The sequence below is a fragment of the Mustela nivalis genome, assembly GCF_964662115.1.
Source record: "Mustela nivalis genome assembly, chromosome: 8".
Lineage (NCBI taxonomy): Eukaryota > Metazoa > Chordata > Mammalia > Carnivora > Mustelidae > Mustela > Mustela nivalis.
The window spans coordinates 12,586,463-12,804,896 of NC_139027.1; the positions used below are offsets into that span (position 1 = coordinate 12,586,463).

The 218,434-nt window shown below is 43.1% G+C and overlaps 3 protein-coding genes and 1 long non-coding RNA gene across 9 annotated transcripts; 3 read left to right on the top strand and 1 right to left on the bottom strand.

Moving 5' to 3' along the window:
* The first annotated feature begins 13,370 nt into the window (after window positions 1-13,370).
* On the top strand, window positions 13,371-51,808 carry KCNS3 (potassium voltage-gated channel modifier subfamily S member 3). Of its 4 annotated transcripts, none has more exons than XM_082745799.1 (3): window positions 13,371-13,538; window positions 37,982-38,172; window positions 49,803-51,808. In XM_082745799.1, the coding sequence occupies exon 3, from the start codon at window positions 49,862-49,864 to the stop codon at window positions 51,335-51,337; it is 1,476 nt and encodes a 491-aa protein (XP_082601925.1). In that variant the 5' UTR covers window positions 13,371-13,538; window positions 37,982-38,172; window positions 49,803-49,861; the 3' UTR covers window positions 51,338-51,808. The 4 variants fall into 4 exon arrangements, with proteins under 4 accessions (XP_082601925.1, XP_082601927.1, XP_082601924.1 ...); XM_082745801.1 differs by lacking the exon at window positions 13,371-13,538 and adding an exon at window positions 14,123-14,306 and having other exon boundaries at window positions 49,701-51,808; XM_082745798.1 differs by lacking the exon at window positions 13,371-13,538 and adding an exon at window positions 14,141-14,306.
* Window positions 22,594-43,261, bottom strand: LOC309870601 (10 kDa heat shock protein, mitochondrial-like; the record flags this gene model as incomplete). The annotated part of the gene is made up of 4 exons (XM_082742990.1): window positions 22,594-22,899; window positions 35,818-35,896; window positions 38,081-38,209; window positions 43,248-43,261. 4 exons carry the CDS (start codon window positions 43,259-43,261, stop codon window positions 22,594-22,596), a joined length of 528 nt encoding a protein of 175 aa, XP_082599116.1.
* Window positions 51,809-64,503: 12,695 nt separating the features above from the next.
* On the top strand, window positions 64,504-121,105 carry LOC309872136. The gene is made up of 3 exons (XR_014315688.1): window positions 64,504-64,594; window positions 84,073-84,131; window positions 120,805-121,105. It is a non-coding gene; the product is annotated as an uncharacterized lncRNA (long non-coding RNA).
* Window positions 121,106-153,964: 32,859 nt separating this feature from the next.
* On the top strand, window positions 153,965-168,556 carry LOC309872133 (uncharacterized protein). 3 transcript variants are annotated; one of them, XR_014315684.1, is made up of 5 exons: window positions 153,965-154,013; window positions 155,348-155,513; window positions 156,182-156,249; window positions 156,370-156,522; window positions 162,501-162,515. XR_014315684.1 is itself a non-coding variant. In XM_082745803.1 (4 exons), the coding sequence occupies exons 1-4, from the start codon at window positions 154,002-154,004 to the stop codon at window positions 168,510-168,512; spliced, it is 270 nt and encodes an 89-aa protein (XP_082601929.1). In that variant the 5' UTR covers window positions 153,965-154,001; the 3' UTR covers window positions 168,513-168,556. The 3 variants fall into 3 exon arrangements, 2 of the variants coding, with proteins under 2 accessions (XP_082601929.1, XP_082601928.1); XM_082745803.1 differs by lacking the exons at window positions 156,370-156,522; window positions 162,501-162,515 and adding an exon at window positions 168,489-168,556; XM_082745802.1 differs by lacking the exon at window positions 156,370-156,522 and having other exon boundaries at window positions 162,501-162,962.
* Window positions 168,557-218,434: the final 49,878 nt, after the last annotated feature.

Below are 218,434 nucleotides of genomic sequence, written 5' to 3' on the forward strand. Positions count from 1 at the left end.
GAGGAGGCAGCAATCTGGGCTGGAACCTCCTGTGTTAGTGGCGTGGGGGGAAGGAGACTGTCAGGTCCTCCGAGGTGGGCACAGCTCTCCAGCCACGTGGGACACTTGTCGCACAAGAGCACTGCTGGCCAGTTGGTGGGAACCAGAGGAGCTACGACCACTAACAGAGAACCACAGCAGTGGCCAATTCATCAAAAAGAAAGAAAAGACCCCAAATGACACCCTCTACCACACCCACAAAATGACTGTTTGGTCCCCCCCCCCCCCACTCTTTCTTTCCTCCCTGTTGGCGTCTTGGTCCTGGAGAATGACCCAGGTGGGGGAGGGGATGGGCTGGGAAACAAGTCACCCCTCTCCACTCCCAGGTGTACCTGACTCCAGGTCCCTTGTCGTGGGTTGATTTCATAGACTCTGGTTATTTTCTCTTATTAAGGCGAGCACGGCCAGTTTATGATGCCAGACTCATCGGAGAATCTCAGCCCTCCTCCTAAGCCGTGTGAGGCCACTGTCCTGCTCCACAGCCTTAGAGGGTGGAGCCAGCATGCTCTGCTTTCCTCCTCCTCCCCTTCTCCTCCTTCTGCTTCTCCTGCCTCCTCTAGTCTTCAGTCCAGCAGAGAGCTGGGGTGAGGAGATGGGAAGGGGAAGGAAGTGTCCCTGAGTTGTAGCATCTGCCTGGTTCTGTGAGGTAAATGTCCCACCGTGGCTACTTCAAGCTGCCAGTGCGGTGTGGCTGGACGTGGCGTTGGGAAGCGGTTGTGAGCCCGTGCGAGGGGGCTGAATGAAGGATAAAGGCTCGTCTACCTGAGAGGGGCGGGGGCAGATACTGTCCTCTCTCTGCTGACTGCCTCTGCTGCTCTGGCTGCCATCAGTGGGCCCTGATGTCCTCTGTGGGCTAGGTTTTTAGGGGCCCCCGGGATCCCCACTGTTCAGTCCCTGCACACGGAAGACCTGACTCTTCCACTCCTCTTCAGTGCGTGCCACCAGTGCCCAGCCCAGGGCCTCTTGCTGGTGATCCCCCAGGGCAAACTGGGTAGCCCTCCCGTGGGGGACATCTGCAAGATGGTGCAAGCTGACCTGCGTTCCAGAGTGTCTGCCTGACGCACAGAGAAACCACAGACCCCGACACAACACATCAGTGGAATGCATGTGGTTTCATTCCTGTGTCCCCACGCTGAGCTCTGTATGAAGCGGTTCTCACTCTCATACCACTTCTGACACCAAATGTGTGAGTTTTCTCCTCCATGCAAGTCTCCAGTTCTCTGTGGACGCTAAGTAGGTATCCTATGAGTCCATTTAGTTCTGACCCTGACTACCTGTCCTCCTTCTGCCGTGTGAGGGCACAGGGAGACGACGCCATCTGTGAGCCAGGAAGCCAGCTCTCACCAGGCACCAAATCTGCCAGCACCTGGAGCTTCGACTTTCCAGCCTCCAGAGTTGTGAGAAATTAATTTCTGACCTATGCAGAGAATCTATAAGTGTACATTATTCAACATGGGTATTTTAGGGAAAGTTGGATTCCCTTGGGAAAGAGGAGAGGTCTTTAGCAATACAGCAGAATTCGTAGGAAGATAGGACAGCCGTTGGAATCCCTGGTGCTCACGTAGGGAACCTGGACAGGTTCTAGGGCAGTGGTATTAGATGCTGACCATTCCCTAAGGCTATGGATTTGTGTGGTGACGTTGGGGGGCAGGCTAGGCAGGGGCCATGCACTGGTAGGAGATGGGTTGCTAGATTTAGCAAAACCCCCCAAAGGCAATTATACACACATGTATACATGCGTGTGCATGTGTGTGTGTGTGTGTGTGTGTGTGGTAGCCATGGGCTGAAGGTTTGTGATCGTCCAAAATTCATTGCCTCCACAGTGATAGCATTTGGAGATGAGTCCTTTGGGAAGGAGTTAGGTTTAGGTCAGGTCCTGAGAATGGAACACTCATGATGGATTAGTGTCTTTTAAGTGTTATACTTGGGGATGAGCTCTCTCTGTCTCTCCAGAGCACACGCTAAGGAAAGGCCGCGTATGCACAGAGAAAGAAGGTGGATTTATACAGATCAGGAAGAGAGTTCTCACTAGGAACTGAATCTGCTGGTACCTTGACCTTGGACTTGCCAGCCTCTAGAACTGTGAGAAATAAATGTCTGTTATTTAAGCCAATATATATATATATATGTATATATATCTCCCAGTTAGGTTATTTTTTAGTATAAATATGTCTTATGCAATATTTGGAAAATCTTCTGAAAGAAACATTCTGTCAGAAAGCAATGATATGGGGCACTTAGGTGGCTCAGTCCGTTAAGCATCTGTCTTCAAGTCAGGTCATGATCCTGGGGTTCTGGGATAGAGCCCTGTGTCAGGCTCCCACCTCTGCGGAGACTCTGCTTCTCCCTCTTCCTCTGCCCCTCCCCTGCTGTGCTCTCTTTCACTCAAATAAATAAATAAAATCTTAAAAAACAAGAAAACAATGATTAGAGGATGCATACTATAAAAAATCAATGACGGTATAGGTAAGTCTCAAAATTCCTATGTATTCGCATTCATATTAGAGTACAAAAATTAAAACATGTGTGAATTATTGGACACTAAATAAATGGATTAAAAATGTCCCCAGGTTTGGGATACCTAGTCTGTTCGGCAGTGGATCATTGGTTTTCTGGGTTAGATTTTAGACCTGAGTATCACTAGATGAATTCATGATTGAGGAAAGAAAGAAAGGAACAGCCTTATATTTTTTTTAGAATGATGATGATAATTTTTTTTTTCTTTCTCTTCGGTCTTTTCCAGAGTAGTAGCCCTGTTCTAGCAGCTTGGGGGAGAATGCTTGGGAACGTGAACTGTTTGATGGTGCTTGCATATTGTGTTTTATAAAGAAGGACGTGGAGGGTCCTTTAGAAATGGTTCTCTGAGAGCTAGCCTGCCCCAAGGAGACAGAGCTGGCACTCCTGACGACTGTGGATTCTCCAGCATCTAAGAAATAAATGGCAGACATTTGAGCTGGGAGTGAGCTCTGATCAGGAAAGGTTCCTTCCAACACTAAGCAAACCGAGTTCACCAACAGAGAGTACTAAATAAATCAGGAGTAGTGTTCAGAGGAGCGTTTGGACAGTTTGCAAAGAATAAGCTAGGGATCTGGGTTTCTCACCAGTGGACAGTCTGCCTGGGAGCCTGAAGGGCTGCGATGGGGGCTTGGATCGTCCCTCTGTGCTTGTTCCAAAGAGAGATGAGTGGAAGCCTGTGAGAAGCCATCCGAACCCTAATGGAATGGCCAGACAAGGATTCTACATTAAGTTTTGCTGATCTTAATGAGCCTTTCAAATTATACACTGATACCTACTTCAAAGGCTTGGAGGTGGTGTTCTGTGAGGAGAAGATGAGGAAGAGCATTTGTGTATTAGTGAAATTTGCGGAGCTCATCTAAAGGCCAAGTCCAATGCCTTGTTTATGATGTGGAGCTTTCAGTAACGACATGGGTTGCTGGGTCCATAGCAAGGCTAAGTTGGGTGCTGTGGGACAGCCCTGGGCTCCAGCTCTAGTAATCATTGGTGTTAGCATTTATCAACAGCCTGGTGTAGGTGCAGAGTCTTAGGATGCCTGTCCTACCTGTCCTACCTTCAGACCATTGGCATTGCTTCCAGTGAGGGACTGGGGGCCATCTGCAATGGCAAAGGGACTGGTCTATCAAAAAAGGAGCCATCGCTGACGACCGGGCAGACATCAGTCACAGATATGCCACTTAGACCTGCTCAAGATAGGGAAGAATAATGGTTGGAAAATTCCTCACTGAGAAGATTCCAAGATGTAGAATGGGGGGAGGGGGAGGGGCAGGAAACAGGCCTTTTTGGTGGTGGATATGATGGAGCTCCTGGCTGCTAGTAACTGAAATGAGACTGATAAATTTAATCAAAGAGTAATTTCCTGGGAGCTCACAGAGTTCATGAGAGTCCCGAAGATCACATTTGGGAATGAGCAGAATCAAGAACATTCTGGGTGGTTAGAAGCTAACTTTGGAAATCCAATGACTATAGGAAGTAAATACTATCCTTCCATAAAACCCGAGCGCATAGAAGACTAAAAACCTAGGAAAATACTAGAATAGAAAAACAAATCCACCTTTTGATAAATGGAACTGACAAGAAAGCTTGTCTGTTTCAATTTGGATTCTGGGCAGAATAATTTTTTTCTACCTTCCCAACTAGGTTTGGGGTCTGTATTTATACTATCTTATGGTCCCCAGAACTCCCGTGCCATGCCATTAGCCTAAATGTGGTCTCCAATGATAATGCACCCAAGAAAATAAACACCTTTTGGTACAGCAAGCTTGAAACCAGGACTTAGACATCTTGGATGAGTGGGTTGATGTGTTCATTAGGGTGAGTGTGTGGCTCCCTTACACTGTTGGAAGGAACCAGAATGGGAAGGCAAGAGTATCTGATAAGGGTCAGGGGACCTCGACCTGTGCTCTTCTCATGGCCTCACAAATATCAGGACAGGGACAGAACTAAATCCGTGGGTTACTTTGCCAATCAGTGTTTGCTAATCAGTCAGTCTTTGGAGGTTATATTAGATCTGGCCAACTGGCTGATTGGTAAAAATTTCCCATTGACTATGAGCTTTTCTTTTTTTAAAATTTTTAAAAAATTAAAAAAAAAGATTTTATTTATTTATTCGACAGAAAGAGAGATAGATAGATAGAGAGAGAGATCACAAGTAGGAAGAGGCAGGCAGAGAGACAGGGGGAAGCAGGCTCCCTGCTGAGCAGAGAGCCTGATGCGGGACTCGATCCCAGGACCCCAAGATCATGACCGGAGCCGAAGGCAGCGGCTTAACCCACTGAGCCACCCAGGTGCCCCGACTATGAGCTTTTCAATGACAGGGACCACGGGTGCTTAATATATAGTAAGATAATGTTTTAAAATATTAATGGATATTAATATTGTGTTTCTCCCATCCACAGTTTTTATATACAATTGTCTCCCCATTTAGTTAGAGGTTCGGATTAAGATTATGGGGATGCAAAGAGGAGGAAATATCAGAGTTTGACTTTTGACTTGCAAAATAGGCTCTTGATGCTCATATCCCCATAGCTTTGAGCGAAAGGAATTAAATTATAGAAGCTCAAGAGCTAAGATTCTAGCAAACACAGTAAATGGGAAAGTGGATACGTGAAAACCAGTTTTCCTAGAGTTGATACAGCAAGTGAGAGACGGTGGGAAGGCCTTTGATCTGAGAGCTGGTGGAGGCCTTAAGGAGGGGAGGAAGAGGAAAAGTCTGGGCAAGTTTGGAAGAATCGCAGAGCAAAGGATACCAGTGTCCACATTTGAAGCCAAATAAAGAGATCTGCTCCCAGTATGGTGTCTGAGGCAGAGTAGTGTGCTGAGTAAGCTATTGGGGAATATGGGCCCAAGGGTACCTTACAGGGTGCCATACACACCACATGGTGTAGGAAATGAGACCAGGAGTTCTCCATCCTGTAGAAATGCTGCAGATTGCAAAGGTGGGTGATGGCCCCAAAGCACTAGGGTCAAGTCCATGAGGGACACAGTGAACTCAAGAAGCCCAGCGAAAACTAGTAGCACACGATGGGGTAGGATGAGTATCAAGTACTGGGCAGCCCAGCCCAGTGGAGGGTTGTAGTAATGCTTTACTTCACTTACCCTCATTGCTGGGGTGATGGTCACAGGCCCCTACAGATCTTACCTTTGACCTCAGAGAATAAGGGAAGGCAGCAGGTGGAGGGGAGGCTGATTTTACAGAATTTAATCCTATGAATCCCAGGATTTACCTGGAATTGCCAATATTGTTTTCTGCTGTCATGTAGAAATTAGTTCTCAAGAGCTGTCAGAGATAGAGAAATAAAGAAAATTTAAAAAAATTGCACCTATAGATCTGTGTTCTTGAAATTCACATTCAATAATCCCAGTACTTTGCACTGATCCAGATGTAATAGTCATGTTCTGAAAACCTTTGCTGACCAGGAGATTGAATGAATGACAACACAGGTCTTCTGATCACTGGGGAGAGCATACTAGGAAGCCATGCTGCCAGCCCTCTGGCCTATGGGGTCCTTCCTGTCGTCATCTGGCAGGACTTGGAGACTCAGCCCTGGGATGGTTTACGTAGAATGGGAATGTTGCTCAACTAGATGCTCAAACCCTAGAACTTTATTGTACTTTATTGTACTTTATTGTATTGAACAGAAGGGCACTTTGAAGTTTATGTGGAATTTATATTGATGCTTCTCATTAGCCAGCTAGAAATTTATTTTGTTTATGAGGAATTCCTCTTTATATACAGAACAGGAGCATGGGTGCTATAAGCCAGAAAGAAAAGAAGAAGATAAATCACACTTATTACTCTCTCTTGCGCTTGGTGGGGCACCAAAGACTCAATACATACTTCTAAGTCGGTAGTATTATTACCACTGCACTCCCCTACCCCCTTAATGACTAAATTGTAGCTGTGGTTAGTATACTCGACACTCAGTAGACCTTCAAATGTTGGTTGAAGGAATTAATAAGTGAAAATTGAGTCACATGCTCAAGGTGAAACAGGTGGTAAGTTGTACATCCTGGATACAACTCTGAAACCTACATATTTCCATCACATGGTGACATGCATTCTAGGACTGTAATTCATTCCTTATGCAATATCTGGAAAATCTTCTGAAAGAAACATTCTCTCAAAAATCAATGCTATGGGGCACCTGGGTGGCTCAGTCAGTCAAGCATTGGTCCTCAGGTCAGGTCATGATCCTGGGGTCCTGGGATCAAGCCTAGTGTTGGGCTCTTTGCTCAGCAGAGAGTCTCTTCTCCCTCTCCCTCTGCCCCTCCCTTCACCTTCAGTCTCTCTCTCAAATAAATAAATAAAATCTTTAAAAAAACACCTCTCTTTCCCTTTAGTCTTGCTTCTCTTGGGGACCTCAGAGTACATGGGTATAAGCGGCTTTCCTCAAAGCAGGAGTAAAAGAAAGTGTGTCAACCTCAGAGAGACTTTGACGTGGAGCAGATGGAAGGTGAGGGACCACACGTCCTGCAACCTCTATTGTCTCAGTAAGCAGATGGCCAGGTTACATGCTACGGATGGGAACTGGGGATTTGGTGGGGATGGAGGCACTCCAGGGCTCAGAATGGAGACTTGGGTGGGGTTCTATGGGAAATGTGGACAAAATTGAAGTTGAGTAAGAAAGATTTGCTGAGCAAAGAAAGAGATCCCCGAGTAGAAATGTCACACATTTCTGAGGGTGGAAGTTTTTATCCCCAAGGTTCCACAGGTAGTAAGTGTTATTTGAGATCTGTGTCAACTCCTGTAATTCTCTGTGCATTTTTAGAGCTGGCTCTCCACATTTATCTCTCAGTTGATTATCTTGTAGAATGCTCACTTCTTGAAAGCAGAGATTGTTTCTTCATCTTTGCGTGTTCCAGAGTCCTTAACACAATGTGCAGCTCTGAGCAGCCTCTCTAAGGACCAGGATCCGAGTTGGAGGTTGAGGGCTAGGAGACGTCAACATATACAAGCAGGGGTTGAGTCAGCAGATAAGCTTGCCCAGAGGAGCAGCCCTGGAGAGAGAACAGAGGCTGGGAGAGGAGCTGAATTCACTCCCTCATAGAAGTTTCCTCTACGAGGGTGAGCTCTTGTAAGGACCAAATTGCCCCCCGGTCATCAGGATTCTTCTTCTGACTCTGGATCAGTGTGTGGGAGGGGGTTATCTTCTTTCTGCTTCTCCTTGAGTTCACCTCCATGGCTGATGATTGACTCCCAAGCTTTCTTGCCCTTGCTCTCTATGACTCAGCATCCTACAGCCAGCCTGGTGTACAAGGTTATTGAAAATGATAACTCATGATAGCTCAGTGTCCTGATGAAAGAGAAATCTGGGGCCTTCACAGTGTCAGAGAACCACAGGAGAGTGTCCCTGGATGTGGAAACAAGGGTGCACCCATGTGTGGCTCTGTGTGTGTATGTGTGTGTAGGACATATGTAACTTCTTGAGAACATATGTATATGCCCACGCAGGTGTGTGCATTTTCGTGTCTTGGTGTGTGAATGAGAGTACACGGGAACCTGAGTCTTGTACAACAGACTTGCTGTCCTAGAAATCTATCTGCTGGATCAGACGAAAGGAGAATTTTCCATACTTTGCAGCCACAGAACAACGTGAGCCCAAACATTGATTTGGGTCTCCTGAAGGGAGTTATGAAAAATTCCTACCATGCATTGCTGCACCACCACAAAACTTGGCATTTCAGAAGCAACAAATAAATAAATAAATAAATAAATAAAATCCTTGAAGCATCTCCATTTTTAAAAAACTTCATGACTGCTTTAAGAGCTAAATAAAATAATACGTGTAATATTTATTAATAGTCATGAAGTAATCGTTGAGATTAGGATCACTCTTATTTATACACACACAGGCACACAAATAAATTGCTTATTTTCCTCTCAGGTAAAAGGGTTGCAGTGATTGGCAGTATATGGCATTTCTCTCATAGCTCCATGAAGTGGGGAAGGCTCCAGAGTTATAGCTCTTTGAGATGGGTGTCTGTCAGTTCTGATCACCTCCTAGTCACCTGGTTGGCGAAGGAGCGTTCTTGCCATAAATAGGATGAGTCTTGAACACACGACAGCTGACACAGGACAGATGAGACTGACAGCAGTGTATTAGTCACACGTACTCATAGCCACGGGGAGGAGGACACCGCACCCCACAGGGGGCCACTTGGGAAAGCTTGGGAGCAGAGAACCAGCAGGGGCTCGCAGGAAGAGTGCTTTGCCGTGATGAGAGGATGAGGCGATTGTTGGTTCCTGCAGGAGGATGTGATTGGCTTGTTTGAATAATTCCACAGGCTGGCAGGGAGGCAAAACCCATTAGATGAAGAAGCAGGTAAGGCGCAGCTGGTCTAATCAATAGGGGAACTTGCCAGAAGGGGAGACTTTCCCCCTGTGTGGGGGGCACATCAGGCTAGAGTAGTAGAACTCCTGTCTAAGCCTCGGGGGTCCTGCAAAGTTCAAAGGTGTTAAGGCAGCACAAGGAATCTCATAATAATTGGGGGATACCCTACAGTATAATTATCCCCATTTTACATGGGAGAAACAGAGACCGAAGAGGGCCAGGTGACAGAGCTAAATTTTATGTTGAGTTGGATACCAAGAGACTTTTTCTTTTCTTCCTCTATATTGCTCATTATCTTATTTGAACCCTACTGCCACCCTGTCAGGGAACATCTACACAATGAAGAGATTGAGGGTCAGAGAGAGAGGAAATGCTCCAAGTCTCACAGCTAGAGGGGAGTAGAGCCAAGGTCAAACTCAGAGGATTGAGTCTAGGTCAAACTCAGAACAGAGCCAAGGTCAAACTTGGCGTTGAATCTAGGTCAAACTCAGAACAGAGCCAAGGTCAAACTCAGGGGGTTGAGTCTCAGGTGCCTCACTTGCTGGCAGAGCAGGCTCAAGGGCTGGCCCTGAGAGTGGTCACAGTCTGCAGGCTCCCACATCTCTGCACGGCATTGGGTAGGATACAGCCCCCATAATGCAGATGGAAGCATCAGCAGGGTTCTGCAGCTCTGAGAAGTCCATATAATAGGACAAGAAACTGGACTGAATTCTTCAGATAAGTTTGTTTTTGTTGTTATTGCTATATGAAGAAATAAGGACTGGGACCATTGTGTCGAGCATGTGCCTATCCAGGGGCAATTGTCAAAGTATTTAACAACTGCTAGAAAGACTGTTCAGTCTGGTTGGGCCAGGCATTGACTCTTTAGTTGTAGGATGGTGGGAAGTTCTGGGGGATCCTGAAGACGGGCTGACACGACAGGAAGGATACTCAGGGAGGTTCAGGGCAGCACTATTTACCAACTGGTGTAAGTATTTCAATATTTCTATCAGTCTTGTCCACACCTTCTGACCTGCAATCCTGCTGTTGGGTGTATATATATATATAATCATCTCAAATTCTTCCCAGGTCCATAAGGGGGCACATGCAAGGATGTCCAGTTCAGTGCTGTGGTGGTGGTGGCTCAGAATGTAGGGGGCATTCTGGGCACCCATCAGTGAGGGAGTCCATCCCTTGGAGTATTTTCATGGCCTGACCTCTCAGACACAGCCCTTACTACGCTGAAGTAGATTATTATGAGTACTGAGACATGGAACGTAGTATGTGCTTGCCCAAAGTCTTCTTGACTATGACACAGGTGTTCTATGGAATTCATCTTGGGAAATGCTCAAGAGTCCTCAGAGGACATCTCCAAGACCTGAGGAGAGGATTCCTTTGTGCCTGGAGACTTAAGACATATTCTGTTACAGAGGCTTTTTTTTTTTAATTGAATAATTTATAAATGTTGTCCTTTTATCTGGGTAGCTGTAAGGCTTTTAGAACTGGCAAACACCTTGGGGATCATCTTGTCCAAACCCAAATAGAAAGCCAGAGAGGAGATATCTCTGAGCTGATCAGAGAGAATTCAAGTCTTTGGACTTGAAGACCACAAGTATTTAAGGCACTTTCTTTATTTTTGCTTTATGTTTTTAAAAAAAATTTATTTATTTATTTATTTAAGAGCCAGAGCGTGCACACCTGTGCATCATGGGGGAGGGGCAGGGGGAGAGGGGGAGAGAGAATCTCAAGACTCTGCAATGAGCACAGAGCCCAACCAGGGGCTCAATCTCATGACCTTGAGATCATGACCTGAGCTGAAATCAAGAGTCCTAAGTTCATCCGAATGAGCCACCCAGACACCCCCAAGGTACTTTGAATATAAAAATAACATAACAGGGCATTTAAAGTAAACATACACATAATTTTGTGAAAGAACAGAGATCATCGTAGCAATAATCTGGAATAAAAGAATTCTAGCTAAGTAATCAGATTCGATCTTGACCTGCCTGGCATCCAAGCAGAGACTGAGGTGATGGTTCATGTTTTCTCTTTACCTGATGGAAGAAATAAAATATTTCAGTTCCCATTGGGAGCACACATTGCCGAGCAGCCCTATGATGGAGGCTATGGTAAATCACTTCACAAACATGCAGACCCTATTGAAGGTCCTAGAAATTCAGCCTTCAAGGGGCTCACTGTCTTTTTGAAGATAAACAGTGAAAATCCAGTATGTAGGTGCTACGTAAGTAAGAAGCAAAAGGCATGAGGGAGAATGAGAGAGAGGTTCAGAGCCCTGGGCAGGAGAGGGGGTTTTCCAGAGGGTAGTGATTAAGAACAGAATGGTGTCCTAAGGGAAAGGGAGTTGGTTGAGCAAAGAAAGGCTTCTGGTTGGGAAGGATAGTCCAAGCAGAGGGAGACCACTGTGAGTGCAGGGAGACATGAAAAAGTCTGGCACTTCAGGAACTGCAAATGTTCCAAGGGCTCCCATTGGCTGGTGTGACATTCAGGCGGCTGTTTAATGAGAAGCCAGTAAGAGAAACAAATGTTAGCCACCATTACTAATACTCCCTCACTCACCACCTTCCTGACAGAGATGAGAACACCTTCATTTTCACAGGAAGACCTTTTTCCATTTAAAAAACAAAGTAATACCTCCCCTTCCTCTAGCAATGACACACAGCTGGATTTAGGGTCAGGGACAGGTTTGGGAGGGGAGAGGAGCAGGAGAACTTGGACCTGTGGGTAAGTGGGCAAGAGAGGAAGAACTTACCAAAGGAGTGTTCAGAGTAAGGGGAATATGGAAGGCTGGAAGACAGGCTTTCCTGGGCCCACATTTGCTTGGCCTATCTCCACTGACTCTAGGGGTCCTCTGCAAACATGGAGGGGTGGGTACTACTGTCAGCTGACGATCAACCCCTTATAGGTTAATGCATGGCTTACACAGATGCTTTTCTATGTACACAGTTAATAAAAAGGGGACAGGCCATATGCTGTGGCATAAAGACATTCTGATGGGGTAGGAAGGCGGCAGTTAAAACGACCAGAGCAGGCACTGCGGCAATGAAGACTGAGTTCAAAGGAAGAGGCCCTAGGAACAGGGGGTGAGAACATGGCCCTGTGTGTGTGTGTGTGTGTGTGTGTGTGAGAATCCATTTACTTTGCCTGGCTCAACCTTGGTACACTGTCAGGGATGAACTTTTGGGGAAACAGACATGCACTTTATGACCCACACAATGCTTTCCTGTGTATTAATTCCATTTGCTTCATAGGATTGCCCTCAAAGGGAGGAACTTTTCTTACCGAAGAAGAAACGTTGAACCACTAGGTGACTTGCTCACAGGGCTTCCCCTGAGTCCAGCATGATGAGAAGCCCAGTCTGTTTCTTAAGTCTGTGCCCCTTCTATACCCTGTCCCCTATGCGCTCAGTGGAGGCCTGTCCATTCTGTCCCAGCTTTCACAGATGCTGCGTGGAGGTCCTTTCTGACCTCCACTGCGGGTGCCTCCCTCCAGTTCGCAGGGACCGTCCAGACCTGTGAGAAGGCCCCAGTTCCCTGGCTTTTCTGCACTGCAGATAGGCTCTGCAGCGCATGGAGATTCTGAACATCTCTTATTCTCAAGTAAACAATGCTGTACTTTTCAGATAACTTAGTGATTTAAAATGATTAAATAGCTAACTGCTGGGAGAGATTCGGAAGCATTTTTTCTCAGGTGTTGACAAAATATAAGCATATTTTTAGAATAATCTTAGATCTTAGGCTAAAGATGCTGATTGTATATGCAAATTACCTTCTTCAGAGGCTTGCGAACAGCAGTGTAGACAAAAGCTTTGGCTTCTCCTCAGGACAGGCTTGGGGGAGTCAAAGAACAATGGAATTAGGGACAGGGGCCCCCAAACATCTGTTCCCCAGCCACCTGCCTCCCCACCTTGCCTTCCATGAGCCCAATGAAAGTGCTGGTGTCTGAGAGAACACTGAGTTGGGCTTCCGCCTCTCCTGTGCCCTTCCTGCTTGCCACTACTTTCTCCTTCAGCCAAAACTCTCTGTAAGGTGCAGGTTTCACCCTTAGTCTACAAGATACCCTGAACATTGCTCCCCTTTCTCTGATTCCTACTGTGGGTTTTGATCAAACAAAAACAATGAGAAACTCCAGGCACCCCCGGGTACTTGGATGAGGTCAGAAAAAGTGTCTTTCATCTTTCCATGCATCTCTTCGCCCCTGGCCCCTCCTTAATGCCGGCTCAGGGCCTGGAACTTAACTCTGTGTGGTCTCGCTAGGTGCTTGTCTGAGGCCAGCGGTCAGCAGGAGCTGGCTTGGGGGCAATTGCCCCATTGCGTGATGTGGGGGCGGGAACACCGGGCGCCTATAGCTTGGAGCAGCTGGCTCGGAGGAATTATTGCAAGTCTGCACAACTTAAAAATCTGCAGTTTGGGGGCGGGAGGGGGAGCGCGGGGGTGGGTCCCCGAGCGTCCCATTTCTCCTCCCGGCGGTTCACTGAGTTCTTGCTCACTGCAGAGGGGCCGACCATGCCTTCCGGACCGCAGGCCGTCCTCGCTGAGGCCCCGTTCGTTCCTCAACCTCGGGCTGAAGGCATCTCCCTGTGACCTCCTCTTCCATCCTTCAGGAAGAAGAACCGGCTCGTCGCCGTTTCGCTCAGTGCATGTGACTTGCTAGGTAAGTCGAGGAACAGAGCAAGAAACAGTCTTGCTCTGCGCAGTGCCCGAGTATTCGGGCAGCGGGGCTGGTGGTAAACAGGCTGGACCGGGGCGACTGTTTGTTCCTTCGCACTTTGTTTTAAAACAAGTTGCGGCCTCGATACTTCCTAGGAGAATCCTGGCAAATTTGCACAGTGTCGCTTGGGGCCGCGACTTTCGGGAGGCTGTTGCCGGTGCCGCGGAGGGCCGCGGAGGAGACGGTCTGCCTCCCGCCGAATCGCGGGCTCCAGCCCGAAGGGCGCGCAGGTGGGAGGCAGCGGGCGCGCTCCTGCTCCCGCCGGGACAGGGCACGCGGCTCCGGGGGTGACTCTGCACTCGGGTCTCGGCGGGGGCACGCGCCCCGCCAGGGCGCCAGTCTGTCCTTCCGTGTGGCCGTGGGTCGCACGGCCCGAGCCCGGTAACCTGCAGCAGACCTCGGCGGAGCGCCTGGCTCTCGGCCCGGGGAGCGCAGGCGGGGGCCAGAAGCTAGGCGGCGGGCGAAGCGGGACCAATGGGGCGGTGGCCGAGCAGCCGGCCCCGCCCCGTCCCGCCCCGCCCCGCCCTATCCGCGGCTCCCGGGAGCCGCGCTCCGGCCGGCCGGGACCGACGGACAGACCCAGGCGGGCCACCCGGCTCTCCTCGCCGCCGCCGCGGCGGGCGCCGGGCCGCGCGGCGAGGCCTGATTCTTGCGGCGCTGGCGGGCGGCGTCGCCAAGCAGAGCGAGCCTGAAGCACCGGGACTCCTGCAGGTACTTGCTCGTGTCCCCTCCTCCGCGCGCACTCCGGCGACTTCTCCGTGCGACCCCGCAACTTTGGCCACATTTTGCTGCCCCTGCAGCCCCGTGGCTCGGGTCACGAGTGCACGGCCGCGCAGGTCTAGGACCGCAGGGGACTTGGCATTCTGCTGAGCGCCTGCCTCGCGGCGCCCCCCCATCCTCCGGTTCCCGGAGCCCGCCGTCGCGGGAGTCCTCCAGACCCGCCTGTTGCGCGAGCTGCGGCCGGCGGCGCGGTGGCCGGGCCCCTCGGAAGGCCGCAGCCGGGGTCGCTAGGATCCGCTGTTGGGCGTGGGGTGGGTAGTCGCGGGGTGGGGGACTCACTGGAGGCGAGAGAGCCGGGGAGCGGGGGAGCCGGGGAGAGGCGGCACTTCGCGGACGGCATCCCTGGGGCGTTTCCTTAGCCGCGAAGCCTTTCCTTCTCTTCCTCGAGAGGAGGCGCTCTCCTGGCGAATGTAAGTGCTTCCCCTGCCGCCTGCTCCGCCTTCTTCCCCGTCATTCCTCCCCTCCCCTTTGCCCTGCAGCGGGGCCGGGCGCCCCGCGACCGTCGCAGGGCACAGCGCACCCCCGGCCCGGGGGCTGGTGCCGCGCTGTGCCCACGGGCCGGCTGCGCGCTCCGGCTGCGAGCGGCTTGGGGCTTGCAGGGCCGCCCGCCGGCTCCCCGCCTTTGCCTGGGGGGTGGGGTGGGGGTGTCGGGAACGTCCCCTGCCCGCGCCCCTCTGAGGGGGTGGCTGCCGGACCACCCGAGGTGAATGGGCTGGGGAGCGAGCCAGACCTTGCCACGGCGGCCGCGGCCCGCCAGGCTAGGCTCCTTTCGCATTGCAGGGCTCCGGCTCCCCCCAACCCCGCCTTCCCCCCCTCTGTCTCTCCCCGTCTCTTTTGGGAAAGGAGCACCTTTGGCGTCCTTGGTGTGTCACCCGCATCTCGGCTCGGGAGACGGAGCCGGCGGTCTAACTCCGGCAGCCGGCAGCGGCGGCGGTGGGCGGCAAAGATTCCCCTCCAGCCGCCGGGATAACCCCGGGGCTCTGGTTCGATGTCTGAGCGTGAGCGGGTGAAGCGGGGTCGTGCCTGGGCACAGAGAGCGGACTTGCCAATCGTCCCGCTCTTGGATTTCTTTCTTTCTTTCTTCTTCTTCTTCTTTTTTTTTTTTTTTTTACTTTGTCTTTCCCTCTGAAGAGCAGGGCAGGTGAGGAAAACCGGATCAGAAACCTTCCCCTCCATCTTCCTTGTATTTGTTTAAGTGATTTGCATAACCATTTGCTTAGTACTGTATACGTTGCAACCCCCCCCCCCCCCTTAGACTACTTGCAAATACCTGCCTAGGTAAACAGGAAGCCAGCATTTTTGCTGAGCACCTGCCCCCACACAGTTCAGGCTGAAGGAGGGTGGCGTTGATAGTGTGGTTGAACTTGGTGTAACATTTCGGTTTCACTCCTCACTTGGGTTGTAGAGTCCATGGGGCCGTTGATTGAATCAGTTTGCGTTTACAGCCGGCTTTCCCGGGCTAGGCCCCGGGCTCTGTCCTGGGGATACACAGTACAAAATGAAGTTTCTACTCCGTCTAGTCCGGCCCTTCTTTTTCCTTTTTTCACCAGATTCCTTCCTTGTGTTCTAACATTAAATCTGTCTTTTCACAACTAGGGATTGTCAATATTGGGGTAGGGAGGAGAAGATGAGGTGCTTACAAACTCTGAATCCAAAGCACGTTGTGAAAATTCTAAGAAGATCTGTGGAATCTGTTTTAATTCACTTTTGTGTCTGAGCCATTTTTTGCCTGGAAAATCAGCCTGAATAAGCCCATTCATCAATGCAGCAAAGCTAAGCTTTTATGGGTCAAGTGTATAAAAGCAATTGGGGTGTGTGTGTGCAAACCGTCTTTGCTTTGTTGAGACATATTACAGTATTAAAAATCCGATGCTCGGATGCTTGGGCTTGCCAGCAAAGCACCAGCTAAGTATTTTTCCTTCTTCCTTATTAGTATTGTCATTGTCATTCTTATTTTTAAGAAAGATGGGAACAGTGGGGACTCCAGACACTTCCTCTGTCTTAAGTGAATTTCGCCCTTCATGTCAATCCTTTGCGGACTCTATGTCCTTCTGTTCTACCCAAGCAAGATCTCAATCTACCCTGTGTCTGGCATTTGGGGTTGGAATGTGCGCAGCTTTGAGAGAGCAGACAGGCACTACAGGGTTTTCCTCCTCCTCCTCTTTTTTTTTTTTTTTTTTTTAAATAGAGATCATTTATTGGCTGAATACCATATGCCAGCCACTCTGCTGGGCACTTTTCCAGACATTATCTCATTTAATGTTCAGAACCACCCCATGAGGAAATGAGGCTTTCCTTCTTCATCACAGTGTTTCTAGGGGAGCCAGCAGTAGATGGAACCCCTCTAGGTACATTCTGAGTCCCATGGGAGACCAAACGGGTGGGGCTGGGCTTTGGGGTCCCACTGGCGGGCAAGGGCCACTATGCAGGGTAGCTGGAGGCAGAGCCGCAGGTGGGTATCATTACTGGCCTGGCTTATCAGGTTTCAGGAAGGCAGATTCTCCGGAGTGCCCCTTGTGTGACATCCCCACAAGGACCTGGGTTCCAGCCCTGACTTCAATCTCTTCATGGATCCTTGACCTAAGTCACTTTTCTTCTCTGAGTCGTAGTCTGTTCAGTGACGAGAATCTGGATGTCTCCTATGTGTTCTTACCCTACACTAGGCACTGTGCTAAAAGCTCTGGATGTCATGACTCATTTTATCCTGATGATGACCTTTGGAGGTGCGGGGTCTATTACCACCCTATTTTATCTTTAAAAATTTATTTATTTATTTGTTTTTATTGAGGTATTCTTGACATACAATATTATATTAGTTCCAGAATATACAATATACAGCGATTCGACAATAACATACATGACACAGGGCTCGCCAGGATAAGTGTAGCCATCATCAGCCTATTTAGATGAGAAAAAAAGAGAACAACTGGATGACTTATGCAAAATCATACAATTAGGACTATATGGAGCCAGGATCTATGCCTGGCAGTCCAGCTACACAGCTACTATGGGATTCTGCCCTCCTTGGTTATCTGGACAGCCCCAACACTAACCTATGCTTTGTAGAACTCAGGTGGGGTTTGTTGATTAGTGAGCGGTAGACGTGGCTTGCCATTACCAAGGGGCTTTTTAGTCTCCATCTCATCCTTAGAAGGAACCTTGACAATGGCACTGGAGAAGCGTTCTTTTTGCTTTTGCCAAAAATGTCGTCTTTCCAATGTAATTGGGAAAAAAGAAGACAGACCATAAAGATCACGGGCTAGGTAAACATGGCTGTCTCTGCAGAAAGTGCTTGTTATCAATGAGGAATCGAGAACAGTGGGAGATCAGTTTGTACTGAGTCAAATTCATCAAAAATGCCAAGAAGTAACTAGCCTGCAAGAATTTGTTGTGTGGGTGTGATGTGCCCAGTGCTGAGACACCAAGGGCAGGCGGACTGTAAGAACGTGTGTTCTCTGAGCCTGAGTGCACAGTGGACCTGGACACTCGAGATGAACAGGCCAACACAAGACGCTAAATATTTGCATCCTGATAACAGTCACAAACTGTCGTATTTGTTGAGCCTGCTACAGTTTGCAGAAACTCTCACAGGGTTACCTCGTTTCAGTTTAGTAACGGAGGGTAATATGCCCGGGGCGGGCTGGGGTTTTACAAGCCCCTATTGCAGATGAGGAAAGCAAGGCAAAGTGAGCCTCTTGGACTTGGCCAGAGCCAGGGGTCTTCCGACTCCAAAGCCATCATCTGTCATCCTCACAAGGAACGTGGAAGATGTGGAAGGTCCTGGGAGGAGGCAGTGTTTGAACTTCATTCCGAAGCTGGCTTTTGGTCCCTGCTCTTGGCTAGTCAGGAGGAGCAGGGGAGGAGAAGAAAATCTTTACTGCTGTTGTCTTATTTTTGCATTCAGGGGTCTGGTATGTGAGACGTGGAGAGAAACTCCAATTATGATGAATTCCATAAAAATGTTGAGAAGGGGCAATCAAATGTAGAACGTGGTTTAGAAAAATTTCCATCCCTGGCTTCCTTTATCATTTTTCTTTCTCTTTTATCATTTCTTTGTGGGCAGGAGGGTCTTGCTGTCTTTGGAACCCTGCAGAGGCTTGCCTCACGGTTTGCTTGGAGTAGATACCCTTTAAAATGATCTTTAATTGCACAAGTGTTGAATGATAATGGCCCAACATCTGCTTTTAGCTAATAATGTTACAGATAAGCAGTTAATGTTGACAGCAGCTGGCTTCAGTGTGCTTGCTGAGGTCCCCCGTGAATGAAAGCCTCCTGCTCATCAGCCGGAGAAGATCAACTGAGCTCATCTGAGCCGCCAGCAGATGCTTATCAATGTTGACTTAATGATTAACTTATGCAGTCATATATACCCTCTCTACAGTTACAAATACAATGCTCTTTCCATTTATAAAAATACACATATATCTTCTTTACATTTACATTACAAATACATTTACAAGGATTCATTCTGTAAGGACTGGAGTACTTACCTGGCATTACGGACTGTTAGATGCTGGGTATTCCGCGGTAAAGGAAACAGGCACGGAGGGAGTGGGCAGCTACTGGGGAGACAGACATTAAACAAAGACGTGCAAACATTTAAGTAGGGCCAGGTGCTTCAAAGAACTTCCTGGGGGGTGGAGAGGAACAAGGCTGGGGAGGGCACTAGGTTAGATGGGGGACCCAGGAAGACCTTTCTGAGAAAGGGACTTTCCATTCTGAGGGATGCACGGATGTTTATCCAGTGGAAAGTGGGAGAAGGAGGATCTTAGGACGCGGAAGGAGTGTGAGGGTTTGAAGGCAAGGATGCGCGCGGAGACTTGGAGGAACTTCTGGAGATCTGGGGTTGGGGGCTGGGAGGGGGCCAGAGAGGAGGGCCAGGGCAGATCATGCTGCACCCTTCACACCAGCTTAAGGACCTTAGAGTTTATTTTGGGGGCTGTGGGAAGGAGCTTGTGGATTTGTAGGGGGTGGGGAGTATTAGGAGCCAATTTACATTTCTGCAGGATGGCCGGGCGAAGACAGGGAAAAACAGATTGGAGAGGCTCAGGCATGGCAATTTGGAGCCTTCTTACCTGGGGGATTAGAGAGTTGGGGCCAGATGGGACCAAGTGGAAAGCAATGGGAGCTGAGGAAGTAGAGGCCACACTCGTACAGAACCCTTTCGGTTCTGAAAGGGATCAGAGAGGGTGTGGGGATCCGCCCGTGTGTGTGGAGCCCACACAGAGCTGAGGTCAGGGAGCTGAGCCCAGTCAACCTGTCCACATCTCTGTGCTTGGAGTCCTACGGCGCTAGAGCTTCTAGAACAGAAGACATTGGAATCTTGACTCTGGTTTTGTCTCTAACTGGTGGGGAAATTTGAGTTTATCTCTTGTTCTTCTCTGTTTTTGTTTTTGTTCTTATTTTCCTCACAGCCTGTTGACTGTATGATTTAAAAAAAAAAAAAAACAGGTAATCTATGAATATTTTTTCTTTATAGTATCATTCACGTGTGTTAATTTGGATCATTTTTGTAAATTGAACTAGGAGAGTTATGAGTGGGTATGTGGAACATTTGTGGTGAGATTCTAAGCATTTGCTCTTGATGATTCCCAATACGCTGCTTTCGAATTGCCTTAAATGGAGAGACAGGAGTGATAAGCCTGGTGGTGTGGAGACGCGGAGCCCCGTGAAGCTATGTGGGGGTGAGGCCTGGTGGAGAGCCCTGGGCGCGGCTAAGCCAACTTTCTGCGTCTCAGTGGAGTCCTTCCTTACCTGCCCTTCCTTATCCCATGAAACTTCCTCTTTCTCCATAGATATGGTATAAAAAGATGCAAGAAAGGTGCCTCTGGTCTGTCACCTGGGGACCCACGTACAGCAGAATAAAATGGTCTTTGTTGTTGTCTCTGTCACTATCTCTTTCTCACTCAAATAAATGAATAAAATCTTCTTTTTAAAATATTTTATTTATTTGTGACAGAAAGAGATAGTGAGAGAAGAAACACGCGCCGGGGAAGCAGCAGGCAGAGGGAGAAGCAGGCTCCGTGAGCAGGGAGCTGGCTATGGGGCTTGATACCAGGACGCTGGGATCATGACCTGAGCCGAAGATAGACGCTTAACGACTGAGCTACACAGGCGCCCCTAAATAAATAAAATCTTAAAAAAAAAAAAAAAAGAAAAGAAAAGGAATCTCTTTGCAGCTATGTGGAATGAGAAGGTAGATAGGACCATAGGACTTAAAGTTACTCCACAGATCATTTAAGACATTTGCTATTTCCTGAAGACTTCTTTCAGGAATGCGGACTTCTATCCTGACAAATAATTATTGTGGTGAGATAAAACATGCCAGTAGACTAAAGGTGGCGCTTGAATATGTCCACATTTTTTTTTAAACTTTCATTCTTTTATGGACTAGTCTGGCTTTCTCCATACAAGCCAACGTGAATCCCAGAGTATTTCCTAGCATTTACTTTAAGGTAAAGAATTTCATTGGCCAGAGGGATGAGAAAACTTGGCAGCTAAAGACTCGTGGTTGGTAGGTTTGGATTGAGAGGAGGAGCCTGGGTTCTGGCAAAAAGTGAGGTCAGCACGCTTGTCTTAGTGGTCAGGAAATCAGACCTCCTGGGCAGGGCTTTTCCCGTGGGTTTTTAAGATCCCGGTTTTCTAAGTGTGGTTCCTTCATGAAGCTGCTGACATCAAACCTCCTTCTCCCCTCCTCGTCTTGGTGATTAGACACCCCCTGGTCATGATTTAGCTCTGAGACTATTTCAGGGCTGAACCTTCTCTGTCTCCTGGCTAAAAGTATAAATGAAAAGTGTCATTAAATGGCAGTGTCCTTCTGTCTGTCTGTCTATCTATCTATCTTCTTTTAAAAAAAAGGATTTACTTATTTATTTTAGAGAGAAAGAAAGCATGAGCAGAAAGAGGGAGAGAATTGCCTTAAATGGAGAGACAGGAGTCTCTCCGGAGAGGGAGAGAGACTATCCAGCAGACTTCCTGCTGAGTGTGGAGCCGGCCCGGGGCTCTATCTCAGGACCCTGAGATCATGACCTGAGCGGAAATCAAAAGTCAGACGATCAACTGACTGGGCCACCCAGGTGCCCCCCTATCTACCATCGTTGTCAAAGAGTAAAAAGGTATCTATGTCTCTTATCATCTCCTTAAATCACATTTCTATAGGGTAGGCTCTCTGCATATGCAAAAATGGGAAGCTCATGGACGTTCATACTATGCCTGAGAACTTCACCTTTTATGCAGTTTCCCCAGACTTTTTGACCTAATTTGAAAGCAGATGTCACTGTGGTACATCTTGGTAGTGATACGCCCTGAGTTTTCTCCCAGCGCCCCCCAGACTTAAAATGCAGGCACTGGAGAGCATTTTGCCTTCTCATCTGGTGTCCTTTCAATGGGGCTTTGAAACACAGAGGACAGGATGCAGTTCTGTAATGTGGCCCTCAACTCTAATGGGTTTGCTTTTAGCTGTTTTCGACTAGCCACTCCTGTTAGCCACATCATTTAAAAGCACACAAGCAAGCCCTGTTTAAGTCAGGGTCAGCAGCTCAGAAATAAATCCCACTGAGGCATTATTAGATACTGGGGTTAGGTTTTAGAATACACGCAAATGCAGAGGTATGTCATAGGAGTGGGAAGCTAGAAGGAACTTTGTGGAACTCCAGGATTGTGTGGTGTTGAAGGGAGATGGAGTTGTCTCTGGAAACAGGGTCTGGCTCCCCATGCCACGCACACAGACGTACACCCTCCAGGGGACAGAGGTGGTGCGGGCTGCTTTGCTGATTGCATAGACATAGACCAACCACAAAGATGTACCAATGGCATATAAAATTTCAGTTTGACAAGAGGCAAGGAGTTTGGCAGTTAAATGGTACTGATAGTTGCGTATTAGGAATACATTCGATACCACTGAACCGTACCCTTAAAAATGGCAAAGATGGTCAATTTTATGTCACATGTATTTTATCACAATAACAAAATTAAAAAAAAAAAAAGAATTTGAGATTCCTTTTTTTTGGTCTCAGATTCTTTCCATGCTTAAAAATTATTGAGAACTCCCCCCCTCCAAAGCTCCTGTTAATGGGGGTTATATCTATCAATATGTTTTTTCGGATACCATCAGTTTACTATAAAAGAGAGACAGAAATTATTTACATGACGGAAGATTTCACAACTTCAGTTACAAAATGGGAACTTCATGTGAATAGCATTACAATAATAATGTGTTTCAGTCTATGTGCTTTCTGAGAATGTCACGGTCTCTAAACAGGAAGTAATCCTTGTTATCTAGAACTACTTTGGTGCCTCCATATTTTGGCAGAAGAAATTTATCCCCAACTTTCATGCTAACTGGCTGAATCCCTCCACACTTTCCTTTAGAGCCAGAACCAACAGCTACTATTGTCATATACCATGCTTTTCCCTGAGGCTTTTCTGGAAGCATAATGTGTCCTTTTGTTACAGTTTTGGCTGCACTTCTTTCAACCAAAACTCGGTCCAAGAGGGGAGGAAACTTCCTAAACTCCTGTCCTGCCTGTGACTCCAGCCAGGGCAGTACATACTCTCATCTACCAATATGTATATATTAGAAATTAAAATAGTTACATCTTAAGGGCACCTGCCTTGTTCCATTGGCAGAGCACATGACTCTTGATCTTAGGGTTGTAAATCTTAATCTTGACCATATTGGGTGTAAAGATTACTTAAAAAAAAAAAGATAAAATCTTAAAATAGTTACATTTTGAAGTGTTAATTATTAATTCATTTAAAGTCACAGTAATATTCTCATTGCATGTTAACATAAATGGCCTATTTTTATGAAAAATAACTATCTTCAAAACAAAAACAATGCATTAGCAGGGAGCCTGCTTCCTTCTCTCTCTCTCTCTCTGCCTGCCTCTCTGCCTACTTGTGATCTCTGTCTATCAAAAAAAAAAAAAAAAATGCAAGGGTGGCATTGTTTTATGTTTTTAGAAATGTATTTATTGTCTGGTTTAATAGAAGGCAGTGGGATTCTTAGACTTGCCTCTTTCTTTAGTCTATGATCTCACACGTCATATGCTCCCTGGAAAACTCCACCGGACACTTGTGAGAGAAGGAAAGTAAACAGGAAAATATCTTAGTTGATTAGGAAAACAGTTTTGATCTTCTGGGCACTTTAAAGGGTCTTAAGAGTCCCAGAGGTCTCCTGACCACATTTTGAGAACTGTAAAATAAATCTGCAGCCATGTTAATTTTTTGTTATAATCTATGTTTAGCTCTTTTCATCAAATGTTATCTGAACTTGAACTTCAGCATTTCAATATATTGTTTTATCTGTGATTTCAAATGAAAGAACTATGTAGCTTCTGGGAAAAAAAAATACCATATTTCCCCCCCCCCCCGAGTTTTTGTAACAAATAAGCAACAAAAAAATTTTGTTTGTACCATCCTGTTGTTAACTTTTTCAGAAGCTACCAGATTGGTCTAGTGTGTAACTATTTAGAATTTCCCTTGCTAAACTAACTTGAGTAGGAAACGCAAGACATGGAAAATTTTGAGTGTGAGAATCAGGTAAAGAAAGCCATGCTTTCCTCCAGGGTACACAAAGTTTGCTTTTATCAAGCGTGCATTCCTGTTTACTGTGGAGTGTGTCCCATGGTGGTGCCCAAAGCTCTCTCCTGGGGCTTGATCTTGAACTTCACTCTTGGGAAGATACTTCAGGCTTCAGAGACTCTCCTTGTTCTCCCTCCAGCTCTACCCCACCCCCTTCTCCCTCCTTTGGAAAACTTGGAAACTCCAAAAGGAGGGTGCACTTAGGAAATGACTTGGAAAAAGCGAGGTGAGAGATTTCATGTTAATAAGTCAAATTGAAAGCTTTTTGGCTGGCCTTGTCTTGGGGGGAATCTCATTATTTTATACTTTTTTTTTCATGTTGATGAAGTATGGAATTAGTCACAGCAGATAGTTCTGGGAAAAGTGTTAAAACAATTCCTCCCAGGGTGGCTTCTAGGAGGTGGATAAGGATGATTGTGAAACATAAAACCTTTTTCTCCTACCTTCCAAATAACAGATTAGGAGCTGTATGAACGATCGTATTTATTGCACTGCATCTTTTGAAATGTTAAATGAAACTTTTTTTTTTTTTTTTTTTAATCCCATGAAATAGCTACTGGGGCAGCTTGCTAGAGCAGTAGACATTAGGTTTCTTGAGTTCCTTGCCAACATACTGAGGATTTATGATTTGGCAAAAGTACTCTTACTTCTAGTAGCAGTAAGTGCTTTTCTTCAATCCTTTGGAAAGGTCATAATGTGTTGGGTGCTCCCATTGGGTAGAGAGAAGCAATAGCTCGTGAGGCATCTTCATCCCAGTGTCCTGGAGCCCCCCGGGGAGGCCCGTATGTGAGGGCAGCTCCCAAGTGGCCTTCTTTGCTCCATTTTGAGCGGGAAAATCTTTGTCTTGTACCTTTAAGTAGATCATTCATTTAGTCATACTTCCACCCAAACCCCCCACTTGTCGGCCGTGTGTCAGACACTGATATCACTGTGTATCCGTGAGGTTGCTAAGGAACTGGGAACAGGGGTGCCTGGGTGGCTCAGTCGGCTGAGCGCCAGGTCACGAGCTCTGGGTCTTGAGATGGAGCCCTGCATTGGGCTTAAGCTGGGTGTAGAGTCTGCTTAAGGTTCTCTCTCTCCCTCTTCCTCTGACCCTCCTCCCTGCTCCCCTCCACCCAAAAAAAGAAATTGAGTGGAAGCACCAAGGAGACATGCCTACTTTTTTGTTCCTATTTGCATCAGTTTTGTGTGTGTCTGTACCTGTGTGTGTGTGTGTGTGTGTGTGTGTGTGCGCTCACGTGTGGTACGTCAAAGGGATGTGTCCTGAGAGAGGTGATCTTTGAGCTGATTTCTTGAAGACAAAAGTCGAATTAACTGGAAAAGAAAGGAACAGAAGGAACAGCTTCAAGGAGGTTCGGGAAGGAGAGTGCACTGTGGTTTGGGGATGGGGCTGAGGCAGAGGGTTTTGGAGTGGACTGGTGGATGCCGAGGCTAGAGAGGTGGGCAGGATGTTCTTGCTGTCTCCCCTGTGCGCCGAACCGTTCTGAACCCCACGCTAAAGAGCCGGATCGTGATGGTGCCTGCCTGTCTGGGGTGATCTGCAATTAGAGAAGTTCCTCCAGTCATTATTATTTTCCGCTGAGCATTAAGGACATAAAGATTAAGAAAAAATAGGTCCTGCCTTTGTGGGACTCATAGCGTGGTGGTGGAGGCTTCCAGGAAATTGTTCTACTGCAGTTCAGCAGGTTAGACACTCGATGGAGGCAATGGAGGCAGGCAGTGGTCGTTGAGGGCCTGGGTTTGGGGCAGGGAGAGTCCTGGGGTCAAGACTTGGTTCTGAAGACTACGATAAGGAATATGCGTCTCCAAGGGCATTCGGAGCAGACAAATGAGTGAGAAGTCAAAGATGCTTTGGGAGAATCTCAGGTAATTCTTTACAGTTCTAGAGTTTCAGTTGGTTGTGGAAAGTGAGGCTAGTGGATGAGGAATGGCATCAGCTAACATTTAATTGAGCATTTACTTATACTAAGCACAGAGAGCTTTATTTTTATAATGTCATTTTTAAACTTCATGACTGCTCTAATGTGGCATGTGATAGTATCCACGGTTTACAAATGGAAAAAAAAAATAAAACAAAACAAAACAAAAAACCCGAACTTGAAGAACTTAAGTAATTGCCCAAGGCCTCACAGCTAGGGGGTGGTGAAGCTGGGACTCACGCCAGCACTCTGGGGCCAGAGTTTATCCTGAAGGCAAAGACAGCTTTCAGAGGACCTGGAGACTGCGCATTATGGAAGGTAGCTTGAACTTGGGGTGGGGAATGACTCTGAAGGTGGAGGATGGAGATGGGTCTAAGGCAGGGAAGACAATGAGAGGTGTTTTGTAATAAACCATGGAAAAATACCAAGCACCTGAATTAAATCAGGCAGGGAGGATAAGGGAAGGAAAGAAATCTGAGAAAGGTTTGGGACTAGAGGATGAAAGGAAAATGCGGACACATTTATTTTAAGGTCCCAGTGGGACATTCAAGTGGACATGTCCAGTAGGCTGTTGTAAGAGTCTGAAATGGAGAGGGGACATCAGGGCTGGAGATACACACCCAGCCTCCGAGCACAATGAAATGCCCAGGACGAGGAGCAGAAGGACAGGAGAAACCCAAGGGGTTGCAGTGACAGGCATTGGAGATTATCTCCCGCATACAGATTTTTGTGATTTGGCTCACAAGAGCAAAACATTAAAACCAGTGATTGTCAACATTTAGAAAATTGGGAAAGTTCACATAAAAATAAGATCTGTGGGGGTGCCTGGGTGGCTCAGTGGGTTAAAGCCTCTGCCTTCAGCTCAGGTCAGGATCTCAGGGTCCTGGGATCGAGCCCCGCATCGGGCTCTCTGTTCAGCGGGGAGCCAGCTTCCTCCTCTCTCTCTGCCTGCCTCTCTGCCTACTTGTGATCTGTCAAATAAATAAATAAAATCTTAAAAAAAAAAAAAGATCTGTGGGTGTTCTTGACAAGTTGGGCGATCCGATCCCCTGATATACCCAAATACGGGCCAGCAGTCCCCTTTTGCAGGGCTGGTGCTCTCCAGCTTGTCACAGCAGCCAGACGTCCCCTATTTTTCATTTCAGTCACCTGCATGGCCCCCAAAAGGTATTTTATTTTGTGACACCCCCCCTCCCCCCGGCCCCCAGATTTAAGATTTGGGAAGACAAAGCAGAGTTTTGCAGGAAACCAGGAGTGAGAAAGTAGTCAGAGAGGTGACATCAGTGACCCTCAGGGGCTGGGAGGAGGGCAGTGACAAATGCCTTGGGCAGGTTAAGTCACATGCAGATGAGAAGCGTGCTTTGGGTTTGGTCATCTAGAGGTGCCCTTAGCAAAAATGTTTATTCGGGTGTTAGGGCAAGAATTGCACAAGAAGAAGGAAGGGCGGGTCTAAAAAGTGATTTTAAGAAGCTGTGCTACAGAGAGAGTTGGGGTTGGGAGAGTTTGTTTTGTTACTTTTTAATATAAGACTGACTTGATCGGACCTGTATAAGGATGCATGAGATACAAAATAGTACTTTCTTTGTCCCTGACTCACATTTCGTAACTACAAGGAATCCAGTATTAGGTTTGGTTTTTCTTATTAAAACAGGGTGCTCCAGGGGCCAGAATGGAGTGAGGTTTCTTGCATGTGTGTGAGGCAGCCCTGCCGAGTTCAGATCTCCCCAGCATTAGGTGCCTTCTTGCTGGTTTGAACAACAGAGCCTGCAAATGGGCGACGGTACATTTCAACAGCAGCAGGTCGAGTGGAGCAGGGCCCCTGTGGCCACTTACTCCCCGCATTTACTCCTGGGTTGTGCACTGCCTGTTTCCTTATATCGCTCAGCAGGTGGGATCTGTGTGATGATCTCATATGCTAGCGTCACCTCTATTTCAAGCTCCAAGACTGGGCCTTTTTCTGGTTGGATGCCATGTACCAATTTTTCCATTTACTTTTTTGTATTTGTCTTATGACATGATTTGGTCTAATAACTTAGTGTGTGTGTGTGTGTGTGTGTGTGTGAGAGAGAGAGAGAGAGAGAGAAAGAGAGAGAGAGAGAGAGAATTTGTCTGTCCTGTCTTTTTTAACTTTATTTTTTCAGTATTCTAAGTTTCATGGTTTATGCACCACACCCAGTGCTCCAGGCAATACGTGCCCTCCATCATACCCACTAGCAGGCTCACCCAACCCTCCACCCCCCACCCTTTCAAAACCCTCAGTTTGTTTCTCAGGGTCCACAGTCTCTCATGATTCACCTCCCCTTCCAATTTCCCCCAACTTCCTTCTCCTCTCTAAGTCCCCATGTCCTCCATGCTTTTTGTGAGACCATATGATAATTGACTCTCTCTGCTTGACTTCTTTCACTCAGCATAATCTCTTCCAGTCCCGTCCATGTTGCTACAAAAGTTGGGTATTCGTCCTTTCTGATGGAGGCATAATACTCTGTAGTGTATATGGACCACGTCTTCCTTATCCATTTGTCCTTTGAAGGGCATCCTGGTTCTTTCCACAGTTTGGCAACTGTGGCCATTGCTGCTATGAGCATTGGGGTGCACGTGGCCCTTCTTTTCACTACATCTGTATCTTTGGGGGAAATACCCAGTAGTGCAATTGCAGGGTCATAGGGAATCTCTGTAGTCTGTCTTGTCTTTGATGAAAACTCTTTATTAAGAAAAAAGAAAAAAAGCAGCAGCTGATAAATAAGCTAGCTTTCTACTGGGATGACCACAATTTCACAGACATATTTACTGTGATTTTTCTTTTTTCCCAGAAATACAGTGGGCAGGGAGAGACTTTAAAATTCAACCTGGTATGGAAGCCGCTAGCAGCCAAGCTATATAACAAAAGTCACCTAGCTAATTAATGCAACAACTAACTTTTAAGAACCTACTGGGTGTCAGACAAGGTTGTAGGCACTTGGGATACGGATATGGTGGAGCTGTCGTCTGAGTGGGGAAATAATAAATATGATAAAGAAATAAAGTACATGTCTTGAAGTATATTTTAGGGAGTGATAAATGCTTAGGAGAAAAAATAGAGCAAGGAGTGGGGGGATGGGAGTTTCACTAGGGGGCATTTTAGATAGGGTAGCCAAGAAAGGCGTCATTTGGAAGATATCAATTGAGTCCCGGCCTGAAGAGAGAGGGGGAAGCAAGCCATGCAATCCCTTATGGATAGGGCATTCCAGGCACTGGGATCAGCCAGTGCAAAGGCCCTGAGGCAGGAATGATGAAGGAATAACAGGGACACCAGTATGCTGGTTGGGAATGAAAGAAAGAGGGGAAGGAGATGAAAACAGACAAATAACATGGGAGAAGGGGAGTTTTGCTTTGAGGAAGATGGAAGACATTGAAGAGTGAAAAAGAATGAGTGACATGGTATGAGTTACATTTTAACAGGATCTCTAGCTAATGGATTCTTTTCTTTTCTTTTCTTTTTAAAGATTTATTTATTTATTTATTTGGCAGAGACAGAGAGAGAACATAAGCAGGGGGAGCGGGAAAGGGAGAGGCAGGCTTCCTGCGGAACAGGGAGCCTGATGTGGGCCTGGATCCCAGGATCCTGGGATCATGACCTGAGCTGAAGACAGCTGCTTAACTACTAAGCCACCCAGCCACCCTAGCTAATGGACCCTTAACCCTTTTTGTGCCATGGACTCCTTTGGTAGTCTGGGGGAGCCTATGGACCACTTTTCAGAACAGAGTCCTTAAATTAAAAAAACAAAAACGAAACAAACAAACAAAAATAACCCCAAGAGTCACAAAATATAAAGGAATCCAACTGTATGGAAATACAGTGTTATCAAAATATTTTAAACCTACTTATGATTTAGTGATGAATGTACTTCTATATCAACTCCTTAAGGATAATCTAGCAGTAGGTCTATAACTATCATGATTTCAAGGAAGTAATGAATTTATGTGATTATTTTCTGAGACCTGGAACAAGTGTGCTATGATATGAGATTACCTGGAATTTCTGAAGGGGTGAAGTCACTGGTCCTGCTGTTTACTGCCCTGGGCCACTGCCTGCATTTTTAATGGGAGGAATAACTAAATTTTAGTTAGAGATTAGCAAAAATTAAGATTTTTACCCCCGTATTTGAATTCAAGGACCTCCTGAATTCTCTCTACTGAGCCCTGCTTTCCTTTCCTTTTTTTTTTTTCCAGTTATGTTATGTTAGTCACCGAACAGTACATCATTAGTTTTTGATGTAGTATTCCATGATTCATTGTTTGCATATGACACCCAGCGAGCCCTGCTTTCCTGTGCTGTTCGGGGGAGGTGAAGAGAGAAGTGGGGTAAATTCTTGAGATGTTGCCTACGTCTCTGGCCTTGCCTCTGTCTGCGCTTCATAGACACTGCTGGGATTCACTGTCATCCTAGGTCAGCAGTGCCTGGTGGATTGTTGTACCCAAAACCAGCCTCTAATTTTCCAGATGTTCTGGAAACGGCCATAACTCTGAGAGGTTTCGTTTTGTTTTTTTAAAGATTATTTATTTATTTATTTGACAGAGATCACAAGTAGGCAGAGAGGCAGGCAGAGAGAGAGGGGGGGGGGAAGCAGGCTCCCTGCTGAGCAGAGAACCCGATGTAGGACTTGATCCCAGGACTCTGGGATTATGACCTGAGCTGAAAGCAGAGGCTTTAACCCACTGAGCCACCCAGGCACCCCACTGAGAGTTTTTTTTTTTTTTTTTTTTAAACATCTGCCTGATTGTTTCCTTGTGGTTAAGTAGTTCAGGAGACCTGAGACCTGAGTCACAGTCCTTGTTTCAGTAGATTCTTGGTATGGCCACCTGCAATCTGTTCTCCTTTCCTAAATCTGTCACTCACTCACCCTGGTTATCCTTGGCTCACAGAGGTGTGGGCTAGTACAGGTAGGATTCTTTATATTCTACATGAATATCTCTAGGTCACAGGGCTCCATTAGCCAGACTCAACTTATTTTCTGATCTCTGTGCATACTACAAGCTTTCTCACCCCTGTGGCTTTGTGTGGGTTCCTTCCTCTCCTGGGAGAACGACCTTCTTACTCTTACTGTTTTCTTTACTTGTCCATGTCTGACCCAACCTTCAAGCCTCAGCTTAAATGCCACCTGTTCCTGGAGTCGTGCCTCCTTCTTGATCCCAGAGGTATCCCTTACCTCCTGTGAATTTCCACAGCACCTCGGTACCTCTCCTCAGGGTACCTGACATCTTCTGGCTCATACTGCAATTATTTATTTACCTGTGTACCCTCCTCTACCATTTCTAACCAACTGTAAGCTCTGAGGGTAGGAGCCACGTTATCTTCTGTTCTCTGTAGTTGCCGGGACAGTGCCTGCCCCAGAGCAGACGTGCATGAGCAGCAGAAGCGTATGATTCTACAGATGCCAAAGGAGACCATCGCGGAAGATCCTACCTCACCCAAATCTGTATGTTCGCTTAGTGTCTAGCCTGTTCCCCCTTCCCCTCCCCAGGTACTGACCAAATCTGCTTTTGATCTTTTATTTTTTCCAAAAAGAAACGATTATTTACTTATTATTTTTTTTGATTTGTTACTTATTTATTTTTAAAAAATTTTATTTATTTATTTGAGAGAGAGAGAGAGCACAAGCAGGGGAGCATCAGGCAAAGGGAGAAGCAGACTCCTTGCTGAGCAGGGAGCCCAACATGGGGTTCGATCCCAGGACGCTGGGATCATGATCTGAGCCGAAGGCAGACACTTAACAGACTGAGCCCCCCAGGCACCCCAAAACGACTATTTACATAAGTGTTTCATCATACTTGCAAAGAAAGTCACACAGCATTGAGAGGTACTGAGTATAAAGCAAAAGTCACTGAATTCTAGCATCCAGGGTGAAATGCATTTAACACTGTAGTGTATATTCTTAGAGATTATTTTTTTCCTTTGTAAAGTTAGACCTCTTTTATAAAGATCAGATCATGCCATATGTTGTACTATAATTATTTTGTCTTTGTACTTAACATATTGTGGTGACCATTCATGAATCCATAGGTAGTGGAGTGTTGTGGTTCAGAGGATGGCTTTAGAGCATTATTGTATCAATTCAAGTGAGGCTCTCACTTAGTAGCTGTTGACCCTGGAGAGCTAGTTAATTTTTCTATTTACCAGCTCCTCCATCTGTAAAATGAATCCTGTAAAATACTACTTGTTCAAGTGCTGTGAGCGTTACGTGGGTTCAGACGTGCAAACACCCAGACATACTGAAACACCCGATTGAGTATGCGGGAGCTCTTTCTATGATTATTTCAGCGTTTTTAATGGCCACAGAATATCCCATTACCTGGCTACCCCCTGATTTGACGATTTCCCCGTTGATGGACATTTAGGTTGCCTTTGACTTTTCACTTTTATGAATAAGTACTGGTGCCCTGAATATCCTTGGATACCCATCCCTGCACACTTGTCTAATTTATTCCCTCAGCAGACAGTCTCAGATGGGAGACTGCGACTTTGTAATGCACATTGCTACAGTGTCCTCCCGAAGGTTTCCTTTTGCTGGTTTCCATCACTATTACCATGGCATGATAGGATTTTTCCCCCCTCCTCTCTAAAACGGCTTGCTCCCCGTTGCTCTTTTAATCACTGTGTTAGTGCAGACGCTTGATGCATTAGCTATGGAAAACACAGGGACAGATGAGACTGAGCCTGGGGTCCAGCCCCCTGGGTGGGCTGATTTGCCTGCCTGTGTCCTCGCTGCAGTCTGAGCCCCTGATTTTGCCTAGTTCTGCTTCAGGGGGTTCCTGAAAAGGGGAGGAAGCCAGGGGAGTTCCTATCTGGGGCTGGTGGAACAGTGGCCCCCACTTAGGGTGTCCCAGAGCCCTGTTACCAAGTGTGGATGACCACACTGGGGTCAGTGGCTGCGATGTTTTGCTCCCTCTTATGTGGGGCCCACCCTTCCACAGGGCTTTTCCTCACTTTCCTTTCTGAAGAGGTGACTAGGTGACTCAGCAGCAGCTTGCGGTCTCCCTCTGTTCCCCAGGGAGGGTTGTCTAGGAACACAGAACCCGAGGAGAGCAAAATGGTGTCTAGTTACCCATGCATCAAGCCTTAGGGATTTCTGGAGATGGTATTGCATTTACTCATTCTGGATGGCCAAGTGAAATATAATTTATATTAACTTTTGAAATATAATGTAGAGGCTTTGCTTTGGAAGGCACTTACTGGTTTCCTCCCTGAAGACCAGAACTTCTATAAATTCATTTTTAATCCCTGAATGTATTAGGTCCTGAGAAGTGTTCATTTTCTTCTGGGGACAGAGCAAAGATTTTTAAAAAGTCATTGTTAATTCAAGGGTTTCTCATGTTAAGCTTTGATAATTTGGAAAAACGAAGTCATTCAGAGATATTCTTAGTAGTCTGCTGTCTGAATCAACTGGGAAGTGATGTAGTCTTCTGGTTGCTTTGGATTATAGGATTTAAATGTAAGGACAATTTTTCGGGCATCCTAAATCAATTACAACAGTCTGATTGTGAGATTTTAATTTTATTTAAGCAAAACCTCAGACTACAACTCTCATTAGTAAATCAAGATAGAATTAGGGTTGAATTTCACCTTTTATTAGTATTCTTATTATTGCATTACTCTTAGATTTTATTGAAAATTAGTCTATGATTGATAAATGGGGCAAGACTAAACTGGCCTGTCATCTTTGCATTTTTCCTGGGACATCAATGGGTTTCCACAAGAGTGGAGCTTGGTCAGGGGTGGGTATGGTCAGCAAGAAGACTCCCACCTACAGAGAGCTGTAGTAAGACATCTTTCAAGCTGTCTTAGTGTGCTGTCCTGTGCATAATCCTGGCATCAAAAATGTTAGCAAATATCAGACAGATTCTCAGAGAAAATCACTAACCTTTACTCTAGACTCCAATTGCGTGAAGCATGCTTCAAGTCTGAACAAAAGGTTAACTTGCCTCTTATCTTTTCTTACTGCAAAGTTTTGCTTGTCTGATACCAGAAATGCCATGACTGAGTCCTAGAAGAACAAATGTCCGGGGGAGCATCCCTGGCCCGGGTCACAGACGTGTGACACAGATGAGTGCCACCTGCCATTCTGAGCTTTCTGAACGTCCAGCTTCCAAACGCGCATCGAAGATCTTTCTATTCTAATCCAGAGCAGGGGTTCCCAACTGGGGACGGTTTTGCTCTCTGGGGCACATTTGGCAATTTTTGTTGTCACGACCTTAGGGGACAGGGAGGAGATACGCTCCTAGTGTCTTGTAGGTCAAGGCCAGGGAAGCCGCTAACCATCCTATAGGGCATCGGACCGCCCTCTGCAGGAGGATTGTCTGGCCTCAAAACATCAGTAGTGCCAAGGCTGGGGAAGCTCTTCTGGAGAAGTTGTCAAAGGCAGGGTATCTCCAGGGAAGCCGGCTGCTTGTCAGGATGATGCTAAAAGGTGCCATTTACCTGGTGACCTTATCCCAGGTCAGGCTCAGGCTCTCTGGCAGCCTGCCAACTTCAGAAACTCACTTCCAGGTGTCCCACAGTTGATCAGACTCTAGCAGGTTGACTCTTACAGAAACTTACAGAAAATGGAGTCACTAAACCTCTTCCTACCTTATTACGTTCCACTAAGAGGTATATCTAGTGGATGGAGTGGACATGCTCGTGTGCTGTCTGTCGGCGATGTGCCCGGAAGCTGAAGTCACCATCGGGTGCCTTGGAGAGTCAGAATCAAAACAAGGAGAGGTTTTTGGGCATCTAATGATACCTGGAACTCTAAGTGTAGACACTTAAAAATCCACTTGGGATGTCTCCATCAGGGCTGGACAATCCTGCCTCTTCAGGATGAGACCTTTGGAAAGTGCTGGGAGGGGTCTTGGGCAACCAACTTAGATTCACCAACTTAGATCTTTTACACTTTCCTCCTCTGCTTCCCTTGCTGACCAACTGCCTTTCATTATCCATATTGATTCTTTTAATTAATTTACTCTTTAGTCTCATTGCCTTGGGGGAGAGGAATTGGTTCAATAAAAATGTGTCAAGCACAATTGTGTAACAGGGATAATGACTATGAAGACTGATTATAACACTGTCCCTAACTGGAGGCTTCTCAGTCTAGTGGGTAGACGGAGGTGACAACATTTCAGAACAATGTGAGAAGGGCAGTAGCAGGTACATTCAGGATTCTGGGCAAGTACATCAGACCCAGATCTATGCAGCAGTGTCCCTCAGAGAGTCTGTTTTGATCTCTCAGACACTGATTTTATGGTTTAATTTTTGGAGAGCCACCTTAGTCCTGTGAATCTGAGTCTTAAGAGACGGACATTAGGAGTTATTATTACCCCTGGGTACTGTCTGCTTGTCCATTTGATTTTCCTCATTCTGTTCCAAGATTGGATGTCAACTCTCTGGATGATGAAAGAGTCCAATAGGTCACTTAATCTTCACCGTTCCCTCTCAATAACGGAGCCAGTCTTTTTGTGCATTTTTGAATGCTGTTGTCAGCCCACCAGGAAATACAGCCAAGCTGGAGGGTCCACCAGAAGGATGCTGTAGACGGCCTCCTTTTTTATAGTGAAGAGATTTTCCTACAGAGGCCAGCAATACTTGAGCGAACGTGATGTGTTTTGCCACGATCCTGCTGAATTACTCAGCAAAGTCAGAAGCCTGCTTAGGTACTAAATCACAGATGGTCCCGTCTTCTTCTGAACCATTCCACACTGATGGCGTGCTGGGAACGTAGAGAATGGAACCATGTGGCGGGATGGTTAAGTAGGAAGAGGAGACTGTGTTGGATTTTTCTTTCTCAAGTCTTCTGGTTTGGGACCCATTCTGCTCACTGCTCCCCGCCCTTCACTTTCCCTGACAACTAACTTTTTTCATCAGTTACTCGTATAGTCATATCAAAGTTGATTTTCTGTGCTGAGGGGGCATCAGGCAGGCTTACCTCAGTTCGAATCCTGGCTCTGGCATTGACTGGGTTCAGGACATTGGACAAATCACTTCCCTGAGCCTCGATGTCCCACCTATAAAATGGGGATCACAACAGTTAACACTCCCAGTAGCTGAGGGCAGAGGTAATGTGTGTGAAACTCCTGGAAGGTTCCTGGCATGTTGTAGGGACTCAGGGAATGCTGGTTATCATTTTACATGGAAAAGTCACGCTTAGAATGGGAATGCCCTAGAAGGGGTGTGCATTGACGTAAAGTCACACCGAGAGCTACTGAGTGGTATTATATCTTTTCCAAAAATATAGTTTTTTGGATGGGAGTCATAGTGATGGAAAATGAGGCAGAACCCTGGCATTCTGAATTTGTGGGGAGACAGAGAGAAAAGGCAGGCTGGGAGATTTGAATTTATCAGACATTGATGGAGGGCCTACTAAGTACCAGTTTTTGTAAAAAAAAAGACACACTTGGCCCCCCTCACAGTCTGTCCCTGGGCCAGTCCTTCTGTGATGAGCCAGTGCCCAGCAGTGGTTGGGGTTTCTTAGAAAGAAAGCTTAAGTGCCAGATAGCTTAAGTACTTTGCTAATTTTTTTCTTCAGTAATTAATATAGTCATGTCAAAGCTGTTTGCAGCTAATTATCCCCCAGCAAGATTAATCATACCTTCCTTTAACATGTGCTACATTTGGGAAGGTATCTGACAGGCAGAAGAAGACTGTACGTGTGTGCTGTACCCTTGAGAAAAGGCACAGCAGCATTTCAGTGGGACACAGATATTTGAGACTGACCCAATGTTGTATTGCTGGGAGGCTGTGCAGAAGGAAGAGTAGGAGGAGCACTTTAACTCCTGAGTTGATTTTATTTATTCCTGCTGAGATTGCTGTACCTCTTCTGCTAAAGAGTCCCAGCTCAGAAATTCACTTTGGGTAAAGCTGCACTCCCCCCCCCCCCCCGCCGGATCTTTTCTTGTTATCTTTATTAGAGGTGAAAATGCACTGAAGGATTTCTCTGGCCATTATTGGGATCAGGGTGTTCCTGCTCGGCCCCCTCTCCCTTGCCCCCTTGATGTTGGTAGGAGACCGTGCTTTGTTTATGACATTTGGTCCTGCGCCTGGGAGCTCCTAAGGTAGAGAGGAGGGGGCAAGCACTGTATCTTGTGTGTGATCCCAAAGCCTATGATAATTCCAGGCAGATCTTAAGCTATAGTGAATGTTTGTTTAATGACTGACGTAGCCGAAGACACTTCTTTCATTTTCTTTCTGAAGCTCAGAATCCATCTTTCCTTCCTCCTCTCCACCCAGCCCGGGCCCCCTTTAAGACCTACAATTGATTGGAAAACATGAAAATCAGTGGATGGATGCTTAGATACTAACATAAATCTATGGGAAGGCATCAACATGAAGCAAGGCTTACCTTTTTGGGAACTGGAACTTTTTTTGCTTTCTTTAATTTATTCAGAGAGAGAAATGTAAATTTGTCCTTTTGTTTTGGTACAAGCTTAAACTCCCTAGACACACTACGCGCACATCCATAGACACACGTTTAACCAGAGGACTCTGATCCAGCATGCATAGTCACTTCTGATCTGTGAAATATAACAATGGACAAAGAAAGCAAAATCGAATCTGGCCAGGCTTTGAAACCTATTGATTTCAAATTAGAGCAGCGGTGTTAATTCTATTAGGGCAGTCACACTGAGAACTTGGTCTCTGAAATGGATTAAAATGTATTCATTTAGAAGCCTATAAGTATATCCTTGATAAATTAGCCAGGAAAATAATGCTCCTAGAAGAAACTGTGTGGGAAGTGAATAACCACAGTCCTAATTGTAGTGCCTCATTTTAGCTTTGGATGTTTTGTTGGCTTTGGGGTCAGTGGAGATGTCCCAAGTGTCCACTATAGTCAAAACCCGAGGGTCCTTAAGCCTGAGAATGACTGCAAGTCTGGTCCTGGGGCAGCGATGTCTCCCGATCCCTGTGTCTAGTGAGAGGGATGCTTCCATGGAGGCGGGTGGAGGGGAAGAACACTCCGTCCCTGAGAGGAGATGGGGCTCTAAGAGATGGGTCGAGTCGGTGAAGTGCCCAGATCACTGAGTCTGAGTTAGAATGTCTTGGGTGTGTTTCTTCCCTTGGAGCTAAAACTTGACGTCTGGCTTCTTCTGCAGGTGAGAATGATTTCCCAGTGATTGCATTGGCCCCTTCAACCAGAAAACAGGATTCTTCTCTTCTTGTGGCCACTAAATGCCTCTGTGTACCACACACACCCGTGAGGGAAGAAGGGCGGAGCTTCTTGGATGATGACGGATGTTCTGCTGGGCAGGATGAGGGCAGAGAGTGTACCATCGACACCACAAGGGTAAGAGCCGCCACTGATCTTTCCTCTGGTCCCATCACTAACCGGAGAGGGGAGAGTGAGCCGCACAGAGCAGTGACAGAGAGGAAGGTCACACACCAGGGAGACTCTTCTGACTAACATTCGCTGGCATTTGGGGCAGATGAGTAAAGGCGGGAGGTGAGAAAGCCAGCCTGGAAGGATTAGGTTGGGTTCTTTTGGGGGAGGCACCAAGCCCGATTTGGAAGACTCAGTATCCCTCATTGCTCACTCCGCCTTCTGAGATTCCTGGCTCAAACTTGAGGAAGCAACAGCTGCCTTTATTGTGTTAAGATTACGTTTGAGTCCATTTAAGTCAGTCTGGCTTAAAATGGGCTGTGGATTGGTAAGTCTGGCTCAGGTCATAGAAGGGCCGGGGGTTCCTGGAAAGTACATGGTTTGGAGACACATGTTGTTTGAGCCAAATAATGTTGAACACAGGTTGGATCAATTCCAATTAAACTTGAGATGCCCCATAGAAAAATCAGGGTTTCTGGGTCTCCTGGCCCACTGTATACATGGTGCTGGCTCTCTGTTCCCACAAAGGACTCTGGGGCTGAACGAGCTTTGCCTCTGGAGAATTCACTGCAGTCCCAACCAAATTTGTTTAACTTACTTGTTTGGCCGCTGGAGGCATTTCATTTCCCCTTGTCTGGTCTAGATCTTTCTGCTAGCTCTTTGACAAAAACAGTGATAGCCTTTTAATTCTTCCGGATCAAAGCGAGTATCTTTCACTGGATTATGGACAGAAATTAGCATACGGGTCTGAGGCTGCGGAAGCGGCCATGCCTGTTTCCTTCCATGGAACAGCTTAGGGTGTAGGGACACTACCTGTGGGGGGCGGGGGGGAGAACTGTGAAAGAATTATAATATCTTGTGGGGGGTGCTAACACAATTGTGCATTGGGGGCTGTTGGGAGAAGGTGAGGGGGCTGAGGAACTGGGGGGGGGGGCACGTGTTAATTTGGCCCAGGTGCATTCAGATTCTCCAGAAGTCCCCTGGACCCCAGTATGAGCATGTGTTTGTGGGTTCCCCCACAAAGGTGACTCCTGAGAGGGTATTACCTGCAGAGTAAAGGCTCCCCTCTTATGGTGGAAAATCTTCCATCCATGATTCTTTTTTTTTTTTACCAAGGGGACAGATTTCTGGCCACTCATTTCTGGCCTCAGTAAATCCCCCAGCCTTCTGAGTGGCCTCCGCTTGGAGAGGAGCTGTAGGAATGACAGGATGCCCGGGCTTTGCAGAGAGGAGTAGCCACATAAAGAGAGGCCCAGAAGGAATGAGTGCAGTCCTGATCCGACTGTCCCAGGTGGCGAGAGCTGCCTCTTTTCCAGAAGGCTCTTTGAAGTTTGATGTACTCTCCAGGCTGGCGCTGGGCATGACCTTCTAGATGGCTTATAAGTAGCCGTTCATTTCCTGGAATTGCACTATTTTAGCTGCTCCAATGACACTGGTTCAGGAAGGTCTGCACTAAGGAATGCCAGCATCTCGGTTTCTCAACCACACGGGGTGAGCCCTGCAGTGTCACTGACATTTCCCCGTGCTCTCTGCTCTTCTTCTCTGCCCAGCACTGATTACCAATCTTCTGTTCCTTACGTGTTACACCAGTGTACGGGGAGCTGGCTGGGAGAGAAGGTCAGGGAAGGCGCCCGGTGGGAACACCTCCATCCACAGGTGTGGACTGACTTTAGGTTTTGAATTCTGTTTCCATCTGCTTGTTTTTATTTGGAATATTCTCACAAGCCATGGGCAGAAATAGAATTTAGCACAAACCTAACCTTTTTAAAAACACGAGTGATTGTTCTTTTAAATTTATTAGGATGAAATGCAGCTCTCAGGATAGCCCAAAAAGGTGACAATGCCCTATTTTTTTTTTTAAATTTGATGGAAAGATTAATGTAGATTTTGGACAAGTAGGAGGGCAGAAGGAATCAAAGCCTTTGACTACAATTGTGGAATCGATTGAAAAAAGTGATTCTGCCCAATCAAAATACTGACTTGTATTTGTTATGCTCTTGTTACATTTCTGAACAAGCAAGAGCATCCGCAAAGCCACTCATGCACATGTGTCTATGTATATTTGTCTGGCTTAAGAAGACCCAGTTCTGAGAGTATTTCTTAAGTGAGTTTGAGAACGGAAAACAAAAAGAGAGGGAAGTGGACTAAGAAGAGGTGAGTAAGAGGTTAATGGCTTCAAAAAGCCTTTTAAAGGGTGCCACTTGGAGAGAGGAAGATCAATGCCAGTTTTCTTTTAAGCTTCCAGTGAATACCTTGGATTTTTGACATCTTTTTCTTTCTTTTAAAAAAGAAAACACCAAGTAAACACCAAGGGACCCAAGGTGGCCAAATACAGTCTATAGTGGTCCCACGATGCGTAATTTGGGGTGATAATGGGCAAGGGGAGTGGCACAGGGAGCTGACGTTCTTGAGAAAAAGAATGAAAATAGCATCGGAGTTTTCAGCTTTGTGGCCAGATGCCTTTTGTACTCCCAGATGTGCCTGATTTGAGATCCCATGTGTCCTCGTCATAATTATACCAAATCCCCTATTAAAGAGTATAGTGCTCTTTTTTTTAATTTTTAATTTTTTATAAACATATATTTTTATCCCCAGGGGTACAGGTCTGTGAATCACCAGGTTTACACACTTCACAGCACTCACCAAAGCACATACCCTCCCCAGTGTCCATAATCCCACCCCCTTCTCCTAAACCCCCTCCCCCCAGCAACCCTCAGTTTGTTTTGTGAGATTAAGAAAAACAAGATGGGATTGGGAGGGAGACAAACCAAGAGTATAGTGCTCTTTAATGAGGATGATGAAAAACTAGGTAAATTCAAAGATCAGCCAGTCCCTCCTCCCTCCCACTTAAAAAAAATTAAATACTCATATTTGATGCATAGTGGAAAGAGTCTACTGCATAAAATCTGGATAATGTTGGGTAGACTCTGTGCCTTAGGTGTCCCTATTTGCAAGGTGGGGTATAAGATCCCACTTAGGACAGTTAGGGAATTAAAGGACATTATTCATTCATTCAGTGATGCCTCCTCATCGCCCCCTAGTGCCCAGGTACTACATGGACTGCTGGGAATTCTAGGATGAAGGACAGTCTCTATTCAAAGTGCTTACTACCATGCATGACCTGAAAAGGTGCTTCGTAAATTTTTCTTGAAACATTTTGGATGGAGAATTTTAACATGGACAAAAATAGGGAGAATAATACATTAAACTCCTGTATGCATCATCCAACTGCAACAGTGATCAATTCAGTGATCAATGCCCCCTCCAGCGTTCCTGCAGTTTTGAAATCCATCCTACAGAAGTAACCCTAACACCTGAGAGGGGTAGCTGAGCAGGCACCGGGACGGTCACTGACCGACAGGATGTCTCTGAACAGTGATGTAGTGTAGTAGTTGTCTGCTCTTGGTCCCTGTGGTGAAGAACCCCGTTCAGTCCCTCTTCTTATGACTCTTAAAGGACTGCCCCTCAGAGCTTCGCGGGATCTCTGGGGGCGTGGCGGCCTCCCTCCCGGGCCAGCGGGTCGCCCATGTAGTGCTCACCTCACCGCACTCTCATCGACATTGTTCTAGGACATAGTATAACGAGACAGTACCACAAGTGAACACGTAATGCCAGTGCATAGGAACATTCTCGTAGGAGTGGTTAGCGAAGCCGACACCTCATTTCTGCACTTTGTCATTAGCTATTATCCTCTAACGTTTCAGTGTATCCTTACAGAAATAAAGCAGCATATAAAAAAAAATATGGCCATATCTTTTATGAGCAAGAGACACCTCCCCCTCCTCCCCCCAACCCCCCACCTCCTGGCTCTCTTACCAACCTCCCTCCCCAGGGATTATTTTGAAATGAACCCCAAATGCGGCATACTTTTATATTTTAGTATATATTTTCAAAAGGTAATGGTTCTTTTAAAAGAGTATACTTCCAATACCATCAACGCATTGAAATCTTAACAATAATTCTTTTGTATTATCAAGTATCTTGTTGATACTCAAACTCTCCTGTTTTTCGTATGTATTTTTTAAAGCATTTGGCTAGTTAAAATCAGGATTCATACAAAGCCCACACCCTGGATCTCTCTGATACATCGCTTATCTGGTCTGTGCTGTTTCCCACAGTCTGGATTTTGCTGTGTCACTGCACATGTTCCTCTGAAATCTCTATCTGATTTCAAATGGCAGATCTAGATTCTCAAAAACATTCAGGCCCGATTGTTGGTTGTTGTTGAAATACTGCAGAATTGCGTATATACTTCCATCAAGAGGCATGCTCTGTCTTGTGTCTTCCCGTTACTTCTGACTCAGGTATTGTTATTCTGACGTAGCTGTTAGTTAAGTACCGCATCAGCTTTTTATCTGGGTTTTAGCAGCCTAGATCCATTATTGTGTGATGACTTGCATTCCTTCTTCATTAGCTGGGATCCTTTCTTACATAACAGTTTTATTGAGATACATTTCACTTATGATAAAATTTACCTTTCTAAAATGCAGAAGTCAGTAGTTCTTACTATTTTTTAAGGCTGTACAGCCAACTAATTGCAGAACATTCTTATGACCCCTGAAAGAAACACATACCTACTGTTGGTTACACCCTATTCTTTCTTCCTCCGAGCCCCGAACAACCACTTTCTAATGGGGTTCGCCTATTTTGAATGTTCCATATAAATGGAATCATAGAATATGAGGTCTTTCTTGGTTTGTCTTCTTTCATTAGAATAATGTTTTCCAAGTTCAACCATGTTATAGTACCTGGTACTTCATTCCTTTCTATGGCCAGATAAGATTCCTTCGAATGGACACACCATTTTGTTTATCCCTCCCTCTATTAATGGACATGGACGTTTGGGTTGTTTTCCCTCTTTGACTCTTATGAATAATGCTGCTTTGAACATGAATGTGCATGTTTTGTTTGAAAATATGCTTTCAATTCTCTTGGAAATATACTTAGAAGTAGAATGGTTAGGTCATATGCTAACTCAATGTTTAACTTGTTCAGAAATGGACCAAATTATTTTCCAACATGGTTGCACCGTTTTAACTTACCCCTGGTAATGCATGACGGTTCCAGTTGCTGCATATCCTCACAAACACTTGCACTATAGTACAATGCTTGTATTATTATTCCTTTTTGATTTTAGCCATCCTACTAGTGTGGTGTTATCTCATCTTTTTGATTGTCATTTTCTCTGATGACAAATGATGTCCCTCTCTTCATGGGCTTTTTGGCCATTTTTTTATCTTCAGGGAAATGTCTGTTGAAACCCGTTCCCCATTTTTAAGTAGGTTATTTGTCTTTTTATAGGTTGAGTTGTAAGAGTTCTTTATTTTGGATACTAGATCATTCTCAGATAAATGATTTGCAAATGTTTTCCCCCATCATGTGGGTCACCTTTTCATTTTCTTGATACTTGTCCTTTGACCTGATAATGTCCTTTGAAGCACAACATTTTTAATTTTCATGAAGTCAGTTTACCTATTCTTCCTTTTATTGTATTATGATTTTGGTGTGTATCTAAGAAGTCATTTTAATCCAAGGTCACCAAAATTTATGCCTGTGTTTCCTTATGCATGTTTCCTAGTTTTGGCACCTATACTTAGGTCTCTATTCATAGATAAATTAACCTTTGTGTATGATATGAGGTGGACATCCAGTTTTATTCTTTGACCTGTCGCTATCCAAGAGTTCCAGTACCCTTTATTGAAAAGATTGTTCTTTCCCTATTGAATTGTCTTGGTGTCCTTGTTGAAAATCAGGTGATCATAGATACGGACTTATTTCTGGATTCTTAATTTTTTCCCTTGATCTACCGGAGATGATTTTCTTTTCTCCCCCCTTACATTCCAGAATAATGAACTGATACTCTAATACCCTCCAAAGGTGACCAATATATTAATTTCTTTCTTTCTTAAAAAATATTATTATGAACTCAGGGATTTTAACATATCAATATAGGTCAGTCTATCGGGAGATTTTTTTTTTCTTTTTAATGCACAAATTTACCCTCTTTGGCCAGTGAGAGTGTCCTCAACTTGGCCCAGAGTCCTTTTGACTCTGCCCCTGTCCTTGTTGATAGCTTCCTGGCTTTCTAATATAACAAGACAGTACTGGCTTATCTTGGGTATTTCTTTTTTTTAAATTTAAATTTAATTAACCAACATATAGGACATCATTAGTTTCAGATGTAGAGCTCAGAAATTCATCAGTTGCATATGCTGAATGCTCATTACGTCATGAGTCCATCACCCAGTTACCCCAGCCACTTCTCCACCTCCCCTCCAGCAAGCCTCAGGTTGTTCCAAGAGTCTCTCATGGTTTGTTTTCCTCTCTGATTTATTCCCATTCAGTTTTCCCTCCCTTCCCCAATGATCCTTTGCATTATTTCTTATATTTCACAAGAGAGTGAAACTATATAATTGTCTTTCTCTGACTGACTTATTTTTCTCAGTATAATACCCTCCAGTTCCAACCATGTCAGTGTAAATGTTAAGATTCTATCCTTTATGATAGCTGGTTAATAATCCATTGTACACACACACACACACACACACACACACACACACCACATCTATACCACATCTTCTTTTCCATTCATCTGTTGATGGACATCTGAGCTCTTTCCAGAGTTTGACTATTATGGACATTGCTGCTATGAGCATTGGGGTGAAGATACCCCTTCAGATCACTACATTTGTATCTTTGGGGTAAATACCTAGTGGTGAAATTGCTGGGTCATAGGGTAGCTCTATTTTTAATGTCTTGAGGAACCTCCATACTGTTTTCCAGAGTGGCTGCACCAGCTCACATTTATCTTGGGCATTTCTTACCCCAGACCCAGGATTAGATATTTCTCCAAGGAGCCCTTGCTCTTTTAGTGAGAAATTGTATTTTGATGCTTCAATCTGCACAAACTTGAGATGTTCATTGCTCTTGACTTGGTATCTTCAGTTGGGGTCCCAGGGAAATAGACTGAGACAGAGATTGATGTGCAGGAAGTTTGTTGGGAGGTGCCCTTGGGACCAAGGCCAGCAGGAAGTGAAGGAAGTAGGATTGGGCAAGGAGAAGAGTTGAACTGTGATGAGGATGGAACAGAAATCTTAGCTGATCCTATGGAAACTCTGGAGCCTACCTTGAGAAAAAGGTGCTGGGTCTTTATAGCCCCCTCATACATATGTCACTGGATGTGAACTGGCCTGGGGAAGGAGTGTGACCTTGGGCAAGACTTTGAGTGAAGGTGATTCCCGAGGAGGGACTTAACTTAGAGCCCTTAGCTATTACCACTTCCAGCAGCTGTGAGAATAAGTGGCTCAGTTCTAAAGGGGAGATATAAGTGACGCTTCATAACATCCACTGGAGTTGGTCATTTTGTTGTACGTTTTTTCAGTGGAAATAAAATCGTCCCTTAGAAAAAGTTAAATTATCAGTTCATAATGCTACTTCCAATTCAAATTTAGGATCGTGGGGCTCTTATTTAATTTCTTTGATTTTTATATTTGTATTTTATTTTGCACTCAGAATCTTGGGGGCTTTTCATGACATTAACATAATCATTTATTTGCTTTACCTTATTTTTGTGTGTGCATAAGTTTCAGAGTCATGATTCCGATATGAATACTAAAAATATTTTTAAGATGCTTAGAGTTTGTCAGAGGGTGTGTACCATTATGGACGTACAATTTATTAAAATTAAATCAAACTTCAAAAATCTGGAAAGAATTTATGTCCTTGAGGTTAATGACCAATTTGATACACAGTAAGGTTAAATTTTTAGGGATTGTCTTTTTCTTTTTTATTTAATTTTGATTCATAATTATGTAAAACATTTACACAGTTCCCAAGTCCGGCTTCCAACATTGTCACCTATACCCTGTTCCCTCTCTCCCCAAATAGGGAAGCACTTTGTTTATTTTCAGTTTGTCTTTCTGCTGTTTTTCTCTGTGTAAGTGTGTGTGTACATATGTGTATGTATATACATATGTATGTATATGTACATACACACACACATTTTCCCTCTACTTAAGTAACATATCCTAGAAATCACTCCATTGCATATATAGAGAGAGACAGACCACAGTTTCTTTGGCCAATCTTTTATTGATGGCTATTTGGAATGTTTCCAGCTTATGCAAGTGTTTTCAGTTTTTGTCTTTCTTTGGGAGAGATTTCTAGATGAGAGATTGCTGGGGCAGAGGATAAATGCCTATGTAGTTTTGTTACATCTGGTCAAATTGCCCTCCAAAAGCCTTTTCCTTCATTTTGCATTCTTCGGCCACCCCTGCTTCCCCACAGACTCATTAATAGAGTGTGCAATCCAATTTTTGGATTACAGATCACATGAACACACCTAAAGAAAGTGCTTTAATGTATTTAAAGTTATTTATGTATTTATAAATACACATATAAATGTGTATATGTTTACATATATACGTAAATGCATACGTTTACATATATAAATGAATTACAAATGTATAGTTCATACAAATCATAAACATATGTAGACATGTATAAATATACCTTTGATCTTGTACATGTTTTCTGGATAGGAGTAAATGAACAGGAATCTTGGAGAAAAGGTTGCTCGGTGTCTGCCTGTGTTTATGTTACTTTGGATGTGTGAGGCACCATGCTGTAGAAAGCTCTGGAATTGGGAGAATTTCCACCTACGCTCTAACCATTAATTTCTGCACAAAGCCCACTCATCTCCTCTGATCCTGCCTCCTCATTGGCAAATGCCAGGGTGGTCGCGAGGGTCAAATGACAGAGGGAATGTTTGCAATTGGAAAGGGACTGTCCGCCTGCCAGGGAACCTAGCTACGGAACGTGAAGGCGCGAGATCCTTCTTCCTGGCCCCCTGTTGGCTGCTGTAGGCCGGACCCAGGCAAGGAAACCAAACCTACTTCTCTGGCCACCATGCCTTGGAAAACCTCAGCTTGCACTCTGAGCTCAAGCATTTGTTATAATCCAGACGCTTTGCTTTTTCTCTCCGCTGAAGCCCCACAACAAGAAGCTCTTATTTTACGATGTGTATTGCTTTTATGATGAGACTGTGTGGCATGAATGGGCTTCATAATGGGCTCTCTTTCACCAGCACAGAGTGATTAAAAAGCAGGGAGGACAGAACAGGAAGGCTGACATGAAGGGTGATAACAGTGTTCTTTAGAAAAGTGACTGCAGATTGATCGGGAAACGGATTACACACTCATTGATTATGACACCGGCTTCTGTAGGTGTGTCATGAAGGCAGACACTGCTGTTCTATCACTGTAGCTTTCCAGAATAACCAAGAAGGTGAAAAATAAGCCATCAGAAGAAAATGTCCATTAACGTCTTAATGCCAGCTTAGCTGAAACTAGCTCCTTGGAACGTTTTAACTATGTAAACGTGCCACGAGCACAAGCTTGCTTTCCAAGATCTGAAGTTCCATAAATATTTGGACCAAGCCATGAGATCTGATTTAGGCCCATCAAAGAAGATATCTAGCTAAAAATAGAAAGCAGAAGCAGAAAAAAAAGAAAACAAGCATTCTGAAGAGGTCAGCAAGTCTGTCAACCGGTATGTCAAGTTATGCGATGGTCTCTGGTTTCATGGGAACACGCTCATGGGAACGCGTTCCGTTAGTGTCTCGAGAGCAAGTGCCCCAGGCCTGCTTTATGACTGGAGGCTCCATCCTGGGGCAGATGGCAGGGGGCTGGACGTTGAGGCTGTGTCCTCTGGGGCCTTCCTCAGAGGAGGCATCTCTTGTCTCACTGAGAGCCTTGGCTTTTCGTAAGCATAAGGGGCAGAAAATCCCTTCCTGACTTTTTTGCCTTCTGTAATGGTTTCCTCATATCAGCCTCGTGTGCAGAGTGGAAAACGCATCTTCTTTTCACTTTTCTACTTCCCTGTCCTTTTTCCCCCAAGTACTGTTGATTCAACATTATGAACTTTTCTTGATTTATGTCACTTCCTCGTTACACACGCCACCGCTGTTATGAGCTGGGGGCCTCTCCCTTCTCTTGCACCTCTGACTCCTTGAACCTTTTCCCCCCGCCAACTCCCACCCTGCTGTCAGTGGGGTCATTCTAGGTCACAGTCACAAAGACAACTGTGTCCAGTCACTGATTAAGACCATTTAGCGATCTTGCCTACAGATAAAGTCCAGACTCTAGACTGCTCTAAAGATTCTTACCAATCTGGCTTCTCCCCCCACTCCCCGCCCCCGCCACAAACTGCCTGGTGCCCACTGTTGGGAATGCCCGCTTGAACCTTTAACTTCTGAGCCAGATCTAACCAATGACAAGGGTGATTGCTCTTTTCAGTAATGCCAAAGATGCTTGACTCATTTCTCTTATAGCACTTCCCACATTGGATTTTTGGATTATAATAAGGGAGGAAGTGGAGGAGAAGATATATGTAGTAGAAGTATCATGGGTCTGGGGCTGATCCAACTCAGGTTTAAATCCTGGCTCTACCATTTACCTATCCTGTAAGCTTTGATTCAACCTCTCTGAGTACCCATTGTTCTGTAGATCTTCTGTAAAGTGTTGGAAGGATAAAATGACAACATGTCTACAAAGCATCTAATAGTATCCTAAGTGGGAACTTAGTATCTGACAAACTCCTTTCTTTCATCTGTACCATTTGCTCTGAGGGAGCACCATTGTATTAGGTGATGGCCAAAATCCATTACTTTCTCTCTGAGAAAGATCTGGTGAATCCCAGTTAGTGTCACAACCAGAAACAGGAAGCAGGTGCTGGACCAGTGGAGACTTGGTATCAGCAGAGCAACTGCGAGTGTGTGGGGGACAGTCTAGGAGGAGAGGGAGCAGGTGGAAGAGAAGCGTGTTGGTGTCAGGAAACTGATAGTGCAATTAACTTATAGAGGTTTTCCCAAGTCACTTTCTTCTCTGTGGATGTACCTGAAACCAGCATCCCGTTAATTGTAACTATATCTTTAAGATGTAGGGTACTTAAGGACAGGGAGATGATTATATCCTCCTGATTGTCACCACCCAAACATAGGGGTAGGACATTCTCTTAAAAGAGTGAAACATGGAAGCACCAGGGGAAAGATACATCTTTTGTAAGAGCTGAGCCGAGCCCCTGGTCAAGTGTGGGTTGGGGGTGAGGGTCAGAGCAGAAGGGGGAGCTATTTGGGAGGGTGCATGACTGAACCCTGGGCTCAGGGTGAGCTCCAAGCCAGGCAGTGACCAGCCCATCACATCTGAACCGAGCATTCCCAAAGGCAAGAGGCTTGTGGTTGGGACTGGAGGTGCCTGTATGGTGTAAGTGGCCCACGCAGTTTTTCCTCTGGAGAGGGAGGGGTGAGAGGTAACTTTTGTGTGCTTAGAAAATAAAGAAATAAGAATTAAAATTCATGAAAAAGATACGGCAGTCTCCCCGCCCCCAAGAAAATGGATCTGTGAACTCCAGCTTTTGCAAAAACAACCTGTTTTGTGTTGATTTTCTTCCAGTTCAAATGTGTAAATACTGTATATTCCTTTTTATTCCAATTCCAGCTTTGTTCTTCATGTAGCCCATCATCCCGGAAAGGGCAGATTAAAAATGAGCTTGGCAAGGCACCACGGGACAGTGCTAATGCCGTCTTCTGCTCCTTCCAGGTGCAGCGTGAACTTCCTCATCTCCCTTCCCATCCAGCTCCCCGCCTCCTGGGTCCACCATGGTGTTTGGTGAGTTTTTCCATCGCCCTGGACCAGACGAGGAACTTGTCAACTTGAACGTGGGGGGGTTTAAGCAGTCCGTCGACCAAAGCACCCTCCTGCGGTTTCCTCACACTAGACTTGGAAAGCTGCTCACCTGCCACTCGGAAGAGGCCATTCTGGAGCTGTGTGATGACTACAGCGTGGCCAATAAGGAGTACTATTTCGATCGGAACCCCTCCTTGTTCAGATACGTCTTGAATTTTTATTACACGGGGAAGCTGCACGTCATGGAGGAGCTGTGTGTGTTCTCCTTCTGCCAGGAGATCGAGTACTGGGGCATCAACGAGCTTTTCATCGATTCCTGCTGCAGTCATCGCTACCAGGAGCGCAAGGAGGAAAACCACGACAAGGACTGGGACCAGAAGAGCAATGACGTGAGTACCGACACCTCCTTTGAAGAGTCGTCTCTGTTCGAGAAGGAGCTGGAGAAGTTTGACAAGCTGCGATTTGGTCAGCTCCGGAAGAAGATCTGGATTCGAATGGAAAACCCAGCCTACTGCCTGTCCGCCAAGCTCATTGCCATCTCCTCCTTGAGCGTGGTGCTGGCCTCCATTGTGGCCATGTGTGTCCACAGCATGTCGGAGTTCCAGAACGAGGACGGGGAGGTAGACGACCCCGTGCTGGAAGGCGTGGAGATCGCGTGCATCGCTTGGTTCACCGGCGAGCTCGCCATCCGGCTGGTGGCCACTCCCTGTCAAAAGAAGTTCTGGAAGAACCCTCTGAACATAATTGACTTCGTCTCCATTATCCCTTTCTATGCCACGTTGGCTGTGGACACCAAGGAGGAGGAGAGTGAGGACATCGAGAACATGGGCAAGGTTGTCCAGATCCTCAGGCTAATGAGGATTTTCCGAATTCTCAAGCTTGCCCGGCACTCGGTGGGACTTCGATCTCTCGGTGCCACGCTGAGACACAGCTACCACGAAGTTGGGCTGCTGCTTCTCTTTCTCTCTGTGGGCATTTCCATCTTTTCTGTGCTTATCTATTCTGTGGAGAAGGATGAGCACATGTCCAGCCTCACCAGCATTCCCATCTGCTGGTGGTGGGCCACCATCAGCATGACGACCGTGGGCTATGGAGACACCCACCCAGTCACCTTGGCAGGGAAGCTTATCGCCAGCACGTGCATCATCTGTGGCATCTTGGTGGTGGCCCTTCCTATCACCATCATCTTCAACAAGTTTTCCAAGTACTACCAGAAGCAGAAGGACATTGATGTGGACCAGTGCAGCGAGGACCCCCCAGAGAAGGGTCACGATCTCCCTTACTTTAACATTAGGGATATTTACGCGCAGCGGATGCACGCCTTCATTACCAGCCTATCTTCCGTGGGAATTGTGGTGAGCGACCCCGATTCCACGGATGCTTCGAGCATTGAAGACAACGAGGATATTTATAACGCCGCATCCTTGGAGAACTGCACAGCAAAATGAGCAGGGACATTTGTGCCTGTATCTTGTGTCCCTTCCTGATGTTAGGTTAACACAGCTTTATAAACCTCAATGGGTTCGTTAAAATCATTTAATTCTCAGGGTATACCTTTCAGCCATAGTGGGACATTCATTGCTCCAAAATAATAGAATCTTCTTTATTTTTCTCAGTGAAGTGAATTAAATGCCTTGTGAGGAAATTTATTTTTTACAAGAGAGAGTTGTCATATGCTTTTGGAAAAAAGGTAAACGGTGTGGGGTGGGATTTGTTGCTACGGCTTACGTATCATTCTGTGTTTGCCATCTACTCACATTGAGCTAACTGTAAATTACCGACAAGTAGAATCAAAGGCCCAGCTGACTGAAGACTACATGCATGTAAGAGCCACAAAATGAGACAATGCATGTGAATCCATGTTCGTGTTCTAGACACGGAAATTAAGAGCCTAATAAACTTGCCTAATTCAGTACGGAGACTGTCTTGGCTGTTATGTTTTTATGTCAACTAAGTACATGTCAGTATGTTCAAATGTTGGAAGGGAAATGCTCTTTTTTTTGGAGTATCAAGTGTCCTTGCTGTTCGTTTCTGAATTTGGGGTAAACGTCAAAAACAGGCTAGCTCTTTTGTTCAGGAGACCCAATGGTCATAGGCAGGGAGAAGTTTCATGTCCTGTGTAAACTGATGAAACGTGTACACTTTCAGGACATACTCAAGTTAGCATATACGCACGAAGCATATGCCCTTACAGGTACCCTTCTAGTCTCTCATTTGTATTTTATAATTTCTCCTTCTTTTTTTTTTTTTTTTAAAGATTTTATTCATTTATTTGACACCTAGAGAGAGATCACAAGTAGGCAGAGAGGCAGGCAGAGAGAGAGGGGGAAGCAGGCTCCCTGGAGCCAAAGCAGGGCTCCATCCCAGGACCCTGAGACCATGACCTGAGCCAAAGGCAGACGCTCAACCCAGTGAGCCACCCAGGCGCTCCTATAATTTCTCCTTCTGAGAAATAAACCTCATCACCTGAAAATTATGCAGAGCAGAGGACACATTCACAGGCAGGGACACACTCTGTGAGTGGAAGAAAGGGGAAGTGGTGCACAAACACACAGATGTGATTCATTATGGCCAGAGGAGCGAAACTTTAATCACCGGAAAAAGCGACGCCAGCAGCTATAAAACAAGCTGCCATTTTAAAATTGCCTTCGAGACGGTAATGTCTGCCTGTTCCATAAAAGCCCCTCCCGATGAAGGAAGACATAGATACTCGTTTCCAGAGCGGTGACAGAGCAATTCCAGCCCAGGTGGAGAAAATTTACTAAAATCTTAATTTTGGAGATGTATGGTGACTCTGACTCCTGCTGTCAGACTGAGTTCTTTCCCTGAGATCTTTTCGAATGGAAAAGCCACATGGATATAGTATTCCACGTCCTATGTTTGCAGATGCATTTCATTGAAAGAAGGACGTCGCCTGTAGATTATCTGATGAAAAGAACTCTGACTCGTCTCTCAACATTTCTGTGCTTTCTGAGGCGGATATAACTGACCAGGGTTTTATAGTCACTTTTAAATCTGGAGGTTTATTCATGCACGTGTGTCAGCCCCTGTCCATTTGAAAAAGCTTTCTTTTCCCCAAAACCCCTTTTTGATGGTGGTGTCAATGTACTTTTGAAGCGTAGCGATGGAAATCTTTTATCAACCATTTCCCAATTAGTAGCGAAGTAGCTGAAGGCCGCTTCCATAGTACTAGTAATAGTTACAGTCAGAGTAGTAGTACCAGCCGTGACATTGATCATGAGAACGGTAAGAAGAGCAACAGCAATGATAATAATCAGCTGCTGTGTAAGTGCACGACCTTTGCAGTCTCACCGGGGGCTTGCCAACATGGCTATGAGCAAGGGTTTATTCCTGTCTGCGCTTTAAGACAAGGAGACCGAGATTCGCAAGGAAAGTGCCGTGAATGATGACGGACTTGGGCTGAGAACCCCGGGATCCAGATCCCGGAACCCGTGCTTTGAACACGGCATCACACCGCCTCGCGCTCCGCTGCGCTGGGGAGCAGATTGAAGGACACATCGGGGCAGAGTTCAATCAGGAGAGGCAACGAACAACACACTCTGTTGGACTTGGATTTTTCTAGTAGGTGTGTGGAACCGGGAAAATGCTGACCACGTAGGTACCTGTCCTCCCCTGGTCCGCAAAGCAGGCACGTTTGTTTACAAAGCTGAATTTTCTAGAGTGCCCTTGAAGCCAGAGCAGACTGTGAGGGGGCTTATTTGAGCTCGAGTGGCAGGCGCGGTAGGCAGTCCGCAGTCCTAGTGGAGCTCAGGAGCCTCTGAGCTGGCGGGCCTGAAGGAGCTAGAGTCAGTCCTACATCCTTTCACCCGCGCTCTTATGGTGGGAGCAGAACAGCAGTTGTGTTTTTGCCTCGAACCACACAGGTCCCTGTTGTTCATCCCGCGTGGTGACATGGCCGGCTTCTTGTTGCCTGAGGGTTGAGTCCGCGGCTAAAGTCCCCCAGCACAGGGGGGCTGGCGGAGGAGTGCACAATGAGGGGCCGAGCAGGAAGCCAGCCAACCCGACCTACTGACCCTGCCTGTTGCTGTGTGATCAGTCCTGGGCATTGGGGTTCATGTGAGTGGGATCAGGCCACTTTGGGAGAATTTTGACTTTTAATTCTTGAAAATTCTTTGTCCCTACCCTGTGGCCTCTTTGTCCACGTCCTCAGATTTGTGGTAGTGTCTTCAGCAGTGTTTGATGGCGGTCTGGAAGGCCAGTGACTCACCCCCGGACCTATCTCACCAGGCTTGACTTCCTCCCTCTCAAGTCTTCCTCCTCTGGAGATTGTCTCAGCTTGCTCGTGGTTCGACTTGCTGTATCCCCAGAGCTTACTGGGATGTGTGCTCAGGGAACACACCGGGAATGAAAGACTGACACATGATCTTTGCTTTTAGGGAGACTTCAGGCTAACAGGAGATAAATTAGTCAGCTGATATGTATGTATATGTGTGTGTATGTGTGTGAGAGAAGGAGGGCTTCCTGGAGGAGGTGACATCTGAGCTATATGGGAACTTTAGTCTGAGATCCTGGTGACTTTGGCTTAGTTTTAGGGAGAAAACCTTCACTGCCACTGGATGGGTCCCAGCTGCAGACACGGCTAATCTCTGCCTTTGGGGCTTCTCTTCCCTCTGCCAACCATCATCCTCTTTAGTTAAAGGATCTTCCATCTTTAGACATGATTATTCCATTTTTTTCCCTCTGTGGAGGTTTAACTATGCCCATATTAGTCACAGTTGCTTTTTATATGCCTGAAATCATCCCCATGTGTTGATTTTATATTTAGCTTAGAATTTGGGGGGCAATTGTTATTGGCCCCATCTAGAGAGTCATGGTGGGCCATTGTCTTGGGGTTTCTGTAATCTGAGACCCCTGTACTATTTTATGGAGTTGGTTAATATTATTGGAAAAGATTTTTTTTTTCTGACCTTCAGAAAAGGGATGATTTCCACCATATGAAATTGTCATTATTCCATCATCTTTTTTTTTTTTTTTTTGGTCTGGAATCACAACAGCTTCAATATATGATTCAGCATAATATTAAGGGTTTGCCTTATGTTAACAAATAGGTGTTTCTCAAGTCTTAGGCAAACTTGTGACTGATCCTATCTATATGTCTACTTTAAGAAAGAAAGTGGGCATCAGGGAGCCTGGATACTGGGTATTAGCACCAGAGCTAACTAGCTGGCCAGGCAGCCTTTCTCTGAGCTCCTTTTCTTAGGCTGGATTTAAGAATAATCATTAGAATCCTTTCTATCTTGGACATTTATTTAATTGACTTTCTTCCTACAAATTGGTTAGTTCCCCTCCAACTTTGTTTGCATTATAAATTCACATAGCAAAAAAAAAAAAAAAAAAAGAAAAATAGATTTTAACCTGCCAATGAATTTTTCTTATTCTCTGTCAGTAGAGTGCTAACCAATGAGGTTTTATTGCTGTTGTGGACACAGGGTATTAGCTTGCCTTAAAATTTAGGTCATTAAAAACATTTGCAGAGTCATTTCTTTCCCTTTGTCTGGTGATGAGGAGCAAAGGGCCCTGGAATTTCTGGAGAGTGGTGGAAGTAAAAGTTTTCTTGACCATCAGTAGATCCATAAAATAGATTTTCTTGAAAGTCACTCGTTGGCTTAACCTTTGGTCATTTTTGGCATCTGCTAGTTTTTCCTTCTCGGGAGGAATGCCAAGGCATTTAGGAACACAGGGCAGAGGAGGGGTGAGCTGAGAAACAGAAGGCACAAAGGATACTAAGCACTGCTTAAAGCCACGAATGTGACAGCTCAGAGGGACCTGGGAGGTCATGAGGAAGAGGAGTGACCCAGCCCAGCCAAGGCCATGTAGCTAAAGGCATCCATAGAGACGACGTCCAGATTGGAGCACACTACCGTGCATTCCACTTTCCCACTCTGCCTTCTTCCCTACCTACATCTTATTATGAAAAATTTCAAGCATGTATAAAAGTTACAAGAATAGCATCATGGAGCTGCATGTGCCTACCACCTGGCTTCAACATTATCAAACTCACTAGAAACCCATTTCCTCTCTTCCTCAACTCACTTCCTCCCCTCTCATTTGTTTTGAAGAAACTGCCAGTCATCACATCATCTAATCCATAAGTATGGCAGTAAGTATATTTAAAAAATAATCTTTTACTAAATACAAAGGCAATGCCGATAAACTAAAAAGTAACAATCTCTCTCTCTCTCTTTTTAAAGTAAGCCAGAGGCCCAACATGGGGCTCGAACTCACAACCCTAAGATCAAGAGTCAAGTGCTCTACTGACTGAGCCAGCCAGGTGCCCCCAGATTAATAATTTCTTAATAGTATCAAATGCCAGTCTTTGAAGGTATTGCATAACCGCTACTCTCCAGTTACTTGGCATTTCTGCACACTTGGTTCAGGTGAAAGAATTCTACGAATTATCTGTTGAAGCATCATAAGGAAGCAGGAGCTCAAGAAGTAAGTGAAAGGATTTCTGCCGAGACCCCTGAATGATCTGAGGCAGATTGGTATTTCCTCAGTTTTAAAAGATTTTATTTATTTATTTCTTTGAGAGTGAGGGAGAGAGAAAGAGATAGAGCAGGTGAACAGGGGGAGAGACAGAGAGAGAGGGAGAGAGAGAATCTCAAGCAGCCCTCATACTGAGGGCAGAGCCTGAGGTGGGGCTTGATCTCAGGACCCTGAGATCACCAAATGAGCTGAAACCAAGAGTCCGACTCCAAAACTGAGTCACCCACGTGTCCCCTCCCTCAGTTTTTAAAGATCTCTGGAGGCTGAGAGTGCGCACCTTACGGCTTATGTTTAACCCAAGTGTTGCCAACAGTGCTTAAAAGTTGATTTGTCCCCGTGTTACACTCGCCGAAGGTGGAACTAGTGGCTAACTGCCCCTTGAACAAAGAATGTCTGTGTTCTTCAAGCTGAACAGTTTCCATTCTCAACTCTCTTTTCCTGCTCTAAAGAATTCCAAGTTTGACATCTTTATTCACTTTTCTTTCCCCCCAGGAAAGTAAGAAAAAAATATTTATTAGGTGTTACCAAATTTAACTAACATCCAAATGAGGTAGGAGTTTTAGTAGAAGGTTTAAACAGCTTTCTTGCATATTAGTTTCCTATGGCTGCTGTGATACTGTCACAGACTTGGTGACTTAAAACAACAGAAGTTTATTTCCTCGCAGTTCTGGAGGCAGAAGCTCGAACTGAGTTTTGAGGGCTAAGATAAGATGCTGTCAGCCTTCCTTCCGGAGGCTCTGGGGTTAGTGCCCACCCCAGGCTTCTTCCAACTGCTCACGGCTGCCTACGTTATTCCTGTCTGCCCCATGGTCACATCACCTTGTCTTCTGTGCCGCACTTCTCTCTACCTCCCTTTAAGGACACTTGTGATCACATTTAGGATCCAGGTCTCCCCAGGTCAAGATCCCCAATTATATCAAATCCATAAAGTCCCTTTTGCCATATAAATTAACATTCACATGTTCCAGAGTTTAGGACCTGGATATCTTTTGGGGTCCATATTCATCTGTCTCCACTAGGGTCACACGGCTAAAAAGAAGCCTTAATTTTAATGGTGTGCTAATATGAATGCATCTTGCTGGTTGGGACAAAGGGAGAATCGATAAAAGCATGGGTTTTGGTGTCAGACAAACTTGAGTCCTAATCCTAGCTTTATCTGTGGTCATAGACAAGCTCCTTAATCTCTCTTGCCCTCAGTCTTCTCATCTGTATTTGGGGTTGATATGGACTTTCTCACAGGAACAGTATAAGGACTAAACTGGCTCTCTCTAGGGGAGCCTGGGTGGCTCAGTTGGTTAAGAGTCTGACTCCTGATCTTAGCTCAGGTCATAATCTCAGGGTCCCGAATTTAAGCCCCTCTTTGGGCTCCAAGGTGGGCATGGAGCCTACTTTAAATATATAGTTATAAAATAAATATAAATATATATGGCTGTTTCTATAAAGTGTCTGATGTATGGTCTGCCCTACAGCAGGCACTCCCTAAATGCCCTTCCATATATCATTATAATGCAAGAATCCTTTTGACCTATCTCAGGAGGCAACCGTGTAGAATGAGGTATTTCTCTGCCTGACTACAGTATATTCATGAAATTAGGCAGAATTTGGTGACTGTCCAGACATTTACAGCTGTCAGGAGAAAGTAATTTATGAAGTAGTGTTGTGTGACAAGACATGAAGCTAATTTAAAATTAAGAACTATAAACCTAAAATAGAAGATTCACATTTAATGTTGGAGCAATGTTAGACAATCCATGTAAGCGGATTGTCAGGGTTTCCAGAAGAGAGACAATGTGGCTGAGATGTAACGAGTTTGAAGACGGGAAAGGGCCCAGGACCTGGAGTCAGAATACCTTCGTTTGCAATCCAGATCTGTTCATGGCTCTCTGCTTAGGGAAGCCGTCTGATTTTTCTAAGCCTTGGGGGGCTCCACGTATGGAAAGGGGACAACAGGATCACGGTTACGAGGATGTGAAAATGCTCCACATCTGTTTTATAAACACTGCATAGTAAGGAGCTATCATGAGGCCCTCTTTCCTTGAGAGGAAAGACAAAGAGAGGAAGCAACGTCCCTTGTATTCTACGATGAATTTTACTGCATCATTAAAAAAAAAAAAAAAAGAAAAAAGAAATCAATGAACAGAACATTTGGTTCCAGAAGCGTCGTGTCGCTTTATTTGAACACAGCTTTCTTTCTAAATGAATCCTGCCAAGCACCAACGTGAATATACATTTCGTGGAAAAGTTCCATGGGGGCTGCGAGGCCAGATGTACGAAGCACACACAGAGCCTCCTCTTCCAGTAGCAATTATCGGATGAAATTGTGCCTCGTCGGCAGCAGGCGAACCGGATATGTCCCCAGCGGAGCGAGGAGCACGTGCTCTGGTATTTATAAACTGGAAAAGATGTCTGTCAGCAGGAACAGCGCATGCATTCATCCCTGCGTGCTGGCGAGAAATAGCTGCGTCGGTTCTGAACGGCTGATGAGGGATTCAGAAACTCCGTCAGCGCATCTGTTGTCGAGAGAGGGATTCTCTCCCTAGATGGTGACGACTCCAGCACGTGCGTTTCTAATCATGTGCTGAGCAGAGGGTAAGGCTCTGGGCTGGACGCTTGGCTCGTCCTTCCCTGGGCCAACCCCAGCAGATTCCAGAAGTGAGGGCCGGTGTCACAGAGAAGGTGAATAGTGGGAGGTCAGCACTCATGGTCTCACTCTCAGGTCTCCGGTGGCCTGGCAGAGCCATCTCAGATGCATCTCACCCCAGCTGCGGGCCGTTCTGCGTAGGTCAGCCCTTTTGAATCCTTTCTAGGCTTTCGGGGGTTGGGAGGAGTTGGCTTTGTTAGAGATGGAGGCAAGAATGATTCATGTTTGCTATACCCTCTGCTTCTTGGCTAGACCGATCACCTCACCAGCCCACGGAAGTGAGCCATTGGTCCTCTGTGGCACTGGCAGACAGGGACCAAGACCACCTTCACTGGTCCCTCCCAGCTTCCAATGGACCTGGGTATGATCTGGTTCCTGATTCTCAGCCTTCACTTTTGTTCACCATCTGCCCTGGAGACTTGGCAAACGATTTCTCTGTGGTTCATCCCACAGTTTGCCCTCATACTCTCAGTCTGTGTGTCTTTTCATTTCAGATGATTTTGAATGTCTATCCCGGCCAACCTGTTAGGACGAGTCCAAATTCCAACCAGCTGGTACAGCCCAAACTGCTGGAAGCCCAGAAGGGAGACATCTGGACATTTCAGGCTGTTGGAGGCCATGACTTCAGGGGACTCTTGTAGGCCTGATCAGACTTAATTTCAGATTTCAGAGCAAGAGTTATCAACCAGCACTGGGAGACCCCGTCAAACCCAAGACATTGCATGATATACAACAGGACTTCCAAGGGACCTCTTCTGATCCCTGGTTCCTCCAGTGGGATTGCCCTCTCTTCTGATCAGCTGGCCCTGTGGCTTTCATGCCTGTCTATAAGGGATTTCGGGCTTGTATAGTTATTGGTGGCAGCTTCCCAGCAAGATAACAAGGATCCTCGAATGCTTATTCTGGATGTTTGTCCTCAAGAACCTCGATTATTTATTATGGTTTTGCTAGATGTCCAATTTTATTTGTTCAACAAAAAGGTTATTAAGGCCTCCTCTCTGAGATGTATGTATATGGGTGATATCTGGATTAAAAGGACATAGCTCTCTTGTTCATGAGACGTTCACAGGTGGTCCAATGGGCATCTGGGGCAGCGGTGCCCAAGACAGAGCAGCAGGATTTGGTTTTAGGGTGCAGAGCTTGGTTCAGGGGCTGGCTTCACCATTTTAGTCTCTGTGATCATGGTCACATTACTCAACTTCTCTGACACCTCTGCTTTATCAACTGTTCCAAGGGGGCTAATATAGCCAAAAAGTGTTGAGATAATGCACATTAAGGACACACAGGAGGTGCTCAATAAAGATTACTTTCCTCCTCTTTCCATTCCCTAATATGGCACACGTGGCTGAGTTTTTATCACATAAGATGAACAGAAGCCTCGATAATGACTCAGTGACTCTGAATGGTGTGGACAGTAGGACAGTAAACCAGATGATGCTGATATCTAGTTTCCCTGCTCTCCACCTCACTCTTTGCCTGATAATAAACTCTTCACGGTTCATCAGCATTGCATTAAATGCCAGCGCTCCCTGAGATCACAAGCAGCCTCTTCCATCCCTGACTGATTCCTGGTACAGACCCTTCCATCATTCTCTCATGATCGCATGTACCATGACCAGGAGACACCTGAGCCTTGGGGGCTTCCATAAGCAGCCACAGACTTGATGACATTCGCGAATTCAGTATTGCCTGTCAAATAATAAGGAATTCTAAAAACAACACAAGCCCAAAATAACTCCCTCATGAATGCAGTGTTTGAGTGCTGACAGTCATCACTATGGTCCATTAAAGCTTTGGCAAGGATTTCTATCCTCACTGAGAGTCAGAGTTCTACAATAGAGCTGTCCCAGTGTGTCCTTTCTTTTTTTTTCTTTTCAAAGATTTTATGTATTTATTTGAGAGAGAGAGAGCATGAGCAGCAGGAAGGGGCAAAGGGAGAGGGAGAAGGAGAGAATCTCAAGCAGCTCTGTGCTGAGTGCAGAGCCTGAGGCAAGGCTCCATCTCACAACCCAGAGATCATGACCTAAGTTGAAATCAAGAGTCAGATGCTTAACTGGCTAAACCACCCCGGCACCTCTGTCCTTCATTTATGATGGTTAAATATTTCAGTTTATCTCAGGAAATGGTCTGAAATCAGTGGTTCTAATAAAGCTGGAGTTTTAAAAGTAATTTGGATGCATTGAAATATGCTGCTGTATTTGGAATGGCAGCTGTACAATAATATCACGCGTGTGCTTCGCATTGGTGCTTTATATGAAATCACCCATTCAATCTTTGCAACAACCCCCTGAAATAGGGCACTGCCATCATCTTCATTTTACCATCGAGAGAACTGAAAAACAGGGATTATCGTACTTGGCCAAACTCACACAGTTAGTAGTAGTCAGGGAGTTAGGATCTGAATCCAGGTACCTGGTTGGACCTCAGAAGTCATGTCCTCAATGTTTGTAATACACTGGCTCTGAAATATACCCTGCTTGTACAGTAATAAGTTAGTTTGCCATAAATTCACTGATGCTGGCAAAGGACACAGGACTCTTGGGCCAGAGACAAAGGGCCGTTCTTCAGTCATGGCAATGGCGATAACTAGAGTATCAGCATTTACACCTGTTCCCTAAGCCTGTCTCCATAGGGTGAAGCAAGGGTGGCCTGAAGGTGACCCTCAGTTAAGGGAACACTAATCTTTAAAAATAGGACGTAAGCATATCTGCCCTTCACCCTAGAGGGCGACATTGCTTTGATTATACTGATAGTAAGCAATTTGCCCTTTATTCTGGATCCAAAGGCACTATCTGGAGACACTCTACCTTCCAAGGCTGTTTCCTTTACAAACATCCTTGAGAAAGTACATCAGAATGAAGACAACTCATGGGTCTCTGCCGTTCCGTCTCATCCTGTGAGCACGAACTGTCTCCCTATAGATCTCTGTACTCCCACGAATCTAAAATCTTAATGTGTGGTTATCATTCACAATCTTGAAATCATATCAGATATGGGGTTTACATAGTTTGGATTGCAAATATGAAGGGTTTCTTGGAAGGAAAAGTCACTGTGAGCTAGGGTGGGTATTGAAGTGTTTTTGGATTGGGGGAGATTTCACTAAGTCAGAAGATGGTGGAGAGCGAAGTAAAGGTGAACGTTTTATGTTGTGTCACAGCTGAGGCTAGGTGCTTCTTCTACCTTCTTCTAGCTTCTTCTAGCACTGCACTGGGTTCTGATCATGGCTCAGTTGTTTATGAGTCATGTGTGCTAGGAAAAGTCTCTGCTCATTGCTTATCAACTTTTCCTTTCCTTTTCTATAGGGAACGGATACTCATTACCTGCAGATGTAGAGATCAGAATTTTGGTCAATATCATAGTGAATAATGGAAAGGCTTTTGCTTATCTACATACTTAATAGAGAGTGGAGAAATTGAGTTGGATTTTCTTTGTATTGATGAAAATTGGTGATATGACCACAATTTATCCAGGTTCTTTGAATAATCTTTATTTTGAATATCTTTATTTTGATTCTCCTATTTTTATCACAAGACACAAGCATATCATCTCATTTATCCTAGCTCACTCTGACTTTTCTCTCCCTGACGGTGTCACTATTGCTCTCAGTTCATCCCTTATACCCATCATCCAAGGCAAAGTTTGGACTCTCTAACTCTGCTCACATGACCTCTTAGAGCTGGCCAGTCTGCCACTTCTGCTTCACCTTCCCTTTCCTACCTCTTATACTCTACTAACTCTACTGACCAACCATACTAAAAGTGATGTTTAAACACACACACACACACACACACACACACACACACACACACATGCACACACGTGTACACACACACACACAGTACTGAATTTCCATGTCTTGGCTTATACTCCTCCCTCTCTTCGAAAAGCTTCCTTTCCCACCCTCTCACTAGCTCACTCCTGTTCACACTTTATGAATCAACTCAAAATTATCTCCTCCTCCCCTACAAATAAAACAACTAAACTCAATGCTCTAAATGGATTTCTTCCTTCCTCCCCTCCAGCATCTATCATCCATCTCTGTCTTGCTCTATTACTGCCATTGTATTATAAAATGTGTAGGTAAGTGTGTCTTTCTTCATTAGACGATGGATTTTTAAAAAGTGGATAGTAGGTCCTCATTGGATATTTGTTCAATGAGTGAATGAATACAACTGATTCTATGAACAAAGGAATCTTTGGATATCTAGGTCAAGACCCTCATGGTGAGTACACAGCAGATCACAGCCTCATAGTCTTTCCTACATGTGGACTTGAATAAGAAGGCAGAGGGCAGGGCTGGCTCTGCCTGGACACCCTGTGTCCTCCAGTTCCTTCTTACCTTCTCACCCAGCACAATTACCATCTCTACCATTTACCCCTTTCTCATAGGGTAAAAAAAATCTCATTGATTTTTAGTCAAAGCTAAAAATCAGGATTAGAGGAAATTAGGAAGAACTAATCCCATTTAGCCTAACCTTTTCTCCTCTTAAGAGCATTTTGGATTTCAGAGAGGCCTCTTAAAGATCCAGGAGATGATAGAGCTCTTTCACTGAAAGAATCCTGGATGGTGGGACTCCAGGTGGTGGGCCAGAGAACTTAGTGATCACACCACAGCTCCTTCTCTGGTCTGTCCACAGGAATGAATGTGGATTCTGCTGGCTGATACCCCAATTGGTTTTCAGGGTCACAATGAAGACAAATGATCGATAAATGCAAATCTAGAGTCAGTTTTGAGAAAATAAGCATTCCCAAAGAAAGCGATAATAAGTTTATTTTCCCAGAGTGGGCTCAGTTTTCATGAATCTGAAGCCAAGGAGGACGTGAGGTGTGACTGCCACCCTCTGGAGGCCTGAAGGGTGTGTGAGGGCTCTATGGGGTTCATCATTTATGTCTCTGAATTCTCAAGAGATGTGCACTTCAGTGAATTGGTGGTTCTGAGCTGGGAAATGGCTTTGAGATGGATGCCAGAGCAGTGGAAAGTCATTTTCCCCATGCTTGGGCTCCAGGAAGGAGACTTTGAACATGGGACCTCCCTGGAGAAGTCAGGGAAACTGGTTACAATTGCCGTCACACTCCAATGCTTTCCATTCTTTGACATGTTACAGGGGCTCTCTGTGTACTCATAGATACATTTTGCACGTTGGAGGAAAAAGTCAAAACTTGGCAGTGGGCAGGCACGTGTGGGTGTGGGTGTCTGGTAATCTTGGATTCAGATCACTTACTAGCTGAGTGACCCATGCAACTACTTCCATCTACCATTTCCCCATCGGTCATATGGGGATGATGAAATCCACCCAATTTAGTTATTGGGAGGGTTACACGAAATGAAGAGCACTTGATACAGTACATAGTAAATAGCAGGTGCTCTGTAGATGGTGTCTGTTATTGGTATAGAAACAGGATGTATTTATTTATTTGTTGTTTACTTATTTAATGACGTTCCACCTTATCCCCAGACTCCCCCTCCAAACTGGGGTAGACAACAGAGAGCGTGCTCCGACCCCAGCTACTGACTTTGATCAGAACTTTATGAAAGAGAGACGAAAGGAACAAGAAGGTAAGACTGAACTGGACAAAGAAAAGTTGGGAACTGTAAAATCAGTTGGAAAACATGCAGAGTTACAGACTTAAAAAAATATTATTTAATCATTTGTACTCTGACTTGTTAACAGAGGTTTTTTTTTTTTTTTTTTTTAAGATTTTATTTATTTATCAGAGAGAGAGAGGGGAGAGAGTGAGCACAGGCAGACAGAATGGCAGGCAGAGGCAGAGGGAGAAGCAGGCTCCCCGCCGAGCAAGGAGCCTGATGTGGGACTCGATCCCAGCACACTGGGATCATGACCTAAGCCAAAGGCAGCTGCTCAACCAACTGAGCCACCCCAGGCGTCCCGTTAACAGAGGGTTTTAAAGTAGTTTACAAAGATACGTCAGAGCAGAATGAAAATAGCTGTGTTATATGCATTCATACCCTGACTGTGTCCCCAAAGGACTTTAGCTTATAAGTTTAAGCAAATGCCAGGAAATTAATAATAATGAGAAAGAACACAAATGAGTGAGCAGAAGAAAAATTGAATAGAGTAGAGATGCTAAGATGTGGTTTCTGTGCTTAGCAAGTGGGCCCTGGAATCTGTCCTGAGCCTTTATCTCACAGGCATGAACTCTGGAGAGGGCAAGCTCCAGAACTTGAGCGTGGTTTCCTGTAGTCATCTGGCTTCCTCAGCTTTGCTTGCGATCTGCTCCTCTTCAGCTTATGCCCCCAACTCTCAATTTGGATTCCGCTGTGGTCCTGCTCCTGCCTCTGGCACCAAACTCTGTTCTCCCTGCTCTCTCGGGACTTTGCCTCAGGGCCCCTCTAGCACTCTGTTCCTGGCTGTCCCATCTTGGTTTCATGGAATCCAAATCTCCATATGGACAGGAGCTGCCTGGGAGAATGGGACACGCTCTACCAACCATCACCCCACACCCACACTAATAACCTAGTCTGGTTTTGTCGCATGCATACATGTCTGGTTCACCTGCTCAGGTGTGGATCCCGGTTTGGGGACCTTTGCTTCTCCTGACTGCCTACGAGGGCTTGGATTACCTTATGCACAGTTTGTGGTTTCCATATGTCACTGACTGGCTTGTCAATTTGCTGATGGGACGCTGTGCAGGCATACTCAGGCGATCGTCCAGGAGTCTCAGGTATCCGCTCAATGAATATTTAAACACAAGAGGGCTTGCTTCTTGGCTATAAAACAACATCATCAGCAGCAACATAAGCAACAGTAGCAATAATATCTTCAATTTTTGAGCATTTTTGTGCCAGGCACTGTGTTAGAAATGCTATACCCATTCTTCCAAAATGTCATGAGTAAAGGATAATTGTTAGCCCCATACTACAAAGAACAGACTCAGGCCCAGAGAGGTTAGATGATTTCCCCCAAATCCAATGAGTATTAAATTTAAATAGGATTAAAAACTTTTCTTGACACAAAGGCTGGTTTGGCCCACACCTCTGTACCTTCCAGTTCACTCTGTGGCATCCATGGCAGCTAAGGGACAGCTGTCTGGAGAAACTGGGAAGAGGTCTCATTGGGGGTCCCTAATAACAAGTGCCTCAACCTCTCAACACTCTCGATTTCCAAATATCTTCTGAGGTAAGTGTTCATTCAAAATGAAAGCATTTTTGGCAATACTAGTCCCAGTCAGCAGCCGTTTATTTATAGCTGTACCCATTCTGCTTTCTCCGGGCTAGGAAGGTCAGCCTTTCTCAAAACCCGCCTCTTCACACGTCCATTGGTTTATGTGTTTATCCTTCATCCGTCACGCTACTTACTGACCATCCAGACCCCACAGTGGGTCTTGGGGAATGGCCTTTCCTCGGCCTTTGACGCCAGTCCTTCTGCCTGCGTTAGGACATCCATCCATCACCCCCTGGCTTGTCATTAATGCCCCCTTTTCTCAATGTTCATGCCTATAAGAACACCCCAATTTTTTCCCATTCTTTTCTATCCCCTTCTTTTTATCACCTTAGCCTTCGCTTCTGAGCCAAGCTTCTGAAGAATTATCATGACACCAACCTTCCCTCTTTCTGTACATTGACTCCCAACCCCTGGGGTGTGGCTCCCCTTCCCACCCCACATCAGCCTCATGGAACTGCCCTCACTGAAGTCAGTCTACTGCACACTTGAGTCCACACCACACTGGTCTATCAGTCACACTGGGCAGCTTTTTCTTTCATTCCTCTCTCCCTTCTCTCCTTCCTTCCTCTCTTCCTTCCTTCCATATTTCCCATGTTTTGTGCTACTTACTGAAAAAATGAAAGTAAACAAAAAACAAAATAACAAAACAAAGTCCCAGCCTCTGGTCTCATGAGCTTATTTATACTCTAGTGGGAAAGACTGAACTTAATCAAAGTACTGTAAAAATAAGTAGAACATGCATTTGTAATAAATAAATATTGGTATGAGAATATAAAATAAAATATTTCCCACAGGAAGTGAGGTTTAAATGTATATTGAAGGACGAATATGTCCATGTAGCTCAATGGTAGAAGGCAGCTGCAGAGAGAACAGCATGTGCAAAGGCCCTGGTGAAAGGAAACCAGTTCCTGGTGAAGGAACCATGCTAAGTCTGGAGTGGCGGCCACACAGAACAGGGGAGCCTGAGCGAGGCTCGGGGGCGGGCAGGGCTGAGTGTGCAGGGTCTGGTGGGTCAGCTGAGTAGCTCTGGTCTCCATCCCACAAGTACATGGGAAGTTGTTTCTTTCATTTTTGTCCTACAGCATGCAGAATGAGAAGGGAGGAGAAAGTGCCATGTGGAGATGGTGGTTGGGAGGCTCGGGGCTGATGGCAGCTTGTTAGTATGCCCGATAACCATCAAGAACAGAGGGGGCTACGGGTCACTTTACAAAGGGTCAATCAATTTGTGTTGGGATAATTAAATTTACCTCTCTGAGGGGAGAACCTGAGTGTTCAGTCATGTGAACCCTATTTCTTCCTCAGATCAAGAAAATTTATGCAGGGAGTTAACTTGCTTCCTCCTGAGGAAGCTGCTTTGCTGCCACATAGAGCGATTTCTTGAGATTCCTCCCTGGGCACTGGCCCCATCAGTCAGACTGCACAAGCCAGGAGGTTGCCCTGTTAGCAGTGCCCGCAGATCTTTACCCACGGGGATCAGCTAGGGCTCCCAGCGATGGAGGAAGTTCCAGGAATGACAGTGTCTGGGAGAGTGATGGCAGCCTCCTCTCTCCTTGGGCTTGGGAAGCTCTGCCTGAGGCAGCTTCCTGTTTGCCCTGAGCCTCTGATAGCAGGGCCCAGTCGGTGTCACAGTGCAGCCTGGGTTAAATGAGACCACTTCAACTGCCAACTGGACTAGGGTTTTGAAATCAATTATATTTTTTAACCATTAAACTTTAGAACTGAACTACGGAATGGGATTGGGATATGTGTGTGAAACGCATTTACGTCCTTGTAGCATCCCTTCCTCTGAGTTATGTGGATATGGTGGGTTGGGGGGAGTCCAGTAAATGTTTGTTGAATGAAGGTGCCATCTAGTCACCAAAATTCTAGAAAGCCTCATCTTGTAAGAATGTCAGAGCAGCAAGTAGATAATAAAAGATATAGGACATGCTGGGGAAAATCCTAACCAAATGGGAAGATTTGGTGGGACCAGTAGAGTCCCAGGCTGGGGATAGGGGTGTCACACAGAAGGTAGAGACCGAGGGACATCTGGTGGTGAGGGTACTGTATGGAGAGTGAAAGATCCACTAGCTGTTCTGGATGATCCAATCTGGGGAAAGGGTATATTCAAAGAATATTTTAAAGATGTGTGGTCTTTTACCTTGGAGTAACTCCTTTAAATCCCTGTAAAGCCTTCACTGAAGTTCAGGATGACTCTTCATGGTCTTTGCTGTTGGATGGGTGTCTTATTAGATGGGTCAACAGGAAGAGACACGCCTCAAGGACACCGCCATTTTGGTTTACAAATAAACAAAGGACAGTGTCTGTCTGGACTGCGTTACGGTACTGTGTTTCTGGTGGCATCCTGGATTGGCCCTGAGCCTTTCCAGTATTTCAGGCTATTGGAGGAACCATCTGTACAGGGACTTTATACAGAATATACATTGGCACATCCTGGGCTCTCCCAAATTCAGAGGCTGTCAGAATCGGAAGGCATTCTGGAGACCATTTAGCATTTTACAAATGGGGAAAATGAGGCTCAAAAAGGGATAGGACCTAGTAACACAGAACTTCTCAAGGAAAAGCAAGAACTCAAATTTGATATTGTTGGGACAAGAGCTTGTTTCTATTTTACTTCTTTTTCCCAGTTATGTTGACTTCCTTAGTTTCGGTAGCCTTGTTAATTTGAATCAGAACTCCCCGTGTCTGTTAAGACTCCTTGGGTTGCAAGTAGCAGAAACAATTTCTAGCTAACTTAAGCCAAAGGCAGGGATTCATTAGAAAACACTGGGGAGACTCACAGATCTGAAGGAGGAGCAGAACACCAAGACGTGGGTGCATAGGACTGGGGCAGCGGTGCTGACCTGCCTAGAGTACTCGCTGGCTCACTCCAGCAGCTGGGTTTTTGGACTCCGATTAATCATGCATTTCTTTAAAGCATTTTTTTTTCTCCCCTTTTACAATCTCAGTTGAAAGCATTTTTTTTAATAATGATTTTTTTAAGGTTTTTTTCTTTTTTAAAATTTATTTGACTCAGAGAGAGAGCACAAGCAGAGGGAACAGTTGGCAAAGAGAGAGGAAAAACAGGCTTCCCACAGAGTGGGGATCCCTGATCTCCGATGTGGGGCTCAATTCCAGGACCCTTAGACCATGACCTGAGCTTAAGGCAGACATTTAAACAACTGAGCCACCCAGGCACCCATCACCTCACCCAAAATTGCTGTAGTGGTTCTTGACTCTTCGAAAGGATCAGAACTTTGCTTGATGACACAGATAACTTTGGCCACTTTGTGGATTAAATTTAATGAGTAATTTTATGGACTAAATGTTTGTGTTCCTCCAAGATTTGTAGGTTGAAACCCTAACCCCCAAGAATGTGATTTTTTTTTGGAGGTGGGGCCTTTGGAAAGTTTAGATGAGCTTGTGAGGGTGGGGCCCCCATGACATGATTGGTGCCCTTCTAGGAAGATAGCAGAGAGTTTTCACTCTCTCTCTGGCATGTGGACATAGCAAGAGGGTGGCCCCCTGCAGACCGGAAAGAGATTTCTCACTGGGAACAGCATCTGCCAGCACTTTGATCTTGGACTTCCAGAACTGTGAGAAAAAAATTTCTGTTGTCCAAGCTGCCCGGTCCATAGTGTTTTGTTACAGCCACCCAAACGGACTAATACAAGTATCCTCTTGTGTGCAAATGACCGCACAGTCAGTCTCAACTAACTCCCAGGAGCTAGTTTGCTAGATACCATGAATGAGAGACATGTTAGGGGATTTTTGTAAATAGAAGATTGACAAGAAAATGTAGTTGAAACTAAAATTTTGGCATTTTGCTTCTGAAACTCAAAGTATAGACAGTTGCCTATAAGTAGTACATATCTTAATATTTCATTTTCAAAACTTAGTTTATATTAATTTTAATATAACTTTTTTTTAACTTTGTAAGTGTGCACAAATTCCCTGTGCTAACAAATTTCATTCCAGCAATGGAGCCGCAAATGATTGTGTGACCCTAGGGCAAATTGCTTTGAAATTTTTAGTTTTGTCTGTAAAATGAGGGTATGGAGACTGAGCAGAGCATAACGAAATTTTCCCTTGTATTCTCATATAATAATCTACAAATTATTTTGAATTGCCAATTATTTCTCTAGTGATGGTTTCCCTTACTAGATTTTAAGCTTCTTGAAGACAATATTTTACCATGAGAGCATCACTGGTCAAACTTCAGTTGCTACCCAAGCTCTAAGATGGGTATGGGAACAAATCAGTATCTTGAAGGAGGCTGGGCTGGGCTCCTTTGGTGGACTCAGGCTCATTGCTGGAAGACAATGGACATGATTTTATGTTTGAGAAACATGGCTGTTTCAGTGTTCCTAGTTTGGAAGCCTCTTCATTTATATCTCACATCACTCCATAAAGTGTTTGGGATGCAGCAGATGTCAATTGCCTTTGCTAAGCTCTTACTCATAGGGACTGCACATACAAGCTTGGATGGGGGCGAGAAGGATATTGGGGCTTCCTGGTTCTCAGTTCTGCCACCTTGAGCAGACAGACCAGAGCTGATGCTGTCTCCATGAGCTGGATCACAGTGACAAGCAGATATGCCTCTGTGACCTCATCAATTACACATAGACTAGCAAAACCAAATTTGCCTTCATCACCAGTGAGGAATTCTGACACACAGGCAGAGGAGGCTCTTTTAGTTGAAATGGTGTAGAGTAGAGGACTGAGCAAGGCCAAAATACTCAGTCCTGTCCTTCCCTTCCTCTCTCTTTATATTTATTTCATTCATTAATTAGTTAATTAATTCAAAAAACATTGAGCACTCCTACACATCAGCCCAGTTCTTTGGTGAGTGCACTGGGCAAGATAGGAATCAGGAGCAGTTGGAGGAATCCAATTCCACCTGGGTGAGACGGGACCAGAGGAAACGTCCCAGAGGAGGATCCCTTATGCTGACTGAATGGATGTGTCACTATTAATTAGATGATGATGGCTGGGCATTGGGGAAGATGGGAGAATGGTCCAGGCCAAGAAAATTTTGGTCAAAGGCAATGCTGGACCGAAGGGAGTATATTGAGCTGTGACCTGGGCTGGTGAGCTTGGAATTTATCCCATGTCCAGTGCGGAGTCTCTGAAGGAGCTTTATGCAGGGATAACCTTATGAGAATTGTATTCTAGAAAGCTCTCTTTGGCAACTCTGTGGAGAACAGGTGGAGTGCTAGTGAGAGTGGTAAGAAAAGGTGGAGAAAGGAGGTGAGGACCTAAAATGGAATATGCAAGAATCTTATTCAACTGTTCTCAATGGGCTCGAAAGTTTAGGGACAAACAACATGCGAGCAGTTTCCAGAGGTCAAGTGGGATCTTGTTATAAAAGTTCTCATCTTTTAGATGGACTTACAGCCCAGACTTGCAGTGGCCTTAGCATGGGGCCCTGTGTCCACCTGGCTTCTGTTACCCTCAGAGAGAGCCTGGGGTCAGATGTGGCTTAGTGTCCAGAAAGGTTTCCTTTTCTATTTTTGTTCCAGTCTTTGGGAATCGGCCACGTGCAGGCCATGTGATTGGTCCCTCTCTGGTCATGGAACCGGATAGATGTCACACCCCAGTGACGCCAGGAGAATGAAGTGTTGCAGCACTGGGGCCCCCGTCTGAGTACCTGAGGGACTGAGGCTCCCTAGGATGCTTCACAGACATGTGCCGCCTCTCTCTGTCTCTCTCTCAGGAGGACAATGGTTCACAGGTAGGAGCTGTCTTCATCTCTGCCATGGCTCTGGTCAGCAGGTCAGCCTGCATGACCCAGAGCACGGTGCTGCCAAGCCTGCTGTCTCTGGGCTTGAGAGGAATAGAGGCTTCTTCTTCTCAGTGGTTGGGCAAGGGTGTGGGGAGGCAGCGCAGGGCTGAGGCCCTCCCTCTGCCTCCTTGGGGACTGAACCTCTGCTGCCCTTCCCCCTGCACTTTCCTATCAGCCTCATCATCTGTCTGTCCACCTCTACTTTCTCCCTCATCCAATAGGAATTTTCATATTCTTTTGGTCTTCCCAACCATGTCATTTTTTAAAAAGCAAATTAAAAAAAATTTAAATTGTGTTAAAAGTACACATACCATAAAATGTACCACCTTAACCATTTCTTTTTTTTTTTTGATGCAATATGTGCTCTCCCTAATACCCACCCCCTGCTTCCCCCAACCTCCCCCCCCCCCGCCCCTTCAAAACCCTCAGATTGTTTTTCAGAGTCCATAGTCTCTCATGATTCACCTCCCCTTCCAATTTACCCCAACTCCCTTCTCCTATCCATCTCCCCATGTCCTCCATGCTATTTGTTATGCTCCACAAATAAGTGAAACCATATGATAATTGACTCTCTCTGCTTGACTTATTTCACTCAGCATAATCTCTTCCAGTCCCGTCCATGTGGCTACAAAAGTTGGGTATTCATCCTTTCTGATGGAGGCATAATACTCCATAGTGTATATGGACCACATCTTCCTTATCCATTCATCCGTAGAAGGGCATCTTGGTTCTTTCCACAGTTTGGCAACCGTGGCCATTGTTGCTATAAACATTGGGGGTACAGATGGCCCTTCTTTTCACTACATCTGTATCTTTGGGGTAAATACCCAGTAGTGTAATTGCAGGGTCATAGGGAAGCTCTATTTTTAATTTCTTGAGGAATCTCCACACTGTTCTCCAAAGTGGCTGCACCAACTTGCATTTCCACCAATAGTATAAGAGGGTTCCCCCTTCTCCACATCCTCTCCAACACATGTTGTTTCCTGTCTTGTTAATTTTTAACCATTTCTAAGTGTACAGTTCAGTCGTGTTAAGTATTTTCACATTGTACAACATTGTACAACCAATCTCCAGAACTCTTCTTAGCTTGCAAAACTGAAACTCTGTACCTATGGAGCAACGTTCCCCATTTCTCCTTTCTCTAGCCCTTGGCAACCACCATTCTACCTTCTGTCTCTTTGACTTTGATAGTCTAGGTACCTCACACAAGTGGAGTCACGCAGTACTTTGTCTTTTTGTGATTGACTGGCTTATTTCACTCAGTATCATGTCCTCGAGGTTCATGGGCGTTGTTGCATGTAAGAGGATGTCTTTCCCTTTAAGGTTAAATACAATTCCGTTGTCTGGATAGACCACATTTTGTTTCTCCTTTCATCTGTTGATGGACAGTTGGGGCGGGTGGCTTCTGCCTTTTGGCTACTGTGAATAATGCTGCTGTGACCATCAGTGTACAAGCCAACCACATCACTTTTTGAACAAAGTGTCATCTCCTGAGCCCACCCTGCCATTCCCCATTCAGAGAACAAGAACACGGCAGATTTTTCTGCTCTCTGCCCAACTGCTCTCTATCCTGGGCTGCCGAAAGGAATTTCTGTTCCAAGGACATTCTATATTCTTTTGCCTGGGCGATTTAGCCTTGTCCTTCACTCTAGTCTTTTTTTTTTTTTTTTTTTTTTGAGGGGAATCTTTGTGAATTTTCTTGGTGGAAATTTTATCTATTTCCTTTGCACTGTTTTCTTCTGGGAAGATAGAGCGGAAGCATGAGTTGTAATGAGGGGGAAATACTCCTTAAAGGTTTTTCCCAAGGTGAGTGGAACAAGAGATGAAGACACCACAAAGTGACTTCCTGGTGGGGGAGTAAAGGTAGAGGAAGGAGGTGTGATCCTTCTGGGTCCTTCAGCTCCCCTGGATTGGAAGAACATGACCAAGTGTTAGGGAGAGCAGGCCTGGGAAGGAGCATAGGCCAGGCACCCTAATGCGTGTCGTGCATGTGAAGGAAGAAGGGCTGAGAGGAAGAGAGCAGGGTGGTGTGAGACCTGCTGTGTGAAGTGGAAGATAGAAACATTGTCTGAAGATATGTCTGGAATGCTTTTTGGGTACCCAGGTATGTAAAATCTCCCGCACTCATGCCCTATTTTAAACACCAACATTTTGCTTAATATGGAGGTACAGTTTGTATTTCCTTTGAATGTGACTCCATGCCAAGGCTGGGCCTCATGGGGTTCCCCAGGGATTTATTGAAGTAAAATGTTGATTCTAGAATCATTTGTTGCTGGTCTCTGGTCGATACTTCCTTTGAGTTTTTCTGGATTTCCCCTGTTTTCAGTCTTAAATTTAGAGTAAAGGCAGTTTCTCTAGGTCTCAGGAAAAATGAAATGGAATCTTTAGAAAAAACACAAGTAAGAGGGAGGCAATTTTGTCCTTTATGTAGGAATTCAAGCTTTAAAAGGGAAAACAGTTTCCTTGAGTAATGCTTTCCTGAGATAACTTGAAATATGATTTCACCCAAGTTTTCCTCTATTACATTTTATAAACACACTAATAATTCTTCTGACTATAAAGTATAATATTTCCCATGTCATGGTTTCATACATTTCCTTACTCTTGGCCTAGTAGTAGAGATCATATTGGTTTAAGTGTCCTAAGAGACAAACTGTTCTTGTTGTCAGGGATGTCATAGAAGACTTGGGAGAACTGCGATGCAGACCAGGGCTGGCCCTGAGAGTCCCCACGTCTTGCTGAGCCCTTGCCTGGGGTTTTGCACCACCCGTTCCCTCTTTGTGCAATGCTCCCATCCAAAGAGCCACAGGCATCTTTCCTGCTCTCTCAAGAGGGGTTTCTGCAGATCAAACTTCATCTGGATTCCATCATAAATTCCAATGTCTATTTCCTTGAAGATGGAAGGCATTCCTGGGGTGCCTGGGTGGCTCGGTCAGTTAAGTATCCGACTCCAGATCTCTAAGCTCAGGTCTTAATCTCAGGGTCATGAGTTCAGGTCTTGTGTTGGGCCCCATGCTGGCCATAGAGCTTACTTAAAAAACAAAATTGTATCAGTGGTAAAGTGCATAATAAATACATGATATGTATATGTATATGTATGTGTGTGTGTATGTATAAAAAAATATACACACCTATATATACCTATAGGTATATATACACATAATAAGGACCTAAACAATATAAATACATATACAAATACATAGACATACCTAAACACATGATATGTATGTGTGTGTGTGTGTGTGTGTGTGTATAAAGATGGAAGGCATTGCCTTCTCTGCCTTCCTGGCCCCCATGTCTCACTTTTATAGTAAAGACATTTGTTTAATTTCAGGGCTGATTTGTCACTGGAAATGATGTTTCCACTAAAGCAAGTAGTTTCAAGCTTGCAGCATTTAATAATTATCAAACTCTTCCCTTCAGAAAAATCTCCCTAGGACATGACTTCCAGATGAGGAGAAGGCAGGTTTTCTGAAGCTGGTTGTTTGTAGGAGTGAGGGCGTCTTAGGGAGCCTTGTGGAGAGGGCGGTGACGCTCTCTCACTTGGGGTTTTAGATCTGACTTTAGTCCCCCTTTTCCGTATGACGGTTCCAGCAGTGTCCTTGGTGGGCCCTGAGACCACTTTGTTTTCCGTTATGCCTCATCATTTATGGAGGTTTTCCCCACATGGGCTTCACCTTATGTCAGGTAGACAAATACAGTGGCAAATTTCATTATTTCACTATCTTTCCTGACCTCCTATGAGAATTAACTGTTTTATTTAGACAATCGTAGTTGTCAGTCACCCATTATATCCCTGATCCCAGCCCTTCCTCCTGTTATTCTTGCATTGGCAGCAGCAAGAGTCTCTCTCTTTCCTCTGGTGTTGGAGGTTTGACTGATTAACCAACTTTTAGCGAGGGATGTAGTCACTGGAGCTTTTGTTATACTCCATGCATATTTCCCTCTCCCTGGTTTCTTTGATGGCAAAGCCCATCTCCCCTCTGGCAAACCATTCATGTGCCTCTGCTGGGGTTAATGCTTCCACCTAGCAGTGACAGGGGGACAAGACCCAAGCCCTTCAAGAGTTCTCCATGAGCCTCTTGCAGAAGCAACTGGGAAAGAGGCAACGCACCTTCCCTTTGTAGGATAGTTCGTTGTAAGGATGGGGGGGGGGTGAAAACTGCTGCTTGCTGGCTTTGCTACCACGTGGGAAGAGCTTGTCTGAGAATGAAGCCCAAACATAGGAAAGCAAAGCTGCAAGATGGAGAACACAAGATGTTCTTTATGACACCATTGGACCCCTTGACATTGGCATATGGAAGTCAGCTGGATCCCTTACATTTTTGACTATGTGGAGCAATACATCCACTATTTGTGTGTGCCATCTTGAGTTGGGTTTCTGTCATTTGCAACCAGCACATCCTAAGGGATACAACTCCCAGGTGTTTTATCTATGGAAATTTCTCTCTATTCAGTTTCATTGCACACAATGGAGGGACAGCCACCTTTCATGTGATTTTCAGACATTGAAAGGTCTCCTACTAGGGTTGCCAGATAATATATAGGATTCCCAGTTAAATTTGAGTTTCAGATAACAATACTTTATTTTTTTTTTAGTAGAAGTATGTCTCATTCAATATTGGAATTTCAGATTAACGAGAAATAATTTGTAGTGTAAGTATGTCCCATGCAATATGTGGGATCTACTTATATGAAAAAAATTCATTGTTTATATGAAATTCATATTTTTTGAAGAATTTATTTATTTGTCAGAGAAAGACAGAGAGAGAACACAAGCACAGGGAAAGGCAAGCAGAGAGGAAAAGGCAAGCAGAGAGGGAATCAGGCTCCCTGTTGAGCAAGAAGCCTGATGTGGGACTCGATTGCAGGACCCTGGGATCATGATCTGAGCTGAAGGCAGATGCTTAACTGACTGAGCTACCCAGGTGCCCCTGAAATTCACATTTGAGTGTCCTTTATTTTATCTTGTAACCCCATTTTTATCAAATCTGCATCTTTTAGGAATGTGATTGAAATAATATTATGAGGTTTCTAAATTTAAGAGAGGATCCTACATGAGTGTCTTTTATACCAAGAAAGTGAAATCCAAATTTATTTATTTATAATTTGTATTTTTATTTGTTGAGCCTGGTAATCCTATCCCCACCTCAATTATCTTCCTGATCTGATGATACAGCACCTAAATTCTAGTATCAGAGAGTCACCTTATTCTCCTGCTCCGTGGTCAAGGTAAAAAAATAAGGTCTGGGACATCAATGGACACCCATCCTTCTCAGGCATTTGAAGGCATGAGGGCATTACAGTAAATTATGACCTGTGTAGGTGAAAGTTACTCAGGAGAACTAACATTTACCAAGGTTCTCTCACTTGTCAACCATGAAAGGAGAAGCTTTGTATCCATTTATTCATTTAACTTTTGTGACAGCCATAAAATTAATAGAGTTCATCTATTCCCATTTTTAAAAATAAGGATGAATACCCAACTTTTTGCACCAACATGGCTGGCACTGGAGGCGATTATGCTGAGTGAAATAAGTCAAACAAAGAAAGTCAGTTGTCATATGGTCTCACTTATTTGTGGAACATAAGGAATAGCATGGAGGACATTAGGAGAAGGGAAAAGCGAAGAGGGAGAAATCTTAGTGGGAGACGAACCACGAGAGACTATGGACTCTGGGAAACAAACTGAGGGTTTTAGAAGGGAGTGGGGGTGGGGAGATGAATGAGCCTGGTGATGAGTATGGAGGAGGGCATGGACTGCATGGAGCACTGAGTGTTATATACAAACAATGAATCACGGAACACTACATCAAAAACTAATGATGTAATATATGGTGACTAACATAACATAATAAAAAATGAAATAAAATAAGGAAACTGAGACACCGACAGGTGAAGTAATTTGTCCAAAACCACATAGCTCGGAAGAAGTACCAGGTTCTACTGACCCCAAAGCCCTTGATCTTCTCATAGGTTCAGTTTCTTGGGGAGAGGGTGACTCCTGATATCTGTTAGTTGAGTGAGACAGCCCCAGGGCACTGACAGAGAGAGCGGACAGAGGGACAGTGACTGCTTGTGGCCACAGCTTTTGGACCAGAGAATCCGTGACCTTTAATCTCTGCCCACACTCAGCTGGGATGGGTGAACCCTTTGACTACATGTTTCTTCCATGCCTTTCCTTGAGATAGCAATAAAACAAAGCAGATGTTCCTCAAACATATGAAAAATATTCAAATTACTCATAATTAGAGAAATCAAAATTAAAATAACATGGGATACTGTTTTTCACTTACCAGATTTTAAAAAGTTGAACCCAGCCTGCTGGCAGATCTCTGGGTACCATTATACAAGGCTGGAGGGGATGCAAAGTGGTTCAGCGCATCTGGAGAGGCTCTTGGTCACATTCTTCAGAACTCTGTATGCACTTACTTTTTGGTCTGGCCATGTCACTTCAAGACATCCCGACAATGTGAAAATACATGTGCACTGTTTGCAATTGTGAAGTATGTCTGTAGTTTAGCTAATAGCATTGTATTATGCGAATTTCCTGGTTTTTTAATTTTATAATTTTATTGCGGTTATGCAAGATGTTGACAGGAGGGCAAGCGGGGTCGGGGGGAGAGTACTATCCTGTACTATTTCTATAAGTCGAAAATGATATCAAAAGACAAAGTTTTAATGACAAGGAAGCTGAGTTTTCAACTCTGTATGTGGGGCATGGGGTCAGGCCTGGACCAGAAGTGAAGGGCCATAGATGCCCACGGGCCTCCTCTGCAGGCTCAGTGCCTTCTGGAGAAGGGGCCAGGGCTAACCTTATCTCATCTGTGACAGAAGATGGGGAGGGGTGCCCACAGTCCTCAGCCACATGCTTGCAGAGACTGCAAGGAGCAGTGAGCCCTCCCTGTGAGAAAGAGAAGGCGGCCTACCTGCCCAGACTGTTGCTAACATTTAGATTAAGTCCATGAAGGATGCCCTTGGGAATAGTTTCATTATTTTAAAGTTGCATCTCATATGTGAGAGGCTGACTGTTCTTTCTCAGTCACTGGTTATTTGTATTGTACGTCCAAACACCTTGAACTCTTAAGACCGTATGCAACTTGGTGTGGCATTTTGGGTCCTGCAGAGAGAACACTATGGAATACTTATGATGGGAGTCGGTCCTCTTTTCCTGAACAACTTGCTCAAAAATTCAGTCCTCTTATTTGTTTGAAAGACTGTAAAGTTGGCAGATGAATTCAAGTGTCCTTAAAATGACTTGGGCATCTCCTAACATTTTTATCATTTCTAATTTATGCCTTAGAGTAAAACAGACATGAGCTGTTTTCCATTTGCTCTTCTGAATTGTTTTGCTGGAACTTGGCTTTGGGCTTCAGTGATACCTCCTCAAAATATCAAACCCTTGATTCTGTGGAGATGGGGTGAATTGATGGGGTGTGGGGGATGCTCATTCTGCGGCCAGCTTCTGGAGTCATCGCAGAGGCAGAGTGGGCCCAACGCAGTCAGGTGAGGGTGCCTATCCCTGGGGCCTCCTACCTTGACCACCGGCAGGAGCTAAATACCACGTTAAAGCTGATTTAATCCCCCAGGAGCCCCATTAAGATAAAAAGCTTACGTATTTTTCCAAAGATCACCAGGTTAATAAAATGTTGGAGCTGGGACTTGACCCCAAATCCAGAGCTCTTTTTCCTCTGCACACTACCCGGAAGAGGGAAATCTAGTCGGCCATCTCTGCCCCTTTGCTGAGACCATGCCTATGGGGAAAAATACTGGGTGCCCTCTGTCAGTGCAGACCCCTCATTTCTGTTTTAAAAATCAGAGCACCTTTCTATTGTTCCCATCTCAACCCTAGCATGTTTTCCTGGGCATGGAAGTCATATAGAAACTTCACTTGGCATTTTCGACAAGGTTGGCTGGTCCTGGAGGCTTCAGAACAAACCTCAACACCTTCTTTAGGATTCAGAGTCCTGGGGTACTAGGGTGGAAATGCCAAGGGCTTCCTTCTTTTCTTTTCAAGGGAACATTCCATGTGTGTTTTGAAGTCACCCCTTGAGTGTGACTCTGTCTCAGCTTTGGGTTTCCTTGGGTAAATGACTTCCTTCTCACATCTCAGTCTTTTCTATAAAGTGGGGACGGCATTTCTTTTCACAGAAGTATGGTCTGAATTGAGTGACCTGCCAGGAAAAGCACCAAGTACATTGTAGGTATTGAGCAAACGAATGTTATTATTTGGACAAACACTATTAATTCTCCATACAGCATTTCTCCACATCTCCCCTTCCCAGTGCTCAGGCTCTTTTCAACGAAGAAGGATAAAGTTGGAGAGCATGTTGCCTCTCAGAATTCCTTTTATTTCTAGAGGACAGAAACGCTGCCAAAGAGGAAAATGGAATTTATCCCAGGCTTTTGTGCAGGTTTTATTTGTATGCAAAAACGAGCAAGTCGTCTTTGTTCTCAAGATGAATTTCATTCTAATCGTTTGCCAGTGAATCTTTTAAAATTTCGTAATTGCCATTCTTAGCATGCTCCAAACTGAGAGATAACAAAAGGATTAGGTGGCCAGTTCAGATTGGGTTTGGAGATGGATGTGCATTTGAAATGCTTCAGCTGTGCCCTGAGTCATGCCAGTCCACTGAGACGTGAACAGTGGATGGTGGAGTCAGCAATGCCCACCCCGCCCCGCCCCGCCCATCACCGGTCCTGGGGATGCTGGATGGTGCAAGGTAGACCAGAGGGACGGACTCTGAGTGGGAGTGCCCCGCCCCCTCCCTAGCTCTACATGCAAATGTGTGGACACTTTACAACTTGGGAATTTTTTTTTTTTTTTCAGCATTTATTGTCCTATGTGATTCTCTCAAAAATCCTAGGGAAGAGATAAGGTCGAGATTATGATCTTATCTTACACAGGAGGTTCAGAGAGGTTGTGGCCAATATAAATGACAGAGCCTGAACTTGAACTCACATCATGAGACTCTAAAACTCACAATCTTTCCACTATAATTGTCTGCCTGCATATTATAATGGTCCAAGTTTGAATTAATGACAATCTTTTTTTTTTTTTTTCTTTTTTTAAAAGCAGTCATGTAATCCTGTGTGAATTACCAAAGCATGGAGTTTTGTACTCTGGGGCTCTGGTGCACTGTTTCCTACTTCAGCTCTCAGACCTCTTGGATCTCTTTCCCCCTCACCACCTTGCTCCCCCAGCCTGCGGGCCCCAGTGGGCAAGATGCTCTCGCTTCTTCACATCTCAGAGCACCACCAGTATGAAATGATAATGTATTGGGTCTTACTAAACATTTGGGGTGACAAGGTCACAGTGAGAAATATTAAAGCTAAATGTTAGAAATCACCGCTTCCATCACCCAACAAAGAATTAAAAAAAAAAAAAAAGATTAATCCTTCACAGAGTTGCTCTCATGAAGCAACCCAATCTTTGCCTTGCTTTTCTGTCTCGTTTCCTTTTTCACAGAGACAGCCCTTCCCTGACCCTTTTTAGGGTGTATCTTTCCCGTCTTTAAGGAAATCACCATCTTTTGCTCACGGAAGTTGGCTTCGTTTAAGTATCTTTCCTACGGATCCCTTCAGCCTTACTCAGTTCTGGCTGCTACAACAAAACACCATGGATGGGGGGCTTAGATGACAAACATTTATTTCTCATCATTCAGAGCCTGGGAAGCCCAAGATCAAGGTGTCGGCAGATCTGGTGTCTGGTGAGGGCCCTCTTTTGGTTTGCTGAGAGCCTCCTTCTTGTGGGTTCTCACACTGCAAAGAGAGCAAGCACTAGTGTCACTTTTAGAGGGAAACTAATCACATCCTAAGGGGCTTCACCCTCATCGAAACCTAATTAGCTTCTAATACAATTCTAGGGGGGGTTAGGATTTCAACAAATGAATTTTGGGGGAACACGGACATACAGCCCATAACATCTCTTACATAGGCCATTCATGGGACAAAGGGATCTCTAACAGTTTATTGCCTACATTTGGTATGGAGGGAGGAAAGATCTTGGCAAACCAGGTCTGCTTTGAAGGATCTGCTACTGTGAGGTAAAGATACTGGCTTCCAGCTACCTGAGGACAATTTGTGGACACACATCCATGTTCAGATGCACACTTACGTGTCTCCCAAGGACACACACAAGTGTTCGCAGGAAACTCACATGAATCCTAGGTTTAGGATGAGAGCTGTTTTCCTAAGGTGACATCATTTCTGATCCTTCCCCTGGCTGAGGGGCAGGCAGACATCTACCTTTTTTCTCCTGCCTTCAGGTTCGTGCACGGGAAGGTTTCTGTGCATACGAAGTAGGGGTTCACCACACTACCTTCCTGAAGAGCAGAGCTGTATACCTCTTACTCCATCTCTGGCAACAGAAACAAAGGGACACACACTTTGGAGTTTGTGTGGCTTCTTGGGTTAGTGAGGCTTCTGTCTGAAGTCCCTCTTGGCCAGCATTAGTGGAGTAGCACTAGCTTCTTACTCTCCAGGCTGTGTGAGATCTATGGAGGCCGGTGCCATTTCTTATCCAACCTTGTATTTTCATAGCCTGGTGCACACCTGACCTACAAAGGTTAGTTTAAAGACTGACTGACTGAATGGACAAAAAAAAAAAATGAGTGTTCCTGCAACTAAAGGAAACTTGGAGGAATAGTGGATATGGTACATTTATATTTAAGCAAGAATAAAAACAATAGTCTTACTCTGTATCATTTTGGACTCAGGGTCTATCAGGTGAAGACCATGTATTGATTTTCATATTTACTAAGGCATGTATTAGAATAGTGCTTTATATAAATAAATTCACTGCAGTTTATAGTCTTCAGGATACCTAGAATACTTTGCCTATAGAAACATTTTTGAATGAATGGGTTTTAGGTCAACATAAGTGTCTTCATGTCAACATATGTGTCTTCATTTTTCCTTCTTTTTTTATGTTGGTTTTTAAAGTCAGTGATCTAGAAAATTCAATTACTGCATCAAAACTTTCTCTGATGATGACAGACTAATCAATTACTGCTGGAAATATTTCTTTGTAGAACACAGCTTTGTAATTATTTTCTTGCTTGAATGCAGAACTTGGCAATTGCTTTTACATGTAAATTCTGGGTAGAATTTTTATGACTTTTATGTAGTGTTTTTTGATAACAGAATGAGAAATTTGGTGGGTGAATTCTTCACCATTTAGTGTGAAGTATGGGAGATTAACTCAGGGAGATGTCTTGGGAAATTGAATTAAAAGGTTGGAAAATAAGAGAGAAAAGTGAGATGTTGAGGGAACCGGTTTGGGATTTCCACCATCTATAGTATAGGCATTCTTAAAAAAAAAAGGAAAAAAAAAACAATGAAGAGAAATAGAGGAGAATAAATTATGAAAGAAAAACTTGACAAAACTTGTTTGTAAATGAAAGACAAAATGTATTTCCATATTGAAAAGGCCACATAATGCCCAGCGTGATGTTCAGAAAAACCCATATTGAGGCAAATCATTGTCTTAGAAACAGCCTAAAGTTTCCAGAAAAAAGAAAAAAGTAATTGACATATAAAGGAGCAAGAATCAAAATTGTTAGTTCTTCAAAAGTGATGGGAACCCAGAAGGTGATATGGTAATGACTCCAAAATTTTGAGAAGACAGTATTTCCATATTTCTATATTCAGCCAAAATAACACTATGTGTGAGGGCAAGATAACAATAGTTTTAAACACACAAGGCCTTATATGTTTAATGCCTATGTACCCTGTGTTGGGAGCTACCGACAGACATACCTCATAGAAATGAAAGAGTCAATGAGGGAGACAAAAAGATACATTTGGTCCTGAAAATAGGATTCTAGTAGCAGAGAGGAAGGACATTTTGAGAGCGTCCATGTAAGGAGATCCCAGGATGCTCGTCAGGCAGCAGGAAAGCAGCCAGCCCTGAAGGCAGCAGAGGTAAGCCTTCTGGAGGAAAATCTCCAAAGGGTGTCTGTGTGTGTGGAAGGAAACTGACAGACCACTTGATAACATTGGGAGGATTGTCATCTCACAGTTGGAGTACTTGGCATATAAAAACCTAACACATATTTAAAAAAACCTAAGCAATTTTTTTTCCAGGAAAAATGCAAATTTTTGCAAGAAAAGAAATGGGCTCCTAGTGCACCTACGTCTCAGCTGTGAGTAATATTCCCATGGTCATAATAATGTAAGAATTGAATATTAATTTACCAGAAAGTGTGATCAAATGTATTAGGAGGATGGGAAGAGGGAGGGATATGTGCACTTGCATATGGTGTTTGAAGAATGTTCCATTCTCCATGGTGATAAGTCAAAGGACAGAGTCTAATACTGACAAATAATCAGGAAGTACCCATATAAGCACGTTGTTCAGCAAAGTATGATATCAAACACATGAGACAGGTAAGAATGGCCAGTGGCTCCCTCAGGGTAGGAGGACGGGGACTGTGAACACTCTGACCCTTTCTCCTTCTTTCTTTCTACGCATTCTCAACAATCCTACACTGACCAGACAAATAGCGAACTTTATCTCGCTGTGTTGGAATGAAAGGAATGAAGTGAAGTCCATAACGTTGCCTTAGAAAGCTGAATGATCTTTTTCCCAAATTATTCAAATTCTTACTAGGCTCTAACAACACCCGTTCTTTTAGAGAGCCCAGTCCTATTCCTAAAGCAGAGAGGAAGTTTGAAAAGAAGTTCTGTCCATAAACTAGTACTTGGCTCAGCTTGATGCACTATGGAAACTTACAGAGGCATGACAAGTCACATCCATCATGGGCTTGATCATTTTGGCCTGGCCAACCTACAAGGAGTTTATACAATTTTTTTTTTTCTCTAAAGATGATCTTGGATTGACATACCCTGTGAAATCAGTGAGGAGAGCTGGGTGGTGGTAGGGAAGGTTTTACGTTGCTCTGGAAATTGAAGCAGAGGAGGGGCCCAGAGAAAGCACAATGTTGACATTTTGGTATATTTGGAATTGTTTTTATAACTCCTTTGCCTCTGTTAATCCATTACTAAGTGATGGTTAGGGAATGAAGCTGTCTTAGAATCAAAGTATTTACTCTCTTTCTTCAACTCTCCCTGCCCCCTACCTTCCCCTGTCTTCCTCCCAGCATCATTTTCTTCCCGTGAGCTACTCGAGGCCTTGCCCTTCCAAGCCCAGCTTCCATGGGTGTGGATGTCCTCAGCTGAGTGCCCGTGTGGGTGAGGCCATTGGCTGCAGTGACATTTTTACCCCTGGGGATGTGGTTGCATTGAGATACAGTAACTTTGGTTCCAAATAGTCTCTAAAGACATCTGGCCCATTAAGGCAAATAGTATTATTTGTGAGTGATTATTGCTAAGAAGGCTCAGGCATGTATTGTGCGACCTGTTAATTGAAAAATTACTTCCTGTTTTCAGTGTTCTGCTGCTCACCATAGACAAATGATGATGCATTTGACAAACTTTTCATGAGTTTTGTGTTCCAGCTTAGCTCTGAATATGTAAAACAGTCTGTTCTCTATTTATTCGGTGTGTCCTGAAGTGAATTTTTGAATGCAACATGTTTTGTTCCCTATTAAAACTACCCAAGCTTTTGCAAGTGTCGAATAAAAGAACAGATAGTAGTAGGTCTGGGCTACATCCGGGGGCTACTGGAGACAATAAGATTATTTATTTGTAAATCCTCTGAGGACCAGGCAGTCTAAGCTTTACTCACTTTTCTGTTTCTCCTAGGGATTCTGTAGAATTTGAGCAAAGCTGCAAAATCTTCTCTTCCTATGCTTGATAGCAAAGATTATAATTGTGGGGCACTTTGTGCCATTAAGACAGAGAGGCCGAAAGGGTGTTTAAAAGGATGACAGTGTAAATTAAATGTCCTAAGATTGATCAGGTATCCTCTGCCTTCACGCAGAGTGTCCACCAAAAGCTCGCTGCTGTTGCTGAAGCCATGTGGTTGGTACTTAACGAATGCTTCTCTTGCGAGTGAATCAAGGCACGAGGAATGGCTCATAGGGAAACCACGTGAAGTTCTTTGAGGCCCCAGAGCTCGCAGCCTGCTTTCAGAAGACCTAGGTTTCTATCTTAACTCTAACCCTTTTCTCATCCAGTGAACTTAACAGAACCTCCATTTCTTTATCTGCAAATAGAGATGATTCTCGTTACCCCTTGTGAGTAGGAATTAAAATCATGCATGCCAACAATGTGTGTAAATGTATGTTTTTATTTAGCTTTAATAGTGGAAGTGATCAATGAAAATAGATGTGTGCTCTTTGTTACCAGGACAATTTACGTTTAGAATCCAGCACAAGAAATAAAGAATTATTTGCTATTTGAGCATTCAGGCCAACAGAAGTAAGGTAACTATATTTTGTGTATGCAATAAAAGCACAAGATTTGATTCAAATGGAAATAAGTCTCTACATATTTTAGGTTATATTGATACTGTCCGTTCTGAGTTCCTGCAGCATTTGCTTTTTTCTGCTGTTCACTTAGCACTTGGATGCGGTAAGAATGCGTGCTTGAATAACAATTATTAACTTGAGCGAGTTCAAACTTTCCTTCTGCCAAAGAGAATCTGCAGTTGGCAGCCGCGGTATCATCCCCCTCCCAGTCTGTTTCCAAAAAGGTTGTTTTTGCTTTACACAATTTGACATAGATATATTTGTTTTCCTCTGCTTTAAAACACCATTTTAAATGGTCTTGCCATTTAATTAGCGGAGACACTGAATCTAGAATGCTTGAGAAATAAACAAATCAAACAAGAAAAAAAAAAAGGGTACTCTTTGTACTAAAAATCCATGGGAGAGAATGGAGAGGGAAGGCAGGAAGAGGAGGAACATAAAAAGAAAATGGAGAGGAAGATGTTTCTAGGGTCCTAGCAAGTGAGAAGCTCTGGAGGCAAAAGTCAGGGAAACGTTCAGGAGAAAGGAAAAATTTCATCGGTTTGACACAAGCCAAGAGTGGACTTCAGGCTGTTTTTTGAAGGTTGACCTCCACGTGGCCTGGCTTAGAGACTGGCCCCTGTGGTTCATGGATTTAGTTGGGTTATAGGTGGAAGGGACCACGTGATAGTTTACAGCAAGTTTTTCTCTGTCCAGCCAAATAGCTGCATCTTTTTTGTCACTTTTCAATAGGCTCCAGCCTCATTCATTCCCCTCTCTTGACCATGAGAATAATTTCTATGAATCATGACGGTGGTTATGTCAACCTTCTGATTGAAACCGTCTCGAAGGATATGGACCGCTCACACCCTGTTATTCAGATGTGACACATATGCAGGCACACACCACCATGAGCCCATTGCCCATTTGACTGCTCAGCATGGCCCTTCCGCTCTCCCTGGGAAAGAGTCTTCAATAACCCAGTAAACAATACCGATTTTCTGTCAAAGAGTTAAGACGATTTCCCAGCAGAAGGTGGAGAGCAGACCTGTTCTCTCGTCTGCCCCAGTAACGTCCGCCCACACCCAGAGTGGATGTCGACCAAAGTGGCAAAGGCAGAAGCCACATCCCACATGAAGTCTAACCAATACATGAAGGCACCAGTGACGTGGCAGAGGGCAGGGGTGTGGTGGGAGCGCCTGCCCTGATAGGGAGCAGTGCTCCGTCACCGCCAGTGTGGTCCATTTCCAGCACGTGATAACACTGTCTGCGCCAGGGGCAGACTCTTCCCCGCTCCCTTCCTTCCCCCGTGCTCCACCACGAGATGGCACCTGTCCCTCCCTTGCTTTAGCTAGAGTTTGGTGAGCTATTGTATCCCGTGTTTGATCAGACTGATACAGAGATCCTGATGACCTCCCAGGACTGTGGAAGTCACAGCTTGAGGTGTGATTGGAGTTCTCGAGGCCTGGCATGATGGGTCCACGCCCAGTAAGACCGGTGGAGCGAGTCCATATCTTAGACTCTGCAGACGGGCTGCTGGCCCCAGAACGACGAGACAACCGTGACAGTAGAAAGAGCACTGGGGTTGGTCAGGCAGCTGTAGATGGGACCTTAACTTTGGCTGGCACACCTGTACTCACCTTCTGAACTTTGGGTTGCTTTTCTAAGTCCCTATAGCCATTAAGTGCTATTCCTTTCAAGGGGCTCTGTTAAATCAAGTCCTGAATTTGTTATACTTTCAAGGTGCTTTATAAAATAAACTATTGTTGCTGTTGTTTTCAAGTGCAGCTGCCTTAGTTATTCTAAACCCCAATGCATTTTGATTTAAGGTAAAAGCTAAAAAAAAAACAAAAGAAGAAGAAAAGAAGTACAAGCTCAGCTTGCTTCCAACGGACAGGTATTTGAGATTGTGACTCATTTCTGACAGATCCTTAAAGAATAAAAGGCGATTCACAAGGTACAGAGAAAAGGGAAGTGGTCAAGTACTGACACTAACGTTTACCAGCAGGCGGGCAGCCATGAGAAAGGGAGGGGCTTGGAGGCGAGGCCAGTGCTTTAGAAACAGACCCTTCCTGGACCGCAGCATGGGCACAGCTCACCAGTACCTGCAAGATGAAGTCCCTGCTCCTAAACGTGGCAGATGCAGGCTTGGAAACCTGCCTACCCCTTCCTCTCCATCTTTCTGCATTGTCCCTTGCTTGTGTCCTATCCATGAGCTCTAGCCTCTCTCAAGCAGCCAAGTCTCCAATGGTGACACACTCTTTCATGCCTCTGTGCCTTTGTATGTCCTATTTCCCCTTCCTGGGAAACCCAGATTTTTTTTTTTCTTTCTTTTTTTTTTCTTTCTGCAAGTTTGTAGTCTTCTTCAGGAATTAGTAAAAAATATCGTCGCTCCCATGGACATTTCTCTGGTTCCATTCCTGGTCATATCCCAAACAGAAGCAATTGTTTTCTCATCTGTGAAGAGTCAGGATGCCAAGTATGACTCTTGTCTACCCCACTTAATGCTGTGTGATCTCCAAGAAGTTATTTAATCTCTATGTGCTTCATTACTCAATTGTAACATGATCCTATCAATAATACCATCACTTATAAAATTCTTAAAAAATTTTTTTAAAATATTTTATTTATTTGTTTGTTAGAGAGAGAGCACATGAGAGAGAGTGAGGGGCAGCCAGAGGGAGAAGCAGGATCCCTTCTGGGCAAGGGGCCCGATGCGAGACTAGATTCCAGGACCCTGGGATCATGACTTGAGCCAAAGGCAGACACTTAGCTGACTGAGCCACCCAGGCGTCCCTCACTTATAAAATTCTAATGAGGATGAGGTTCTTAAGAAAGTTTCCTGGAATCGCATACCAACTTACTAAGTGCTAATTATTTATTATTTTTATTATCATTTATTACTGCTACTACCATTACCACTATCTTATATACCTCCCTAGTGTTTTTGTTCACACAAATTTTATTTATGTGATTATTCTTATTTGTGTCAGTTTCCCTCAATCTCATTTATTTTTAATCTTCAGGGCTTACCATAATGTCTGGCATGAAGTGATATCCAGTAAATATTTCTGATTTTCAATTATTGGTGTCTATGTTCTTTTTTCCTTATCAGATGATAGGTTCTTGAAGTATGTTTTCTGCTTTATAGCCGTACCCTGAATGTAATCATCACTCAAAAGTCTAATGCAGAAACAGGTGAATTAATGAAGAGTGCATAGAAATGACTTCATTTAAATATTGGCTTCCAGAGAGCTGGGCAGACCGCTGGTGTAATGGAAGATTGTCTCAGCTTGTCCTGTGGCATCAATTGGAAACCTGAAAGCAAATACTTTGGTCCGATTCTTTGTTTCACAAACTTCTGCTAAAACTAAATGGCAGTCAGTATGTCGTGTTAAAGATGAGGGTCTGACTTCTGGACCTGATGTCGGGGTGTGGAAGCCATCAGAGATAGATCAGGGGTTCCTATGGAGGCAGTCAGGTGACCTAGCTAACTTACATGTTCTTTGTGAATCTGAGAGGTACGATTCTGTGCCCCCCAGCCTTAAAAGTCTGTATTTCCACAAAATAAGCCCTTATAAGTAAAGTTTCTCTTATTCTACAGACCACCTAGTGGATATTATTTGATGAGAGTTTTCCTTATGCTATATTCATCAGGTTACAAATAGTTTAAAGTCATCATTATCCTCAACGAGGGATCAGACAGAGCACAACACTTTGATCCAACTTCTAACTGAGGGAATATATTTCCATGGAAGTGGTTAAAATGGGTTGTTCCGTACCCTAAGAGCGTGATGTGCTTTTGACCCATTTCACATCTTCTTCCAGGGAATAACATTTTGGACTTTGAATTGATTATTTAACAGCTCTTATTAGCTCTTACTATTAAATATTATTCCTTTAAAGGGACACTTCTTAAGCTCTTTGAGTCCTGAATTTTTGTCTTGTTTAAAGAGTGCCATTTAAGGTTTAGATCAAGAGATTTTGGGGGAATGGTTCAAGTAGAAAATGGGATGTAACCTTTAAAGACTTTGCCAGGGACCTGGAACACAGAAAAAATGTGAGGTCATTATGAATGCAATGTGAGACTCTACTTTTTTTTTTTTTTTTCCTGTAAGCTGCTGGAAATGAAAAGTGTAAATGGAAAGATAAATGAGGGAGGGATTTCAAAAGTTCTTCACCAAGGAGCCCAGTTATTGCCTGAAATGGCAAGGAGAGTAGTGCAGATGCTTCTTGAAGCTGCCTTGGACAAACTCAAATGCCCAAGAAGCCTAAACATGGCTGCCAGAAGCCCCTTGCTATGCTCGGCTTTAGTACCTGCCTCTGGGTGTTGGGTGCCCATAGATAAGTTTCTTTTTCCTACTGACCTTTCAGGAGATTATGCTTTTTAGACCAGTCAGGTGAGACCACATGCTTAGATTCTGGCTAATGGATTTGAGCTTCAGTAATATTAGCCACTTCCAGGCCAGGCTCCTAAAGTACCTTGTACAGTCTCTTTCATCATCTCAATTTGAAAGACCAAGAGCCAAAAAAGGAATCCAAAGCTAGGAGCAAGCCTTGTCCCCATGCAAGCAAGCCTGGGTTCCTGAGTGACCACGTGGAGGAGAGCCACCGGGGATAATGTTCTGCCTAAAAATATCTGCAGGAGGCGTTGTACAATCAGGCAACGGACTGAAATGTTGTTAAGCTACAGAGATCTCAGAGTTTATTTGTTATGGCAGCAGTTGTGTGACATTTTCTGACCAACAGAAATGAGTAAAATACAGATCTTGTCTTCAAGGAGTTAACTTCTTGGTCAGGAGAAGCATATAAATAAATGATTATAAAGCAATATGATCCGTAGAGCAAATAAGGTGTGTAAGACATAACAGAAGTAGAGCAGGGAGTGAGATGGGGAGGATGATGGTGATAGAAAGACTTTCTGGAGGAAACCCACCATGGTGTATTTCTTGCTCTCATGGGTGTGTTAAGGGAGGGGGGTCTGGGGATGGGGAAAAGAGGAGAATGAGAGGCAGGTCAGTGTTGCTGGAGCAGAAAAGATGAGGTTGAGCTTGGTGACATGTGGGGCTGCAGACGAAGCAAATGTCAGACCTGCAGAGTCTAACTGATCACACTGGGGACCTGGGCTTTTGAGCTCAGTCTGTTCCACGTGGTGATCTGTGGTGATGTAAGAAGCTTGGGTCAGGATGTACATCAACACTCCACTTCTTGGATTGTTCACAGAGAATGTCTTGCTATTAAAAAAAAAAAAAGTCAGCTGAATTAAATAACAAGTGTAGTGATAGAGTTGATTCACATTCAGGCGGGAGTTTCTTACTTTGTCACATCCAGGAAACTCTTCATTGATTTGAGGGCACACTTTGAGTCTCTTTACTTTAGACAAGTCATGCCACTTCTGTGGATGATGGGTGTGTATATCCAGGGCATATATCCAGGGCAGGAGCCACTTAAAGGGCATGAGGAAGCAATTCCAGAGGAAGATGATAAAGACATTAACTAGAACAGTAGTCATACCACTAAAGAGGAGGGGATGGATTTCAGAGATATTTAGTGCAGGAATGCGGCACTGTGTGGACAGTGAAGGAGAGAGAGAATTAAAAACTAGGTTTGTCTGACAAGACCAGTGTTCTATTTACCATCCTACGCTGTACAGTGATCTTAAGGTGAGATAAGGCACCAGGCAGAATGTGAATTGAATTTTGGTAGTAGATCATTTATAAGAGCCATCCTTGCTCTATTTTCATAGGCAATATCCTTTAATGAAAGGCAGAATGTTCCTTTTGAGGAGCATAAACAAAATTCAAGGCAAGGGCTTCAAACTAATCTGATATTAGGTATATAAAAAAAGACCAGGTTGATCAGCAAGTGACAGGGAAATAGGGAGCTTTTATATAGACTGAAAAAAAAATCAATACTAGCATAATAGTTTACAGAGGCAATGCATTTTTTAGTTAAAAATGTCTAAAGATGAGCATATGAGTCGATAGGTATAGAAACTCTTGAGGACATAATTCTCATTCAGTGCAGATAAGCAGTTATCTGAAGCCAATTATCTGATATAATAAGAAAAGAGCTCATGTTTTTGCAAAGTGTCTTCCTTTGAGTATGTTTTAGGAATGATTATTTTCAAAGTTAGCCCGCTTATTAGGGGACTTTTCTATATCTAACCAGAGAGAAAAAGGGAAGAAGATTTTGAATATATACTATGTTTATAGAACCAGTGGTGTTTTGGGGATTTTTAGAACTGGGTCGAGAGGCGTAGCCAAGGTTTTCAGAACCTCTCTAATTTAGGTATTCAGGCTTAGATATTATAAAATCCAAATATTCTAATTTATAGTTAAAGAAAGAAGACATAGATAAGGGAGGAGTCTTGCCCAAGGTCACAGTTTGGTAGGCTGTGACTATAGCCTAGGTATCTTAGCCTCCAGTGGGTCTGAAATGTTAAGCTCAGTGCAAAACTGGGCTCTATCTTAGCCACTGTCATATCCCTATAGAGGCTGGAGCCCTGCATGGCACAGAGAATCTGTTGGCTGTACCATTCCAGTAATGGACCATGTGCTTAAGTTTTAGGATTCCTACAACATGGAAAAGCTTAGTATGACATTGGAGAGATTCTGGTTCCCCCAAGTGTTCTAGTTCTACCAGGTTCTCTGTCTTACAGCCTACTCATCACTCTCCCCAGCTCACATGTGTCCAAGGATTTGGGAGTAGTCCAGCCCCAGGGTGGCAGGAGGTTGGGGAGCCCAAAGGCTCTGCACACAGGCAACCTGGCTTTAGTTCTGCTGTGACCTGGCTCTGATTCTTGCTCTACCTTCAATCAGCGATTGAAGCTGTTTCGCGATAACCCGAAGCCCAAGTCTCTGTCTTGGTTTTTTGCTCGTTATCTTAGGCTAAACGAGGCTCGAGTACAGTAACAAATAAGCCCCCAAGTCTCAGTGGCTTGATACATGAAGGTTCATCCCTTACTCAGGAGTCTGGCAGCCCTCTAGGATAATTTCCTTTCAAGCAGGGAGTTAAAGATCTCAGTTTCTTGCATCTTGCAGTTGTACCATGTGGACAGCATGCCTTCTGGTTCAGCTGGCAAAGGAAGAGTGGACTGGAGGGCTGGACACCATCTCTTAAATGTATTAGCTTGGAAAAGATGCATGTCACTTCTGCTCAATGCCTATTGGCCAGAATTAGTTACATGGCTTTCTCTAATCTGTAAGGGGGTTGGAAGTTTAGGAAAACATACAGATTTTGGTAAGTAATAAAGAACTCTGTGAAAATGGGACCAGGCAAATAAGTGAGAGATCACTGAGATTTTAATCATTTCTTCTCCCTTTCCTAAAAAACAAAACAAAACAAAAAACCCTTATAACAAGTTGACTTTGCACAGCGGAATGTTCTTTGTGTCTTAAAAAGACATAAACCAGCAGTGTTGGTGGGTCTAGGAAATATAATCGGTGAGGCTTTGTGGCTTAGCAAGATATAAACCAGCAAGACTGGTGGGTCTAGGAAATATAATTGGTCAGGCTAGCTTCTTGACAACTTTGCTAGTGCCAGTGACTGCTTTGAGATTAGGTCACATGAACTGTCTTGTGGAGTAATAAAAGGTAGCATGGACATGGCTGGGCTGATCCCAAGTTGGCTGACTATTCAGTTCAGACAGAGCTAAAGAAAAACAGTTGCCCAGTGGCCTTTCAACTCTGCTGCTTTCTTGTTATTTCTTCAGCCATTTATAGTCTCGTGTCTGGATAGAGCTGGGCCAAAGTTTGGCAGGATTTGAGGAAGATAAATCATTTGCAGACTAGTAAGGGCCTCACAGCTTTACCAGGAAAGGGAAATTGGAACCTTGGATTGGAGTAGACCAGTGTCTCCTTCTACTGGTCAAACATGCTTTTCTTTTAACCCCCATGGAAACCAAAGCACAATTGTAGAATCATAAATTCTGTTCCTTCATTTGGTAAATGCCCTGCTATGCATTTGGTGGGAAGGACCCAAGGGTACCAGGCAGGCAGAGCAAATGTCAGTTGGACATGATGTGGCTGATGTGGAACATTGTGCTGGATGAGTGGGGCGTGGTGCCTGTCTTTGTGTTTTCTACCAGCATCTGTTCTTGAATAGGATTGGCTTAGAGACTTCTGTTACACACGAGAGAAAACAGTGGGGAGAAAACCAGCTGTAAGTCCTTCCCACTTTTTCCACCACTAGTTTCCCCTCCTGAGGCTAATCAGTTATTACATTCTCACAGTTGTGACTGAATAACTCACCAATCTGTTTTATACTCCCTACCTGATTGTCTTTGCCTTAGCTTAAAGCTCGACCATGTTCCATCTAGAATATTTTAATAGCACCCTAACTGGTCTTACTACCTTGACTCTCAATTTAACTAGTTTGTTTTTTATTCTTCTATATGGATTGATAATGCAAAATCCAAATATAATCATGTCACAGGTGTGTGTAAAAATTTTTCAATGGTTTGATCATCTGTGGAATAAATTCCAACCTACCTGTTGTATTTCATATGGCTTATCATGATGCGGCTGCTGGTTTTCCCCTTTGGTCTCACATCTCTACACTCCACCGTATGTGGAATAATCTGTAGTTACCAGATTGTCTTATGCCCATTAGTGCCTCTTGTCTTTTCCCGAATGTTCCACCCAGAAGGTTCTTCCTTTACTTTTACACCTTGCATACACTTTGATCTTTCAGGACTCTGCCCAGATACCACCTCCCTTAGGGAAACTTTCTAGATCTCTTCAGTTGAGTTAGAAACCCTGTACTGGGGCTCTAGTAGCATTTGTTACTTTGAACCATCATATTTGACATGCTCAGAATCTTTGTGTAGGCACCAAACCTCTTGAGGGCAGGAACCGTATCTCTCTCTTTGTCTCTGTCATGTTTGGCTCTGTTTTTGAACCCTCTGTTCTAGTTTATCAATCTAGATGTTTGTTGTTATGGCAACATCCCACTGTCTTAACTATGGCTTTATTATAAGTCTTGAAATCAGATGATGTAAATGCCACATTTTATTCTTTTCAAGGTAGATGTGCCATGACTGGAGCTATTTCAAAATAGAGCCAGAGCAGGCACTGTAGAGAAAGTGCCTTACCTGCCTTGGTTTGAACTTTTCAAAAACCTTTGGACTGCACCAAACAGCCTCTGTTTTACACAGTTGTTGAAGTGGGCAGGGCAGTGGGCATCCGAATCGATCATAAGATTGTTGGCTGTGGATTTTCCGAAGACAAGATAGGTAATAAATTCCTATCAGGAATGGTGTCCTTTGTTGACACCAATAGAATTGTTGATCAATGTGTAGCTGAAAGTGGCTCAGCATGTTAGTATCAACTGACAGTAGTTTTTCTCTTTTATGGAAGTCATATGACTGCCCCTCTTCCTCTTTCTCATAAAAATCCCCTTGCTTCCACCCCCCACATGAGGCACTATTTGGGTTTCTAGCTGAAGCTGAGCTCCCTGAATTGCAATTCTTTGATCTTAAATAAACACTTGTTTGCCCCTCACTGTGGTTCTTTATTTTCAGGGTGGCATGTCACCTTTCTATCTCCCTATAAATTCAGAATCAGCTTGTCACTTTCAACTTGTCACTTTCAATCCTGGAATCTCCTTGGGATTTTGATTGAGACTGTATTTAATCTATGGATCCACTTGGGAAGAATAAAATCTTAACAATATTGAGTCTTGTGACCCAGAAATATGGTGGATCTCTCCGTTTGTTTAGGTCATCTTTCATTCTCTCAGAAATGTTTCATAGCTTACAGTGTACACTCCTTCACATCTTTCATCACTTAAAAAAAAACCCTAATAAGCAAAAACTCAAATCTAGGAAATCTAAGTGAATTGGGAGAGGATTCTTTTGCTCTTTAGATAGATTCCATAAAAGGTCTTAAATATGAGCAAATCCCACATTGGAAAGAATACATTGCAGAGTAGGTGCTCAGATACCCTGTTGACAGCCCTGGGCCTTCTGTGATTTAGAGAATTTCCATCAGTAACAACTTCCCCCAAATCCAAAAACTATTGGAAATCAAGGGTTTATCCTTGCATCCTGTTTACCTCACTCCTCCATGGCCTTTGTTTTGGTTCTTTGCAGGCAAAAATTTGCATTCTCTGAATGTGGTCATCTGTCTCACACAGAATCAACAACTGGCACATCTGGGAGAGCGAGATGTAGTTTGGTCTCAGTGACTAGGGCCTGGGACCACCTGAGCCCGTAAGTTCCTGTTAGCCCAATGATTCCCTACAAAGGACTCTCCCTCCCACCCAGAGGCAGACTATGTGCATGGGGATGATGGCTAGCTCCTCCAGTCAGGCTTAATTTATGGGTGATTACAGAAAGCAGAAAGTTTCAGGCTAGACTGAAAATGTAGAGACGGATGTAACCTCAGGGTTATGCCAACCCTGATCAGGCTGTGAGAAGGTCATGGTCATGGTCATGGTCCTGTTCATTTTGCACCTGCTTAGAAGTGAAGTGGCTTAGAGTTCAATTCAGCTATGCCCAACCCCCATCCCAGCTGGAAAGCTTCAAATGACCGACCCCTTCTTATCACTAAATCGTCCACATTTTTTTTTTATGACATTTAAATCCCTTTACAATCACCTTCCAAAGACCTAGTGCATCTTCTGTCCCATGTTTCCCTGCATTTCTTCTACCCTCTGGTCATACTGGGGTGCATGCAATTCCCCACAAATGGCAGAATTGTTTCCTTCCTCTTGCTACTTGCAATTCTCTCTGTAAGGTATAACCTCATGCTCCTACTTTATGCATTCTGGTTTTCTGAGAGCTTTCTGCAATTTCATCTTCTGATGGTTGGAGTGAAATTTCATTTCTGCTATCCACCCAGTCCATCCAGCTCAGGCTGTTGGAATAACATTCCTAACTTACAGCTCTGTTCATGAGCCTGTTAAAACACTTCAGTACCATTCTAAGTCCAAAAGATGAGGCAGAATGTATTCACTTGGCATCAGGACTCTTTGAAATCCACTTTCTCAGGCCCTGATCTACCTGATTGACTGAGTTTCTTAGTCTAGTGCACAACTCTGGGATGGTTTCCCTGGAGCCCTTCTCTAGCACTTAGGCATTGGTTGTTCCTGACTGCATGTCATGTTTGTGGCAGATTGTGTGTGTGTGTGTGTGTGTGTGTGTGTGTGTGTGTGTGTGTGACTATGTCTATATCCCTACTAGACCATGGGCTTCCTTTGGCCAGCACTTACTTTGTTCATCTTATGCAGCTTCTTCAGGACCAAGCACATTACTTCCCATAGTTGACGTCTAATTAATGATTGCTGGTGGTTCATAACAAAGAAGTGGAGCAGGGTTGCCCAGGGTACATATTGATTAGGGAGTTGCACAGATCTCTTGTTTAGAAGCTTACAACCTGAACCTGGCTGGGAGTAAGAATACATGAGTGCTTTCCCAGTTCCATTTAAGAGATATATGTGGATCACCTCAAGGTTAGATATTAAAATGTACCGTTAAATACTGATCCCAGAGGAAAAAAATGCAAATTCACGTTCCGCTAATGCCTGCCGGTAAGATATTAAGCGTGGGCCAGCTTTCTCTGATTTAATGAACTGTGAAAGAGAGCCTCACGATCTTCCATCTGCTTCCCTGGGTTTGTGGTCACAACCATGACACAGCCGGACTTCATCAGCAGTTTTAAGAAAGACCAGCAAGTGCCCTGTCAACACAGAGAAGACCACTGAAGGTCAGGGACAGAATAAAAGGAAAGCGTAGCATCACTTTCACCCCACTGAAGAAATTTTCAGCTGAGGGACATTCCTGAAACAGATGGTCTGTTCACAGAGCTTTTGTTGCTTTTACAGGTAGCTGAATTACGCTGCGTGTCCTGCAGAAGCCAGGGGGCGCATGCTTGAATCAGATACAAGGAGCCACAGGACCGCCACTTTAAAAGGTCCCTCAAATTTATGAACAATTTGACACTTTCCCTTTCACTAACCTGGCCTCTATCCTTATAAAGGTATATCATAAAATGTTAAAAAAAAAAAAGAAATAAAAAGGAATAATGCTGTATCCTACCCTCAAAGATAATTGTTGTGGTTTTGCTCATGTTTTCATCCCTGGACCTATGCCTAGGCACTTTTCAGGAATTCAGAACACAAGATACAGTCTTCATTTTCACTTCTTTGCAACACAAGCTTTTCCACATGTAATGCATAGTTCCTTTACAGTTTTTACTCCATTTTTAAAAATTAGAGTGTAATTAACACACAGAAAAATTCTATTTTTTTTTTTTTTTTTTTAGTGCATAGCTCTTGTGAGTTTGATGGGTGTATTCAGTCACATGACCACCACAATAAGAAACAGAAAGAATTTCATCATTCCCCCCACAATTCTCCTGGACCGCTTTGTAGACAATCACCCAAGCCTCAGATCCTGGCCAACTACTGATCTGTTTTCTGTTGCTATAGTTTGGTTTTGCAAGCATTTTGCATAAATAGAATTTTTACAGTAGGAGCACTTAGGTGGTTCAGTCAGTTAAGAGTCCGACTCTTGGTTTTAGCTCAGGTCATGATCTCAGGGTCATGAGATGGAGCTCCATGGTAGGCTCAAAGCTCAGCATGGAGTCTGCTTAAAAGACTCTCTCTCTCCCCCTCTGCCCCTCCTCCTGCTCTCTCTCTCTCTCTCTCAAATTAATAAGTCTTTAAAAAAATAGAATCTATAGTATAAACTTTTGGGTCTGGGTTCTTATACTCAGCATAATGTCTTTGAAAATCATGCATGGTATTCTGTGTATAATTAGTTTGTTTATTTTTATTGCTGAGTGGTATTACACTGTATGGATTGATCATACTTTATCGATTCCCTAGCTGAGGTACATTTGGGATTGCTTGAACTGAATTAGATTTTGGTGATGAAATGGAAAAAAAAAGCACAGTAAACATTCACATAGAGGGTTTTGTATGGACATAAGTTTTCATTTCACTTGAGTAAATACCTTGAAGTGGATTGCTGTGTCATATGGTAAATGAATATTTAACTCTATTAAAAAACATCTACAAACCTTTTGGCCAGATTTTGATTTATAATACTAATCTCTAATAAAAGGAACTCAGGCTCTTTGGATGAATGGCTGATTGTAAGACCAGAGTAGGAAATACATAATATATAATAATACATATGAGCTTGGTACATTGGTGGGAATATGTCCAAAGGGCATAAGGGCCAACTGAAAGACCTTTCAGTGGCCAAACATGGGACAGTATGAGCAACAAAAGAAATAAAGCAGTGTTGGACTATAGCCTAAAATATAAAAGAAATATCCAGGTGTCTATGCTAATATGAATAAATGATTGAATAAATTAGTAAGTGGGGAGGAAAAGACAAATCTCCCATGAAGAAGAGTTTCAAATAAATTATATACCTACTCCACTGTAAAAAAGGGAAGCCTAACTCTGCACTCCTGAAGGATGGGTTGTATATAGTGGTTACCTCCAAAGTGGCACAGTGTAGAAACGGGAGATGGTAGCAAAGTCATTTTGAAGCTGAGAAACACTACCTCAGCCAGGTGATCGACGTCAAATCAACAGTAGATAATAATGTGATCGTATATAAGTTTGATATGATGTGATGAAAAGGCCCTTTCCCCTGTGATTATCCCACAAAAACCTATAACCTCAGTCTAATCATGAGAAAAATATCAGACAGGACCCTTGGGTGGCTCAGTCGGTTAGTGTCTGCCTCCTCCAGCTCAGGCAGGTCCTGGGATTGAGCCTCGCACTGGTCTTTCTGCTCAGCCTGGAGTCTGCTTCTCCCTCTGCCCCACCCCCTACTCACACTCTCTCTCAAAAATAAATTAATTAATTTTAAAGAAAAGGAAAATATCAGACCAACAGAGAAGCATCCTACAAAATACCTGACCTATAATCAGAATAGCCAAGGTCAAAAGCCAAGGCAGTTCTGAGATACTATCATAGCCAAGAGGGGCCTTAGGAGACATGATAACTATACATATTGTGATATACTAGATAGGACCCTAAAAATAATTTTAAAAAGAGACATTCAATGAAAAATAAAGAAATATAAATAAACTGTGGACTTTAGTTGATAGCAATATATCAGTATTTGATTCATTAATTATAACCAGTGCACCGTACTAAGGTAAAATATTAATAATAGCAGAACCTAGCTGCAGGAGTGGAAGGGAACTCTATAACATCTGCTTGATTTCTCTATAAATATAAAAACCATTCTAAAAAATAAAATCTATTCATTAAAGAAAACTGCAAAACTCCTTTCAAAAGTGGCAGTATAATTTTATATCTCCATCATTAGTGTGTGAATGTTTCAGTCACTCTACTTCATCTTTTTTTTTTTAATTAACATATAATATATGATTTGTTCCAGCGGCATGGATCTGTGATTCACCAGTCTTACATAATTCATAGCACTCACCATAGCACATACCCTCCACAATGTCCATAACCCAACCACCCTATCCAACCCTCCCCACCCCAGCAACCCTCAGTTTGTTTCCTCGAAATTAAGAGTTTCTTATGGTTTGTCTCCCTCTCTGGTTTCATTTTTCCCTCCCTTCCCCTGTGATCCTTGGCTTTGTTTCTCAAATTCCTCATATCAGTGAGAGATCATATGATAATTGTCTTTCTTTGATTGACTTATTTCGCTTAGCATAATACCCTCTAGTTCTACCCATGTCATTGCAAATAGCGAGATTTCATTTTTGATGGCTGCATAATATTCCATTACATGTATACGTATATATGCCACATCTTCTTTATCCATTCATCTGTTGATGGACATCTAGGCTCTTTCAATAGTCTGGCTATTGTGAACACTGCTGCTATAAACAATTGGGGTGCATGTGCCCCTTCAGATCACTACATTTGTATCTTTGGGGTAAATACCTAATAGAGAAATTGCTAGGTCATAGCATAGTTCTATTTTCAACTTTTTGAGGAACCTCCATACTGTCTTCCAGAGTGGCTTGCACCAGCTTGCATTCCCACCAACAGTGTAGGAGGGTTCCCCTTTCTCCACATCCTCGCCAACATCTGTCGTTTCCTGACTTGTTAATTTTAGCCGCTCTGACTGGTGGGTGCTAGATACAAGCCATTTAACAGAAGTGTAACTTACAACTTTTTTCTCAGTCTGTGACTTGTTTTTTCATTCTCTTCAAAGTGTCTTTTGAAGAACATAAATTCTTAATTATTATGAAGTCCAATGAATCAGTTTTTCTTTTAAAAAATTTTTAAAATTTAATTTCAATTTACTTATGATAGAGTATATTATTAGTTTCACAGGTAGAATTTAGTGATTCATTAGCTGCATACAACACCCAGTGCTCACTCCTACAACTGCCCATCACCCAGTTACCCCATGCCCCCACCCACCCTCCTCTCTAGCAACCCTCAGTTTGTTCTCTAGAATTTAGTCTCTTATGGTTTGTCTCTCTCTTTGTTTTTGATTTATTTTATCACTCAGCATTAGGGGAATACAAATTAAAGCCACAATGAGATACCACCCGCCCATACACACAATGGTATATTACTCAGCCATCAAAAATAATGAAGTCTTGACATTTGCGATGACATGGCTGGAACTAGAGGGTATTACATTAAGTGAAATAAGTGAGTCAAAGAAAAATAAATACCACATGATTTCACTCATATGTGGCATTTAAGAAATAAGACAGATGAATATAGGGGAAGGGAGGGAAAAAAATTTTTCTTTTATGGATTGTGTTCTTGATAATATATTGTTGGAGGAGGCCATCAAGAGGACATGATTGCTAGTTGATCTGTTAGCTGGACCCAGGAAATCAGAGGCTCCTTACTCCCTCCCTTATCTTTGGAATATATGTGCTGCCCACCATTCCCAGAGTAGGAGTAGTTTCAAGGACATGGCCTTGAGACAGTAAGGTGTTGTTGAGACTATCTGGGATGAATACATTATTGAACCCACTTAAGGCCTCTAAGTAAACTTTGAAGATTCTGGCTGGTGGGGGCAGGAATCTACCCATCTTGTGGTCACTCAAGACAAGTCTTATATGTTAGTTCCCTTGTTTATTGAATCTGTCCCTTACCAATATAAAGTGACCTGTCCTTGTCCTCCATGTATGGAGGCTAATTTGTGAACTAATGTGTATCTAATAACTCTTAATCCAGGGTCACTAAGATTTTTAAAAAAGTTTTCGTATATTTGTTTGTCAGAGAGAAAGAGAACACAAGCAGAGGGAGCAATAGGCAGAGGGAGAAGCAGGCTACCCCCTGAGCAGAGAGCCCCATGCAGAACTCAATCCCAGGACCCTGGGATCATGACTTGAGCTGAAGGCAGACACCGAACCAACTGTGCCCCCAGGCATCCCTCCCTTAGAATTCTTATAATTTCAGGTTTTACATTTAGATTTATGATTCATTATAAGTTAATTTTTTGTATAGGTTGGGAGATAGGAATAGTGAGGTTGTTTTTGTTTGTTTGTTTGTTTTTTGGCACATGGATAACCAATTGTTCCAAGTGGCATTTGGTGAAAAGACATTTCTTTGTCCATTGAATAGTCTTTATGCTTTTGTTGAAAATCAGTTGATCATATATGTTGGCTTCATGATGGACCATCTATTTTGTTTCATTTATCTTTAAGTTTATCTTTTTGTCAATACCTCACTGCCTTAATTGCTGTAGCTTTATAGTTAGTCTAGAAATTAGGTACTATGAGAACTGCAACTTTATTGTCTTTAAAAAAAAAATGTCTGATTCTTTGGTTCCCCTCCCCATATATAGAAACTTTAGAATCAGCATGTTGATTTCTATAAAAATCCTGTTGAGATTTTGATTGAAATTGCATTGAATCTATAGATTCTTTTCTCTTGCTTGCTTTGGATTTGTTTTGCTTTCTTTTTCTAGTTTCTTAAAATAAAACCTTAGATCACAGGTTTGAGACCTTTCATCCTTTTCTAACACACTCCTTTTATGCCATAAATGTCCTTCAAAGTCCAGTATTTAGTATGTTACACACAGTTTGATGTGCTGTTTCTCCATTTTTACTTTCAAACTATTCAATGAGTGCCTCCAGCCAAGTATCAGAATCACCTGTGGAGCTTTGAAAAATGCGTGTCCATTCACTCCCAAGGCTGTGTGAATCAGAAAATCTGGGGGTGGGCCCAGGCATTATTTAGTTTTAATAGCTCCTTAAGTGTTGTTAATAATGTTCACTAAGATTGAGAATCCCTGCTCTAACCTTACTGTAACCAATTCCCGGATTCTTGTGTGCAAATGCTCAGCTGAATGCTTGCTGAGAAATTCATATTCTTGCACCCACTACTAGAGATTTTGGTTCAGCCCATACACGTGATGGGCAGTGGAAACTAAATTTTCTAAAAATGTAGCCGTGTAATGCCGAGGCGTGTGGTCCTCCCACTACCCTTAGAGAAAACCTGCATTACAGAATCCATAAAATAAGAAAGGAGCCCTGCAGTGGTAGCAGCTGTATGCATTTCAACAGGCAAAAAATAACCCGAGTGCTATTGGCACCCTTGGAGAGGGTGCCGGCCCCCAACTGCCATGCTGTCCCAGAACAAATCTACGGGGGCAAAGAAAGTTTCCTTGCTCCTGGGAATAACTGGGATGGCTTCACTGTTGTGACTGTTGTCCTTAACATCATTTTTCAAGGCCAAATAAAAATATCTTCATAGATCTCAGGTCTTTGCTTGCACAGTTTGCTCTTCTCTTTTCTCCTGGCTGTCTCCTACTCATCCCTGCCGCTCCACCCAGCAAGACTTCTTTGATCTTGTTTCCACACTAGAAGTTTCCAGACTTCGGCAGTCTACATTAAGTACTTTTCCTGGGAGACCTCATGACCTCCCTTCTGTTCTTGTTAATATCAAGGGTTAATCATCTACTTACTCATCCAAATCCCTCACTAAACTCTTCAGGATAAGTCTAGTCTGTCTTCTGCATCTTCAGGCCGCAGCCTAGGGTTTGGCCATAACACCCATTCAGGAAATGTGTGCCGGGCTGATCGCAACTGAGTACCTTCAAAGAGCAGGTGTCCCACTAATATGCCTTCCTACTGGATTCAGTGTGGGAGGCAGTCAGGGTAGTGACTCTCCACGGGTTCTCTGTCAACAACCCCGCCATCTAGAACCTAACCAATATGTGGGAAGAGGGGCATGGAGTGAGTACAGAAACTCCAGTGACTCTAGGAGTCTCCAGCCCAGGGTCTGGCCAATAATACTTGCTCAGAAATATTGTTTGATCAAATAAAATAAGAAAACAAAGAAGGAGAAAGCTAAGAGATACCCAGAATGAGGATGCAGAGGCTCCACCAAGTCTTAAACCATGGAAGAAAAACTTGCTCAACTTACGCTTTGTTAGATTCTAATTACTCTGGAATATCCAAACCCACTTCTAGGCTTTCAAAGTAGAAGAGACTTATAATCAGAGAAGGACTTAGTTTGGTTTCCCCAGGAAGTAGGATAAATGAGAAGATTTTTCTGAACATTCCAGTTAATGGGTTAACGTAATGAGTATTGGTAGGTCAAATAATGGAGTTGTATGAACAAGTGTTTCGACCGCTGCCAACAAAGAAGTTTAATGTCCCTGACAGAAACCGAGTTTTTAGGCCCTTTAGAAACATTCACTTACAAGTAAACAAGTTGATAAACGCAGTATTTCTCAATGCACAGTCTCAGTCCCAGGGCATGTGTTTGTCACAGGATGTCGGATTTTGCTGTAGGCATTGTAAATAATAAAATTGCTTTCCTTTAAAAAATAATAAAAACACTTGCACATTCCCCAGGGTTATTCAAAGTACAGATAATTTTATTTTTTTGTATAGAAATGAGTGCATGAATTATTTATTAATTTGAAGGATAGAATAATGTCCTTTCCGGTGTAACGTCAGTTAAAGAGCGGGTAATAGGATTGTCGCTAGGAGTGGCCGGGAGGAGGGATCAGTTAAACTCCACCAAGTGTGGGGCGAGAGGGAGAGTTGAGGACAGTTGAGCTAGTCTGCCACAGAGTACCAGGTAGGATTGGTTGATGAAAACTTCATTCACTCAGCCAGAAAGTATTTATCAAGTACTGACTCCATGTCAAACACTGTTTTAGGAGCTGAATGTTGGTTCAAGAAGATTTCACAAAACAAATTATGGGATAGAAATCTGTAGAGGTAGAAACAGATAGAAAGTTCTGAACAAAGAAATCAGTGAATGCCTGGGGTAATTTCTCCCCCTCTCTGGGAGCTAGTTTCTACATGGCGGAGGGAAGATGAGATTAGACCACATGATCTCCAAGGTCCTGTCGATCTCTGTCACAGAAGTAGTAGCAGGCTGCTGAAAATGAAAATAGGCATCAGGGATTTCAATGTGGGAGTTCAGTGTGTTAAAGCTCAGTTTCGGTCTAGACTTTGGATTCTGCTTACGCTGCCTGGGATGAGGGAGAGAGAGCATTCATGATTCATTTTGAAGCCGGTGTGGGAAACTCGGTGGCAGGTGGCAGATTGGTAGAAAGGTTTGAGAAAGTAACAGGTAAGGACTGGGTCTATTTCTCCATGTCTCTGTACCACTGGAGGGATGGTCTGTGGTCAGAATGAGCACAGAGACTGAAGCTAGGCTTACTGTCCACTGCATGGTGGTGTAGCAGGGAAAGATAACTTTGTGTTAGTCTTGTTTGTTGTTTTTATGTCCCACTCCGTTCTTAGTTCCATGAACTCTTTTTCTGCCCTTTTCTATCTGTGTGACGTTGAGTAGTCTCTACCAGTTTCAGATCTAGACTGATGCATAGATTATATGAATTTAAACATACAGGACACTTAAGTAGTGCTTGATACTGAGTAAGTTCTAGAATGTCAGGGTTTTGTTTTCTTGCTTGTATGAAAGCACAGTAATCTGAGATCTTCTATTGCAGGGCCAAACTGTGAACATATATTCCTTTAGAGTTACTCTCTCATAAAGATAATGATGACCGTGACCATTTCCTTGAAAGGAAGTACATATTCTCTTTCACAAGGATTTCCAAATGCAGGCTTGTATTTTCTCCCTGCACCCAATTACTCGTTTTGTTCCTGCCTCACCCACCTGCAGTTGGAGGGTCCTTTCTAAAGCAAAATTCTGATCGTATCCTTCACGTGTTCAGAATTCGACGGTGGTTCCTCATTGCTTACAGGATAAAATCCCAAGCCCGGAGCTTGCCTTTCTAGCTCACTGTAGCCTCATCTCACACCACACCCCCCACACAGTACCCTCCATCCCAGGGATTCTCAAACCCCAGCATGCTTCAGAATCCCCTGGAGGACTGGTTAAAAAACACATGTTTCTGGGCTTCACACCCAGCATTTCTGATTCAGTGAGTCAGAGATGGGCCCTTGAAATTCTGCATTTCTAAATAGTTCCCAGGTGACACTGACTCTGCTTGTTGGGGGACCACACTTTAAGAACCACTGGTCTCACCACACAAAGTGCTGGCTCTTTGGAGGAATAGCTGGTACATGCTTTCACATCTAGCTGGCATTTCTCATACTCTTGTTTTCAACCTGCTGCTGTTGGGAGCGTTCACTCATTTTTCCAGCTACTTTTGCTTTCTTAGGAAGGTTTTCTCTCTCACTCAGAATTAGACAGGGAGGCACTCTCTTATGTACTTTCACAGCTTGCTGCTTATACTTCTTTTTTTGTATTTATTCCATTCTACACAGTACTAGAGCTAATTCTGTGTTTGCCTTCTCTTTCATTCAATCATCAATCCCTTGAGGGAAAGGACCATAATTCATTAATCTTTGAATTCTTGAAAGGCTTAAATTTCATCGTGACACCTAGGAGGTCACCCCAGTAATTATACACCCCTCTTCTCCTTTCTCTGCTTATTGTAGTCCCCAGGAGGGACAGCAATCTCAAGGGTGGTAGCCACCCTGACTTCTGACGCTCAAGGATTTGCACCAGCTAAGTATCCGAACTAATGGATTGCATCAGTGATGTTATAAAGAATTTCACCCAGGTTAGCAGGGAACCTGCTGCAAATTGTTGGTCTGGTAGGTTTCAGAGCTGCCTGTATCATGAAGCTGCTAAACTACATTCTGGTAAGTCGAGCTGTCATGGGAGACACTATCTAAAGTCAACTCCAATCTAATGAGGTGTTTGAATTTTTTTAAAAGGAAAAGTGCCAGAAGCGATTTCTTCTCTTTGGATAGCCTTTTCTTGCACTGAATGTGCAGGAAAGAAGCAGGGGAATTAGTAATGAAACCAGAGTGAGTGAGTGCACAGTCTGGAGAAAGTTTTGTTCAAAGTGAATTTCAAGAAATATAAAATAATCAGTATCCTTAAATACCCTGTCAGCTTCCAAGAGAGCAGGGGGAACTCAGTTCTCCCGGATGACTCCCTTGCTCACTGTTCGTCTCTCCTGCTCCAGCTCCTCTTCCCCTGCCTTCCTCGTTAGCACCAGGACCTTTTCCCGTCACTGTTGGTTTTCTATGCTTCCATCTGAACCCATGACTTTCACTGTCCCCCTTATCAAATGACTGCATCCAGTCTAGATTTTTCTCCTGATCCTCAGACCCCTGGAGCCAACACTTTCCCCTAGGTTCCCTTTGGCTGTTCCACAGGGGGCTCAGCTTCAATATGAATCTAAATTAATTCATCAATTTCCTGGTACCCTGATCATCTGCAAGGCATGGATTACAAATCATGGGACTGTTTAACTATTTTAGAAAACTGTTCAATCATTTCTATAAAGACTGAACAAAAGCATAATGTGTGACCCCCAGAATTTCCCTCCTAAGTAGATGGCTAACAGAAAAGCTGACATACAATCACCAAAAGATAGGTACAAGAATGTTGAAAGCAGTGCTCTTTGCAATATCCCCAAACCGGAAACTATCCAAGTGGCCCAGGGACTGGATACATAAATACAGTTCATGTATATGATGAAATGCCATAGAGCAATAACAATGAACAAGCTACGTGGATGAATCATGCAAACATAATGTTGAACAGAAGAAGCCAGAGACAAAAAGGACACACCCTGAATGCTTGCATTTACATAAAGCTCAGAAGCAGGCAGAGTGAGTTTATGCTGTGAAAAGTCAGAGGAGTGACTGCTCTAGGGAGAATAGATGGGCAGGAAGCAGGGGGCGGTGGAGAGGAGCTTTGGGTGCTGGTGATGTGCTTCTCCTTGATCTGGGTGCTGAGCTGGTCTTCAGTTTATGAAAATTCCTTGAGCTATACATTAAGAACTATGTACTTTTTTCCCCCAATGTGTATTATACTTTAATACAAGTTACCAGAAAAGAAAGAAAGAAAGAAAGAAGGAAGGAAGGAAAGAAAGAAAGAAAGAAAGAAAGAAAGAAAGAAAGAACGAAAGAAAGAAAGAAAAGAATAAAGAATAAAAGCCATTGATCTCAATCTCTTTGCAACTGAGTTTAGGTGACAGATATGGTTTCTGTCATTTTCCTGCTTTACGACATTATGGCTAATTTCTCCCTTGGTGGCCAAAAAATGGAACAAATGACCCCAGTTGAGTGAGGAGGCATATTATAAGAAGACAGACTGTGTGCAAGACCTAGTTAAAGCGATGTTTCTAAACATCCAGCTCTATTGCCTGAGTAGCCTGTGGACCTAGGCTCCTTATCTAATAGACTATGTGTGAAATGAAGTCATAGTTTCTATATAAATAGAATTTTAAAGGCTGTCATTAACCAGAAGCCTGGATCGTATCACAAATGGAATATAGTCTATTATTGAGTTGCAACATTGGTGCTTTAGTTAACAGATAAACCCTGGAACGGCAGTAGATGAACTCAGTAGAAGTTTACTGATGGCACAGAACATCCCAGTGGTAGTAGCAGGGAGGTGAGGGAGGGAGAGAAGGTTCTGCTCTGTGTGGTCATCTAGGTAGATGGAGGTTCTGGTTTCTTCAACATGTGGCCTCTGAAGTCACCTTGGGCACTGGCCTCCAACTGGCAGATTGGGGGAAATGAGAGTAGAGGATTGTGCAGGCTTGAGGGGCAGGTCTGGCAGTGGGACCCATCACTTCTTATCTCTTTTCACTGGCCAGATCTGGTCATATGACCTGGTTGTATGACCATGTCTAATGTCAAGGGAGGCTAAGGAGGTGTGCTCCAGCTGCGAGCATGGAGGGAAGGAAAACTAATTTGATGAATAGTCAACCAACCTCTGCCACACTTGGATTTAGCTGCAAGCAGGGAAAAATTAAGCAGAGGTGAGAGGTCAGCGTGAAAGCAAATGTGATCCTCTGTTGGCAGGATTGTGCTACAGGTGAGGCGTCAGGAACCTGCCGGGCTGAAGGACTGTGCTACAGGTGAGGCATCAGGAACCTGCCGGGCTGAAGGGAGGGATCTGACATCATACTGAGCCTTCATCAGATCTCAGTTAATTTGGGGGAGGTAGGGGTGGGAAGAAAGGATGCCATAGTCAGAGACTGGAACGCCGGACAAGGGCACCCATATCCATTCCCTGACGAACAGAAGAGAAGGACCAGCTTTCCTAATCCACGTCTTCCCATGCTAACCTGTTCCTTTTCTTATATTATCCGGTATTTGCAGTCATGTGAGTGTGACATTGGGAGTAGTTCTCCCATCTCTACATTTATCCAGTTTATTTATTTATTTATTATTTATTTATTTGGTAAGTCCTATCCAGTTCCTGCCCTAAATTTCATTCACTCATTTGCATCCTTCCATTTCCATCATATGGTCCCATTCCTGGGTTTCTTTAGAACTCAAGTAGGTTTTTGAAATAGAGCTCAAACATATCTTCCCAGTTAAAACCTCTTCACTCTGATCTACCCTCCACACAATGTCAAAATAACTATGGTAGCATTATTCAGGCATTTCAGGAACTCCCCATGACCTAGCAACTTAAATATAAACTCCTTTATTTAACACACACAAGATTTCTTAGTCTAAGTGACCTATCAAATCTTATCTCTGGTAATTTAAATCTACAAGCTCTATTCCAGACCATTCTAATTCCTTGTCATTCTTTCTACGCTCTACACATCCATTTCACAGGCTGGTGAGCTCCTTCTCATTAATAACACCTGATTCAAATGACACCTCTTCCGAAGTGAGACAGCTAGGACTCCACCAGGAAGAGTTCATTTCTGTAAGATTTGTCTCTATTGTAACACATAGTACATTTGGATTGTATTTTCTTGCTCTCCATCTCCATTGCTAGACTACCCTGGGGGACAGTGCCATGTAGTGGAGAAAACACGGCTTTAGGGGCCAGATTAGATCAGGACTTGAATCCCCACCTCTCCGTATTTCTATTTGTGTTGCCTTAAGTTAGCCAAGCTCTCTGAACTGCAAGCTTCTTTCCTATTAGATGAGGATAGTAATATTTACCATGTGAGGTTGTTGTAAGGATTATGAATACAGACAATATCTAATATTAGATGTACTCTTTAAAAAGTTTGTATAGGATTAATACTGTTTCTTCATTAAATGATAGAATTCAGCAATGAGTTTCAGCAACTTTGTGGGAAAGTTTTAGATAAAAGTTCAATTTTGTTCATTAGAAGTGTAGTTACTTAAAATTATTGTTTATCCTTGTCATTGATAAAAATAAAAATGTGTTTTCATGGAATTTTTCCCTTTCAAATTGTTGAATTTACTGGTTTTCCCTTTTAAATTGTTGAATTTACTGATTTAAGATTATTCATTTTTTGGGGCGCCTGGGTGGCTCAGTGGGTTAAGCCACTGCTTTCAGCTCAGGTCATGATCAGGGTCCTGGGATCGAGCCCCGCATCGGGCTCCTTGCTCAGCGGGGAGCCTGCTTCTCTCTCTGCCTCTGCCTGCTTGTGATCTCTGTCTCTCTCTCTCTCTGTCAAATAAATAAATAAAACCTTTAAAAAAAAGATTATTCATTTTTTTAACTTTTTATTTTTTTAAACTTTGAAATAAATTTATATTTGTAGGAGAGTTGCAATGACAGCCTTCAAGAGAGTTTCAATACAACCTTCACCCTGCTTCCCTGGACATTAACATTAAATAACCATAGTAAATTAGGCAAAGTTAAGAAGTTAATAGTGATACATTACAACTGGTTAAAAACAATTGAGATGTCACCAGTTTTTATACTAATATCCTTTTTCTGTTCGGATCTAATGTAGGACACTATATAATTTTAGTTGTTTTGTTTTTTATTCTCTTCCAACCTGTGACACTTTTTTAGTCTTTCCTTGTTCATGACCTTGACAGTTTGATATGTATAAGTAGCAAATATTTTATTCAATTTTTATATGAAGTTTTGTAGTTTTGAGTCATAATTTTCTTCTGAAATCCATGTTTGAATTAATCTTAGTATATGATATGAGATATAGATCAAAGGTAATTTTTTTTTTCTATATAGGTAAAGCCAGAGTTTCCAACAGCATTTGTTGAAAAGTCAATCGTTCACTCAGTTGTCTTTACGAAAATCAGTTTTCTGTATATGTGTGGGTTAATTTCTGGACTCTCCATTCTGTTCTACTGATCTCTCATTCTATCCTCAAGCCAGTATCATACTTGATCATTGTCTGCATCATTGTTAGGATCTCTTTTGGAGGTCTGCCTTGTGAAGTCCAGCTCCAGACTCCAGACTCCATCTTTCTTCTTGTCTTTTTCAAGCCTTCTGAGGGAAGCTTTATTCTGTGAAGCCTTGGAATGCCTTGCATTTCTCTCAGAGATCACCCACCTGTACAGCAGCCTGGAAATTTTCTCCAGAGCTTAAATGGGACAATTGTAGAGCTCAATTTGTTTGTTTCAAGGATCAATCTCTTGCACTGCTTGCTATCCGTTGTCTGAAAACTGTTGTTTCATATGCTTTGTCCAGTTTTTTTTTTTTAAATTGTTCTAAATGGGAAGGGATATCCTGGTCATTACACTATTTTGGTCAAAAGCACAAGTCTGTATTGATTTTTTAGGTATATGTCTTCTTGATTTATTTTCCTGGTTGTTTTAGATACTGCAATATAGATCTTTAAGTTATGAAGTTAAACTTCAAATAAATTATACTATTTAATATACATTAAAGAGCCTTACAACTGTATTATTTCTATTTACCTTTCTGTTTTTTGTGCTTTTATTATTTTATGTTTTTTCTCTGTATATACTCGGCCATAGTGTCTTGTTATTTCTTATATTTTAAACTGTAAATAACTTATAAAACATTTCAAAATAGTTTCAAGATGCTAACAAAAAAATACTTTTAGATACCATTTTGTGCTCTTTATTTTTTCTTATAAGTCTGAAGTTTCATCTGGTTTAATTTTTTCATCAACCTGAGGAAACTTCTTACAGTTTTATTGAAGATCAATTATTTTTAGCTTTATGTGAATAAAAATATCTATAATTTTGTCTTCATTTTTGAGGGATATTTTCATTGGATATAGAATTTTAGATGGACAACTTCTTTTTTCCTTCTCAATACTATGATTGTTCCTTTTTTGTTTGTTTGTTTGTTTGTTTCTGCTGTTTTTAAGGAGAAGACAGCTCTATTTATATCACTGTTCTTTTTTGCTTGAGGTCCATGTGAGATTTCCTTTTTACCTTCAGCTTCACATATTTTCATACTTATGTCTTATGTAGTTTTCTCTGTATTTATTCTAGTTGGGATTGGCTTTATGAATCTGTTTAATCAATTTTGAAAAGTTCTTGGCCATTTTATTTTCTTTCTTCTGCTTCTGGGACTCCAGTTACATGTGTGTTAGAGATTTTTATATTCCCTATAGATTTCAGATGGTCAGTTTTTTATTTTTATTTTTTTCAATCTTGTTTTAAAGGCTCATTTTGGCTACTTGATGTTGGTCTACAGGTTCATTGGTCCTTTCCTCTGTTGTGTCCATTTTGATTCTAAGGCCTTATATTGAATCTTCATTTCTGATATTGTATTCCTCATTTCTACTGATTCCATTGGTTTAAAAAAAAATAGTTTCTATCTCTGTCATCACTCAGCTCTTGAAGCATGTGAGCCATCTTTTCCACTAGATCCTTAGCATTTTTATCCTTCTTTCAAAACCCAGTCTGACATTTCATCATCTGGGCTATCTCTGGTTCTGCTTTTATCGACTGGTGCCTTGACTGTCCATGGGCCACATTTTCTTACTTCTTACTTATAATTTTTGGTCATATGGCAGACATTTTGTATAAAAAACAGATAGAAGCAAACAGTGTCCCAGAAAGGGACATATCCTTCTTTCTATCTGTCTTACAGAGTGAAGGCCTACATCAATTTGACCCATCATTGAGCTGAGCCTGGTCTCTGGAGTGGCTAGTTTGATTCAATATGCTCACTTCAGGCTTTAGCTATTTTGAAGGTAGCTTGAGACTTTATTTTCAGCAGGATTTATGCTCTGGAACTGCCACAGCAGTGGAGATCTTTTTATGGATTACAACTGAGTAAACAGCTTTCCAAACTATATGAAAACACTCTGCTTTATAGTTTGGCTCTAAGATTGATGGCTTGCTAAGGGACTTTCTCTTAGTTGTGTTTTTGTGGCTTAAAGAAATATTTTTCTCTGCTGGCCTACCCAAGCCTTCTGAGGGCAGCTTCACTTCACCCTGAAGCCTTCAAATGCCTTGCATTTCTCTCAGATGTCTTGCATTTCCTCAAGCAGTTTAGGGCCTGAAACCCAGTAGTGCCCTTCTTTTAACTCATTTGTCCTATTTTTGCTTCTAAATGTGGTGACTTTATGTGGAGAAGGCACTGCGCACCTCACAGGTGATCTCTCAGCACTCCTGGCCTGTCCTTAAGTGTTTGGCATATTATCTCTGAGAACTCTGTGAAGATCCATTGGAAAGATTCGGCAGGTGAATTCATCTCACTCTGTGCCTGCCGGTTCTCAGAATGTTAATTTGTCATGCCAGCCTATAGATAGCTTTAAAATTTTGTTAAAATTTTAGCTGTGCTCTACTTATCTTTGACTATGTTTTGCTTTGTTTTGTTTTCTCTACTACTCTGCCAGGATGCAAAAACAGCTATCTTGGGACAGGTAGAATCATATAGTCCTGGTTGCTCCAGAAATCTCACTAATAACACAACACATTAGTGTGGAACTTCTATAAAGATCCAATCATATTTACTGCTATGTCCTCACATATTGAAACAGTATGTGCAGAGACCAAATATTCAATAAACATTTGTTCAATAACTATATGACCCTTAAGCTATTCCTGAAGATAAACTGAAAGGGGAAATAATTCTCATTTGCTAAATGTCTACTTTGTGTTAGGAAATTTATACACATGATTTTACTTAACCCTTAGAATAACATGTTGATACATATTATTGATGTTTTGAAGAGTAGGAAGCTAAGGTATTAAATCTTTTGAGGGAGCTTGGCTTCGCTGGAACACAGGCTGACTCTTGGTTCTTTACCTTTTCCATACTATAACATTGTGTCTCAGGAAATGGTTTGCCTACTTGAAAAAACTGAAGACAACAGTGTTTCTAGAAGTGCTTGACTTTTTTTTTTTTTAAGATTTTATTTATTTATTTGAAAGACAAAGATTGCAAGTAGGCAGAGAGGCAGGCAGAGAGAGAGAGAGAGAGAGAGAGAGGAGGAAGCAGGCTCCCTGCTGAGCAGAGAGCTGGATGTGGGGCTTGATCCCAGGACCCTGGGACCATGACCCAAGCTGAAGGCAGAGGATTTAACCCACTGAGCCACCCAGGCACCGCAATGCTTCACTCTTGGTGACTGAAAGATCTCTTCTAAGTTATAACCAAAGTTCAAATGTGTGCATCAGGAAAGAAAAAAGACATATATGCTAATTTAGATTCTCCTTGTATGTTTGACATCCAAGATGGAAATTGACTTTATTTTTTTCCAAAACCAAATTCTTCTTATGTAAGAAAATTAATGTACTTTTATAAATAAAAATGCCACTAGGATTCTAATACCCATGAATTTCTTTTCATTCTTACTTCTCTCCCTTTTTCTTTCTCTTTTCTCCTTTCTTTCTCTAGCCTGCCTTTCTTCCTTCCTTCCTTCAAGAAGAAGCATGCAAGTAGTAGAGGGAGAGGGAGTGAAAGAATCTTCAGCAGGTTCCATACCCAGCATGAAGCCTGATGTGGGGCTTGGTCTCATGACCCTGAGATCATGACCTGAGCTAAAATCAAGTATTGGATGTTTAACCCACTGAGGCCCCTAGCTCTAATATCATGAATTTATTTAAAACTCTTGATTGTTTCCAAAATTTCCAAGATCAGTGCACTCCCATGTGAATCTTCTCCACCTATATTAGAAGCTTCTGGTCTTAATAAACCAACCAAGAATCATCCTTTGCACCAGGAGGGAATTTAAACCACTAGTTCCTAAATTTACTACATTTTAACAACTCTTACATAGGTGTATCATTCTATTTGCATTAAAGTAATGTTAAAAGATGATCAATTTGGTTATTTGCAGAAAGCTGAATTTATTTATTTTTATTTTTATCATTTTTAGAGAAAAAGAGCATGAGTGGGAGGAAAGGGAAGAGGGAGAGGGAGAGAGAATCCTAAGTAGTCTCCACATGTTCACAGTGGGGCCCAGGGCAGGGCTTGATCCCATGATCCTGAGATCCTGACTTGAGCTGAAATCAAGAGTCCAATGCCTAACTGACTGAGCCACCCAGGTACCCTGAAAACTGAATTTATTAAAATAATTGAATTCTTAATAAAATTTGGGGTGATTACATAATCCCTAATTTTCTATAAATAAGTATATTTCACAGTTTGCAAAATCTGTGTAAAACATTTCTTTAAAACCCACATACTGGAGTTTTAAAATCAAATCTCTTCATTGCTGATTCTTTCCCTCCTAATATTTAAATTTGACTTAACTCCATCAGAGTAGTACCATTCTGAGGATGGGTTTACTCACATTTCCAAAGACATTAGGTATCATGAGATTAGGAAGTGCTGAAAGATTTCTGGATCTACATGGGAGAAAAGGGAGATAAGGAGTCAACATCTAGATGCAGGCTAATATTTTTTCAAAGGCATAACTGTTTTGGAGCCCACAGAAAGGAATTTCATTACCAAAATATCAAAAGGTTCTTATTACATGACAGAGATCCTGGGGAGAATCAATATATGTAAAACAATGTAGCAAATATCCTGTAGAGCTCATTACTGGGAAATATTTTATTTCCACCAATTTGTTAATCTGCTTTTTCCATCCTCCTAATGAAAGCTGTATAATTTATCCTGCTTATCTTCAGTTTGACTCCCAGGAAGCTCAGGTTCAAGTTATACAGAGAGCTTACCAGCTTGCCAAGTACCATCTCTCTCTCTCTCTCTCTCTCTCTCACACACACACACACACATATACACCACACATGTTGAAATATGTATGTATAAATTGTATGTACATATACATACATATATTGAAAGAAGATGGCCTTAATGGGAAGCAGCAAGTTCCCGTTCTTCACAAGAGGAGAGTCTGGTGATGGGCTCTCAGAAGCTCTGCTTTTTCCATTTTCACCTTCTCTGTCTCCTTAGAGGGGATGCTGCCACTTTATCATGGTCCTAAGTGAAATTCTTGCTTAGCCAGAGTTCGTGCCCCAGAATCCCTGCCTGTGCTCCCTGTTCTCAGAGTAGTTCTCCTCACAGCATCCAATGCACCAATGAATTGCTGGTCATCTGTCTTCATGTCCAAGTCCCACTTGTCAAGCTCATTGATCCATCCTTGAGGAGTTTGGTGATGGGGGGATCTTGGGTGAGCAAAGCAGCCTAAAATAACAAAAAATAAGAATTACTGTCTGTTTTTTAAAGCAATTCTTTTCTTTTAAATATGCAAACTACCTAGAACAAGAAGAATAACATTGTCCTTAAGGACCTTGCTTTGGTGAATAGCCAAATAAGATTCATAATTAGCACACTAATTGTGGTTAGAGACAATTAAGTAGTATGCCTACTTTCGCTCCCTCATCTTATTTACATTATTAATTCAATCAATCGACACCTTCTTCAAAAAATACAAGGTGAATATCAACCTCCAACTTAAATTACTTTCAGTGGTCATAAAATAAGCTTCCAGTTGTTCCCTTCATTATAACAGAATCACATTCTTGTGCTTTAGAGATCACAAGGCATTTTATTCTATAATGAGTTTGTTTGGTCTTCCCAACAACCGTATGAATTGAAGTGGACACTTTTCTTATCTAATTTTGTAGCTAAGGAAATGGAGGTTCCAAACCTTAGGTTACTTGTCTAAGACCACACAGCCAGAGATCAATCAGATCATCCGTTCTTATCCGATCCTTCAGAGATTTCCTCTTTCTATTGATATGTTCAAGAACCCACGCAAAACTAATGTAGTGCCTGCAAGATGGATCATTTCATTCATTCATCTGTTCATTCATTCATTTATTCTAACCCCAGAGATTGCTAGTCTGCCCAGAACATGATAAATATCTCTGTAGCGTGCTCACTGCATGAATGGAAAGGAGAATGGATGGAAGAATTTACTATCTGTAAGGAAGTAAAACTAGCCTAGCTCATTCCATGTCGCTGACCCCTCCCCGGTGCCACACTTGCATTCTTTCCAGGAGGGCAAGTAACAAGGGACACAACCTCCCTTTCTTAGTCTGGCCTTCTTCAGGAACAGGGGAGGGAGCTGGATGACAGCACGGAACTGACAGCTTGTAAGTGTTCAGATGGCCATTCTTCCCTCTTTCTCCCCCCACAAATCCCCACCATCTGCTTGGCTTCTCATGACTTCTGTTCCTGTATTAACCTTCTAGGCCATCTTCTCTGCCTTTCCCTCTCTGTGTATGGGTGTCTCTTGGCTTTCTTTCCTCTTCCTTCTCTTCCTCTTCTTTCTCTTTCCCTGTGCCTACCCTCTCCCTCTTTTTTTTGTCCAGTGAGAACTGATTTGTAGGCCAACTGGTCTGACTCAACAAAATATTTCTACAAAATAATAACCCAGGATTGGCTCACTTGAGGATTAAGACATGCCACGTGGACTTCAGCTAAAGTCCATTTTCCATGTGAACTAGCCATGTAACTGTTAAAATAACTAGGGCCTGAGTTTTCCTGGTGATTAGCTTAATTCTCTAAGCATTATTGAGAATGATGTACTTATTGCATTATTCTTCTGTGTTCAGAATCTTTCTGAGGAGTATCAGATAACAATACATCTACTTTCTCTTTTTGCTGAAATCAAATGAGATTTCAAAGAAATACCTTAATTAAAGTTTTTAGGAGTCCCCTTTGGACTCAGAACAATTCTGTAACAAGGTCCCTGTCCTGCTGAGTGTGAGGCTCAGTGTGTTCTCTAGCCTCTTAACTGGCTACCAAGCTTCTAATTTTTCAAATCTTCTGAGGCCCAGCCCCAAGAGTGAATTTTCTTAAAAAAAAAAAAAAATCAGATTTTATGAAAATGTCCATTGGTTTCTTGTCAACAAAGAAGTACCATTCACACTTTTTTTTTTTTTTTTTTTAATTTCTCTCTACATGGTCCTTCTTAAATTAGTCCAGGTGTTCTCTTTATACTTGCCTGCAACACCTCCTTCCCTTTTTTACATGGATGTTATACATGTTTTCTGGAATGTTTCCTTCTCTCTGCATACCCTTCTTGTACTTTACCTGGTGATGGTGATGGAGGTAAGGGGATATATCTGAGGGACATTTCTGAGATCCCAAATCCATCTCCTCCGTGAAGCCTTGGTATATTTTGTCATTCAGAGCATCGATCTCTTTCTCCTTGTGTGTTCCCGCATTACAGCCTCACAAATTCTGTTTTGAATTGCAGTAATTTTTTTTTTAAGGTGTTTATCTTCCTCCTTGCCTATAAGTTTCAATCTTATTCACCACCCTTTCAGGGTGCTTCTCTGAGTACTTGGCACTTACTCACTGTTCAGGAGTAGGCGGCCACTAGGTTGTTGAATTGAATTCTCCTTCTGTGCTTTGAGTTAGAATGTTCTATGGGTAATAACAACCCTTCATTTCTTAGGAGCCAGTTATGGATAGCATAGCCTATGAATTCAGCAAGAAATGAGAGCTTAAAATTCATTTTCTCATAAGTTAAAAGTTCTGACTGAGGCTTTATTTTGGAAACACATCACAGAAATGCTGAGAATCAAAAACATTTCTTGTGCATCTATAGAAGATAGTGACTCAGCTCTTCCACTACCTTCTGTTCTGGTGGCTCTAGGCTCTCAGAACACGCGTTTCTGTCTCAGATGGAGTCCTGAGGGTGGCTTTGGGAATTTCTGTCTTTTGCCTGGAAAATGAGTCATTTTGGACTGTTTTTGCATGACGGGAAACATTCACCACCTCCTCCACTATAGAACATCTAGATTGGGTTTGATTTTTCTACAATCATAAATCGTGTTTCTAGATTTTGTTGATAAAGTTTTATTTCATGGTGTGTATCCAAGGCTGATGACTAACATGGCAAGGGGCTACAGCAAGGATTTGGAGTCAGGAGATTTTGGTTGTTGGTGTATGACCTTGGGTAGGTCATTCACTCTTTTGAAGGTTCAATTTCACTTGTAGAACCAGGATAGTGAGGTAGTCTTCTTACAAAGTTGCTGAATGGATCATACAAGGGGGTGTTTGTGAGTGGGCTTTTTAGCCTGCCTGGTAGACTATGGAGGAGTTCTTCCACTAGGGATAGAAGGTAGGGAAAGCTTGAAAAAGGCCTTCCCAGCTCTGCTATTTGAGGAGTTATAGTTTGTATCTCATATTTTCCCTTTGTTTTGATCAAGACTCATTTTTATGTATGTCATGCAGTTACACATATATGTGTCATTTTATCTGGGACTCAACAATTTTTTGTGCCACGAATCTTGTAGGTACTAGTGAAGGAGATGAATCTTTCTAGAGAATACTGTTTTTAAGTGCATAAAGTAAAAACAATAGGCTGAAAAAGAAAAAAACATACATATTGAGATATAGTCCTATCTATAGATTTTTTAAATTTTATTTTATTTTTTCAGTGTTTCAAGATTCATCGTTTATGCACCAAACACAGTGCTCCATGCAGTATGTGTCCTCCTTAATACCTGCCACCAGGCTCACGTAACCCTCCACCACACTCCATTCCAAAACCCTCAGGTTCTTCCTCAGAGTCCTCAGTCTCTCATGGTTCATCTCTCCCTCCGATTTCCCCCCATTCACTTTTCCTTTCCTTCTCCTAATGTCCTCCCTGTTATTCCTTATGTTCCACAAGGAAGTGAAGCCATTTGATAATTGACTCTCTCTGCTTGACTTATTTCACTCAGCATAATCTCTATAGATTTCTCAGGAATGCCTGCACTACAGCTTAAAAATTCTTAGAGTGTTTTAAAAATTTACAATCCAAAATGGAACTGAAGAGTCACAGATCTCTGTGCTCTCTCTTTATAGGTGGGGGAAAATTAGAACCCAAACCCAGTTTCCCAAGACTGGTTTAGAACCACACAGGAGTTTTGTCCACTGGATATTTATAAAATACTTCTGTTTACTTTGTGTCCAGCTACAAACAACCTTTGGAATTATCTGTGTCTTCTTTCTTTCTTTCTAGATCATAACACTGTAGACTTGCTGGGTTGAATGGTGTTTGGAGTGGTTTACTGACTGAACATTTCAATCCAAAATGGAGATCACAAATGGAGACTTCCTAAATATTCAGTATACCCCACCAAAGTGCATTTGCTCCATCAAGGTTATACAGCTATTAATTATTCATAGGCAGAGCACTGACGAATGAATTCTAATTGCCAATAAGTGCAATTGCTGTCGATTGCATAATTTATGATTCCATTTGTTAAACTAAGACAATGGGAGTTGATGAAAGGCATTAAGTGGCCCCAAATTAAAGGTAATTTGGGTTCAAAAGCTTGTATCTATGAGTGTAACTTGAAGTGGTTGGCTTTTCTGAGACCTCTCTTCACACTGGCAATAAATACAGGAGGTAAGCTGTGTTCTTTCAGACTCTGTGTCTGGCTGGCAATGTATCACCTGGGCTTTCTGGAGACCTGTGGTCCAGTCCATGATGAGATACTCTCTTGCCCATGTGGGGCTTAGAAGCTGCCATCTTTCTCTGTGGCTCAGAGCCTGTCCTCTGGAACTTGGCTGCATGAGAGCCTGGCTGGGCAGATTTCTCTGCATTGCACTCTGATGCTTTGCAGAGGAGTGCTTGAATAAGATGGTAAATAGGCACTGGGGAGGTTCAGTCTGAAATGATGTCCTTGAAAATGAAGAAGATGCTTTTCTTTCCTTGGGACAGACACTGCCACAGATCAGCATCTCACAGAGGTTAAGTACGGTCTGAAATTGCTCACTGCTCTTCCTACAATGCAACGTGAGATGAAGACTGTACTGAAGATGGAATCTTTTGCATAATAAATTTCAAGATAAGTCTATTAAAGAGAAAAATGGATCTTGGGGAGATAATTTATGGTGTGTGCAATGAAGTAGGTGAGATTGAAAATTTCTATTGTGATAGTCATTCCAGGGGTCTGGCTTCCTTTTCTTTGAAGAAATAGAGCTGTAATTCGGAAGTATTTAGCCTTCATATCTTATGGAATTATTCTTGAAGGGAGAAATTTTATCTAAGAACAAGGAAGGGTTTGGAAACAATGAGTTTTGACATAATTGTGCTTGTATTAGGTTCTGTGATTAATTAATGAGCAAAGTGATGACTTCATTAACTTTTGGTTACATGTCATGTACTGAGGTGAGACAAACCACTGACCCAGACTGTAGATTTTTGTCTTGCTAGGCATCACAGGACTAGCAGCTACTCAACGGGTAACACACCTTATGGTGACACCCAGGCCACCCCCAGGTAGCATGAGTCCACCAGAAAGTTGGGGGGACCCAAGAAGGGCAGCACAGCTAGAAATTTCTGACTCCAGGGAACACAAAGTGGAGAGCAGCCACTGCAAGGGAAGGCTGAGGGCAAAAGGAGAGCCCAAGGCCCACCCTTATGGTCTTCTGTACATCTGCAGGGAATGATTACATATCCCCTATTGTTTTGTTGCTGTAGGAGAATGAGAGAGTGTGGGAAGCCCTTCTGCATTGCCCTGGGTTAACCATGCTGAGCTGTGCTTTCTAAGGGGACTGTGAGGATAAGCTGAGCCCCACAGCCATGACTGGTCTCTAGAAAGTCCTGTCCAGTTTTGCAAATTGTTATTTAGTGCTAATCACTGGGGATACCATTGTGAGCTACGTAGGGTACCAGGGCCTGGGAAACGACCTGTCCTGTGATTGAATGTCTTCATCTGCTGAGTCCCCAGTGTTCCAGGCACTCCCCAGTGTTATCACCCTAAATGTTCACAACTGCCCTCAGGATGGGTAAGTCTGCTCCTGAGACGGGGGGTTGGAGAAGCTCTCTCACAGCTGGGAAGGGGATGGCCTGGCCTTTTGCTCTGTCTTAGAACTTTGAAACCAATGCTTTGAAAAGTGCAGGTGGGACAGGAGGGAGGCTGTGGCACCTCAGCAGTTCAGGAATGGGGCCTTTACTGCAGGCAGGAGCGCTGTCTGCCAGTGGAGAAATTAAGTGTGCTGGAGAGGGTGACAGGTGGAGCAGTATCTCAGCTCCACCACCCACTGGCTGGGTAAACTCCACTGCATTTTCCACGCTCAGCTTCCTCCTCTGTAAAAGGGACTGTGACATATGCATGTTTAGTTCAGCTGTTGTGAAGATCAGGTAAGATAAAGTGCTGATACGGTGGGTGGCCAAAATTGGCACTCAGCAGATCGTCCCATGCCTGGTCTTTAAGGAGTCCTTCCATTGCCTCTTTCAGTAATGTGTGGCATTTGGAAAGCATAGAAAAAAGGGATGCTAGAGAAGGCAGCCCTTCTCTGGACTAGGAGCCAGGACATGGTCATGTGGCCTAGGGTAGGTCCCCTAACAGCTCTTGTGGCTTTGTCTGGGTGGCTGAGCATTGGGTATGATGGAAACAGAACATGCATCTTGTGAAGGTTACAGTCCATGCTCTAGCACTGGGCTGGTTTATCTCAAATGCCCACACCATCTCTGCTTTGTTTCCTCACCAGCACCTACTTTTCCGTTCTCCTACTTCATCTCCAAGGAGCATGAGGCTTATTGTCCTGTTCATCTTCAATGGAAGTTACCACTAAGTTCACTGACATTAAAGCCCAAGTTGTCCAAAAGGCAGGCTTGAGAGCCTTAATGAGAGGTGTCCACTGCTGGTGGCAGGAATCAGAGCACAATAGGAGAAGGGATTAGGCAGTTGGTTGGGGGGAAGAGAGAGGGCCCTGGAACTATTCTCTTCACTATTATGAAGGTGGTCCTTAGCATTAAACTTCTGGAACTAATGAGGACAGAAAGAAGTTTGCTCTGCCCTACTAAATGTTGATTTGTTCATTTGAGCCAGCAGTATCGGTAGATGAGTATTCTGCTTGATTGAGAATGCAGAGAGTTAAAGATGGCAGAGCTTTGGGTACAGAGAGCACAAGATAGTGGGGGAACTGGGGAGTTAGGCCAAATCATAGAGGAATATATATGGTATGCTTGGACTTGACCCTGGAGTTAATCATTATTTATATGGTGCTTTTAAGCATGGAAATTGTATAATTAAATTTTTGTTCTGGAACTATATCTCTGGATGTCTGTGTAGAAAATGGATTAGAGGGAGTGAGCTTGCAGCACAGAAGACAATTAGGAGGCAGCAGACATAGTCCAGGGGAGAGATGATGATGTGTAGTCTGAGAATTGCCAGGGGTCTCAGAATAGAGAGGAAGGCACAGATAAAGAGGTATTTTTGGTGTCAAAATGATGGTATGTGTTGACCTGGCATACCACAGCCTGGTCTCTTAACAGTTTGGGTAAAATCTATGGGAAGATAAACTACAGATAAAGAGTCCAGGGTGGAAATCCCTGAGAAGATAGAACATGGTCCACAAGAAGCTAACAGTGGAGTGGGCAGTCCTGGTGTCCTGGGGCAGAGTGGTAGCCCTCTGCCAGCACAGATAGAAAGTTAGCACTTCCTGCTTTAATACCATGAGCCCGGAGCTTGCCCAAGATCAACTGAATTATATGCCCTACTATCCTTGGAGCAGAATGGGAGCCCTTTGAAGAAATCTAGATTCTCAAAAAACTGAGGGGATACCTCTTCTGCTTTCCTGGTTTGGACTTCCACAAGAGCCCTCTTCACCCTCCTTGGGTTGGGTTTTTGACACTGGACTCACTGACCTATCTTGGAAACAATCCAGCTTCTTGCCTGTAGACTTGGGATGGCATATTGGTGGGGGTGGTGGGGTAGGGGGGTGGGGGCCGTTGAGGAGGAGGTCATCCTTCCAGGGAGTGAACTGCATTCTGTGTGTGTGTGTGTGTGTGTGTGTGTGTGTGTGTGTATCTGGAATATTACCAGCACCCTAGACCCCTTGACTGGTGATCATCTAACCATCACATACAGAGCTTGTTTCTTTATTCTAAACAATTTCAAAATGCTTTGCACAGTTTCTTAAGTGAAAAAAAAGTAGCTGATCTCATCTGGAGACAGATGGGGCTAAATTAAGTCGTATTGTGTTAGGTCATCCCTGGGGCTAATGAACTTACTGTCTCCGTGGTGGCCTACAGAGTCAGCTGTGCCTAATACAGAAATACCTGGTTAATGTATTCAAATGCTCTCAGGCTAGTGATTTACAGTTTACATGGGTTTTAACATTATTCAGTCTTCTCAGAAGCCCTGCAAGACGAGTGAAATTATGACTATTACATGAAGGAGAAAACTAAGGCTCAGGATTAAGCAGTGTGCCTCAGGGTACCCACTAGTCCTTCCTGCCCACAAACTCCTGGCCACTCTCAAGACTAGCAAATCTCCCTGGAAATGCCTGGGTGGCTCAGTTGATTAAGCATCTACCTTCGGCTCAGGTCATGATCCCAGGGTCCTGGGAGTGAGTCCCATGTTGACCTCTCTGCTCAGCAGGGGGACTGCTTCTCCCTCCTCCCCTTCCTCTACCTGCTGCTCCCCCTGCTTGTGCTTTCTCTCAAATAAATAAATAAAATCTTTTTTTTTTTTTTTTTTTTTAAAGACTAGCAAATCTCCCTCTCACCTTATGACAACATACTGAGTACTCAGTGCTGCTTACTTGCTCTCCTATGGAATGTTCCTCCCCCTTGGTTTTCATGACACCATACCATCCCCAGGCACAGTGGGGTGAGATGATCTCCAATGTTCCATAAAGTGCCCACCTTCTCTGGCTTAGGCATCTTGGCCTCTCTCAGTGCCTTCTCTTCGTCCTCCTCCAGCCATTCTGGAAACTGGACAGCAGTCCTCAGAAGTCCTTCTGTGCCCACACCATTGCTGTTGGGATTGACTTTTCAGAGAACTCGTTAATGGGGTTTTGGTGCCTGAGTGCTCAATACCAAAAATAATCCTAGCTATGGTGAGAGGCAGAAATGTTTGTGTTTGTTCTCTGCGTGCCCTAGATTGCTGAGATAGCAATGATTCTCGTACACTGTGCTTTCCCAGAGTTATTATTCTCAAACATCTGGGGGGAAAATACTAGAGAAGGCTTTAATTACACAAGATGATGGGTCTCACTTCACAAAAGATGCCAGGACTGAATAGGACTGATGTGATGAGCAATGGACTCCTTGAACCCTCCAGAAGAATAAGGAGGGACTGTTGTGCCTGGAAATGCAGCAAGATAGGCCTTGGTGGTGATTCATCTGGGTCCATTGATTCTGGACCCTGAAGACAGAGACCTATGAAGATCACATCTGATGTTGTTGGAGCTTTAACTTCTGTTATAGACACTGCTTGGCCATAGGAGGCACGGACAGGAACCCACTTGATCCCCTGCCTCAAGACTCATAATCTAGTGGCAGAGATTGACTTGTGGGCACAAAGGATACTGAGTAAGAGCCCACATCAGGCATGTCCCACTGTCTGAACAACTCAGTTTTGGTCAGAACCCTCACCCCCACATGGAGCTGCAATAAATCCCCAACTTCCACAAACATGTGGAGACTCTCTTGGAGGCCATTCCATCTGAACATGGCATCGACCCTATCCTTAATGGATTTTCAGTCAACTGTCATGGAGACATCTTCCCTTTCATAAACAAAGATGCAGAAGCTTAGTAGAATTGTCAATTCTCTGTCACCCGCCTAGTTAGTGACAGGTCTTTTCACTCAGAAGGTATTTCTGCTAAGAAAAAAAAAAATCACACTTTAATTTTACCATGAGAAGGCTTCACAAGCCATAGCCTTGCTCCCTAGTATGAAACTATAAATTCAGAGGCAGAAGGGAGGTCTGGCAGGGACACCTAGGGAATCACTCTGCTCTGTTGAAACTAGGAAGCCACAAGTGCTGGATGTCACAGGTTTCTCCTGCCACTGCTGGTGACTTCTTGGGTGTCCTGGGCATCCTGACTGCCTCGTGCAGCTCAGATGAGTCTGCTTACATTGCGTGAGAGCAAGGCACAGCAGACGTATTCCCACTTGAGAGCAAAGGGGGCAACCTCGCTCCAGGATGGGGCTAGCGTCCCTCTGGGTCTACCACTTCCTGAGTCTGAAAAGGCCACAAGACCGCAGGGCTGCTGGGGTGAAAAGACCAGAACTTCAGAGTCAGCTAGGTCTCTTTTCAATTCCCACTTCTGCCATCTTTAAGTTGTCTGGGTTTGGCAGGTTTTTTTATACTATCTTTGCCCTCAGTATCCTCAGGGGGAAATGGGGCTATTAGAAAGACGTTAAGATCACACATAGAAACCCAAGTCATGTGAGGATTATGACTACAGCCAGAATTATTCCAGAGATGGACGGATCACCTTCCTCCAACCCACCATTCTTACATGCCGAAATTAAGGCCCATGGAGATTATGTTCCTTTTCTGAGGTCACAGGTAAGACTCAGAAAGACTGGATCTTAAGAAAATAGTTTTGTTTGTTTGTTTCTTTTAAGTTTTGCCATTGTGAATTGGGTTAATTCCAGTTTTTCTGGCCCAGTTGTGGAGCGGAAAAAGCCATCACGACTGAGAAATGATTTTTCTCTTGCAAGTATAACCATCTGCCTGGGACACACATAGCCTTGACCCCCAGATACTCGGCTCTGTGTCTTCAGGTGTTGTGACCAGACGCCTCTCATTGCCTCCAGGCAGACACTTTAATGGGCATCTTTGGAAACATTAACTGGAGGATGTTTATGGCCCCTTGATCTGGAGATGGCTTTCATCCAGTGGTGATTGACCCACAACTCAGAAGATAGAAGATAGCTCCTTCTATCTTCTCTCCTGTGCATTTGCCCCCTTCTGGTCTCATTCTCTCTGAGAATGACCTCCTCAGTCTCACTCTTCCACATTGTGCCCACCTCATGCTTCGCTCAGGAGGCAATTCTAATTTTGGAGGTGGGGCAGGGTGATGGCGGCTGAGAGCCTATCCCTTATTGTAATGTTTCTGCCAGATTTTGCCTTGCTCCAAGTCTTCTTAGGCTTTTGGAAAACATCTAGAGTCCTTGGTGTTCTTTGGTGGCCCTGTCATATCCCTCCCTAGATATACCGAGCTCTGTGTGGTGGGGCGGCTTCATTAGGATCTCTAGCACCACAGAAGCAAAGTAATCGATATTGATAATAGCTACCATTTAGAAGGTGCTCGCCACATGCCTGTACTGTGGCTGTGTTTACTATCTATGGTTCATCTTAACCATCATGGCAACCAGTGTCATTAGTATTTCTAACCTCATCTGATAAGAGAGGAAGCTACACTAGATCGCACATAGCTAGGAGGTGTTTGGGATGAGACCCAGACTGTGAATACAAAAGTCTGTTTTTTTTTTTTTTAATGCTGCAATAATATAGCTTTAATTGAATATTGGGGGGAAGGCAGAGAGAGAGAGAGAGAGAGATAGAGAGAGATAGATAGATAGATTTAGGACACAGAGGTGACATAAGCCTAACCCAAGCTCCTCTAGGTTGCTTCTTCTTTATTGACTGAATCAGAGTAGTCTAAGCATGTGTAGAAAGTCTGAGTGCTTAGGAGCCTGATACTGGGCCCATTCGTTGAATGTGCAAAACTTAACCTAGCAACATTTTTGTAATGTATGAGCAGCCTGCATAGATGTGGGTCCTCTCATTCTAGGGAATTAAAAATAAGATACTTGAATCTGGGAAGTTACTAGAGCAAAATATTGTAGCATCTTTCATGGGGAGATTAAAAGAGATACCCTCAAGTGGTAACTGAGGAGGACTCGGGCTGCCATGCCTGGCAGTGCAAATAGGGCTGAACAGTGTAGGCAGCCTTTAGAAGTTCGAAAAGACAAGCACACAAATTTCCCTGCCAAAACCTTGAGTTTAGCCAAATGAGACCTGTGTCAGACCTCTAAACTACACCAGAATAATAGGGTAAACTTGTATTGTTTAAATTACCAACTTGGTGATTTGTTACAGCGGTATTGAAAATTAATGCAGTGTGAGAGAAGAAACTGTCTGATTCTTCTTTCTATTCCCTGGTCTCTGTAGACTGATGAGTACATGTGTGAGCTCAGTAAATGTTTTCTGAAAGGAAAGAAGGAAGAAGGGAAGGAAGAAGGGAAGAAAGGAAGGAAGGAAAGAAGGAAGGAAGGAAGGAAGGAATTTGAGTTTGACTAAGAGTACTTCTGTAAGGCTCATTGACATTCATTTGTTCCAAAATACTCTTTGAAGGTCCAAGCACCCAGTACTTTGCCAAATATTAGTGCAGAGACATGGTGGGGGGGGCGGGGTACAAGTATAGAACACTCCCTTAAGGAACTTCCAGTCTAGCACATACATGAATCAGAGAACAGTCAGATAATAATTTGTGCATGCCACAGCCCTCAGAAGAGGAAGAGGAGTGGGAGGGGCCTCCCTTCCTCACTGGCTGTTGGCTGGAGGTGGTTCTCAGTTCCTTTCCATGTGGCTTCTCTAGAGGCTATCTTGACAACATGGCAGCTGGATTCCCTCAGAGAGAGCAAGACAGAGAAAGACGGGGAGAGAAAGAGTACTCAAGACAGAAATCAGTCTCTTTGTTTCCTAATCTTAGAAGTGGCCTCCCTTTACCTTTGCTATATTAATTCCTTAGGAATGAGCCACTGGATCGAGCCCATACTCCAGGGAGGGTATATCAGATGTGGATACCAGGAGGCAGTAGAGGTTACCCACCACAGCCTGGCAGCCTTACTGCCCCCCCCCTTTTTTTTTCTCCAGACAGTGGAAGAGAGAACTTCTCTGAAGGCCAGAGACACAGGAAGTAGATGGAACCCATCCCTATTTCTCTGGGAGCCACCCTTTCCACCACAGCCTACGTGTTCTTCATCATAGCCTCCATGGGACATTTAGGAGGTACTAACCAGTGATTTTGCCCTGGCCAAAAAAATCTAGGTTAGGAAAATCTCATAGCATCTCTGTCTAAGGACCTTCTAGGAAGCTGCACTCAAGGACAGGGTTTGGACAGATAGGGGGCTACACATTTTCTTGAGCTGTTACTATTACATGGGAAAGAATATTGTCTAAAGAATAGGAGAACTTATATCTGCTTTCACACGATAGGAATGAGTTAAAGCGGGTTACTTAAACTCTCAGAGTTAACAAACTCATCTATAAAATGGGCATCTGTCTGGAGTGTTGTCACTTCTTGTGCCTTGTAGTCTCTCATGAGCTTTTGGACACACATCTTGAGAATTTCCTTAATTCCTAATCCCCTGAGAAGCTCCTTATCCCAGCCTTCCTTGTGGCTCCGGCACAGGCATGGGAAACAGGCTCCGCCAAAGAAACAGCCAGATAGACATGTGGAATTCAAAATATACTCATGAAGAAAAGGGCTTCAGGAAAACTGAGTTTCCCAGAGACTGGTGTCAGTGGCTTTTGCTCACGGAGACCACATTGCTCCTGTCCCAGCCCAACATCAGTGGTATGGGGGCCTCATTTCACTATGTGGTAGGTGCCTTTGCCCAGAGAGACTGCGCTGGGATCACTGTTGGAGCCTTCTTGAAGTGGTGGCTTGGGTGTGGTTCCCAGTTTCCCAGCTCTAGCTTGACCTTCTGGCCTTCCTGGAGATTCAGTGAGCTCCCTAATGTCCTAAATTAAATTCCATTCTGTTTAAACCACCCAGAATGTACTGTTGTAGCCTCTGAGAGCATTGACTGATGCACTACCTCTTGGGGTATGGGGATAAAATGAAATAATGTATGTGAAGCACTTCACAAAAGTCTTTTTATATAGTGGGCAATAAGCACATGGTATCTCTTAATGCTTATTTGATTACCATCCCTTTCTTTCAATGTCACTGGGGTACTCATAAGTGAAAACTGAATCTCAGCCGCAGGCTTATACTGTAGACCCAGGATCTCAAAACAGGGTGGCTTTGGCCCCAAGGGGAGTTGGACAGTGTCTGGAGACCTTTTTGGTTGTCACAGCAGAGGGTGGAATGCTACTGGGATTTAGTGGGTAGAGGCCAGGCTAGCCATCCTACATGGGACAGTCCCTATGCAATGATTTATCTAATCCATTACCCAGTTAGCAGAGGTCAAGGTTAAAAAAAAAAAAAAAAAGCCTTCTGTGGACTCAGGAGCAGAGTGATACCTGGCCATCACTCTCCACTCCGTCAGAAATAACCTACTAAGTTTGGTCCGCACTGGTTCTGGCATGGAAAATCTCTAGATGCAGGAGCACCAGAGTAAGGATTTAATCACACAATTCCATGTTCTGGAAAGCACAACCAAGGCAACAAGAGGAGGACATGGAATGGTACAAGTTTTCATAAATATATTCTTGGTGTCCTTGATTAAAGAATCAGAAAAAAATAAATTCAGAAGTATCTCAATTTCTGCTTGATTGGCCAATAAAGTGGGGACTTTTCCCCCCCTTTGTTTGACTTTGCTGATGATATTTTAATGGCTGGGCTTTCTTGTGTCAGAGAATCTAAGTATCTCCCTCACAGATTATAAATCTCTGTTATGCCCACATATAGCAATATAGAGTCTCTCTGTAGTTAGGCACTTTTATTAGTGCACAGAAAATTGAAACATAAAACATCAAATAGGCTGTTCCTTTAAACCACAGATACGAGTTGAATTCATTGCCATATTGTTCTTCAACTTTATAATAACTATAGCTTATTCCAAATGGAAAAATGTGTCTAGGAGAAGAAGACTGCTATAATATAGTACCAGGGATGGGCTTGTGACCCTCACCAGGTTTCTTCCTCAGCTTCTTCTTCTAAGAGGATGAACCAGCTGACTTCCAAGATCCTTCCTGATTTCTGGGATTCTTAGGGGTTTCCAAGCTCCCAGGGCCCTCCTTGGAGGGAAGCAGTCTTATGAGTCTTTTGGAGCATTTGCATGATCCAAGTTGAAGGCCATGACCTTTTGTCTAGGCATAAGCCAAGGTCACCTCCATCGGGCAGGCTGCCTCTCTGTAGGTCATGTGGGGCACACTGGTTGTTTTTTTCGTTCATGTGCTGAAGAAGAGCTTCTAGAAAATTGCTGTGTAATCCTGCATCCGGGTTTTATCTTTCTCGTTGGATTCTCAGACCCGCATCAAGGTTTCTGCCTTTTAGGCTAGGAATCTTATACCCTGGTCTGGTTTTAAAGTCCTCCAATGGGTCACAATCTCCTTGAGAGGAGGAATGGCATCTAATTCACCTTTGTGTGCTCCCATGCACAGAAACTTGTATATGTATATATACATAGAAACATAATTTATTACAGAGCAGGATTTATATTTTATTTATTTATATAATTTTCTTTCAATAAACATTTTTATTGAAGCATAAAGTGCAAAATATTGTATAAATCATAGACGTACATTTAAGTGAATATTCACAAAATCCTCTATCCTTAAGCAACTGCTAATATACTTTATGTCCCAGTACATTAGACTATTATGGACGTTTCATATAAATGGAATCATTCAGTATGTGATCCCTCATGACTAATTTCTTTCATTTAGCATAAACTCTTCAAGGATCATCCATATTGTAGCATCTATCATTACTTCATTCCTTTTGCTTTTGATTCCTTTAGTTTATTGTTAAATAATAATTCATTGTGTAGACATAACACAGCTCATTTATCCATTTGTCAGGTGGTGGACCTTTTGACTCCTAGGCATAGCACTGCTATGCACATTGATGTAGAACTTTTGAACAGTCTGTTGTTAATTCTCTTAGGTATATGCCTTGGAGGGCAACTGCTGGATTTTATAATAACTCTCAAATTTAGTTTTTTGAGGAATGGCCAAACTGTATTTCAAAGCAGCTGCACAATTTTACATTCCCAACAGCAATGTATGAGGGTTCCAATTTCTCCACATCTTCACCACACTTGTTATTGTTCTTCTGATTCCAGCCATCTGTCAGGGATGGAATGATGTCTCCCCCTGCCAAATTCCTATATTGAAATCCTAATCACCAGTACCTGGGAATGTGGCTGTATTTGGAGAGAGGGTCTTTGAAAAGGTCATTAAGTAAAAATGAGGTCATAAGGGTGGGTGCTAATCCAATATGACTGGTTTACTTATAAGAATAGGAAATTTGGACACAGAAAGGTAGAGAGGGAAGACCATGTGAAGACAGAAAGATGAAGGCCATCTACAAGCCCATGAGAGAGGTCTTAGAAGAAACCAGGCATGCTGACTCCTTGATCTTGACTTGTAGTCTCTAGAATTTTGAGACTGTGTATAAGCCACCTGGTCAGGGATCCTTTGTTATGGTTCCTAGCAAATGGATACACCATCATACAGGATGTGAAGTGGTATCTCATTTTTAAAAAATTGATGTGAAATTGACATACAATGTCATACTAGTGTCAGGTGTACAACCTACTGATTCAACAATCCCATACATCACTCAGGCTCACCATGATATGTGTAGTCACTGTCTGTTACTATATGTTATTACAATATTATTAATTGTATCCACTGTGCTGTATTAGTCATCCCTGTGACTGATTTATTTTATGATGGGAGGTTTCTCTCTCCTAATCCCTTTTATCTCTTTCACCCACCTCCCCACCCACCTTCCCTGTGGCAACTACCAGTTTATTCTCTGTATTTGAGTCTGTTTTATTGTTTTGTTTTGTTTTTGTTTTTTCATTTGCTTTGTTTTTAAGATCCCACGGCTAAGTGAAATTATAATGTTTGCCTTTCTTTGACTTATTTCACTTAGTGCAATACCCTCTAGGTCCACACACTCATGGTTTTGATGTGCCTTAATGACTAATGACACCTGTCCTTGAGCTTTCTGGCCAGAATTTTGTGGATCTTCTTTGGAAACATGTCCATTTGGAACTTTTGCCTATTTTAAAATTGGGTTATTTTAAAATTTTTATTATTGTGTTACAATAGGTTATATATATTAGATATAAGACTCTTTATCAGATATGTGATTTGCAATGTCCCCCCATTCTGTGGACTGTATTTTCACTTTTTTGATGGTATAGTATGCAAAGGTTTTACATTTCGATATAGTCAGACTTATCAATTTTTGTCTTTTCATTTGTAGTTTTAGTTTTGTATCAAAGAAACCAATGGCCAATTTACTTTTTTTTTTTTAGGTTTTATTTGATAAAGAAAGAGAGCAAGCATGAGCACAGGTAAGGGTAGAGGAAAAAGCAGAGTCCCTAGATGTGGGCCTTGATCCTAGGACTCTGGGATCTTGACCTGAGCCGAAGGCAGATGCTTAACTGACTGAGCCTCTCAGGTGTCCTGACCCATAGCCAACTTCACAAAGATTTACTCTTATGTTGTCTTCCAAGAGTTTATAGTTTTAACTCTTACACTTAGGTCTTGAGTCCACTTCAAGTTGAATGTTGTGTATAGTGTGTATGGGTATCCAGTTGTCCTGGAACGATTTGTAAAACATAGGTTTATTTTTGGAAGTTAAGTCATTTTTGTATTCTTATGGTATGTATATCTTTATGTGTGTTTGTGTGTTACTGGATATAAATTGCTAATATTTTGTTTAGAATTTTCCATTTTATGCTTTGAAGTGAGATGACCTGGTTTTCCTTTATTATAATTTCATTGTTAGTTTTTGATATCAAGGTTATGTTGGCTGCATGAAATGATTTGGGAAGTGCTTCCTCTTGTGCTAACCTCTGAAAGAATTTGCATAAGATTATTATTATTATTTTTTTATTTTTATAAACATATATTTTTATCCCCAGGGGTACAGGTCTGTGAATCACCAGGTTTACACACTTCACAGCACTCACCAAAGTTTATTTACTCCTTACGTGTTTGGAAAAATTCAATGAAACCATCTTGTCCTGAAAATTTCCCTTAAGATCTTTTTAGAGGAATGTCCATTCTTTTTTTTTTAAATTATTTTTTATTTTTTATTTTTTTAATTTTTTATTTTTTATAAACATATATTTTTATCCCCAGGGGTACAGGTCTGTGATTCACAGGTTTACACGGTGAGTGCTGTGAAGTGTGTAAACCTGAGGAATGTTCATTCTATCTATCTGTCTATCCTTCTATCTATCTATCTATCTATCTATTCATCATCTATCTACCTCTATTCATCATCTATCTTTCTATCTATCTATCTAGCATCTGTCTACCTATTTTATTATTTTAAAAATGTTTTATTTAATTTCCAGTTGGCTAATATAAGTAATATTAGTTTCAGGTGAACAAAATAGTGATTCAACCCTTCCATACAACACTTGGCACTCATCACAAGTGCACTCCTTAATCCCATCACCTATTTCACCCATCCCCCCACCCACCTCCCCTCTGGTCACCATTAGTTTGTTCTCTACACTGAAGAGTCTCTTCTTTTTCTTTTTCCGTTTGATAGTTTTGTTTCTTAAATTCCACATATGAGTGAAATTATATATTTGTCTTTCCTGGACTTATTTCACTCAGCATTATACTCTCTAGCTCCATCCATGTCATTGCAAATGGTAAGATTTCATTCTTTTTTACGGCTCAATAATATTTCATTATATATGCATATGTATATATATATGCCACATGTATAACACACACACACACACCGCATCTTTATCCACTCATGAGTTAATGGATACTAATCTGTTACATTTTTAATAGAGGATCATTGAAATTTCCTATTTCATCTTGCATCCATGTAGCAAGTTGTATTTTTCTAGGAATTTGTTCATTTCTTCTACATTTTCAAATGTTTTTGCATAAAATTATTTTTTCATTTCTATATTGGTAATTTGTGTCTTCTGTCTTTTTTTGTTATTGGTCAGTTTTGCCAAGAGTTTATCTGTTTTATTAGTTTTTTAAAAGAATCACATTTTGGCATTGCTTATTTATTTATTTTCTAAAGTTTTATTTATTTTAAGTAATCTTTACACCCAAAATGGGGCTCAAACTTATGACCTTGAGAGCAAGAATCACCTACTCTTCTGCCTGAACCAGCCAGGAGCCCTTGTTTATTTTTTCTATTCTTTCTTTGTTTTACATTTTGTTATTTTTTTCTATTTTTATTATTTTTATCCTATATTATATTTGGATTTAGTTTTCTGTATTTTTTCTAATTTCTAGAGAAGAATGCTTTCATTATTGATTTTTAGTATCATGTCCTTTTCAATTTATATAACAGGGGCTACAAATTGCAACATTCCACAAATGTTTATATTTTGTGGTTCTCATGATCATCTCATTCAAATTAATTTTGTAAGTTTTTTTTTTTTTTGTGAGTTATTCGTTGGTGCATGAATTTAGAAGCGTATCACTTAATTTCCAAGAACTTAGGGATTTTTCTCCTTGTACTTTATTATTGATTTCTACTTCAACTTTCTAATTGTGGTGAAAAAACAGACACTAAAGGATTTTAAACTTTGAAATTATTGGTACTTGCTATACGACTTAGCATAAAGACAGTTTTAGTAGATATTCCATTGGCATTTGTAAGAAATGTGCATACTGTGGATACTGGAAACACAGTTCTGTCAATTAGTTCATGTATGTTGATTGTGTCATTTAAGTATTTTGGCTGATTTTTCTTCCTGATAATCTGCTCTTAACACTCAGTCTTTATTCCTTTAATTTATTTAAAAAATCATTATTTGTGGTTTAAACTTAACAAATATTGCTATTTTGTTTAAAATACGATTTGTTTTATTTTTTTGAATGTTATTGTATTGTGTGTTGTTGTTGCTTCTGTTTTGTATAGTTGTATCTAACCTTAATTGCAGCAGGAGTTGTAACAAGAAGAGTATTGAGAAATGTGATACATTTATTCATAAGCACAATTATAAACAACTTCTGCTGGGGTGCCTGGGTGGTGCAGTCAGTTAAACATCTGACTCTTTGTTTTAGCTCAGGTCATGATCTCAGGGTCCTGGAGACCAGCCTGGGGTTGGGCCCTGCCTCGAACTCTGAGTGGAGCCCACTGTCCAGTGGGGCCCAGCATCATGTTGGGCTCTGCACTCAGTGGGGAGTCCACTTCTCTCCCTCTGCCCCTCTACATGTGTACTCCCTCCTCCCCAAATAAAGAAGTAAATCTTAAAAATTTTTATTTTTTTAAACAAACAACTTCTGGTGATCCCCTGGAGCTACCAATTTGGGGAATGTCTGATTCTGATAAGCAGCAGTGATACTAAAATAAATTCTTCCCAGGTTCTGCATTGTTCTCCCCACCACCATGCAACAACCATAGAACCTGAAATATACATTATTATCACCATTTCTTCGGAAACTTCCATCTTCAAAGCATTTTCTTCTTGGTCAGGTTTGGGAGAATGATGATTTCATTTCTACAGAGAAGGCTTAAATTTAACTGGAAGGTAGATGAGAAAACAAGATTTGTTATATTATTGATCATTTCCCCCAAATCACAAATTGGAACTCTTTATTTAACAAAGGATCATTTTCCTGATTTGTGACTGGCTTACCTAAAAAGTCTTTGAAGATGCAGATTTAAACCACTTCGTTATCATTTTAACAAATTACCATGTGGATAGAAAATAGTTACCTGGAGATAGATACACAATACCGGGTGGCCATGTTTTGAAAACTGAAGATAATGGCATCCCAGGAAATTGAGACCGTCTGGCTGCTGTAAGCTTGTAAACTACCCCATAGAACACATGATGTCAGGGTAAAGGTATTCCTCAGGTTGTGCCATGGCATTTTGCTATGTATCAGTGTGTGATATGGACAATAAAGACCTTTAGTACTCTCACAGTGACAAAGATAATAAACTGAAGGAGTTATCCGAGCTGCATTTGTGCCTGGCAGTAATGGAAAACATTATTGCTGTCAAGTTACCTGGGAGAAAAGCTGCTTCCGCAGAGTTGGATCTTTTATTCCTCTCCAGTGATAACACACTGTAGTGGCAAGAGGACTGAGTTAGTGATCAGAGATGGGGCCCCAGTTTGCAGTCTCCTGCTCACCTGCTCTGTGATCTTCTGCCAATCTCTTCCCCTGCAGGTGTTAGTTCCTCATCTCTAAAAGCTGGGAGCTGCCCTAAATGCAAGCTCAGGCCAAGCTAGCTGAGAATCTACACATTAAAGAGACAGCAAAGATGTGAGAGGGAGTCCCTAGGACTAAAATGTCTGAGTACTTTTCATTCCGATGAATGTATGTTTCATGCCAGTGTTATCAGTGTAGTTGAAAACAGATGACATTTTTACATGGTTTGTCATATTTCAGTCAAATTGCTGGTCTCCAAAAAATGATTAATATTAATTCTTGTGTCAAAGTGAAAGATCCTGGGCTGCTGTCAAGTGGGTGGGTACCTGTGGGGGCCCCTACTATCAGTCCAGTGACCTTGGCCCATTGCACCTGTTCACACTGCCCACACTAATAAGAAAAGCTGATGAATCAGAATGGCAGTATCAGATCAGGGAAGACTGTGTAGACCAAAGAAATATATTCATATCTTGCATCACTCCCTGAAAAACAGAGAGGTGAGCTCAGATTTACAAATACTTCCTACAGATAGGGAAGAATACTGTATCCATGAGAGGGTTTCTGCTCTCTTAATAGAACTTTTCCACAAGTTTAGTAGAATTTCCACATTGGATCTACAGGTAAGAAGGGGGGAGGGGATTGTGTATGTGCATGCGAGTGGAGCAGAGGATGCTGGGGACAGAGCATTAAGCAGGTCAGCTGGGCTTGGACACTGACAGTCGGAGATAGCCATCTCCCACAGAGACAACATTGACAGTTGGCTTGCCAAGGTCAAGGGGACACATTCCAGGAAACTGACCAGAGTGGACTTCATGTAGCTGGACCTAATCCCTATTAGTTTTGAACAAAAATTTTTCCCCCTCTACTCTGCTCTCCCTTACTTTCCCCTTCCTTCCTCTTGACTTTCTTCTTCCTCAGGAGAGACTAATGTGGAGGTGGCTGAGCTGAGTGGGGCATCAGGCAGGGTCTGGGAGCCTCTCATCCTGTCAGATTATATATTTTCTTGGTCCCACATGGGGATATTCTGGCAATCTTGTGGACACAAGGTTTGCCAAATAGGTATTTAGTGAATTTAAAAAGACACCTTTTCTGGGCTTAAGAGGGCCCATTTGTGATTTGAACAACTCCTTCTTCTTCTTCTTCTTCTTCTTCTTCTTCTTCTTCTTCTTCTTCTTCTTCTTCAAGATTTTATTTATTTATTTGGCAGAAAGAGAGATCACAAGTAGGCAGAGGCAGGCAGAGAGAAAGGGAGGAAGCAGGCTCCCTGCTGAGCAGAGAACCTGATGTAGGGCTTGATTCCAAAACCCTGGGATCATGAGCTGAGCCAAAGGCAGAGGCTTTAACCCACTGAGCCACCCAGGGGCCCCTGATTTGAGCTTCTTGCCTCTCATGCAGACACCTTTGCTCGGGGTTCTGTCTGAGACACTGCAGTGATCCTGAGGCCCTGGTTTTTGTTCCAGTTTGCGAAATTCCTATGGCACTGTCTGCTCCCCCTTTGTCATCAAGGAGTGCTTCCTCTCTGCCAGGCTTGGGCATAGGCAGTCATGCTCTGATGTTTACAAAAGGGCTAAGAATTTGGCTAATACAGTGTATTGTGCTTTTGTTTTTGTTTTGCTTTTGCTAAGGACAAGAGTGATGATTAACATATTTTTTTTCTTCTGCTGAGAGGGTTTTATAAAGTTCCATTAAAAAAAAAAACTTTCAAGGATTTTATTTATTTGAGAGAGAACGAGTGGTAGGGAGGGTCAGGGGCAGAGGGAGAAGCAGACTCCCCGCCGAGAGGGAGCCTGACATGGGACTTGATCCCAGGACTCCGGGATCATGATCTGAGCTGAAGGCAGATGCTTAACCAGGTGAACCATTCAGGTGCTCCAAAATTCCATTTGTAGGATGGAATTGGTGGGGAGAAGGAAAGCATTTGTCAGCCAGTGTAGGGAAAATTTCTACAGATGGTTATTAGAATTATGTCCCCTTGGAAGAGCATTAAAAGTTATAGCTGCTTATGTTTAGGGTTATATTCCAAATGTGTTTTGGTTTAAAATTTATAATACATTAGAGATAATTTCATGGTGCTTCCTAAGACTTGTTCAGAGGAATGCTTTCCTCTGTGGGATCACTAGAAACAAACGGTCTCTTGAGGTAAGAAAAAGTGGTTGAGCCAGTAGGATCAGACCCTCCTCTTCTGGCTGAGGCTTCAAAGAAGCTGATCTAAGGAGAGACACTGATTGATGTAGGAACAAGGGGTGGCAGCAGGGACATGGTGAGAAGCCAAGGCAGGGCTCCGCTTGTTCATGGAAAAATAGGGGACATAAGTGGTCCTCCCGTGGCTTCACTTGGGGAATCAGCAGCCTAAAAATATAGGGGAATATAGAATATAGGGGGAATATAGAAACCATCTTTTTTAAAATTTCTTTTCAGCGTAACAGTATTCATTGTTTTTGCACCACACCCAGTGCTCCATGCAATCCGTGCCCTCTCTAATACCCACCACCTGGTTCCCCCAACCTCCCACCCCCTGCCCCTTCAAAACCCTCAGATTGTTTTTCAGAGTCCATAGTCTCTCATGGTTCACCTCCCCTTCCAATTTACCCCAACTCCCTTCTCCTCTCTATCTCCCCATGTCCTCCATGCTATTTGTTATGCTCCACAAATAAGTGAAACCATATGATAATTGACTCTCTCTGCTTGACTTACTTCACTCGGCATAATCTCTTCGAGTCCCGTCCATGTTGCTACAAAAGTTGGGTATTTGTCCTTTCTGATGGAGGCATAATACTCCATAGTGTATATGGACCACATCTTCCTTATCCATTCGTTCATTGAAGGACATCAAACCATAAGATACCTGGGAATAAACCTAACCAAAGAGGTAAAGGAACTGTACTCGAGGAACTACAGAAATTGAAGAAGACACAAAAAGATGGAAGACCATTCCATGCTCTTGGATCGGAAGTATAAATATTGTTAAAATGTCTATACTGCCTAGAGCAATCTATACTTTTAATGCCATTCCAATCAAAATTCCACTGGTATTTTTCAAAGAGCTGGAGCAAATAATCCAAAAATTTGTATGGAATCAGAAGAGGCCCCGAATCGCTAAGGAAATGTTGAACAACAAAAATAAAACTAGGGGCATCATGTTACCGGATTTCAAGCTTTACTACAAAGCTGTGATTACTAAGACAGCATGGTACTGGCAGAAAAACAGACACATAGAGCAGTGGAACAGAGTAGAGAGCCCAGATATGGACCCTCAACTCTATGGGCAAATATAGAGTTCAGGGGGTCATTATTGTCACCGCCATCTTTGACACAGGAGGAGAGAGAGACTCAGAGCATAAACGTATCCTCCAACCCAGAGTCCAGGATGGGTGAATAAAAGAATGGGCAATTGGTAAAAGCTTCCATCGTTTCTCCCTTTGTACATGGTATCCAATTATTTTTTGACCTTTGAAAAAAATTTTTGAAGTGCCTATGGTTGAGATTACTCAATGGTACTAAGCCATAGAGGGAGGTTGGAAGATTTAAACAAGCTGGTCTTCAGATCCTCAAGCTAGTAATAAAGCCATTTTGCTATACAAATTTGGACCTACACCAAAGCCACTCTGATTTTTCGCTCTCTGATGACTAGAACTGGGTAAGCTCCATATGATGCCCATGATTAATAGTGAGAGTGGTGATGATGTGGTTTGAGGAAAAAAAAAAACCCTGAAATTGTGAAACTTTAGATTTATGAAGTACTGAGATCCCTTGTTTAAAACCTTTAGCAACTTGACAGATACCCTGCTGTATATGGGCAATGTCATAGATCTCTGTCTAATGAGCGTTCAAGGGAATCACTAATCTAAGCCCAGGAATGCCGACAAAGGCTGATTCTTATCACTCTGAGAAATGTGCAGGGACTTTGGGGTCAAATTTCATATTGGGATAAAATAAAATTGTCATCATTCTGTTTTCTGCGGTAACTGTATTCTGGCTCTCCATAAGAAGGTTGTCATTTATGACATTGGCCAGAATGTCTTGAGTTTGTGTAGCCCATGGTGGGACCACACATAGTAGGTGGTCAGTATGTTCTCACTTGCAGTTTTGAAACTGATGGCATGTGAGGCAGTTCCTGGTGTAATCTACACTCTGAACATTCTCCTGCCAAGTGGCAACTGTTTAGTTTTGTTCACTAAAGACTGCTAAAAAGCTACATGATGACGTGGACATAATCTAATATTATATTTGTATAACATGTTGCTTTATAGTTTAAACACATATTATTTTATTTAATCTAATTCTGAAAACAGTCCTATGAAATCCCAGGAATTAGGGAGATGAAAGGGTTAACCCAAGCATCAAAATAACCTTCTTATCTTGTGCTCTTCCTGCCTCACTGCCAGAGTGGTCCGAAGTAAATCACTTTGCCTCAATGGTCTTGGTTTCCTAAGCTAGGGAATCAGGTAATCAATACCTGTTTCAACAACCTTAGACCCACAGAAGTAGCCAAAGAAAGGCTAAGGAGGGAAAGCAGTAGTGTCAATTTTTCCTTGCTAGAAAGCCACAAAGTATAGAGATGTCCTGTGATTGGTTTTCTTCTTCTTCTTCTTTTTTAAAAGATTTTATTTATTTATTTGACAGAGAGAGATCACAAGTAGGTAGAGAGGCAGGTAGAGAGAGAGGAGGAAGCAGGCTCCCTGCCAAGCAGAGAGCCCAATGCGGGACTTGATCCCAGGACCCTGAGATCATGACCTGAGCCGAAGGCAGAGGCTTAACCCACTGAGCCACCCAGGCGCCCCCCGGTTTCTGTCTATCTGCTGCCATCTTTCTGTAAAGTTACCTATAATTCTTTGTTGCTTTCAGCACTCCCTGATCATGACCCCGTAGAGGGGTGGAATAGACCTTGGACTCTTGGTTTGGGATTTTTGCTATCTATGTTGAATTTGTCTTCCTCTTTTTTTTCCTGGGCTTATTTCTGCATTTTGGATCTACCTCTGAACTCATTCCTTTGCTACTTGGTCCCAGTCTTCTTTCAGAACCCTGGCCTTTACTCAATCCCAAGGATCTATCTGGAAATTTGATTCTAGATTCCAGTCGTATGTCCTGCTATTTTCTCATCCTCATTCCGATAGACACCTGGTTCATGTAGCCAATTATTGGGAGTACAGCCCCTGGTGTTTACAAACTTCAGACTTTTCTGCTTAGTTGATAAGTACAAAGGGCTATTTCTCTAAAATGGTTTTTCCCGTTTGAAGAAAACCCAGGAATGTCTAGCATAGATGTTATCTGTTAGAAGCCATAATGTCCTATCTGAAGAGTTCAGTCTATCCACTGTCTCCAGCTGTCCCGACATGCTGTCAGAACATGTGCAACAAATGTCTTCCCTTCCCAGACTCAGAGGCAGGGGAGTCTGTACAGAGGAGCCACAGATGGCAAGGGAGGTCCAGTGATGTGATTGTGGGGAAATTGATTTGTAAACATTCCAGTGAGAATGGCTTCCCTTCCGAATGGCTATTTTGGAGCCTGTTTCTGTGAAACAAGAATGTGTTCCATTAAATATCATCCTGATTCACAGTGATCTCTACTCTACCAGCCAAACTACTTACAAGCAAACGAGGCGACTAAATGGTTTCTAGAAAGGAGGCAGGTTTGTGCCCAGACATTGCTATTTGTCCATGTGTAGAAAGAAACCTAGAAGAATGTCTGTTGGTGATTTTACAATTAAATTCTGATTTTTCTCGGTGAAAAAGAAAAAAAAGAAGGACATCTCCAGTTGATATACTCTGAAGAAATGTTAACAATGTACCCACACAGCAAGAAGAAGCATGGAAACCTGCCTTTCTGAGAGCTCTCTATATTTGTTAGGGCCTGAGAACCTGCCAGCTGTCCAGAGGGGTGGGCCCACAGAATTAGATACTCTTCTGGCCACTTACCTGTCTGAGCAGGAACATTCTGGGAACAAAGAGACGTGGATACTAGTGCTGGGCTTCTAAAAGTGGGGGAGTCCCCAATTCTTCTGGAAACTTAATATCCTCATCTGTAAAATGATGGGTAAGGAAAATTAGAAAAAAAGATATTTATGGCTTCCTCCTGCTCTAAACTTTGACAATTTTTCTGTGCTTCCTTCCCCCCTTTACAGGGAAGTATAACTTCCTGCATTCAGAGGTCAACGCTCTATCTCTTACCCCTCTCTGCCAAGGGAGTTGGGCAGTTTCTCTCCACCGAGGCACCCGCTAGGTAAACACATGGTTGGCCAGATCCACCTGGTATTGGCTAATCTCAAATATAAAAATGATGTAGCTTCTTTGGGTCCTAAAAAGGGAGCTTTAATAAATTGCTTTGTGTTTGGTACCTTAAAAAAAAAAAAAGGCCAACCATCCATTTTGCGAAGGACTCACTCAGGATGCTACAGATACTATTCTAACTAGATTTACTGAATATTTAATTGAATTATTTCACTAATTACGGATGTCTGACATTTCACCTCTAAGTGAACTGAGTGGAGTCCAAGTTTGTTCTTTCTCATCTCTAAGGCATTATTATCTGTCCTTCAGCCAAGAGAGGCTGACCACACTTATCTCACCCTCCCTCTTGCCTGTTTGGATGACTTCCTCATTGTCCCCAATGATCTGTTGGAATGAGCCAGCTTGAGGGGTCTCTGCTCCTTTCGAGCACATGATAGGGACTTGCAGACTTCTGCTGGCAGATAAAGTTGCCAGCATAATCTCTAGGGCTTCTGGTTCTCATAAACTCCCACATCTACCTACCCTTCCACCTACGTCTCCTCCTGTCTGCACACTGGGTGCACCAGTGCATCCCCCAGGGCTTCTGCAAAGCCTCCTCCCAACCCCCACTCCTTTTCGTTATCCCTCCTTCCCTTTCTTGCTTCCTTCCTCTCTCCATCCCTTTCTCACTACTGCCCTTTCTCCTACCCCACCCCTTCCTCTGTTTTTCACCTGCTCACAGCCATATCCAGATGGCAAGACTATAGACAATCTCTCTGGACTAGACATCGTTATTGCTGGTTTCTGCACAATGACAGTGTCTCTCCCCCTTTGGAAAAGAAAAAGCCTATCTCAGAAAGACCAGCACAGCAGTGGTACTGTTCTCATTGGCACAACTCTGATGACAAGATCAAAGCCATCCAAGTCACTCCTGTATTCAAGAGCCAGGACAAGAAACAGAGGGCACACTTGAAGGAGTAATTGAAAGGCAGTTAGTAACTACCCTATTTGCAGAGGAGTGAGCAGTGCCGAGGATGCGAATAAAGGATGCTGACACTGAGGAACTAGCAGCGGTGGGAAGCCATTACCACCTTCGCTCTCAGGGACGAGTGAAGACAAGAACTGAAGCCACGGGTGGGGTCACCTGACAGGAGCTGAAGCTGTAGGGAGGCACTGGGGAAATAACTATCTCCAACTCCCTCTGCTTCCACCCTCTGACAGCCTGTTGGCGGCTCTCCCCGTCATGGCTGAACCCATCAGGAAGCCAGAAGGCAAGGAGGTCCAGACATGCATCTTGGAATTGGCCTCCTGGAGATGGAAGGAGATGAAAAATAGGTCTGGGGGTGCAAACAGAGACCATCTGGTATAGTCAGTTCTGTTTTTAAAAATTTTGCTTCTCATTTAATTTACTTAAATATGTGATACTTTACAGTATCCAATATTTCTGAAAACCAACCAGTAGGAAGTCTGAAGAGAACCCAATTGTTTCTTTTTTTAAAAAATAGATTTTATTTATTTATTTGTGAGAGACAGAGAAAGAGAGAGAGAGAGGGAGAGGTAGAGCACAGAGGGAGAGGGAGAGGGACAAGCAGAGTCCTCACTGAGAAGAAAGTCCGATGTGGGACTCAATCCCACCCTGAGATTATGACCTGAGCTGAAGGCAGACACTTAACTGACTGAGCCACCCAGGCGCCCTCTTTTTTTTTTTTTTTTTTTAAATCTGCAATGTCTTCTGCAAAATCATTTATACAATAGTCTTTTACTTAAAGAGCACTTTTCTGGAGAAACTTAGTAAAAGAAGTATATATCTATTACCAAGGTTTTAAACAAATTTCTACTCTATGATCCAGCAACTGCACTACTAGGTATTTACCCAAAGGATACAAAAATGCAGATTTGAAGGGGTACATGCACCCTGATGTTTATAGCAGCATTATCCACAATAGCCAAGCTATGGAGAGAGCCAAAATGTCCATCAACCAGTGAATGGATTAAAAAAGACGTGTTGTATACACACACACATGCACAAACACATATATACTCAGTAGATTATTATTCAGCCATCAAAAAGAATGAAATCTTGCCATTTGCAATGACATGGATGGAGCTAGAGTGTATTATCCTAAGTGAAATAAGTCAGTCAGAGAAAGACAAACACCATAAGATCTCACTCATATGTGTAATTTAAAAAAGAAAACAGGTAAGCAAATGGGAAAGGTGAAAGGAAAAAAAAAAAAGGAGAGAAGGAAACAAGCCATAAATGACTCTTCTTTTTTTTTTTAATGACTTTTAAAATTTATTTATTTATTTATTTATTTATTTAATTTATTTATTTGACAGGCAGAGATCACAAGCAGGCAGAGAGGCAGGCGGGGGGGGGGGGGAGTGGGGAAGAAGGCTCGGCACTGAGCAGAGATCCCGATGTGGGGCTCGATCCCAGGACCCTGGGATCATGACCTGAGCCGAAGGCAGAGGCTTTTACCCACTGAGCCACCCAGGAGCACCATAAATGACTCTTAATGACAGAAAACAAACTATGAGGGTTGATGAGGGGAGGACCCTGAGGGATGGTCTAGAAAGGTGGTATGGATCAAGGAGGGCACTTGCTGTGATGAGACCTGCATGTTCTAAGCAACTGACAAATCACTGAATTCTACTCCAGAAACCAATTTGCACTGTGTGGTAACTAACAGAATTTAAATTAAAAAAATAATAAAAATATAAATTTCCACCTGTGCACTGAGACTACTCTCTATTAACAATGATTTACTATGCCTACTACACTGGTTGATTGGAATTAGATTTTATAAAATGTCTTGAGCTTCTAGAAGAAACTTCTTCTTAAATGCAGAGTCCTATGTGTGCAATGAAATAATGACATGCAGTATCTAGAATTTCGGAATGTATGCTCATTGTTACAATTATACCTCTTAGACATTTCTATCCTGAGACTCTCTCTGGCCAGAAAGGTACAAAATCATTCCGCTGGGTAAGATATCAGGAATTACTACCCATCATCAAAGTACAATACAGCCTTACCTGTAGGGTATTTCTCCCAAACTTTTCCACTCCTGCTCTCTCCCTTGCTCTCCACACCTCCTACCTCCCTCCTCTCTTCTTCTCCTTTTTTTTTTTTTAAAGATTTTATTTATTTATTTGACAGAGAGAGATCACAAGTAGGTAGAGAGGCAGGCAGAGAGAGAGAGAGAGGAGGAAGCAGGCTCCCCGCGGAGCAGAGAGCCCGACACAGGACTCGATCCCAGGACCCTGAGATCATGACCCGAGCCGAAGGCAGTGGCTTAACCCACTGAGCCACCCAGGTGCCCCTCTTCTTCTCTCTTTTAAATAGAAAGACAAACTTTTTTAACAAGAGCATTAGGTACAAATTCAAGCATCCCAGATATATGCATCTTAATATTTTTGGACTAGTTTAAATAAATAAATTTTGTTGTAACTGGAGTAAATTATTTTTCAATTGGCATAAATTTTAATTTTCATATTGGTGATTTTGATGGCTTTGTATCATTAGATTTCTTCAATTTGCTAATAAGTTTGTTGTGGTTTTTCTTGTCATGTTGTGTTTTTTTTTCTACTTGACTTCCCTCATGCTTCCTTTTTCTCCATGACCTTCTTTATTTGCCTGGCGGTTTTGTGTTGCCTTGTGGTTTGGTCCCCAGGCCTCTCACTTCTAGTGTAAAATCACTTCTAGATAAAAAGGCATTTTGAGGATCTTATCTCCTATAAATATTGGGGACATTGCAGATGTTTCCAAGCCTTCCAAGTCAAGAGAAGGTTCTAAAGCAGAGGAAGTAGGAGGACAAAGGTACCAGTCTCATAGGCAGGATACAGTCATGCATTTCTAAGTTGCTTTTAGCAGTGGGCCGAGGTACTAATTTCACTGTATCCTTGTCAGCATTTAAAAACTGTGTGTAATTTCAAGATAAATATGTACAAAAGCATTTCTTTGAAAGTTGTTTTAATTTAAGAATAAATCGGGTGTGAGAAGTTAAAGGAAATCTTAAAGTACTAGATGGTTGAACAGGACCTGGAGAAAACTGATATTCTACAACCATTTCTTTTTCTCTCCCAAAGAAAGTACAAATATCAGACACTAAAATGTGTTGCATTTCTTCTAGAGATTCTGGAGGGATCTTAAACACTATAGGCTTACCAAAGTCTACATATAGAAGTTCTTGACTTTGCCTTCTAAACTGTGGGAGTCTGAGGTAGGAGGTCTCTGACCCCTGAAACTTAAGTCTTCTTTGTTTCTATGATATGTGTTCTGGAGTTATTTGGAGCTCTGAGTCAGGAAAGTAGTTTCATGTTATGATACCAAGAATATATGGCAATGTATACAACTCCTGAGTCTCTTAGAGGGAAGTAATAGATATTTTTATTCCCCAGTTATAAAACATCCCAGCTGTTTGGTCATTGAATGTGATTGGGTTTTCAAAAGCCATTATGTCTCAACAGTAGAATATATCCTGGTTGTTACTTCTGAATAATGACTGAGCTGGTGGTTTTGAGAAGCTATAAACCACATTCGCTTTACCTGCCCAAGAACTAAGAACTTGCCAAACTAAAATATATAGGGGTGTTTGGGGGTGTGTGTGTGTGTGTGTGTGTGTGTGTGTGTGTTTTACAGTGTGGTATTTGGCTGAAAGACAGGGCTAGTAGAGAAAAAGAGTGGAAATTTTAAAGACTTTCAAGATCTAGTGGCAAAGGCATGTGACTCAGAATTCTGCATTTCATTGCCCTAGTGGGATAAATCATTTTTAAGAGAATTCTTTGTGTTTTTGATCAATCAGTTTCATTTCTACTCCCTGTCCACTGCCATTCTCTTCACCATCTGACACTTATCTCTTTGATTCAGTTTCCCTCTTTAGGTATAACTAGAAAAATGATGTTCCTATTGCTTTGGTTACAACCATGGCTAATGGAATGCTTTCAGTAAATTCTGTTTCCCTGCATCTTCTTTTATGTTGTATCCCAAGGTCTGTTTGCATCTGCTTCTTCTTGTTTGACAAGCCAGAGTGCCTTCTCCCAGTATCTTGTCACCTGGTATCTGTTAGGCTCCAGAACCAATGTGTTTTTCTTTTAAAAATATTACAGATGTACTTGGGGGAATGTAAAGAAGGGCCTGAGGGTTTCAGAAAGAGCGATGACATAAACAAACACTGTCAAATGAAACTGCACAGGACCATTTGCATCAGAATTTGAACTCCCAAACTTTACTGGATTTCTTTTGCTCATCTTGGGTCCCAGACTGTTCCATGGATTCCCTGTCTTCTTGAATTTTTCCTGTGGCGTGAAGTCACCTGTAGTGTGACATCCTGGTATCCTGCCCTGGATTCTAATGGGCACACTTGACTTCCCACCCAGCCTTCTAGGTGCCTTTATCTTTGTCTCATTGAGTCTGGACTTCATAATACGGACAGCTTAGCCCTGTCTAGCCTACACTGGGCAATTCCCCTTGGTTCTCAGTTCTTTGTTTACCTTTGATTTTGCCATTTAGAGGAGGTATGGGGAAGTTGTGTGCCGGATCTCTTTTCTTTTCTTTGGGAAGCATCTCTTTCAGAATTAATCTGTGTTCTGATTTCATAACCAAACAAACACTTCCATGCATACTCTGTTTCACATCCATATCATTCATTGACTCACAATTTCTATACTTTATCTGCTGGCATAAAATAATTTTAGCTAATTATTTGTGTTATATTGGTCTTTATAATCACTGATAGCTTCTTAGCCAGCAAATATTCATTATAATCGTGTGTGTATGTGTGTTTATCAATTATAGTTTTTATTTTCAAGTATCACTAACTAACTTTTACTTCTGAATTTGTAAAGTGCTTGTCTTCTGACTTTGTCTATGGACTAAGGTGTTCCATCTAAGATAGAAAAAAATCTCAGTTTCCTCCAGAATACCAGTACTTCTATGTCACTGTTTCTGGCAAACCATCTCTGGAAGGTAGATCGAGGAAAGTTCCCCATCTTATCTGAGTGTTTCCCATTAAGAGCTGGGCATTATAAATACAGGAAACTTATAAAGGAATATAAATTTCCTTTGAAATTTAAGATGGTCACCTGTTTGGAACTGGGATAATGCCAGATGTTATGTCTTAGAGAGGTGCCAAAGCATACGCTAGGACCACAAGCCTACTCCAAGTGATGGTGTAAGGAAGAAGAGGAGTCAAGGTAAAGACTTAGAAAACTTTGTCTTTCAAAGTATTGCTTGGGAACATCCTTGCTCATTTCACTTGGATAGGCCACCTGTTGCACACCCTGATAGCACCAGATACCCATCAACCATTGCTGTCACCTCACAGTGAATAGTAGGTATAATTAGTAGGATTGGTTATGTGATATCTAGCTTATTCTCCAGACAGAAAACTCTAGTAGGGAAGATACTAGTTCTTTTCCTCATCATTGTATCCCTAGAACCAAGCATAGTAATTGGGAACATATTAGGAACATGGTGCATATTTACTGACTGATTGAATAATTGAAGGGAAGAAGGAAAAAAGAATATTTCCTTCTTGGAGTACATGCATCTAATTCTCCATTCCTCTGTCTAATGAGGAGGGATTTATGCAAAATGTTCTTGGTCTCTTACTCTGGGGCTTAACCCTCCCTAATGAAGTCAAGTGAATTTCTTTGTTAAGAGGCGACAGTGATTGGCAAATGGAATCAACTAAGCAAATAGAATCCACTCTTCTCGAGCAGTGTGATGGCTGTGATCCCCATCACACATGTTTGCTCTGTAGACTCCATATTTCCTTCCAGTGCACAAGTCTAAGATCTAACTTGGGCACAGGGAGTATGAGGAAGTTCTTTGTTATGGTATTCTAAGTCATACCATCCAAAATTACTTTTATCAGGAGTTAAGATGACATTTTTATCCTCATCTACCTGGCTCCTTTTTATCTCTCTCTTAATTGATTTCAAACTCAGGCAAGAAACAGAAGTCTCATTTCTTTGGCTACCTAAAACCCCTGTAGTTCTTATGCATAGAGAGAATCCAGGAAAAAATCAACATAGATACATCCTGGGTTGAAAAGTTTTAGCTCCAAGGGGGGAAATGAAATTCAAGACTGGAAACAGAATAAAGCTTTGAAAACAAAGGATTTTCCTTGGACCCGGAGACTCAGTTAGCCTCCTGAAATTGTGTATAACATGTTTTGTGTACAGGATCCAGAGGTTTCATCAGATTCTCAAAAAAGCTGCTGAACCTCTATTTTAAGGGGCCTTAGGTAGACCTTATCTCCTGACAACCAGAAATTTGGCCTCATCTTCCCACCCTTCCTGCTGCCTGAAGCATCTTGCTGGTCCCCTCACCATACATTCAGAGCTCAGTTTGAGCCCCAACCCAACTCCCCCGCAACCCCCCCAAGCCTTCCCTGCCCTTCCCTCCCAGCAGGCAGGGATCCCTCCCACCTCTGGCTCTGGTCCCCTCGCTATCTGCTTCTCTTGTTCTCTCAACTGAAGCATGAGCTCCTGAGAGCAGGGTCAGGCTGTTCAATAGTTGTTCTGTGTCACCCAAACTGCCTGGCATACCATAGTCATTTCTGAATTCCACTCTCTTGCCTGCCCTAATATGATCCCTGGGAGGGATTCTTTAAATGTATCTTTCAGAAGAAGGAAACTCTCAGAGAAACTGTCTCCCCTCCAGGCAAAAGCCAGGAAACAGCAGAGCTAGGATTCAAACTGGGGTCTCTGGGTCCTAGTTCAGGGATGCTTTCTCTCCCCAGTGCAGCTGCCCATGGCAGAAATTGCCCCTAACTTCCTACCCTAGAGCTCTTCTCTCCAGTAGATATGTTTTTGTTGGGAAACACTCCTGCATGACCTTGATTTTGAGCTCTCTGGATCACAGAGTTAAGAGAGGGGTATGTGAAAAAAGAGCACTTGACTTTCTTGCATAGGACACTGAAGAGAATTTGCAATTGAGTTGCCCACCCCCCACCCCAAAGAAAAGGATGACTACATTTTGCAGAAGGTAGGGAAGAATTACACACAAACATGACCAGTGAAACATTCCCTAAGGAGGGCTGGACAGAGGATTTTGAACAGGAAGGTTTCATTTTTCCGTCTGTGTGTGATCTCCTGTCCTTGGTTCAGCTGGTTAAGAAAAGTCACTACACACAACAATCTCAGGGGTCAGGGTAAGGTAGTGATCTGTATTTTAGGTCGGTGGAACAGAGGGAAGGGACTCACTGGAGGAGAGCAGGGGATGATATACCAGAAGGCAGTGGGGGGGGGGGGGGAAGGTGCACAGGGACAAGGAAATTAGAATAGGAGGGGCATGAAAAGGTTACCCCCAGAAATTTGCAAGTGTCTTGGGGAGAACTTTGAACCACCTCCAGGTGAGGGCCAGAGATTACATCTAATTTTATTTAGATCTTCCAAGTCAAGGTGACCTCGACAGACATTCAGATGCCAACAGCTCTCTCTACATTTTCAGAAGGAGCCTCCGTAGGTGGATGACCAAGGAAGCACGATGTTCTATGGCAAAAGAAAAAGAAAAAGGAGTCTTTCCATTTCCCAAAGTCCTTCCACATTTTGGAGGAGAGAGGGTGTTTGCTGAAAGCTTTCCCGATGATGACAGTTGCATGAGCTGCCAAAGAGCAAACTTGATGGCATTTAAAATGCATGGGATTGTCCCCAGAGCAGACATATGGATGTTCTGATGCCTCTTAGCAAACTCTGGGGATCAGTCTCCCTCAAAGAACCATTCCCAGGTCTGAGATAGGTGACAATGCGCATGTTGTAATCTCGAGAACAAAAGCCTATCAAGTTCCAAGGTGGTTGTTCATCTGCCGGACAGGAACGGAAAGTGGGTGGGAAGTGAGGAAGTGAGGGTTTCTGGCTGCTGATGACCCGCGCAGGCTGAGGAGGGACTGCAGGCGACTCCTCAACTTTCTGAGCCCCCCGCCCCAGACTCCCTGAACTTGGCTCCTGCAGCTGCTGACAAGGACCCAGGGAAGCAAAGAAGGGCAGGCGGCTCCCACGGCTCCTCCAAGGCCAGGCACCGTGTCTCCGGGCTTTTCACACGCCATCTCCCGGAATCCTCCTCCACACCCGCCGGCAAGGGCGCTCTCATCCGTCCAGCTGTCCGCAGGAGGAAACGGAGACTCCGAGGCTGAGATGACTCGCGCTCCGTCTGAGGAGGGAGCTCAGGAAAAGAAAAGGAAAGGAGCATAGGATTTGGGAGGAAGTACTGAATGATGGCTACGAACAAGGGCCTTCTGCTCAGACCAATCCGAGTCGGAAGCCTGGCTGGGCAACTTCCGGGCTGTGTGAACTTGGGCAAGTCGCTCAGCTGCTCCGAGGCTCAGTTTCTCCACGTGCCACGGGAAGACAATCCCGCGGCCTCTTCCAGGCCGCCTGCGCGGCAGGACATCCAGAAACGTTACCCAACCTTCTCCCTGCTCTTATTAAATGACGGTGGTTTCTCTCTCTGCTCCCGAATCAGGGAAACGCGTCCTCTGCGCCCCTACAGGGTACGACGGTCTTTAAGGTAGTTCGTTTTGAAGCGTCTCAAGGTTTGCGCAGGACGTGGCTCTGGAAGATGTTCCGTTGCCCGCCGGGGAGACGGTGGTTAATGGCTAACGGCCTGACCGCAGTCCTGCTAGCTCCGGTTCAGTCTCTGTGTTTACCGTCCCGGGGCGAGGCGCTGTAGCACAACCGAGACCGCCTGGAGTTTGCAAAAGGAACACGAGCGGCCGCTGTGGCCGGGATCTGTGGCTGTGTAACCAAACACCTCAAACTCCAAACAAAAATTATGGCTTAGGATTTTGTGGCTCCTCGGCTGGTGTCTCCCGGGCTCGCTCCTGTGGCTGAAGAACGGAATGGAATGACTGGCTAGTTCAAGGTGACCTGACTCAGATATCGGGGGGTTGGCGCTGCTTATCAGCCCGAGCAGCTCGATCTTCCCCTGCTCCGCCGTTCCTCCTCGGGAGGATTAATCCTCTTCCTCACAGCACGGCCGCCTCAAGGAAGAGAGCTCCAAGAGCACAAGCGCCGGTGTGTCAGCGTCTATCGAGTTCCTGCTTGAGTCATGATTGTTCGCAGCCCATTGGCCAAAGTGAGTCACGTGGCCAAGTTCCGAGTCCCGTGGGAGGTGACGTAGACTTTATCCCCGGATGGGCGATGTGGTGAAGAATTCTGGGTATTTTGAATCCATCACGATTACAAGTATGAAATGTAAAGTAAGTAAGTAAGTAAGTAAGTAAGTAAATAAATAAAGTGAAGGCGTCTGGGAGATATAAGAAGAACAAAAAAGACTCCAACCCGTCGGGTAAATATTTCTGGTCTTGCCTCTGAGAGAGTTCAAGCCCTGCCCTATCCCATTTCCTTTCCACCAGCCCCTGGGCCTGCAAACTTGGTAGGAGCCTTGTCGGTCTCCTTCCTTTGCGTCCCCTGGCAGGTTGCGAAAGCTCCATCTTACATCTTACGTCCTCTCCTTTGGGAACTGCTGTACTCCTTTATTTCTTAAACTTTGTTCAGGGGACTTGACTTGTATGGCCTCCCCACCCCCTGCCCCAAGGCCCCTCCAGCCCAGTAACCGGACTCTGCTTCCAGGACTGAGGGCTGTGATGTAACTGACTCATCTGTTACTACTACGATACTTTTTGCTAATTGACATTGCAATGTAATTATTACTTTTTGTTAATCCGATTAACATTTTGGAGACTACTTTTTTTTTTTAAGATTTTATTTATTTACTTGACGGAGAGAGAGATCACAAATAGGCAGAGAGGCAGGCAGAGAGAGAGAGGAAGAAGCAGGCTCCCTGTTGAGCTGAGAGCCCCAGGCGGGGCTCGATCCGAGGACCCTGGGATCATAACCTGAGCCACCCAGGTGCCCCAGGAGACTACTTTTTAAACTTATTTTAATTAATACAGAAATACAAGTGTTTCTTATAGAAATAGCTTATTATTATACTTACTGTTGCCTCACATGCCTTTTTAATTAAAATTATAAACATCTTTCCAAATCTCTTTCTGTATAGGTGTTTACATAAACATTAATATAATCAACACACATTATATAAACAAGAATTTTGAATTTTTAAGATCTAACTAATATTACATTTGTGCAGCAGTGCTAAAATGTATTTAATCAATCTCCTGACAATGAACATTTAGGTTGTTGTTATTTATTTTACTAGAATAAACCATGTTGCAATGAATATCCTTTATGTATAACTTAACAAATTTATTATGATTACTTCCTTAGTACATACTCCTGAAAATGGGATCACTGGGCCAAAAGATAAATACAATTTATACAACTGACTTTGCCAGCTTGCCCATTAAATAATTTTACAGATTCATATTCTCAAGAATTATGTGTAAGAACAAGAACACCCCCTGTCCTCCCAGCTTTCTTGTGATTATGTCTAAAAGCCCAAGTTTTGTTTTGTTTTGTTTTTCTAAGACAACAATCTAAACAACAACAAGCTAAAACAACAACAAGCTAAAAATTTAATATTTTAGCCCAGGGAAAGGGAAAAACCCTAAACAACTTAATTTTCCAACAGCCTGAGAGCAGCTGTGCTGAGAACATCCCAGTCCAAGGCTCCCTGGAGACTGAGAGGAGGGAGAAGTCAGAAGAGCAACTGAAGGAAAAGTCCAGTCCCCTGCGCTTAGCGGAACAACAGGCTGTTACCTTCCGATCAGACCTCACACAGAAGCCCCCAGGACCAGGTCAGGGCACATCCGAGGGCCAGACTCTGCTGACACCTACCTCCAGCAGAGGGACCCCACTTCAGAGACTGGGATATTTTTCAAACCAAATTCAAATTCCTCACTGTCCTGGGATGAACATAAGGTACCAAAATAGCTCCATCTCCTGTGGGAAACTATCATTTCCATTCAGACCTGATCACTGTTTCAAGCTTTGGGATTGCTACAGCTTGGCAAGGAAAAAGTCTTAATTTATCCTTTAACAAGCTGAGCAGAAGTATTCCAGAAACCCACCATGGTTATAACTTTTCCTGCCACACAAAATCCCAAACTCCATCTCCTTTTCTCCTTGTTTTCCCCCCAAACCTCCCTCTCCTTACACTTAGAACTTCCTTCTACTTACACGCAGGACTCTGTGACAGAAAACAGTTAAGTATTTTGACATTTGGGGCTCCTTCCAAATAGTACTAGAAAAGGGATTTTTATCTCTTTGTTATGCTGTAAGCATCATGATTAATGTCTGAAGTAAGTCTGGGGATTTTTTTGTGAAGGTCTTCATAGGGCTTTGCTTGGGATCTTAACTCCAGGGGAGTCCATGTGCTGGGGCTAGGGCTGGATACTGTAGAAATTTAACTATTTTGCTTCCATTTTGCTTATAAAATATTGTAAGTGTATATTATCTCTTCTAGACCAGGGGCAACTGCTGAGGAAGCAGTGTGTCAGCTCAAGTCTTACCCTCTGGCAACCTTTTGGTAAGGTGAGGACCTTCTAGAAGTCTGAGTATCAAAGTAAATCTTCGTTGTAGTAGCATCTTATTTCTTCATACTTGAATGCAAAAATTTGATGGCTTTTCATTTATATTATTTATTCATGTCAGAACAAGAGGTGCCCTTAGAAATCAATCTTCTAATTCAAAACCCTCATTTGGAAAAAACTGCAGCCCAGAGAGAGGACATGAGGTGCCCAAGATCATATATATCTTGTCATTACCAACCAAGCTCTGGACCGAAGTGTGGCCTTATGATGTATGGTGAGAGATATTTCCTTTGTCTCCTTCTTAGAGCTTTTCAGTGGACACATTTTCGCCTATTTCTAAGTGGTCTTTAGGTACCTGGAGCAATGCTGGGCATTTTACAGTTTATCGCACCAATCATCCTCGTAATTCTATCAGTACCATCATCCTTATTTTACAAGGAAGGTTTTGGAGATGTTTTATAAGTTGCCTGATATGATGTATTCATTTTTTATGGCTTCCATAAAAAATTACCCCAAATTTAGTGTTGTAACACAAATTTGCCATCTTATTGTTTGATAGCTCATAAGTTTGAAGTGGATCTCATTAGGACAAAACAGGATGCCGAGAGCATCATTTTCCTTCCGGAAGGTTCTATGTGAAAATCTGTTTTCTTGCTTTCTCTGGTTGCTAGAGGCTTCCTGGTTCATGGGCAACTTCTTCAATCTTCACAGCCAGCAACAATGGGCCTGACCTTTACATTGTATCTCTCTGATCCTGTGTCTTCCATCTTGTCTCTCTCTGACTACAGCCAGGAAAGGTTCTCTGCTTTTAAGGACTTCTGTGATTATTAGCTCAGGCTCACTCAGATAATCTACAATCTTTCCATACTCAGGGTTTATAATCTAGTTGCAAATCCATTTTTTCCACATAGGGTAACATATTCATAGGTTAGAGCATGGGCATGCTGGGGGAGGTCATTATTCTGCCTACCCTCATCTACCCTCTGGTCCTCAAAGACAACTGACCTACTGCAAGATTCATTCTTCCTATGTCAAGGTCTCCAAAGTCTCAACCTCTTATGTGAAAGAAGCTAGCACGTGGCAGGGTAGGTCTCTGGCTCCAAAGCCCACTTTATGCTTGGCCAATGGCCCATGCTGCCATTTTACTAAAACATGGAGATGTACTTCTTTTACTGATTTGCATGAGCTCCCAAATCACAGAGAGTTAAACCATCCGCTCTGTGAAGACAGGAGACTATCTAGTGTGTTCATCATTCCATCCCAGCACCTACAACACAGCAAGCACTAGAATTTTGCAGAGAGCACATGTATGTTGAAGAAAGCAAATATTTAAGTAAACCAATGGCATAAACACTGTATGAAGACATATAGTTGTTACTTATTTTCCTTGTTGCAAAAAACCTGTATTCTTAGTGTTTTTCAGGGCCATTTGAAAATAGATTACAAACCTTACCAGAGCCAAGGTTGCTCTTCCAGGTAAACTTATCATCCTGCCTATGCTCCATCTGGGTTTTAATTACTAGTAAATGTCTTTTCAGGCATTGTGGTTCCTACTAAAATTAGATCGCAGCCCATGGATTCTGTTTTAGATTTAAATACAGCCACTGAGGGGTGCCTGGGTGGCTCAGTGGGTTAAAGCCTCTGCTTTCGGTTCAGGTCATGATCCCAGGGTCCTGGGATCGAGCCCCGCATTGGGCTGTCTGCTCCGCGGAGAGCCTGCTTCCTCCTCTCTCTCTCTCTCTGCCTGCCTCTCTGCCTACTTGTGATCTCTGTCTGTCAAATAAATAAATAAAATCTTTAAAAAAAATACTTATTAAATACAGCCACTGAAATTAGAGATTGCCAAATATTTGTTATTCTCAGTATACTTGGGTGTATTCTGGGTGTAAACATCCTGATTGTTTTTGTAGGTAGAATGCTGTCCTGTAGTTTTTCCTAACATCCCCTCTGTGATGATTTCTCTGGTGGAACACAGGAGAAAACAGTATCATTTTCCTTAAAAAATGCATTAAAAAATAATTTAGCTTAGGGGTGCTTGGATGGCTCAGTCGGTTACACATCCAACTCTTGATTTCGGCTCAGATCATGCCCTTGGGGGCATGAAATTGAGCCCCACATCAGGCTCCAAACAGTTCAAACCTGCTTAGGATTCCCTACTTCCCTTTGTCCCCTCCCCCACCTCATGCTCCCACTCTCTGTAAAACAAAATAAATAAATTGAAGAAAATTAGTTTAGATTAGTACTAGCTAGGATTGAGAGTGGGAATAAGGATTAACTGTAAATGAACACAAAAGATTTTATAGTAGTGATAGAAATGTTCTAAAACTGGGTTTTGATGACAGTTGCACTACTGAGTAATCTCTTTGAAGATTATTAAATTGCACACTTAAAATAAGTGAGTTTTTTGGTATATAAATTATACCCCAATAAAGTTGTTAACAAAGCAATTTGCCTATCATCCACTCAAAAGCATTGTCCATGTTTTGTGTTAAATATGATTTTTTTTTTTTTTACCAAAACAGTCTCTAAATACAGTTTTCATGATAATAAAACCCAAGCTTCTTCAACTGTATCTTGGCCCTATTAGTAAGAAATGCTGAGCATGGTCACACTTAGCTGCTCCAGAAGTAAACATGTCATGCTTGTTTGCCTTTTTCTTCCCAGACAATTTAAGAGCAAATAGACATTCATTCTTAATCTTCACGAGATTTTGATATTTGGTTTATCTTAAATTTATCGGAGTAATTGCTTTGATATGATTCAGAACCATAGATTTTTTTTTTTTAAATACCCTAGGATTCATTTCAAAGGAATAATTCAACCCAGTCCATCAGTGTGCTTCTATAGAGACAGTTCAGTTTTTAAGACAACTGGAGCCCAACATGCTTTTATATATACTGGAGTCAGTTAGACAAAAACAGAAAACCCAATACTTATCAGCTTTTCAGCATTTGTAGACCTGAATGTCGGCCACTTAAATGCATTTATGGGCCAATATACATGGTATCTAATATAGAAACATGTATGCTATTGCAAAAAAAAAAAAAAATCTTTAAGGAATTACTAGGTTTAGGGGCACCTGGGGGGCTTAGTCAATCAGGAGCAACTGACTCTTGATTTCAGCTCAGGTCATGATCGCGGTGTCTTGAGCTGGAGCCCTCCCTCAGGCTCTGTATTGAGCATGGAGGCTGCTTAAGATTCTCTCCCTCCCTCTCTCTTTACATCTACCCTCCTCCCCCATCCTGCTCACTCACGTGCTCTCTCTTCTTTCTGAAATTGTACAACTAACTCAGGAGCTTGAAGGATGATTCTGTGTTCCTTAGACAGAGACTTGGACTGGCCCTTTCCTCATCAGAGAGAACATATGGTACAACGTTAGAGTCTCTAGGCTTGGTTCCTAGGGGGACCTTCTGCTTCATTTCTTGCTCTCTGCTTTCTAGTCCAGTTCTTCTTTCCCATGAGGATCGCTGACATACCTGGTAGAGGTAGTAAAAGTGCAGATTCCAAACCTATGGAAGCAGAATCTCCAAGGTAGGATTCCAGGACTCAGCATCTTCAACAAGAGCGACAGGTCATCATTATAATGCACGGTAATATCTAAAATATTTGATCTGAGAATCTTGCTAATATTTGAAGATTCAGTATGGACTCCTCAGATTTATTAACATTCCAAGAAAAAGTGTTTATCAAGCTTTAATGTGCACATGGATCACCTAGGGATCTTGTTAAGATGCCGACTCTGATTTTAGAGGTCTGGAGAGGAGCCTGCTTTTCTGCATTCTAACGAGACCCAGGGATGCTCATGTTGCCGGTCCATGGGCCAGACTTGGATGAAGGGAGCTTCAAAGCATATTCAGGCCCTGCTAGAGGATCAGAATGCCTCCCAGAGGACAGAGCACAGCAGCTGCCCCAGAGACCATTCTGCATGAATACCCTTCCATTTTGGAGTGGGAGCAAACGTGTTTCCGGGAATCTGGGCTCAGTGTAGGGACATGATGCCTTTCTCGGGCTGCATAGAATAGAACCAAGGAAGGGATGAATGTCCCTGCGGAGAGGGCATGAGAGGCATAACCTGGGAGCAGAGCCATTTGGGAGGCCTACCTCATCACAAAATGTAAGGGCCAGAGAAACAAAGCATGTAAACATTGGAAATAGACTCTGAAGATGGAGAACAAAGTCAACATGTCCGGACATTTGGGCAGGACATTCCTGTAGGATTTTGTAGTTACAAATCCTTCCTGGGGAGGAAGCCACTATGAACTCAGCACCCTTTGTTCAATCCTGAATGTATAATGTTTATACTTTTATGGAGCCATAAGTTATTTCTTAAATGATCTAATTATTTGAAGGAGTAGTTCCCAAACCAAAATATGCCCCAGAATCAGCCAGGGAGCCTGTTAGAACTAGGGCCTGGAGCCCAGGGTCTGAGAGTTTGACTCCAGTGTGTCTGGAGAATCTGTATTTTAACAAGCACACAAGGTGTTCATGCTGCAAGTGCCCCAAGGCTCACACTTTGAGAAAAAAGGACGGCAATGACAAAATCACCCTTGTGACCATTTGGCCTTTCTCTGGTTGAAATTCAGAGCATTATTTGTCCTCCAGGAAAACTGAAATGTAGTATTGTATATCTGGAATAATACATAGTAGCAATGAAATGAAATAAATAGTATTGATTATATCATTACTCTGCAGTGTGATGTTGCTCAGTTTTCCTCTCATACCTTAGCTTTTTCTGCAAGAAGTCCCTTCCTCCGGCCACACAATAATAACTACTGGTTGTGCGCGTGTGTGAGAAAGGGGGGAGGGGAGAGAGTTTATAATTCTATAGTTAGAAAGTTCTTTTTTTATTATTTTATTTTATTATTTCATTGTATTTTATTTCATTTTACTTTTTTGAGAGCAAGACAGAGAGAGCCAGAGAGAGTGCACAAGTAGGGGAGCAGAGGGGCAGAGGGAGACGGGGAGAGAGAGAAGCATAAGCAGGCTCCATGGCCAGCATTGAGCCCAATGTGGTCAACCATGAGGTCATGACCTGACCTGAAATCAAGAATCAGACGCTCAACTGCCTGATCCACCCAGGTACCCCAGCAAGTTCTTTTTTTTTTTTTTTTATACCAATTGTCTCATTCACTCTTGAGAACAATCTAGTATGATAGCTATTGTTATTTGGCCCCTTTTTACAGATAAAGAATCAGAGTCAGAGAGACTAAGGAATTTCTATAAAATCACATTATAGAGAGTCCCTGACCCCAGATCCTACATTCTGACCATGACACTGGATGCCTGTTGATATTGGCTGGAAGGGTCAGGGAGCCACAGCATTTTCCTTTTCTCATAGCATGTGTGAATGTGAGTTTTGTGTCTTCACACCTGGTTTTTCTGTGCAAAAGACGTTATTTAGAAGCAATTCTGGTTTCAGATAGTAATACTCAGTTTTTTGTAGTTACAAATCCAAAAATCTAGTTCTCTTTTTAGCCTTTTAAGTTTACTTACAAATATTATTATATGTTTTATATATTTAGCACATTTAATAATCAGTTTGAGTTTTAACAACCTAATTAAATTACCTTTGCATTTCAAACTATATTTATGTGTTTAATAATCTGGTTTCATTTAGAAATACATCAGTTATCTGAAATAGAAATAAAACCATCCCAAGTACTTAAATAGCTTAAAAATCTAATAAATTAAACTTATGTTTATGGTGAATTTGAACTCTCTTAAATATTCTAACATTGGAATATAAACTTGGAAATTGTTCAGTTTTAGAGAAAATAGGCCAATTAAAAAAGTCATTCTTAAATATATAAATGTTAAATATGTCATTTTCTTGTATATTTACATATTAGTTCTAAGTTGTCTTGGTTTAAAGATGCTTACATGCTAATTAAACAATTACATCATCCTAAGCTACTTTGGGACATACCTCTCCTGGCAATAAGTTTGTACAACAAAAGATTTTGGCCCTAAAACTGATCAGATTTTTTGTTAACAACAATGTCCAGGCCTGGGCTCTATTTATATCTGTAACAAGTCCTCTGTAATTTAAAAGAGCTGGTCACAGAGATTTCATTTCTTAAAAAGTATAATTGACTTAATTCTTCTAGCCATTCAAGTAAATCTTCCTCTCCATGAAGGTGAGATTTTTGCAATTTTAGCCCTTAAGACATTTAAGCATCTCCTATTCTAATTAAAAAGATTTTCAAGCTTGATCCATTTTAATTATTTTTATTTTTTCTCCTTGATTTTCAGGGTCAAAACTTTCTGGACGATCTGAGGGGTTTGAAGACATTAAAATTATTTTTGATTGAATTTTAAGTTATCTTTCTTAACTTTGACTAGCAACTCCAGATTTTAAGATCATTGCCTAGCATGTTGGATACTGACCAGTTAAGTGAGAGGAACCATTCAGGTGGACATATGAATATCCACCTTTATTACTGGAGAAGCTGAACTGAAGAACCCAGCCTGAGTTGGCAACCATCCTCCCTCCCAAATGCCTTCCCCACCCACTTCCCATCCAAGACCACATGGGACCACATGGGTCTGCCCTAACTATGACATCAGTTAGGGTTTCATATTCTCAAGATGCAGGGAAGAGAGAAAGACCACAAATGGAGGGGTAGCGCTTTTAAATATTAACCACATGTGACCCAGGCCAGTCACATGGCATCCTCCAAAGATGTACATGCTCCTCCAGAAAGGCCAAGAATTTTACTCTCGATAAGAATTCCATTGATTGGGGCACCTGGGTGGCTCAGTGGGTTAAGCCTCTACCTTTGGCTCAGGTCATGATGTCAGGGTCCTGCTTCCCCCTCTCTCTCTGTCTGCCTCTCTGCCTACTTGTGATTTCTCTCTCTGTCAAATAAATAAATAAAATCTTTGAGAAAAAAAAAAAAAGAAAGAATTCCATTGATAGAAACACAGTGAAAGGGCATTGGGAGTCCCTCTAAAATTCTGAGTCTTACATAGGAAAAATATTTTTTAAACTGCTTTGAAAACAAAATGGTTCTATTTAATTATAGATTACATTGATTACTGTGTCTAAGGGGATATAAATGCTGGAACTGTCAGAATTATTCAGGATGAGGGCCATCTGGGTAGCTGTCGGTTAAGCATCTAACTCTTGATTTCTGCTCAGGTCGTGATCTTAGGATTTTGAGAATGAGCCCTGTTTTGGGCTCTGTGCTGAGCATGGAGCCTGCTTAACATTCTCTCCCTTCTTCTTCTCCTGCCCTGACCCACCCACCCCCAAAAGAAAAAAATAATTATTCAGGGTGAAATCTTCACTCACAAGGAATATTTACTGTTCCTTATGCCTTGAGCAACAATTTTAATATATTGTGTTGGACAAAATAGGGTAAGAAAGAGAGAAAATGTTGAATGGATGGGGAAGCCTGTATCGACCAAGGAAGAATTCACTGAAAGTTTCAGCAAGCAGACATTTCTTTGGGCAATTAGAATTGCAATCCAGGAAATACAGATTGAGGTAGAAAGCTGACTCTGTTCCAAGGAAGACAATGATAGGGCAAAGTTAGAAGGGCCAAACGTCATGAGTGTCATTCTCACTTAGGTCCTCTAAGTAAAACAGATTGAAACTAGGTTAGCTGGGATTGGTTGAGAAATATGCAAATCATGGATTTAAAATTTGTCAAATCCAGTGGCTCCTTTCTTTGAAGCAAAGAATGCAAAGAATTTAGGAATCTTGGTGAGGAAGGAGTTAAGTCTAGGCTGAGGGCTTGTAGTTGGCAAAAAAGTTCATAGTTCCTCTGACAAGGACTTGTATGAATTCCTCCTCCCTGGCAGCCTCCTGAACCTCTTGCAGAAAAGACTCTAGCTAGACTTGTTTGCTTCATTTTGAAATCTCCTCTTACAACTATTTAATGCAATAATAACAAATAGGAGGTATTTGGATTATCCACAACCTTTCTGCTCCAAAAGTGTGGCTAACTGAGAGTCAACTGTGGAAATTTTTATCCAGTTTGGCTTTTTAATCGCCAGGACTACCATAAATCAGTGGGAAGCCCAGCTCATGCTCCTCCTCTGACTCACCATTAACTGTATAGGCTTGATGGGCCTTTAGGGAATTGATTGAGTGTGGTTTTCTTTAAGATTCCACATCTCAAGTCCTTTGTAAATGGTCTGCATTTTAACTCTGTGACAAGTCTATAGGGACCCCTGGCTTGTCCTTATCTCCTTGAAGGGAAAGATGGGAAGCTGTCCTCCAACTCTATCTTGTCACACACCTGACTGTACCCCTAATAAGGGGCTGGAGAAAGGATAGGATAAGAATAGCACTATCTCCCTGTAATCTCTGGTCCAAGTCACCAGCCTCTTTTCCCCAGACAATTATAATAGCCTCCTGGTACATCTCCCTTTTCCCACTCAAGTTTCTTATAGTCAATTTCCCACTCAGAACCCAGAATAATTATTTTAGAATATAAATTGGAATATGTCACTTACCTCCCAAATCCCTCCAAATCTTTCCCCAGATTTCAAAATCCTTATTCAATTCACTTCATAAACCCAATGTGATCTGGTTCCTGGGCAGCTCGCCACTGTCATCACCCACTCTTCTCTTTACTTACTTTATCCAGCCACGCCCACCTCATTGACTGTTTGTAGAGCATGATGAACTTTCTTTGTATTGGCTGTTCTCTCTTGTCCCAGAGCTCAATTCATCATGGCACCTCAGTCCCTTCATCAAAAAGACCCACTCTTATTGGATGCATTGTTTCCCTGCCACAAATTCATGTGTTGAAGTCCTAACCCAGGACCTCTGAATGTGGCTATACTTGAGAAGGAGTCTTTCAAGAGGTGATTAAGTTACAATGAGGCTGTTAGATTGGGTCTTCATTTGACTGGAACAATTCCCTTATAAAAAGAGGAAATTGTGGATGAAGAGACACCAGGGATGTGCACACACAGAGAGAAGACCATGGGAGGACACAGTGAGAAAGTAGCCATCTACAAGCCAAGGAAAGACATCAGGGAAGAAATAATCTCTGCAGCCCCTTGACCTTGGGCTTCCAGTCTCCAGAACTGTGAGAAACAAATTTCTTTTGTTCAAGCCTCTCAGTGTGTGTTGATTTGTTACCCAGCCTGAGCAGACTAATATATCCACCCTGGCCATTCAGTCAATAAGAGCCTGCCTCCATTCTCTTGACCTAAATTTAGTTTCCTTCATAGTCCTTCTTTTGTGATATTGGAGCACATACTTATGTTCCTTTTTATTTTTGTTCTGTCCCCTGACTTCAATGTAAACTTCACAAAGGCAGAGACTTTAGCATACTCATTGCCCAGGACAGTGCCTGGCCCAGAACAGATACTCAATAAATAGTTATTAATAAATAAATGGGTGGGATGGGTTGCTAAGATTTCTTATCCCCCTGGTCTTTTGCTGCCTATCTCTATTCCATCTCTGTGATGTCTTCCTTGACTCCTAGAGAACTTCCTGATTTTCTGGACACCTCCTGTCCCTGGTCTTCCACTGAGAATGTTGATGTTGGACCCATCCTTCTGTTACCTGATGGCTCATTGCCTATTGGGTGATGCTGCTGGGTCTTGTGTTTACTCTTTTCCTCCAGCAAAGGTAGGTTTGCCTGGAAAGGAGTTTTGCACTTGGTTTTAAGTGCTACGTGTCTCTATACTTACGGCTAAAGTGTATATCTCCAGCCATTCTCCTGGCACTTGGATTGCACAGTCTGCCCATTCCTTATCCTGCTGAGAGAGACTGAGACGAGGTTTCTCAGACAAATGCAGCTAATGTTTGTCCAGCCCATCAGACACTCGGCACAAAAGAAAGCGCTAATCAATAACTTTGACTCGCTCTGCTGCAAACTTTCAATTTTGATGCTCTAAAGACTGTGTTCATTCTAATGGCTAAGTGGTGATGCTACACTCAGAATTGGGTCCATCTACATGGCTTGCCAGATTAAGAAGATATGGATGACTGGGTTATTTTCTGTAATGGAAGCATGGGCGGGGGCCAAGAATTTGTGCAAAGTCTCCAAACCAGCATTCAAAGCCTTCCCCAAATTGATTCTATGCCTCATCTCTCGTTGTTCAATGTGAAGCTCTGTTCTACTCCCAATAGAATGTTTACAGCTTCCTGGGTAGGCCTTTGACATTCCCATCTCTGGCAGATGCCTTTTCATCTCTGGTTCCTTTCTCCCTGGTTATGAGATAAGCAGTTGAGTAAGAACAAATATTACCTTTGGTTTCATGATAGACTGAACTCTCCCATCCCTCATTTTTATCTATAAGATGCTACCCATCCTTCAAGGTCATCCTCCATTAATAAGTAAATGAGTAGTCAGCATGTGCCAGGTTTTTAATATTAATATTTAATATCAATAGTATGTGCCTTAGTTTTTTACATTGGAAACCTATTTGATTCTTACAATGATGTTATGATACAGGTACATATATTATCTACAGATTATGGATGAGGGAATAGAAACAGAGATCTCATTTCCACTTCTGCAAGAGATCTCTCCTGATCTTGCCTATATGCTCTAAATGCTTCTTCACTGAACTTCAGAAGCACACATTTCTTTGTTGCTAGCTTATTTGTTCCTGTAGGGTAATTCTATGTATACTTTTCTGATTCATGCTGGCTTATGAACCACTTAAAAACATATACTATCTCTTAATAATCCATTTATTCATCATAATACTTCTTGCTAGACACAAGTGTTTAAGAATTGATTCTGGAATTGGTTTGGATTGACTGTGGGGACCTGGAAGCCCTCAGTTTGCTGTTCAGTGTGCCCACAGGACCCAGACCTTGATGCACAGGTGGGGCTCCAATCTAATTCCATAGCCAATTTCATAGCCAAGTTCTTTGGCTATGGTTTAGGGGTGTGGTGTATGCCTTGGCCCAGCAACAGGGCTCTTTCTGAAGAACAGACACAAACAGCTGCTCAGATGTCATTGTCCCTCTTTGGTGATGGAGGACGTTTTGGATAGTTTCAGGAATGCAGTAGAGATTGAACCCATTTGGGAAGACTGGGCTCTTCCCATCTGCTGGGCTCTGGGCTAGAGATGTTAAATACATCTATCTATTACTTTATTTTGTCCTTCCATCTAAGTTAGCAGGGAATAACCAGAGCTCTATCCTTTAACAGGTCTAGCCCTCCTCTCTAGGAAGCTGCTTCTTTTGGCTCTTGCCCTGCTCTCTTCCATGGCCCATAAGTATGCCATTCACAGGGCATGAAGCACAGATAGCCCTGTGTGACATTTCACTTTCTGTGGATTTTCACATTTCTTCTCTTGGATATGATGGAAAACTCCTAGAGACCAGAGATGGAGCTTATACTTCCTTTGAGTCCCATGGTTAGGTATAGAGCTTGGACACAAAGGTAACTTTGTGATAGACCCACCAATCGACCACCACATGCTTGTGGGCATTGTGCAGATCAGACAGGTACCATGGGATCAGATGATTGAATAGATCATGAAATAAGCCAGGTGTACCACAAGCATAGCTATGATACATGAAGAGAATTGCAAGGAAATTTTTGGAGAGTCTGATATCCTACCTTAAAGGATATTTATAATCAAATATCCTTTAAGATTTTTAATTTAAAAAGATTAAATTAAGGATTCTGGCATCAGTTATACAGTGAGCCTGTAGAAATGTTAATACACCTGCTTATGTTGCCCAATGAATGAATTGCAGAATCAAAGTTTGAACTCAGATTTTTTTTTTAAATTTTTATTTATTTATTTGACAGAGATCACAAGAAAGCAGAGAGGCAGGCAGAGAGAGAGGGAGGGAAGCAGTCTCCCCGCTGAGCAGAGAGCCCGATGCCGGGCTCTATCCCAGGACCCTGGGACCATGACCTGAGCCGGAGGCAGAGGCTTTAACCCACTGAGCCACCCAGGTGCCCCTGAACTCAGATTTTTTAATACAAACTCTGCTCTTCACACTTGTGACACTTACACTTCATTCTTGAAGGGCTGTGGAATTGAAACCAGCCCTAAGCTTACTGACAGGGGTACACGGTTGAGCTCTATCTTCTCTCCAGAAAACATCTGAACCAGCTTCCCATTTTCTTTAGTCCTTGGCTTTTTCAATGCACAAAGCCATTTAAAATTAATTAAATTGATTCTTATCTTCAAGCTGGTCCTGGATAATGCATTTGTAGTTGCCAAAGGAGCTTCCCCAAAGGCATGTTAATGATATATTGGTTTTTCATTGTCATTTTTTTTTTTTTTTTTGGTTCCATATCCCAGGCCTTCCATTTCCAAGAACAATAATCGTGGCTGTTATTATCATCACATAGAAGGAAACAAAATGTTCCAACCTCCCAGAGAGATGGAATCCCCATTAGGCTCTGGTGACAATGATACGGGCTTTTCCCTTTGTCTGACAACATCTCTGAGACAATGGCAGGACCTTGGTTTCTGAACACGCTGAATTCAAAGTCAGAATTATGACTGTTGAGACATTACCTTCCACAGTGATCGATGGGAACCTCAGTTACTGCAAGTAGGCAAAATGAAAAAGAAATGACAAATCCCGAAAAGCTCGTGAACACAATGTTATTTTGTGCCAAAGTTCCTTCTTATCATGGTGCAAAACAATAAAAGCTATTGTGTGCCTTAATTTGAAAGACCTCTTGATTATAAACATCCTCGGGGGTATGATGGAATTGTTTTGGTGTTCCTTGTGTCACCTGGTGTAATTCTTCCATCTGCAAAATGAGACCGGAGCCTTTAGGATCCAGGAATACAAGATGTGATATAAAAGTGAATTAAAGTGTCAAAACACTGTGACTTGAGGACCATTCTCTCCAAATTCCAAATACCAGCAAGTCTAACTTTGAAAGCCTTCCTCTGAGACATGCTGGAAGCACACACAGCACCTGGAGATGATAATACATCAACATAGTGGAGAAGTTAGGCTGGGTTGACATGTCTATCAAGACAGCAGAGATACAAAGAACACAACCTCATTGTCCAGGCCAGTTAGCAACTATTTCTTCTTCACCATGGAGTTGAACCCATTAAATGAAGCTGCTCCAGAATCCCAGTCCCATGGGTTTCCTAGTTTGGCTAACCACTCTGGGAACCTCTTGAACCCAGCAGTGAGGCAGAGAGAAGCAGAATTGGCTTAATGGATTCCTGCCTGAACCCAGGGGAAGCAATTCTGCAAGGGCTGGTGGCAGAGTCTGGGTGGGAGAAGGCCAGCCCACCCTCCTGCCAACACCTCTCCTCAGTCAGCGGCTCATGCGCTGTAGACAAGTTCCTGCCTATTAGGGTCTGGCCATGAGGTATCCAGTGCAGTCTGGGTGTGGGCAATGTGGTATTATTAATTCTGGTTCAACCATGACCCAGACTTGGGTCTGTGAGACTTCTCCGATCCCAACATGAATTTTCTGGGATGTTGGACTAGGAAATCCCCAAGGCCCTTTCTGTCACTAAAATGTGATAGTCTGACAAAATGCTCTTTTGTGAAGGTGTGAACTGTTCTTCAGTTTCATTATAGAGTCCCCCATAGTGAATGCCACTCATGGTCCATCTGGACATAAAATACATCATAGAAAATCCACAAGGTTTCCATCCCTCTTCCTCCCTCCTGAGCTCCCTCCCCCCTTTCTTGTTCTCTGTTTTATAGAAAACACTTTGATGCTCTGTTAGCTAATATGAACTATAAAGTGTAGCTTTCTCAAACCCTATTTTTCTTTCTTCTCACTCTCAACGTGTTTCCTTTTATTTCAAAAGGGAAATTGGAGCAGCTGTTAGAGGGAAATCCTACAACTTCTTTCCTCCAATCTGAAAACACATCTGCGTTTGTCCCATCCTTCCTCCTGCGTCCCTGTTGTCATAGAAGTGTCCCTCTTCCTCCTCCGCTGTTCTACAGCCCTTGCTGGCAATGTGCCCTTACATCATTTTTTCTCTCAGGTATATTTTGGGCCTTTCCTTTTTGAATTGACCTTCCCATCAAAATTTCAATGCGCTCAAGCTTTTCCCATTTTAACACAAAACAATAGTCCTTAAAAACAACCAACCAGGGGCACCTGGTTGGCTCAGTTGGTTAAGCATCTGCCTTTGGCTCAGGCCATGATCCCAGGGTCCCGAGATGGAGCCCGACGTTGGGCTCCCTGCTCATCAAGAAGTCTGCTTCTCCTTCTCCCAATGCCTCTCTTCCCGCTTTGAGTTTTTTTTCCTCTCTCTCTCAAATAAATAAAATCTTTAAAAAAAGAAACAAAACAACCAACCATATCTATGAGTTCACTTTGCCAGCCCATTATCACACAATCCCTTTCTATCCACGGACACCTTCTCTAAAGAATTACCTCTCCTCATTGCTCTGCCCGCCCCTGCCATGTTCTCCCTCACTTCTCCTGTAACCCTCATCCTACGCCAGTCTCCTTCCACTGCTGCCATTAACCCAAACCTTCTTTTACTAAATGACTACAGACAAGTATGTCATTAAGAAGACAGCTGCCGTGGGCAGTGACTTGCACTAAATCCACACACTGACTGGGATTCTTAGGTATGTATCTCTACTTTCCTGTCTAGCAGGTGGTCCTATTCCTACTTCAGGCCTTGCTCCCAAAGCTCTAGGTTCTGTCACCTCCTTGGGGACTTCTTTCAATGATTCTCCTCTCTCTTGGATTATTCTCATTCCATACCGTCAAGCATTAAAAATGAGCCCTCTTTAACCTTCAAAACTTTAGCCTCTTTAACTGTGTTCACCAGCTTTACTGCTCTAAAGATTTCTATATGCTCCCTCTTTCCATATTTTCCTTCCTAGTTGTGATACTGTGATTTATAAGAAGAAATAAGTATTGGTCTTGGACCCAGTTCCTGGCACAGAGCTCCTCAAACCCTTGGATTTTTCTAAGTGATGAGAGCTATAAGGGTGTCTTTGTCATGTTAATGAGGTGATTTTTGGACCGCGCCTAAGGATGGAGGCCAGCTTCCAGTGGAGCAAAGGAGGGAAGTCATATGTGACTTCCTGTCCTCTAAGAATGTCACTGTTCACCTCTGGCTTCTTGCTGCTGGAGTCCCTTCACCTCTTCAGTGAAGATGGCTCCTCCGCAGCCCTTTCTTTCCCATGTGGCCCATATTTAGTCCACGGGACACATTTATATCTCCTCAAAAAGCAGACCATTCCCAACACAGTTGTGCTGTCCTGGATCCAACACCCAACCTAGACAGAACTCTGATGGTTTTATCTTCTAAATACATCTCAGCTCCACTTTTCTTTCTTTCTCCCAGTCACACTCTAAGACACCACAGTCTCACCTGGGACAGTGTCTTTCTAAGTCACCTCACATCTACCCTTCCCTATGCCACCCTCCTCCTGACCCCCTCCCCCCAGACCCAATCTGCTCTCCATCCTGTAGCCCTAGTTCCAGGGTATCAGAGAAAGTGAGCTGGACAGCTTGAGTGGTTGGATTGGTGAAAAGAAGCAGAGACACACTGAGTGGGTGGGGCCTTTGAGGCAAATACTGCCGGTACCCCCTTCCCAGAAGTCACATGTTTCTCTCTCTTGGTGCCTGTTTGGCAAAAGGGGTTTTAATTAGTGTAGAGGGGAAGGTAGGATCTCAGTAAACCCAGGCAGTGATCCTGTTCCAGAATGAGAGGTGAGCCAACATACATACCCAGAAAATGCTAGAGGTACTGGGGAACTGTTGAGTGTTGGGGCTGAAAGGCATCCAGCAGCTTGCCTGGTTCAAACAAAGGAAAAGTGGATCACATGATTCTGGTTAGCACAAAACCATGGTTTCATCTATTCATTTTGGTAAGTTTCTTATGTGTGGCTCTGCCTGTACGTGGGTGTATGTGTCCTGGTTTTCAGAAGCTGTGCCTGAACCAAATGGCAGAGTGGAAGCCTTCATGTCTAGGTGTGCATTCGACTCACCTACACAACTTTCTAAGACAGGTCCCAAATCTACCACCAGAAGCTCTCATTTTGAGAATCCAGAGTGGGTTGAAGTATCTGATTTTTTAAAAAAAAAATTATTGTTATTTTATATTGTAAAATACACATAACTTAAAATTTTCCAACTTAACTATTTTTAAGTGTGCAGTTCAGTGGCATTAAGCATACTCACACCATTGTGCAAACACCACTACCATCCAACTCCAGAACTCTTGTCACCTTGAATAACTGAAAATTAGTGCCCATTACACACTAACTCCCTCTTCTCCCCTCCTCCGGACTCTGGTGGCCACCATCTTACTTTCTGTCTCTAGGTATTTGGCTACTCTAGGTAGCTGGCTACTCTAGGTAGCTCACATAAGTGGATCTTAAGTTATTTGTTCTTTGTGATTGGCTTATTTCACTCCACAGAGTCGCAAAGCCTCGTCCGTGCTGTACCATGTGTCAGCATTTTCCTCCCTTTTAATGCTGAATAATATTCCATTGCATGTCTATACTGCAATTTGCTTATCCATTCGCCTGATGATGGGTTCTTGGGTTACTTCTGCTTTTTTTGTTATTGTGAACAACGCTGCTATGAACATGGGGGTATAAATCTGTTTGAGACTCTGCTTTCTATTATTTTTGGAATCTGCATTGTTTACCAGCTTCCCAGGTGCTTCTGGTACAGATGGTCCTCTGCCCACACTTTGAGAATATAGATGTGGTGGAAAGCACGAGAAAGCTGTGGATGCAGATTCTGGCCCACACACCTATTGCTGTGTGTCCCCCAGCAGTGACCTATCCAGGCATTCCTTAAAAGGTCCTTTTGGAGTTAGGACATTTAATGTTATGTCTCAAAGTGAAAATGCCAGAACCTAAATTATAATCCAGAGGCTAAGCTCTTGAAGGTAATATTTATCAGAGTTGTAAAAAGTACGTTGTTCACAGAATCAGGGTTATCTCCCCCACTAGACAAGGGAAAATCTATTCTTTCACCCACCAAAGACACTCTTAGCCTGTGCCAGACATAGGTAGGCAATGTCATGTATGTCTTTTATTCATCCTCATCATAACTCTGTAGGTAGGACATTTATTATTAATTCTCCCATTTTCCAGTGGGGAAGTTGAAGCTTAGAGAATGTGTATCACTGGTATAATGTCCGTGACTAGGATTTTGATAGGTTTCTGCCCCATATAGAGGTCTTTCATTCATTTTGAGTTTATCTCTGTGTATGGTGTAAGAGCATGGTCGAGTTTCATTCTTCTACATGCAGCTGTCTAATTTTCCCAGCACGATTTATTGAAGAGACTGTCTTTTTACCACTGGATATTTTTTCCTGCTTTGTTGAAGATTATTTGACCATAGTGTTGAGGGTCCATATCTGGGCTCTCTACTCTTCCACTGGTCTATGTGTCTGGTTTTGCACCAGTACCATGCTGTCTTGGTGATCACAGCTTTGTAGTAAAGCTTGAAATCAGGCAACGTGATGTCCCCAGTTTTATTTTTCTTTTTCAACATTTCCTTAGCAATCCAGGGTCTCTTCAGGTTCCATACAAATTTTAGAATTGTTTGTTCCAGCTCTTTGCAAAATGCTCGTGGAATTTTGATTGGAATGGCATTGAAAGTATAGATTGCTCTAGGCAGTACAGACATTTCAACAATGTTTATTCTTCTGATCTATGATCAAGGAATGCTCTCCCATCTTTTTTTGTCTTCAGTTTCTTTCCTGAGCATTCTGTAGGTCCTCGAGTTCAGATCTTTAACTCTTTGGTTAGGTTTAGTCCCAGGTATCTTATGGCTCTTGGTGCTATAGCGAATGGAATCATTTCTCTAATTTTCCTTTCTATATTTTCATTGTAAGTGTATAAGATAGCAACTGATTTCTGCATGTTGATTTTGTATCCTGCCACATTACTGAATTGCTGTATGAGTTCTAGTAGTTTGGGGGTGGAGTCTTTTGGGTTTCCCATATAAAGTATCATGTCATCTGCAAAGAGAGAGAGTTTAACTTCTTCATTGCCAATTTGAATACATTTTACTTCTTTTTATTGTCTGATTGCTGTTGCTAGGACTTCTAGTACTATGTTGAACAAGAGTGGCAAGAGTGGGTATCCTTGTCATGTTCCTGATCTCAAAGGGAAGGCTGTCAGCTTTCCCCATTGAGGATGATATTTGTTGTTGGTTTTTCCATAGAAATATTTTATGAAGATGAGGAATGTTCCTTCTGTCCCTATATCTTGAATAGTTTTAATCAGGAACAGATGTGGCATCTTGTCAAATGCTTTTTCTGCATCAATAGAGAGGGTCAAGGGGTTCTTCTCTCTTCTCTTATTGATTTGTTCTATCATATTGATTGATTTGTGAATGTTGAACCACCCTTGCATCCCAGGGAAAAATCCCACCTGGTCATGGTGGAAAATCTTTTTAATGTACTGGAACATTTTAATGTATTGGAACCATATTTGTTAGGGTCTTGTTGAGAATCTTGGCATCCATATTCATCAGGAATATTGGTCTGAAATTTTCCTTGTTTGTGGGGTCTTTGCCTGGGGATCAAGGCAATGCTGGCTGCACAGCAAAGGAAACAGTCAACAAAACAAAGAGGCAACACATGGAATGGGAGAACATACTCACAAATGACACTACAGAAAAAGGGCTGATATTCAAGATCTGTAAAGAACTCCTCAAACTCAACATGCACAAAACAGATAATCATGTCAAAAAATGGGCAGAAGACATGAACAGACACTTCTCCAAAGAAGACATACAAATGGCTAATAGGAACATGAAAAATTGTTCATCATTATTAGATTCAAGTCAAAACCACATTGAGATACCACATTACACCAGTTAGAATGGCTGAAATTAACAAGACAGTAAACAACATGTGTTAGGATGTGGAGAAAGGGGAACCCTCTCACACTGTTGGTGGCAATGCAAGTTGGTGCAGCCACTTTGGAAAACAGTGTGGAGATTCCTTAAGAAATTAAAAATAGAGCTTCCCTATGACCCTGCAATTGCACTGCTTGGTATTTACCCCAAAGATACAGATGTAATAAAAAGAAGAGCCATATGTATGCCAATGTTCATAGCAGCAATGGCCATAGTAGCCAAATTGTGGGAAGAGCCGAGATGCACTTCAACAGACAAATGGATAAAGAAGATATGGTCTGTATATACAATGGAATATTACACCTCAGAAAGAATGAATACCCAGCTCTTGCATCAACATGGATCAGACTGAAGGAGATTATGCTGAGAGAGTAAATTATCATATGGTTTCACTTACTTGTGGAGCATAGGGAATAACATGGAGGACATTGGGAGATGGAGAGGAGGAGGGAGTTGGGGAAAATTGGATGGGGAGACAAACGATGAGAGACTGTGGACTCTGAGAAACAAACTGAGGGTTTTGGAGGGGAGGGGTTGAGGGGTTGGGTGAGCCTGGTGGTGGGTATTACGGAGAGCACATATTGCATGGAGCACTGGGTGTTATGCATAAACAATGAATTTTGGAGCACTGAAAAAAAAATAAATTAAAAAAAAGAAATTAAATGATGCTTTTAAAAAATGAAGACTATGCCAGGATTCAGCCTATTCACCAGATTTAGAGATTTAGTTGTTGTAGAAGCTCACTGCTGTAAATCAAATACCACTCAGAGCTCTAAAGTTGAGGACCTTTCTTCCTGAGGCTTCGCTTCCCCTACAGGTTGCTCTGACTCTTGTGACCCTTTCAGGTGGTTTCTAGAAGACTAAGATACCAATGTAGACATGACAGTTCCTCCTGGCTCCTGCCAGCTTATCTGAGGTAAGCCAGAACTCTCAGAAGACTGCACTGAACCCGGCGATAGTCCTTAGGGAGACCCACACAAATGGCAAGGTACAAAAAACAATAGGAATCCCATAATATGGGATTTTTAACCTGACTGTAACTGGCTGACTGTTGAAGCCCCCTGCACTTGCTTATCCTCTCTCCTCTCCCCAACCGCTTAGGCCAGTTTCCAGCTCTTGATCAGAAGTTGGCTTTACTCGTAGACCCCAAGAAACCAGGAGACACAGACGTCTCTGATATCTAGGTGTCTTCACCATTAGGGCCGAGAGAATGTTCTAGTATTTGTGAACTTTCCCTCAACTCTTGTCAGACATTGCAACTGTCTTAGTGAGCAACTCCTCCTTTCATGTGAGACCCCAAACCCATCCATCTAGCTTGTTGCCTGGTCGCTGATACGGAGGAAAAACATCTCAACCCTGTAATGAGCACAGAGTCTCAACTTCTAGCATCACTGCCCCGGGAATTGTGGCCACAAGTGACACCACACCAGCACAATTTTGTCAGCTCAGACTAAAAACGGATTGGGCTTCCTTTACCTGCACGTATGCTTTGTCACCTCGAGAACACTAGGTGGCTAACGTGGTAAAAGAATTCTAGTGTGTGACCTATTTAGATCTGTTTAAATTGGCCCTTGCATGAAGTTTGGTTACAATGATTCTTTCATTTTTAGCAGGAATGAGAGAGGAATGCCTTCTTGCAGATGAAGGTCACACTTTCTTGCCTTAATCAGCAAGTAGGGCAGATGCAAGAACAATTAGTCGGTTCCTCAGGCAGGAGACTTTCGGCATCTGAGAATCAGATTTTCAACACATAGCCAGTTCTCAGTTGGTCCCTGTGCCTGGCCTGAGCCAGTGCGGAGGCTTTGATCTTGATGAATTCCCTTCCCATGAGGGTGCTTGTAGTTAATGCTGAACAGAAGAGTGGGGGCTGGAAAATGAACCAAGTGCAGAGTCAGTCTGGATTTTATTTCTGGATTTCTCTCCAGGTAACCTTGGGAAAAATATTCACCTCTTTGAGCCCCAGTTCTGCCATCTGTTTTTGTCTTTAATGATAGAAAAAAAAAGTCTACTAAATCTCACTGCTTTGTACAAATACTTCCTACAAAATATTTTAAACTAGTTCACACTAAAGTGTTGATGACTCATCAATACATAGTTCTTCCTGTTTTTAAAGGAATCTGAAGTATCCTGATCTTTCAGTTTCTGGAATTGGGTGCCAGCCAGGCTTAGCTCTTTATAGACTTAATCTTATTGAAGACTCAGAATAACCCCTAAAGCAGTGGTTATCAGTCTTTATATGCATCAGAATCATCTGGAGAACTTGTAAATACAGAGAGTTGGGCTCCACCTCCAAAGGTTCTGATTCAGTAGGTGTGGAGTGGGACTTAAGAATTTGCATTTTTTTTTTTTTAAGATTTTTTTTATTTATTTATTTGACAGAGAGAGATCACAGTAGACAGAGAGGCAGGCAGAGAGAGAGAGAAAGGGAAGCAGGCTCCCTGCTGAGCAGAGAGCCCGATGCGGGACTCGATCCCAGGACCCTGAGATCATGACCTGAGCCGAAGGCAGCGGCTTAACCCACTGAGCCACCCAGGCGCCCCAAGAATTTGCATTTAGAACAAGGTCCCAGATGATGCTGATGGTGTCGTTGAGGACCACACTTTGAGAACCATTGCTGTGAAATATGTATGCTATTATCTCCATCTTGCAGATTAGGTCACTAGAACAGAGAAGAATTAAGAGCTTTGTTGGAAGTTCCCAAGTGGCAGACAGAGATTTGCAGCCAGGTTTGGCAGGACCCCAGTGAACTTGACCAGAGAACTCCGTGTTCACCAAAGAGGGGACTGAAAAAGAAAAGTAGGGCCACGAGATGAAACAAATCTTGACCTTTCATAATTTTGCTGGATTCTACCAAATCCCTAATCTTCCAGGATTCATTCCCCCATGCCCCATGATCATCACGAAGCCCTTGGCTTCATTTGAGTCTTTCCAACAAAGAAAAGACATTAGGGTTTGCAGGATAAGCGTTGCTCCAAAAATAAATTTTCTAGTGCCCTGAACTGAGAACTCCTGACCTTGGGTAATGATTTAAATTCTTGCCCAGCCATTTATGACCTGTGTGACCCAGGACAAGTTACCCAGCTGCATTGTTCTTCAGTTGTTCCATCCTTAACATGAGCACCTGTGCCATAGGTTGTTATGGGGATTAAATGAGACTAAAGACATAAAGAGAAAAAGTCAGCACATAATAAATCACACCATGATTATGGCCATGGTCACCGTCATGGGTCAGCCCAATTCCTTGTGAGGAAACAGTCTGTAGGGTTGATTTGGAGAGCTGGCTGAACCCAGACTCACCTCATTGGGGAGAAGGGATGACTAAGAATTGCTAGAGGGAGACAAGTGGCCTGAGTGACTGGTATAGGGAAGGTGGGGCCACCAAAAATCTAGCTAAATGCTGTGTCTGAACTGAGAGGAGTTGGATGTTGGAAACTAGACATTTGGACATGGATTGTAAACTGAGGCCAGAACATTTGTTGCTGAATTAGGCTTCTGTTGTCCTTAGAGGGTAAAAGAACAGAGGGAAATGCTACCACTGGCTTTGAAGAACCCACTGTGGAAATACTTCAGAACATAGCAGAGGTAGGGGTTAAATACAGTAGCTCTGCTCCCCACTTGCCAATGGGCAAGCGGGTGCAGCTCCAGGTTTTTCATTTTTTCAATCTCTTGCATGTGTAATGTAAATCGATTGGTCCAGGGGAAGGGTCATGCTTTGGGACAGATAAGAGGTTCAATCCCTGCTCTGTCATTTACTAGCTGTGTACTTTGAATGAGTCACTTAGCCTCTTTGAGCTTCATCCTCTTTGTTGGTTACATAGGTAGAGTGGAATCCATACCAGGAGGTTGGTGTAAGGACAAAATGAAGTTGTATGTGGCTTTGAAGTTGTATGTGCCAAGAATCTGGTACAATCCCTGGCATATGGTAGGCCTCCATAAACGGTCTTTTTGGCTCCCCCTTCACATGATTCTCACACAGCTCTGTGAAGAAGGTTAAGGCAAATGACATTATCTCCATTTTTGAGAGAAAGAAATGAAGGCCTAGAAATGTTAATGATTTGCATAAAGTCCCATAGCTAAAAGATGGTATTTCTCAAATTCTAGCTCTGTGGTGGGCCTTATGCCAGGATAATAAAATGGGTTTCACTTCATAGGCCAAAGCCAATTTGTTGGTCCTTTTGCCTAAAGTGAAGGAAGGCTACTTGAGATTTGAAGAAAGAATCAGGATGGCTTAGCCATGTGTGTCAGGGGCCTGCTAAAGGGGGTGGTGACCCTTGGACAGTGCATTTGTCACGTTGCTCCTGGATGAATACTTTCCCAGTAATTTTGGGGGTTGGCAGAACAACTCTCTAAAGACCTTCAGAGTCAAATCACTGTTATCTTACATAGCAAAAGGGATTTTACAGATAAAATTAAGGTTTCCAAGCCTTAAAACAGGGAGATTATTCTGGATTCCCCAGATAGGCATGAGCTCTTAAAAGCAGATAGTTTTCTCTGGCTGGAGTCAGAGAGATGTGGCATAAGGAGGAGTTGGAGAAATTAGAAGCAAAGGAGGGATCTGACTTGCCCTTGCTGGCTTTGAAGATGGAAGGTGCCAGCAACATTTTTCTGTGAGAGCCAGAAAGCAATTATTTTTGGCTTTGCAGGACACAGAGTATCTGTCACGACTGCTTTGCCGTTGTAGAGGAAAGTAGAAGTGGACAATATGCAAAGAATGGGTGTGTCTGTGTTCCAATAACACTTGATTTACAAAAGCAGATGGTAGGCCAGATTCGGCCACAGGCTACCATTTGCTGCGCTTGGTCCTTGCCAACAATGCTGGTCAGGGAATTTGTAGGATACTCCTGGATTGGAATTTGTCTGATGTTCTTCCCACAACCATATGGAAGTTATGAGTTTGGTGGGAAGAAGATCACAGAGGTCAAGTGCCACTTACCTCCGTTCATATCCAGGGTACATACATTCGGCCAACATGACTTGCTGACCTTGACCACCTCGCTGAAGTACCATTACCAGGTTTTTTTCCTAAAAACTTACTCTTTTTGCTTCCTTTTTCATACCATACACTTTGGAGGAAGCCATTATGTGCATCCCACACATAAAAAATGGGGAGTTATGAAAAACCATCTCTGATGGTTTTTTATTCTTCTATGTAGGAGGTTTGTCTCTTTTTCCCATTTATTAATTCATTTAGTCATTTACTTATATCACTATGGACTTATGGGTATTTACTTTATACTCAGGATTAGAATCCAATGCCATGTAATTTATTTTTTTGTCCAAATTGTTCCAACTTTTGGACCAGCTTTTCAATTTTGTCAGTCTGGTGGGTTTGGAACAGTGTCTCATTGTAGTATTAATTGACTTTTACATGATTAATTAAGAGCTTGAGGATCTTTTCATAATTTTATGGGTTTTGTGTGTGTGTTTCTTCTATCATGAAATTCTTACTATATCCTTTGTTCAACTTTTTTTTCATTTTAAAAATTAATTTGTGGGAGTTCTATAACTTGGATATTAACCTTTGCAAGTTATATCTTATATTTGAGTCTTATCTTTTCACTCTTTTTATAGACTCTTTTTCTGAATAACATTCATATTTTTAAGCTTAAAATTAATCAGTCTTTTTCTTTGTATTTTATGCATTCTTGTTTTAAAAATCCTTTCCTACCACAAGATCATAATAGGATTCTCAGACATTGTCTTCTGAATCTTTTATGGCTTTATCTTTACAATTAAGTGTTTAGTTAACTTGGAATAGATTCTGGGTATAGTGTGAGGTAGGGGTCCAGCTTCAATTATTGTCCCATATGGATAACTAAATACTCCAGGATCCGCTAAGGAACGATGACATTTGTGCACTCATCTGCAGTTTTAACTTTGTCATAAATTTGCGACCATTTTTTCCTATGTCTGTGCCAGTACCAGTTTTCCCATGATTTCTACAGCCTTTTTCTTCTCTACCTCTTCCTCCTCCCCTTTTTTCACCTCCTTTCTTCTTCTTACCAAATCTTGATATCTGGTAGGGCAAATAATTCACTTGACCCCTTTTAAGGACTGTCTGAATATTGTCCTTTGTTCTTCCATATTCATCATAGAATCACTTTTTCACTTCTCACACACAACTACATATGACTTTTAATTGCAATTGCATTGAATCTTTGCAGATACATGGAGAGAATTGTTGAGTTTACAATATTGAGGTGTTTTTTTTTGTTTTTCGCCCAAGGACCATTGTGTATCTCTTAATTTTCTTTATTGTTCTTCAACAGTCTTTCAATAAAATTTTATGTTATACATAAGGATACCGCATATCTTTGTGAGATTTATTTCTAAATATTCTCAGGGTTTTCATTGTTATTGTTGCTATTATAAAGATACGCTTCTTGGAGCCCTTGGGTGACTCAGTCAGTTAAAATGACTGCTTTTGTCTCAGGTCATGATCTCAGGGCCCTGGGATCAAGCCTCACCTTAGGCTCTCTGCTCAGTGCAGAGTCTGCTTCTCCCTCTCCCTCTGCCTGCCTCTCCCCCTGCTTGTGCTCTCTGTCAAATAAATAAATAAAATCTTAAAAAAATAAGATATGCTTCTTAAAAATTAACATTTTCCAATTTTTATTTTTGGTATATAGATAGAGAATTAATTTTTAATATGAATTTTGTATCTAGCAAATTTGCTAACAGCTCCAAATTATTCTTTTTATTTTTTTAAGAGGGGAAGAGAAGGTGGGGGAGGGGCAGAAGGAGAGAGAGAATCTTAAGCAGGTTCCATACCCAGTGTGGAGATCATGACCTGAGCTGAAATCAAGAGCCGATCATTCAACCAAATGAGCCACCCAGGTGCTCCTGCATCTCCAAATAATTCTAATAATAAATCTGTGGATCACTGTGCGTTTTCAACATAAAGAATCATGTTACCTACAAATAAAATATTTTATCTTTTTTCTGCCCAGTTTTTATGCCTCTTTATCTTTGTTTCTTATCTGTTTTTAGAGTACCAATTAGGACCTCTATGTTGAATAGAAGGGTTCACAGAGTTTTTTTCCTCATCTTACTGTTTTTACCTCCAGAGAGTTTTACTTTTATCGGAGGTCTGAGGGGAAAGAGTTCTTTCCCTTGAAACTCTTGATGATAAAATGACTCCCTCTTACCATCTCAGGAAATGTGCTAACAGTGGGTTTTTGAGGTAACCAGCAGATCACACCAGAAGCTATTGCTTCTGGAGTCACTGTAGATCTATTTCGTCAAACTGAAATATAGATTTAAGTTGAAGATTTGGAAAATGACTTTTAAAAAAAATATTTTATTTATTTATTTTAGAGAGAATGTAAGCATGTGTACACAAAAGCGGGGGAGGGGCGGTGGGAGGGAGAGAGACTCTCAAGCCGACCCCGTGCTGAGCATGGAGCCAATGCAGGGCTTGATCTCATGACTGAGATCACGACCTGAGCTGAAACCAGGACTCAGACACTTCACTGACTCAGCCGCCCTGGCCCCGATGGAGAATGATTTTCTTTAAACACTATAAAAATATAGAAATTAGTCATTCTACCATATACATTCAGAGAGTAAAAACCCCACTTGTGAGATGCGGAGGTGCCTGATCTAACCTAGAAATAATTTTCTGGCCACGCTATGTTCTCCATAGAACTCACAGGTACTAGAGGCGAACACTAAAGAAGGATGGGCGCAGGGTTGCTCCTCACAGCTCGACACACGTTGGGCCCTCCTGTGGTGAGGCCTGGCCCATCCCCATGAGGCCTCTGCCATCTGACTATTGTTTGCTTGTTCCTGAATCACACAGCAGTGCTGCTCAATTTGGCCTGGGATGCCATCAACTTAACTCCTAAGTCAGTTATAGTAAGTTCTCATTGTTTTGGCATTTTTTACTTTATTTACCAAAAAAAATCATTCCATAATGGAGCAGACATTTTTTTAAAGTGGTCGTTTATTGCAGAGTGTCCCTGATGTTCATCCCACTGTTCTGGAGGAAGATGCGAGGAGGAAGGATCGCTCCCGCACTTTTTTACTATTCTTTCTGACTGCGGCACTGACTGAAGAATTTCCTCTTGGACTTGAAAGCTCAGCAGCAACAGCATGTTCAGACATGTTCTCTGCCATACCCCTTTCAGGTCAGATTCAACTGTTCCTTTCCTTATGCTCTTCTAGGCCTCATAACGGTATTTGCTATTATTTCATTCTGCTTTGTTTTATAGATGGTTGTCTGCATATCTGTCTTCACTCCACATTAGACTGAGAGCCCCCAAGGGTGATGCTCATGTGTTGTTTTTGCCTGTCAAAGAGCCAGCATAACTGCCCCCACCCCAACCCCCCTACCCCCGCCTGCTGGAACACCACGATTCTGTCTCTTTTGCATCTCTCTGTGTACAACACATAGAAGGCTCTGAGAACATCTTTCCATTATAAATGTGCAGGTTCTCTCTATGCATTCGCTCATCCCACAATCCATTTTGGGGACTGACTCTGTGTCAGGACTGCGGTAGGATCGGGGGAGTGAGTGACCAAACCCCATTATGTTTCTGTCTTCATGGAGATTATACTCTCAGAGATAGGAGGGAATGAATTATAAAGTCTGTATATGAAGAAACACAAGACTCCATGAGTTGCTAAGGTACCTCTCCACCTTTATCATCTCGAGACAGCTTCTCCTTGGCTTGGCAAGATAAGTCATCCAAGAACAGTCAGTGTGGCTTCAAAAGCATCAGATAGAAAAGACCGCACAGAGAGTGCTTCTGGAATAGGCAACCACAGCACCGTTCACTTTGTCTTGTGGGCCCAGGCATGACGTCAGAAATCCTGCCCAGTAGTCTTGTCATGTTGACAATGCTGCTTGGAGAGGGCCTCATCATTTGTCTCAGCCCTGCCGTGGGAACTTAGAGATTGTGCTGCAGAAGAAGATCATTTAGAAACCAAGATGCGGGAAGGGATGGTAACAATTGCTTCCTCCTGAAAACCAGCGTCTCTCTTTTGGATTCAATCTTGTCTCTGCCAAGTTTAGAGTCCGAGATGCCTAGAATGGGGCTCTTACTTCACAATGTTTCAAAATGATGGCCTAAATTTGTCCAAGCAATAGCTTCTGTAATTTAGAGCAGTGGTTTTCAGCTTCACTTTTTCTTAAGGAGCAGAACACTTTATTGGATAAAAATCTTAAAGGGGGTAAAAAAAAAAGGAGAAGCTAAAGTGTTAAATCAGATTACTTTATTCATTCAAAAGATATTGCTTGAGCCCTACCGGATGCCAGACACTGTACTATGCACTTTTTTATTCCCAATAGTAGTGGACAAAATACACATAGTTCTGCTTTTCAAAGGGTTTACATCCAAATGTGAGGAGCAGGAAACAATGATAGCAACAGAAGGTATGTGTCATGGAGGACATCATTTGGGAAATAGAGTTAGGGAGTGCCAAGTTTGATGCCATATGTAGAGTCGTCAGGGAAGACCTCTTTGATAAATCAGCATTGAAGAAATCTGGAGCTTGTGAGGGAGGGAGACTTTGGGATCTCAGGGGGAAGAGTGTTTCAAGTAAGGAAGCAAGTGCAAAGGTCCAGAGGTAGGTATGTGTGTGTAGAACTCAAGGGCTAGCAGGAGGCTAATGGGGCCTTCAGACAGAAGGAGCAAGGGGAAAATGAGTCTAGAGAAATAGTGAATATGTGAAGGATGGGAAGATGATGATTAAAAGCTCCCCGCCCCCGATTTTGAGTGAGATGTAAACTTGCAAAAGAATTTTGAGCAGGAAAAAAAAGAAAAAAAATAAATCTGAGTAGGCAAGTGGCATAATTTGGCGTTCATTTTAAACTGTGTCTGAAGCAGCAGCACTACCATGTCTTTGTAGTGGTTGGAGAGGAGGCAGAGTATATGGGGTGAGTGCAGGTGCCTAGAAGTAGTATCTCCATCAGAAGAACCAGGCCACTTCTGTGTCATCTCCCCACCCACAACCTAATCACACCCCACACAAGGGAAATTTAGAGACAGCACCTTTCTCTTCCACCCCCTTCCAGATTCTTCCTTCCAAGACCCTAATCAGGCTCCAGGTCCCTTAGAAAGCCTTTCAGGAATTTGTTTTCTTTTGTTCAGCGTGCAGTTGCATGGTACCACATGACTGATTTACTGATTGTCTCCTGGATTTTTGATGGCCGCAGACACAGGGCAAGCTCCCGGAGGCCAGGGATCACCATCTAGAACCACCCAGTATACCATCAGCACATGATTCGTTGGCCTCATCTCTTTCCCCCACTGGCTGGCTGATGCCCAGATTCTGCACCGAGAGCCTTATGCACAGTGTGGTTCATCTTCTGTTGGGGCAGGAGGTGGTGATTGAAACCACACTCTGGTTTCAGCAGGAGTCTGCCTGCTTGCCACTCTTTGCTCCAGTGCTTCTAGCCCATGATCCCCTGGTCGAGCATCTGCTAACACTCTGTAGCATTTTCTCACCTCTAAACTGGAAGGCAGTACTCACCTTACAGGGTGGTCGTGGGATTAAATTGGACAACACATGTAACATGTTGGAAGAGTGTCTGGAATAAAGTAAACACTCAACATACATCTGTACTCTGATTCTCTGCTCCCTTTTTCTGTGATTCCTAATCCACTGCCCTCAGCAGGTCATGGCTTGTAAGGTTGCCCATCTGCTGGGGTCAAGTTCTTTGTTGCTCTTCTGTATACCCTTAACACCAATTCAGGCTGCTCATGGCTCAGTCGTGCCCCTGGCCTCATTGTTGGGATTTGTGTATTTCCTTGGATGTCCTGGGCAATAGCTATGATGATGATAACAGCCATCTACAATTTATAAAGTGCTTTCATAGCTTTTTTCCCTTGATCCTCTGTCAGCACCAGGGCTGCCATGTACGGTTGTAGAAGTTGCGTATCATGCTACTCCCTTGGGCCTTGTTCACATCCTAGTCTATGTGAATGGCACCCCCTAGAGCTCGGCTCTGCCCTGCTTTCCACTTTGTCGTGGTGGCGAACCTGTTTGCAGCAGCCCTGTAAGGTCAGTGATACTATTCTCCTTTTACAAATAAGGAAATTGGGGGCTTAGAGAGATTATTTTTTAAAGTCTAAACTACAGAGGGAGAGGTTTCCCAACAAGTCTGTGACAGCTTCTCATAGGCTGCAAATTTTGTCAGTTGCCAGGAAATTACCCAGGAGAGAAGCAAAGGATCAATTTCAAACTGTTTGCCTTTATTGCATCTTCTCCACCCCCACACCAAGAAATGGAAAATCCAATAACTAATAAAGAGCACGGTGAAGTCCCTTCCCTTCGTTGAAAGGATTTAATCATTAGAGTGAACTCCACAAATATTTGTGCAGTGGATGAGGGAGTGAGTCAGCGAATGTGGTGCTTCCTTGTGCCAAAGCTCCTTGGAGCTTCCTACAGGATCTCTAGGGGGCAGGCCCGCTGCGACTTGGGTGAATCTGTCTGTTGAGAGGAATGCCCCAAAGTGCTCAGTGATCCCAGCACAAGGGCTAAGTCAGGCTCCAGGGAAATGAATGCATCCACAGATGGTAACCACAGTGCATGCAGCTGGCTGTGGCCCCAGGCTCAGTCCCTTTTTGCCAGGACTCACTGGGACATCAACTGAGACTCAAACAATCTACCAGTTAGCCATTTTCCAAAGGAAGGGCTGTCAATGTGCATGGAAGCTATTTTCAGTACCCACAGCTTTAAATGATCCTCCCTTCCCATGCAGTTTGCCTGGGAGTGGGATCCACCAGGGTCTTGGCAGTTGGAACTGTCCATCATCTTTTTCTGGTATGTGGCCTGCAGCACCATTTCCCCTTCCCACCACCCCTCCAACCACTAGAGTGTCTGCCCTTGAACTCCACTGAGATCAAGCCTCCTCTCTGACCTTTGGTGATGTTAATTACTTAGGGGTGGGGTGGGGAATGCAAATTTCTTAACAGGCCTGGAACCTCTCAATCCATTGTAATCTGGCCTCACCCATAATCTAGCCCCTCCCCACTGTCCCACAGATCCTGGTAGTTCCAGACTCGGGTGACTCTCAGCCTGCCCACCTCCCCGCTGCTCCCACTGTCTGCTCCGTACACAGGTGGCCCAGGCTTCTCTGCCTCTTCTCTGCTCCTACAATGGCCCTTCCACTTGTAGTTGGTTTGGCCAGCACCTTTTTATGCAGATTTCACTCCAGTTTAGAAAACAACTCCTTAAATATTTCATTCTGCTGTGTATTCCAGACAGTCAACTTCGATTACTTCTATTACGTTGTAATGCCAAGTGCGTTGTACGCCCACCTTAAAAGACCACCAGAGACGCAAGTCAAAGCCAAACTTTAGCAAGGGTCATTTATTACGAGTTCGAACCCGGACCTCCGCGCACTTGTTGTTGGTGATGCTGAGAGGTCCCAAGCAGAGTAAATGCAGGTTTTTTTTTTTTTTTTTTAAGATTTTTATTTATTTATTTGACACAGAGAGATCACAAGTAGGCAGAGAGGCAGGCAGAGAGAGAGGGGAGGAAGCAGGCTCCCTGCTGAGCAGAGAGCCCGATGCGGGACTCGATCCCAGGACCCTGAGATCATGACCTGAGCCGAAGGCAGCGGCTTAACCCACTGAGCCACCCAGGCGCCCAATGCAGGGTTTTTATAAGCAGGTACAAACAAGTTAAAAAAAATCATACCTGGTGTTGGTTGATTGGTGTTGGGAGCCCGCCCGCACATCAGCACATCAAGCAAGCATTCCAACAGAAGCGAAAGTAGCTAGTTAGCCCGCGCCTTGAGCAAGCACTTTTACAGAAGCAGAAGTAGCTGGTTGATAACACTTTCGGACGTAAACAAGTTTCGGGTGGGGTGAGGTTTGTCTAGGCCTTTCAATGTAGGGTTGAAATGTAGGGTTGGGTCCTGCGTTTGGGATCTTCCTTCTCCAGTAGACTGCAGGCTTCCAGAGGGCAAGAGCTATTATTGATACATCTCTGATTCCCTGTGGGGCTCAGGACTTGGCCAAATTCAACTGAATTTCTAAACCATCTCCACGTAGTACTTCCCCCGAAGAGTAGTGAGATCGACTGCCTGCTTTACAAGCTCACTGTTGCCAGGAGACACTGAGGCAGTCATTTTCACGTTGCTCTTTGGAAATGAAGCCCAAGGCAGGTGGATGCTGGAGAAGTGCTCTGGCAATTAAACTGGCAGGTGACCAAAACCCAGCAAAGGTGGGGAGGAGGTCTCATCAGATCTTGTCAATGTCTCTGTCCCAGGAGAATGCCTGAGCAGAGATGATACTGGGAAGCCCATAAATTCAGAATGTGATCCCCGATGCAGGACAAAACGGGGAAGGAATCATATATCCTCCTACCTCCTGGGATGGAGAAATGCTGCAGGTTGAGTAGGATTCCTGTGACAGGGATAAGGGATTCTGCCTGCTCAGGCAGGTACCAGGTGGGCCACACACTCCCCCTTCATTTCGGTGATCATTTTAACTTTGGAGATTTTTCCATTCAAAAAGACCGGACAAGGACTGATTCTGACTGCCTCCTGCCCTTGAGGTTTCCTGCTCTGGGCCATCCTTCCTCCCTTCAGAGCTCAGGGGTCCTCATTCTCCCTCAATTCCAGGCAAATGCTCTCAGGCCCCTTCATTACAAACAGGGATTAAATGGGGCACCAGAGTGGCTCAGTCAATTAAGCGTCTGCCTTCAGCTTGGGTCATGGTCCCAGGGTCCTGGGTTAGAGTCAGATTACAGTTAGGTTATGGTTAGAATTACCTTGCCCTTACTACTCTATGTGCATGCTCTTTCTCTCAAATAAATAAAATCTTAAAAACAAACAAACAAACAAACAGGGATTAAACAAAACAGCCCTCCCATAGGTGTTTGCATTCTGACTGAAGTCTTAAGCTACACAGATAGCATGTAGATGGTTGAATTCTAGGCATTAGGCATCAGAAAAGGGAAAACAAGGACAGGGCAGCCTGGCTTCTCTGGTGTCCTTGAAATCACACCTGGGAATGTCCTCTTCTTTTATCCCCATGCATGCAGGTGTGTATCACAGTTTGCACCACATTGGGAACCTTCAGTTAAATGTTAGTTGAACTTGACTTTGTAGTTGTGTGAAAATTAACCTGATCAGTAAGCCTCTATGAAGCATTGACTGTTACTGTAATATTATTAAGTACAAAGAAGCCATAGGAAAGCATGCTCTGTGGCCTGCCAGGAAGACCCCTGACAAGTCAAGACAGACAAAGAGGAAGCAGTAATGGCATAACAGTAATAGTAATAATAGTGATAGTAACAATGGTATGGTAGCAGTAGTCGTGGTCAGAGGGACTTCCATGCTTTGAACAGCTACCATGTGCCAGGAATTTGACATACTTTTCACATTTATTTCTCTCAATGCTGTGAGATTATTATGGTGTCCATTTCACAACAGAAGGAAATGAAACTCTGAGAATTTCAATATCTTGTTCAAAGACACACAGATAGTAAATGATGGAGCTGAGATTTTATTTGATGAAGCTGGTATTCTTTCTATGACAACATGATTCTGCATGAAGCAGGCCACGGCTAAGATGTGGAGAGACAGATTCTGTGCACATGTGTTTAAGGGATTTGGAGGAAAAGATCTTGCTACAGAGTAGGGTTGGCCCAAGTGGTCTTTGAGGAAGGGTTGGCTGTATACAAGGGATTTTTCTTCTGAATATATACATGTATATATTTATAGTTCAGTTTATCTTTAGATTTATCCTTCCAATGATGAATGTCAGGAAACTGTGTTCAGAAGTCACTTGAAATAATACACGAAGAGCTCTTTTGGAAGAACTTAGAGACTGAAACAAACACAGAATTAACACTCTGTTTGGTCTCGGTTACTGTTACTAGATGGAAGGACAGAGAAATAGATCAAAAGCAGATGAGATATCTAGACCACCTACATTATTATGTCTATGGGTTGAACTTGCTGTTGGCATTGCTTTTAAACATTTGTAAAGCTTTTAAATTCAAATCACTCAAGATCTTGCTCATTGTGATTAGTTTTTCCAGTTACACTGTTCCTGTTTGGTCACAGCCCAGCTTGTGGTCTCTGGAAGTGAGAAGTTCCTTCTGACTGCAATCAGTCCTGCATTTTGCTTCATTCCTGAGATCCTGGGCAGCCTGCATATCCCCAGAGTTGGAGAGAAGGTGGTTGACTATGAAGTCCACTGGTTGATTCATTGAACAGATGGATAAGGAGTCCCTACTTGGTTCTTGGCCCTGTTCTAAGCTCTATAGATCAAGGGACAATGAAGGCTCTGAGGGAGCTCCTGTTCCAATGGGCTGAGCTGGGTAATAAACACAGAGCCATATGAATATGCTTGTTGATTTAAAATAAAGGTGAGCACCGTGAAAACAGTCAAAATAGTCGAAATATGAGGCAATGTCAGAGAATAATTTAAGTTGAACATCGATGAAGGCCTCTTTAGGGAGCTGACATCTATCTGTACAATAAGAAGACACAGAAAGAAATCAAAGGGGGGCAGTGAAAGCATGGTTAAGTGCAAAGGCTCTGGGGTAGAAAAGAGCTGGTGGTTTGGAGAAAGTGAAAAGCTGCCACATAGAGCTAAGAAGTAGTCAGGGGCTAGATCCGGTTGAACCTTGCCAGATAGGGGAAGGAGGGTCTGTGTGTTATTCTTTTTTTTTTTTTTTAAATTTTTAAGATTCTATTTACTTATTTGTCAGAGAGACATAGAGAGCACCCACACAAATTGGGGAGGGGGAAGGGTAGAGAAAATGAGAAGCAGATGCCCAGTGGAGCCCGGAGCACCATGGTCTCAGGCCCTGGGATCATGACCTGAGCTGAAGGCAGACACCTAACTGACAGAGCCACCCAGGTGCCCAATGGATTGCATAATTCTGAATGCAGTGGGAAACCACTAGAGATCTGAGCAGAGGAATGACATGATGATGATTATTATTACTTTTTTTTCATTTCATTTCATTTTATTTCTTTTCCGTGTCCAGAATTCATTGTTTATGCACCACACCCAGGGCTCCATGCAATACGTGCCCTCCATAATACCCACCACCAGGCTTACCCAAACCCGCATCCCCCCGCCCTCCCAAACCCTCAGTTTGTTTCTCAGAGTCCACAGTCTCTCATGGTTTGTCTCCCCCTCCAATATGGTTTGCCTCCCTTTCTGTTTTTATCTCATTGTATTCTTTCTTCCCTTCCCCTATGCTTTTAACTCTAGGAAACAGAGGGCTGCGAGAGGGGAGGTGGGCAGGGGGATGCGGCCCCTGGGTGACGGGCATGAGGGAGGGAGCTTGATGAATGAGCACTGGGTGTTCTATGTAACTGAGGAATCACGAAATTCTACCCCTCAAACTACTAACACACTAAATTCTATTTAAATAAAAAAATTAAAAAAAGATCACTCTTGCCAGCTAAATGTCAACTCCCATCTGATTCTGATTTCAGTATCACTTACTGAACAGGCATGGTGTGCCAGTCACATACTAGCCATACAAACGCATCTGTATGCATATACATACATACATGTATGCAATTTCTATCTCTGTATGTTTGTATATATGAAATCTATGTATGTATATATGTGTACGTGTGTGTGTGTGTGTGTGTAATTACCTCTCTAATCTCTAGGCTCTAACCCACTCCTGGAGGTACAGATCATTGCTCTCATTTTGAAATGGAGAAGCTGGGACCCACACTGTGACTCATGCCAAGTCACAGGGTTGTACAGTACAGTTTAGAGCTGGAGATTGAACCAGGACGGGATCAAAGTTCTCTACTCTTTCCCCTCTGCTACATTATCACACCCATTAGATAATGGAATTTTAGACATTTTGATTCATAAAATTATCCCAAGAGTAAAACGCCCAGGACACTTCCGCACTAGCTCTCATGTATGCTGGTGGCTTTCTGGCCAGAGCGGGCCTGGCTTGGGCAGTGCTGCTCCCACAGTCCTGCGGCGGGTCCTGCCTTCTCTGCGGATTCTGCGGATGGAAGCACTCACTGAGGAAGCTGCTCCCAGCCCCTGCGGGCTTTTGCGGGCACAGCTGGTCTCCTGCACGGTGGGCCTCCCGCCACGGCATCCCTGTTGCACGAGACGCTGCAAGAGCCCCCCTGACACCCAAACTTGAATGCCCCTGAGGATGGAAAAGTCAGAATTCCGTGGGTGAACTTCCGTGGAGTCAGGAATTCAGTTGTCTCACTTCTTCCTCCTGGAGACAGTAGTCAGGGCTATAGTAGTTTCTGGAAGTTGAGCGATCGGCTCGAGGGGGCTGTGACCTGCTTCGTAACGCAGCTTTTGCGTTTGCTCCCCTTCCTTCGTGGCCCCGTGCCTTTTCTGACTCTTGCCGTCCTACCGGCCTGAGCTCCCCAGTAAACTGCAGGTGCAGGGACTCTGCTCCACAACTGGCCCTTTCCTTTCATTGTTCTCCTCCTGTTCTGTTCTCCCCGGAAGGCCGGTTGTTGAAGACGGGGTTTGTGCCTCGCCAGGTCCAACCAAAGCCTTCCCCCAATGTTTTCTCTGAAACTTAAACTCTGATCTCAGAACGGGCACTTGGGGTTTCATAGAACTATTCACTGGGGAAATTGGGAAGCCCTGGAGGAAAAAAGACATAATGTCCTAACTTCTGTTAACCACACAGCAGAACTTTTAAAAGAATTCAATATAAGGCACCAATTTTAGCCTTGTGGAGACAAAGGAGGAAACTAATATTAATGATCTGTTATGTTCAAGAATTCCTTCATACCTTTATTCACCAAGGGTTCATCTGTTGCCTTCCATATGCTGGTTACTGCCCTTGGTGAGTCCGGGGGCTCCCGGCTGAATGAGAAAGCTCTTGCCTTCATAGAACTTTCCATCTCAGAAGTATCAGGCTCTGTGCTGGGCAGTTGTCCTGGAGTTCACAACCATGCTCTGTAACTTGCTAAGTGTGTGCATATCCATCACTTCCCTGGATCCTGGAAACTGACTTTGGTTGGAGGAGGGTGTCCATTCTATGGGTAAGAAAACTGAGGCTTAGTGAGTTTAAATGGCTTTCCAGAGACAGTGTACTGGGTTAGGTATTGACTTGGGTCTCCTGGCCTTGATCCCACAACTCTTCCTAACCTGCACAGCTGACCCTGACTATACACAATTGCTAGGCTATTCCCCCCAACCCCCACTTCAGACTCTGTCCTCTGGTCATTCATGGGTCTCTGTGCAGTCCTGACCCTGCGTGGGGGCACATGGGAGTTTAGAAGGAGGTGCAGCTTCTGTAAGGAGTGGACGGCTTTTAGTGGAAGGTGTTTCATGGGGTACCCCCTTATCCTGGTCACATGGTCCCGGTAAAAAGAAAATAGACCTTGTAGACCTTGTGCCACAATGCCTGAAATATACACCCAAACATTCCAACACCTGAAAAAAAATGCCTTTGCAAACTTGGAATTGGGCATTAGGCATCCAGTCCCCAAACTAAAGGAAGTGTTAACTCTTGGTTTCCTCTGGTGAAGGGTACAGGAATTAGAGACCTTTAATCAACATTCCAGAAAGCTATGTGGGTTCATCTCATTCTAGACAGGAGCAGAAGCTTCCGAGATGTCCCCAAAGCCATGCAAACAACTTCCCTCTTCACTCAATGACTTTGCCTCATCTTGAAAAATTATTCCCAGGATTAAAAAAATATATATATGTAAGCAAGATTTTCACAAGCTAACCAAATAATATTTTTGCAAATGAGTAAAACAGAAATTTAACTTCAGATAGGAAAGCCACAGAGTTAACCAGAAACAGAATTCTGCGGTACTAGGATATTAGTATTATATATATATAAAAAATTAGATGTTGAATTAACTTCTGCAAAGTTTACTCAGGGAGAAAACTCATTTATTTATCAAAAGCAAGAGAATTGTTGTTCCTTTCCATTTATGAAATCAGGGCTCCCTTATTAAGCCAGAGTACTCTTCCAGGACAATAATGAAGAATAATGCAGCTTTTTATTGCCTCTGGGGTATGTCTGTGCACAGATGGCCTTGAAAATAAAACTGGATTTTGGAGTGAATTCAGTCTGCTTTCTTTTTTATTCCCCCCCAACCTGACTCCCATGAATGGAAGTAACAACCTGTTCCTTAGCTCCTCGGTGGCCCCTCAAGATAAATGGGACAGAAAAACCTTCAAGCACCCATTCTTTACACTTATACTGACAGCCTATAAATACATGTTTGTGCAACCCCCACCCCCACCTAGTAATGTGTTGTGACAATCTCCAGAAATAAATTCTAGACTGCATGGATTTTAACTTCCCTGCTGTTGAATCTTCATGAGATATGGCCCTTGGCTCAGCAAATCCTAAAAGATCTATCCAGCCCGAATGTCAGAAACTTTGCTTCTTCTGGGGCTTCTTCTTCTAGAGCAATGCCAAGCCCACAGAATTCACTGTCCTCCAACTTCCCTCTCCTTCTTCAGACAGGGTGGTCCCGGTGGCTTTGAACAATGTTATTGGAGGGGTGCCTGGGTGGCTCAGTGGGGTAAGATTCTGCCTTCAGCTCAGGTCATGATCCCAGGGTCCTGGGATTGAGCCCCACATTGGGCTCTCTGCTCAGCCAGGGAGCCTGCTTCCTCCTCTCTCTCTGCCTACTTGTGATCTTTGTCTGTCAAATAAATACATCTTAAAAAAAGAAAGAAAGAAAGAAAAAGAATGTTATTGGAAAGCCTCCACGTTTTCAGCTACCTTTTTTTAACCTCTGGGGTCTTCCATCCTGGAAGGATCCAGAATGTTAATGGCAACGGTGGTGTTAAATTCCCTCAACCATGTTCTGGGGAAAACTGGTGAAAAGTTTTATGTATGTTATGTCCAAGTTCAGAAATCTGAAGCGGCTTTTGTTCAAAATATGAAAATCTAGGTTTTCTAATTTGGCAGCAAAATCTCCTTCTACTTGGAGTCATCTATTCATCAAATACTCATCGAGGTTTACTAACTAAGCACTGTGCTACGGGTCAGGAGCATCTCTGGCCTCACAGGCCTGACATCTCTGGCAGACAATCACAGAACACAGTATTTACTTGCGACAGTGCTGAGTGTCAAGATGAGAAGAGCAGGAGGCCAAGGGAGCCTCTAACTGAGGACCCAGACTCACGTGGGAGAGCAGGAGGCCAAGGGAGCCTCTAACTGAGGGCCCAGACTCACGTGGGAGAGCAGGAGGCCAAGGGAGCCTCTAACTGAGGGCCCAGACTCACGTGAGGAGCCTGGAGAACCAGAAACCACTGGGGCTGGAGACAAAGAGCGAGGGGGTCCGAGCCCCCAGGAGGTTGGAGACACGGGCAATATTGGGTTATGCTGGGCCTTGAAGAAAATTCTTTGAGAAGAATGTGGGTTGTTATCATAAGAGAACTTAGAAGGCACTGTGGGATTTTAAACAGAGGGATACTATGATTAATTTTGACTCTAAAACTGTCCCTCTGACTGCCGTTTAGAAGTGGTTTGGACACGGACTCTGGGAGCCCAAGAAACCCGGGGAGAATCTGTTGCAGCATCCCTGAGTGGAACGGGGAGGGGAGATTTTGGAAAGAGGCGAGAATGTTGGAGAAAGTGAGAAGTGAATGAGGCTGTACAGTGATCACATTAACTGTGCTTGTATCTTCCAGTCAAATCCTCTGCTCTCACCTCTCCTTCATTTGTTTATTTAAATGCTATCATTTGTCCTCAGGGGCCTTTATTAAGAAAGATGACTTCCTCTTTGTCACAGGCATAGCACCATTTTTAGGCATAAGATTTGGTTTCATTGCTTAAAGCCACTGGCCCTTAATCTCTCTCTGGGAGAGGAAGGAAAATATCCTTTTCTTGTTTTGTTTTGTTTTAGCATCTCCAAGTCCCATCAGAAACTGACCTGTTCAGTGAAGAGGATTCTGGCCTTGTGGCATGGACTGAATTGTGCCCCTACAAATTCATGTATGGAATCCCTAACCCCCCAATGTGATTTTGTTTGGAGATGGAGCTTGTAAGGAGGTAATTAAGGTTGCTTGAGGTCATAAAATTGGAATCTTAATCAGGGCTGATGGCCTTATAAGAGGAGGAAGAGACATCAGAATGCACTCTCTCTTTCTCTCTCTCTGCAAGCCTGCACAGAGAAGAGGACATGTGAGGACAAAATGAGAAGTCAGGAAGAGAAGCTTCACTAAACATTGAATTTTCTGGTACCTTAATCTTGAACTTCCATCCTGCAGAATTGTGATAAAATAAATCTCTACTGGGGCACCTGGATGATACAGTCAGTTAAGCATCTGACTCTTGATTTCGGCTCAGGTCTTGATCTCAGGATCGTAAGATCAAGTCCTACATCAGGCTCCATGCTCAGCAAAGAGTCTGCTTGTCTGTCTCCCTCCCACTATGTCCCTTCCCCACTCAAATAAATGAATAAAAAAATAAAATCTTTAAAAAAATAATTCTCTCTTGTTTAAGACACCCAGTCTTTGGTCTTTTCTTAGGATAGCCCAAGCTGACTTATACATGTAGGTAAAGAAGAGTATGTCTCTTAGCTAAGAGAATCATATTTGATTCTTTCACTGCTTTTTAGCTGCCCAAACCAGCTCTTTGGAAGCTGACCCAAACTATTTTGAAAAAAAAAAAAAAAAATCTATATAAGAAAATGCCAGTAATTTGGATCCCACTTATTCAGAATTGGGGCCAATTCACATGGGGCTAGTTTAATATGGCACTTGAGAAAGGGTTTGGCAGTTTTGGAGAATGCTCTGCAAATTAATACAGTACACAGGATCAGATGGGTCAAGGAGACACTGGCAAACTCCCTTAGTTTGGCTTTTTTACTGATTATGTGCCCATTAATGTAAATTTAACAGGGTAAGGTCTCAATTTTCTCAAGTACATAAAATTTTGACTGGTAGTATTGACCTCACTGAGATCTGCAAGGATTGAATGAGATGGTGTATGAACAAAATTTCCACTAATTCTGTTGTCATAAGCACCCAAAAGGTGATAGTTGCTATTATTTGGAAATATTCATACTTGCTGAAGCAATCAAAAGGGCAAATGCAGGGTGACTGGGTGGCTCAGGGGGTTGAGCCTCTGTCTTCAGCTCATGTCATGATCTCAGGGTCCTGGTATCAATCTCCACATTGGGCTTTCTGCTCAGTAGGGAACATACTTCCTCTCTCGCTGCCTGCCTCTCTGCCTACTTGTGATCTCTGTCTTTCAAATAAATAAATAAGATCTTAAAAAAAAAAAAGACAAATGCAACTTATTTTCTATTCCTAAGGTTGCCATATAAAAGACCCAAGATACTGAGACCAAACATACAAGGACTCATTAATCTAACTTACTCATAGAGAGACTTGGGAAGTCATGACAAGCTAGGAAAGATTCTAGAATTCAGACTTCAGGCCTGCCAGCCTTGCCCCAGTCCACGTGCATCAGTGATGCTCACCAATGTGACTTTTAGTCTTCCAACATAAGGATTTGTTTTGTGTTTAAAATCATTGCTTTTCTTTTCCCTGGACTAGGGCACCTACCCCTAATAGGTGGGGAGGAAATGATGCAGACTTTGGAACCAAGAGTGCTGGATTGCAATCTGATTCTGCTGTTCACTGGTCTACCAGAGAGTAGGCTATAGGTAATACATTCTGAATGATGAATAAATGGATGAATGGATGAAGAAAAGGACTGTCATAAAGATTAAATGGGATAAAAAAATTAAAACATCTTCAGAAACTGCTTGACACATGCTAAATGCACAGAATTGTTCCTGTTTCCCCTCTCTTTTAGTTCAATCAGCCTTCCATGGGCACCAAAAATGTGCAGACAGCATGCAAGGTGCTGGATTTCCATGATGACAGTGGGACACCAGGACAATGGACTGACATGATTTCCCCCCCAGACAGTGAAGGAAGAGGAAGTAAATGATATTAATCTGTTCAATAATTGTCCTTTGCCTTTATCTTTTGAATCAGATACATGGATTACAGGTTTTTTTAAAAAGATTTTATTTATTTATTTGACAGACAGAGATTACAAATAGGCAGAGAGGCAGTCAGAGAGAGAGGAGGAAGCAGGCTCCTTGCTGAGCAGAGAGCTCGATGTGGGGCTCAATCTCAAGACCCTGGGATCATGACCTGAGCTGAAGGCAGAGGCTTTAACCCACTGAGCCACCCAGGTGCTCCAGATTACTGTTATTTTTGATAAAACCCAAGCAACTTTTGTGTATCTCTGTGTTCAGGATTACATTTCACTCTTGACACAATATGGTTTCCTAGTTCTATTAAAATAAAACTGAAGGCTTCTCTTCAGCATTGTCTAGATCTTTAAAATACCATTTATAGATATTCTCTTTTCCTTTCAAAATACGTGACTTGTTCTATTACACGTGGGATTGTCAGTCCTGCAGAATCTGTGAATATTTCAGAAGGAAATGTTTTCACTAATTTCACATTTATTTCTATTGATTTTTTTTTTAAAGAGTGGCATTGCCAGAACAACTCAAAATTCAATTTTGTACAACCTGGAAGGGCATTGTACATGACATGGTAATTGAATGCAAATTACTTTATCAAACATTTATTGAGCACGTGCTACATGCCAGGCCCTATATTAAGGGCAGTGGAATATCCAAAGATAAGCAAGAAATTGCCCTCTTACTGGACAACAAAGGCCCATTAACACATAATGACGAACTCACAAATGTCTACTTTTCAAGATAGCATAAGAGAGCAAATTCTCATGATGTAGTGGGAACATGATGCAGAGGTTAGGAAATGTACTTTCTGTGCACCTTCACAAAGCAGAACTAGGAAAATGTCACCAAGGTGAGTATTTCTAGGAAAAAATAATTTAACTACAGGGATAGCTTTTTAATGGATAGAATGAATGATGAATTTATCTTATCAACTACCACTCACCCCAAAGTTTTATCTACCGGGTAGGTGTTCTGGGTTGCCTGTGACAGAAAATCTCAAAGTAACTTAAGCAAAGGAGAGAATTTGTGACTAATGCAGGTGAAAAGCCCAGTGGTGGCTCTGGATCAAGCTATGCTCTCAGAGGTGCATTTTCTCCATGTCTGGCTCTGGCTCCTGTCATGTACCCATTCTCAGGAAGGCTCCCCTTCTATGAGCAGAAATTGGAGGCAGGACTTCCAGGCCTGTCATCTCCCTAACTCTAGGGATGGTTCAGCGTGTTTTCTGCAGAACCTGCAGCAAAGTTTCAGTGATGTCTTGTGGTTGATTCAGTGTTTGAACCATCTCTAAACCAATCACTATGGCCAGGGGAATGCAGGATGGTGATTGACTCTGGTCATTGACGAGCCACGGCTAGAGCTGAGAGTAAGATCAACTCCAACCATACTGCATGGGTCAGGAGTTGGCCAGATTCTGGTGCACTTTACCAAAAGAAGGGCAAAGGAATTCAGATGGCAAAAAGTATATTTTATCTAACTAGACCGACCAGTTAATGAAGAATGTATTAGAAATGGTGATTGGAACAAAAAAGGATAATTTTTCCAAATTGTTTTTAAATTAAAATGTGACTGGTGTACTGTGCTGGGGTTCTCCATCTTTAGTTTTCAAAAATAAAGCACCTTCTCCATATCCCAATGTGTTAGACATACACTGAAGCCTCATGTGGCCCAGAACTGTTTAGATATTTGTAATGACATCGTCTCCACTCTCAACATCTTGCTGTCCTCTGAAATAGACAGGACACACAGTCAGAAATGTCCAGGGATCTGGCTTTTTTCTTTTAAAAAAGTGTTTCTGGGCAATCTGTCATATAGTTAATAACTGGGAAAGAGACTCCATAAATCAATAAAGTTGATACCAGATTGCATTAGTTGCCCGTGATACCTGAGCTCTTCAACATATCAAGACAATGTCTACCTCAAATGCAGCTGCCAAAGTGATACTCTTAAAATAGGGATGTGATCAGGGATTTGCTCATGTGGTCAATTCCAAATTCCTAAGCATGGTTCTCAGTGGTGGCCTCATTCTGTACCACTTCTGGTTCAAACACTTGGAATTTCAAATCCAACATACTCCTTGGGCCTCATGTAAGCTTTCTAAGTTATTGCACATGGTGTCTCCTCTGTTGTATTTCCTATGTACCTCAAGTAGCAGGTTTGATGTCACCTCCTCTCTGAAGTGTTCTTCTTTGATCTTTCAGAGGATTGTATAAATCTCCTGTCTTTGCCAAGCACTCATTACATGACATTGTAGTGGGCTTTTTTTGCCCATCTCCCACACCTTGGAACTGTGAGCATCTTGGGAGGAAGTTTGGAATCTGCTGATTCCTGAGAGGTGGCATCTGGTATCTCACAGAGCCCTCCATGAATAAGGCTTTTATTTCCTGTAACATCCCAGACTCATTGCTGGACAACATTCATGTTAGAAAGTTCTCTATACAAGACCTGAGAACTGTTTCCTTTCTGTGACTTTTACTCATTGATTCCAAGGGTCCTCTGGAGTCACGAGAGGAAGTCAACTCTCTCTGGGCTCCTGACCACCCTTCCCTTATTGCCGGGACAGCTGTCACAGGTACTCCGAGCCTCTTCTTTGGATTAACAGACTAAATTCCTTCAACCATCTCTCTCTGGTCTCAGAGGCTGAACCCTCACTATTGAGATCATCCTGCTTGAGATATGCCCTAGTGTGTTTCTGTTAAGTTCCCTAAAAAATGGGAATGGGGTGGGTATCAGGAGCAGACAGATCCAGGAAACCATGACTTCCCTTGAGTAGGGCATTGCTTTTCTTCTCTTGCTGACTCAACACTTTTAGTTTTCTTTTCTTTTCTTTTTTTTTTTTTTTTTTCCCAGATTTAGAATCCTGCTGTCTCAGGCTGTGCTTGTGGTCAGTCAATATTTGAAATATTTCACAATTTAAAATAAAAGTACCTTTAAAGACCCTCTGTCAATATAAGTCACACCTTCTTGCATTTAGGCAATTCATTGTTTAATCCTCAATAGCAGTGTCTACATTTACCCATATTGTTCTCAATCCTGAAGTCCCGTAAGCCTCCCATGCAGCCCTTCATAGAGTAGCGACCTCCAGTAATGGTCATGAGCTGAGCTATTCAACCAGGATCACCCTGATGCACCCATTTAACCTTTCACTCCCTGGCCTTTCCTACTTGGCTAGCTGATGACTGGCTTGGAAGCCCACACTATCATAACTATCAACTTCCAAAGCGATCACTGCCCTAGGAACCCCCTTGGTTCCCTCCTTGTAGGAGGCACGTTACGAATTCTGTATGTGGTTGGTGCTCAGTATATGCTAAGTGAAGACTGGGTTTAATATGATGACTCTATCAGGAAAAAAAGGAAGTGAATAACACCTAGTAGAGAAATGAGGTTCCACCAATTAAATGCCAAAACATCAGAGAGTGAGACTATTTCTAGTTCAAAGAACTTGAGGAAAGAAGCTTTAGAGGGAAGATGTGCTGCTTAGTTAAGGAAGGAGAACTTGATTTCAAATGTAAAATTGCCAAAATAAGCTGGGTAAGAAAGGATCATGTTCAGAATTTTAAAAAGGGAAGTACTACTTCTCTTTGATTTGGTCAGACTCTCTGATGGAGACACCAAGCCCAGCAAAGAGACTGTAATATTACAAGACCTATCACTTTGGGTTGGAAAGTCCTGGAGAGAGGTCAGCTCTTCCTCACTCCACACTCCAGACCTCTCAAGGCAACCTTAGGCAGAGCAGGTGTCCTCACCCTGCCATCAGATGACTTTGTCTATCTTAAATACTCCACAGTAAATGCAACCACGTAGTTGACATTACAGACTGAATGCTTGAGTCCCCCCAGAATTCATATGTTGAAATCCCAGCCCCCAATATGATGTGTGAAAAGGTGTGGCCTTTGGGAGGTAATGAGGTCATGAGTGTGGAGCCCATGTGCCTGGAACGGATTAGTGCCATTATAAAAGATACTTCAGAGAATGTCTCTGCTCTCCACCCTGTGAGGATCCAAGGAGAAGATGGCCTCCTGCAAACCAGAGGAAGGGGTTCTCCCAGAACCCATCCATGGTAGCACCTTTATCTTGAACTGCCAGTCTCCAGAGCTGTGAGAAATATGTTTTTATTGTTTATAAGCTCCCAGTCTATGATGTAATTTGTTATGGTAGCCAGAACGGACTCAGATGGTTGTACCGAACATAAAGCTGATCGTCAGGCCTTGTGGGTTTGAGTAGCCCTCCGTACTGTCCTCAGCCTTGCTGTTCGTGGAGAATATTGAGGATTCTTGTCCCCTTCTAAACTCTCACTTGTATCATTTTAACCATTAGAAGGCTACCCCAGCCAAAGCTAGAATTTGTAAAGAGTGTTTCTTTACAATTTCTTACAATTTGTAAAGATGTTTCTATCTCCTTCTGTCCTTTCTTTTCCCACAAGGATTTGCTGAGTGCTCACAAGCACCCCCAAACTGTACTTCACTCTGAGACAATCAAGATGAGTTAAATAGAATCTCGGAATCATTTTAATGTATAGTAAACACAGCTGCAAGAGTACATAGCAGGTACCAAATTGAGAGCATCCGTTGGGTCAAGGATGGTGGGAGAGGCACAGTTGGAGGCAGGAATCATGTGAGGAGAGTCTTAACTGGTGGCCACGAACATGATTAAGGGATATGGGCGGCCATCTAACTGTGCTCCAAATGCTGGCTCCACCTTACTTCTGGGATATGCTGTCACTAAGCACAGTATTTCTCAAAAGCATCTCACTCCCGGGCATTGGAACTAATACACGGCTCTTGAATATAATGTGTCTCAAAGAATTATCTCATATCTTGTCAGCAACAAAAAAGTAATAATTCTGTGCTTTAAAGAATGAATTGGAGGTGATACAGTGACAGAAAGATTTAAAAAACTCCACCCAAATGGATAAAAACTGCACACAAAAAAGAGTATATTTAGGTAGCAAAATCATTCAGGAGCAATTTGTCAAATATTAAATGACGCCGAGAAAAGAACACACTTGCTGTATTCTTTGAAGTTTGAAGATGTAGCTTCATAAGCTTTATGGAGCTTAAACAATTTGAATAAAAATGAAATATCTCCAGGCTAGAAATGATGGAGCTCCGGTGTGCTTCTATTTCCTTGGGACTGCAAGACAGATGGAGAAGGAGGAGATTCGGAAGGCAGAGTTTTTTGGTTTATATTTCCTGCTGGGTCAGATATGGAGAGGAAAACCAAGGGAAGAGAACGTGAAGCACTTTTGCTTGAGGAAAAAAGAAGTAAAACTTGAAATGTGTGACAAGACATTTTCTCCTGGACATTAGCAGCTATATTCTTGCTAATGTCTCTCTTTCTCTCTCTCCTTTTTTTTTTTTTTTTTTCTTAATCTTTTCCCTTAAATTGAGCAAGTCACTTCCTCAAGGGCAGGATTTAAGTTATACAGCTTTTTAAAAGAAATCTTAACTTAGCTTGTCTGATACAGCGTAAAGGGGTAGTTCTGCTAGGACTCAGTGAGAATGCTTGAGGATTTTGGCAATACCAGGTTACCTTCTGGAAAGATTGGGCACGAGTCTCAGTGTCATTATTTTTGACAACTTGTGGGCCTCAAAGACTCAAGGTCATTTGTCAAATAGTCTCATATATCTTAGTGCAAGACCTAATCAGAAAACTCTAGTTATTTGGAAATGGTTTTTAAAAATGTATCATTTTTAATATAATACTACTAATAAAATTTTCTTTAGGTCTTTCTCTGAATATGTTTTAGTTTACCACTTCATACAATAAAAAACAATTTTTTAATTTTTTTTTAAAGATTTCACTTATTTATTTGAGAAAGAGAGAACATGAGCAAGGGAAGAAGCAGAGGCAGAGGGAGAAGCAGACTCCTCACTGAGCAGGAACCTGAGATGGGGCTTGATCCCCAAATCCTGGGATCGTGACCTGAGCCAAAGGCTGACACTTAACCAACTGAGCAACCTAAGAGCCCCCCAAAAAGCTTTAATAACAAATCTAAGTGCTCTCAGAAGAAGCCTAACTACTTTTAGTGGGAAAATAAACAAAATGAGTTGGGCTTCAAATTAAAAGGTCAAAAGGAACAGATTTGGTAAAAATATTTATCCATATTTACTGAGTCATTGTTTCCATTTGGATAAATACATTGAGAATTGCTTAAAATAGTTTCGGGAATGTCACTAGTTCTTGATATCTTACCAACATTTGATTTACTAGAGTCATGCCCCCAACTCACTTCCAAGAGGCTTGCAGCAGCTTGAGGCCTGGACACACTCTAAGAAGCCTGCCACCCCAGCGCGGGCCTGGGCTCTGTCCTCACCACTGTTGGAAATCAGACCCACAGCCAAGTGGAATTAGGAGCAGGATCGCCTTGAGAAGGTCCCAGAAACCCAGTTTCTAATCCCAGTTCTTGAATACTCTGTCTACAACACTGTGTGGGTTGCTGCTCCTATCTTTAATCGCTAGTCTTGTTTTTGGTTTTTTTAAATTTTATCTTAGCATTTTTTTGCCATTTAAAAAAAATTCAAGTATAATTAACATCCAGTGTCATGTTAGTTTCAGGTGTATAATATAGTGATTCAATAATTCTAGACATTATTTACAGCTTATCACAATAAATGCATTCTTCATTCCCTTGGCCTCTCTCACCCACCCTGCACCCACTTACCTTCTGGTGACCATCTGTTTGTTCTCTGTATTTAAGTCTGTTTATTTGTTTTTCTCTTTTAATTTTGTTCATTTGTTTGGTTTCTTAAATTGCGCATGTGAGTGAAATCATATGGTATTTTTCTTTCCCTGACAGACTTATTTCACTTAGCATGATACCATCTAGCTCCATCCATGCTGCTGCCAATGGCAAGAGTTTAATCTTTTTCATGGCTGTGTCATATTCCCTTGCGTCTATATACCACATCCTCTTTATCCATTCGTCTGTCGATGGACACCATGAGCTGCTTCCATCATTCAGCTCTTGTAAACAATGCTGCAATAAATGTCGGGATACAGATATCTTTTTGAATTAGTGCTTTTTATATTCTTTAGGTATATACCTAGCAATGATATCACTGGATTATATGGTTAACTCCATTTTTAGGTTTTTTTTGAGCAAATTTCATATTCTTTCACATTGAAAACATACTGACAGGGTGTTTGAAATTTGCAGGTCTAAGTGACCTTCCTTGGTACCTGCACTAGATTGGGACACAGAATCCTAGGCTCGAAATCATTTTCCCTGAGAACTGTAAAGGCATTACCCTCCTGTATTCTGGCCATCAGTATATCTGCTAAGATAGGACATTTAGTGAGTGTCATTCTCACTGGTGATTTATTTTTTTCCAGAAGAATTTATGAGCTTATGCTTACCATGAGTGTTTCAAAATTTAACAAAGATGTTTTAGGTGTAGACCTTTTAAAAATACAACCTGCTTCGCCTTTGTGGTACTCTTAATCTGAAGACCTGTGTCTCTCATCCCCCACCCCACCCCCTTTATAATATTGATAATTTTCTCTTTTTCTGTGTTCCTTCTTTTTCACTCCTACTGGTCAAATGTGGGTGGTTTGTATTAAGTCAGTTTAGTGTGGCCAGAACTTCTGAATCCCTTTCCCTGTAGGGTCTAGTTTAGATATGCTGAAGTGGGAGTTTCTGTGAGACCTGGGGGCCAGTGTGAAGTCACAGACTTTGTTCTCTGAAAGCTGCCATGCTTTGATATGGTAACATGTTGCAGAAGGTCAGGGGTTCCATTTTGCACCTGTTGACTGTTGACCCGGTAGACGAATAGCAGCCCCAAGACCTCCACCAGACACGTGGTAACAGACCCACGGAGATGGAAGCTGTGCAGGTGGAAGTTGGCCACAGAACCATCCAGGAGCCTTCCATTCTCAGTCCCATTGGGCAGCCGAGCCTGGCTGACTTCTCAGGTTGACTTATAGGTGACTGCTCTCACCTTCCATACCCTAATTTCCCCAGCTCCTCACACAACTGGGTGAGCTTTATTTTTTTTTTTTTTAAAGATTTTATTTATTTATTTGACAGAGAGAGAGTAGAGGGAGAGAGAGAGAGAGAGAGAGCATGAATAGCAGTGAGGGGCAAGGGAGAAGGGGGAGAAACAGACTCCTGCTGAGCAGAAAGTCTGATTCGGGGTTCCACCCCCAGGACCTGGAGATCATGATCTGAGCTGAAGGCGAAAGTTTAACCCACTATCCCACTGAAGTGCCCCGAGATTTAAAATCTACAACAGATTTCTTATCATGCCTGGTACCTCTGCTTCCCTGATTAAACCCTGTCTGATTATAACCTCCTAAACTGAGATTTAGATCTCTTAGTTTTTTCTTGTTCTTAATTTTTTTTTCTTTTTGCTCTATTTCCTGGGAGATTACCTTGACTTTACATTTAATATTCAAGAGTTCCTTCTTGCTCTCTGTTTAAATTTTATATCATCTTGTAATACCTTGCTGAATTTCTCCAAAAATATTATCTAAAGCAGTTTTTTTAATATCTTAAATTATCTTTATTTTTATGGAATTAGTTATTTTCCCCCATTTATCTCAATCTTATTTTTTTTCATGTTGGTAAGTTTCTTCTAATGACTAGAGATTTTAAGTGGTGACAACTATAAATGGAGAATGGACATTTTTTTTAGGCAGCTGGTTTTCACCATTTTATTGGCAGATTTGTGTTCTCTTCAGATCTCTTTGTTCTTACAGGAGTATCCATGTTCTCTTACTCCGGGGGTACGTAGAAGGTGGAGAGATAAATGCTTGTGTTCAAGTGCCTCCTTGACTGAAATTGTCCCTCAGTCCTTTATCCATGCCTCTGATCCTGTTTTCTTTCCATTTCCCCATCAGTCCTATAGTTGAATGTGTCTCGCATACTGCTTCCAGTACACATGCTTCCAGTCTTCTTCCCTCCCCACTAAAGTTTCTTAAAAGAGTAATTCTCCTTCTGTGTTGTTGCAATTCTCAAAAGCATTCTATGGCTTCCAGTTGCCTTTAAAGTTAACACCAAACTTCTTACCCTGATTATGGTAATTTTCACCTAAACATTTCCTCATGCCTTGATTTCCCTCCATTTGAAATATTCTCCTTCAAATCTCTACCTATCAAAACCTGACCCTCTCTGAGCATCTGTTCAGTATCACTTTCCTATAATTTTCTTTTTTTCCCCATAATTTTCTGACAAATCTCTCCACTTTAATTCATGATCACACTTTATTTAGAGCATCTATTTTACTGCAGAAAATCATCCTGTCTGATATTACAACTATATACCATTTTTCTTGCCATATTAGAATGAAATTTCCTTTTAGATGGGACCTTATTTTAATGTCTATTTTCTTTCCAGAGCCCCAAACATGGAACACAGCAAGTATTCACTGAAAATGCATTTACTTAATAAATTAGTACATGGATAGATCTCTGCATTTTTAAGCATCTTTGCATTTCATTTTCCTGAAAAATGACCATAATAGTTGCTTTGTGTTAGTGGTGCCTGCTTTTTCAAAGGAAAGGAAGCTATCGGTCCATGAATAGATTTGTGTAAGGATTTCCTCTTATTTTACAGAATTATGGGTTTGGATTCTAGAAAGCTGTCCTGTTTATCATCCTGTCTTTGTGTAAGTTATTGCTTCCATACATATACAAGTTGTATTGGAATGACTGGATTAATTCACAGTTCCCTGACAAGGAGTTTCATTCTGGGTATATCCTGCATCTTTCACGATTTGCCATAAATGTGTGAACTTTCATTTTAATTCCAAAGGAGAAAGCTGTTGGTTCTGTGGAAAAAAGGTCTGAAGCCTTGAGCACTCTATGACTTGTTTGTGCTTTAAAGTATATTTGCCAAAAAGTGTAGTCATATAAAAAGTGAGCAATACTCACTCTATTCTTTTTTTTTTTCTTAAAGGTTTTATTAATTTATTTGAGAGAAAGAGAGAGTGAGAGAGAGTATGAGAGGGGAGAAGGTCAGAGGGAGAAGCAGACTCCCCATGGAGCTGGGAGCCCAATGCAAGACTCAATCCCGGGACTCCAAGATCTTGACCTGATCTGAAGGCAGTTGTTTAACCAAATGAACCACCCAGGCACCCTAGTACTCACTCTATTCTTTTTGTTTTATGATTTTATTTATTTATTTGACAGACAGAGATCACAAGTAGGCAGAGAGGCCAGCAGAAAGAGGAAAGAAAGCAGGTTACCCACTGAGCAGAGAGCCCGATGTGGGGCTCGATCCCTGGGATCATGACCTGAGCCAAAGGCAGAGGCTTTAATCCACTGAGCCACCCAGGCACCGCTCTATTCTTAACTTTAGTGTCAAACGAGGATTCTTGCAATCAAGACAATAAAATTAAATAAACCTTCTTCTTGGCAAATTTGCAAATATGTCATTCTTCTGAATTACTATAATAATAAACCATTACTGATGTTTGGTTTAAATTTTTTGTTATGAATCATCACATATTGATTCATTCACTCCCCTTTTATTATTCATTCGTTTATGCAACAGCATTCATAAACCGTGCCTGTCATGTGTGTTAGTGCAAGGACTAAGACACAGACCTTGACCTTAAGAAGCACACAGCCTCACAGGGAGGACATACCATTATAGGAACACAGTAAGTGCCATGTTAGGGGGAAACCCAAGGGAGGAGGAAGAAGATTCAGCTCAGCCCATGAGAGTCAGGGACAACTTCCTACAGTAGTAACACTTGCTATGGTTTATTATGAAAATTGGAATTTCAATCGAAACTCTAGCAGTTGTCCTCAGAAGATAGCCATGTTCTTGCCTACTGTGAGTGTTCGTGAATAATTCTGTGATCCAGATTCCTGCATGGAGAAAGGTTTAGCTTTCGTGTTTTGAGAGGATGATGTCTTGGATACCGACCGTGTAGCCTCATCTCTTCTAGGGAATTCTTCAGATGAGTACTTCTCAAAATGGCTGTGTATTAACATCATCTAGGTGGGGGTTAAAATGGCCAGGCTCCACCCCTGGAAAGGCTGACTATTAATTGCTCTGTGGCAGGGGTGGCATTGTTTAGAAGCTATCCACATAATTCTGATGGGCAGTGACAGCACCAAACCACTGCCATGGACAGAATTTTAGAATCGATCTGCTGAAAAGACTCTTAGTGACCACCCCGCCCAACTTGTGTTTCATAAATAGGAAACTGACATTAGGTTGTGGCTTGTTTTTCTTGGAAAGCACTTGTTATGGGTTGAATTGTGCTCTCTCTAAGTTCATATGTTGAAATCCTAACCCCAGGAACTTTGGAATGTGAACCTCCTTGAAAATAAGGCCATTACAGCACAATTCATGGAGATGAGGTCACAGTGGAGTAGGGTGGACCCCTAATCCAATATAACTGCGGTCCTTTTAAAAAGGGGAAACTGGAACAGATAAGAATGCTGTGTGTGGACTGGAGTGATGCTGGCATGACCACCAGAAGCTGGGAGAGGGGCCTGGGACAGACCGTCCCCCAGTGTTTCAGAGGTGACTCTGCCCCACCGCCATCTTGATATTGAACTTCTAGTCCCAGAACTATGACAGAACACATTCCTATTATTCAAGCCACTCAGTTTGTGGTACTTGTTGCATCAACTGTAGCTAGTGAATACGGTACTCTAAAAGTGAATTTTTTAAAAAGATTTATTTATTTATTTATCTGACAGAGAGTGTGAGAGAGCACTAGCAGGGGAGACAATGGGGAGAGAGAGAGGGAGAAGCAGACTCCACACCTGAGCAGGGAGCCAGATGTAGGGCTCCATCCCAGGACTATGGGATCATGGCCTGAGCCGAAGGCAGATGCCTAACCATCTGAACCCCCCAGGTGCCTCAAAAATTGAATTTTTGAATTAGCCCTAGTCTGGCAAACTCAGCCATTCTCCTTCCTAGTGTGGTGAGGACGTTGTCCTCTCCCACTTCTCCTGAGCCAGCAAAGGCAGGTTGTTGGTTTCTGCTTTTCTGAGTGAGGAGGGGGCAAGCGTCTGTGGCCTGGGCAGTTGGAGTGACTCGACCATCTCCGAGGCCTTCTTGTGACACAGTCTGCCTCATCACAGGTGCAGGCAGGGACAGAGGACAGCACTCGGAGCCCACAGGGTGTTTCACAGTGCATTCTACTATCATTTGCAAAGCAGCTCTCAGAAACGGTCTCACTTGTCTTGAGAGTGAAATTTGTGTAGAATCCATGCGTCTTTACACCAGTGTGCATGTGTGCATGTGTGTCTGTGGGCACAGGAAGACCCAGCAGCCATCTCTCTTGAGTTTTGTCTCTGAGATGAGGGCTGCTCTGGTGTGTGTGTGGGGGGGTCTGATATGCCAGGGCTAAAGCTGTGCCCAACCTGCTGAGGTCTCTTCTCTCCATTTCTCAGCCATCTGGTTCTTTATTCTCAATATTCCAACCTTCAGTGTTCCTTCTTTTCATTTTCCTATGGCCCCAAATACTTCTAGAGCTTCTGGGCTTCGGAGGAAGATACTGCCTAATCATGTTCCTCTTTCATCATCTAGGTGGGTGGGATGTGTACAGCAAAGGCTCTCTTGGTGGTCTTGAAATGGCTTTGTTTTGTTCTCTTTTGTTTTTTCTTTCCCTTTCTTTCTCTGTCTCTGCATGCTTGTACCATAATAGACTCATAACAATGGAGCTCTTAGTAGGGGGGATGGAGATCATCCTGACCAAAGTCAGAGCTGGAAACTCAGGCCTTTGAAGAAGGAGACAATGTGGTTATCTAACCATCACATTTATTGGGCTGTAGGAACTGGAACTAGTCTTATGAGGTTTGGGTCCTCATAACACGAGGCCCATGTTACTGTGCTGACAGGATTGAAGACTGTGGGAAATACACGTAAAGCTCTCATTCTGTTTCTGGCATCCACAAAACACTCAGCATGTGGCTGAGTTTCTTGCATTGTGAGGACAGATGAGGACTCCATCCAGGAAGCTGGAAAGCCAGGAGCAGATACAGTTTATACAACTTAACAATAAAAACCATTTGTTTCTCACAATAGTCTCTGTTGAAGTATGTGCTTATGAGCTTCGGAAATTATGAAGAGCCTGAGCTGTGTGAGGAGAAAAGGGAAAAAAAAAAGAATAACAAATTCAAAATTCAGCAAGTCTCTAGCCAGCCAATCTATCCATTCATGTTGGTTGGTTTTTGTTTAGCATTTGTTTATCTCCTAAAGACGGAAGTGGGGGTACTTTATTGCTCTCCCTCAAGTATTTCTGGAAGTAGCAGGTTTGAGGCAGGAGGAGAGGAAAGGAAAAGAGAACAGGTAAAAGTGAACTTGACGTCTTCCTTTGTTCTGGGCAACAAAGACGCCATGGCAGGGCCAGGATGGGACCAACTGGGTCATGGCAGAGGCCAGACTGGCAAAGGGGCCCCCAGTGATGCTTGGAAGGAGGCACATAGAAGGGGGAATCTCAATCTGTGCAGGAGTTACTGTGGGAGAAAGTTCAATTTTGTGGGATACTAGCAAAATCCTTGAGCAACTCCTTTTTTATACAGATGGAATCAGAGACCAGAGTGGAAACTGAGGGATGGGTTGTTTACTGCTCCACAAGCTCCATGATAGGCCCTGATCATACACTATTGCACCTAATTCTCTCAGCAAGATTTCCTTATCCCCCGCTTTACAAGGCAGGAACCAGGAGTGAGATCACAGAAGGGAACTGGCAGACTTGCCATGGGGAACTGAGGGTTTTCACAGCACCTCCCTTCTTGCCTAAGCCCTGCCCAGATGTGCAGGCATATTTTTCTGAAGCCATGAGGGTTAATTTTCCTCTCTGGGTTGGTGGAATTAAAAGTAACAATATCCACTTAAGTGGGTAGGAGAAGAATCAATGAAACAAGATGGGATTGGGAGGGAGACAAACCATAAGTGACTCTTAATCTCACAAAACAAACTGAGGGTTGCTGGGGGGAGGGGGTTTGGGAGAAGGGGGTGGGATTATGGACATTGGGGAGGGTATGTGCTTTGGTGAGTGCTGTGAAGTGTGTAAACCTGGTGATTCACATACCTGTACCCCTGGGGATAAAAATACATGTTTATAAAAAATAAAAAAATTTAATTAAAAAAAAGTAACAATATCTATCACTTGCCACCTAAAAGGAGGGAGATTTCTCATTTTCATAAAAAAAGACACTTGATACTGAATGTGGTACGTTGACTAATGGTCCCCTAGCCATCCAAGTCCTACCCTTGCAATTATGAATGTTACTCTTACAGCAAAAGGAACTTGGTGGCTGTGACTAAGTTAAGGACATGAAGTGAGGTGGTTGTCTTGGGTCATCTGGATCTGCCTAACATGTTACCACAGTGAAGGACCATATGTACCCCAATGTTCATAGCAGCAATGACCACAATCGCCAAACTGTGGAAAGAGCCAAGTTGCCTTCAACAGACGAATGGATAAAGAAGATATGGTCTATACATACAATGGAATATTATGCAGCCATCAGAAAGGATGAATACCCAACTTTTGCATTAACGTGGACAGGACTGGAGGAGATTATGCTGAGTGAAATAAGTCAACCACAGTGTCCTTAAAAGGGAAGCCAAGAGAAATTTTTTCAGAAGAACAAAAGTTCAAGTGAGGACTGACACAGGAGGCTATGTACTGGCTTTGTAGATGGAGGTAGAAGCTGCAGGCCAACTTCTATAAAGAAGGTGGTTCTAGACACTGGAAAGAACAGAGACAAATTATCTCTGGGAGTTTCCAGAGGGAGCATGGCCCTGCAGGTACCTAGAGTTTGGCCCGAAGAAGCTGATTTCATTTCTGATTGCCACAATGGTAGAGTATCAACATGGAGTTGTTTCCAACTGCCAAGTCTGTGGTAATCTCTTTCAGCAACCATTGGAAATGAAGCCACCAGAGGACCCCTCTTCACAGTGGCAAAGATGGAGTCTTGGAATATGGTGGCCTTGTGTGGCTGTGGTCTCACGGGGCATGCCCACTTCCTGTCATAAGAAGGGTCATTAATTTCAGTATGTGGTGCCTGGGCCACTTACAGAGTATCTACAGAAGTGCGGGCTGTCATTCAGGGCTCTCTGACTATGTTCTTCATGTTAATCTGGGTGTGGGTGCAGATGTCTTCTGATTGCTAGCCAGCTGTGTGAGGGTGGCAGCATCCTCTGATGTCTGGGTTTGTGTGGCAGAGTCTGCCGTTTGCCAAAACTGGTTGACATCCCAAGAAAACGAAGAGGAGACGAGTTAAGATTAAAAGCTTGACCCGATGGGAGAGGAGCGTTGGGGACAATTTCTCCCTGTCCCTTGATTGGCATGGTGGAAACAGCTCATTATATCCTGGCCTATTAGGATGAAACTAATAGGGTAAAGGAAAGGAATGAGATGGATTCTGAGTGACCATGTGTGTGCACAAGTGTTTGAGGTGAGCAAAATGTACCCCAGAAGTCTGTGTGATGGCAGAGATAGGATATGAACCCCAAGTTCCCTGATTACAATGTTTTTGCCTCCTCTGTCATTCCACATGGCCTCATACACAAGGAGATGTGCACTGAGTTAGAGCTGGAGCCTGTTTCCCGTAAGTGACCTTAGGATTCTTTCCACCTGTCCCTACAGATTGATTTTTTTTTCCTTCCTTCCTTCCTTCCTTCCTTCCTTCCTTCCTTCCTTCCTTCCTTCCTTCCTTCCTTCCTCTCTTTCTCTCTCTCTCTCTCTTTCTTTCTTTCTTTTTCTTTTTTCTATCAAGAAACAATATAACCATAATGACCTGCTTATCTGGACCTAATGTATTATTTTATTCAATCTAACAGAGATGTCCATTTATCGTTTCCACCCGGACAAGAATTAACTGTATTAAAGGGGGAAAAAATGGAAAATTTGTTCAGAGGATGTTGAGTTTTTAAGAATCCCGAGGGAGAAAATGATAATCTAATTCAGAGTGCTCCTTGGTGCCTGATACCCATCTTCTCATTAATCCTTACACAGTTTTGAAGTTAGGTTTTATTATCTTTGGTTTGCCAGGGAGGAAAACTGAGGTTTGGAGGGATTAGGTAATTGTCCAAAGCTGCTCAGTTAGGCGAGTGGTTTTCAGGCTTGAGCGTGTGCCCGAGTCCCCCAGAGGGCTCTCTCAGACATGGACTGATGATTCTCTTCTGCTCGGTTTCTCATTCTGTGTGTCTGGGCTGGGGTCCAAGAACCTGCATGTCCATCTGCATATCCCTGAAATGCGGGGCTTCTCATCTGGGGACTGCGCCTTCTGAACTTCTGAGCTTGAGTGTTTTCAAAAGGATATGGACCGGGTGCCTGGGTGGTGCAGTCGGTTAGGCGTCTGCCTTCGGCTCAGGTCATGATCCTGGAGTCCCTGGTTTGAACCCTGAGTTGGGCTTCCTGCTTGGTGGAGAGCTTGATTCTTCCTCTGCTCCTCAGCCTGCTCCTGCTCTCTCGCCCTCTCTCAAAGAAATAAAATAAAATCTTGAGGGTACCTGGGTGGCTCAGTCGTTAAGCCTCTGCCTTCTGCTCAGGTGATGATCCCAGGGTCCTGGGATCGCGCCCCACATTGGGCTCCCTGCTCGGAGGGAAGCCCCCTTCTCCCTCTCCCACTCCCCCTTCTTGTGTTCCTGCTCTCATTCGCTCTCTCTCTCTCTCTGTCAAATAAATAAAATCTTTAAAAAAGGAAAAAAAAAAAAAAGATATGGACCAGAGCAGTTTGAATCCAAATCGTGCTGTCTCAAATTTCCCTTGCTGGAGCTGACTTCAGGCTTTCTAGTGAGCAGAAACAAGGGGTCCTTGTCCCTCCCTGATGGGCTTGCCCAGAAGCTGCCCTACCTGCTGGGAGTGACCCCGCCTGCTGCGACTTCCCACCCGCTCCCATGGGTGAGAGAAAAAACGTCGGTGGGTGGCTAAGAGCAGGGGCCGCAGGGCCCTCTGAGCCCCAGCTGAAAAGTAGAGCAACTGCCAAGGGTTGGAGCTCCTCTTCTCCTTAACTCCTCCTTTATTATTAGAAATGAAACAGGTGTCAGTTTTTTTTTTTTAAATCTTGAAATCTGTATTTTTATACATTGGTGCTGTTATTATGCTTAACATGATAATATTAAATTACAAAATAATATGAAATTGTGGGAGACAGCAACATTATTTCTGCGGACCGTCGGTTATAAATGGTTTAAAAGTTACGATTTCTTCTAGATGAATTTCAAACGTGGTTAATTTTAAGGTTGCCATATTCTGAAGATCCCGCATTTGTATGTGATTTCAGCTCTTTTTCTTTAATTCATTTTAACTTTATTATCGACATGATGCACGCTCATTGACAAAAGTTGGGGAAAAGGCTGTGAATGAAAACAATCATTCGTAATTTCAAGAGCAAGACAACTGCTACTGACATAGAAAAATCTGATTTCCTTCACTCGTTTTCTCTTGTGACTTTTTCTTTAGAAATGTATTTAACCCACCTCTCACAGATAGTAGAATTTCAACCTGTAATTATGTAAGAATTATTATTCAGATATTTTATATTCTTGGTTTTATACCAAGTTTTGGAAATCTGGCGTGTGTTTGCCCCTACAGCCCATGTTGATTTGTGCAAGCCTGACTTTAAGCACTTAGAATCACAGGAGATGCTGGTGACCCTACGGGTCAGCAGGGCGGAGGGACTCTGCGGACATGTGATGGGACATGTAAGAGGGTGAGGGAAGCTGAGGGTCTGCGATCAGAGATGGGGTAGTTCAGAATCTGAGGTCAAACACCTGGCCACTGACAGGTGAGATGGGGTTCTCTAAAGTGACCCGGTCGGACCTGCAAGAAGGCATTTAGGCCTAAGTAGGCCAAGACAGGATGCCAGTCCTGTCTATTGGGCAGTTCATCGGCTTGAATGGCGTTCCCTCGGAACACAGCCGCTGCTGGGAAGGGAGGGAAGGAAGCTTGGGCCTTGGCACTCAGCGGGGCGCTCAGCCCGCTGCCTGGGGAGGAGGCCCTGGTGACACGGAGGCAGGTGTGGGAGCCCTTGGACAGAGTCTGCGTGGAGGAAGGATTTCTGCCGGCGTCAGCCCCAAGACCGAATGGAGCCCAGGGTCTGCCTTACAAAGTCTGTTGGGACGCAGCCGCTCCCATTTCTTGATGTCTTTTCTTTCATAACTTCTGCTACAGTGGCAGAGATGAGTGGTTGGGACTGAGGCTGCATGTCTTAAAAAGCTTAAAATATTGACTATCTGGCCCTTTACAGAAAATTTACAGATGCTTGATTTATGCCTTGGTCTAAATGAGCCTCAGGGGAGGACGGGTTTCTCTACAGTGAAGTGGAAAGGAAGTTCTCTGAGAATATGGAAACCACGGCCTGGCCCTTGGGGTTTTGCCCAGAGTCTGAATCTGTTTCAGCTCAACCCCAAGGAGGCTGTTGCGTCCGTAAAACTGCAATCCCTTGGGGCTTCTGGGTGGCTCAGTGGGTTAAAACCTCGGCCTTCGGGTGGGGTCATGATCCAGGGTCCTGGGATCAAGCCCCGCATCCAGCTGTCTGCTCAGCAGGGAGCCTGCTTCCTCCTCTCTTTCTGCCTGTCTCTCTGCCTACTTGTGATCTCTGTCTATCAAATAAATAAATAAAAATCTTTAAATTAAAAAAAAAATTAAAAAACAAACAACAACAACCCTGCGATCCCTGAGCAATCTTATGACCAATACTAACTTCCAAGTTGGTGTCTTTTCCACTGGGCATTCTTTAGCCCCCTGTAGCCGCTGGCGCCTGCTGGCATCACTAATGTGCTTTATGAATGGAAACCTGATTTTCTTTTCTTTTTTTTTTTTCTATTTTTTACAAACTGACACTATAACTCCCCAAACCTCTGGCAGATTGAATTTGTGTGTGTTTCTTGCTTATCTAGAAACGAGAAAATTCTCACTCATCTTCTCTTACTGATTTACCCACAATTAGAATCTATCATGGAAAAAGAAAATTTTTTTTCTCTCTGATAATAACATCTGATGAATTGCAGGAAAAATCTCATTTGTCAGCAGATACATAATCCCACTACTTCTCCTTAATGTAATTCTCCTTTGAGTAGGAAATGGGGCAGCATATTGGAAAGGGCAGTGGACTGGGAAGCATTAGACCCAGGATTTATTTTTAACTTTACTTCTATTTTGGTGCCTCTAGATTTCAGTCTTATCATCTATAATAATAATGGCAATAAAGTGCTGCCATTTATTGAGTAATAATTATAACTGTCTTTTCCCTGAGAGGCAGTAGAGTGTAGAGACTCTGAGCATTGACTCTGGAGACAGTCTACCTGCGTTTGAATCCTGGCACCCCATTCACTAGCTTGTGACCTTGGGCGAGTCACTGAAACTCTCTGGGCCTCAGTCTCCTTAGTTAAAAAAAATAAAAAATAAATTAAAAAAAAAAAAAAAAAAGAGCATCACTACTTTATTAATTGAGTTAATATTTATGATACATTTGGGACACTGCCTGGCCCATAAAGAGGTGCTATTTTAAAGTGTGTTAAAAAATAAATAAAATACAAGCTCCTTTACGTCTGCTATAATTACTAGAGTAGTAATTATACTGTACTATATAATTACTAACAACACATTAGGCTCATCCTTTCTGTGTACTCTCATTTAATGCTAATTTCAATGCTATAAGGAAATTACTGCTATCCCAAATTTTGGGCTTGAAGAAACAAGATTCAGAGCTTAACTAAGTTGTTCAGCATCACACAGCTAGTAAAGAAAGGAGCCGGAATTATTCCAAGTCTTCTTATGTGAACGTCTTCGCCAGATCTCAGGTCCTGGATTCAGTCGGCTATTGCCAGATGTAAATTATCCAAGATGGGGATTTAATGTGAGCCCATCTCTTGGCTCTGTCCCTGACTTGCATGGCACTTTGGACAAATGACCCTGCCTTCCACTCTTTAAGCATCTCATGTAGGATAGTGATGACGTGAACCCACCATGCAAAGAGTAGGTGAACATCTGTCGGTTTTAGCCTGTGCTGCATTTGTTTTCCAAGTTCTGAGAATAGCAGCTTCACTTTCCTTTGGGAAATCGCTCCCTCCCTGATTCTAATTCTCATGCTTTGGGTGCCTGGGCACCTGGCTCTGGTTTGGGGCATGTGACATTCCCATGACTGATTGGAGTACAATATCCCTCCAGTCAGAGGGATCACTGCAGAGTGAGCACATGCAAATATTTTTGCAAGACCCTGCCTATATAAACAATTTGATTAAAAGTCTACTAAGCATGGGCTCTTGTTAGATATAGTGATTTATTGATGACAATTTAGAATAATGGTAGAGAAAGGGTGTAGCTTATATTTGTTATTATCCAATCAGGTCCCGTGAAGATTATTCAGTCCAGGCACCATACAGTTCTAGTCTCCAGAACCAACTCTGCACGTTCTTCTTCAAGGAGAATACCATTCCAGGCTAACTTTGTATCATCTCCTGATGAGGAAAAGAGAGCAATGTCGTTGTTCCTCACAGTATCATTGCTCTTCATAATCTGTTTGTATTGGAACAACAGAGAACGACTTATCTCTGTAGTTTATTCCCCCCACCCCCGCTGTTTACTAAC

Bases quoted from the DNA above. Each gene is read 5' to 3' on its own strand.
- KCNS3 (XM_082745799.1), top strand. From the start codon at position 49,862: ATGGTGTTTGGTGAGTTTTTCCATCGCCCTGGACCAGACGAGGAACTT.
- LOC309872133 (XM_082745802.1), top strand. The intron at 155,514-156,181 runs GTCAGGGCACAT...TATCTCTTCTAG, and splicing joins ACAGAAGCCCCCAGGACCAG to ACCAGGGGCAACTGCTGAGG. The intron at 156,250-162,500 runs GTGAGGACCTTC...CTTGATTTTCAG, and splicing joins TCTGGCAACCTTTTGGTAAG to GGTCAAAACTTTCTGGACGA.